General features: G+C 44.0%; 1 protein-coding gene and 1 long non-coding RNA gene across 3 annotated transcripts; both read left to right on the top strand.

Moving 5' to 3' along the window:
* Positions 1–44,992: 44,992 nt before the first annotated feature.
* ROR2 (receptor tyrosine kinase like orphan receptor 2) lies at positions 44,993–282,029 on the top strand. Of its 2 annotated transcripts, none has more exons than XR_011465068.1 (9): positions 44,993–45,805; positions 226,562–226,639; positions 244,927–245,214; positions 246,001–246,031; positions 269,648–269,775; positions 273,466–273,780; positions 274,948–275,159; positions 278,212–278,414; positions 279,781–279,916. XR_011465068.1 is itself a non-coding variant. In XM_070375237.1 (9 exons), the coding sequence occupies exons 1-9, from the start codon at positions 45,268–45,270 to the stop codon at positions 281,224–281,226; spliced, it is 3,273 nt and encodes a 1,090-aa protein (XP_070231338.1). In that variant the 5' UTR covers positions 44,997–45,267; the 3' UTR covers positions 281,227–282,029. The 2 variants fall into 2 exon arrangements, 1 of the variants encoding a protein (XP_070231338.1); XM_070375237.1 differs by having other exon boundaries at positions 44,997–45,805; positions 274,948–275,193; positions 279,781–282,029.
* On the top strand, positions 72,726–82,904 carry LOC138988871 (uncharacterized). The gene is made up of 3 exons (XR_011465069.1): positions 72,726–73,024; positions 75,634–75,857; positions 79,738–82,904. It is a non-coding gene; the product is annotated as an uncharacterized lncRNA (long non-coding RNA).
* Positions 282,030–284,601: the final 2,572 nt, after the last annotated feature.

Below are 284,601 nucleotides of genomic sequence, written 5' to 3'. Positions count from 1 at the left end.
ACTTAGATTAAAAGCATCCAAGATTGTAGACTATTAACATCTGTAGTATTATGTCTCAAAGCTCTCCAAGAAATTGCAACTCATCTGAACCTCCATAAAATCTACTAACAGATGAGAAATGAAGGAAACTGACTTGCCTATCTTTCTACTGCCAGGATATCACCGAGACTTGTTCTTGACTCCTGTTCACTCCATTTGCTAAACTTTTCTATCACACAGCAATCCAAACTGGGCTAAAAACAGCCCTGGAAGATCAAATCCTGGGAAAACAATAATTTCCAAAATGGCCCTTGAATCCCTTGTCTTCTAATCCAATATGACCTTCTTTTGTCCCACTGAAGTGTTAACATTCTTTGTGTCCCACCTTTTACTTTTAAATTTGGGATTTTTTCTCCTTCAAATGATGGTGTCTGTTTGTTTGTTTTTCTTCTGCATATCAAAATAACTCATAAATGAGTCTTGGAATCACTATTAATATTCATGGAATATTGTTTCTGAATCACTTTTCATCTGTTTCTGGACAGGCAAAGCAGACTTCCATATTAAGAACAGAGGGCACTGGGGACCAGTGATTAAAATTTCCAGTGATTAAAATTCCATGCTTCCATTGCAGGGGACCCATTTTCAATTCCTGGTCTGGGAATAAGATCCCACAAACAGTGCAGCTAAAAGATTAAAAAAAATAAGAACAAAAATGGACTCTGGAAATAGAAGGTGGAATTTCAATAACAGACTCAATTTCTTAGCTCTGTGACCTCAAGCAATGTTTTGAACCTCAGTTTCCCCTTCTGTGAAATGAGGTAAGACAAGCAGCTTCCTGGTGATATGTGGCCGTTCCACAGGGCAGAGGTGATAGGATACCCAGCACACTAAGCACAGAGCCCTGATTCCAGCAATAGCCATTCAGAATGGATGCTCACAACCAACAGCCAAACAGAATGGATGCCCGTGACCAGCATCAAGCCAGTTGTCCAGGGCATCTAACTTGGTGCCCATTGAATAGCTACTGACTCACTGTGGCTGAGTTTGGGCTCCCCCAAACACAGACCCTGAAATAAGGATTAAAGTGACAGCAGTGTATCTGGGCAGTGATCCCCAGAAGCACCTGCTGGATAGCAGGAGGCATCAGGGGCTCAGTGGACTGTTTGGTGAGCCAGAAGGCTGAGTCATGGGCCCACTCCTGCCCCTCTGAATGAGGGCTGCCCCACACATTCTTGCCTACTCTGTACAAGCTCCTGCGGCACTTGCTGTAGGGGTCACAGAGGGGCAGATATGAGCCCTGAAGGAATGTAGCATCAACAATATCTGCTATGACTGCTACTATAAGTTTTGCAAGAGAGAACTCAGCATTTACCAAGTCCCCAAGGAGACAATGGTCACTTTGAACACAGAGTTAAACCTAGGACTTTGAAGGAACCAGAAGCTCCCTGCCAGGCTCTTCTCTTCATGGTGAGTAGGCCTGGCCTGCCACTCAAGTTCAAGTCCAGTCACAGACAGCAGATTCTCTCCCTGGTCAGGCATTGGAGGGCTGCTGCTCCTGAGGTAAAGGGCTTCCTACAACTGAGACAGACTCTGAAGCAACTGACAGCTGGGGGCAACAAGCCCTTCCTCAGAGGAGTAACTGGATGGCCTGTCTGTCCAGTACATTCTAGAATTCTGGTAGGCAGACTGTCACTGCCCAGGGCCACTCCCTCTGAGGGTACTTCTTTGGAGAAAAGACTTCCATGTGCTGACATGTGGAGTGAAAGAACTGGCTTCCTGCCAGGAACACTCTTACTGGGGATACCAGCCACAGCCTCCTTCACACACGAACAGCCAGCTTCTCAGCCCCTGACTCTTCCACATGAATAGATGGAGGAAAATTGCCTTTGTGGGAGGGTCCAAAACAAATGAACCAGCCAAACATAATCAGGTAAAGAATTATTTATACACACATTTCTATGGTTGGGTATCATCAGAAATAGTAGAGAAAACTCTGCATTTGTGAGTTGAGAATAATTATCAGAGATCAAAAAATAGCCTAATTTTTTTTGCAAGTTCAGCAGGTGGAGTGGAAGATAAAGTTAAGGAAATATCAGGGTAAGAAAGACAGAGAAATGGAAAATAGAAGAAAATTAGAAAATCATTCTAGGATGCTGCTAAGTCACTTCAGTTGTGTCCGACTCTGTGCGATCCCATAGACAGCAGCCCACCAGGCTCCCCTGTCCCTGGGATTCTCCAGGCAAGAACACTGGAGCCATTTCCTTCTCCAATGCAGGAAAGTGAAAAGTGAAAGTGAAGTTGCTCAGTCGTGTCCTACTCTTAGCGACCCCATGAACTACAGCCTACCAGGCTCCTCCGTCTGGATGAACAGCATCTAATTAACTGAAGATAGAAATAAAGATGGAGAAGGAAACGGCAACCCACTCCAGTTTTCTTGCCTTCAAAATTTCATGGACAGAAGAGCCTGGTGGGCTACATCCAGTCCGAGGGGTCACAAAGAGTCGGACATGACTGAGCATGCACACACAGCAGGGCATAGAAGGAAACAACTGAAAAAATTTTAAAGCTTAATGGATTCCCATTCACTCAGGTTTCTTTTATTGAATACTTCTGCTTCAACCAAATGTTCTAGCCAAAGCTGAATTAAAGAACAGGAGGTTTAGAGTTATCTATTTCTACCCAGAACACCAGGGAGAATTGATAATCCTGAACTTCCATAGAGGGAAAACACAGATCTTCTATTGTGACAGTCATTGTGGCTGTCCTCGGAACAGAGGCCTATAGTATGGCCCCTCCCAGGGAAAGAGTCATGGCCAGGCATGATCATCCAGGGTGCCTTGGTCAGTTACTCAATGGGGTGTGGTGTGGCACAGCCCTGACCAAGAAAAGGCAGGGAGACAACTACAGGGACTGGTTTAAACTTCCTGCTACTTTCCTTGTTACTCAGGCTGTGATATTTGGAGCTGGTGCAGCCATCTTATCCCAATGAAGACCATTGCTAACACACTGATGGAGGAGCAGAGCAGGAAGGAGCCTAGAGCCTTGAAGCACATGGAAAGTTGTCAATCCAACCTTAAGATTGCTTCCTTTTCCACTTCTCTTTAAGGGAGCAGTCAAGGTATTTGTGCTATTTTTAGACAGATGCTGTGTTCTGGGAAGAATCTGGAGAATACACCCTAACATATATCACTTTGGCATGAGAATTATTTTGAACTGAAGGCAGTTGAGAAGCGGCAGCTGTAGGAAAAGCTCTCTAGCCTCTCTCTGTCTACCTAAAAACAGGGCAGAAGTTTCTGTTTGTGAAGGTGTACCCTTCTCCCGTACCAGGAGGGAAGAATCACCTTTATTACTACAGATGGAGGTGATAAGTCTGCATAAACAAGTCTTACTAAATAACCCTTATCTTTCATTGCTTTCTCCCATATATTTACTACCTCTAGAAGCCTAACTTAAACCCCTTTCCTTTATCTCTTTGCATGTCCACAATTTATCACTCTTTGTTAAAATGACATATATGCCTCCAGGTCTATGCACCCCTTGGGGTCCTTACTTTTATTTTATAAAGTCCTTTGTGTACACATAAAAATTTAAATTAACATCAAAGAAAATGTATGTGCTTTTTCCTCCTGTTAATCAGTCTTTTGCCAGTTTAATTTGAAAATGCAACTACAGAAACTAAGAAGGTAGATAAAGTTTTTCCTCCTCTACAATTCCTTGCTACCTAACACAGCTTAATTAATATACATACAAAGAATCAGAAATAATAGTAGCATGGAACTTTACAGCAGTCATATGAGAAGTTAAAAGCTAGTGAGAGATTAGTAGAGACAAGTCACATTTCCCTCTGTCCTCACCAGCACTTCAAATGGTCTATCCGATGGTTTCTCAGTGTCATTATTTTTAAAGATTTATTTATTTGTTTTACTATGGTGGGTCTTTGTTGCTGCACACAGGCTTTCTCTAGTTGTGGTCTGTGGGCTTCTCTTTGCCATGGCTTCTCTTTTTGCAAATCACGGGCTCTAGCACGGGCTCAGTTGCCCCATGGCATGTGGAATCTTCCTGGACCAGAGATCCACCCGGTGACCCTTGCATTGCAAAGTGAATTCTTAACCACTGGACCACCAGGGAAGCCCTCCCACTCTCATTGTAATTTGAATTTGCTGATAGCCAGTGAGGCTTGGCATTTATCACAGATTTGTTGGTCATGTATGTAGATTTCTTCTTCTACTGTCCACTGTCCACTCATTTTATACACTTTGAATTCCTTGCTGTTTCCTAATTGATGTGTAAGCTTTCTTTTTTCTTCAGGTTCTAACCCCTTATTCTCTATGTTGAAAATAACTTCTCACAGTCTGTGATTTAGGGAGATTAGGGCTAAATGACATAGCATTTTGGCTGTGTCATTTTTTTTTTTTAAAGACTTTTTATTTTAGAGTAGTTTTAGGCCTGTAACAATTGAGAAGAAGGTACAGAAATTTCTCATAAATCCTCTAACTTCTTATCAACATCACTCACCAGAATGGTACATTTGTTACCAAGGAGGAGCCAACATTAACCCATTATCATCACCCCCAAATCCACAGTTTACCTTAGAGTGCACTCTTGGTATTGTACATTTTATGGGTTTGGACAAATATATTAAAGTGTATGTTTATCCTGATAGTGTTTTACAGAATAGTTTCACTGCCCTAAAAACATTCTGAGCTCTGCCTGTTCATCCCTTGCTCCTCTGCCTCCAATGACAACCACCAGTGTTTTATTATCTCCATTGTTTTGCTTTTTAAAGAATGTGGTATAGTCAGAATCATCCAGTATGTAGGCATTTCAAGACTGAATTATTTGTTCCTTTTACCCCAGTGACTCAATTGTAAAAAGTCTACCTGCCAATGCAGGAAACGCAGGAGATGTGGGTTTGATCCCTGGGTCGGGAAGAACCCCTGGAGAAGGGAATGGCAAGCCACTCCAGTATTTTTCCCTGGAGAACCCGATGGACAGAGGAGCCTGGTGGGCTACAGTCCATAGGGTCGCAAAGAGTCAGACACAACTGAAGCGACTTAGCACACAGCATAGTTGATTTAGAGTGTCATGTTAGTTTACGGTGTACAGCACAATGATTCAGTTATACGTGTATGTGTATTTCTTTTCAGATTCTTTTCCCTGATAGATTGGCTGTGTCATCTTTGAGACTGAACCAACCACTGTGTTATCTTAGGCAAATTATTCAACTTCAGCCTCCTCTCTTCTAACAAGGCAATATAATCCAACTCAGGATTATTCAGGAAATTAAGTGAAACAAAGTATGTCAACAGGGTAGTAGATTAATATACAGAGGTAGCTTTTCTGATTTTTAGAGCAGGAAAGAACCTTAGAAATCGCTGAGTCCATTGACCATCAAATCAATGCTATTTAGACAACACTTACCAGGTACCAGGGACAGTTTTGAGTTTTACACATATTAGCCTATCTGATCCTCCCAACAATGCTATTTGATGATACTATTATTACCCCAGTTTTACAAATGAGAGAACTGAGAAACAAAGAGACTAGGACACTTGCCCAAGACATCTTGGAGTGGGCAGGCAAGGTGAAGTTACAATTTCTACTCTTTTATCTACTGGGAGGAGTGCTCACAACAATTCAGTTTTTTGAAGAAATGTTGTTTAGACAAGAGATCATTTGAAAAGGACTGATAACCACTCCTTAGCTACTGCAGGGACATCTCAAGTTTCTAAAGAACTACTGGTTGAGGCCCACACCAACATATGAGGAGCCATGGACCCAGACATGAGGTGTCAGCTAGAGTCCTCCTCCCAAGCCCACAGTGCCCTGGGGAGTGTTCCCTGATCATCTCCCATAAATTAGCAAGAAATGCCTTTGAATGCAATAAGGAGGGACCACCCACCCTCGTTATACACAACCGGGTTCTTCTGGGAAGACAGTCTGTAGCTTCCGTCAGATTCTCAAAAGGGCCCATCATCCCAAACAAGGTTAATTTACTCATTAAACTTACCAGTCTAAACCTTAAGCTCCCCCCAAAAACTAACAAATGGAGCTTTCTTCTTTTTACTTTTACAATGACAAGAGCTCGAATTTCCCTGAGCTGCAGGGGCTCCATGAGCAAGCTTTACTCAAGTGGATAAAGAAGAGTCAATAGATGCTGTAAAAAAAAAAAAAAAAAAAGATGTTGTAAGGAGAGGGAAAAATCCTTTTCCACACCCTCTTGTGTTCTGTTCCTGGGACAATGCAAATTAAAGTAACACCACCACCATCCCCCCACCAACACACACACAAATAAAAAACATATTAGGAGGAGATAAAAGTTTATTTTATATCCATATGAGGGAGCCTCACAGAAATAAAATGAAAACCCCAAACCCAATGGTGTTAGGCCATTTTTAACGGAGCTTATATACCATTTTTAATGAAGAGTGAAAGAGTATGGAAACAGGACAAAGGGAAAGAAATGTATGCTTCTAGGGCAGTGAATTGCAAGAAGATAAATCTATGAGGGAAACGAATGGAAGATAACGGTAGTTTTAGTAAGGTTTGTTTGTAAGGATCCATCTCTGTGTTGACTCTGTCTCAGGCAATAAGAATATTCTCTACTTCGTATGGAGAGGGCACTTTATCACTGGAAATCGATGACCTGTTTTTAGGTGGGAAGCAGAAGGTCAGAGCCCTGCTTTCATCTGCTGTTTCTCAAATGTTTCAGTTCAAAATAATCAGCGGGTCAAAGATCAGAGTCTTTCCCGTGAGAGATGTCGCCATCACCACTACCAACACCACCTTCTCTGTCCCACCAGCCTTCTCCCAGGACAGGGTCATTCAATTTCATTAAACAAGCAAACAGCCTGGAGATTTTAACCAGAGGGATATTTCATACAAATAATTGCTCTGGGGACTTGGATCAGCTCAGTGACCAGAAGTTGTGAGGCCATGGGATTTGGGTCCCTGGGGGAACCTTCCCAGAGCCAGGGCCTCCCTTGCCCCTCCAGTGTTTCCTGAACCATCAGGGACACTGCTTACAGAAGCTTAGTTCGTTCCACCTCACCTGGAATTCAGCCTAGGCAGCTGTATCTCAAAGGTTTTCTTGAATAACAATGCTTTCGAGGTTTATTTCCGTAGAGTTTTCTGAATTAAATCCATCTAGGTTAAAACTCCGTTCAAGATAGTAACAGAAATTGTTGATCAAATACTGTTTTAAAGCAGGGCTAATATGCCTATACAGTTACAGTTAGGTAAGGAAACGCGCTTGTTGAATTTAATCCAATACTTGGCCCACAGCATTCCAAGGTCTGGAGGGAGTTTGTTTAAGCAATCCTGTTTCTTAAAGCCAAAACATAAGTAAATTAAAATTCTTTACTGTATTGGGGAAATTTGAACAGATCACATTTTCCTGGTGGTACTGCTTTCAAAAGGAGAACGATGAATCCAATTGTGTGTATGTTACAAGCTAACAAAATAATCTCCCTAACACCATTCTGATGTATAAATAAATAAGTGTGTGTGCCCAAGGGAAAAACAACTGAGCATTTCAATACAAGGAGCAGAACAGGAAAGGTGTCCTGTCTCTTCAAAAAAGTGAGATTTCTACTTCATTTCAAGCAGGGCTTAAGGATTACATTATAAAATCTTTTAAATGACATTTTATTATAATAGAAAAAAAATATGTGTTCATTGTATAAAAACTTCAAATGTTCAGGAGAACGACAAGGACAAAAATCACGCTTAATCTTCTCCACAGAGGTAATAATGAAAAGAGTAACTTGATTAGTGATATAGTTAGCTCAGGGGAGAGGGGAATAACCTTTAAAGAAGATGTGTTTGAAGATGGTCCATGTAACACTTAAAAGCAAAATTATATGTTTATATAGGCTAACTTTGTTTTTCTGGGCTTCAAAATCACTGCAGATGGTGATTGCAGCCATGAAATTAAAAGACACTTACTCCTTGGAAGACCAACCTAGACAGCATATTGAAAAGCAGAGACATTATTTTGCCAACAAAGGTCCGTCTAGTCAAGGCTATGGTTTTTCCAGTGGTTGTGTAAGGATGTGAGAGTTGGACTGTGAAGAAGGCTGAGCACCAAAGAATTGATGCTTTTGAACTGTGGTGTTGGAGAAGACTCTTGAGAGTCCCTTGGACTGCAAGGAGCTCCAACTAGTCCATCCTAAAGGAAATCAGTCCTGAATATTCATTGGAAGGACTGATGCTGAAGCTGAAACTCCAATTCTTTGGCAACCTGATGCAAAGAGATGACTCATTTGAAAAGACCCTGATGCTGGGAAAGATTGAGGGCAGGAGGAGAAGGGGATGATAGAGGATGAAATGGTTGGATGGCATCACCGACTCAATGGATATGGGTTTGGGTGGACTCTGGGAGTTGGTGATGGACAGGGAGGCCTGGTGTGCGGTGGTTCATGGGGTCGCAAAGAGTCGAACACGATACTGATACTGATAGGCTCAGATGGTAAAGAATCTGCCTGCAGTGCAGGAGACCAGGGTTTGATCCTTGAGTCGAGAAGATTCCCTACAGAAGGGAATAGCTAGCCACTCCAGTGGAGAAGGCAAAGGCACCCCACTCCAGTACACTTGCCTTGGAAAATCCCATGGACCGAGGAGCCTGGAGGGCTGCAGTCCATGGGGTTGCTAGGAGTCCGACACGACCGAGCGACTTCACTTTCACTTTTCCCTTTCATGCATTGGAGAAGGAAATGGCAACCCAATCCAGTGTTCTTGCCTAGAGAATCCCAGGGACAGGGGAGCCTGGTGGGCTGCCGTCTATGGGGTCGCACAGCGACTGAAGCGACTTAGCAGCAGCAGCAGCAGCCACACCAGTATTCTTGCCTGGAGAATTCCATGGACAAAGGAGCCTGGCAGGCTACAGTCCATAGGGTCTCAAAGAGTTAAACATGACTGAGCGACTTTCTATGTTTCTCCCTGATATATAAATGAGGAATTTTTTTCTGAATGAAATTCAGAAAAAATTTTTTTCTGCTTGCATAATGATACTGTTCCTGAGAAATCAGAGCAATAACCATAATCAACAATTAGCATTTAGTGAACCCCTATACTTTGTCAAGGATTTATTTGATTCCCTAAAAAACCTGGCAAAACCTCATGAATAACAAACTTTTTATAACTAAAAATTTAATCATTAAATCCAGATTAATTGGCAGGATATTATATTAAGATATTATAAAAAGTCCAGTGCCTTTGGCATGGAGCACCAATTGCAATACTAACTAACATAAAGCAAAGGCTGCCTCTGACTTTAGGACCAATTTGCATCAATTACACACATGCCATGAGGGAGACAGGGCATCAGAATTTGAACCCAAGGGATGACAAATGGAGCACTCAACTACATAATGAAATCTAACTCTTTGAACAAATAAATATCTGAAAGTTCATACTGATACAAAATAAAATCTTGAGTAAGTAAATAAGTGGGGAAGTAGTGATAACTCTTTCTTTTAGACGAATTCCAATTAACAATGGTATAAAGAATGAGGGAAATAGAAAATTAGCAATGTTCTTAAGCTTTCAAGCTTGAGATTGGGAGGGGTCAGATACCGACATAATAATTGTCATAGGCAAGATCCACTGATGGATGTGAAATTTACTGGGATAAAGTTTGAGGAGCAACAGGATATTTGTATTATCTCAAAATATCCCCCTTCTAACAATGACACGGCACAGTGCGGACCCCAACAGACGACCTTCCCAAGGGACTGAGGGTAATCTCATCAACAATTAGACAGACCCACATGATGAACCCAGAGAGGGGACATTGCACTGAGAAAGGCGCAACACCATTTGGATGGTATGCCTGCTGAAAATGTGTAACCTCAGTCTAATCATGAAAAAGCATCAGACAAACCCAAATCAAGAGACATCTTATAGAAGGAATTGACCAGGGCTCTTCAAAACAGTGTCAAGGTCATGAAGGATAAAGATGACTGAGGAATTGTCCCAAAACAGAGGAGACTAAGGAGTCTTGACACTAGATGCCAGGTGGGATCCTGCAACAGAGATGGGACATAGTGGGAAAACATGGGACTTGAATAAGGTCTACCACCAGTCCATTCTGAAGGAGATCAGCCCTGGGATTTCTTTGGAAGGAATGACGCTGAAGCTGAAACTCCAGTACTTTGGCCACCTCATGCGAAGAGTTGACTCATTGGAAAAGACTCTGATGCTAGGAGGGATTGGGGGCAGGAGGAGAAGGGGACAACAGAGGATGAGATGGCTGGATGGCATCACTGACTCGATGGACGTGAGTCTGGGTGAACTCCGGGAGTTGGTGATGGACAGGGAGGCCTGGCATGCTGTGATCCATGGGGTTGCAAAGAGTCGGACACAACTGGGCGACTGAACTGAACTGAACAGTTTGTCTAGTAGCCTCTTATCAACACTTATTTCCTGGATTTGATCACCATCCTTTGGAAGGTGTTAACATAGCAGGGCTTGGGTGAGGGTACGTAGGAACTCTCAGCCCTATTGTGCAACTTTTCTGCAAAACTAAAAATATGTCAAAATATAAAGATAAGAAACATGGCAGCAGAGAGAATGATTTCCTCCCACTTGAGCACCAGATCATAAGTCCCATGGGGGGTTGCTCTCCATGGCTGGCATGGATTTCTGATCAGTGACCTGACTGCTTCTCTCATGAGCAGCAGTAACAGTCCCAGGAGAATTGAGGCCAAGATTTATTTAGTCTTGTGCAAAATGGGAAGGTGCGAGTTATTAATAATAAGAGAAACTGGCTCTTTCTCACCAAGATTGGTGTATGACTTGAGCAGAAAGTTGAATTAAAGGAATCTTCAAAGATATGCCTACAAACTGACTAAATTTGTTCATAGTTTAAAATGGAAGACATGCTCAATGTTCTCAAGCTTGTGTTGAGATTGGGAGGGAGCAAAAATTAACACCTCTCTTTTCTTCTCCTGAATTCTGAACAAATTGACAAATAAGACAATCAGTGATCAAAATATTAGTTTCACGAGTGTTAGATTGAAGAAAAGGGTTTTTCCTCTACTTTCTAAGGACTTTTTCTTAATATCTGTCTTCCCCCACCCCCAGACCCACCCAGTCACGGGCAGAGCTGAGCCACTACAGTCCCTGAGAAGGCAGGGCCCAATGACCAGATTTTGTGGAGCCCAATGACCAGATTTTGAGAGCCTGTTATCTCCCAAATCATGCATGATCCAGATGCCCTCAGCTCCCCCCTCCTCCAAACACCCATCAGAGAAGTCTCCCTCTTCCCTTGCACTGACTGAAGTGAAGGGGAAGAGATCCCTTTTTTCTGGGCTAAGCTCAGAATGCTGTGGGTGAGTATAGGAGGGAAGATGATTTCCTTGCAGCTTATTCCTGAAAGTCAAGCAAATGTACATGAATTAAGGTTGCCAGGGCTGGGGAGAATGGTGAATGCAAACTTCGTGTTTAATGGGGACAGAGTTTCAATTTTGCAAGGTGAAAAGAGTTCTGTGGAGGGATGGTGGTAACACAGCCATGCGAATGTACTTGATGCCATAGAACCATATGCTTAAAAAAGTTAAGATGGTAAATTTCATTATGTGTATTTCACCACAATTAAAAAAAATGTTTAATTAAAAATGAAAAAAGGTATACTAATTAATAACAATGACACAAATCAATTATGATTTTACCATATCAGTTTTATTTAAGAACCAAGCCATCACTATGTCTAGATTTATGTCTGCTCTGGAGAGAAGCAGAAAATGGTCTCAGAAAATTTCTTTTAGCTATTCCTTCCCCAAGGACTATAGCATAAGAATGTCCAGAAAGTATTTCTTTGGAGTTTCATACTTGCTTCAGGTGTGAGTAAATAAAAGGATGCTGTGAGTTTCCCAGGAATGAGCAGGGAAGAAGCTAACATGGGTTCGTAGCAAAGATAAAGTCGGTGGAGACAAGAGATTGTGGGGAAATCGTTCAGGATAGTGTTTTGCTCTACATCAAAGGCGCAGATGATGGACCCTGATCAAGGTCGCGTGGGGAGGTGGAGGGGGCACCACATCCCCTTCCCAAGATCCCATCTTGACTCCTCTGGATACAAAGTAGCTCTGAGCGGGCTCCAGATGGAGACTGAACCCGTGACCTCTCTGCATAAAGACATCATGACACCCACTACGCCATCTGGGGCTCATAAAACCACATTCTCTATCTTTTCTTGGCTCTCAGGCTAGTCAAAAGCTGAAGGGCAATATTTGGGACCGCTCTGGTTTATTCGTGGGGTTTAATTCAGAACACATTTCCACAAAGAGAGGCAGAACAAAGCACAATAGCACTAAAGTTCAATTTACATTCTCAGTCAGTGAAACAAAATGGAAATAAAAAACAGTTGTGTGAGAGTCATTTATAACTAAACTATGGCTCCAAAAGCGCCTTTCCTATAATGTCATGGAATAAAAGACATTTTCAAACCACCAGCAAGGAAAGCTTAAAGGGCCAAAAAAGGAGAGGTGAAGGCTTTCTATCTGAAAATAAATAAATAAATGAAATTAGAGCTCCGATGATGGCATGCAGTCTCTCTCCTCTCTCTCTGATTTGGCAGATACAGTTATTTCAGTATTTCCTGATTTAAAGTGTTTTCCTCCTGGTCATGGTTGGTGTTCGTGCTGCTAGTCATCGGAAAGCCAGTGCTGTCCCAGGAAATCCTTCAGGTTTTACTTCTCAGTTTGGTGAGACTCCTCCAAGACCACAGGGCTTGTCTGCCATCACAATGCCGTGATTTCCAGGTACAGATTTGCCACAGTAAGTTATGTCTGGCTTGTTCTACCCCCAAAATTTACCCAGTGCTGGCAGATGGCTGCCATTCCAACCACCACAGCAGCTCTGCAGTTAAGAACCAGCACATAACACCGGTGTTCTTACGGGACGGGAATCATTCTAGGATTGAGGTGCTAAATGAAGGGACTCCCTGAGTTGAATTTCAAGCTTGAGCTTCCACAGCTCGTCAGTAGCAGGACTAGAAGGAGACTCTTGACTCCACATCTTGCACATTTTCTGCAAAGCTGGAAGAGGAAAATTTTTAGAACACACCCAAGTCCTCACAAGAGTGGTCACATAATGCTATTCACAGCTCTCGGGCTCCAAGTTGTCCTCATCACCAGGCCTTCAACTTGAGCCAAATTTTCCCTCAAACACTTCTGAGTCTCTGGGCTAGTTTATCACTGTCTGTTTAGACTTTCTTTTACAGGACCTTTCCCACATTATATTGTAATAATCCACTTACAGGCCTGTTTCCACAGTTGCACTGTAAACTTTCTGAGGATATGGCACATCCCTAATTCATCCCCGTCTCCACAGATTTCAGCCCAGTGTTTGGTGTGTAGCCAGGGCCTTCTGAAATGTTTATGGAAAGAATTCATGCTCTATCCACACTAAATGCAATAACTTGTCAAATTAGTTTGTTTTTTTTCCCCCAATTTTTTGTTTTCCTTTGTGTGTGGATACTTGCTAAAGAAATCCACTAAGAAGATACTTGTAGACTTGGTAGGAAACAGTTGGAGCTCAAACCTGCTTGTTAGCTCCTCCTCCAGAATCCAGTTCATAACCTCAACTCCTTTGCTTCCTGCTAAGAGAGTTTAGAATGGCTTAATACTTGAATAAACAACAAGGTCCTACTGAAAAGCATAGGAAACTACATCTAATACCCTTTGACAAACCGTGATGGAAAAGAACATAAAAAAGAATGAACATATATGTATAACTGAGTCACTTTCCTGTTCAGCAGTAATTAACACAACATTGCAATTCAACTATTGATGTGTTGTTGTTTAGCCACTAAATTGTGTCTGACTCTTTTCACCCCATGGATTGTAGCCTGCCAGGCTTCTCTGTCCATGGAATTTCCCAGGCAAGAATACTGGAGTGGATTGCCATTTCCTCCTCCAGTTGGCCTTCCTGACCCAGGGATCGAACCAGCATCCCCTGCTGGCAGGCAGATTCTTTACCACTGAGCCAATTCAACAATATTTCAGTTGGGGGTGGAGTGGGGAAATGGCTCGATACTGGTTTCCCAGACTCCCTTGCAGCTCATGGGAGCAGTTATGGCCAAAGATAAGTCAGTGAAGGTCCCATGGGAAGCTTCCCTTTCCTCTTGCATTGAAGGCCACTGCCGCCACCTGCAGACAGGGCAGCAAATGTGAATGTGAAATCCATCACTAATCATGGAGTTGCAGGGAAACAGAGTGATCCAGGGTCTCACCGAACATCATAGAGCAGCTGAACCTACACAGCGATGGCTATCTCCAGACTTGTTCTGTAAGAAGTCCTTCTCTTTTGAAGGCATTTTGAGCACAGAGGTGGCTTAATGTCTTTGAACATTTCCATGTAACAAGAAATAATGGAACAATTGCTCTGAGCAGAACACTGTGCTAATTTGAGGAGAAAGACACAGTTTTCACTAAGACAAGGCATCAAGGAAGATGCTTTTTTGAAATTTTATAGCAAAGCCTATTTGAGGGTATTGTCATCTTCCCAAGTCTTATAATATTTTGCTTTTTCTGCTATGACTTCCCAGCACAAAGCTGCTACTGCTGCTGTTAGTCACTTCAGTCGTGTCTGACTCTGTGTGACCCCATAGACGGCAACCCACCAGGCTCCCCTGTCCCTGGGATTCTCCAGGCAAGAGTACTGGAGTGGGTTGCCATTTCCTTCTCCAATGCATGAAAGTGAAAAGTGAAAGTGAAGTCGCTTAGTCGTATCCGACTCTTAGCGACCCCATGGACTGCAGCCCACCAGGTTCCTCCATCCATGGGATATTCCAGGCAAGAGTACTGGAGTGGGGTGCCATTGCCTTCTCCAACACAAGGCTATGTATGTGTATTTTCTGAACCATTTTAAAATAAGTTATGGTTTTCATGACATTTTACCCTTCAATGCTTCATAATTAATAATTTCCAAATGTAAATGTCCACCTCAAATGTCTCCCATAGTTGTTTTTTAGAACCATGATCCAAGTATTGCGTTCTGTTTTTATCTAAACTAGCCTTCCTAAACCTTTATATTTGCATAATATTGGTTTGTCGGAGAGACCAGACCACTTGTTATGAGAAACCTCTCACTCTAAAGATTTTGCCTGGAGAAGGCATGGTACCCCACTCCAGTACTCTTGCCTGGAAATCCCATGGGCAGAGGAGCCTGGTAGGCTGCAGTCATGGGGTTGCTAAGAGTCGGACACGACTGAGTGACTTCACTTTCACCTTTCACTTTCATACATTGGAGAAGGAAATGGCAACCCACTCCAGTACTCTTACCTGGAGAATCCCAGGGACTGGGGAGCCTGGTGGGCTGCCGTCTATGGGGTCACACAGAGTCAGACACGACTGAAGTGACATAGCAGCAGCAGAAGCAGCAAGGATTTTGCCAGATTGTTTCCTCCTGGCATTATTTTATTGGTCCTCTGTCCCTGTATTTCCTATAACTGGAGTTATGTCTAAAGGTTTGATGAGATTTGAGTTTAAATGTTTTTAACAAGAACACTGTAGGAAATCCATGTGGGTATTTCTCATGGCGTTTTCTGGTCACATAGATCCCTGAGCCACCTTTTATTTGCAGGCAAGCTTCTCAGCCACTGGACTTGTGCCTCCCCTTCTTGCCCATATCACACTGTCCCTGTACCTGATCTGAAGCATCTCATGGTCCCCTCCATGCCTCTGTGTGTGTTATGCTCTATTCAGTGCTCATCTTTCTCCTGTAGGCTTGGTCCACAGTAGTAAGCACAGTAGCATGGCCCTTGTATGTGGACAGGACCTGGAGCTTGCTTCTGACCAGTGAAATACAGCACAGGTGAAGGAAGGTCACTGGCCTGATAAGGTTACATACAACAGTAACTTCCATCTAGCCAGGAGATTCTCTCTTGCTGACTGATGATTCAAACTGCCGTGTTGGAGAAGTTCATGTGGTAAAGAACTGAGCGCAGTCTCCACCAACAGCCAGGAGGAATAAGCCCCTCAGTCCAACAGCCCTCAACGACCTGAAGCCTGTCAAGAGTCATGAGAGCCTGGAATTGATTCCTTCCCTGTTTGAGCCTCAGTTGAGACCCTGGTCCTGGCTAACACTTTGATCTCATGAGAGACCCTGAGTCAGATCACTCGACTATGCTCCACAGGGATTCCCCACCCACAGGAGCTATGAGATAATAAATGTATATTGTTCTAAACTGATATATGAAATAGCAATAGATAATGACTACAACCCACATACTGTTATTCCATACTTCAAGCCTAATCAGTCTTCAAGGACCAGCTTAAATACTTGAGTATGCTTTAGCACCCTAATGCCCTGAGTCTCTGTTGATCCTTCATTGTCAGAACCACACAGTTCATGATTTCAGACTACACTAGGGCCATTAATACTATCCCTTCAACCAAACCATATGTCCTTTGCAGGCAGAAGCCACATATAAATGCTTGTATCTCCTGTACTCTGGAGCATCACACTGCATATATAGGAGGTACTTACTGAATACTTCTTATTAACAACAGTAGCAACTGTTATAATCAGCAATCTGTAACAGTGTATACTCACTATAATCCTGGCTTACCAAATGTTGAGAGCTCTATCAGGAGCTATAATCAAACATGTCTATAATAACAAAAAATGTTTGGCCCTGAAAAAGAAAACACTTATTTGGGATTTCCTTTTAGTTTTTACTTCTTTATGAAATGATACAAATGGAGTGAATTAGTGACAACGATGTTTTCCAGATGTTCTCTAGATATGACAATAAAAATATAAACAAGACTTTTTCTTATTTTTTCCCAAGGAAACTCTATTAATAAGTTCAGTTGACCCTCCCCCACATCCACGTCTCCCCCTTAGCTTGCTGTGCCAAGCACAGGAAAGACTTAGAGAATCCACATGTTGGTAAAGTTACTTTATGGTTCCCACTTCAAGATGGAGTCTTGAGCACAGTATTTCTTCCCTTAAAAATTCCACGAAATGAGATAAAATTTACTTTTAAATGACAAATTCATCAGCTTGCTGAAAAACAGCAAAAGGGTGTATCAGGGAATTGAACATTGTGCCTAATTACAAACGATTAGCTGGCAACAGAGATGTTTATCTGAAAATTAAAGCCGCTCATTCATTTCCCAAGGATCTAAACAATGTAGAGAAATGACAGAGTGGATGATTTTCCCTTAGAGAAGCATGGGAGAGAGTGAGGTGATTTTGGACTGACAGGAAATTGGAAGGAAATAGAGTTATCTCACCCCAAGGGTAAGAGGTATATGAACTTACACCATGCCCTGAATAAGAGCCATCGACAGTTATATGGCTCCCTGCCATGCCTACCTTCTCCCCAGAACACCTTCAGGAAAGGAGACTGATGGGAAGTTGTTAAGGAAACACACAGAAGGCTTGCTCAGTTGCCTTCTGTCATTAAAACATGTGAAGCATGCATGAAAGAGAAGGACCAAGATGAGCAAACACAACAGACTTGGAAGGAAACAGACAATACAGACAGCAGTATGGGCTTTCAGTTCAGTTCAGTTTAGTTCAGTTCAGTCACTCAGTCGTGTCCGACTCTTTGCAACCCCATGATCTGCAGCACGCCAGGCCTCCCTGTCCATCACCAACTCCTGGAGTTCACCCAAACTCATTTCCATTGAGTCGGTGATGCCATCCAACCATCTCATCCTTTCGTCCCCTTCTTCTCCTGCCCTTAATCTGTCCCAGCATCAGGGTCTTTTCAAATGAGTCAGCTCTTCTCATCAGAGGGTTAAAGTATTGGAGTTTCAGCTTCAGTATCAGTCCTTCCAATGAATATCCAGGGCTGATTTTAGGATGGACTGGTTGGATCTCCTTGCTATCCAAGGGACTCTCAAGAGTCTTCTCCAACACCACAGTTCAAAAGCATCAATTCTTTGGCACTCAGCATTCCTTGTAGTCCAACTTTCACATCCATACGTGACTACTGGAAAAACCATAGCCTCGACTAGATGGACCTTTGTTGACAAAGTAATGTCTCTGCTTTTTAATATGCTATCTAGGTCAGTCATAACTTTTCTTCCAAGGAGTAAGCGTATTTTAATTTCATGGCTGCAATCACCATCTGCAGTGATTTTGGAACCCCCCAAAATAAAGTCAGCCACAGTTTCCACTGTTTTCCCATCTATTTGCCATGAAGCGACGGGACCCAATGCCATGATCTTAGTTTTCTGAATGTTGAACTTTAAGCCAACTTTTTCACTCTCCTCTTTCACTTTCATCAAGAGGCTCTTTAGTTCTTCTTCTCTTTCTGCCATAAGGGTGGTGTCATCTGCATATCTGAGGTGATTGATATTTCTCCCAGTAATCTTGATTCCAGCTTGTGCTTCATCCAGCCCAGCGTTTCTCATGATGTACTCTGCATAGAAGTTAAATAAACAGGGTGACAATATACAGCCTTGACCTACTCCTTTTCCTATTTGGAACCAGTCTATTGTTCCATGTCCAGTTCTAACTGTTGCTTCCTGACCTGCATATAGGTTTCTCAAGAGGCAGATCAGGTGGTGTGCTATTCCCATCTCTTTCAGAATTTTCCACAGTTTATTGTGATCCACACAGTCAAAGGCTACGGCATAGTTAATAAAGCAGAAATAGATGTTTTTCTGGAACTCTCTTGCTTTCTTGATGATCCAGCGGATGTTGGCAATTTGATCTCTGGTTCCTCTGCCTTTTCTAAAACCAGCTTGAACATCTGGAAGTTCACAGTTCACGTATTGCTGAAGCCTGGCTTGGAGAATTTTGAGCATTACTTTACTAGTGTGTGAGATGAGTGCAATTGTGTGGTAGTTTGAGGATGGGCTTGACAGTGTATTATCAACAACATTTCTATTCATGGCCTCCACATTTGCAATAGAGCCAGGAACCACATCCAGAATCTCCTTTTTTGGATGGTTCTGGGATAGTGTCTGCTCATGAAAGACATGGGTAAGAAATTAGGAAGATGGAAGAGGAAAGACCATTAGAGGTGGCAATTATAATTAAACATGTGAACAGATGTTGAACTCAGAACATTTCCCCAGATTACTGTGCAGAACCACCCACCTCACTATGGCAGAGTGAAAGTTGATGGGAGCTTCCAAAGATAGATGAGAATTGCAGCAGCATCCTGGGAATCTTCTGAGAGTCACCCATTTTGGGGGACCCAGGGTAAAATTTTAATGGATGCTTCACTTAGCTTTTCCCTCACCTTTTAATAGTTGTATGAGCCCCTAAATTTTTATATTAAAAGCCTTATTATCTTGAAAATACACATTATTTTATATATATATATCTCTAAGAAAATCATCTTGCCAACATGAATTGCAATCATGATCCTTAGATAGATTTAAGTGCATACTGCATCAATAAAACAAGAAAAGGCTGCTAGGAAAAAAAGAAAAAAGTTTCTAGAAGTTTTAAAATTATGTGTTATATATATATATATATAATTAAGCATATGTATTATTATTATAACTAGAGATTTCATCTGAAGTTTTAAATTATTGACTTAAAGTAGGTAAGGAAGGAATTATTTGTGGTCTGTAAGGTAAAATCAAGGAAATTACAAGTGAGAGAAAACTTAAGGCATCAAAATATGTATATAAGCCAAACAAATTGATTAGATTCCTTGAAGAAGAGATTGGGGTCAATAGGCAGATAAGGAACAATTAAAAAAAATGTACAAATATTTCTTAGAGATGAACAAGTTTTGAGATTTAAAGGCCAACAAGTACCCAAAAAATTTGTAAGACACACAGCTAGGTACAATTTGGAGAAACTCCTAACATCAAGGATAAAGAGGAAATCCTAAAACTTTCAAAGAGATAAACAGTGTATTTCATGAACAATGAGATTTAGACTAAGGTCTTTATCTCGTGCTTTACCTGACACTTGGAGATAAAGAGACAGTGCTTTCCTTCTCAGGGGAAACTATTTTGATCTTAGATTCCAGGACACAGCCAAAATATCAGTGAAATTTGAAGAGAGACAAAGACAACATTGGACTTGAAAAGGTAAGCTTTTGATTGCAGGTAGCAGGAACCCTGGAGAAGGCAATGGCACCCCACTCCAGTACTCTTGCCTGGAAAATCCCATGGACGGAGGAGCCTGGTGGGCTGACTGAGAGACTTCACTTTCACTTTTCACTTTCATGCATTGGAGAAGGAAATGGCAACCCACTCCAGTGTTCTTGCCTGGAGAATCCCAGGAACCGCAGAGCCTGGTGAGCTGCCATCTATGGGGTTGCACAGAGTTGGACACGACTGAAGCGACCTAGCAGCAGCAGCAGCAGGAACCCTGAAGTAGGGCTGAGGTCACATGGGATTGCTTCAAGGCTTAATGATGGCCCTAGAAAGCCTGTTACTGTCTGTCCATCTCTCTATTCTACCATTTCAAGCATCCATTTCATTCTATGACTCGTTTCCATTAGGATGTCAAGTTTCCTAAATTATATACATCGGGAGAGAAAGAGTGGAAACTATTTCCTTCTCTGCAATCTAATGGGACTGACTCAGGCTGTGTGTCCCGAACACAATATAATATATGCTGATTTAGTTCAGTTCAGTTGCTCAGTCGTGTCTGACTCTGCGACACCATGGACTGCAGCACACCAGGCTTCCCTGTCCATCACCAATTCCTGGAGGTTACTCAAACTCATGTCCATTGAGTCGGTGATGTGCTGATTATCTTAAATTAATCCATAAAGTGGGAACGGGGATCACTTACCCTGAGTCATATTGTTTAAGCAGAAGAGGAGTGTGAATACCTCACAAGAGTTTTCTTTGAAAGAAAAAAGGAAAGAAAGGTACTGGATCGCCAAATAACAATGTCTGATACACACTGTTATATCTCTTCCAAAACAAATAATTTGAGGATATACTCCAATATAAAGGAAAAAAACTTTCAGGAAAAAGATGATGCCTAAATCAAAGAAGAATGGTAAGCAAAGAAACATACATGTATATCAACAGTTGTAAATGATATGGCTATAAAGTGGACTTCTGTTTTTGAATAAGGATTCCTTAAAAAGTAGGAGCAAATATTGTTTTGTTTTTGTTTTTTAAATAAGCGAACCATAGCTTGGAATTGGAATTCCTGATTATTTCAGTGAAATACGGGAGAAAGAAGTAAAAAGAAGAGTGAAGATAGTTAAAAGCCAGCAAAAACATGAGTTAATCTTAAAAAGTAGGAGAGTAAACACATATGTTTATACTCCAAATTATAAAGTATATATATTTTCCCAAGTGGTAGTGGTATAATTATGAATATAGAGAAAGAGCAAATTCTTCCTCACTGATCATTAGGGGAAAGCATAATAAAACAACAAGGAGAAAAAATGTCTTCATTCATCATTTTGGCAAACAATTATTTTGATAATCTTGAGTTTTAGTAGGGGTAAAGAGAAATATACTCTTGTAGAAGTGTAAATGTACAAGCTGTCTGGAAGGAGATTTACTAGTATCTCTCAAGCATTTAAATACATGTACACACTTAACTAGCAATTCCCTTCTAAGAAAATTTAAGAAATATTTGCACTAGTTCACACAAATAAATGTTGACAGTGATCCGTGTAGAATTACTTAAAATAACATAAATAAATAAAGGACCTATAATCCTTCGAATAAAGGAATGACTGAATTGTTGAATAGCTATGCCACAGAATCTCCTACAACAGTTTGAAGCAGAGTTTGGTTAAGACTTTTTCTGTAAAGGGGCAGATAGTAAATGTTGTAGATTGTGGGTGCCTCATGGTCTCATATTCAACTGCTCAGTTCTGCTATTGGAATGCAGAAGTAGTCATAGGCAATAATAAAATGAATGAACAAGGCAGTGCTTCAATAAGACTCTTTTATAAAAAGAGGCAGCAGGTCAGATTTGACTATAGGTTGTTTGCCATGCATTTAAAAGATTTCATTTGATATAATGTACTGATATGAAAATGTTTCCATCATGCATTCATTAAGAGAATCAAGTTGGAAAACAATGCATTATATGATGCAAATTTGAAAGTTATATGTGCATTTACATATACTGTCAATTCTCATTATTATAATAATGTTCTATGATGTCACCTCCAACAGTGAATTAACAAATCCTGAACCATTTGCTCCTAAGGGAAATACAGAGTTAGGTTCCTGTGAAACTAGTCGCATTTTCACCAACTGCTTAGTACATAAGGGCTTCCCAGGTGTTGTCTTCCCAGGTAGAGTCTAGCGGCCAGTGTAGGAGACATGAATTCAGTCATTGGGTTGGGAAGATCCCCTGGAGGAGGAAATGGACACCCACTCCAATATTCTTGCCTAGAAAACACCATGGACAGAGAAGCCTAGCAGGCTACAGTCCATGGGGCAGCAAAGAGTTGGACATGACTGAGTGAGCCCACACAAGCACACACTTTATACATAACCTTGTTTTATGTGTGTTTCTATTTAAAGACACTGTATTTAATACTTATTGTTGATTCATGAACATTGAACTCACAACCGGCAGCACTGTAACTCATGGGTGAAGGAAGCTTATATGACACATCACAGCCTTACTGTGCTTAGGACACCAGACAGCTTTTCAGTGTTGTGCACAAAAATGAGAAAAACGTGGTGCTCAGTAGACCACAAACAGGACACCTGTTTTCAGCAGGAGCTGAAATAAGAAGGCAGAATGTCAAAACTACTACAGGATTTTTAAAAAGTAATTGAGAATGTGGCTTGCTGGTCAAAAAATTTTAAATGTAACCTAGAAATTAATTTAAAAAATTTTAACAAGTACCCAAATGTCTGTCAATAAATGAATGGGTAAATGAAATGTGATCTAGTCATTGGATGGAAATTTATTCAGCAATAAAAATAAAAATGGAGAATTGATTTTTTTCCAACACATAGAGATGTTGAAAATATTTTGCTGAACAAAATAAACTGGTCTTAAAGATTACATATTGTATTCCATTTACTTAGAAGTCTAGAATAGACCAATCCTTGGAGACAGAAAGTAGATTAATAACTGCCTAAGTCTGGGAGGTTTAGGGAAAATTGGGCTGGGAATTCTGTCTTTTAGTGGAGACAAATGTTTTAAAATTAGATTGTGATGATGATATATTCACAACTTTAAATATATTAAAAAACACTGACTTGTACACTTTAAATGGGTGAATTGTGTGGTGTATAAATTATAACCTAATAAAGTTATTTTTTTAAAAAATCAGTTATTTCCCCTCAACTCACAACAGTGTCTCCTGTATTGCAGACAGATGCTTTACCATCTGAGCCACCAGGGAAGCCCCTGGAGTAAATGTATAAGGCAGGCTAAAGATGGCTACAAATTCTTTGATACCTTTCCCACAGAACTGGGTGTCTTTTCCCTCCCTTTGGATCTGGGCTGATCTGTGCCTGTTTTGTCCTATAGAGTATGACAGATATGAAGCTATGCCAGTTCTAGGCATAGCCTTTAAGACCAATACCTACTATCTGGTCCTCTTGGTGCCCTGGGTTGCCATGTAAGAAGTCTGACTAGCCTAAGGCCATTACAAGAAGCCCAACTATGAGAAGACTCATTGGAGAGTAAGATACTATGTGAAAAGAGAAAAAGGCCAAGAAAGACCAGTGACCACTGAAACACGTTGAATAAAGAAGCCATCTGGAAGGAATGCCTCAGCCCCAGGGACCGTAGTTGACCCTATGTAGCTCAGAGAGTGACTGTCCCGTTGAGCTCTTCCAAAAATTGTGAATTACAATATTGTGAGCAAAATGAAATCTTTGTTTTAAAAACAACAGTTGTTTTTAAATTGTTGCTTAAAAACAAATGGTTCTTTTAAGCCACCAAGTTTTGCTGTAGTTTGTTATTTGGCAATAAGGAACTGGAAGAAAGTAACAGACCTTCAGGAAAAGATGGCATGGAAGACCAAGAAGCTCTATGGGACTAAAAGCCAATGTATTCCGTAATGAGATTTGCATTCCTGGGGGTAAATTCCATTTGATCATGATTTATAATCCTTTTGATATCTGTAGGATTTGATCTGCTGAAATATTACTTAGAATGTTTTACGTTGAATTCTTGAGAGGTATTCATCTATAGTTTTGTGTTTTTGTAATGCATATTGTTTTGGTAATCAGGATGATGCTGGCCTCAGAAATTGAGGTGAGAATTATTTCCTCCTTTTTGATTTTATAGAAGCCTGTGTATTGAATTGCTGTTATTTCTTCCTTAAATACTTTTCAGAATTCACCAATAAAATCATCTAGGTCTGGCATTTTCAATGGGAGGAAGTTTTTAACTACAATTTCAATGTCTTTAATAGATATAGGGTTATTTAGTTTCTTTCAGAGTGGGCTTTGGTAATTTATGTCTTTTGAGGAATTAACCTGTTACATCTAAGTTGTTGAAATTATTGGCATAAAGTTGTTAAAATATCCCATTAGTATCCTTTTAATGTCTATATAATCTCTAGTGCTGTCGCATTGTGTCACTTTAGCTAGAGATTCATCAGTGTTATTGACCTCAAAGACTTGGTTTTATCAATTTTCTATTGTCTGTTTCATTTAATTCCTCTATGATCCTCATTGATTCCCTCCTTCTGCTTATTTTTGGCTTAATTTGCTCTCTAATCTCTAGTTTCTTGTGGTAGCAGTTGAGGTTATTGATTTAAGTCATTTTTTCTTTTCTCATGTATGCATTTATGCTATTGATTTCCTTCTAGTAAGCTAAAGCTACACCCCCACAAATTTTGCTATGTGGTATTTTCATTTGCATCCAATTAATAATATCTTATTTCTCTTTTTATTTCTTTTCCATCCTATGGGTCATTTAGAAATATGTTGTTTAGTCTCCAAATATTTGGGGGATTTTCCAGAGACCTTTTTGTTATTGATTTCTAATTAATCCATTGTGGTCAGAGAACACACTTTGTATAGCTTGAATCTTTTTAAAGTTATTGAGACTTGTTTTATGGTGCAGCATCTACAGAGCATTCTATAAATTTCCTAGTGCAGTTCAGATCTTCAGTGTCCTTACTGATTTTCTATTAGTTATAGAAAGAGTGATGTTGAAAACTCTGACTATAATTACCAATTTGTTTTTTCTCCTTTCATCTTTGTGTCAATTATTTTAGAATTTTGTTATTAGGTTCATAAAGGTTTACACTGTAGAATTGTGGGCATTTTCATGTCCTCCTGATAAACTCACCCTTTTGTTTATTATGAAATAATCTTCTTTATCTTTGGTAATATTCTTTACTCTGAAATTTACTTTGTGGAATATTAATATAGCCATTCTAGTTTCCTTTTGACTAGTGTTATCATGGTATATCTTTCTCAGTTCTTTTGTTTTTCACCTAATTGTGTCTTTTTATTTAAAGTGCACTTCTTATAAGTAGCATATAGTTAAGTCTTGCTTTTTTAATTCAATCCAATTATCTCTGACTTTTAATTATGGGGTTTAGTTATTTATACTTAATGTGATTATTAAATTGATTACATTTAAGTCAATCATCTTGCTCTTTGTTTTTCATTTGTCCCATCTGCTCTTTATTTCCTTTTCTCTGTTTTCTGGTTTCCTTAGGATTAATTGAATTTTTATGATTCTGTTTTATCTCTTTTATTGGCTTTTGAGCTATAAATCTTTGTTTTGTTGTTTTAGTGGTTGTTTTAGAGTTCGTAGTGTTCATCTTTAATTCATCACAACCTCCCTATAAGTGATGTCACACCACTTTACATATATAAGAGAACCTTAAAATACTATATTTCCATTTTCTCTTTCTTCTTTATTATTATGTCTATTCTTTATTTTATTATTGTCATACACTTTCTTCTAGATATTTTATAAACCAGACAAACTGTGTTCTGTCACTCAGTCTTAGAACCTAGATTGTCTGATCCAAAGTCCATTCTTTTCATCTATATACTAAGCCCCTAAACAAAACAAGAAACTAAACAAAAATCCTCTGCTCAAATATGGGCCTTGACAAGCCTCAGCAAGGAAAGTTTATGTTGGTTAAATGTGAAGTGGACCCTGATTAAAACGCAATACTATCAGGAAATTCAACTATTAGTATAGATTATTCATGGTTTCGACAATGCATATTCATTTAGGCCTCGAAAAGTTCTAAAATAGCTATTGGGATAAAGTTGATAGATTCACAGTGTAATGTTACTGTAAACTGTTTTTTTTTAATGTGGAAAGTAAAATATATAATGTAACAAACAGCTCTGAATTCTATAATGAATAATAATTGCTTATTCATATGGTACTTACAGTTACTAGGCAGCACTCTCAGTGCTATAGGTATATTAATGTATTTAAACTTATTTCACTATGAAGTAGTCCATTTACATCAGGGCAATGAGAATTGCTATATATGGCAGTTCAGAAAATGTTTAACTTGAAAGTGTAATCAATTTTGAGGATGGTATGCATCCTGTTATATTACTTTGCTACATTGGTTGGATCATGATTTACCAAAAAGGATTTAGTTTCCATCCCATGTGAATACTAAATTTCTTTCTCTCTTTAAAAAGAAAAATACTTTGTGTTTTATTATTTCAACAAGTTCTCAATCTTATTGTTTCAACTAGTACCGATAAATTTTAGTTCTTACTGTTCATATCATTTTTATGATATGGCATCAAACTCTCAAATAAATACTGACAGGAGCAAGGCTGGAATTTGTGGCATAATACATTGTTTGTATAATCTACACCTCCTAAGAGATGAATAAATCATACATTCTTGTGTAACAGGACAGAAGGAGTTCCCATATGCTCCAAAGAACTCTGAGCACATCTGTGGAATGTCAGAGCCCTGGTTCAGGAGTAAAACATCACTCAGGGTGGCAGTCTCATGGCTGCAGGCACAGATGCCAAAGGATGGTGGTGGCATATCACCTCCAAAAGCAAGATGGGACCAGGAAGCAGACCAGTAAAGTCAGCCCACCATCAAGGTTTCTGTGCCCTCTGCATGGATGTGAAGGCTCTTCCCTCTCCTCCTCATGGGGGGTGCAGTAAGCTACACCCATGCTCCCAGACAATATCTTATGGATAAGAAGAGATGAAATCAGAAAAAAAAAAAAAAAACCCACTATTTTAAACTCAGCTCATGTGGCGAGTTGAATACACACTGAATGAATAAAATGTGTAGTGTGTAGATAATTACACATGCAAAAGATTAAAAATAGACAGCAGCCAAGGGAGATTGGAATGGTCAGCTTTGGGGACAGACTCGTCAGGGAGGGCCCCAGTGAGGAGGTGACATTTGAGTAGAACTTGGAGGAGGTGAAGCAGCATGACATCCAGCCTGTCAGAGAGGTGCATTTTTGGCAGATCAGGGTCAGTGGGCTGCTAAAAGAGACCAAGGAAGCTAGTGAGGAAGGAATGTGTGACTAAGAGACAAGGAGGCTCACGACAGCAGAGTCATGTGAGATGGAAATGGAATAGCTTGGAGGGAAGTTAAAGTTTCTAGCCTTATCCAGAAGCACAGGATATTCACTAACTTCAGATTTAAACTTAAGTGTATGTATATTTGTTAGGGATAATCAGTAAAATAGAAATATAATAGATAACTTTCTAAAAAAGTAAAGATGGTAAAAAAAATATTTTTATTAGACAGGAGTCAAAAAGGAAAAACTAGAAATAAAGAGAAAGCCTAATAAATTGAAATCCCAAAATAAGATTTAAAAATAAGTCCTGTTACATATGATATATATGGTTTATATGTATGTATGTATATATATATGTATATATATATATATCTGAAGAATTGGATAAATTGGATTAGATATTAAAAATAGTACAATATGCTACATAAAGGTACATATTAAATATGAAAGGGAGGCACCAAAAAGACACTTTGAAAAAACATGTAGATTGAAAATAAATGGGCACAAAATCATTAGAAGACAAATATTGCATCATAAACACAAAGCTGGCACAGCAGTATTAACACCCATGGCTGATTCATGTCAATGTATGGCAAAAACCACCACATTATTGTAAAGTAATTAGCCTCCAATTAAAAATAAAATACCCTGTAAGACCCAATTTAAGGTATGGGACATAAAAAAGGACAGGAGAGGCCATTTTACACTGTGATCAGTTAAGGTTTCATGTGTGGCTGGCTATAACAAAACCCAGCAATAGTTACTTCAGCAAAGAGTTTATTTTAACAATATAAGTAACTCATTGCCAGGCAAGCCAGGCCTATCCCAGGTTTCATGCTGTCAGCAGTCTCCTGGCTTATTTCTCTATGTTCTGTCATTCTCATGGCTTCCTAATGATACTAAAATGACTCTTAACCTCCGTGTTCCAGAGAGAAGAGGAAAAAAGGAAATGCAAAGAAAGAGTGGTACCTATATCAGAAATTATACCCATCAGTTCAGTTGAGTTGCTCAGTTGTGTTCGACTCCTTGCAACCACATGGACTGCAGCACGCCAGGCTTCCCTATCCATCACCAACTCCCAGAGATTACTTACCCAAAGGCATGTCCATTGAGTCGGTGATGCCATCCAACCACCTCACCTTCTGTCGTCCCCTTCTCCTCCCGCCTTCAATCTTTCCCAGCATCTTTTCAAATGAGTCAGTTCTTCCCATCAGGTGGCCAAAGTATTGGAATTTCAGCTTCAGCATCAGTCCTTCCAATGAATATTCAGGACTGATTTCCTTTAGGATTGACTGGTTGGATCTCCTTGCAGTTCAAGAGACGCTCAAGAATCTTCTCCAATACCACAGCTCAAAAGCATCATTCTTTGGCGCTCACCTTTCTTTATAGTCCAACTCTCACATTCATACATGACTACTGGAAAAACCATAGCTTTGACTAGATGGACATTTGTCAGCAAAGTAATCTCTGCTTTTTAATATGCTGTCTAGGTTGGTCATAACTTTTCTTTTAAGGAGTAAGCGTCTTTTAATTTCATGGCTGCAATCACCATCTGTAGTGATTTTGGAGCCCCCAAAATAAAATCTGTCACCGTTTCCACTGTTTCCCCATCTATTTGCCATGAAGTGATGGGAGCAAATGCCATGATCTTAGTTTTCTGAATGTTGAGCTTTAAGCCAACTTTTCACTCTCCTGTTTCACTTTCATCAAGAAGTTCTTTAGTTCTTCTTTGCTTTGTGCCATAAAGGTGGTGTCATCTGCATATCTGAGGTTATTGATATTTCTCCAGGAAATCTTGATTCCGGCTTGTGCTTCATCCAGTCCAGCATTTCTCATGATGTACTCTGTATATAAGTTAAATAAGCAGGGTGACAATATACAGCCTTGACATTCTCCTTTTCCTATTTGGAATCAGTCTGTTGTTCCATGTCCAGTTTTAACTGTTGCTTCTTGAGCTGCATACAGATTTCTCAGGAGATGGATCAGGTGGTCTGGTATTCCCATGTCTTTCAGAATTTTCCACAGTTTATTGTGATCTACACAGTCAAAGGCTTTGGTGTAGTCAATAAAGCAGAAGTAGATTTTTTTTCTGGAACTCTCTTACTCTTTTGATGATCCAGCGGATGTTGGCAATTTAATCTCTGGTTCCTCTGCCTTACCTAAATCCATCTTAAACATTTGGAAGTTCACAGTTCACATACTGTTAAAGCCTGACTTGGAGAACTTTGAACATTACTTTACTATGAGTGAGATGAGTACAATTATGGGGTAGTTTGAGCATTTTTTGGCATTGCCCTTTTTGGGACTGGAGTGAAAAGTGACCTTTTCCAGTCCTGTGGCCACTGCTGAGTTTTTGAAATTTGCTGGCATATTGAGTGCAGCACTTTCACAGCATCATCTTTCAGGATTTGAAATAGCTCAACTAGAATTCCATCACCTCCACTAGCTTTGTTGGCAGTGATGCTTCCTAAGGCCCACTTGACATTGAATTCCAGGCTGTCTGGTTCTAGGTGAGTGATCACACTATCGTGATTATCTGGGTCATGAAGATCTTTTTTGTACAGTTCTTCTGTGTATTCTTGCTACCTCTTCTTAATATCTTCTGCTTCTGTTAGGTCCATCCCATTTCTGTCCTTTATTGTGCCCATTGTTGTATGAAATGTCCCCTTGGTATCTCTAATTTTCTTAAAGAGATCTCTAGTCTTTCCCATTCTATTGTTTTCTTCTATTTCTTTGCATTGATCACCGAGGAAGGCTTTCTTATCTCTCCTTGCTCTTCTTTGGAACTCTGCATTCAAATGGGTATATCTTTCCTTTTCTCCTTTGCTTTTCACTTCTCTTCTTTTCACAGCTATTTGTAAGGCCTCATCAGACAACCATTTTTCCTTTTTGCATTTCTTTTTCTTGTAAATGATCTTGATTACACCCATGGGTTATACCCATGGCTATTCCTAAACAGAAGATGAACCAGTAGTTGCAAATTATTAGCTGAGTATATTGCTACTCCAACCAAACTGGGGTGTTACTGCTAAGGAGTAAGGAGAGAATATGTATAAGGTTGGCCACAACCAGCGTTTATTATGTACAGTGACAAAACAAACTAGACAAAGTTATCACAAATTTATATATACCTAGGGCTTCCCTGTTGGCTTAGCTGGTAAAGAATCTGCCTGCAATGTGGGAGACTTGGGTTCAGTTCCTGGGTTGGGAAGATACCCTGCAGGACTAAACAGCTACCCACTCCAGTATTCTGGCCTGGAGAATTCCGTGGACTGTCCATGGGGTTGCAAAGAATTGGACATGAGCTAGTGACTTTCACTTTTTCACATACGTACCTAACAACATCACGGAGAAATACAAAAGGCAAAACATGACATGATCATGGAGACAAATTTACAAAATCACAATCACGGTATAAACAAGCTTCTTTCAGACACAAATAAATCAAGTAGACAAAAATAAGTAAGAATAAAGCACTATCATCAAAAAGTCTACAAATAGGGAGTTCCTTTGGTTGCCTAGTGGTTAGGATTCTGGGCTTTCACTGCCATGGCCCAGGTTCTATCCCTGGTGTGGGAACTGAGATCCTGCAAGCTACATGAAGTCTACAAATAACAGACGCTGACAGGGATGTGGAGAAAAGGGAATCCTTGAGTACTCTTGATGAGAATGTATATTTTTTTGCTGCCACTATGGAAAACAGTATGGAGATTCCTCAAGGAAACAAAAATAGAACTACCAAATGATCCAGCAATTCTACTTCGGAGTACATATCTGAAAAAACAGAAAATATTAATTTGAAAAGATGCATGCATCCCAATGTCTATACATTATTTACAATACCCAAGATATGGAGCAACCCAAGTGTCCATTAGTAGATAATGAATGAAGAAGATGTGGTATATACATACATCAGATCAGATCAGATCAGTCGCTCAGTCGTGTCCGACTCTTTGCGACCCCATGAATTGCAGCATGCCAGGCCTCCCTGTCCATCACCAACTCCCGGAGTTCACTGAGACTCACGTCCATCGAGTCAGTGATGCCATCCAGCCATCTCATCCTCTGTCGTCCCCTTCTCCTCCTGCCCCTCCCCCCCCCACACACTATGGACCATTACTCAGCCATAAAATGAATGACATTCTGCCATTTGTAACAACATGGGTAGTCCTTGAGGGCATATGCTTAGTGAAATAATTCAGACAGAAAAAGACAATATGTATATTATCATTTATATGTGAAACCTAAAAAATAAGAACATCAAGGTACATAACAAAACAGAAACAAATTCACTGGTACGGAAAACAAACTAGTGGATATACTAGTCAGAAAAAGGAAGAGGGAAGGGGCAAGATTGGATAGGGAATTAAAAGATACAATCTACTGGGACTTTCCTGGTGGTCCAAGTGTTAAGACTCTGTTTCCACTGCAGGGGGTGTGGATTCTATCCTTGGTTGGGGAACTAAGATCCAACAAGTCAGTGTGGCCAAAAAAACCCCACAAAAGATACAATCTATTATGAATAAAATAAACAAGCAACAAGGGTACATTGTACTTGTGGTACTTGTTCCCTGGAAAAGAGAATACAGCCATTATTTTGTAATAACTTGAAATGGAGTAAAATCTATAAAAAATATTGAATCACTATGCTGTACACCTGAAGCTAATATAATATTGTAAATTGACTATGTGCTGTGCTTAGTAGCTCAGTTGTATCCGACTCTTTGCAACCCTGTGGACTGTAGCCCTCCAGGCCCCTCTGTCCATGGGGATTCTCCAGGCAAGAACACTGGAGTGGGTTGCCATGCCCTCCTCCAGGGGATCTTCCCAACCCAGGAATTGAACCCAAGTCTCTCCTGCATCGCAGGCGGATCCTTTACTGTCTGAGCCACCAGGAAAGCCCAACTATATGTCAATTTAAATATTAGCAAAAAAATACTAAAGAAGATTTAAATCAGCGCTATTCAAAGTTTGATTTGTGTGCCGATGTGCTACAAAGTTAGGAGCTTATGCCAGAATGTAAATCAACTATGCCACTAAGCCCATAGTTCAGTTCAGCTAATAGCTTTTTCTTTTTCAAATGGTAAGAATTTCTTGATGAAGAAAGTTTTTTACATTGATTAATTTTCTAGCATGATTTCCTTCTATTGTCATAGATCTGATGAAGTGTTCACAAACCAGATCTTTTCTGAATAACACTGATTTAACTCCTTTTTTATCCTCATATAAAGATTTGAATTTTGACCAGCTACTTTGAGTAATACTGGTTTAAATAATATCTTAACAAGGTTGAACCCAACAATAGATGACAGTTATTTTTTCCTATGAGTTACTATGTGCCAACAATTCAACTCTGACAAAAACTCAAGGACATGTTAATAAAAGAGTCGGATTTGAACCCAAGCAAATCTATTGGACATTGTTGTTAACTGCTCTGCTTCCATGCCAGCACAGTAGGTCGGTTCCGAGGCCAGTGGCCTAAGTCACAGTGTTAGTTCCATCCTCCAGGCAAATGGTGCTCCAGGGTGTACAGAAAACCTATGCTGGTGCAGTTCTCATCACATGGAGAATTGTTGAGAAGTTATAGATTTGAAATTGGCACTTCAATTTTACCTCCTGATAGTTTCATTGATCAAACTCAGGTCCTTTTACGAGGTTTATTTTCAGAAATTCCTGGCCCTAGGGTGGAGGAACAAAGATGTTCATTTCTTGCGCTTGACGCGGGGCAAGGCAAAGGCTTGGGTGAGGTCTCATTCACTGTTGTTCTTCTTTGGGGCACACTGAGGAATGTAGAAAAGACAGATCCTTGTTCCAGAAATCTTATCTGTGCTCAATGTTGTGCTTTCAGTTTTCTGTGAATTGAGCGTAGACATCATTGTGAGGAAAATAAGGAAACACTTGGAATCATAGTATTTACCCCGACATTTACCCCAATTTCATTTCTTCTTCCCCATAGATATACACTGTTAGCTGCTTAAACTAGATACTTTAAATGCTTATACTGTGCAATTATATAGTACAGATTGGTTATGAGATTATTATTTTACAAAAAATCCTTTGTTGTTAAATGGTTCCGTGACTTTCTTTTTTCACTTAACATATCATGAAAGTCTACCTGTCAGTATATGTAGCTCTACCTCATGGTGTTATACTGCAGTTCAATATTGTGATAAATTTACACATGTATATGTTCATTTAGACATTTCCCCACTGATAGATATTTGAAAGTGAAAGTTGAAAATGAAGTCACATAGTCATGTCCGACTTTTTGCTACCCCATGGACTGTAGCCTACCAGGCTTCTCCGTCCATGGGATTTTCCAGGCAAGAGTACTGGAGTGGGTTGCCATTTCCTTCTCCAGGGGATCTTCTTGACCCAGGAATTGAACCTGGATCTCCTGCATTGCAGGCAGACGTTTTACCCTCTGAGCCACCAGGAAGCCAGATAGATATTTAGGTAATTTCTAATTTTTGCCTATGACAAATAATACTGTATATGGTAGTAACTAGTCTCCAAAGATGCTCCCAATAAAGTCCATCTCCAGATTTTCACGTCCTTAAAAAAGTCCCCTCCCACACTGAATCTGATGTTGTGACTCACCATGGCCAGTAGAACGCAGGGAAGTTGGTGCTGCAACAGCTCTAGGACCGAGGGTTAGAAGGACTGGCAGCTTTCACTTCTATGGTGTTGGAAGCTGGCCACCATGTAAGAAGTCCAATAGTCTTCTGAAGAGACAGAGACCATCTCACGGAGGCCTAGGAAAAGGATATGCCCCACACTTCCCTTGGAGACAGAGGCCAAGTAGAAGAGCACAAGGGTGCCAGACATGTAAATGAAAAAGCCATCTTGGATGTTTAATTCAGTTGAACCTTCAGAGTTCTACAATCTAGTGGAAAATCACCCAGCTGAGCTCAGTCATCCCATAGAACCTGAGGGATGATTGTGAATTGCTGTTTTAAGTATTAAGTGTTGGGGTTTACTATGTGGCAATAGATAAGTGAAACTGCAACAAACAGCACAGCTTCCCCCCTTAACTCTGTCAGTTCAGTTCAATCGCTCAGTCATGTCCGACTCTGTGACCCTATGGACCACAGCACACCAGGCTTCCCTATCCATCACCAATTCCCAAAGCCTACTCAAACTCATGTCCATTGAGTTGGTGATGCCATCCAACCATCTTGTCCCCTGTTGTCCCCTTCTCCTCCCACCTTCAATTTTTCCCAGCATCAGGGTCTTTTCCAATGAGTTAGTTCTTTGCATCAGGTGGCCAAAGAATTGGAGTTTCAGCTTCAGCATCAGTCCTTCCAATAAATATTAAGGACTGATTTCCTTTAGGATTGACTGGTTAGTAACTCTGTATACAGAGAACCAAATGGCTAGGTCATTAGGCATGCACATCAAACTTAAATAAATCTTACTGAGTTACCCTTCAGAATGGCTGCATACCACATTAAATCTCCACCCATGATAGAGTACAGAAACACAAAAACCTAACAGAAGCAGAAGAAATTAAGATGAGGTGGCAAGAATACACAGAAGAACTATACAGAAAAGGTCTTAATGACCCCCATAACCACAATGGTGTGGTCACTCACCAAGAGCCGGACATCCTGGAGTGTAAAGTCAAGTGGGCCTTAGGAATCATTAGTATGAACAAAGCTAGTAGAGGTGATGTAATTCCAGCTGAGATATTTAGAATCCTAAAAGATGATGCTGTTAAAGTGTTGCACTCAATATGTCAGCAAATTTGGAAAACTCAGCAGTGGACACAAGACTGGAAAAGGTCAGTTTTCATTCCAATCCCAAAGAAGGGCAATTCCAAAGAATGTTTGAACTACCATACAATTGTGCTCATTTCACATGCTAGTAAGGTTATGCTCAAAATTCTTAAAGCTAGGCTTTAGTAGTATGTTGACTGAGAACTTCCAGATGTATAAGCTGGGCTTAGAAAAAGCAGAGGAACCAGAGATTAAATTGCCAACATTCATTGGAGCATGAAGAAAGCAAGGGAATTCCATAAAAATATCTATTTCTGCTTTGTTGACTATGCTAAAGTCTTTGTGTGGATCATAATGAATTGTGGAAAGTTCTTAAAGAGATGAGAGTAACAGTCTACCTCACCTACCACCAGAGAAACCTGTGTGTGGGTCAAGAAGCAACAGTTAGAACCTTACATGGAACAACAGACTGGTTCAAAATTGGGAAAGGAATATAACTAGGCTGTATATTGTCACCCTGCTTTCTACAAAGAGTACATATCATGAGAAATGTGGGGTAGATGACTCACAAACTGGAATCAAGCTTGCCAGGAGAAATATCAACAACCTCAGTTATGCAGCTGACACCACTCTAATGGCAGAAAGTAAAGCAAAACTAAAGAGCCTCTTTACAAGGTTAAAGAGGAGAGTGTTAAAGAAGCTGGCTTGAAACTCTACATTCAAAAAACTAAGATCATGGCATCTGATCCCATCACTTCATGGCAAATAGAAGGGGAAAAAGTAGAAGTAGTGACATATTTTATTTTCTTGGGCTCCAAGATCACTGTGGACAATGACTGTTGCCCTGAAATTAAAAGATGGTTGCTCCTTGGAAGGACAGTTATGACAAAGCTAGACAGCATATTACAAAGCAGAGACATCACTTTGTTGACAAAGATCTGTATAGTCAAAGACACTGTTTTTCCCATAGTTATGTATGGATGTGAGAGTTATACTATAAAGAAGGCTGAACACCGAAGAACTGGTGCTTTCAAATTGTGGTGCTGAAGACTCTCGAGAGTCCCTTGGATAGCAAGGAGATCAAACCAGTCAATCCTAAAGGATATCAACCCTGAATATTCACTGGAAGGACTGTGGAAGCTGAAGCTCCTATACTTTGGCCACCTGATGCCAAGAGTCAACACATTGAAAAAGGCACTGATGCTGGGAAAGATTGAAGGCAAAAGGAGAAGGGGATGGCAGAGGATGAGATGGTTACATAGCATCATTGACTCAATGGGCATGAGTTTGAGCAAACTCCGGGAGATGGTGAAGAACAAGGAAATCTGGTGTGCTGCAGTCCATGGGGTTGCAAAGAGTCAAACATGACTTCATGACTAAACAACAACAATGATGAGGAATATCATTTTCCCCTAAAGTGACTGCCAGATCAAAAGTGGGATTTTACTTCAAGTTTCTCTGATTACTGGTTAAGTTATGTATTTGTTTTTCTTTGTGTAGTGGCCATTTATATTGACTTTTCTGTTAACTGCCTGTTTTAGGAGAGACCTTCTTTCCCAATTACCCTCCTAGGATGATTCTGTGCCTCAACTTCCCAGTGTTGCCAGGTACTACTGGTGTTGATATAAACTCCAGCTGACAGACAAGGTATTTATCTGCCTTGTCAAGGCCACTCTGATGTCCGCAAGAGCTCCACTGCCATATATTCAGATGGATATCACTAATGCCCTTCCAAAGTCTCCATAAAAAAAGGAGAATGGCCGCATACCATTCTGGGATGACGAGAGACTAGACACTGTGTACAACATCCCGCCACTGGCCTGCTGAACTGTGAGGGAATTAAGACCCTCAGCCTCTGTTCAGGCCACAATACCCCGTCAGCTCATGTTTGAGGACTTCCTAATCCTGGAGACAGCCACCATGTCTCTCAGCACTAAAGTACCAGAGTGCTTTCATTTGCATCTCTGTCAGACATGGGGCACCTTGTGGAAGGGGCAGCAGAGCACCCATCAAATCAAGCATCAGCATACCAGGGTTTGTTAAGTAGGAAGACATTGCTCCCTCCAAGGGGCTGCATGCTGTCGCTCTACTCTCCTAGAGCTGGGAGATCAAGTCTTTCCTGGAAGCTCTGGATCTCACTCTGATGACAGCCCTTGGAGTGGATCCAGTTCTGGGATGACCTAGTCAGCCCCTCCCTGAGAAAACAAGAGTAACCACATGGATGTAATGATCACTGGACCCAGCAGTCACTCCCTCCCTCCTGAAGGAGAAGGCCCTGTGGTCTTCCTCTAACACAAGGGAACGTGTGTGTGTGAGTGTGTGTGTGTGTGTACATTTTGTCTAGTTTTGATACCATTTTTTTTGGTTTGCTTTTTTGTTTTTGGTCACAATGCGTGACATGCGGGATCCTAGTTCTACAACCAGGGTCTGAACTTGTGTCCCCTGCAATGAAAGTGTGGCATCTCAACAACTGAACAGTCCGGGAAGTCCCTAGTTTAAATGCTTTTATATCAGGCAATCATGTTATTTTTAATAATTTTGTGATTAATAGTATGTAATTTGAAAGGGCTACCTGTGGGTTGCATCCATTTATTACACTGTATTAGCATTCTGGGGCTGCTATAACAAAGCACCAGGACAGGGTGGTTCAAACAAGAATTTATTATCTCATACTTCTGGAGGCTAGAGTCTAAGATTAAGGTGTAGTGATTGATCACAATCACAATAAGACTAGTGCTTGTTGACCCATAAGGGATAGAGATTATATTAACACATTTGCTTTCACTACAGAAAAATAAGTTACTTTTAGAAGGATTTTGGAAGATATTTTAGACATGGAATGTTGTTGAACAAGAATCATAGCAATAATAGTACTATCATCCAATAATCCTATGGCTGTGACCATGATAATATAAATACATCTTGGTCTTATTGACTTTTCAGAAAAGAATGAACTGTTATCTTTAATTGCCCTGTTAGGAAAATATTCTAACCACATGTATGGTATAATCTTTATAGTGGTGTCATCTTTATCCCTGGTTCCTAGCACAGAGCTCCTGCTGCTGCTGCTGCTAAGTCACTTCAGTCGTGTCCGACTCTGTGCAACCCCATAGACGGCAGCCCACCAGGCTCCCCCGTCCCTGGGATTCTCCAGGCAAGAACACTGGAGTGGGTTGCCATTTCCTTCTCCAATGCATGACAGTGAAAAGTGAAAGTGAAGTCGCTCAGTCATGTCCAACTCTTCGAAACCCAATGGACTGCAGTCTACCAGGCTCCTCCGTCCATGGGATTTTCCAGGCAAGAGTACTGGAGTGGGGTGCCATTGCCTTTTCCAACAGAGCTCCTAGAACCCTTGAAATCAGAGAGACAGAAGAGTCTTCTGTTAATTTATAATGATTCACTTCAACCCTACCAGAGTTTATGTTAATGAGGTGACTCTTGGAGGGGGTCCTAGAGAGGTTTGGGATAAGGGCTAGTCACCAGTAAGACTAATCAAGTCATGATTAGAGAATCACCCACTCCCAGCCTCCAGCTGCATCCCAACCTGACCTCTGCAGAGGGAAGAGGGATTGGAGGTGGAGTTCAGTAACCAATGGCTGATGATTTTGTCAATCATGCCTTTGTAATGAAAGTTTCATGTAAGACTTCTAGATGAAAAGGACCAGAAAGCTTCCAAGTTAGTGAGTACATGGAGGTTCTGGGAGGGCAGTGCTCCCAGAGAGGAGATGGAAGTGCCACTCCCCACTACACCATACCTTGCCCTACGCATCCCTTCCATTTGACTGTTCTTGGGTTATATCCTTTATAATAAACTGGAAATATTCATTAAAGTGCTTTCTTGAGTTCTGGGAGCTATTCTAGCCAATTATCAAACCTGAGGTGGGGGTTGTGGGACCCCTCCAGCTTTGCAGCCAAGTCGGGCAGAAGAGGGGGATGGTATGGGGAGGTTGGGAGGGAGGAGGGTTCAGGATGGGGAGCATGTGATTTTTTTTTTAAAAATAAAGAAAAAAAAAAAAAATGAACACCCAGTACCTGAGACTGGCATCTGATGTAGGGGGTGTCTAGTGGGTCCAGGCCCCTAACCTATGTGGTTTGATGCTAACTGACCATAGCTAGTTTTAGAATAGAGTTAAATCATGGGATTCCAAGTTCCTGTTTGGAACATTGAAGAATTGATGTTGAAGAGAACCATGTATTTGTTCTTGGAGGAGGAAAATACTTCTCAACACAATTAAGGAGATTAAGATGTGAGCTTCAACCAGTAGTGGGCCTCCTTGAGATGACCACCTGCCAGGTGGGAGTCACCTTTGTATGAAATGATGAACTAAAAAGGAAGAGATTGTTTCCTATTAGTCTCCTTCTGCTGCCCCCATCTCTTGACATAATGATTGGAAATTGAAGATAAAGTTTCTTTGTTGAAATGATGTGTTCATGCTTTAGAACTTTTTTTTTTTACATTTATTTTCTACTTTAATTTTTTTTTCTTTTTGCTTTTTAAAAAAAAAATGCACTGATTCTTCCTTGTGGCATGTGGACTTTCTCTAGTTGCGGCACAAGGAGGCTTCTATATTGTGATGTGTGGGCTTCTCACTGAGGTGCCAGGGCTTACTTGCCCCAAGGCATGACTAGTTCCCCAGTCAGAGACTGAACCTGAGTCCCCTGCATTGAAAGGTTAATTCTTTACCACTGGATACCACCAGGAAAGAAGCTCCTAGAACTTCTAAAACTTATAGTTAGTGGTGGAAACTGCAATCTTTGTTTCATCATTCCTGAATCTGAATTTTTGGAAACAAGAAAGCCTACCTAAGCTCTGTGTAGACATAAAGGGTTTGAGATAAAATATTCTTTTTAAAACCACTGCAGTTTAGGATGGATGTGTAATTTCAGGATAGGCCCATAAAGACTTATTCAGTCATGTAAGCATGAAATGAAGAAACTGCTAGCATTTGTTTTATTTCATAAAAATTTGCTGCACATTAGAGAGAAAGGCAGTAGGCTGGTAAATGAAAAAAAAAAATTATTGCATTTTTTGCAAATGAGAGTTCAACACCAGCATTTTTCTGCCTTGCTTCTTCCTTCTTTTCTTTCCTTTCCTCCCTCCCGTGTATGTTGTTACCACATCTCAGGCACTGATGGAGATATATCAGCCTGTTTCTTATGGAGCTTTAGAACAATAGGGAAAATTGACCTAATCATGTCAGCTTGCATCATAGGGATGAGATTACAACTGTGATATGTGCCTCCAGGTGGGGTCCTAGGCACTCCATCTACATGGAACCTTGACCCATCCTGTGATGATGGTGATAGAGGGGCATCCCTGAGGAAGTGACAGCTGGTGGAAGGAGTAAATGCTACCAAAGTGGAGGAAGTCAGGGAGAGCATGTTCCAAGCAGAAAGAACAGCTTGTGAGAAGTCCCCATGTGGAAGGGAGTCCGATACTTTTTGTGCTTTTGAGGAAATGAGAAACCAGAAAGGCTGGAAAATGAGAGCAAAGATGGCATGGTGCAGAATGTGACTGGGCATTTGTGTGGGGTCAGATCCTTCATGGAACATAAAAGCTTCAGTCTTTAACTTAAGAGCAGCAGCAAGATATTCAGCAGAAACTTGGCTAGGCTTGAGCTTGAAAGATCTTTCCATATAAATGTGTGGAAAGCATACTGAAGTTGGGTGATGGAAGAAATGGGGAGACTGGTGTGGAGGCTCTTATCTAGGCAAAGGTGAAACTGTCTTGAAGTGGACTGATGGCAATGGGGATGGAGGACAATGGGCTGGAGGCATTCAGGAGGTAAAACCAGCGGCACACGGCAATGAGGTGGATGTAGGAAGGTGTCAAGGACGGGGCTTATGTTTCTGTCTTGTACAGCAACATGATACCATTGGGTGGAGGAGGGAATTTAGGGAAAACACTAGGTTTGAGGGAGGGTTCAGGGTTGGGGGGTGTGCAGATCATGAGTTCAAGTTTGGGTAACTCAAGTTTGAGCAGCCATTAAGACAGCCAAGTGGAGACGCCAAGGAGACAGTTGAAAACGTAGGTCTGGAGGTCAGGGGACTAGCTCAGCATGGATGTGTACATTTAGGAGTTTCCAGGTGAATAGGTGTTAGCTGAAGCCATGAACTTGGAAGAGATTTCTCATTTGGGAGTGTGGATTGAGAAGAAAGTATAGCCTAGGACCATGTCCAGCATACCTGCCCAATGGAGAGGTCAGGGAAAAAGGGGAATAGGAGGAAAGCCTAAAGAAGTAGCAGTGAAACCAGGAGAGCTTGGTGTCATAAAACCAAGGGTAAATGTGTTTTCAGAAAGGAGCAGCCCATGATAAAGTGCTGCAGAGAGGCTGAGTGAGAGAGAGAAAAAGCCATCCGTTGAGCTTCACTGTCTGGGAATCCCAGCTGACCACGGTTGAGCTGTTTGTGTGCACTCAGTGTGGAGTGTGGAAATGGAGCCGTCTTGTTTGACAAGTTCTGTCCTTTATCTTGTTTTGGACTTGATTTTTGTATCTCTTGCTATTGCCAGAGGAGGGTACAATTCAGCTGAGGGTCTCCTAACTGAAAAAAAAAGAATAAGTGATAATCTCACTGTACTAGTTTGCACATGCTCCCCACAAAAGCCCAGTGGGCAGAAGGCTGTGAACTGTAGTTATCAACTTTCCACATTAGGGCAGTAAAGTTTGGTATGCTCAAACACTTCAGATTCTTACTGATTTTTTTTTGGTTGGAGGTAGTATGTACTGAGACTCAGAAAACACTCCTCACAAAAGATTAAAAAAAAAAAACAAACGTGATAAATTGAGTTTAATCAAAATGAGAAACTGCTGCTTATGGAAGAAAAACACTGAAAAAAAAAAAAAACATTAAAAGACACACCAGAGACTGGGAGAAAATATTGTCTATGTCCTAGTCTTTTATCTGCCTGAAATGGGCTTATATCCAGAACATATAAAAAGCTCTTAAAACTCAAAAATAAGAAATTAAAAGATGAGCAAAAGATTTAAAAACACATTTCACAAAAGAAGGTATGCTGCGGCTGCTGCTAAGTTGCTTCAGTAATGTCCGACTCTGTGAGACCTTATAGACGGTAGCCCACCAGCTCCCGTCCCTGGGATTCTCTAGGCAACAAAACTGGAGTGGGTTGCCATTTCCTTCTCCAATGCACAAAAGTGAAAAGCGAAAGTGAAGTCGCTCAGTCGTGTCCGACTCTTAGCGACCCCATGGACTGCAGCCCACCAGGCTCCTCTGTCCGTAGGACTCTCCAGGCAAGAGTACTGGAGTGGGTTGCCATTTCCTTCTCTGAAAATGAAGGTATACAAATGGCCAATAGGCTGTTCTTCAGACACCCCAGACTGACACCAACCCCAGGTTGTGACACCTTCATATAGGTACATCTCTGCACCAGGAATATTTTCCCTGGATAGCTGCATGGCTCCCTGTTGACGGTCCTCAAGGGGTGCCTGGCTTCCTCCTGTTACTCTTGCTGGCTCTTGTCATAATCATTTCCTCTTCCTCTTGCCTACTGACTGTCCTGGGGACAGCATGGTTGTGTTCAATGTATGTGATGTGATAATCAGCTTCCTGGTATACACGCCTCCCATCCAGCTTTCTCCTACAACAAAGAGGTCTGGTCTGCGAAACCAACAAGATACTGCATGTGACTTCCAAGGCTGAGTTCTAAAAGACACTATAGCTGCCACTTGGCTCTCACTCTGGGAGAAGTCAGGTGCCATGTTGTGAGGATGCCCAAGGAGCCCTGTGGAGAGGTTCCTGCTGCGAGGGAACAGGGGCCCCTGGCCCACACCCTGAGCTCACCTGCAGGGTTAGCATGTGTGTAAGCCACCTTGTGAAGACCTTCCTGCCCCAGTGAAGCCTTCAGATGGCAACTAACTTCAGCCTCACTGCAGACCCTGAGCCGGGCCTAGTTAAGCCTCTCCGGAGTTTTTGACCCAAAGAAACTATGTGAAATAATGAATGTTTACTGTTTTAAGCTATTAGGTTTGGAGGTGACTTGTTACACGACAATTGATAACTAACAGAGGTTTGAGAGAATAAGTAGGTCCAACATGGCTTGGTATCTAAGCCACATTCTTCTGACTACTTAGAAAATGCATATTTTGACCTTTCCCATGTATAGGTGTTGGAATAGGAAATGGCAGCCCACTCCAGTGTTCTTGCCTGGAGAATCCCATGGACAGAGGAGCATCGTGGGCTATGGTCCCTGAGGTTGCAGAGAGTCGAACATGACTGAAGTGACTTGGCACAGCACAGCACATGTATAGGTGTAAACATTGCATTTGTCCCTTAGTTCTGAACCTGTAGAAAGGGGAGAAAGGAGGGTGAGGGAGATGTGGGGTACAGCAGATCAGAGTTATAGGTAGGAATACTGTATATCCTGCCAGGCTCCTCTGTCCATGGGATTTTCCAAGCAAGAATACTGGAGTGGGTTGCCATGCCCTCCTCCAGGGGATCTTCCTAACCCAGGGATTGAATGCACATTTCATTAAGCATGTCTTCTGCATTGGCAGATGCCTTCTTTACCACTAGCACCATCAGGGAAGCCCCAGGGATAATTTGGGGAAAGAGAAAACCTGAAAAGATAATTTTTAAAAAGCTTTAAGAAATAATGTGTGACCCCACCCAAGAAACTGTCAGCAAAAATACATGTTGCTGTCTACACTCTCGGGTCAGGTTTGTGGGGAATCTAGTCGTGTGAAAATTGCACACGGACAACAGGTGAAGCACAATTAGGTCATTTCCCCAAAGTTCACACCAAGAAGTGTACGTGTATAGCAAGTGGCAGAGCTGCTCAGAGAATGGTTCTGGAAGGACAGCCTCAAAAATTCGGAGTGGAAAGCAAAAGGAGTGCATGTCTACAGAAAGGACGAAGCTTTGCTGAATAACTGGGTTTTGAGGGCGAGTCTCATAGGAGATTTCTCTGCCCCCGGCTCCCCCCTGCCCTCCCCCACCCCCGACCCCCACCCCATCTGTCTTTTTTGCCAAAACCAGAATGGAGGAGTCTGGCACTAGTACTTCAAGACCAACTTTTAAAGGCTTATTTACTCTTAAAACATCCTTGAGGGACCCCAGGGGAAGAAAAGGGAGGAAAAAGCCAAAGATAAACACCTGGCCGGGCTCACAGAACACCTTGGAGAGTAGTCCCGGGTTCAGACCCGCACCAGCGGCCGGAGGAGCAGCTGCGGGGGCCGCTGCAGCTGGATAATGCTTTTACCATTTCCCATTCAGCCCTGGATCCCCGGCCGTCCCTGAACAGTTTCAGTCACAGTCCCTCTTCTGCTTTAGGAATCTGTTCACCCAAACAGATTAAGCAGAGACAGAGGCCTAAATAATTTGAACAGGGGTAACAGGCGGGGCGGCTCAGCCACGTTGTCAGGAGACCACAGGAGGAGGACTTTTATTTCCTGCCATGTCTGAGGCTGTGGAGGGGCAATTCCAGGCGGGGACAAGCTCAGGGGTCTCTGGGTCTGGCACCCAAGGCCAGGACTCTCTCGAATTCACCCAACTAGCAGGAAATGGTGTTTGAGCAAAAACGCCAAACAAACTGCTCCATAATCAGTTAAAAGATAAATCTCACAAAGCAAACAACTGAGTCCCTGGATGTTCCGAGTCCCTTTCTCCAAGAGAGCAAAAACAAAGAAAAATCCTAAGTTACCAACAGGAGGGTCAGGCCTTCCAATTCCAGATCTTTGCATGTGTTAAGCAAACCAAGAATAAGCAAGAAAATATGCTATTTGAATTGCGTTCAAAACGTCTTTTACAAGTGAAGCAAATTACTTCTGCATGTTTCTGGGGCTCTGCAGAGAACAAATAGTGTTCTGCGTTTAATGGGTAAAATTACACAATTTGCTTTTAACAGTAAACCCGAAGCCGCGGTGGCTTCAGATAGCATTGCGCTCCCGAGGATTCCCTCCATGCAGCTCCACTCCCAGCAGTTTCCGAGCACTTTGGAGGCACGCAGTTGTCCCCATTGCTCGCAGCGTAGCGAGGAGAGGCCGGGAGGGCGCCGGCGGGGACGCTGCCCTTTTCCCTGAAAGTTTTGTTTCTCTTCCTCCCGCGCCACCGGTTTCTGGGATTGGGTGTCTCTCTGATGTGCCCGGTGGAGGCTGGCGGGGCACCGAGTCGTCCTGAGTTACAGATTTACCGTTAGGCTCCCGGGGGTCCCGCCCCTAAAGGTGGGTGCCAACTGCACCAGGAGTCTCTATGGCGAGGGCAGTCCCCGCGAGGTCTGGCTGGACGTCCCCAAGGCTCCACCTTTGCGTCCAAGAGTTCCGAGGAGCAGGCCGGAGGGCGGGCGCGGGAGGCGAGGCCGGGGACGGAGCGGCTGCCCCCCGGTTCTGGCCCCGCGCTGCCCGCGCGCCCCGCCCGCTACGGGCGTGTCCGTCCAGCAGGGGGCGCCAGAGCTGGCCTCTCGCTCTGCCCATCGGGGCGGGCGAGCCTGGGACCCTGCCTCCCTGCTTGCCCGCGGTCCGCCCCCCGCGCGCGTCCGGCCGGCCCGAGCCGAGCGGCGCATCCGGACCGAGAGAGGAAGAGGACCGCGAGTTCCTCGAAAGGGACCAACTTGCCAAGCGCCCAGGAGAAAGGGCAGCGGACGCGTGGCCGACAGGGGTGGTGGCGCCGGATCCCCGCGCCCAGGCCCCTACGGCCCGCGGCATGGCCCGGGGCTCGGCGCTGCGGTGGCTGTGCGTCCCGGCCGTCTGGGCGGTCGCCGCTCTCTTGCTCTGCGTGTCCAGGGCCTCAGGTAGGAGTCACCAGCCCGCGTCCGCCCGGGCGCACCAAGCGCGGGCAGAGGGCTTGCCACTCGCGCGCCCGTCCCTTCCCTCGCGATGCTGCTGCTCCGGCCGCCGCGCCGGCGCCGGTGCTCCTGGGCGAGGGGCGCCTGGCGGGGACCCCCCTCCCGTGCCCACCTCAGCCCGGCTCCGCATCTACCCCCCGTCCGCCCGGGGCTGCTTTCAATAAGGCGCGCTCCTGGGACGCCTAAGTGTTTCCAGAGGCTAGGGCGGGCGGCGCCGGCGCCCGCGAGGAGCCCCTAGCCGGGGGTTTCCGAGGGTCGTGAGTGTGAATGCGGCCGGCGCCCGGGTCCTCAGACGTGTCCGAGGTTCTCAGGACCTTATCTCGGCCCTGCTCCCCGAGGTTCTTTCCAGAGCTCCAGGTCTGCGGCGCCCGGGTCTGCGCCGACATCTCCCCAGGGCCGGCGCCGCGGTGGGACGAGGCTCAGGGAAGGGGGCTCCCGATCCCCGCCCCTTGGTTGGAAGGGAATTTGGCTTCCCTTTTGTTGGCCCCTCACCCCCTCCGCCACCGCCGAGAAGTGGCCAAAGCAGCGTTTCCTTGCCTGGGGTCCGGGGTCCCCGGGCTGCCTTTCCGCTGCTGGAGACCTAGCCTTTTTCGGGCTGGCTGGAGGGTGGGCCAGGCTCCCGGGTGGCATTCCCTTCGAGGGTCGCACGCTGTTGGGCTGCGTGGACCCCGGGGCGAGCAAGAGGTGCCATCACGTTCGGTGGAAGCTAGGGGGATCGGCCTAGGGTGCCACGCTGTCCCGATACCCGCGGCACCCGCCTGCCCGCCCCCACCCCGCCCCCCGCCAGCCAGTTTCCCGCACCCTGCTGCGGCGAGGGAGGGCGGCGGAACCTCTAGGTTTGAAAGCTAAGGGGGTTCACCTCGTGACCCAGAAATGTGTGAGCTGCCCCTTACACCTAAGTGGGTCTCCGTGTCCCCCACTCAATGTACTGTGCTCCCTCCCACTGGCATTTCTGCAGGTAGGTGAGAATAGACAAAAGCACAAGAAGGGGGCTGGTGGTTGTCGTCTTCTGCTGCCAACTGCGCGCTCCAGGGATCCATCCAACGATTCAGGAATGCTCGGCAGCCTTTCCTGGGGGGCGTTTGGGTTTAATACAAGAGCCAATTACGTCACACATCCTTGGTTACTTGATTTGGGAAAGGGGTTTGCGTTTCTGTCGCTGTCCCTTAAAGTGTAAGCCGCTCAAGGTGCACGGTACAAAGGTAAGTAAAGCAGACCTAAGTTAGTCTGTGCCTTTTGAACAGCATCCCTCTAGATTTCTGCACCCCTTATCCCGCTAGAATCCCTCTCCCGTTTCGAGTCAAGGTGTGCATTTGCTGCGCTGCGGGAGGGGAAAGAAGGGGTTTAACTGCGGGGGCTCGACGTGCCACTGAACAGCGTTTGCCTCGTGGCCATGTGGGGGTTAATTGCTCTGCAAAACCCTACCTGTGGCCCAGCGGTTTTAGTTGCATTTGCCAGGGGGGAGTTGGAAGTGGGTGATGTGAGAAAAGGTGATGGGTCTGTTCCTTAAATCAAGATTGCAGCAAGACTGAAAAGTTGCTCGCTTTTTGGGCAGAGGAGTTTAAACATTGCCGTAGTTTCCAGTAGAGTTAAAGAAATCTCTGAGGAACAAAGCAATCCAATATCACTTTCCTTAATTTCTGAACCCTGTGTGGAGGTAATTTTCTTTCTCCAGTGAAATAATAGTAATTTCTATAGGGGAGGGAGTAAGGAAGCTGTTTATAATTCTCTTTCTTCTGAATGTTAGGTGAGGTGGAAATGCAAAGAATAAGATCATATTCAAACTATGAGTACAATTTTATGATTACAGGAGACTCAAGTATTTGGCATCTTTTCTGCTGTAAAGAGGAATCCCTGTAATCTGAGTGTATTTTATACTCAAAACATACGTTACTATGTAAAAACAAGGAAACGTTATTCTGAAAGGATTTATAAGTTCTATGTTTTTATAGAAGGTTCTGTTCCTTAGGGAGACAAATGCTTAATTTTGGACTGTGTGTTCTGCCTGGGTTTGACAGGCTGGGAGTTTTGGGGTCTCTTCACCCCTGATTTTAACAGTGCAATGTTGACTTCTGGCCCATATCCCTGGAGTGATGGCGGTAATAAATAATGATAGTGATCCATTTGAAAAGAAGTAAATGAAAACATCTTGAAAAAGAAGACTGTGGAAAAAGAAAAGTTTTTATATACTCTATAGTAAGGCAACATGTTTTTCTTATTATGGCTGTGTACCAAGAAAAGAAGAAGCACACATTTGAAAATTGTCAGTATTTAATAGCAAAAGCAAGTTTAACCCTCATGTCTACTTGACAAAAATGCCATCTGGACAATGACCACCACTATGTGGCATTCCATGTGAGCTGCTGTACTGAACTGTTGATAAAAATGGCGATAGGTGACCGAGGGGCTCTAGCCAATGAGGCTGAACTCTTGATTAGTAAAGCAAGTCATGGTTAGACAACTTACAAGAAATCTACTTAACATTTTTGCCTTCAGAAAAGCAACATGGGTTTTAAAAGATACATTGACCAGGGGTTTTGGGTGACAGCGATCTGCAGATTTACAAGACAACGTGAAATACCATTTCTATTTTTATTGTTAAACCGTTTTCTTGTTGTTTGGTCAAAATACCGCTGTAATTGTGTGTGTGTGTCACTCTCGGTTATGGTGTGATTTGTCGTGAATTACTTGTTCCCTGTGGACGTTTTGTCTTTCTACCCTCGGTTTAACCTTTGAGACATTGAAGCCTGGAAGAATTTGGGTTTCATGCTCTAGCCTTTGGAATCTTTTCCTGAGATCAATGGGATAGAAATGCAGGGGCTGGGGAACAGCCTGTCTGACAGGTAGGGAAGATTAATCCCCTAAAGAGGGATTTCTAAAGCAAGGTTGCAGCTGGAGAAGTGACACTCCTTTAAAATGCATTCCACGGGAGGCCAGGATGTAGAAAGTTATCATTATCATTGAAATGGGAACTGGGTGTGAAAGGCTTGCCCCCCCCACCCCACCCCCCCCGTCCCCCTCAATCTGCAGAGCCCTGGCCACTCTGATTCAGTATAGGAAATTTGTGCACGCTAACTCTTTTCTCAGGGAGAGGTGTAATTATATACTTCCAAATTGTAGTCAGGGAAGAGAGAGTGGGTTACTAACTGTTATCTGTACCCAAGGTTTATAACCATCTTCTAAAACATTCATTGATGTCAGGGGCCTTTTGGTGTTTATCTGGTCCATTCCCTGGGAACCTGGAGGGGGACCGGCAGCATCCTGTGGTTACCACCTGGAGAAGGGCTGGGCTGTGAAGCTTTGGGTTTACTCTGCTGTCCCCATGGGGATCCCCTTATGTGCTGTGATATGTTCCTGGTAAAGAAAGTTGCCATTAAGATATTTCTTTCTTTGGGGACCCTGTGGTGACTGCCAGGTGGACCCTATGAATACCATGCCTGGAAGGTGTCAAAGCAAAGTAACCAGGGGGCTTTGCTTTGCAGAGAAGTGTTGCTGATTAAGTCTGGATTTTACATGTCCGATAGCAATTTCATGAAAGGACAGCTGGGCTGAAAGAACTGGTTTTGAAAACATTGCTTCTCAGTGACTCTGAGTTCTTTGGTTTTATATTGTAGAACTGTATCACTGTAAAAGAATTGCTACAATTTTGGTGGGTAGTGCAGGCTTCTTGAGTTTTGAAATAAAAATCTAAGCAACAAGACCAGTTCTGGCCCACTAATTATGGCTGCAACTGGCTGGGGTTTGTACCAGCCTTCTTCTAGTATGTATTTATTTGGTTTTGCCGAGGAGCTTGCCAAGCCGGAAAAAAGGGCGGGACAGCTCTGCTTGCATGTGCTGCTGTCATAAAATATGTCTGGGGTGTGATCTGTTTAAAATCATATTAACAGAGTGGCCAAGGAATTGTTGAACAGTGTTGGGAAAACTTCAAAACTAAGGAATTGTGTTGGTGTTATTTGTACCATTTTGGGGATTTCCATTTTTTTTTCCCCCAAGTTCTACTGAAAGAACCAAAAAATCAAAAGCCAAAGGGAAGGAAATAATTACAGAACAATCTAGCCTGATTAGACTAAGTGGCTTGTCCTCTAGAAAGTCCAGTGAGATGTGGTGTGTGTCTTTAATTGTCATTGGAATGAGCTTCAGTAAGCGCTCTGTCACTTTTGAGATGTTATCTGGGGAGAATGTGGCAGCTTCTTCAAATCCTCCTGGAGTGGGGGAGGGTTTCCCCCAAGTCTCAGATGCTTCCAGCCTCTGGGTTTCCACACCTCGGGTGCCCTCCTGGAAGGCGAGTTAACCCAGTGTGCACTTAAATGACAGAAATCCTCACTGTAGGCTTCTGCTGTGGAGTATAGGTACATGTAACTATTTAGGTTAAAATTAATTAAACTGAACTGAAATAAAAGATTCAGTCCCTCCACTGCACTCGCTGCATTTCAGGGGCCTCATGTTTGTGGTGCTAGTGGTAAAGAACCTGCCTGCCAATGCAGGAGACACAAGAGATGTGGGTTTGGTCCTTGGGTTGGGAAGATCCCCGGGAGGAGGGCATGGCTACCCACTCCAGTATCCTTGCCTGGAGAGTCCCATGAACAGAGGAGCCTGGAGGGCTTACAGTCCTTACGGTTGCAGAGAGTCGGACACGACTGAAATGATTTAGCACACAAATGTGACGGGTGGCTCGAAGGGTCCAGGAACATAGAAGACATCTCCAGCATTGCAGGAAGCTCTGTCCACCACCACTCTTCTTTGCCGAGCGTCTCTGTGTTAGTCGCTGTTGTTTTAGGAATGTCTTGTGGAGTCCAGAGTCAGGGAGGGGCTTACCTTGTTTGCTTAGAGTTCTGTTTGTTGACTGTGGGAGATTTGATGGCAAAAATGAACTGGATTGACTGACTCTAATCTGTAGAGTTAGATTAGAGAGGCTTCCCCAAGAGGGGCTTAGCAGAGGTGTGATGACCAAGGCGACATGCATACACTTACATACCATATAGTGCTGATTTGGGGAAAATGTTATTTCTAAAGAATTCACATATTAAGGGCTAGACAAAATTATACGAACATGTTGTGTGTGTGCATGTGTGTGGGAGGGCCACATCATGGCTTCAGTGCCATTTAAAAAGCACATGAAATGGTCAGAGTGATGACTGTTGATTCAGATTAGACTGAGTCTGACGTAATGGAGGAATCTTCAAGTGTTGAAAGGAAACAAATATCACATCAAGGTTTAAAGCACAGATGCAAAGAATTCCAGCACAAGAAAGGACGAAGAAACTTGCCTGATTACTGGTTGGATTCCCCCGCACAATGCCAGGCACATTCGGGGTGTGCGAAAGCAGTTTCCCACTTGAGGAAGGAAATCACAGTGGGGGTGAGACAGGGAGCTGGGGAGATGATCTGAGAACATGTTCATGGACCAATTCTCAGTCCCATCTGAACTGAGCCTTAATATGCTTCAGCTAGGATTTGCCAAAGATTTCCTGCAGCCCACAGCTCTGTGATGACGCCTGATAGTGGCCAACCTTCCCAAGATCTTCTCATTTATTTCGGAGCCACCACGTGGGATGCGGTGGAATGTGTTTGTGGAATGTGTTTGCAGATGGGAAAGGGCTGAGAGAGAAGGTCAGGCATGGAAAGAGGCAGAACCAAGAGCAGCCAGAGCACCGTCCTCAGAGAAGGGGAAATGGTGTGGAGTCAAGAGGGTGAGGATCTTAGCTCTCAGGCAAATGCAGGGTGTGATGCGATAAGCAGGGCAAGATATGGTGAGCCGCAGCCATATTTTCAGAGGAGGATTTGGCAGCAGCCAGGGGTAGTGGTAGGGGAGCTAAGTGGGTAGTAGCTGCACCCCAGAAAGGAGGTGCTTGAAAAATCAAGGGGCTTGGCCTTGGATTTGTGGGGGAATTCCCAGGAACGGTCCTGGTGGAGGAGCATCCTGGGAGGAAACTGAGGCAGAAGGAAATGTCCAGTTATTCCTTGGGGGTCTGGAGGAGGGACGCACACAGCAGTTTAGCTTCTGGCAGACAATGGGCACTGGGAAGGAGAATGAGTAGGATTTGGGGGATGGTGAGGAATTGAGGGGGTGCATAAGAGTTCCATCTAGAAAGTGAGCCACTTTCTAGTGGATGGTAAGAGGGGTGTAGAAAGGGAGTGAGGGCCAAAGCTGAGAAGGCTTTCAGGCACAACCTCTGGGTCACATTCGGTTAAGTGTCCACCTTGGTGTCCTGTTGCAGGGTGTTGCCTTATGTTTTCAACTGTTAGTGAACATTTGGAAATAACATTTAGAAATTAGGAATTTTTCTCCAGACAGGGAAATAACCACCAGGTCACTATAGTCTTTGTATAACACTGAATACGTTTCTAGAGCAGCTTAAGGGCTACCGGAGGAGATGGTGACGAGGGGGAGCTCTGTCTTACGAGAAAATAAGACATGGAGGGACGGATTGTACATCTGGTTATTTTGCAAAAAGAAACACAGAAGAACCTAGAAAGTGATATCAGTTACCTGAGATCTTTTTACAATAAAGGCAAGTGTTAGTTGTTCAGTCATGTCCGACTGTTTGCAACCCCATGAACTATAGTCCACCAGGCTTCTCTGTCCATGGGATTTCCCAGACAAGGATACATTCCCTTCTCCAGGGAATCTTCCCCACCTAGGGATGGGACCTGGGTCTCCTGCATTGCCAGCAGATTCTTTACTATCTAAGCCACCAGGAAAGCCAAAAATAACGGTAAAATATGTATAAAATAGACCTTTGAACCCATTATAAGTGTGCATTTCCCCAGTGTTAAGTGTCTTCACCTTGTGCCACGTCACCACTGTCCCTCTCCAGACTTGTCTTTATCCCCCAGGTGGAGACTTGCCCCCGTTAAACCCCAGTGGCCCATTCCTCCTGCCAGCGATGACGGTCCCCATTCTACTTATGAAACTGACTACCATAGATATCTCAAATAAATGGAAGTGTATGGTATTTGTCCTCTTGTAAATGGCTTCTTTCACTTAACACAGTCTTTTCAAGTGTTCATCCATCTCAGAATATGTATTAATACTTCTTTTTAAGACTGAGTAATACTCCATTATGCACATATGTACCTACACCCCGTGCATACACCACATTTTGCTTTACCGCTTTTTCTGTCTGTTGGCAGACATTTGGGTTGTTTCCACCTTTGGCCGTTGTGAATAGTGCTGTTATGAACATAGTTGTACAGATATCTGTTCGAGTCCCTGCTTTCAGTCCTTTTGGATATATACCCGGAAGTGGAATTGCTAGATCGTATGGTCATTCTAAGTTTACTTTATTGAGTAACCACCATGCTGTCAACATCAGTTATTTTCTGCTTTATTGATAACAGCCTTCATAATGAGTGTGAAGTGGCTTTGATCTCATTGTGGCTTTGATTTGCATTTTTCTAATGATTCGTGATGTTGAGCATCTTTTCATGTCATTTATATATATTTCATGCACCATTAGTATATCTTTTTTTGAAATATGTCCCAGGTGCCCCTGATGGTAATGAACCTGCTTGCCAGTGCAGGAGATGTAAGAGACGTGGTTTTGTTACCCTGGGTCAGGAAGGTTCCCTGGAGGAGGGCATGGCAACCCACTCCAGTATTCTTGCTTGGAGAATCCCAAGGACAGAGAAGCCTGGTGGGCTACAGAGTTGACACAACTGAAGTGACTTAGCATGTACTATTCAAATCCTTTGCCCATTTTTAAATCAGATTGTTTGGGTTGTCTTGGTTGAGTTGTAGGAGCTCTATATATTCTAGATATTGACTCTTTATCAGATATATGATTGCATTTATTTTCTCCCATTCTGTGGGTTGCTTTTCCACACTGTTGATAATATCCTTTGATGCACAAAAATTTTTAATTAAAAAAATCAATTTATCTATTTTTTTAAACCTGTGCTTTTGGTGTCACATCCAAGAAATTGTTGCTAAGTCCAATGTCCTGAAGCTTCTCCACTATTGTTTTTTTCTAAAAGTTTCATAGTTTTAGCTTTTGTTTGGGTCCTTGATCCATTTTCAGTTAAGGTATGGGTTTGACTTCATTATTTCTAATGTGGAAATATAGTTTTCCCAGTACCCTTTGTTGAAAAGACTTTTCTTTATTCATTGAATAGTCTTGGTATCCTTGTCGTTTGCTCCACATGTAGAGCGGGGCAATTCTGGATTCTCTATTTTATTCCATTGGTCTGTGTCTATCCTTTTGTCAGTGTTTTGATTATTGCAGCTTTGTAGTATGTTTTGAGATCAGGAAGTATGGGTGCTTCAACTTTTTCTAGATTGTTTTGGCTATTTGGGATCCCTTGAAATTACATGTGAATTTTAGGGTGGATTTTCTCTTTTGACAAAAGTGTCTGAGATTTTGATGAAGATTGCACTGAATCTGTGCATTGCTTTGGATGTTCAGTTCAGTTCAGTTCAGTCGCTCAGTCGTGTCCAACTATTTGTGACTCCATGGACTGCAGCACGCCAGGCCTCCCTGTCCATCACCAACTCCCAGAGTCCACCCAAACCCATGTCCATCGAGTTGGTGACACCATCCAACCATCTCATCCTCTGTCATCCCCTTCTCCTCCTGCCCCCAATCTTTCCCAGCATCAAGGTCTTTTCAAATGAGTCAGCTCTTCGCATCAGGTGGCCAAAGTATTGGAGTTTCAGCTTCAACATCAGTCCTTCCAATGAACACCCAGGACTGATCTCCTTTAGGATGTACTGGTTGGATCTCCTTGCAGTCCAAGGGACTCTCAAGAGTCTTCTCCAACACCATAGTTCAAAAGAAGAATCAATTCTTCTGCACTCAGCTTTCTTTATAGTCTAACTCTCACATCCATACATGACTACTGGAAAAACCATAGCCTTGACTAGACGGACCTTTGTTGGAAAAGCCATGTCTCTGCTTTTTAGACACCTTAACAAATCTTATAGTTCACAAAAACAGCCCAGAAATAGGTCCAACTTAAAGGAGACTACAGGACGAGAAAAGTAAATGCGGCATGTTTCTGAAGAGGACTGGTTTAGAGTGAAAACTGACTTGCACATCATTGGAAACTTTGATGAAATTGGACTATGGAGGTCAATTATTTAAAAGTGTGGTCTGAGTTCAGTTTCCTGAATTTGTTAATTGTACTGAGGTTCTATGAGAGAATATTTTTGGTCTTAGGAAGTGTGTACTCAGTGTTAATGGATAAAGAGCATAATGTCTGCAACCAATTCTTAGTTCCGAATAAAAAGCAGTGTGAGTATGGAGAGAGAATGATGAAGTATGTGGGGTGAAACATGAAAAATTAGTGAATCTGGGTAACAAGTATGGGGGAGTTTCATGCATGAATCTTCCAACTTTTGAGTAAATTTGAAATTATCTCAAAATAAGGCATGAAAATTATGTTAATTGATACAAATGTGTGACTGTGGACAGTGAAATCTATAATGGGGTTGAACAGATTTGCTTAGAGAGACTCAAGTGGTTATAATTTTATGGGAAATGGTGTCGCACCTCACCTAGGGATGGGGTGGGGCAGGCTCCACGTGCCTTTTACCTACACTGTGTTTATCAAAGAATGAAAATCACCAAGTCTTAGTCCAGTTTCTGGATCCCCAGAACTTCTAACATCTTTTACCTTAGCCTTTTACTATAGAAAACTTCAAGTATACATAAAATTAGACTAGTACAGGGAACCCCTATATATTTTTCACCCAGCTTCAACAGTTAACAAGTTCTGTTCATTTCATTTCTTCTGGCCCACTTAATGGGTCCTGGACAGCTTTAATTTTTCTCTTGTAAATACTTCAGCATGAATGGTAAGACCTGTTTTCCACATAATCTCTGTACTGTTATCACAAGCAAGTGATACTTGATACCCAGGCCCTGCCCAGCTTCCCCAACTTCCTGGAAAATGGCCTTTCACATTTGGCTTGTTTGCAGCGGGACCCAGGCAAGGTGCGCCCGTAAACCCTGGTTTTCACCATCAGAACGGCCTTCAGCCAGAGGGAGTCCCATTGGGTCTGAGGTTCCGAATTCCAGCAGGTATAGGCGCTGCTTCTCTGCATTCCCAAGGCTGCCCTCAGTGTGGTAGGGACCTGTACAGAGCTGGGTCCTGATGCAGAGGCCTGGATACCCTGCCTTGGAGCAGCAAAGTGCGTGGTGTGTGTGTGGGGCACAGGGAAGGCCCGCTGAGCTGTGTCCAGTGCAGCCCTTCATTCATCCTCTTTTGGAAGGTGCTCCTATGACTGTCTCCAGGAGAAATGCCCCTGCAGAGCCTTGCACAGAGTGGGCCAGCCCACACCCTTCTCAGAGCCCTGGACTCATTAACACAAAGATTGTTAAGGTGTAGAAAGGGAGCGAGGAAGGCATTTTAGCTTTCTCGTGTGTATTGTACCCTCTTCCCCTTTTCAACAACAACATATCGCAAGACTCAGTTTTGTGCTTCCTGGTGGATGGTTTGACATCCTACTTGAAAATTCAGACTGTTTGCTGGGAAGATGGTGTTTTACCAAATATATGACAGATGAGCAGATCTGTAACCAGAATACATAAAGAACTTGTAAAAAAAATGTTCCAATTAAAAGGGACACAATGCACAGCAAGTGGTTTGCAAAAAAATACAAAAGACCCAAAACTTAAGAAAAAGAGTTTGGTGTTAGTAGGGTTCAAGAAAATGCAAGTTATGAGGCAGTTATCCCAAGGTATTTCTGACTGAGCAGGTCAGAAATGGGTCATAAGGAGCATGTCAGTAGTGATATGAAGAGGGTGGCATGGTGGTGTGTAAGCTACTGCTTTGAGGGCCATGTGACATTTACAATACACATATTCTGTGGCCTGATCCACAAAAGTATGTGCACACCTGTAAAACATGCTGCACCATTTCTAATAGTGAGAAGTTGGAAATATCAGCATGTCTTTTAATGGAAGCCGAATAATTGAAGTGGTACCATGTCTCTACTATGGATTACTATACAGTGGCTAAAATGAAGATGAAACTCTGTAGATGCCCACAGAGGAAGATTTCAAAGTGAAATTCTGGGTAGGGACAAAATCAAGTTGCAGAAGATATCCTTCTCCCTGGGATTGATCTAAAAATGTCCCACGCCCCTCTCCTCTCTCTGTGGATAAAGCTGTCTCTAGAATAAAGCCTCCAATCTACAAGTCAGATTGACAACAGTGGTTACCCTGGGGGAGATGGGAAGGCGTCATAGGAATCTTCAGGATCTTTGATTCCACCATACCTCCTGTGCTAGGGATTACTTTACTGGATCCTGTTTATAGGCCTCGGGGGCAACATTTATGTCTACACATTCAGATAAATTAGCAGGAACTGTTACACAGTTACTTCCTCTCTCCTATCATCTTGCTCTTTGCTTTGTAACAAATTCTTGTCCAGCTCTGGCCAGAGGGGAAGGTGAAGGGAAAATGTGGCAAGTCAATTTGTTGAGGAGATGTGGAAGTTTTTAAGTGATTCATAAGCTCTTCAGGGGTGCATCTTGATCTTTGGGTTGAAGGCAATGGCACCCCACTCCAGTACTCTTGCCTGGAAAACCCCATGGATGGAGGAGCCTGGTAGGCTCCAGAGTTGCTAAGAGTCTGGCATGACTGAGCAACTTTACTTTCACTTTTCACTTTCATGCATTGGAGAAGGAAATGGCAACCCACTCCAGTATTCTTGCCTGGAGAATCCCAGAGACAGAGGAGCCTAATGGGGTGCCGTCTATGGGATCTCATAGAGTCGGACATGACTGAAGTGACTTAGCAGTAGCAGCATGGGTGGTAAGTGCTTCTGGGGTAGCCTAGCTAGTAAAGAATCTGCCTGCATTTCAGGAGACCCTGGTTCAATTCCTGGGTCAGGACGATTCCCTGGAGAAGGGATAGGCTACCCACTTGGGCTTTCCTGGTGACTCAGTCAGTAAAGAATCCTCCTGCAATGTGGGAGACCTGGGTTCGATCCCTGGGTTGGTAAGATCCCCTGGAAGAGGACATGGCAACCCACTCCAGTATTCTTGCCTGGAGAATCCCCATGGACAGAGGAGCCTGGCGGGCTACAGTCCATGGGTTGCAGAGAGTCAGACACGACTGAGTGACTAGGCACAGCACAGCACAGCACATGGATGGGTAAAAAATGGAAGTTTGGGGATGTAGAAAACTAGTTCAGCTAGTTCTCTGGGTTGTTGAATTCTCTGGACTTTGCAAATATTCAATCTAAATTCCATTTTGATGACTTCCATGGTGGTCCAGTGTGAGTTCACCTTGCAGTACAGGGGACACAGGTTTGATCCCTGGTCAGGGAACTAAGATCCCACATGCCTCGGAGCAACTGAGTTGGTGTGCCCCAACCAAAGACCCTGCATGCCACAGCAAAGATCCCGTGTGCCACAACCAAGACCCAAGGCAGCCAAATAAATAAATACTAAGAAAAAACACATTAGATTCTGACATATTTAATGTTTTTAGAGCATCATGCAGAATGCCCTCATGGTTGCTTCATGCCGGCCCTGTGGTGTCTCTTTAGACAGCTTTGGGTCAGCTTGTTTTGGTGTAGCCATCTCTGTATAAGCCAAGAACCCCAATTTTGTTCTGAGCACTGTTGCAATACTTTTCCTTTGTGAAAATGGCCACAAAGAATCCAAATTATCTTATATTCTGAAACTGAAGCAAAATACAGGAAATCTAGTTGCTTTGCCAACAAAGGTCCATCTAGTCAAGGCTATGGTTTTTCCAGTAGTCATGTATGGATGTGAGAGTTGGACTGTGAAGAAAGCTGAGTGCCGAAGAATTGATGCTTTTGAATTGTGGTGTTGGAGAAGACTCTTGAGAGTCCCTTGGAATGCAAGGAGATCCAACCAGTCCATTCTAAAGGAGATCAGTCCTGGGTGTTCTTTGGAAGGAATGATGCTAAAGCTGAAACTCCAGTACTTTGGCCACCTCATGCGAAGAGTTGACTCATTGGAAAAGACTCTGATGCTGGGAGGGATTGGGGGCAGGAGGAGAAGGGGATGACAGAGGATGAGATGGCTGGATGGCATCACGGACTTGATGGACGTGAGTCTGAGTGAACTCCGGGAGTTGGTGATGGCAGGGAGGCCTGCTGCTGCTGCTGCTGCTGCTAAGTTGCCTCAGTCGTGTCTGACTCTGTGTGACCCCATAGAGTGCAGCCCACTAGGCTCCTCCGTCCCTGGGATTCTCCAGGGAAGAATACTGGAGTGGGTTGCCATTTCCTTCCCCAATGCAAGAAAGTAAAAAGTGAAAGTGAAGCTGCTCAGTCGTGCCCTACTCTTAACGACCCCATGGACTGCAGCCTACAAGGCTCCTCCATCCATGGGATTTTCCAGGCGAGAGTACTGGAGTGGGGTGCCATTGCCTTCTCCGCAGGGAGGCCTGGCATGCTGCAATTCATGGGGTGGCAAAGAGTTGGACACAACTGACCAACTGAACCGAAACCAAAAAGGACATTGAGGTGGAAATATGATTGGAACTGTCTTTCAAAATGTACCGTTTCAAGGTTTTATGGCTACAGTCCATGGGGTTGCAAAGAGTCGGACACAACTGAGCGACTGAGCACAAGTGCGTGCAAGATGAAGTTCATTCCTTTTGTCATAAAGATAATATTACACTGTTACAGGTTAAATAGTGTTTTCTTCCAAAGATATAGTATATTGGAGTCCTAAAACTGTGAAGAAGGCTGAGCATCAAAGAATTGATGCTTTTGAACTGTGGTGTTGGAAAAGACTCTTGACAGTCCCTTGGACTGCAAGGAGATCCAACCAGTCCATTCTGAAGGAGATCAGCCCTGGCATTTCTTTGGAAGGAATGATGCTAAAGCTGAAACTCCAGTACTTTGCCACTTCATGCAAAGAGTTGACTCATTGGAAAAGACTCTGATGCTGGGAGGGATTGGGGGCAGGAGGAGAAGGGGATGACAGAGGATGAGATGGCTGGATGGCATCACTGACTCGATGGACATGAGTCTGAGTGAACTCCGGGAGTTGGTGATGGACAGGGAAGCCTGGCATGCTTCGATTCATGGAGTCGCAAAGAGTTGGACATGACTGAGCGACTGAACTGAACTGAACTGAATTGAACTAAATCCTCAGTACTTTAGAATGTGATCTTATTTGGAGAGAGGGGTTTACAGATGTACCTGAGTTAAACTGAGGTCATCAGGGGTGGGCCCTAATCCAGTATAGCTGGTGTCCTTATAGAAAGGGGAAATTTGGGCACAGAGGGAAGGCCACGTGCGGACACAGGGAGAAGGTGGCTGTCTGCAAGCTGAGGAGAGAGCCCTCAGAAGAAGCAGCTCTGCCCACACCTTTATCCCAGACTTCCAGCCTCCAGAACAGTGGGAGGATGGAGGTGTGTAGTCGAAACCCCCTAGTCTGTGGTGCTTTGTCAAGCCAGCTGAAGCTGACTCATACAGACACTTCTGCACTTACATGCAGGCTAATCAAGTATTGCTTTCTATCGATTTTCTTTTCAGAGGACCTGCATAGGAATTCAACTGATAGAAATGTTCCACTGCTAATGGACACTTCTGTGGCTGAACCCGTCATGCCTGGGGTGGCAGCAAACTGGATTGGCCCCATGATTGGTTAGTGATGCAGTTAGGAGTCAGAGTCACCAGGCCCAGCGTGGGCATGGTCAGACTCTCTCTGTGTGCCTATGGCCTGACTCAGGCCAGTCCCTTGGCATCAGAGGGCAAGACCACTCCCTGGAAAGCTTGCTGTTTGGGACTGCTTCCCTGGTTGATGCTTTGGCCGGCCCTGTGTGGTCTTCCAAGCACCTCTGTGGGACCAGCCCTGTGTCCAAGCCTGGATGTCTTTGGTCAGTCACCCATCTGTCCCCTTTCCCTTCCTCCAGCTGTTTGCCTGGCTCTTAAGAGAGGCTTTGATGGGAGTTTCCTGGAGCTCAGAGGAGAGAGAGGTGGGCTGTTGAGGCCCCAAGATGTCAGGCACCCATCCCAGCCTTTGTTTCCCTTGGGGGAGCCTGGGTAACAACGAAAACAAAATCCAACAAAAGCACACATCCTTGGGCGCTGGGACGGGGCGGCTGTCAGCCTGTGTGATTTATCTGGGCCTGGGAGCCTTTGAAGCAGGAGGCTGTTGGAGTCCTTGAAGGCTGGCCCTGCAGGGAGGCCCTGGAAGTGCCAAATGGAGAGGAAAGAGCAAGCGGGTTGAGAGGGGTGGTGAGGGAGGGAGCTCTTGGAAGTCCATTCCTTTGTCCTTTGGGTCAGCAGCTCCTTTCTTCACCTTTGTCCTGTTCCAAAATGCAGGGGTAGCTCTGGAGGCCACAGGAAGGTCCTGTGGGCAGAAAAAGGCATCGACTTTGGGCTGGCCCTGAGTTTGCCAAGCAGGACTCCCAGAGGGCTTCCCTGTAGCTTTTTGGAGACTCTGGGCAAAGATGCGGGGAGATGAGGCCAGCCCCTTCCCGGAGGGGCACCCGATGTAGGCACCCATGGATGCTGGAGAGGGAGGTAAGCATGGAGTCCTGCAGAGGATGAGTTTTAAGGATGAGCATGTGTAGGGGTGTCAGCCTCCACCAAGTGGCTGCTGGGGCTTCTGACTGGAAGGCAGCTTTATAAGAAGGAGCCCAGAGGATGCTTTCTTAAATGTCAACAAGAGGTATAATTCTGATACAACCTTCTGACTGTTTCAGTAATGGTCAAGCACATATGTTTCATTGCTGAAATTCAGCTGCTTTTCTGCTATATACATCCCAGTTTTTCTTCACTATTTGCTAAATTCGATGTGTCTTTCTCATTTTATTTTGGAAGAAGGAAAATCCTTTGTTTTACAAGGCAGTGCCCAGGCACAATTACCCTTAATTAGCAAAGCATTTTCAGAGTTCAGATAAGGTTCACCTTTTTTTTTTTTTTTGCTACTCTAAACTTTGACCCATTTGTTTTCTTATTTAAAAAAATAATAATTAAGGAAAAAACCCAAGATAATCACGTTCCTTGTAGTTGACTAACCATAGATTTCTATGGCGTCTAAAAGCCAAACTGATTCAAAACAAAATGAAAGAAGGAAAGCCAAGTATGGGTATAAGTTGATCTGCCTGGGATTAAGTTTTTAAAAATGTTCTTTATAATTAGTTTTTTCCCCAGAGGTGGAACGAGTCCTGCCCTAAGTTTTGGGTGTGTGTGTGGGGGGGGCAGGGGATGTTCTCATGATACTGAGGGAACTTTGGCTTGGGCCCAACTATATACTTATGATTGCAAGTATTTTATTTTTTAAAATCACTATGTGAAAACTCCCTCAAAACAATGCTTTCTATCTTTTCTGTTGGCAAATATTTACTAGAGGGCCCTCCTAGCATCGGGGTGTTATTTAGAGGAACTTCACGTAGTTTCTTCTGAATTGTTTTCATTTTACTTTATAATTTTTTTATCTTTTAATTTTTTTCTTTTTTTGGCCATGTTGCACAACTTGGGGTATCTTAGTACCTTGACCAGGAATTGAACCCAGGTTGCCTTCAGTGGAAGCACAAAGTCTAAACCACTGGTCAGGGAATTTCCTGTTTTCATTTTAAATCAGGGTTATGCATTTATTCCTCAATTGAGTAATGATCTAGAAAAACAACAACAAAAAACCCCCAGTAACAAATGGTGATGACTTAAAAAGTAAAACTGAGAAGGGTATAAAATGAAAAGCCCTTCTCACTTCTCAACCACCCTCCACCTCCCCTGCAGAAAAGTGTTAGTCACTCAGTCGTGATCGACTCTTTGCAACCCCATGGACTGTAGACTGCCAGGCTCCTCTGTCCATGGAATTCTCCAGGCAAGAATACTAGAGTGGGTAACCATTCCCTTCTCCAGGAGGTCTTCCTGACCTGGGAATCAAATTCAGATCTCCTGCTTGGCAGACAGATTCTTTACCTTCTGAGTCACTAGGGAAGACCTGCAAAGGTCCCAGGTGAGCTTGGCCCACAGTCTTTGTACTTCCAGACATTTCCTGGGTTCCCGTGCTTGTCTGTGCATCTCTTTTGTTTATTTTTAAAAACTGTGGTAAAATGTGCATAACATAAAATTAACCTTAAGTGTACAATTCAGTGGCATTTTGTGCATTCACTGTGCTGTGCAACCATCACCTCTGTTGGTTTTAGAACATTGCCATCACTCCCAAAGGAAACCTCCTACATTAGCAGTGACTTCTCACTCCTATCCCCAGCCTCTTGCAACCACTAAGATACTTAGAGTCTCTCTGGATTTGCCTATACTGGAAATGACATATAAAAAGAATCATACATTATATGGCCTTTGTATTTGGCTTCTTTAACTGAGCGTAATGTTTCCAAGGCTCATCCGTGTTGTAGCATCCTTGAGTTGTTTTTGTATACAATGAGGTTATACCTTACATACTGAACTGAGGTTTGCTATAACAGTAGTTCTTGCAGATCTTTCCATCTTAGTGCATGCTGCGCACCTCATTTTTAAAAATCCCTTGTTAATACCTGCCATTTGGATACACATCGTTTATTTCACTGGTCTCCTATGGATGGATACTTCTGATTTTTAACTGTTACAGGAAAGAGTGCTACAGGTACATCTGTACATACGTTTTTATTTTCTCTACACTATGTATCTGTAGAGTCAGTTCCCAGAAGTGAATCTCTTTGTCCAAGGCAATGATACAGATTTTTTTATAGATTCTCCAAGGTTGTACTTCCCAAAGGTGGCAGTGATTTATGTGGCAGCGAGGGTGTGTGAGCCTCTCTGGTTTTTCCAAGTCCTGACCAACACTGGAAATTGCCAGGCATTTTAATACTACTAAGTCTGCAACAGAGAAATGGCATGTTAATTCTTTGTATTGACATTTAAAAAATTGTCCATGGGGCTGAATGTTTTCATAAGTCTTTTATTTATTTTTTTCTGGGAAATAAATGTTTGCTTTCTCTACTAATTTTCAACTCATTGTTCTCAATTGTTTCACTGACTTCTAAAACTCTTTAGGTCTATTCCAGAGTGTATGAAAATATTTCCTTCTCAGGTTATCCTTTTACATTGCTTATGATTGTTTCCACGCAGAAAGTTTTATGGAGTCAGGCTAAGCTAGCTTTTATTTTATGTATGAGTTTTGAGTCAGACATTGCAATCTCTTTTCCATTCCAAGATTATTTTAAAAAATTAACCTTTTTTGAGGAAGTTTTACGACACTTTTTATGGTTAAGTCTTTCATTCACATGGAATTTTGGTCCAGCTTTAGTTGTTCTCCTCAGAGAAGTGAGTTGCCCTGAACTCTTTTATTGAATAACGTGTTCCTTTTCAGTTGTTGGCAAACAGCCTTTTTTTTTTGGTATTCCATGTTTGTTTGGTCTTATTTTGAGATCATTCAATGTCTTCCTGTTTTTAATTAATTATCATAGCTTTATACATTTAGTTTTCTACACGAACCTTAGAACACTTTTATTATAAGTAAGGCAACTTTTTAAGGTTATACATTTTCCTATGCATGTAGCTTTGGCTACTGCTTTTAGATTTTGTTACAAGTTGTTATTTTCCAGATAGTCTTTAATCTCAATTTTTATTTTCTCTGCAATTCAAGAGTAAAGAAGAACATTTAAGACCTCCAGGAAGTTATTTTCTAGTTTCATTGCATTTTGTTCATAGAGAGTGTGGTCTGCTGTATTTTGGTGTTGGGGAATTGGATGTTCTTGCAATGGCGCCCCACTCCAGTACTCTTGACTGGAAAATCCCATGGATGGAGGGGCCTGGTGGGCTGCAGTCCATGAGGTCACTGAGAGTGGGACACAACTGAGCGACTTCACTTTATTTTTTCACTTCCATACATTGGAGAAGGCAATGGCAACCCACTCCAGTGTTCTTGCCTGGAGAATCCCAGGGACGGGGGAGCCTGCTGGGCTGCCATCTATGGGGTCGCACAGAGTCGGACACGACTGAAGCAACTTAGCAGCAGCAGCAGCAGCAGCAATAGCTTAAAAGTACAGTTATTATTTTTTATGTAGAGTGGGAACTTAGATATAATCTTGGTTTCAGTTCAGTTCAGTTCAGTCGCTCAGTTGTGTCTGACTCTTTGCGACCCCATGAATCGCAGCACGCCAGGCCTCCCTGTCCATCACCAACTCCCGGAGTTCACTCAGACTCACGTCCATCAAGTCCGTGATGCCATCCAGCCATCTCATCCTCTGTCATCCCCTTCTCCTCCTGCCCCCAATCCCTCCCAGCATCAGAGTCTTTTCCAATGAGTCAACTCTTCGCATGAGGTGGCCAAAGTACTGGAGTTTCAGCTTTAGCATCATTCCTTCCAAAGAACACCCAGGGCTGATCTCCTTCAGAATGGACTGGTTGGATCTCCTTGCAGTCCAAGGGACTTTCAAGAGTCTTTTCCAACACCACAGTTCAAAAGCATCAATTCTTCGATGCTCAGCCTTCTTTACAGTCCAACTCTCACATCCATACATGACCACAGGAAAAACTATAGCCTTGACTAGACGAACCTTTGTTGGCAAAGTAACGTCTCTGTTTTTGAATATGCTATCTAGGTTGGTCATAACTTTCCTTCCAAGGAGTAAGCGTCTTTTAATTTCATGGCAACAGTCACCATCTGCAGTGATTTTGGAGCCCAAATCTTGGTTTAGAGCAACCTAATTGATTAGTAATTTATTTTTACTTTCTGTGTTCTTTATTTGCCTAAGGCAGAGAGGTAGGTTTGGTATTCTATGCTATTATTTCTGTCTATACCTCTGATTTTATTTCAATCTTTTGGGCACTGTGGTATTTGCTACATATATTAATGAAAGTTCCTCACTGAGGATTGTACCCTTAATAATTTAAAAGTGTCTTCCTTGTTTTTTGCTTCTTTCTAAATCATGTATGTTAATAGTATGTGATTTTTTTTTTGTTCTTAGTTGTCTAGTAAGTCTTTGTTTCTAAAGATTTTTCTGCTTCCTAGCTGTTTGGTTTAGATAGCTATTTTAACTATAATGAATAGCTTTATTTGGGTTTTGATCCCGATTGTCCTTTTCTTCTAGATAACAAGTTTTCCTCTGTTATGTTTATTGAAATACGGCCTTAAATCTGTTGTCTTTTGGGGTTACATTTTCTATTTTCAGTGCTTCCTTTTGCTCTCCCTTTTGTTTGGTTTGTTCTCTTTGGCTTTGATGTGAGTGCATGTGTGCATGCTAAAGTTGTTTCAGTCGTGTCTGACTCTTTGAGACCCTGTGGACTGTAGCCTGCCAGGCTCCTCTGTCCATGGGGTTCTCCAGGCCAGAATACTGGAGTGGGTTGCCATGCCCTTCTCCAGGGGATCTTCCTGACTCAAGGAACCTGTGTCTCTTGCACTACAGGCAGATTCTTTACCACTAAGCCACCTGGGAAGCCCTTTATGTAACAACGTATCTAATCCCAAGTTACTAGAAGGTAAAAAAGCAGGTCAAAGATTTACTAGGAAAATATGAATTCTTGAAATTGAGTAACTTTATCAGCTTGTACCCCAAAAGTGTACCCAATAATCTGCTGCCATTTTTCTTGGGGCCTAATTAACTCTTCCTTTATTTCAGTTCATTTTCATCTGTCATACTTTTGAATGTGTGCATTTTTTGTTGCTGTTTGTTTTCTGTATTCTCTGGGGCACCACTTGTGGTATGTTGTGTCTCAGCTTCTGTGGTCTGCTGGCCCATCTTTTGTCCCCTCGACTCCCTCTGTGTGATTTTCAACCTTGCCTGTGAGATGGACTCACTGATGGAGCTCTTCATTTATCTATAGTGGGATCTACGTCATGTACAAATGTCTCCAGTGACTCTAATCAGAATCTCTGCTTTTCTGGGGAGCCTTAACATATGGCATTTGGGTTTCTTCCTCCCTGCTTAAGGTTCTAGTTAAACTGGATGGAACGTGGCTACGGTATCCAGATTGTTTGTAAGGCTTCCAGTTAAACCTTATGCTCTGATGGGATTGCTCAGGAAGGCTGTCTACTCGCAGTACAAAGCAGTGTATGATTCCTCTTGCTGTCAGAATCTTTCTTCAGTGCTTGTTTTGGGTCAAGGGCAGCTCTGTGCACTTTAGAATTGTCCCATAAGTAATGATAACCTTCACTAGGACAATCACTAAGACAGGTGCTATTATTAGTCCCTTTTACAGATGAGAAAACTGAGGCAGAGAGAGGCAGCATGACTTGTCCAGAGACATGCCTGTGGGGTGGCAGGGTCAGGATCCTGCTTTCTGGAGAGATGCTCTTCATGATGACTATGTTGAGGGAAACCCACTGATCTCTTTTCCTTTGCCCACCACGGGTCAGTGGGCAGCCAGTGATGGGTCACGGGTGTGTCAGTGATTGTACCTGTGGGATTTTATGGAAAGAAGAATTTACCACCTACCTTTCTGGTGGCTCAGATAGTAAAGAATGTGCCTGCAAAGCAGGGAACCTGGGTTTGATCCCTGGGTCGGGAAGATCCCCTGGAGGAGGGCATGGCAACCCACTGCAGTATTCTTGCCTGGAGAATCCCATGGATGGAGGAGCCTGGCGGGCTACAGTCATGGGGTTGCAAGAGTCAGACACGACTGAGTGTCTAAGCACGCACGCAGTGAGTGTTGATGCAATAGGTGTGGTCTGAAAAGGACTACTTTGCTCTGTTAGGCTAAGTCTGGCCTGTGAGATGGGGGAAAATAGAGCCATTTCACCAACTTCTGTGGTATATTACTCTTTTTAAGAAAAACTGATTATTTTTCACATTTTAAAATTGTGGTAAAATACCCATAACATAGAGTTTACCAACTTGACACCATTTTCAAGTGCACGGGCCAGCGGCATTAAGTACACTCGCACTGTTGTGTGAACATCATCATCATCCATCTCCAGAACATTTTCATCTTGCACAGCTGAAACTCTGTCCCCAGTTAAACACTGACTGCCCTCTCCCCTTGCCCTAGGCACCCACCATGCTACTTTCTTTCTCTAGGAATTTGCCTTCTGGGTATCTCGTCTAAGTAGAGTCATACAGTACATGTCCTTTGGTACCAGGTTTGTTGACTCTCTGCAACCCAATGGACTGTAGCCTGCCAGGCTCCTCTGTCCATGGGATTCTCCAGGCAAGAATACTGGAGTGGGTCCCAGGGATCAAACCTGGGTCTCCTGCATTGCAGGCAGACTCTGGATTTCTATATCTCATGGCAGTGATGACCAGTGGTCATGATGAAGACTTTAAGTTTGAAAATTCACCCCCTGTTGATATGTTTTAAATTCTTCTTGGAAGGATAGATACAGGGTATCTTAGGTATAGCAATTAGTTGCAGGAGAAATTAGGCAGGGTGCCTGGAAGTCAAGTTACTTGTTTCTCACAAAGAGGAAAAGCCTTTCTTCAAGGTCCTATTGCTGGCTTTTCTCCCCAGGCCTCCATCACTGTTGAACCCAGAGTAGTGTCCACGTTGGAGTCTTCTCCCCGCTTTCCATGGAATGAGTAGGTTCAGTGAGCCAGGTTTCATCTCTGACCACCACTCCTAATATAGGACTGTGATTATTCCATGTTTGAGTTCTTGTGTACTGCCTGGCTGCATGTGTCTGTAGATTTGATGCCATCCAAGAAACTTAGGTTTATGCACGCATTTGGGGTCAGGGAAGAGTCACAGAGAGGGAACTGGGAATTGATGCTCGTGTGGAAAAGAGTCATAAGTTTGAGCAGAAGTGGGTGTTTATGCTGGGCACCAAAAGCAAGCAAGTGTGTGTGTACACAGACCAGAAGCCAAGAGCATCTCTGAAGACCTGGCTCCGTGAGCCCACCGGGGTGAGGATGCAGCACACCTGGGGGTGGGGGCTTTGGTCTCATTAGTGGAAGGCTGTATCTTGGGGAAATGTGCTCCCAAGGGCTGTGTCTGTTATGTCTGCAAGGTGAACAGATGCAAGATGCTGCCAGGGTGTCCTTTTCCAGGAAAAGGCAGGGATTGTCTCAGTGTGGTCCTTGGGCCGGCATCACCAGCAGCACCCGGGAGCACGTTAGGAATGTGAGTTCTTGGACTCGCCCTAGAATCTCCGTGATCAGAAACTCTGGGTGCGGGTTCCACACTCTGTGTGTTAAGAAGCCCTCCTGGAGAGTCTGAGGTATGCAGAAGTTTGAGAAACAGCGGTTGTGATTCTCGTAGTGCACCGGGGCCAGAAAGAGCCTGGCAGAGGCCCCTAGCCTCGAGGGTGTCACTCATCACGAAGGGATTAAAACCGAAGTCACTTTCCTTCTGCCCTTTCTTCCTTCTCCTCCACCACAGGGACCACCAGGCAATCTCTAGCCTAACTGCAGGAGTCCTGGTGTTGGGGATGGGACGAAGAAGAAAGGAAGGGAGGTGCTGTGGTCAGCTACCGCAGAGGACTAAAGCCCCAGCTGTGTGGAATGCTGGGCCATTTGTCCACAGTGCAGATGGGTGGCGGGACAGTGGTCTGAGAAGAACTGGGAAGGATTAGTGGTCAGTGGTGTGGCCAAGATGAGTTGCAGAGGAAAATTAAGGGTGTCAGCAGCCCATGGGTCAAAGTGTGGTGTGTGATGGAAATGTGTGAAAGCAGAGCCTCCTGGACAATTTGGGGGAGAGAAAGGCACTCACATACTCTGAGACCATCTTCAGTTCTCTCAGTAGGCATCATAGAGGGCAGTTCATCTGACATTTTTGCCACCTACAGAATCCTGGTGGCCCTCCATTTCTGGGCTCTGACTCACAAATTGCAAAGATATGCCTGTTGAAGAGGCTTACTGTCCAGAAAATGTGCTCTTTTGTATGTACGTTATTGTTGTTTTAAAAAATGTTTATTTATTTATTTGGCTGTATTGAATCTTAGTTGTGGCATGCAGGATCTTCGTTCATCATGTGGGACCTTTGTGTGCTCCGGAGAGTGGGGGCTCAGTAGTTGCAATGCCCAGGCTTAGTTGCTCCTCTGCATATGGGATCTTAGTTCCCAGACAAGGGATTGAATTGATAACCCCTGCATTGCAAGGTGGATTATTAACCACTGGGCCACCAGGGAAGTCCCTGTATGTTATTGTTACTAAGTCACAAATTTATACATGCTTTGATAAAACTAGGTCAGGATTAAAGTATTAAAGTCACTGCTGTCAGCCTGAAATTAATTATAAGACATTGACTACTTAGGAAAAATATAATGTTTGTCATCCTCCCATGGGCTGTCTTCAATGCTTTTAATATAAATTTTAGAAAGTGTTCAGATCTTTTCCCCAGGCTGTGGTCTCCATAACCGTTTCTCTCCTCAAGACCTAAATTCACTAGCTGCAAATTTTGTTATCTTGGACATTTCTGAAATATAATTTCAGGATGCCTGGGGTGTGCATTGTTTTGTAGCTGCCCTAGGTAGCCACTAATTGCATGCGGCTACTTGGTTTAAATCCATTAAAAATAAGATTACAGATGGAGCTCGTCAGCCAAGCATAAGTGCTCGACAGCTACAGGTGGCTGGTGGCTACCATTGTAGGCATGCAAATACAGAGCATTGTTATCACCAGGAAGATTTCTGCTGGGCAGTGCTGCTCTGCACTGTGTTCTCTTGTTGCCATCATTCCAGCCAGTCAGTTTTTGAGCACCTGCCGTATGCCTGGGAGATGCTAATTTGTCAGTTTATTCAACAACATACATCAGGTATCTCTGTGTAACAACATCCCCTTTAATGTTATTATTAGTGTTTTTTTTTTTTTTTTTTCCCAATTGGGAAGAAGCCTCTGATGTGAAGGAGTGACTTTATGTGCAAGTGGAGATGTCTTGGGCAAGAGTGCTTGGTGGGGCTAAGGGAGGCCATGTCCCACAGAGCCCTGGAGGAGTGCATACGTGGGGGACTGTGCTTGGAGGAGCTGAGGGCTGTGCACCCGGGAAGGAGGGCTGGGACCAGGCTGCCTTGCTCAGCCACAGGGCTGACTTGCCCAGCTTGCTGGGAGAGGAAATGCTACCACGGATGAGTCAACAGGCTTTGGAAAAAATTTCCATCCAGTGGTTCTTAAAGCATTATTTAAGTGTGGTGGTGGTGGTTTAGTCGCTAAGTTGTGTCGGACTCCTGTGAGCCCATGGACCCATGGAGCCCGCCAGGCTCCTCTGTCCATGGGATTCTCCAGGCAAGAATACTGGAGTGGGTTGCCATTTCCTTCTCCAGGGGATCTTCCTGACCCAGGACTTGAACCAGGTCTCCTGCGTTGCAGGCAGATGATTTACCAACTGAGCTATGAGGGAAGCCCTTGTTTAGGTGTGCTTAACATGAAACACTTAGTGTGGACATCATACAGTTACTATTGAAACTGTTTCTCACAGGATTGCAAAGAAGAAGATTGGAGAAGTCGGTGTGGATTCCCACAGACACATTTCCGTCACACAGACAGTTTTCATCTCTCTTGGGTATACCTAGGAGTGGGATTGTGGTGTAGGTCCAAGAGCCATCTGATGCTGGCTAACGTCTGGAGCATCTGGCCAACGTCAGTCTTAGCTTGTTCTATATTTTAGTAACTGAGGAAGTACTTTATAGAAAACCTCAAACTTATATTTCCCTGAGAATTTCTTTTAATTTTAACTTACACATTTCAGTTTAAGCCATTATACTTTAACAAATGTCAAAGCCTATTTATTCTATTTTTCAAAACATTCTTTTCTTCCAGTTTTATTGAGCTATAATTCACATACAACACTGTATAAATTTAAGGTATATAGGGTAATGATTTGATAATCATGTCATACATTTAGCGGATATTCATCATCTCATATAGATACAAAATTAAAGACATACAAAGAAATATTTTTTCTTGTTATGAGCATGCTTAAGATTTATTCTCTTAACTTTTTCATATAAGATACAGCACTGTTAATTATATTTATCATGTGGTAAGTTACTTCCCTACTGCTTATTTATCTTATAACTGGATGTGTAGACTTTTTGACCACCTACATCCACTTCCCTCTCCCTCCACCCCTGCCACTGGTAATCGCAAATCTGACCTGGTTTACTGTAGATTTGTTTTTGAAATATAATTGACCTACAACATGGTTAGTAATTCAGTATTTCTATACATTTCAAAATGATCAAAGTCTACTTGTGATATGTCGCCATACAAAGATATTACATCATTTTTTACTCTATTCTGTACTTTTCATACCCATGTAACATTTATTTTGCAACTAGATTCAAACTGTGGTTTTGATACAACCAATGAGGCACATCCCTTGGCTCTTATCTGATTGCGGCCACAGTAATTGAATTATGTTCACTTCACATGTCTCCTCAGTGCTCTTACTGGGTTCCATTATCCATTTTGTCTATGACTCTGTCCCGTTTGAATGTACCATCTACTTGATCTATTAATGATGTGTTCGTTTTTTGTCTGTTTCCCAGCCCGAGGGCAGAGATCCTCTTTCCCTTTGTGGCTGTATCCCCCGGGCTCCTGGAAGGGCACCTGAAATGCAGCAGGTGTTCACTGCTGAGTGAGTGCAATGCCAGCCTCCTCCACTGGCCTCTGCCCCCTTCTCCCCTCTCTGCATTCTCATGTGGGAGGATAAAGCACAGCGCTTATCCTTAACACAAACAAAGGCCTAAAGTTAAAGGAAAAAAAAATGGACATCATAGTTCGAGAATTTTTGAATCAGATGGTATGCTCTATATCAATATTTGGGTCTTAACAATAACACCATATAATCTCATGTGTAATTCACTAAGGGTTAGATTCTTTTCAGTGTTTCAGGAGTTACTAAAAAAGAGAAATATCTCTTAAAACTTTCATCTAACATAGAAGTGTCCTCTTTAATATTAGGAGTTGAATTGGGTTTATGGGAGCTGTGGGGGGAGCCTTTGGTCACTTTTGGATTGCAGGGTAGGTGGTCTCAGTGGGGCAGATGTAGGGTGGAGGCCAGGCCTGCTCAGAGCAGTCCCAACCAGCTTGCCAAAAATGTTTCAGGAAATCCTTGTTCTGTAATGTTGGAACCCACAGTCTGTTCTCTCCCTCAATTCCACCCAGGAATGCACAACAGACTAAGGGGTACAGAGAAGCCTTTCCAGTGAGGTCAGAAGAAGAAGAATCCAAGAGCCGGGGGGCCTGGATCCACCTCTTCTACCTCCCTACCTCCACCGGGCGGGCTTAGAGACCTGAGCACACTGGAAGAAGCAGCTGGAATAGGATTTGCACTGCCAACTGTCAAAGGAAATAAGTTCATGTGGAGACTTAACTAAATTATTATTGTAGGAACCCAGGTTCATGTTTGGTAAGAAGAAAAAAATTAAACGAGGCTGTTAAACATGTGAAATGATCCTCTGAGATTTTTGAGTAATGTTAATACTGGAAGTGAGATGGAGGAATAATATTTGGAAGGTTATAAATCTTGGGTTAGTTATTCAGATGGTCGTGTTCTCAGAGACACAGAGGGATCTGTGGGTTTATTGAACTGTTATTTTTATAAGTTGGCCTTTGCTTTAATATGAATTTATACAGGATAAATTTGGTATTTAAAGAAAGAATGGACTCAAGGAAAATAGGCTCATGTACAAATCCAGAGCACATCATGTTGTACAATTGGGCCAAGGAATTCTGGTTGTCTGAGAAATCAGCGGTTTAGAAGTAAGGGATCTTGTGTAAAAACTCTAATTATGTCAGTAGCTATAAGGAACGCTTATTGAATGCCCATTTAAGAGCAAAGTGCTGTCCTGGCCACATGAAGAAGTTCATTCATGATTTGTCCTTAGAGATTTTCCTGTGTGTTTGGGAAGCTGGCCTACATACATTTTAAAATAATGTAAAATTGAAAACAGTGGTTATGTTGAGAGGAAGGGCCTGTAAAATCAGGTCAACAGGGGATGTAGACTCCAGAGAGTGATGCTGTGGATTACAGGGAAGCTCTGGAGATGGGATCCAGGGAAGATCTGAGAATGGGATCCAGGGAAGATCTGGGGTTGGAGATCCAGGGAAGATCTGGGGTTGATGGTTCAGGGAAGATCTCAGGATGGATCCAGGAAAGATCTTGGGATGGGATCCAGGGAGAACTGGGAATGCGGATCCAGGGAAGATCTGGGGATGGGATCCAGGGAAAATCTTGGGATGGGATCTAGGGAAGATCTGGGGATGGGATCCAGGGAAGATCTGGGGATGGGGATCCAGGGAAGATATGGGGATGGGATCCAGGGAAGATCTGGGGATGGGGATCCAGGGAAGATACGGGGATGGGATCCAGGGAAGATCTGGGGATGGGATCCAGGGAAGATCTGGGGTTGGGGATCCAGGGAAGATCTGGGGATGGGATCCAGGGAAGATCTGGGGTTGGGGATCCAGGGAAGATCTGGGGATGGGATTGGGGGAAGACTTGGGAATCAACTGAGCTCAGTGTACGGGCCTGACAGGGACCAGAGAGGCTGACTGCTAATTCTTCCCAGTTTGTTCTTTCAACTTCGTTCATCTGTAACGAAAGCAGCTTCTGCTATATTAAAATAAACCTGTTAGATTTGACCACATTATGTGCTCAGGACATTTTCTGGCATTTCCTGCCCCTTTTATTTTAATGACAGAATTATTGAGATAGAGTACACATACCATACAATTCCCTTTCGGCATGGGAAGTCACTGTTTTTTTGGAGTCACAATATCATCCAGCCATCACAACTATTGGACTGAGGGGCAGCCCATCACGTGTGCCTGTTTTGACAAGATAGGAGGTTGTACCATGTAAGATTGATTGTCCCTGGTCATTTTCATCCTGCAAACATGGCAGTGTTCTATGTTCTAGCTTCGAAATAATGTTTTAAAAGAGCTTCTCTTGAAAGCTAGTAGAGGATTTTTTTCCTGCATCTTATCTTAAACCATCTGAAAAGTGTTTGAAGGTCAGGAACCCCATGTATGGAGAAGAGTTAAAGGAGATTTACGGACAGCCCACTCTTGGCCCTTGAAATCTGTCACATGTGAGAACTTGGCCATTTCTCTGTGTGCTTTGGCCTCTGAGGGAAACAGTAGGAAGTGAACAGTGAGATAGCTTCGAGGAAGTATTGAGGAACAGATTTCAGTTTGATACAGTACTGAGATTTCTAGATGTAAAGCTGCCTGACCAACAAGCTCTGTGCTGTATCCAGTTATCACTGGGTGAATTTGAGCTGAGATGAGGGGTCCCTGGACTGGGGCACAATTGGGAGGTGCTTCCCACTGGCCTCTCTGGCTTCTTCTCACCTGACCAGATGCTCTCTTGAGCACCCCACATGGGGAGTGCCCTCAACATCCTCATCCTGCAGGGCCTGCCTCATCTATCTGAGAAGTCCCCCACATTTGTCTGGTCAGTGCTGCTCCCAGAAGATGCCAGTTTCAGTGTGTCTGTATCCTTGTTTGGGGTCTCCCAGGCCAAGGATAGTGTGATCTCTCTCTGGGCCCTGGCTCCCTTTCTGAATCAGAAGCTCCCTGAGGACAGGACTGTGACCCGGCTTGCTTGTTGCTGTACCCCAAGCCCCCTCTGTGGTGGGCTCCGGCCCCCTAGCTTCTCAGTCAGTGTCAGAAGAAACGATGGGACTTGCTTTGTAAGCAGTTGTGAGTGTGTGTGCACAGATATTTGTGTGTGTGTGTGTGTAATTTTGTGAATACCCAAAGGAAGATAATTCTATTAGGTTAGAATGAACTGTATGGAGTTGCTGCCTTTGTGGATTGAAAATGGCTGAACATTACGTGAAAGCAGCCAATCTGAAAAGGCTACACACTCATCCCAACCATATGATGTTCTGGAAAAGGCAAAAATATGGAAACAGTAAAAACATCAGTGGTTGTTAGGGATTAGGGAGGAATGGAGGGATGAATTTTTAGGGCAGTGAAATTACTTTGTATGATACTATAATCTCCTTGCAGAGACTGGAGATCAAACCAGTCAGTCCCAAAGGAAATCAGTCCTGAATATTCATTGGAAGGACTGATGCTGAAGCTGAAACTCCAATACTTTGGACACCGGATGCAAAGAACTGACTCATTGGAAAAGACTCTGATGCCGGTCAAGATTGAAGGCAGGAGGAGAAGGGGATGACAGAGGATGAGATGATTGGATGGCATCACGGACTCAATGGACATTAGTTTGAGTAAGCTCCGGGAGTTGGTGATAGACAGGGAAGCCTGGTGTGCTGCAGTCCATGGGGTCGCAGAGAGTCAGACACAACTGAGCAACTGAACTGAACTGACTGAACTGATACTATAATGGCAGGTACATGACAGCCTCCTCTGTCCATGGGATTTCCCAGGCAAAAGTATTGAAGTGGATTCCATTGCCTTTTCCAGGGATCTTCCTGGGACCCAGGGATTGAACCTACTTTTCCTGCATTGGCAGGAGTGTTCTTTACCACTAGCGCCACCTGGGAATTAGGCATTGGTTAAAACCCCTATAACTTTCTATTAATAACACAAAGAATGAACCCTAATGTAACTATGGACTTTAGTTAATAATATTGTATCAGGATGGTTTCATTAATTGTAACCAATGTACCATAGCCATACAAGATGGTGATAATACAGAAATCAGTTGAGGGTGTCCAGTGGGAGGGGAACTACATGCAAATATGGTACTTGCTGCTCGTTTTTTCTGCAAACTTAAACTAGTCCAAAAAATAAGGTCCATTCGTTTATAAAAAGGTTAAATAAGAGCAGTTTTGTATGATTCATCTTTCCTTTGTTAGATTCTTTTCAATAATACTAATGGCTTTATCTGAGTCACATATCATAAAAATTTAAAAAATTCAGTGGTTTTTAGTAAATTCACAGAATTGTGTATGCATCACCACAGCCAATTTTAGAACATTTTCATTACCCTAAAAAGAAACCCTGCATCTCAGGTCCTGGCAACCAGTCATCTGCTTCCTGTCTCTTTGGATTTACCTGTTTGGGATATTTTATATAAATGGAATAGTAGAATAGGTGGCCTTTTCTGACATCTTCTTTCATCCGGCATTATGTTTTCAAGGTTTGCTCATGTCAAACATCGTATCAGTACTTGGTTCCTTTTCTAAATTAAAATAAAGTTTTTTGTTTAAGAGCAATTTTAAATTTATAGAAAAAATGCAAATATAGTCCAGAGAGTTTCAAATACTGCACACTCCATTTCCCTAATTATTAACATCTTGTGTGAGAACAGTGCATTTCTCACAACTAGTGAATCAGACTGAAGATCATGCTGTATTCATATTTCTTAGTTTGTACTTAATGACCTTTTTCTGTTCCAGGATATCCCACATTCCTTTTAGCCTCAGATCTCCTTAGGCTCCTCTTGACCGTGACAGTTTCTCAGATTTGTTTTGGATGACCATGACAGTTTTGAGTAGTGGTCAGTTAGTGTCCCTCTATTAGGGTGTGTCCAGTGTTTTTCTTATAATTAGTCTGGGCTTGTGGGTTTGGGGAGGGAGACCACAGAGGTTAGGTGCACACATCCTATGAAGGAACCATGGTATCATCATGACTCATCACTAATGCTGTTCCACCTGGGTCACTACTCATTCCTTGTTACTGCCAGATGTATTCCATTGTTTGGAAATACCATGTTTTATTTATTTATCAGCGAATGGACATTTGATGTATTTCCACTTTTTGGCTATCGGGACTCATGCCACTATGAACATTTATGTACCCGTTTTTGTGTGAACACACATTTTCCATTCTTTTGGGTATCTTCCTGGGGGTGGAATTACAGGGTCATATAGTTATTCTGTGTTGAACATTTTGAGGAACTTCCAGATTTTATGTAGAGTCCACAGCATTTTACATCCCCCTCCTAGCAGTGTCTGAGGGCCCAATTTCCCCACATCCTCATCAGCACTTGTTATTTCCTATCTTTTGGATAGATTCTCTTGTTGTTTAAGAGACCCAGTCTAACTTTTTGAAACTACCTCTGGGCATTTTCTGAGTGTCATATGAGTCCTTTGTGGTGCAGAGGGTAGCTGGCCCATCTGTCTTGCAGTTCAGTGGGGTCTGCCTGCCGAGGAGGAAGATGGGGTTGGGGGTGGGGCGAGTGGGCAGGTGTTGAGTACCCAGGCCCTCTTGGGCAGTTTTCTAGTGTTTCTAGCTCATCTGTCTCTTTCAGTACAGAGGGCTCTTTTAATCAGAGGTTCAGGAGGTTGGCACAGTGCTACCTCTAACGGTGAGGGCACAGGGCTTTGCCACCTGGCAATAAGGAGCAGTGTCCCGAGCCTTGGCATTAATCATACTTCCTCACAACACATCTTTCTCTTTTGAGGGGGTACTGTTTATAATCAATTTAGTAAGTTTTGTTTTATTTAAATAAATAAAATTGATGCAGATGGAAGATATTGGGGTACATTGCACATAGTCAGGAAAATTTTGTCTTTGCTAGACTTTGTTTTAAATACATACATGTAAATATATACTGGGCCAGGAGTAAAATGTATTTATTAATGTGAATCCGTCGAAATAGTTTGAGGTCAGCAAACTATGGCTCAGAAACCAAATTTGGCATTCCACCTCTGTCTTAGTCCGTACAAGCTTCTATAAAAGAATACCGTTAAGTCAGGCTGCTCATAAACAACACATATTTAGTTCTCACAATTCTGGAACACAGCTCATCTTTCTTGATAGCTTCTCCTCAGATGTCTTTCCCCCACCCTCAAGTATCTGGGTTTTGGAGCCTCTTTCCTGAGTTGATTTTTAGATCACAGTGGGTCAAGAGTTTAGAAACCTACACAGACCAGTGGAGGGGGGGCACATAACAGCATGAAGGGCAGCACACAGATCCCATTTGCAGAGGGAATTTGAAATCCACAACAGACCCCAAATGGCTGAGCTGAAGTGTTGCTCTTAACTGTTCAAGAAAGTGGGAGGCATGCAGTGGGGTCAGGAGGAAATTAATGACCGTCACTGGATGGTTGGTGATGAAACAGATAAGCAACAGTTGAATAAACACTGGAATTAATTTTGGAGCCACTGGGAAGGAGTAAAAAACTAGAGAATTATGGAAGACACAGTGTCTTGTGGTTTTATTTGTTTGCTGAGACTCAGAGGCGGCAGTTATTTTCCATCTGAGAATGGGAAAACCTGGAACCAAGTGAAGCTTGTTCTTTTTAAAGAACTTGAGAGGGTCTTCCTACCATGCTGGTGGCCACCTGTGGTTCTTTTTCTCCTTTGTTTCTTCAGAGAAAGCAGTAGTTCTCTGTCACTTATGTAATGAGGTTTTGCATTCTAAAGAGTGTTGCTAAGTTTCTCTTAAAAATTTTTATTAAAGACTTTATGAAATACCTCTTATCAGGGCTTGGGAAAGGCCCCCAAGCACAGTGATTATCATTTATTTGGCTCTTTGCTTGAGATCTGAAGTATTATGGTAGTGGTGGTTTAGTCGCTCAGTCGTGTCTGACTCTTGCAGCCCCATGGACTGTAGCCCACCAGGCTCCTCTGACTGAGGTGTTTCCCAGGCAAGAATACTGGGATGGGTCATCATTTCTTTCTCCAGGGGATCTTCCTGACCCGGGAATAGAACCCAAGTCTCCTGCATCACAGGCAGTCTCTTGCGTTGCAGGGGGATTCTTTACTGACTGAGGTATCTGAACCATAAGGAAAATCATGACTGCATTTTAATGCAGACAGATGGGATAGGATGGCTGATGGTTACAAGCCTGAATTTAAAGGTGGGTTTTTGGTTTTGAAGTCTAGAAGATGTTGGCAGTTGGGTGAAGGAGGGCTTGTGAGGTGAGGGGCAGGAGTGGCTGGAGGCCAGAGTTCCTCAGGGTTACTCTGCAGGAGGGAGGTGCCCAGCTGAGGCTTTGGGGAAGGAGCAGGGAAGCGGTGAGATGGGCTGGTTGCTGACTGAGCATTCACAGGCTGGGCATTGCACATAGGAAATACTTGGCTGGATGACAGGATTCACTGACAGAAAAGTCATGGAAGCGTCCCCTGAGCAAAAATAATGGGACTTAAAAATCATGTGAGATTATTCATGACTTCAAGTTTCTAATTTCATTCCAGAGTTATGGACATCTGGCAAGACCATGGAAGAGTTCCAGGTGCCGAGATGATTACTGGCTGAGGAAACAACTTTCCATGATTTTATCAAATCAGCAGTGGCTCCTGGGAAGAGGCTCCCTGCCCTCCTTCTCGTTGCTGTCCTGAGTGGAGCCATTTGTAGCCAAGACATGACTTCAGACCCCCTGGGCACAGTCCATTGTGAGACTGAGCTCTTAGAGCCTCTGTTAACAGATGCTGTGATATGACTGAGGAAGAGATGTGAAGAGTTACCAGACACTGAGTTCTAGGCTAGCAGCCTGCCCTTTGCATCCCCTGCCTCACTTCCCCAAAGGGAAAGAGAATTGTATTGACCTTCTTCCCAAGGGTGCCAGAGAGAGAGAACAGATTCCAGTTAGAAGGAACCACTTTCGGCAGGCCACATGTACAGGATGTCAGTTGGGGGCCATAAGTGGTGGTCAGAGTCTTGTATCAACTGTATGACCCTGTGTGAGGAGGAGGCGGGGAAACCTTGGATTCGTCCTTCTCTGTCACAAAGGGGCTGACACAGGCTGGCTGCTGAGCTGGCGTTGAGATGTCAGAGCCTGGAAATGCCAGGTGTGGAAAGCCACTGCCACTGTTCCCAGGATGGTGGCCCCTGTGTTTGAATGGCCAGTTGTTTATCCTAGAAGCAGTCCTGAGGTCAGATGCTACTGTAGGGGAATGGGGATGTTCTGACACAGATGGTGGAGGCACCTATGGATATAAAATATGGTGGCCGATTGGCTCTTAAGTGATGTTTTGATCCAGAAACCAACGATAGAAATAGGAGGATTAAGTCCTGTAGGAGGGCTTCTCCTACCTTTTCTGATGCATGCCTTATCCTCCTTCTTGCAGCCCATGTTCAGGTGTCCTGAGTGGGACACAGGCTAGCAGCCTGCCCTTTGCATCTCCTAGCCTCCTTCTTGCAGCCTATGTTCAGGTGTCCTGAGCTGAGTGGGCCTCTGGCTTCATCCACCTGGACCTGTCACGGCAAGCACATTTGTCTGTGCTTGGTTGGGGACAGAACCAGTGATTGGTTGGGGACCAGTCCATCTCCTGGTTCTGGCCAATGAGATGTGAGGGAAGGAGGGGCTTCTTACAGGAATAAGGAGAGACTATTAGAGAAGGCCTTTGGCCACTGTCTCTCTTTTACTACTGGTAGGTGATGTGATCCCTAGAGCTACCTTCTGTGACTGTGAAGTGACCAACAGGAGGATAGAAAGCTCATTGCTAAACATGATGGGATGAACAGATAGAACCTTAGGCTTCAATGATGTCACTGGACCCCTCCCTTAGGCAGATCTCTTCCTAAAGACCCTTATGGTTAAGTTTTTTTTTTGTCATATTTAGAGCCCCAAACATCCTAACTGCTGGACAAGAATAGAGTTGTACTGTATGCATATCTCTCAGGAATTTAGACTCATTCTAGTGACTGATTTGCTGAACAAAACTGAACTTTATTGGAGCCTTAAACTCTCTGTAGATACTTTGAGATATTGTTGTATTATATTTGTTAGGAAAAATAAAATTTATCAAGCTACAAGCAGACCTAATGAGTTAAAATGAGGCTAGTTTGTGCCTGAGTTCTTAGCTTTGGAACTTGAAGTTGACTTAATTTTACAGAGCTTTATGTCTGCAGCTTCCCTTTTTCCTAGGCCAGGCTGTGGTAAACACACAGGTAGGCACCTGGGTGGTGGCAGCTGTAGTGTTAAGGACAGTCACATTGTTGTGCCAGCATCACCATCATCCATCTCAAGAGCTATTTTCAGTGTGTAAACTGAAACCTTATGAATTAAACACTAATTTCCCATTCCCCTCACCCCGCCTATCTCCTGGCACCCGTTATTCTACCTTCTGTCCTGTAATGTTTATGTTATCTAATGTATGAAAGCTTTACAAAAATCAGATTTCTTAAACTCTCAAGGCTTGTGAAAGCATTGACTGGCCAGGACAGAGTAGGGTTTGGAAATAGCTTAGAAAAGAAATCCATGGCAGTTAGCTACCTGGGAAGCAGAGTTCATGCCCTTGAAGGAGTTCTTTATAGAGCAGGAAGTTGGCATTGTGTTTGCCTGATGTAGTCATTCTGAGTTGAATCTCTGCCCCTCACTGTTATTCAGAACCGTCCTCGGGTGTTTTATTTCTTGCCTGGCCATTGCCAACTGGAGGTAACTAGCTTCCTCTCAATTGATGTCATCTTTCTAATTAATGGTGGGTCCTGGGGCGACTGTTGATAATTGTCTTCCCCTTGGTCAGCTTTGGCTATTGAGTCTCTAGGAGGCAGCTGAAAAGTTCTAGTGAATTCTCTCAGCTGATGCAACAGAGAATTCCTTGCCCTTTTCATTGACTCCCAAGGCTGGGATCTTTTTGTAGAGAGAAAAGGGACTAATCCTTTCAGTATGATTCATTCCAAAGGATAGAAGTCTGATCGGCCCGTATCAAGTGTGGATCCTGTTAACAATGTATTTGAAGGCTTTCTATCATATATTGTCAACTGATGGATTTTTGTGGTCACTTTAACTTTTAATAAATATTATCAGTTTTTCCCTTTAAAAAGATGTACCATTTTATACTCTTTGCTGCCTTTTTGCTTAATTATTTCTATCTCAAGAAAATATTAACTAAAGATCTAATTATAATGATAATGCAGTATTAGAAATAGAATATTAATATATGTAAACATTGATTAAAGAATAGAGTTATAAATCAAAACAAAAAAATCAAAAAGATCCTAAATTTTAACCTATTGCATGTTTGATGGATTTAATAATAATTTTCTGAAAAATTTATTCTTTATGTTCTTTCAAATATATTGATTTTTGTTTGACTTCAAAAAAATTCATCTCGGCAGAAGAATGTACATGTAACATGCATGCACATGCATACACACGCAAACACTTTAATTTTTAAATACGTTTAGATGTATAGAAAAGTTGCAAAAATAGGGTAGTTCCCTTAACCTTTCACCCAGCTTTCCCCAATATTAATATCATATGTTGAGGTGCACATTTATCAAAACTAGGAAATTAAGGAACTTCTGTGGTGGCCTAGTGGTTAAGAATTGCCTTCCAATGCAGGGTGTGAGGGTTTGACTCCTGGGTGGAGAACTAACATCCCATGTGCTGCTGGACAACTAAACCCATGAGCCGCAACTAGAGAAACCCCTCGTGCCTCAATAAAGACTCAGTGCACCCCCCCCCAAACGCCCCAAATAGGAAATTAACTTGACGTAAAACTGTAATTGAGCCATAAGCCTTAATAAATCTTGCCAGTTTTTTCATTAATGTCTGCTTTTCATCTGGGATCCAACCCAGGATTCTGCATTTCATTTGAGTCACACATTTCCTTCTTCTTTTAAAATCTGTGACAGTTCCTTAGTACTGCCTTGCTCTTGTTAACCTTAACACTCTTGAAGAGCACTGGTCAGTACTTTTGTACAATGTCTTTCAATTTGGGTTTGTTTGTTTTCTTATGCTTAGATTCAGGTGATGTATTTTTGGCAGGAAGAGAACAGAAGTGATGAGGTATTATATATCCATAGGTGCATTATGTCCACATGTCCCTCTGCTGGAGAGGTTAGTGGGATCACTTGCTTAAGGTCATATCTGCCAGATCTCTTCACTGGACAGTTTCTAATTTTTTTTCTTTTTGATTAGTACCTTAGTCTCTCTTTCTCTTGCAGGGACATACTTCGTGAGTACAATAAAATCCTGTTTCTTGTCATGGTTTGTCCAATGATCTTACCAACCAAAGTAATTCTGTGATTTTTGATCAAGTGGCTTTGTACTTCCATCATCCTGTCTACATTTAACAATTGGAATATGTACTTTCAAAGAGAACCTGTGTTTAGAACACTGAGTTTTATCTATTTTTAAAAGGGGCAGGTGACAGAGTTGGTTGGAGTCATAGTGAGGAGACCAGCAAGGGCTTGTTCCCTCCTTTGTCCCAGATATTTATTTGAAGAAACGTCTGTAGTGAATGCATGGTGCTGGTTGGTGGTTTAGTTGCTCAGTCATGTCCGATTCTTTGCAACCCTATGGACTGTAGCCTGCCAAGCTCCTCTGTCCATGGGATTTTCCCAGGCAAGAATACTGAAGTGGGTTGCCATTTCCTTCTCTAGGGAGACTTCCTGAACCAGGGATCAAAACCAGGTCTCCTGTATTGCGGCAGTCTCCTGCTTTGCAGGCAGATTATTTCCTCACTGAGCCACCAGGGAAGCCCCATAGTGAATGCATAGCAGTGTTGTAAATATTAACAAAAATGAAGGATAAAAAAATCATACGATCATCTCAATGGATACAGTAAAAGCATTTGAAAAGATTCAATATTTGATTATGATAAGAACTTTTAACAGAATATAAAGGGACTTTATCAACATTATAAAGGCCATGTATGACAAGCCCACAGGTAGCATACATGCTTGACAGTGAAAAACTGAAAGCTTTTCCTTTAAGATCAGGAACAAGAAAAGGATGCCCACTCTCTCCACTTTTATTCAGCATAATATTGGAAGATATAGAGCAGTTAAGCGAGAAAGAGAAATAAAAAAAATCCACATTGGAAAGGGAGAAGTAAAACTCACTGTTTGCAGATGACATGATATTATATGTAGAAAACCCTGAAGACTCTACCAAAAACTGTTAGAACTAATAAATTCGGTAAAGTTGCAGGATACAAAATCAGCATATAAAAATTGGTTACCTTTCTATACGCTACTAACAAACTCTCAGAGAAAGTAAGGAAATAATTCCATTTACAATTGGATCAAAAGAATAAAATCCCTAGAAAAAACTTTAACCAAAGAGGTGAAAGATCTATTTATTGAAAATGTTAATGAAGAAGAAGACACAAATAGATAGCCCATGTTCATGGATTGGAAGAAGTAATATTGTTAAAATGTCCATACTACCAAAAGTGACCTACAGATTCAAGTCAATTACTGTCAAAATTTAAATGTCATTTTTCACAGAAATAGAACAAACAGTTATAAAATTTGTATGGAGTCATAAAAGACCTTGAATAGTCAAAGAAATTTTGATAAGGAAGAATAAAGCAGGAATACATGCCTTCATTTCAAACCATATTACAAAGCTATAGTAATTAAAACTGTGGTATTGGCATAAAGACACAGACATAGATCAATGGAACACAATAGAGAGCTAGAAATAAACTCGTGCTGCTGCTAAGTCACTTCAGTCGTGTCCAACTCTGTGCGACCCCATAGACGGCAGCCCACCAGGCTCCCCCGTCCCTGGGATTCTCCAGGCAAGAACACTGGAGTGGGTTGCCATTTCCTTCTCCAGTAGATGAAAGTGAAAAGTAAAAGTGAAGTCGCTCAGTCATGTCTGACACTTTGCAACCCCGTGGACTGAAGCCTACCAGGCTCCTCCGTCCATGGAATTTTCCAGGCAAGAGTACTGGAGTGGGTTGCCATTGCATATATCATCAATTAACCGACAGCAAAGGAGCCAAGAATATACAATGGGGAAAAGACAGTCTTATTAGTAAATGGTATTGGGACAATTGTACAGCCTCAGTCAAAAGAATAAATTTGGGCCTCTAACTTACACCATACTCCCAAATTAACAGAAAATGGAATAAATACTTGAATGTAAAACCTGAAACCATAAAACTCCTAGATGAAGACAAAAGTGGTAAGCTCTTTGTCACAAACCTTGGCCATGATGTTTCTGAATCTGATATCAAAAGCAGAAGCAACAAAACCAAAATAAACAATAAAGCTACATGAGACTGTCAGCAAAATGAAAAGGAAACCCACTGAATAGAAAAAATATTTCAAAATCATATATCTGATAAGGGGCTAATGCCTAAAATATGTAAAGAACCCATACAACTCAATAACAAAAAACCAAACAATTCTATCAAAAAATGAATAGAAGATCTGAGTAGACTTTTGTCCAAAGAAGATATAAGCTGGCCAACAGGCACATGAGAAGATGCTTTACATCATTAATCATGAGGAGAATGCAAATCACAATGGGATATATCACCTCACACATTTCAGAATAGCTGTTATCAAAGAACAAATAACAAGTATTGGCGAGGATATGGAGAAAAGGGAACTATTTGCATTGCTGGTGGGAATGTAAATTGGTATAGCCACTATGGAAAACAATATGGAGATTCCTCAAAAAAATTAAACTAGAACTACCATATGGTTCATAATTCCACATCTGGGTATTTATCCAAAGATGAAAACACTGATTTGAAAAGATATATGCACCCCCATTATCCTTGCAGTATTATTTATGATAGCCAAGATATGGAGACAACCTAAATATCCACTGATGGGTGAATGGATAAAGACAAATATTTATACACACACACATACATGTGTATGTACATATTTGTGTGTTAGTCACTCAATTGTGTCCAACACTATGACCCCAGGGACAGCCCATCAGGCTCCTCTGTCCATGGAATTCTCCAGGCAAGAACACTGGAGTGGGTAGCCATTCCCTTCTGCAGGGATCTTCCCAACCGAGGGACTGAACCTGAGTCTCCTGCATCTCCGGCACTGGCAGGAGGATTCGTTACCAGTGTGCCACCTAGGGTTTGTAGTTTCAGTGGGAATACCACTTAAGTTTCTTTTCCACTAAATTTACAGGTCAAAAATAAGGAGACTCAAAAGCATAAAAAAGGCAGATGATTTGAAGTAAAGACACAGTATTTCTTTTCTTTTGAAAGAATTAAAATTTTTCAAGGGATCAAAATCCACAGATGGAACAGGAGGGGAAAACCAGATCTGAGGTACAGTTAATCATGTGTGTCTGAGAGACAGAAGTAGGTGGGGGTGCCTGTCGAGGGTTTGGTCTTCATTCTTGGTTTCCCAGTCAGTGGGGATAAACCTCTTCATTCTCCAAAGAAGAGGAGCTTTCCTGGTTTCTGAACTGGGAACCAGTGTGCACAGCCTCTTGCATACTCTTGTCATCGCTTGTCTGAGTCACTGCCCTGGGAGCCCTGGTCAAGGAAGCAGCAGCTGTGTGGAGGGGCTGGACCCCACTCCTGGGGCTGAGGGTGCACAACTTGACTCTACCCTGGTGGGTGAAGTGCACCCAGGCTCAGAGATTTGAAGACAGATCGCTGGACAGGAAAAGCAATTAAAAGCAATTTAAATTTTCTCATCTGAATGAAATTCTATAGGTTGTTTTTGGCAAAGTGATGTGTTGCGTTAGGCTCCATGGACTCTGGTGCTCTGTAAATTAAAGAGGTTTGGGGTCATTGTGGTTTCTTCTTAAATTCCTCTTGTTGGCTTGATGCCGCTAGCAGCCGGATCCACCATGATGTGCTAATTTGGAGGGATGGAAGGGAAATTTTCCCTCCTGGTCCGCAGACTCCAACTGCCCAAGGTGTCAGCTTTATGGGTTCCCATAATGAAATTGTAAGGGGTTTGATTTCTAGGAATTTGAGTCATTTTTCTTAATTGGCACCTTCCACTTGAACACTCAGTGCTGTTTCTTTTGGCTCTATTGAGTGTTTTAAAATCTCGGTGGGGCTCATTTTGGATAATCTCTTAATGACATTAATTTTATTTGCTATTCATATCAATTAATAATCACTTTTGAAGAAACAGTGGAGGGATGTTGAATTTATTTTAATCATCTTTCATTGGGACTAATGTTTATTATGATGTCCTCTGGCTTCCTATATAACCATCCCTTCCATAGCTTAAATACCAGTGCCCACCTACCTCACGGGGTCCTTGTTTTGGGGATTAAATGATTTAATAGTTATAAAGTCCTTGGGACCATACTTGGCTTGTAGAGAGTGTGAGACTGATGTTTGCTAAGATAACTTATGTAGAGCCTGTTTGTGTTCCTTGTTAAAAAGTCCTTAAAACTTACATTTTCCCTAGCTAAATATTCTATTGGAAAAATCTCCCATAGTTGGGAGATGTTGTGGTGGGTATTTTCCATAAATCAATTGCTACCACAGATCTTGCACTGGATGTGCTGATGGTGCCTCAGAGGCTACAGGTCCAAAAGCAAACTTGTCATCAGCCTCCTTTGGGGTCTGCCAGCCTGTCTTTTGAGGCACAGAGTGTCCCCTCCCCTCCTCTTGTGATCAAGACAGAAGCCAAGGAATTGCTCCTGACTCATCCCTCTCCTTACATTAATCCTCTTCCTCCCCAGAGGATAATACAGCCCTCCTGTGTCAGTTTCAGCTAAAGACTAATTTTAGATTCCCCTCTCTTTCTCTCTCACCCAGTCTGTCCCCTGCCTGCCAGCTCTGCTGTAGGTCCCACTAAAATCTGTGTAGGATCATCAGATTTATCTCATTATGTTCTTGCTGTAAGCTGTAGGATACCCTTCAAGCTCTGCCTGGGACGTAGGGGTGCCTCACATGGCTGTAAAGATGTGGGCAGAGATGCTGCCCCCTCCACCGGCACTTTGAGATGCCTTTCAACAGGACCTCAATGACACTCAAGCTGCTGCAGAATTCAGGAGTGGCTTCTAGAAGCCGTGAGTGTAACCAGGTTCCTTTATCATGCCCTCTCTTCCAGGCTGTACTCCTGGCAGCTGGTCTCATCTCTTTCTACCTTCAATGCCTCAGAAGCAGTACATAGGAGCTTTTCAAATGGTGGCTGACTTTGTTTCGGGATGGATGACTCTCCGTGCTTGCTTCTGCTCTCTTCAGCTTGATGATCTCTTCATTCTGAACCCCCTCTTCACTTTGTCTTCACTGCATGCATTTGGAGGCAGCCCTCTGAGACTGGCATTGATCAGAAGAGGCAAGTTTCTGGGAAAACAACAAATTTAGGGGTGGAAATCAGAAACTTCTCAAGGGAACAAAACTAAGGCTACCCATGAATCCTGGTACTAATTTAGAAGCATCTTTCTGACACCTAGAGTCTGTGTTTTTCATGTATATTACCTGGCACATGTCTGTGGTAATGAACAACTTGATTCCCAGTTTATTAACCTGGAAGTAGACTTTGGATCTACTTCCCCAGAGTATCCCAAATGCCCATATGCATGGAAGACACTTAATAACTCTTCTTGGGTTTTTAAAAAAATTTTAAATCGTGGTAAATTATATGTAACATAAAATCGACCATTTTCACCATTTAGTTCAAGCAGTTAAACAGTTCAGTGGTATTGAGTACACTCATGTACTTTCGCAACTATCACCATCCACCCGTAGAACTTTTTTCATCTTCCCAAATTGAAACACTGCACCCATTAAACAATTCCCCAACCCCCCTCTTCCCAGCCCCTTGACAACCACCATTCTACTTTGAATTTGTCTACTCTCTATATTTCATTTAAAAAAATTATGGTTGATTTGGGCTTCTCTGGTGGCTCAGCGGTAGAGAATCTGCCTGCAATGCAGGAGTCGTGGGTTTGATCCCTTTATCAGGAAAACCTCTGGAGAAGGGCATGGCAACCCACTCCAATATTCTTGCCTGGAGAATCCTGTGGACTGAGGAGCTTGGCGGGCTACAGTCCATGAGGGGCAATGAGTCCAACATGACTGAAAGACTGAGTACACACACACAGTTGATTTGCAGTGTTGTGTTTATATTTCATATGAATGAAATCAGGTAGTATTTGTCCATTAAAGATGGGTTTATTTCACTCAGCATAATGTCTTCAAAAATCATCCATGATGTAGTGTATGTCAGACTTTCTTTCCTTCTTAAGGCTTGGTGTTCCACTATATGTATAAACCTCATTTCGTTTAATCATTCATCTGTCCCTGGACACGTGGGTTGCTTCCAGCTTTTGACTGTTGTAAATAATGTGCCTGTGGACAAGGGTGTGAAAATGATTCTCTGAGACTCTGCTTTCAGTTCTTTTGCTCTAAATTCTTTTCAACACCCAGAAGTGGAGTTGCTTCATCGTTGGCTAATCCTATTTTTAATTTTTCATTATGGAGTTATTGCATTGTGGCATTTGCAGTCTCCAAGGAAGTTATTTTCCATTACAGTTCATTGCGTCACAAACCCCAGTTGTTTCCCGAAAACCAGACTCTTTCCCTTTACTCTGAGCCTATGCTGCACCCCCACTGGAGGCAGCATATGTGGGGCGTGTAGGGCTCCCAGATGCATCCTGAGCCTGGGGACGGGGTGGCCCCCTGATCCTGTACTGAAGAGGCTGGTAGGAGGTAGGAGGCTCACAGTTCATTTCACTCCATACGCAGGTCCATTTAGAACATGAGAAGATGACTTCTATTTAAGGAATGGAAGCTGACCCTTTAGAAATTAAAGTGAGTGGAAACACGTGGTGTGCTGGCTGAGAAGGCTTTTAGTATAGCTGCTCGGAGTGTGGTTTTCTCAAAGATTTCTTAATTGACTCATTTTTGATCTCTTCTGTTTTCACATCCCCTTTCCCAGTCCTGTATTTTTTTTTCCCATCTGCAGAATCTCAGCTCACTTAGGGATTAACAAGTTGATGCCTTGAAAGAACTTGGGCTGGGTGGCTGCCTAAATCTTTGTGCCCAAGGAGTGCAGGAGGAGTCTGTTCTTCCCTTCCTTTCCTTGTGGATTTTGGAGAAATTCTTTACATCTGTTTGTGTTTGGGATGGGCCTTCTTCCCGTGTGTGTCATCTCCCATGACATTGGCACCAGGAGCCTGGGCGCTGTGATACCCCTCAGCTGGGAGAAAAAAATGCGTGCTGGCTCCTGGGAATGTAGGCTTGACCCCCTTGTAAGGGAGTTTGTAAATAAGTGGCTTCCTGTCTGGGGTTTTAAGATAATTATGCAGATTTCTCCTTTAATGAGGTTTTATTTGCTGCTGTGATTCAGCCCCTGCAGTTTTATCTCCCTTGATTTTAAAAATGGATGAGATCCAATGGGGAGTTGTTGTGAGTGGGACAGTTTTGGTTCTGCAAGATGCAAAACCTCTGGAGATGGATGATTGTAATGGCTGCACACTTATGTTAAGGCACTTAATGCCACTGAACTATGCACTGAGAAATGGTTAAGATGGTACATTTTATGCTATGTGTTTTCCACAATTAAAAAAAGATTTCTTTAAAAAAAAGTCTGGAGGCTTGAATGCCCTGGGCCGGATGGAAAATGTGTACAACTGAAGCCTGGACAGTTTGTTAACATTCCTCTATGCTTCTCAGACTATCAGGGAAAGAACTGGTCAGGGTTTTTTTTCCCAATCATGGCAAATCAGTGCTTTTCTAAAGTATAGCAAAAAGAATTAATAGAAAAGGAAAGATAAAACAATTAGATGAAGTCCATTTAATAATGCGAAGATCATATGACCTTAACTGAAAGAATAAAAACAGTAAAATAAACAAAATCTAAGAGATTTTCTTAAACTCCATGAAGGGAGGGCCCATGAACAGTGGGAGTGATTGTCAGGAGCTCCACTCTACTGACTCTCGGGAGGTCAAACACCAAGGGAGGGAGAGGGTCCCTTGGCCAGAGCTGGGACTGTACATGTGATCTTGACTTGATGAGTTCCTTGGCATCTTGCCACCATGTGCCGGTGGGAAGGCTGCTCAGAGTTTGGTGGGTGTGCAGATGTTGAGCCATCCTTGAGAGGTTCTTTTCCTCCAGATGCCCAGACTCTTAAAGTTTGCAATGCACAGACCTTGTTCTGTTGGTCAAGGAAGAATTTACCTTATACACTGCAAATTTGCTGTGGCTGACATTCCAGTACCTGAAATATCAGTCTGTGCCCCCCTTCTAAGAGCCACTTTCAGCCAGGGGACATACAGCTCCTGAACTCAGCCCCTGCAGGCCAGACTGGAGGGGCCCACAGGGAGGCAGCCATCTGTGTGCATAACACCAATCATTCGGTCCCTGGGCCCTGCCCTCACCTCCTGCAGCCAGGGCTGAGGTCACTGCTGGGACAGCAGGAGCTTCAGGGACAGTCGACGTCTCTCAGGGGTTGGTGTGGCTTAAAAACCCTCCCCTGAGTTTAGCTTCATTATGCCTGCTCAGCAGTTATTACTGTTTTTTTTTTTTTTAAGAATTCCCTTCAAATGAGCAGTGTTTTTGCCTCTTCATTAATAATAGTTTCTCAAAACCAGCAATTCAGTGTTGTACATAAATCTAGCCTGTAATTTTCTACATTTTCTTTAATATGCAATCTTCTACTGGGATCTAGAGTTTCCCAGGAATGGTTGTACTCTCGGGTTGTTTTTTTTTTTTGGGGGGGGAGGGATTTGTTCTGTTTTTCTTTTAACAAAAAGAAGAATATACTGATTGGCTCCCTTTCTTAGTTCTGGGACTGTCTTCCCCCATTTCTTCATATTCACTTTCGTTTCCATGTTCTCTTCTGAAAAATGTGCTGTTTTGCTCCCTCCCCATCTCTGCTGTCCATCTACCATGTGGAACAAGGACTTGTAGTCTTTTAATAAAAAAAAATATTGGACAAGTGTGTGTCCACACACACACGTGCATGTGTGTATCTGCATATGCGGACGTGCATCCTGTGGTCGTGAGCTCAGTGCAGTTCCAGGCAGCAGGTCGTACTGAAGGCGTTGAGCAGTGAGCAGTTCGATTTTTCACTTTTGGGGGCTCTGCCTTGTTAGCTTGGAAGCAGGGGCTCCTAACACCATTTGTTATTGTCTAGTTGCTCAGTCCTGTCTGACATTTTGAGACCCCATGGACTGCTGCATGCCAGGCTCTCCTGTCCTTCACCATCTCCTGGAGCTTGCTCAGACTCATGTCTACATGATGGATGATGCCATCCAACCATCTCGTTCTCTGTCACCCCCTTCTCCTCCTGCCCTCAGTCTTTCCCAGCATCAAGGTCTTTTCCCATGAGCTGGCTCTTTGGCAACAAAGGAGGCCATCACATCACAATGGGAAGCCTGTGCACTGCAACCAGAGAGTAACCTCTGCTCTCCACAGCTAGAGAAGGGCAGGCATAGCAACTAAGACCCAGCAGAGCCCAAAATAAATAAATAAAATTATTAAAAAAACAAAGAAAATAGATAAACAATGAGGTTGTACAGCAGAGGGAACTATATTCAGTATCTTGTAATAAACTATAATGGAAAAGAATGTGAAAAAGAACACCTCTATCTATATCTGAATCATCTTGTTGTACACCAGGAACTAGGAACACCATTGCAAATCAACTATAATTCAATAAAAAGAAATTCGATAAAATAAATTTTTATTGTGCCAGACTCTATCTTAAGACCTGGGGTAGAGCAGCGGACAAAATAAGCCAAGTTCTTGCCCTCATGATGCGTTCACCCTAGTGCCAGGCCCTTCAAGGATCAGCCAACACTGCCTGCCCACCCGTTGCCCTGCCCAGCTGCCCCGCTGATGGCCTCACCTTGCTCCCACCAGGCAGTGCTCACAGACACTGGGCCATGTTCAGAAGAGAATAGATGGTCACCTTCCTCTTGGGACACTCGTCAAGCCACATGGTCGACCGAAGAAGGGACCCAAGATGGAGGGAAGTCAGGTCTGGGGGCCACCACCAACTCACCAGCCCAGTTGTCTCTATTCTTAACCCTCTTGACACTCTCATATTTGCCCCAACCCTCATTTCCTGCCCATCATCCCCTCTTTGGGATTTTGTTCCAGAAAACAAAGGGATATTGTAGCAGTATCCCTTTAAATGCATAAAACAAGTGTGGGCTTTTATTGCCATATAATTCCTAGTCACCCTGAGTCTCAGGTATTTTTATGAGCTCCTGGTGAGCCTTCTCTGGAGGCGGCCTGCTCTGGAAGAGTCTGTTGTGAGTCCCCTTTGTCTGCAGGGCTTCTTGCATTCTCACTGAGCCCAGGGGGACCAGGCTGACCAGGGGACCGGGCGACTGTGCCAGGTAGGTGCATGCTGCCTTCCTGAACACCGAGAGTGTGAGGAGGAAAACCCACTTCCAGGGAAGGAGCCAGTTTGCTTGCTGCAGGGAGAAAGCTGTCATCCTTACGGAGAACACTTAGGTTGATGTTGTTTGTTCTGACCTATGCCAGGGATGGATGAAGCACAAGCTGGAATCAAGATTGCCAGGATAAATACCAATAACCTCAGATACGCAGATGATACCACCCTTATGGCAGAAAGTGAAGAAGAACTAAAGAGCCTTTTGATGAAAGTGAATGAAAATTTGGCTTAAATCTCAACATTTAGAAAACTAAGATCATGGCATCTGGTACCACCACTTCATGGGAAATAGATAGGGAAACAATGGAAATCGTGACAGACTTTATTGTTATGAGCTCCAAAATCATTGCAGATGTTGACTGCAACCATGAAATTGAAAGACACTTGCTCCTTGGAAGAAAAGTTATGACCAATCTAGACAGCATATTAAAAAGCAGAGACATTACTTTGCCGACAAATGTCCGTCTAGTCAAAGCTATGGTTTTTTCAGTAGTCATGTATGGATGTGAGAGTTGGACTATAAAGAAAGCTGAGCGCTGAAGAATTAATGCTTTTGAACTGTGGTGTTGGAGAAGACTCTTGAGAGTCCCTTGGACTGCAAGGAGATCCAACCAGTACATCCTAAAGGAAATCAGTCCTGAATATTCATTGGAAGGACTGATGCTGAAGCTGAAACTCCAATACTTTGGCCACCTGATGCAAAGAACTGACTCATTGGAAAAGACCCTGGTGCTGGGAAAGATTGAAGGTGGGAGGAGAAGGGGACGACAGGAAGAGACGATTGGATGACATCACCGACTCAAAGGACGTGAGTTTGAGTAAGCTCCAGGAGCTGGTGATGGACAGGCAAGCCTGGTGTGCTGCAGTCCATGGGGTAGCAAAGAGTTGGACATGACTGAGTGACTGAACTGAACTGACTAATGCCAGGGAAGAATTTGGAGGTGTGGAACTGGGCTTCATTTCTGACTTGATAAGTTTGGATTGACACTGTGGGGTACATTTATTTGGGGGCTTGTGTTGCAGAAGTAAGAGGGTACACAGTGGTGGGGTTTCCTTGGCTTTCGGGCCTGGGGTAGGATCCACAGCCTGGCATCCATGCAGGCTCTTCCCAGCCAGTGCGGGTCAGGCCTGCTCATGGGTCCTCCCAGGCAGGAGCACAGAAAGATCTGATTGCTCTTTGAAGTGGCAGTTTTTCTATTCTTCGAATTCACAGTTTAGGGGAGAATTTTTTTTTTTTTTTTTGAGCATATGGCCTTTTAAAAAACGTTATAGTAAAATGACACACTGCATAGTTAACCATTTAAATCATGTTAAGTGTCCAGTGTGGTGGCATTAAGTACATTCACATTTTGTATGGTCATTACCACTATCCATCTCCAGAACACTTGTCATCTTGCAAAACTGAAAAACTGTACCCATTAAACACCAACTCCCTATTCCCACTGCCCAGTCCCTGGCCCCCACCATCCTACTTTCTGTCTCTTTGAATTTGCCTGTTTCAGAGTCCCCTGGTGAATGGACTCAAACAGTCTGTTCCTCTTTGTGACTGGCTTACTTCATTCAAGCATAATGTTTTCTGGGCTCATCTATGTTGTAGCCTGTGTCAGAATTTCATTCCTGATAATGCAGTTTTACAATGGTTATTTTGTTTTGCCAGTGCAGATAAATGTTCATATATTAATTCTGCTCTGAAGAACCAGAAACTCATATTAAAAGGAGTTCCAACATGTTCTTTTGTTGTTACCAATGGGCTGGTGTGTTAGTTAGGGCCAACCCCACCCCTGGGGTCTGGTGGTGGGGAGGTCTGGGCCTCATGGCCTGACCCACAAGCAGTTAGGAAGCCCTCCCACATGTGGCATCCATCAGGAACTGCTTTTTGAGATCTGCTTTCAGTGGGGGGCTGCCGTAGGCTGAGGGAGAAGCTAGGGGCTTGGTAAGGCCTGGCTTTGTGGCTGGGGTCAATCCGGTGAGCCCCTTGGATGGTTGATCCTGGAAAGAAGGAAAGCAGGAATGAGAGGGAATGAGAGGTTTACTTCCCTTAGGGATAAGTAAGGATAGAACACTGAACATTCTGCTTTGGCTTAGAAGTGCCTTCTCCCATGTAGGAAAGAATTAGATAAAGAAAACACTAGGAAAACTTTTGGAAAGATTGCTTCTTCACCATTCTCTGTATTTTTGTGCATCCCAGTCTCTTAGTTATTTCAGAGTACGTAAAATGCCAATCAACCATTTTGGGATTGTTTTTTTCCATGACCATTGGAGGTAGCCTTGCCAGTTTGGAGGAGATCCCGTTCTGTTCAGGCATTGGCATTATCATTTGTTGTGGAGGAGAAAGTGCAGATGGCCCTGGAGCTGGCACCTTGAGCTGGGTGGAGCCCTTGTGAGTTAGTTCATCTCCCTGAGCCTCAGGTTCCGTGTCTGCAAAATGGGCATGACAACCCCATCATGTGGGTTAAAGTGCTGGGACTTGTTGAAGGAGTTGAGGGAGGGACCCTGTGCAGAAGGTCTCTTTTCAAGTGTCTTTAGCACTCCTGGCCTGATGCTCTAGACTCAGCTGGTGGCCCCGCCACAGGTACAGACGGCCTCTTTCACACAGGAGCGGTGGAAGAATCGAGCTCTTCCTGTGCCGCGGGTTGAGAAATGTCCGAGCACTTTTATTTTTAACTCTCTGCAGAAGTAGATAATATACTCAACATTTGAAATCACACAGAGCTCTTCTGCCTGTTGGAGAGCCTAGAATGTAGTTCTAAGTTGGAGGGAAATTAAGCCAATGAGGTCATTGTAGGTTTGGTTACATTTGAAGCAACTCATAAACTGTCTCTCCTTAGTTGTGTGAGGTTTTTTTGACTTTCAGGAGGTATCTGAAACACTCCCACAAACAGTTAGCATGCAGGTTTACATTTCCAATGGGTATAGTTTAATTTATACTGGATATACTATGTAATTTATCTATTTATATATACCATGTAGTTTATACCATCCTTATTTATAGTATAGTCTGAATTTCAGATGGGTTTAGTTGGGGCTCAAGAAAAACAATTAGATGTGACATTTTTGTTTCTTTAACTGAATAAGAGAAAAATTAGAGAAATCAGAGGTGATGCCTTGAGAGCCTTTGTGCCCCTATGATTCGCCCGTGTGTGATCAGTAAAGCAAAAGGACTTATGCGTGGTGCAGTTTCCTAACTTATACAGGACCCATAGCTTTTCTTTTTCATCTGCCTGGAAAAGGGATTTACAATCCAGTACTTGATTAAACGGTGTGTTTTTTAATTTCAAGAGTCTTGCTTCTTAGTTGCTCTTTAATTAATAACGGATTCCCTTCTTTAAAAATACATCTGCATTCTTGACTTAAAAGGTTTTTTTTTTTGGCCTCCAAGAATGTCCCTCTCTTTTTATAGGATTGAGGTGCAAAGTGTGTGTAGTTGTAGTGACTCCTTGGGGACCATGATTTTATGATAGAGGTGAGGGGTGACGAGAGGGATCTCCCCATCCCCGCCCCTCCCCAGCCTCCAGCCCCTCAAGCTCTGAGGGCAAAATGGACCCCTGATCTCAAAGCAGCTGTGCCTTCTGGCCACAGGGTGCCCAGCCTGCGTGGAGCTGGAAGTCCGCAGGGAAGTGGGGTGCAGCAGGGCTACACGAGCTCTCTTCAGGGGTCTGTGGCCAGGCCGGATGGCGGCGCTCGGTCCTTCCGCCTTACCATCTTCTAGGGGACACAGGTGTCTCAGGGACCCGTTGGTTGCTGCGGCCGCCTTACACACTTCCTTCTTATTCTGTGTGGTACGGGGCACTCCAGACCCTGTACCCCTGTCACACACGTGTCCTCATCTCAACTCCATGTCTCTGGCTTATCTGGAGCCCTGGCCGATAAAGTGCTGGGGCTGATTACCTCCTCTCCAACTGTGGCTCAGGCTGACTAATCTCCCTGGTGGGAGAACCACTGGCTTAGGGGCTGGATGCTTCTGGTCTCTAGGTACTTAGAGATTAATGTTTCACTAAGTTATCAAGGCTGCATTCACAGGTCACCATAGATTTTATACTTCTATAAGCTTAATTCTCTTGCTGTTGGCTTCCTGGTGTGTGTGTGTGTGTGTGTGTGTGTACTGCATGCCTGTGTACACGAGTGTGTGATTTCCTGGTGTGTGTGTGGCATATGTGTGTATGTGTGTAGTTTCCTGGAGTGTGTGTGTTTGTAGTTTCCTGGAGTGTGTGTATGTGTGTGTATAGTTTCCTGGAGTGTATGTGTTTGTGTGTATGGTTTCCTGGAGAATGTGTGTGTGTATGTGTGTGTTTGGGTAGTTTTCCTGGAGTTTGTGTGTGAGTGTGTCCATGGGAGTGTGTGTAGTTTCCTGGCATGTACGTATGTTGGGGTCAAGGTGTCAGTGGTTAAAGGCAGAGTTTGGGGGGGCCTTTGGGGGGCCTGGTCTCAGATGGATACCTCAGCCCCCCTGCCCTTCTATCCCTGAACGGGGGAGGGTCTTCCCAGCTGCCCCACCCCTGAGCCCTGCTGACTTCTTTGCTTCTAAGCAGGCCCATTTCCCAGGTATAACCTGTTCGCTGTTTACACTCATGTGCCCCTGACAAGTCGCACCTGGGCATGTGGAGGAGGAAGCGTCCCAGCCTCCGGTCACACGTACAGTAAGCACCTTATCCCAAGACCCTGCTCTCCCCCCTGCACCCAGATCCGTCTGCCCTGCGGTGCCTGCAGCCCCCTCGCAGAGGCTGTCAGCACACGTGCCCACTTTATCTCCCTGATTAATTCTCGTGGATCCTTCCCCGCTGTTGCTGCACCCAGGCCTTTCTGGTGGGATTTATTGCTTGGGTCCTCTCTCACAGCAGTGTGCTCCCATGGGCTGGTTTTGGGTGGATGCGAGTATCCTGCCCACAAATCCCTGAGGGAGCTGTAAGGGACTTGGCCTCACGATGCGGGTAGCTCCTGGTGGCTGTGTGGCTTGGAGAGTGAGGGGCAGCTCTGCCTTCTCAGTTGCTCTCCTTGTTCAGAAAGCTGCTCCTGCTGTTGCTTCTTGAGCAGCACAGAGTGACCAGGGGCAAGACTAGGGAGAAGAACCTTGGGGCACATGGCCTGCAGGGGTCCCAGGTCTCCCCCAGCCTTTCCAGAGGCCTCAGGTGGAGGCAGGGTCCCACGGCAGGGCGAGTAGGTGCCACTCCCCGTGTGGCTTGGCACCTGGTCTCTGCCAGTTGGCTCTGGAGGTAGATGCTGTTTCCTGAAAGGGGAGATAAATTCAGCTTAGTAAACAGGCCTGTGTCCTTGGAAACTGCTGCAAGAATTCATGAGTTAAGGGCACCTGAGTAAACGGCCCTCTTGCTGGTAGGTCCCTGGCCCAGGCCCCCTGGTGAAAGGGGGCTCTATTGCACAGGTGAGTGGGTTTGCCACATCCAACCAGGGGTCCACATTGTCACATGTAATTTACACTTTAGGAAAGTTGAAGTGAACTTAAGCGTGGGCTCTGTGGGACCTTTCGGGCTTTGGATCCTAGCTCTTCCTTCATGTTTTGTATAATGTTTAATCATTCAGGTTTAATATCCTGGGTCTCACTGTCCATCTGTGAAAGGAAAACCCCTTTTTCCCTGACAGGGGTATGACTGGGTCGAGTCCCAGCACACTGCCAGCTCCTTGGTGTTGACTGCTGTCATCACTGGGGTCTTTGAGTGGGCCATGATCACTTTTCCTCTGAGGGCAGTTTGTAAATGGACCATTTATAAAGAAGAGACTGACACGGGATACATCACCAGATGCGCATAGACAGCCATTTGGGACATCCTTTCCAGAAGTAGTGACCATGATGGTGAGGCCTAAGGGATCCAAGGGTCTGGGGGCCCAGCTGCGGTAGGGTGTCCATGTGGCCTGTCTGTCATTTCCCTCCATCTTCAAGCATCTCCTCCTTGCTGTTTGTGGCTTCCAGGCATCAGGGCTGCTCCCTCTGTAACCACAAACACATGTGTGGATACGGTGATGCAGACCAGGACACGTGGCGTCTTCAGGATGGGAACTCTCCATGTGTCAGCTAGGTCCACCTCTGGGCTTCCTCCTGACCCCTGTCTTGGAGCCTTGGAGTGGAAGTCCTAGGCCTTGAGTGTTCTCATCTAGAAAGAGTCATAAGGTTCTCAGTGAGCTGGTCCTCCCAGAGTTGCTCCCAGGCAGGACCCAGCAACTGTCCAGCCCAGATGCTCCTATCTCTGGGCTCTGGGGAAGCCTGTTGTCTACCCACAGTGGGCTCCTCAAGCTTACCCCACATCCGGGACTCCGCACCTTTGACAAGGTAGTTCCCTCTACCTGGAATTCGTCCAAAATCCTGCTCATGGGTCTGAGTACTGCTCCACATGGCTTCCTGCATTTATCTCTTGAAAATTTCCTGAAGTGTTGGAATTTTGCACTTCTTTTTAGTGGAGGGGGGGTGGTGTCCAGCCATGGGACTATTTATACCATTTATTAGCCCTAAGACCTCTGCAGTGCCTTAGAGTAGGGCATGCCAGGAGATCTCGATTACCTTCTTCCTCTTTAAATGAGCTGTGTTACCCCAAGAGAGGGTCTAAAGAGAGCAGTGGAGGGTGGTGGAGCCCAGCGGTGTTTGCTGGGGGCTGGCCAAGCGGAAAGCAGGCCTGTCAGGAGTGATTAAAGAGCCCAGTGTTAGAAAAGAACAAGCCTTTGTGTTAGTGGTAAAATGATTAGGAAGTAATAAGAAAAATGCAAGTTTGGACAGAACATTGTTTTGTTTAATCAGTTCTAAGTCCAAAAGGAAAAAGAAAAAGGACCCTTAGAAGTCATTTAAAAAGAGATTACAGCATGCACGTGAACGTTTTCCACCTAGCTTACAGGTTTAAACTTTCGAGGGAAGGGGCCAGACAAGTCTCTGTTCCTGGCTGTGTTCCTCTTTCTTCAGAGGAGGCCGTTTCTATAATGGGAACTGGAAGCAGAGGGCGGGTGAGAAGCAGATGGGTGTGAGCAGGAGGTGTCGCCTGGTGCTCGCAGTTTTGTCTGCTGCACATAATGCACTTGGGTCAGATCGTCCCAGAAGCCGAAGGGAGAAACCTGGAGTGTGATCACCTTGCAAGGAGAAAGGAGAACTGAAGGAGACTGAATCCTGTTGGTTTTAAAGCAGTGTTGTTTCTGAAGGTAAACCTGATGGAGACAGAATTGTGGAGGAACAGGGGGTCCAAGGTTCAGTCAGAGACAAAGTCGAGGGCTACGAATATGCCCAATGGAGCAGCACTGTCGGAGCCCAACAGAGTAGCCTGATGCTGCTTTTTGTATAGACTATAGTCGGACATGACTGAAGCGACTTAGCAGCAGCAGCAGCATAGGATATAGACTGCTTGAAGGGCCTTTCTGGAGGGAGGAAGGCAGAGAGATTTAGGGAAACCTCTTTAATAATGAGTCCTAATTTCACTTGGACCCTTTGACTTTTATGGTTGTTTGCAACACTGTGACATTCATGAAAAATGGAGGCTTGCTTGAATATTCTTAAATGACTTGTGCTGCATGTACTTAGTCACTCAGTTGTGTCTGACTTTTTGCAACCCCATGGACTGTAGCCCACCAGGTTCCTCTGTCCATGAGGATTCTCCAGGCAAGAATACTAGAGTGGGTAGCCTATCCCTTCTCCAGGGGATCTTCCCGACCCAGGAATCAAACCAGGGTCTCCTGCATTGCAGGTGGATTCTTTAACAACTGAGCTACCAGGGAAGCCCAGATGATTTGAAAAGGGTTAATGCTTGACTGATATGCTAGCAGTCTCAGCGCTTCCCTGATAAGAAGTACTGGCACAGTGCTGTTGTCGATGAACAGGGCTTCTCTGCATCACCATGTACTCAAATGATTGAGTTCAGGAAGAGTGGTTTTGTTTGTTTTGTTTAGGTGATTTTATATTTTAGAGCAGTTTAAGGTTCACAGCAAAACTGAAGGGAAGATACAGAGATTTCCCATATTCCTCCTGCCCCCACTTACACACAGCCTCTCGCCGTATCAGAGTGGTGTATTTGTTACATTTGATGAACCCGCACTGACACATCACAAAGTCCATTGTTTATATTAGGGTTTGCTCTTGGTGTCACATATTCTGTGGTTTAGGAAGATGAATAAATATGTAACCATCATTATAGTATCATATAGAATAGTTCTGCCCTAAAAACCCTCTGTACTCTATCTGTTCATCCTTCCCCCATCCCTAACACCTGGCAACTACTGATCTTTTAACTGTCGCCATAGTTTGGTTCTTCCAGAATTGTCTAGTATTGAAATCATTCAGTGTGTAGCCTTTTCAGATTGGCTATTTTCACTTAGTAATATGTGTTTAAGTTTCCTCCATGTCTTTTCTTGGCTTGATAGCTCCTTTCCTTGTAATGCTGAGTGACGTTCCATTTCTGGATGCACCACACTTTATTTACCCATTTACCTACTAGAGGACATCTTGGTGGCTTCTGAGTTTGGGCAATTATAAAGCTGCTGTAAACTCTGCGCAGGTTTTTGTGTGGACATAAGTTTTCAGTCCATTTGGTAAGATAGCAAGGGACATGATTGCAGGATCAAATGGTAAGAGTATGTTTAATAAAAAACTGTCAGACAGTCTTCCAAAGTGGTGTACCATTTTGCATTCCCACCAACAATGAATGACTGTTCCTACTCTACCACATCATTGCAGCATTTGGTGCTGTTGGTGTTTTGTAGTCAAACGCTGTACGCCTGAGCTATACCCCCTGCCACAGTGTTCTGAACAGGAAGAATTTTCAGTGAAGGTTGAGTATCCTTAAAGGGAAAGGAAAGGACAGACTTTCCTTTCACCCCCCCAGGAATAACATTGGAAATGCCCAGGACATCCAGTGTTTCTAACCAAGGTCTTGAGCATATTTTGGGCACCTACAAATTCTCTATGAGAATTTTCAAGTTTTGTGCTTTTCTGTTCAGTGACAATCTCATCTAAAATCGGTGTTAGCCAGTTAGTAAACGTACATGTTATGATGTGAGTGAAGATCAGATTAGCCTGAGGCACATTGTGCAAATGAAGTGAAGATAGGAGATGAGGGACAGAACACTGGAATGTGTAAGGAAGAACTTTTGTGGTAGAGGGAGGGGTGGTACAAAGGCCCTGCGGCTGGAACAAGCTTGGCGCATTTGAGGAGTAAGTAGTGTGGCTGGAAGTGGGTGTCAGAGGAGTAGGCCTGGGGTTCATAGGGCCTTGCAGGCCATAGTGGGAATTTACATTTTATTCTGTGTGCACTGGGAAGCTTTGAGCAGAGGAAAGTTGTTATCTGGTTTTATGTTTAAAAAAAAAAAACATCCTCCCCAGGGTCAGAGTGAGAAGGAACAGGAGATGGAGCTCAGTTCTGCCTCTCTGCAGGTGGTGGGCAGGGAGCTTAGGCATCCCCAAGCTTCCTGCTCCAGCTCCCAGCCTGTGACTGTGATGGAGCTCTCTTTCGTCATTAGGTTATCTCTCTGACCTGGCCATGTCACAAGAGACCCGCTAAGTCTAGAGGACAGAGAGGAAATCAGGACTCAAACTGTGAGGAGAACTTGGTGTGTGTGTCTGGCTTTGAAGATGGAGGGGAACACGTGGCGAGGAATGTGGACAGCTTCTAGAAGCTGAGAGCGACCCAGCCCACAGTCAGCAAGAGAATGGATGCTTCTGTTCTACAGATGCAAGGAATGAAGCCAGAGGACAACTCAAATAGCCCAGAGTCACTAGAAAGGAACACAGATCTTGCTAGCACCTTGTTTTCAGCTTTGTAAGACCCTGACCTGAGAACCTGCCACACCATGCTTGGACCTCTCATCTACCAAATTGTAAGCTCATCAGAGAGTGGTGTTTTAAGCCTCTAAATTTATGGAAAATTTGTTGTGCAAGCAGGAGAAATATCCTGAATCCAGATGTCTTCTCAGCATTTGAAAACAAAGATACAAAAATCCTATGTAGAATTTAGCAAATAAGACCTGGCATTATGTTAAATGAGCAATAATAAAAATAGTTTTTCCTAGGAATTCTAGGATGATTTGTCACTTAAAAAACCCACATTTACAGAGAGGCTAAGTTAAGCTAAGTGAAAGTCACTCAGTCATGTTCAACTCTTTGCAACTCCATGGACTATACAGTCTATGGAATTATCCAGCCCATAATACTGGGATGGGTAGCCTTTCCCTTCTCCAGGGGAATCTTCCCAACCCAGGGATCGAACCCAGGTCTTCCACATTGCAGGCGGATTCTTTACCAGCTAAGCCACAAGGGAAGCCAAAGAATTCTGGAGTGCATAGCCTGTCCCTTCTCCAGCGGATCTTCCCGACCCAGGGATCAAACGAGGGTCTCCTGCATTGCAGGTGGATTCTTTACCAACTGAGCTATCAGGGGAGCCCTTTACAGAGTAGAGGGGGAAAGTAGTCTCAATCGATGCTACAAATGCTTGTGCTGAATTTCAGAATTCTTTGCTGATGAAACAATGAAAAAAATAGGCCTAGATAACTCAATAAAAGGAAATCTTTTAGAAACCATACATGAGTATTATATTTTGAGCACAACATTTGAAAGTCAGGCACAAGAAATGGATGCTGCAGTGCTGTTCAGGAAATCCCAACCAACATGATTGAGACAAAAATGGGAGAAAGCTGTCATTAGTAGGTTATATACATGTTCATCTGGAAAATTCAAGAGAATCTACTGACAAGTATTAATACCAAGGAGACAGTCTAAGAAAGGGACTTGCCTTGGTAGTCCAGTGGTTAAGACTCCTTGCTTCCAATGCAGGGGGTCAAGGGGTTTGATGCCTGGTTGAGGAACTAAGATTGTCCACGCCACTTGGTATGGCCCAAAAAAGAGGACATTAAAAAATTAAAGCATTAAAGTATTTTGGGACTTCCCAAGTGGTCCAGTGGCTAGGACTCTGCACTCCCAATGCAGGGAGCCTGGGTTCAATCCTTGGTCAAGGAAGTAGGTCCCACATACTGCAACTAAAAGATCTGCTGCTGCTGCTGCTGCTGCTAAGTCTCTTCAGGCGTGTCCGGCTCTGTGCGACCCCATAGACGGCCACAGCAAAGATCGAAATTTTCGCAAGCTGCAATTAAGACCTGTGCAGCGAATAGATAAATAAATATTAAAAAATAATAACTCTGTTATGAAAACCAAAAAAAAAAAAAAAACACTAAAGAAAACAAGATGACTGAATGAGTTAACATAGAAAACTCATCCACTTCCTGATACATCATGAATGACCCTATTAGAACAAAACCAAAAACAGTAAAACACCTAGAAATACATCTAGTAAAAAATGTGCAACATCCATGAAAGGAAAACCATAAACGTTCTTAACAGATCCCCAAAGAAGATCCAAATGAAAGGAGAAACTGTTATCATCTAGGAAATCTCAGTTCTGTTCAAATGTCAGTTCCCAGCCCCAGCATCCTCACCCCCACACCCTCCCCTACTCCCCAATTGCCCCCAGCCCCAGCCCCACCCAAATACTGTCTCAATTCAGTGCATTGTTAACCAACCTCCCCCAAAGGCTTTTTCATCAAACTCAACAAGCTGATTCTAAAATTCTCGTGGACGTGCAAAACCTAAAAGCAATTATGACTATTGAAAGTTAACAATAAAAGTGGGGAAGTTATCTTACTAGATATCAAGACCTCATCCAAGGCTTAATAATTGGAGTTGTGTGATATTGACACAGGAATAGACAAGTGCTAGGAGCTGAATTATGTTCCCTCTGAAGTTTGTATGCTGAAGTTCTAACCTGCAGGACCTGAGTGTGACTGTATTTGGAGGTAGGGTCTTCAAAGAGGTGATACAGTTAAAATGAGGTCATTAGGGTTGAGCCTTAAATCAGGTCGACTGATGTCCTTAAAAGGAGAGGAAATCAGGACATGGGCAAAGAGAAGCCCATGTGAAGACCTAGGGAGAAGACTGTCTGTAAGCCAAGGAGACAAGCCTCAGGAGACATCAACCCTGCTCACACCTTCAGCTCAGACTTCTGGCTTCCAGAACTGTGAAAAAATGAGTTCCTGTTATTGAAGCCCACCAGACTCTGGGACTTCGTTACAATAGTCCTGGAGTACTAATACAATAACTTAGTACGAAAACTGAAGATCCAAAATGAGCCATGTCTGTGTGAACTAAATTTAATATAAAGATGCTAGGCTGTTGGGTATTCATTTGGGGAGAATAGCTCTACCCTCACCATTCACAAAAATGAATTTAAGATGGAGTATTGACCCAAAAGATTAAAGAAAGGCATATAAAAGGTTAACTTTGTAACCTTGCCCTGAAACATCTTCTCTGTGGGAAAAAAAAAAGCTGTGTGGGAGAAGATTCCTACATTCTTTATGTGTAGCATTATCATTCCATAGTGTAGATATCTTTAAGTGAGTGATTTCTTCTTTTATTTTTCTGAGAAAATCTTGCACTTTAAAGTCTGTTGTATTGGGTGCTTGTTGTAGGGGAAGGAAGCCAGGCTAAGGAGGAGGGGACTGGTGAGACCCCGTTTGGGAGGGTGGAGGGCTCACGCAGTGCTGTGAGGGGTGAGGTGCTTTGTTTGAGAACCACTGAAATCCCAGTACATTCTGCCAGGTCACATTCATGGCACAGCCAGCGTCAGCGTTTCTTCATAAGCCCTCGCTGTAAACCATGTGTGTCAGGCATAGAATCGTGGTGTTTACCCCAAAACATACAAGAAAAATGGCTCTTTGGAAAAAGGGGATCCTGTTTCTGTTGGAAGAGCCGTGGCATCATATTAATGGACTCAATGTGTGTGAGCATCCGTTTCTGACCAACATTCACTTGTGATCAGCTGTCTTTTTCGGTTTGTGAAGCTCAACCGTGTTCTGTGAGTTGTAGTTACAAAGTCGGTGCAGAAGGTCTACATTGAAGGTGAACACAGGCAGGGCTTCCGGGGAACCCCTGATGGAACCCTGGGAGGCTGGAGCACTTGGGTTTGCTTTCTGGATGGAGGTGTGGAGAAACCGGTGCTGGTTCTAACGGCTTGTCATGAGAGAAGTCTGAAAGGGTGGGGGGCACACTGCCCCTAGGAGTGATGTGGCTCTGTTGTCCCAAAGGACAGACTCCCTGCTTGAGCCCGAGCACAGCTCCCAGGGAGAGAGGGTCTCTGCTCACAGATGTGTCCTTGCCCATCCTGTCCTCATCCCCAGAAGTGGCCTTTAAATTGTTCTCTGGCCCCTGATTTTTCTCTTCTGGCTTTTCTTCCAGGATACTGAGGAAAAGAGTTTATTTCCATTCTCTAAGAAAAGAACAATCTGAGTAAAGACCGACGGACTCACCCTGGGCTTTTACTGCTCTCGAAGCTGAAGTCACTGCCCCCCTGGGGTGTAACCTGACCTGGCCGGCCCTGTAGGAAGCAGAGCCAGCCAGTCCTGTCTGCTCTGCCTGGGGCTGGCTGGCCTGGAGCCTTGGCCGCGGTTACAGTGACTCCCACCCCAGCATCCATCCAGTATTCTCAGGGGCTCAGGCCAGAAAGATTCTGGAACGTGTCCGGTACACGGGGGTTTCCTGTGTGGGTCAGCCATAAAACACCCATTTCTCACTCTGACGGCCCCTTAAAGAGGCGAGGTGCATGAAAGTAGAGTTTAAATTTGAGTGCTAAGTTTTCAGACTTCAAGAAATTTCTGAGTCAGCCTTTCTGAAGACAATCTTGGGCCCAGTTTCAGGGAATTAGTATGTTTCATGCAGTTTTCAAGTCTGACATTGGCCTTGATGTTTTTAGTAAGCCTGTCTTCTGGTCAGAGAGGCGGGATGTCTGTCCAAAATTCTCAGAGCAGCAGATCCAGTGCTCAGGTCTCCTGACCTGGCCACAGCAAGCACATCAGCTGCATATTAGAATTTTCTTCAGCTCTCTATGGGGTGACTTGCATGATGTGACCTTCACGATGCCTGATGTGCTGGGTGGTCCTGTAGTTGTCTGGCCTCCTAAGGCTTGGGCTTGGGCCCACCGTTGCCAGCCTCAACTCTGCAGGCAGGGGCTGCGTATTCAGCCTCAGGTGTTAACAGGCTCAGGAAGGGCCTTAGGCCTGTTGAGTCACTCCACCAGTCTTGCTGGAGAGGGTTCAAGGTTTAGTATTAGCTAGATGTGGAGGAGTGAAGTGCCAATCTCTCTTTTATTACATGATCTCTTTTCCAAATGGAGTTATCCTGTGATGGGTTGTTTTTCCAAGGGGTTGTTCAGACTCAGTGAAGAGCAAAGAAAAATGAACAGTTAATGTAAAATGTTAAAAAGTGGCAAAAGAAACCCAGCAAGCCACTTGGTGATGGCCTGTGGGCAGGACATAGTGGGGAGGGTCTCTTCCCTATCAATGCTGGGAGCCAGAGAGTTGTTAGCCTCGAGGAGGCCCTTTTCTGTCTTTGGTCTGCAGCAACTCCTCTCCTGGTGGCCACTGGTTTCTCCTTGCTAATTTAGCCTTTATTTTCATGGCCAGACACTCCTGTTGTCTTGCTACTTCTGAGCAGTGGCCTCGGGCTTAACCCACATCAGAGAGCAGTCTAGGACATCTGGGTAGGAAGGGAGAAACATTTACTTCTGTTCCACTCCATCTGGCACCCCACTCCAGTACTCTTGCCTGGAGAATCCCATGGATGGAGGAGCCTGGTGGGCTGCAGTCCATGGCATCGCTGAGAGTCGGATATGACTGAGGGACTTCACTTTCACTTTTTACTTACATGCATTGGAGAAGGAAGTGGCAACCCACTCCAGTGTTCCTGCCTGGAGAAGCCCAGGGACGGGGGAGCCTGGTGGACTGCCGTCTATGGGGTCGCACAGAGTCGGACACGACTGAAGTGACTTAGCAGCAGCAGCAGCACTCCATCCCAACACTGCCACCCTTGTGACTCCAGAGACAGATACGTTAAACAAAGAAGGAACCTTAGGAGTGTCTGTGGTTAGCTGGCTGCAGAGCTAGTGTGAACTGGTGTTTCATCATGTCTCGTCTCCTGAAGGGATGTCAGCATGACAGAGGAGGGAGGTGGGTGGTGGGAGGAGAAGGAGGTAGATACTGCTCGGGTATTTCCCTGGATATAATGCACTTCCTCCCCAAGGGTCAGTGTGGCTTGTGGTCCATTGTTTGTACCTTTAAATCTTCGTAAATACCCACATTGCCCTCTAGCTAAATAAATGGAACTAAAAAATATAAATAGGCAACTCACCTATAAGGAAGCCTTTGAAAGACTCATGAATCTGAAAATACAAGTTAAAACCTCAGAGGGACCACTTTGCCTCTGTCAGGGACCCCAAAATTTTAAAGTCTGACAATTCCAAGTGTAGGCAAAAATATGCTGAGAGAAGAAACTGGCAGAGGGAGATAATTGACTAGAGGATATTTTTTATTTAAAATAGTATGCAGCATATTCTAATGTTAAGATCTCTATTGGTTTAGTGTTACCCTTGACCTAATCTGGCGTAGGTAAAATGTTTATGTCTGTATTCTTTTCTTTTACTGATTCCTTGTGTAAGATAAGCCTTCTTGCTTTTAAGCTTCTAAATAAACAGAATTGGTAACTTACTAACAATCTGTAAATACAAAGTATTTTCTATTCAGATCAAAACCTCCCATTTTCTGTGTTATGTTGTTATTGAATTATGTGAATAATTATGTGGATAAATTACAAATTATAATTGGGTTATTTTACCCACTTCTTTAAATGAATATTTGATTAGTGTATCTTATTCTCAATCTCCCTTTAGTTTTAATTGTCCTGATTTTAGCCCTCTGCTTTTTAATTTTTATTATTTGTATTAAAAAAATTATTGATGTATAGTTGATTTACACATGGCTGTGTTAATTCCAGGTGTACAGCAAAGTGATTCAGTTATACATACATATATATACTCTTTCTTTCACATAAATATACTTTTTTTATATTCTTTTCCACTATCGGTTATTACAAGCTATTGAGTATAATTCTCTATGCTATACAGTAGGTCCTTGTTGTCTATTTTATATCCAGAGTTGAGACTGATATACCTGCATTACTGAGTAGCTAAGCCCCAGCTGGAGAAGTTGGATCCTGCCCCAGTGAGGAAGGTACCAGAGAAACTATCACACAAGTCGGAAGGGAACCACAGTGGGGCTATTCACAGAAACTGCAGACAACCCAGATGTCCACAGGATACAACCCAGATGGTGATGAACTGTGATCCTGCTTACTGAGTAGAGCCACAGGTTCTAACACGCATGGCTCTCACAACATAGCTTGAGCAGGAAAAGCTAGCTATAGGAGGATTCACGTGACCTGATTCTGTTTACGTAAAGGTTAAATCTGTACAGAGCAATCTTACATGTTGCCTTGGGATGAAGATGTATGTGGCAGAAGCTTGAAGCTATTTATGGGAATACTAAATTAATATAAATTCAGGATAGGATAGCGGGGGCCTTTGCAGTGGGACTGAGAAAGGAATAGGTCTGTATTTTTGGCTATTTTATTATTCATTCACTTTTTCGGGATATGTCTGAAAGATAAACTATTTCCAAACCTGAAAAACAAATGAATTTGAAGTCTTTGAACAGTTGAAGGTTAGGAATGGAACCCTGGAAGGCTTTTTCCTTCCCATAATGTGCCCTGTTGCCTAGGATAGAAGATTGTCCCCTGAAGCAAAACCCCCACATAGCACGTCCTGCCTGGCCTTGTCCTGCCTTTGTGGGTCCCTTCTGGGGAGCCAGATACGTTAAAAACTGTTTTGCTCCAGATGCTTGAAGTGTTTGCAGTTTCTTAAGATCCTGGGATCCTGGACAAAAGAAAGGCGGGTTGTCTCTCCTGCTGTCAGGGGAGCCCCTCTTGGGTCTGTATTTATATATTCTTAGGACCCTCTCCTGCAGGGCTTTTAAATGGTGAGTAATGGGTTCATGACCCTTGGTGCGAAGAAAGATAACCCCAGCAGGTAATATTATCTTTTCCTTTCATCTGCTAATCTCCTTGCTGCCGGCCAAACACCCCAGAGCACTGGGTCTGTGTGCTTGCCAGCCAAAACCCTGCAATTACACCCTTTGACACCCCCATCCCCCACCCCCGCCCCCTGCCCGAACTGGAAAACCTGATTTTCTTAAGGAGAAAAGAAAAGAAACCTCATCCGGGGAACGGAATTTGGTTTGTGTTTCCAGAGAAGCATGGGGTGGTCAGGGATCACTTCCTGACCCGCAGACCCAGAGCGGGAAGCGTCAGGCCTTTGTCTCAGCGCAGGAGGGCAGCTGCCCCCAATCCTGGCTCCTCTGCTCAGATGCCTCAGTGTCGACAGTCTGAGGTGTAGACGGAATCATCGTTCCTGCCCAGGTGTGCTTGGACTTGTGTCGAATCCTCAAAATGGGGAGGGGGAAGGATTGATAAGAGTAATCAGAGTTTTCATTACGAGAAAATTTCCAACTCCTACGGAAGCAGAGGGGGTAGTATCAGCCCCCTCCCCCTGTGGGCCCCACCCTCCCCACTGGCTCCAACAATAATCGTCTATTCACACCTCTATTCTCTCCCCTTCTACCCTTTGAGTCATCATTTCATTTGTACATAAACATCTTATTATGTGTCCCCAAAAGATAAGGTCTCTATGACAAAGCAACCACTTTCTGCCATTATCACATTTAAAACAGTGAACAATTATTTCATAATATAAAATATGCAGTTGGTGTCCACCTTTCACTGTTTCATGATTATCTTATTTTTCATTCTTCAACCAGGATTGAAATAAGGTCTTACACACTGCAAATGGTTGATTGACTTAAGCACATTAATTTAAATTAAATCTCACCACTGGAGATGATCACAAGCTTATGGTGGGGGGGGGAGGTGCTGGAGGTTTCATGTTGGAATCACATTATGGTACCTCTCCCATTTAGGATCCAAGCTTCACTGAGACATCTAGCTCTGTGCTTTCAGTTCATTCTGTGTCATATTCACCTGGTGCAGCAATCCAGGTGTGGGGGTCACACTTCTGGCCAGCGTGAAGCCCCACCCCTGCCACCACAAGGGTGGGACGAAGGGATCGTGAAGCACTTTAAGGAGGACAAGCAATCCCCCTGACATGACAGCTGTTGCTGGGCCCGATGACACAGAGGGGTCTGTGGAAGCTGGTTCATTCCTGTGGAGGAGGTCTGGGAATGGGCCTCCAGAACCATAGACAAACCACCCCCACCGCACCCCCCCCAAAAAAAAAACTTTTACAGAGGCTGTCTTTTTTTGTTTTGTTTTTAGTCTCTCCAAGGCCCTCTGCTGCCTCCCCTCAGCCCCTCTGTGTTCCGGCCAGCTGCAGGCCATGCCACCATTTGGAAGCCAGACTGTCTCCCTGGGTCTGGCTAACAAATGGGAGAGAGCTGGGGTGCAGAGACTCCCGCCTTTCACTGACCAGTTTGGAGGAAAGTTGCGGTGGAGAGGGCTGCCTGTTCAGTCACCCCGGGTTCAGGGAACTGCCAGGTCTCCACTGACTGCTGAGCTCGAAGGCTTGTTAGCATTCTCCGTAGAAGGCTTAGTGCGCTCTGCTGGGCAACAGAAAATGCTGAGTTAAGGCAACAGAGTGCTTTCTACATCATATCCCTCACCAATTAATCACCTTCTCAGCACAGGAAGTCGATGACTTCACTTAGAAAATATGATTTAGAAAAGTTGGTCCAAAGACTCTTTGGATTTAGTGCATGTTAATATCTCTCCAGATTATATCCTGACATTCGTTTAATTAAAAAAAAAAAGACTCAAAAGTTTTGCCAAACTGGAAGTGGAATCACGCTGTATGGATGGAACAGTCTTGGACGTGCTTGGCAGCCTGAGGGATGCTCCAGTAGAGGAGCGAGTTTGTTAGATAATTATCAGATCAGCAAGAAGATTGAGATAGAGCTCTGCAGCATTAATATTCTGACAGTGTTAAAAACTGTCAGGCAAACAGTCATGATAAATGGAGAATGTAGAATGTAGAAGTTGTGTGCACCTAGAAGGCCTGTTTTTTGTTTTTGTTTTTTTTTCCTTTAAGGTGATCAAGAATAAATGGAGAGTGAGTAATCCTCTTTGTAGATCAATTAGGTAAATTGCACCTGAGTTCTCCCCCATGATTCCTGGAGGGGTGACTGTCATACACACGTGACTGCAAAGTGGAATCCGGAATCCTAGTGCAAAGGGCCTTGACTGGTGTGTGTTACTACTGCCTGTGTTTATTTGGATTTAGTTGGGCAGAAACTGACATGTGGACAGGTGAGGTGAGCTTTACTGGATGGTGTTGAATGAGGAATGATGGAACTGAATTGAACAGGACTGACAGACAGAGCAGTGAAAGGAAGGATGAAAGAAGAAAGGGATTAGAACTCAAGTACCTTGACTTCCCAGACCGAGATTCGGCTGGAGACTCCTCTAGCTTCCTTTGGGTTGAGTGGCTTGGTGGTTCTATGTACAAGTCTTCCTCAGTGATCAGTGCAAAGAAATAGAGGAAAACAATAGAATGGAGAAGACTAGAAATCTCTCTTTTTTTTTAATTTTATTTTTTAACTTTACAATATTGTATTGGTTTTGCCATATATCAAAATTGAAGGGAACATTTCATGCAAAGATGGGCACAGTTAAGGACAGAAATGGTATGGACCTAAAAGAAGCAGAAGATATTAAGAAGAGGTGGCAAGAATACACAGAAGAACTATACAAAAAAGATCTTCATGACCCAGATAACCACAATGGTGTGATCACTCACCTAGAGCCAGACATCCTGGAGTGTGAAGTCAAGTGGGCCTTAGAAAGCATCACTACAGACAAAGCTAGTGGAGGTGATGGAATTCCTGTTGAGCTATTTCAAATCCTAAAAGCTGATGCTGTGAAAGTGTTGCACACAATATGCCAGCAAATTTGGAAAACTCGGCAGTGGCCACAGGACTGGAAAAGGTCAGTTTTCATTCCAATTCTAAAGAAAGGCAAAGAATGTTTAAACTGCCACACAGTTGCACTCATCTCACACACTAGTAAAGTAATGCTCAAAATTCTCCAAGCCAGGCTTTATCAGTGCGTGAACCATGAACTTCCAGATGTTCAAGCTGGTTTTAGAAAAGGCAGAGGAACCAGAGATCAAATTGCCAACATCTGTTGGATCATCGAAAAAGCACGAGAGTTCCAGAAAAATATCTACTGCATTATTGACTACTCCAAAGCCTTTGACTGTATGGATCACAATAAACTGTGGAAAATTCTAAGAGAGATGGGAATACCAAACCACCTTACTTGCCTCCTGAGAAATCTGTATGCAGGTCAGGAAGCAACAGTTAGAACTGGACATGGAACAACAGGCTGGTTCCAAATAGGAAAAGGAGTACGTCAAGGCTGTACATTGTCACTCTGCTTATTTAATTTATATGCAGAGTACATCATGAGAAATGCCAGGCTGGAAGAAGCACAAACTGAAATCAAGATTGCTGGGAGAAATATCAATAACTTAGATATGTTAGATATGCAGATGACACCACCCTTATAGCAGACAGTGAAGAGGAACTAAAAAGCCTCTTGATGAAAGTGAAAGAGGAGAGTGAAAAAATTGGCTTAAAGCTCAAAATTCAGAAAACTAAGATCATGGCATCTGGTCCTATCACTTCATGGCAAATAAATAATGGAAACAGTGACAGACTTTATATTTTTGGGCTCCAGAATCACTGCAGATGGTGACTGTTGCCATGAAATTGAAAGACATTTGCTCCTTGAAAGAGAAGTTATGATTAACCTAGACAGCATATTAAAAAGCAGAGACATTACTTTGCCAACAAAAGTCCATCTAGTCAAAGCTATGGTTTTTCCAGTAGTCATGTATGGATGTGAGAGTTGGACTATAAAGAAAGCTGAGCACAGAAGAATTGATGCTTTTGAACTGTGGTGTTGGAGAAGACTCTTGAGAGTCCCTTGGACTGCAAGGAGATCCAACCAGTCCATCCTAAAGAAAATCAGTCCTGGATATTCTTTGAAGGACTGATGCAGATGCTGAAGCTCCAATATTTTGGCCACATGATTCCAAGCACTGACTAATTAGAAAAGACCCTGATGCTGGGAAAGATTGAAGGCAGGAGGAGAAGGGGAAGACAGAGGATGAGATGGTTGGATGGCATCACCGACTCGATGGACATGAGTTTGAGTAAGCTCCAGCAGTTGGTGATGGACAGGGAAGCCTGGCGTGCTGCAGTTCATCGGGTTGCAAAGAGTCGGACACGACTGAGTGACTGAACTGAACTGAACAGGAGCTTGTGAATTATTGGGTCTTGACCTACTATAAATGTGTCTGCAAATACACTTTAATTATATTTGTTACTGTGTTATCTTGCCATGGCCACTGTTACAAAGAACCACGCATAGGGTGGCTTAGACACTGGAAATTTATTTCCTCACAGATCTGGAGGCTGGAAGTTTAAGATCAAAGTGTTGGCAGGGTGATTTTTCTGAGGCTTCTCTCCTTGGCTTATAGACAGCCACCTTCTATTACAGGTGTTGTTGCTGTTTGGTCACCAAGTTGTGCCAGATTCTTTGTGTCTCTGTGGACTGTAACTAACCAGGCTCCCCTGTCCTTCACTCTCTCCCGGAGTTTGCTCAAACTCATGTCATTGATGCTGTCTAACCGTCTCATCCTCTGCCTCCCCCTTTTCCTTTTGCCTTCAATCTTTTTCAGCATCAGGGTCTTTTCCAATAAGTTAGCTCTTTGCATCAGGTGGCCAAAGTATTGGAGCTTCAGCTTCTGTATCAGTCCTTCCAATGAATATTCAGGGTTGATTTTCCTTTAGGATTGATTGGTTTGATCACCTTGAAGTCCAAGGGACTCTCAAGAGTTTTCTCCAGCCCCACAATTCAAAAGCATCAGTTACTCTGTGCTCAACCTTTATTTTATAGGTCTGTCTGTGTCCAAAATTTTGTTTTTATAAGGACACCAGCTGGATTGGATTAGGACCTGCCCTAATGACATTATTTTATTTTAACCGTGTCTTTAAATGCTCTTTCTCCAGATACAGTCACATTCAGAAGTACTGGGAGTTAGGGGTTCAGCGTATAGATTTTGTGGACAGCACTTAACCCAAAGCAGCTACTAACTGGGCTTTTTTGCTTTGACGTTCTACCTGGCCAACATTTGCTGGGATGGAATACTCAGTTTGTCCTCCTTAACTTTGCTAAGAATCTTTTCATACGATGCCAGCACAAGCCGAGGCAAAGTTTCTATGTTTAAGAGGAGGCACGGGCAGGGCAGGCGTTGGAACTGAACCCTCCATAGTCCTTGTGTGAGTTAGCCAGTTCTCTCTTGATACTTGCTGAGGTCTTCACTTAGTCTTTAGGGCCAGGCTTCTGTCAGAACCAAGAGTTTTCCTAGGATTTGTTTCTTGGTAGGCATGTTCTGACCATCATATATGCCTGACCGCACATCAGAAAAGATTAAGGATTTGTGGATATTTAAAGAATGCAGGAGTTGTTGCCTCTGCAGAGTAGGGAGATGGGTGGCTGGGGAACAAGAGTAGAAGACTTACTTTCCATTTCTTTAAAACTTTAGAATTTGTTCCATTCTTGTGTGTGTGTGTGTGTACATATATCTCTTATTTAGAAAATAAATAAGTAAATAAAATTATCCTTGAAAATAGATTGTCAGTGCATCTTTCCATGGCTTTGTCCTTTGTTCTTTGTTTATTATTTATTTTAATAATTTAATTTTAGTTTGTTATTTTGACTGCACTGGGTCTTCCTTGCTGTGTAGACTTTCTTCACTTGTGGCCAGAGGGAACTGCTCTCTGATTGTAATGCATGGGCCTCTTATTGCAGTGGCTTCTCTTAGTGTGGAGTTTGGGCTCTAGGGCGCACAGGCTTCAGTGGTTGGGGTAATTGTGGTACATGGGCTTAGTTGCCCTACAGCATATGGGATCTTCCTGGACCAGGGATCAAACCCATGTCCCCTGCATTGCAAGGTGGAGTCTTAATCACTGAACCATCAGAGAAGCCCCTTAAATTAAAAATCCTTAAATTCAGAAGGATGTCACCACTATCTTTGCTGCCCCAGTGGTACAGAATTCTGGGCTTCCCTATCTCGTTTCCTGGAATAGAGCCCAAGTCCCATTTGCTGGTGATGTGAGTGAATATATGCTATGTATTGAGAGTTCCTTTTCATGGAAATCAAAACTACAATGAACTATCATCTCACACTGGTCAGAATGGTCATCATCAAAAAATCTACAAACAATAAATGCTGGAGAGGGTGTGGAGAAAAGGGGACCCTCTCACATTGCTGGTGGGAATGTCAATTGATATAGTCACTATGGAGAACAGTATGGAGATTTCCTGAAAAACTAGGAATAAATCTACCATATGACCCAGCAGTCCCACTACTGGGCATATACCCTGAGGAAACCAGAATTGAGAAAGACATATGTACCCCACTGATCACTATTTACAATAGCCAGGACATGGAAGCAACCTAGACATCCATTGACAGATGAATGGATAAAGAAGCTCTGGTACATATATACAATGGAATATTACTCAGCCATAAAAAGGAATGCATTTGAGTCAGTTCTAATGAGTTGGATGAACTTAGGCCTATTATGCAGAATGAAGTAAGTCAGAAAGAGAAAAATATTGTGTATTAACACATGTATATGAAATCTAGAAAGATGGTGCCAATGAACCTATATGTAGGTCAGCAGTGGAGACACAGACATAGAGAACAGACTCGTGGACATGGGTGGGGATCGGGGGGAAGGAGAGTGTAGGACAAATGGAGAGAGTAGCATGGAAACATATACACTATCGTATGTAAAGTAGATAGCCAGTGGGGATTTGCTGTCTGGCTGAGGGAGCTCAAACCAGTGCTCTGAGACAGCCTGGGGGGATCTGATAGGGAGGCAGGTGGGAGGGAGGTCCGAGAGGGAGAAGACATATGTAAAAGTATGGCTGATTCATGTTGATGTACGGCAGAAATCAATACAATAGTGTAAAGCAATTATCCTTCAATTAAAAATAAATAAAATTAAAAGAAGAGCTCCTTTTTGGTCATTTGCAAGGCTTTTTGGGATGCCTTTCTTTTGGATTTCTTTTGAAAAAAACTGGAATTTTTTGTACTGAGTTCTTTGCAGAAGGATTCTAGAAATACGGTTGGCTTTTAATTTTGGCCTCTAGAGAATGAAGGCCCTTCTTACATTCATGCTTCTAAGAAGATGATGGGTCACAGTTTGCTTGAAGCCTCTGAGTGATGTTGCAAAGATGCTAAGCCTCTGAGTAGTGTTGCAAAGAGTCTAATTTGTCACATTTATCCAAAAAAAAGTGTTGAGCCCAAGAGAGTCCTGACAATGAATAAACACAAACTCTGTCCTTATGTTTTATGTGAGGAGCTGAACAAGGGAATAATCGTTCATCTTGATATATACTGTGAGATGGATAGGTCTATATGAAATACCAATTGATGACCCTCTGCTGATGAGGCCAGAAAAGCTTTGTGGAGAAGATATGGCCTCTGGAGCTGACCTTGAGGGACAGATCATCTTCACAGGTGGAGGATAAGAAGAGCTATGGAGGTGTGAACACAGGACCTTGGACCCTGGGAGTGGAAGGAGCTATCATGGTCTGTTGAGGCAATATCTATTCATTCTTGCTGCCACCCACCTGGCCCTGTCCTCCATTGGTATCAGTAGACTAAGTGAATTGAATGAATGGGCACAGTTACAGTGCTACTGTGATATTTTTCAAGCAAGAAAGGGATTTTTCAGATACCATAAATATTCCATTTGTTGGAGGAAGCCAGAGTTGGTACTGGGCCCTAGGAAGTTCTAAACACTCTGGAAATCTTGTTAAAGCTAGAGGCTTAAACAAATTAAAGGGTCCCTATCCTTAAAGTCTTTCTTTGTCAGCCTCCTTTTGATGAGAAAATAATTGATTATCTTTTATAGTCCTTCTCCCTGGGGAGCACTGGAATAGTTTGAAAATGCAATCTAATTATAAATCTTGAAAGCTCCTACAGTGGTAGGAGGCAAGTATTATCACCCTTTTGGTCCCTTTCTCCTCCTGTTTTTAGCTTAAATCTGACCCTGACCCTGGGAGATGAAGAGACTTGCCTAAATATAAGGTAGTCTGTCAATGGACATAACAAAAATAACTGTCATATAAAAACTCCAGCTGCGAAATGATTTGATAACATCATTTGCTATGGTTCTTCAGAATTATTAGCTACTGAACAAGAATTGAGTGAATATAGTAGTAATCTGGCAACCCTTGATCTGTTTCCTGGAAATCCAGGTTTTTTGGCACGTCTGAATGATAATTTTGCCCTTACAGTATTGCTCTTCTTTTTCTGACACTGTAGTCTTTGACCTTCTTGGTCCTTTCTGGTCACAAAACCCGTCAGTCAATTCCCTGGGAAGCTTTTCTGTTTTGTCCTGCCTCTTATCAGTCTAGGCTGGATACCTGACTTAGGGATGGGCATGCTCCCTACACCAGGCATCCATCGGACTTCTTGATATTCTCCTTTCAGGAAGGGTGGATGAAACCTTGAGTGTGGTGAGTGAGGTTGGAAGGAGAGTGAAGGGAGTCATGGGAAGTAAGATAGGTACTTTCTAAGAAGCATTGTATAAATAAATGGTAAGTTTTCTGAATCTTTGTAAATCACACACATACACGCGATAGTTTGGCTGGGTATCGTTCTCCTTTGGACGTTATGTTCCCGGGAACATCACCCCACAGTTGCCTGACGCCCTGTGCTGCCTTCTGAGAGGCCCACTGCCCCTTGTAGCCTCGTTTCTTCTCTGGTGACTCATTTCTCCTTGCAGAGTTTTGACGATCTTCTATTTATCCTTAGTGTTGTAAAATTTCATGATGGTATATTAGGTGTATGTGTTTTTTGGTTTGTTGTTCTGAGTGCTGGCTTGGCTCCTTTAATAAAACAAGTCTTTCAGCTTGGGAATGTTCTTTGTATCCTTTTTTAAGCCCCTCCATTTTTTTTTTTTTTATGTTATCTTTCTAAAACTCTCCTCTTCCTTTTTTTCCTCCTGTGGAATTCCAGCTTTATCACTCTGCCCTTCTATTGAATTTTGTTTTTAATGTGGGCATCATATTTTAATTTCCAATAGCTCCTCCTTCTCTATTTCTATTTCATTACATTCTGGTAATTTTTAAAGAATTTGATACCATCTCTTGTGTCTCCAAAGGTTTAGTTTTCTTTCTTTTGACTTCTCTGGAATAATTTGCTTGTGTCCTTATCTTGGTACCTCTCTTTATATTGGGGGCTTCAGATGTGTGGTAGTTCTTGGTTGATTCTTGATTGAGACAATAGCATATGACCATGAGACCAATTTACCTGTGTGGACAGGTGAATTCACTTTAGATTCAGTGTTGGGGACTCGGTACATTACAAGATGTATAAGTCTGTTCCTAAGTAGTCTCAGTTCAGTTCAATTCAGTTCAGTCACTCAGTCGTGTCTGACTCTTTGCAGCTCCATGGACTGCAGCACACCAGGCCTCCCTGTCCATCACCAACTCCCAGAGTTCACTCAAACTCATGTTGATTGAGTCAGTGATGCCATCCAACCATCTCATCCTCTGTCGTCCCCTTCTCCTCCTGCCTTCAATCTTTCCCAGCTTCAGGGTCTTTTCAAATGAGTCAGCTCTTCTCATCAGATGGCCAAAGTACTGGAGTTTCAACTTCAACATCTGTCCTTCCAATGAACACTCAGGAGTACTCTCCTTTAGGATGGCATGGTTGGATCTCCTTGCAGTCCAAGGGACTCTCAAGGGATTTCTCCAACACCACAGTTCAAAAGTATTGATTCTTCAGTGCTTAGCTTTCTTCACAGTCCAACTCTCACATCCATACATGACTACTGGAGAAACCATAGCCTTGACTAGATGGACCTTTGTTGACAAAGTAATGTCTCTGCTTTTTAATATGCTCTCTAGGTTGGTCATAACTTTCCTTCCAAGGAGTAAGCATCTTTTAATTTCATGGCTGAAGTCCCATCTACAGTGATTTTAGAGCCCCCCAAAATAAAGTCTGCCACTGTTCCCATTATTTCCCCATCTATTTGCCTTGAAGTGATAGGACCAGATGCCATGATCTTAGTTTTCTGAATTTTGAGCTTTAAGCCAACTTTTTCACTCTCCTCTTTCACTTTCATCAAGAGGCTCTTTATTTCTTCTTCACTTTCTGCCATAAGGGTGGTGTCATCTGCATATCTGAGGTTATTGATATTTCTCCCAGCAATCTTGATTCTAGCTTGTGCTTCTTCCAGCCCAGCGTTTCTCATGATGTACTCTGCATATAAGTTAAATAAACAGGGTGACAATATACAGCCTTGACATACTCCTTTTCCTATTTGGAACCAGTCTGTTGTTCCATGTTCAGTTCTAACTGTTGCTTCCTGACCTGCATACAGATTTCTCAAGAGGCATGTCAGGTGGTCTGGTAGTCTCATCTCCTTCAGAATTTTCCACAGTTTTTTGTGAGCCACACAGTCAAAGGCTTTGGCATAGTCAATAAAGGAGAAATAGATGTTTTCTGGAACTCTCTTGCTTTTTTGATGATCCAATGAATGTTGGCAGTGTGATCTCTGGTTCCTCTGCCTTTTCTAAAACCAGCTTGAACATTTGGAAGTTCACGGTTCACGTATTGTTGAAGCCTAGCTTGGAGAATTTTGAGCATTACTTCACTAGCGTGTGAGATGAATGCAATTGTGTGGTAGTTTGAGCGTTCTTTGGCATTGCCTTTCTTTGAGATTGGAATGAAAACTGACCTTTTCCAGTCCTGTGGCCACTGCTGAGTTTTCCAAATTTGCTGGCATATTGAGTGCAGCACTTTCACAGCATCAGCTTTTAGGATTTGAAATAGCTCAACAGGAATGCCTTCACCTCCACTAGCTTTGTTCATAGTTATGTTTCCTAAGGCCCCCTTGACTTCGCATTCCAGGATGTCTGGCTCTAGTTCACTTTAATCTTGTATGCCTGACATACTCTTTTTCTTTGGTCTGTGCAGGGGTTAGGAGAAATATAAGAAATGGATGCCTGAGCGCCAGGCTTGCTCCAGCCTCAGATGGGAAAGGGTTTTGGGCCCAGTGGGGATGAGAGTTGATGGCTTGGATTTCTACTTGCCCATCTATAGATTTACAGTCTCACCATTTTTCACCTTTGCCTTGCTCTCAGATGAACTCAGTCAGTATTTCTGAGTTCTGACTCTTTCTGTGCCTTTTCTAGCCACTTGGACCCCCTTTATACTATTTCATTTTTCAGTTGCACCCTTCCTGGATCCCACAGGTTGTGGGTCTTCCTGCTTATTGTACCATGAGTCTGTTGACTTTCTTCTATAAACTTATGGAGCTCCCATTTCCTGTGATCTTTCCCTTTTCTCTTTTTGGTATGGGTTTATATCATGTTTTATTTAATATTATTACTTTGTGGTGCTTTTGGAAAGGAAAACAGAGAAGAGCATGAGATCAATCCAGCATTTCTTCACTTCTGGTTATATAATTTAAGGAGTATTGCAATAGGCTTCTCCTTCTTCTGGCTCTTAAAAATAAGAAAATTAACCTGTTATTTTCTTAGGGACACTTGGAGATTCCTTGAAAAGACTTTACATTTCTACACCTTTCTCAAGTGGATTGAGTGATCTATTGGGATTTCTACATATACTTCTTATTGCCAGATGTTTGTTGCTTACGATTGAATCAAAATCTTATTCATTTGAAAAGTCAGTATCAACAAAACCATGAATTCCTTGGAGAATATCTTTTAAGCATTTCACTGATAGCATTGCACATTGTAACTATAGAGAGGTCTGCTTACTCTCTGGTGCTAGGACCTGTAATTGGATGGGCTAACCATGAAAAGTCTTTTAAAGTTAGTAAAGTATAAGAAAATATATTATGCTTTAGTAAATGCAATATATTAAGCATTTATTAAACTTAAATCCTTGGAAGAAAAGTTATGACTTTTCTTATGCATATTCAAAAACAGAGACATTACTTTGCCAACAAAGGTCCATCTAGTCAAGGCTATGGTTTTTCTAGCAGTCATGTATGGATGTGAGAGTTGGACTGTGAAGAAACCTGAGCGCCGAAGAATCGATGCTTTTGAACTGTGTTGGAGAAGACTCTTGAAAGTCCCTTGGACTGCAAGAAGATCCAACCAGTCCATTCTGAAGGAGATCAGCCCTGAGATTTCTTTGGAAGGAATGATGCTGAAGCTGAAACTCCAGTACTTTGGCCACCTCATGCGAAGAGTTGACTCATTGGAAAAGACTCTGATGCTGGGAGGGATTGGGGGCAAGAGGAGAAGGGGATGACAGAGGATGAGATTGCTGGATGGCATCACTGACTCGATGGATGTGAGTCTGATTGAACTTTGGGAGTTGGTGATGGACAGGGAGGCGTGTTGTGCTGCGATTCATGGGGTCACAGAGTCGGACACAACTGAGTGACTGAACTGAACTGAACTGAAACTTAAATCATACAAATATCCAGGAAGTCACCAATCTTTTAATGAAAGCCAAGGTCTTTTGGTGAGAGTCATCGAAATGACCCTCAATTGTCCTCTTAATTGGCCATTCCAGCATTTTCCTGGTATGGTCCTGCTGTGAAGCGGATCAAGTTTCCAGATAGGAGTCCTCAGTTGTCTTTCTTGAGTAAACTACATCCAAAAGTCAGATGTTTATAATATCTTCTTATATATATGATATTATATATAATATCACTTATAGTTTTATCTTTCACACCTCATTCTAAAATAGGTTTTATTCATTGTATTGAGTCCTTTCGAAGCCAACGTAGCTTTCCTAGAAAGAACTCTTTTTACTTTCATATTTCCTCATAAATATTATATATAAATAATGCTGGATTATGTACTTTAATGACCATAAGACATTCCATTGGCATAAGCAGGTTTGGAAACAGATGTGACTGAGTTCTGGCGAGTGTGTATGTCACTTCCTGGAGCAAAGTGTCAGTGTGTTTTCCAGGGGCCACGTAGAGCCTCCTGTAACTCCCAGAGGAGCTGGCTTGGAAGAAGTTGGTTAAGAGCATTTTGCTGGAATGGTCCTGCTGTGAAGCAGATCAAACTTGAGTCTTCTCTCTTTCTCTGAGTGTAAGCCCAAATGTAATGGTTTCTGGAGAGTCTTTCTGGGAGTGGGGCTTTGGCAGCCCCCTTCCAGGTGTCTACTACCTTTACTTCACGTCCTGACTTGATTTTTAGGGATAGACACTGAATTAGGGCTGTAAGTGTTTGTCGAAACAAAAGAAGCCCAACTGCCCCAGCCCATCCAACAGACCACCAAACAGCAAAGCCTTTGATGTATTTCTCCTAGACACTCTCCTTTTAAAATCTGTCTCCAAGGAGAAGTGAAAGTTAATTTGTCAAAGGTAATTTACAACCTGAATTTTCAGGGGAGAAAAAGTTTCCCTGAAGGCATCTCTTTATGGAAGAATTTGGATGTAGAATGAGACGTTGGGCTCTGGGATTCAGCTGCTCTGCTCTGGATAAATTACAGTGCTGTCAATGCAGCAATATTTATTGCTGGGCTGGGTACAGTATGTTACTGTGGAGGTGGTGTGTGCATCTGCCCTGGTTAAAATGCACTTCAGATGTCCCTGGGACTGTAACAAAGAGGCCTTATTGCATCCTGAGTTCCCTTGGTGGCATTTTGGTGTTCTTGCCAAACACTTCCACTGGTTGACAAGGGGCTTGGGGCCAGATGCACACAAGCAGTAGTAAGTGAGTCAACGTGCAGTTTTCTTAGATGCAGAATGATGCGATCCAGGAGGGGGTAAAAACCAACCTTTATGCTGTTTCATCCAGAGGAAGGAACCAGACCCACAGGGCCAGGAGTCACGGGGACAAGCCTTATCCCATTGCTAACAAGAGCTGGAGGGAAATAGGATGATGATGATAACATGAAAATGGTTAAGTCTCTGTCAACTTTAAGTATTTTCAGGGCTTCCCTGGTGGCTCAGTGGTAATGAATCCACCTGCCAATGCAGGAGACATGTGTTTGGTCCCTGATCCGGGAAGATCCCACATGCTGAGGAGCAACTAAGCCCATGTGCCATAACTACTGAGCCTGTAGAGCCCGGGAGCCTCAACTTACTGAAGCCTACAAACCCCAGAGGCTGAGCTCCTCAACGAGGGAAGCCACTACAATGAGAAACCCACGCGGTGCAGCTGAAGAGTAACCCATGCTCACTGCAACTAGAGAAAAAGCCTGCTTTGCAACTAGAAAAAAAGCCTGTGCAACAATGAAGATCCAAAAATAGGTTAATAAATAAAATTATGTTAAAAAAAGGATTTCAAAGAACAGTACTCAGGTTCTCCTGCAAAGCAAAAAAATGTGAGATAAGGGGACACTGGGTCTGTGGACCTACCTGAGTGTAGTTCCTTAGTTTTAGGCAAAGTAACTCATGGTGCTTTAATTCTCCTCACTGTGAACAGGACCACAGTGTCCAGGTCCTTCTCTGTCCCCCAGCATGTGTTGTTACTTTGGCTGTGAGCCATGGCTCCCTAATTTATACTGAGGGACTGCTAAAGGAGTTCTTATTCTGTGTATTTTTATATTTCTAGCCCAGCCTCCCGGGTTACATATTAAAATGCAGGCCCTGTGTTTTGATAGCCGACAGTGCTGCCTATTGAGCACCATATGAGGGGGTCCATAGAATACACTGCACAGCAGCTGAAGAGGAAGAGCTTGGAAATACTGAAATGAAAGAAGAGTTAACTCACTATCAACCTTACAAAAGTCTGTCTTGACAAAAATAGAGTTGATTCTGGTCATGTGTAAATGCTGCCTGATCCTACCTCAAGGCTGAGCAGGAAAAGGAGGAAGAGTTGTTGGGCCTGTTGGAAATCTAACATCTGTTGAGAAAGAAAAGTAGATTTCCTTGAGTGATGCAATTATTCATAATTAAAAGAACCAGATGGATCAAAGGGTGAATAGTGCCCATATGAGACTATAGTTTCAACTGTTTTTACATGCGGAACCTAGATCAGAAAACTTTCCACCCTCCATAGACTTAGACTCCATTCGTAAAGATACGGGAATATCGCACCACCTTACCTGCCTCCTGAGAAATCTGTATGTAGGTCAAGAAGCAACAGTTAGAACTGGATATGGAACAATGGACTGGTTCCACATTGGGAAAGGAGTACGTCAAGGCTCTATATTGTCACCCTACTTAACTTATATACGGAGTACATCATGCAAAATGCCAGGCTGGATGAAGCACAAGCTGGAATCAAGATTGCTGGGAGAAATATCGATAACCTCAGATATGTGTAATACCATCTTTATGGCAGAAAGCAAAGACGACCGAGGAGCCTCTTAATGAAAGTGAAAGAGGAGAGTGAAAAAGCTGGCTTAAAACTCAACATTCAAGATATGAAGATCGTGGTATCTGGTTCCATCACTTCATGCCAAATAGATGGATAAATAATGGAAACAATGACAGACTTTATTTTCTTGGACTCCAAAAATCACTGCAGATGGTGACTGCAGCCATTAAGTTAAAATGATGTTTGCTCCTTGGAAAAAAAGCTGTGACCAACCTAGACAGCCTATTAAAAAGCAGAGACATTACTTTGCCAACAAAGGTCCACCTAGTCAAAGCTATGGTTTTTCCAGTAGTCATGTATGGATATGAGAGTTGGACTACAAAGAAACCTGAGCACCGAAGAATTGATGCATGTGAACTGTGGTATTGGAGAAGACTCTTGAGAGTCACTTTGACCATACAATACAGAGGTAGTGACCATGTGCCAGTCTGAATGAAGCCCAAATCTGGCCAGATTCCACTTTCTGCCTTTAGAACACTCATTCTTGGACACCAGCTGCACATGATGAGGCCAAACCACAAGGAGAGGTCACATATGGGATCTCAGGCCAAGAGACCCTCCTGAGCTCTAGGTCAATAATTGGCCTCAACCATCTGCCATGTCAGTGCACCATCTCAGATGATCAGCCCAATCGAGCCTTCTGATGAGACTTCAGTTCAGTTCAGTTCAGTTGCTCAGTCATGTCGGACACTTTGTGACCCCATGGACTGCACCACGCCTGGCTTTCCTGTCCATCACCAACTTCTGGAGCTTACTCAAACTCATGTCTATTGAGTTGGTGATGCCATCCAACCATCTCATCCTCTGTCGTCCCCTTCTCCTCCCACCTTCAATCTTTCCCAGCATCAGGGTCTTTTCCAAAGAGTCAGTTCTTTGCATCAGGTGATCAAGGTATTGGAGTTTCAGCCTCAGTTTCAGCTTCAGCATCAGTCCCTCCAATGAATATTCAGGACTGATTTCCTTTAGGATTGACTGGTTTGATCTCCTTGCAGTCAATGCCAAGGCCCACCCAGATTTTGGAGGATGGGGAACCAGTGGAGAAGTGTCAGGGTCACCTTGCAGAAGAGCATGTAAAATGGGAGATATTTTTCCAGTTTTCTTTGGAAAAATATAACTTCTTACAAGATTTTAAAATCAACATTGTATATACAATTCTTTTAAAATAGCCATATACACATTTGTATTATTACAGTACACAGCTTACAGAACACATTTTTCCAGTCTGTAGGCTGATTCTTTCATTCATTCAACAAACATTTATCTAGTGCATACTGTGCAGTGTATCATGGCCAGTAAATGACAAGATGAAAGAATGATAGAAAGAGAGAGTAAAAGACGCAAATAATTGTTTGGATAGAGAAAGACAAACAGTGATATATCAATCAGACAGCTGCTCTACACATGGAGAGAACCCAATGCATAAACAGAGAAAATGAGGCTCTCCAGAGGGGAGAGCTGCATACTAGAGCTGTAGGAAGGACAGCATAGGATAGACCATCTCAAGTTGTACTTTCTCTCCTCTGGACTCTCACCTTGTGAGCCATGTTGAAACAACCAGGAATTTATGTGATCTGGAGAGTCCTTCTCTGGAAGGTGCCACTTTAAAGAGTAATTTGATTGAGCTGTAGAACAATACTATTTTTAATGCAGGTATTAGCAATCTTTATGATTGTATTTTTACTTAATATGAACTCTGCTGATAGAATTCTGAAAACTAAAGGATGATCATGCCTCTAGTTTTTGTACTCCTGTGAGTGTCATTAGAATAAATATTTTCCCTAGGTATATAAAAATATTATACATACTTAGCCAGACTCTCCTTAAAAATCAGTTCCAAATATGTGGCTTACGGGCATTTACAGGCTGCGTGAAATAATGCAGTCCAGATTGGCTGAAATATGAGGGCTTTTTTTTTTTTTTGACTTAAATACTAAATGCTGTCTTCAGTTTCAGCATTTAATATTTTATTCAACATTAAAAAATCACTTTTGATGCAGAGTTGCTTTCAACATCACAAGGAAAGATATGGTTGTGTAATCACCACCAAAATCAGGATACAGAACAGTTCCAGCGACTTCCCAAATTTCCTTGAGGTACCCCTTTATAGTTGCCCCTCCACCACCCAAAAGCATTGGCAACCATTGATTTTTTTGTTCTCTGTCTTATATTTTGTCTTTTCAAGAATGTCATGTAGTAGAATTATAAAATATTTAACCCTCAGAGTTAGCATAATGCCTTTGTGATTCACCATGTTGTTCCAAGTCTCAGCAGTTTATTGCTTTTTATTGCTGGGCAGTAGTCCGTTGTATGGGGGAAGCACAATTTGCTTGGCCATTTACCTGTCAAAGGGCATTCGCATTATTTTTAGTTTTCATGGTTGTAAATAGAGTTGCTTTACTATTCATATACTGGTTTATGTGAGAACATAAGTTTTTGTTTCTCTTATGGTAAATTGTAAGAGTGGGATTGCTGTGTCATATGATGTGTATATTCGGTTGTATGAAGCCTGCTGAACTGTTCTCCAGAGCAGCTGTACCACTTTGCGTTTTCACCGTCAGTGTAGGAAGGTTTCAGTTGACCAGTTTTGTTCTTCTTCTTTCATTCTTGATTATCTGAGGTTTTCTTCTGATATTAATTTCCTTCTGTGTGAAGTATTAACCAGTTAGTCACTCTGTCGTGTCAGACTCTTTGCAACCCCATGGACTGTGGCCCCATAGGTGCCTCTGTCCATGGGATTCTCCAGGCAAGAATACTGGAGTGGGTTGCCATTTCCTTCTCTAGGGGATCTTCCTGACCCAGGGACTGAACTAGGATCTCCAGCACTGCATGCAGATTCTTTACCGTCTGAACCATCAGAGATGCGCAATATGAAGTACTTTTGCAGTTCTTTTATTGTCTGCAACAATGGATTCAGTCAGTCTGCTGACAATGGATTCCATTAGTTTTCCTGTGTTTAAAAATATCGCCTTCATTCCTTAAAGATGTTTTTGCTGAGTGGGTATAGAATTCTGGGTTGATAGTTTGTTTCTTCAAACATTCTAATATCTATTCAATATCTTTCTGACCTCTATTATTTTTAATGAGAAATCTGCAGTCATTAAGGTAGTTTTTCCTTTAAAATAATTTGTTGTTTTTCTGTGGTTGCTTTTAAGTTTCTCTTTGTCCATGTCTTTAGGGTTCTTTTTTTTTTTTTTTTAGCAGTTTGATTGTTATATATTTGGGTGTAGATGTCTTTGAGTTTACTTTCTGGGGATTTACTGAGTTCATTGGGTTTATATTTTTGCCACATTTAGGTTTCTTCTAGTTATTATTTTTTCAGTTTTTTCCCTCTCCTTCTGGGACTCTGATGATACAAATGTTAGACTATTTTGTCCCACAATTCTATGAAGATATGTTCGTTTATTTCTCAATCTTTTTCTTTTTTGTCCAGATTCTATAAATTTTATTGAAACCTCTCTATCATTTCCATATTAGTGTCCGTCTCATCTCACAAGGTTTTATTCCACTGATTGTATGATTTTTACTCTAAAATTTCCATTTTTTTTTATAGCTTCAATTTCTTTGCTGAGACATTCCACCTTTCTTTTGGTTTCCCAAGTGCTTATTACTTGTGGGAGAATTTTTATAGTAGTTGTATTAAAGATTCTGTCAGGTAATTCCAATATCTATGTCCTCTGGTTTTAGCGTCAGTTGATTGTTTTCCTGGTACTCTGTATGTTGAGTACTTTCGGATTGCATCATGGAGATTTAGCATATTATATTTTGTCTACAAGATTGAGTGTTGTTTAACTCTTAGGGGAATGTTAATATTGTTTTAGCAGGCAGTCGACCCATTTGGTTCAGTCTACAAGCTCCCAACAGCCTTCTGTATTTGTGGTTCTAGTGTCATCTGCTTTCAAAGCCTGTGTAGTGCTATTTGTAGAGACAATGAGATCTGTCTTTTGCGTGTGCCAAGCTGTGGCCAGTCTGGGACCTGAGTGGTGTTCTATTTTTTGATTCTATTCTCAACATCTGTTTAGGGTCAAATCCACACATGCACAGCTCATGGGTGGTCTCAGGAGTTTATAAACAATTTTAAGGGATCACTTTTCTTAATTTCCCCCTACCATGGCCTCCCTTATACTTTCTGGTTCCTTGGAACTCTCATTTTCAATCCCCTTGCACAAAGCCTTGGGCTTTAGTTACATGTTCAGTTGCATACCCACCTTGACTGTGCCTGTATCCAGGACTAAGCAGTTGGAAGACAGAAAGAGTAAAGGCAATGAATTTGGCCACTGCCTGGGACCCCAACTTCTCTAACTGTGGAAGTAGGTCCTTTTCCTTCTGAATTTTAGGCTACTTTAGTCACCTGTTGCTACCTCCAGTACCACCTCCATAGCACCCCATGGGGCTGGGGATGCAAGAGTGAAAAGAGTAAGAAAATGATAAAAACAACTGGGGGTGCTCTCTGTGCTCTTCTAGTAAGGAAAGATATACAGATGCCCAACTTCTGATGGCTCGACTTATATGGTTTTTGACTTTATGATGTTTCAAAAATGATACTCATTCACTAGTAATGACCATACTTCAAATTTTCAATTTTAATTTTTTTTCCTGGGCCAGCAATATGCAATATGATATTCTCTTATGATGCTGGGCAGTAGCAATGAGCCACAGCTCCTGATCAGTCATGCAGTCAGGAAGATAAACAGCTGATACATTTATGACCATTCAGCACCTGTATGACCATTCTGTTTTTCACTTTCAGTAAAGTATTCAATAAACTACATGAGATACTAAAAACTTTATTATAAAAACAGGCTTTGTGTTAGATGATTTTGCCCAACTTCAGGCTAATGTAAGTGTTCTGAGCATGTTTAAGGTAGGCTAGGCTAAGCTAGGATGTTCAGTTGGTTAGGTGTGTTAAATGCATTCAATTTCTATAGTATTTTCAACTTAGGGTGGATTTAGGGTAGGTTTATAGGGATACAGGGTTTCCCTGATGGTTCAGCCAGTAAAGAATCCACCTGCAGTACAGGAGACACAGGAGATGCCGGTTTGATCCCTGGGTCAGGAAGATCCCCTGGAGGAAGGAATGGCAACTAACTCCAGTATTCTTGCCTGGAGAATTCCATGGACAGAAGAGCCTGCCAGGCTACTGTCTATATGGTCGCAAAGAGTCAGACATGACTGAGCGACTAACACTCACTTTACACTGTAGGGATATAAACCCATCATAAGTTGAGGAAGATCTGTATTTATCTTTATACTCCTCAAGAAGAGCCAGAGGAGTTCTTCTGGCACTTTATTCTGTTGATAACCATGTGTGAATCTCGGGCTGGGTTAATTTCAGGTCTGCAGACTGCAGAGGTGCCAAGTAGCTGCTTCCTTCATTTATTTAGTGGGAAAGACGGCACAGTGTACTTACAGCATCTTGTCCAGAACCACCACTCTTAAGGTATTTTGATCATGATAAACAATTTACAGTTTTTAGTTTTTATTTTCCCTTAAAACACACTAGCACCAACTTAATTTTGAGGAGGATTTACAGACTTCAGATCGTTTCAAGATTTTATCCGCTTTTTCTATTCCAACCAAAAACGTCTACAGGCAGTATCTGTTAGATTCTCTCAGTTCTATCTCATAGAACTTTTGGGGATGACGGGAATATTCCACACTTGTGTATGGTGGCCATTCATGTCATGTGGCTCTCAAGCACTTGGGATGTGACTGGTGAGACTACCTGAATTTTAAATCTTCTTTAATTTCAGTTAATTTAAATTTCAGTAGTCCCCTATGGCTACTGAAGGAGCTGCATGGTGGCTCCTTTGCTGTACAGTTGCCACTCTGAAACATGCAGCTGGCGAGCCTGGGTTTGCATCCAGGGAAGGGACATCTCTGTTTCTTGCTTTGCCAGTTTACATGAAAGCTTCTTTGCAGTGATTCCACTGTTGTAACAAAACACCTAGCTGGAATGTTTTGATTTAGGTAATTCGGGAAGTGCCCGTTTTTCAACACAGGTTGCTGAATTTGGATAGTGTCTGTGTTGGAGGCATATCCTGTGGAGCCGTTTAAAGAAAACATCTCCTGTATTACATTTTAGGGTGTGGGGCTCTATTGAACAGCTCTGACAACTCTGATTCAGCTGTTTCCCTTCCTTTAAAAGTCACCTGAGGCCGGTTACCTGGCCTTGGGACAAGCCAACAGTTTTCACTCTATCCCTACCCATGCTTCCAACTGAAAGCCAAAGTGGAACTTAGTCAGTGACCTCATAATTGTGCATTTAATATAGACTCACACTTTAGGCCTGTATTTTGAAATATGCCTTTGCCTAAAATTTTTAAGGAATGACAAAAGACTTATCTCCAAAAAGCTATCTCTTTCTAGCTTAGTGCTTTTATTTAATAAATTGCTTTTTGGTTGCTTTGTGTGCTTTTAAAAATGAATACTCTTAACTTTCCCTAATTTTATGCTTGCAGTGTCAGGGTTTTGGTATTCTGATTTGGAAAGAGATAAAGAGGAAGAAAGTTAATGTGATTAAAGTCACATTTTTCAGTTAAAAAAAAAAAAGGTTTCACAATTGATTCATTTGATTCCACCAGTCTCTCATCTGGGGAATGTTCTCCTAAGCTGAGGTGTCACTTACAGAGAGGTGTCCCTGTCAGTTGCAGGAAGAGCCTGATGGTTGGAAGTGTGCAAACTGCCTATTTACTGCGAGTGATGGGCTTAAGAACAGTGAGTGCCTTCATGTGGTTTTTCCCTTTGTTGTCCTATGAAAGAGCTGGTGGAGATCTTTTAAGCTTTTTATTGCCATCTAGAATTACTGTATTTGAAAACTATACTGAAAGAAAGCTTTTGCCTTAGCTCTTACTTTGGGAATGTTGTAGATCACAGAGAACTGAGTCAAAGACTTTGCTGTTGGGGAGAGTATTTCGCAAAGCACACAGATTCCTGGCTCAGGGAAATATTGTGGCCATTTGACTTTCCCTTGGCAGGAATGCTGCGGCTAAGGCAATGTAAATGAACTTATCTTTAGAAACCACTGTCCTCCCCTTTAGAGCAGACAGAAGGAAGATAAAATGGGCTCCGTGTATCATCAGCAGAAATAAGATGAACAGTACATTTCTGTTTATCAAGTTCTGTTTATCAAGTTCTTTGTTCAGTTATGGTGAAAAGGATTCATCTTTTAAGTAAGTTGTGTAAAATGAGTACATCCTGAATTCATCCCAGTCTCAGTGACTCCTTTGGCATGTCCTCATGGACACAGGAGTCAGATGTTTAGGACTTCTGCTTGAAAGGAGCAGCCATGTGAGGGTGACTGCGCCGTCATGGGGGCCAATTTACTGCAGACCTTCTTGATTCATGTGACTTTCGCAAGTCCCGGAGGGGCGCCTTCCACATGCTTTGATCTCCAGTCGTATTTCCCTGCAAACTTTGGCACGAGAATCTCAATGTCTCTAAGTCATATTTAAGACTGTACGACAGGAGTATCCCTGACCCCTTCGCAATTGGCAGTGCTTCCTTATTCCCACACGCCCACTACTCCGCATGCCTGTTGTAGTCCTGGTTCTTAGCTCCCAGGGGAGGGGAGGCAGAGGGGACGCGGAGTGGTTCTTTGACAGGATGAAATGTAGATTTTTCTGCATTGCTTGATTCTGGCCAAACCACTGAGGTGTGTGTCAGAAACAAGAGGACCCCTTTCCCAGAACAGTCAACTGATAATATGACACAAGTGTCAAGATTTTCAGGTTGAGTTTTTTTATTTTTAAATTAATTAATTAATTACTTTGGCTTCTTTGGGTCTTCGTTGCTGGGCGGGCTTTCTCTAGTTGCGGAGAGTGGGGGCTACTCTCTAGCTGTGGTGCACGCGCTTCTTATCGCGGTGGTTTCTCTTGTTGCTTCTCAACCTTTCTGTGCTACATTTTCCTTACTTGTAAGTCCGAGATGCTGGCACTAGCCTTAGAGGGTCATTGTGAAGATGAATTGGTCCATGTCGGTGTTTAGGACAAGTGTGGTGTGGGGAGGCTGTGTGGAAACGCTAAGTGCTCTTACTGTTGCTGCCTCTGAGCATAAAGAGTGTTTTCAAGTGAAGTCATAAAATCACTCTATTTGTTTTGAATGTAAATGGACTTTATTTTTAGAGCAGTTTTGGGTTTATAGGTACTTTTTGTGAAGGTTCAAAGATTTCCCACATACCTCCTGGCCACCCCCACAGTCTCTCCTCCACCATCAATATCCCCACTAGGGTGGCACCTTATAGTTGATGAACCTACACTGACATGTCATTGCTCAAAATCCATAGTTTACATTAGGATTCACTGTTGGTGGTGTGCATTCTATGGATTTGAATAAATGTATCAATATATGTATTATGGTATCATAATGGTTTCATATCATTTTGATATCATACAGAGTAGTTTCACTGCCCTAAAAATCCTCTCTGCCTTGCTTATTCACCCCCAACCTCACAACCCCTGTTAAGCACTAATGTTTTACTCTCTCTATAATTTTACCTTTTCCAGAATGTCATATAGTTGCAATCATACAATATGTAGCCTTTGCAGATTGGCTTCTTTCCCTTAGTAATATATGTTTTAGTTTCCTTCTTGTGTTGTCATGGCTGGAGTGTTCATTTCTTTTGTGTTGGTTAATATCAATTTTATGAATGGTTTATTGTTTTTTAAACCAATACTTCACCTCTGTGTGAATAAGATCTGCTCTACAAAGTGGTGGCTCTCAACCTTTAGCCTTGGGTGCATGCCCAGTCACTTCAGCTGTGTTTGACTCTTTGTGACCCTGTGGACTGTAGCTTGTTAAATACAGATTGTCCTCTCCTACCCTCAGTGTACTGGATTCTGTAGGTCTGGGGTGGGGGCTGAGAGTCTGCCTTTCTAAGGATTTCCTGGGGCTGCCACTGGTGGCATGCACTTTGGGGAGGCAGTGCTCTGTGGAGTGTGTATGTGAGTGTGTCCCACTCTTTTGCACCTCATGGACTGTAGCCCTCAGGCTCCTCTGTCCATGGGATTCTCCAGGCAAGAATACTGGAGTGGGTTGCCATTTCCTCCTCCAGAAGATCTTCCCAACCCAAGGCATTGAACCTGTGTCTCCTACATTGGCAGGTGGATTCTTTACTACTGAACCATCTGCGAAGCCCTGTATGTGCACAGATACATGATTGTGCATGAATAAGCAAGTTTGTATGTGTACACACATGTGTACATGTAGGTGTATATGCATGTGTGAGCCTATGTGCCTGTGTGCGCACATGTATGTATATGTGTGTATGCATCTGTAAGCCTATTGTGTGAATGTGCGTGTGCATGAGCATATGTGTATGCACATGCATTTACATGTGTCTGCACGTGAATGTCTGTGTGTCCTTTTCCAGTGCCCGGCCAAGTTGCTGATGGTCACCACCCTCCCTGGGTCAGCCCTGAGGGTGGGTATAGGAGCCCAGGTTGGGGACTAAGGGAACAGGGGTCATCCCCTTAGGAACAGACTGGAAGGACATAGTCTTTGTTCCAAGGTGCCGCCTTCAAGTGGGCCAGGGTTGTCTTTGTTTTCTCTTCCCACACAGGATCAGGGCTGGATTCTGAGTGGGAACCAGATTCGTTTGTGTTACAGGGTTTGGCGGCTGCACACTGGCTTCTTCCGAAATCCAGAGGATCCATGGCATAGCATCTACTCTCATTCTGCACATTCACCCCTTTATTTTCTCATGTTCATTTCAACAGGATTTATGCTTGATTAAGTTACTCTCTTTTATCATAATTAAAGAAAAATGTGGTGGGAGAGCCCTCCAAGCTCCACTCAATGAAAACCAGATTGTTGAACCTGCAGGGAAACAAGGGCTGCCCTGTGCACCCGGCGCCCAGTGGAGAACCAGCCTTCAGGGGGACCAATTGGCCTTGAAGGGGATATGCCCACCCGGCACTGCCCGGATGACCCAAGGCCAAGGGCAGAGTGGCCTGTTGACCTGCTGGCCCCAGCCCTGCCTCGAGGCGCTGCACCCTTGGTGCTAACTCAGGCACAGTGAGCTGCCCGGGTGCCCAGCTCGGCTCATAAAGACCCTTTCTTGTGGGCCCGCCAGCCACCTTCAGTGTCCATGCGGATGTCTGTGAGGAACGTGCTTCTAGCTGACTCAGAGCTGGTCAGGCTTACTTATAGAGGTGACATTGCAAGGGTTGCAGTGCCACCTGGGGGGTCACAGAGCCTTCCATCTTGCCAGGACCAGGGTGGTAAGGGTCCCCCAAAGACTCAATTAAGTGAGGTTGATGCTGGCAGGTGGGATGGTCTCACAGCACCAGGGAAGACGAACTTGCTGATGCTGATGGGATGGCTTCTGTGATCCACATGGATGCTTGGGGTGTTTAGAGCCCCGGAGTCCCAGACCTGAAGAGCCAGACAGGGAGAGGGGAGGTGGTGCTTGAGAAGGGGCAACAGTCGCCAATGAAACCAGGAGCAGAGGTGGGGGCTGTGGTCCAGTCCCAATTCTGCCACAACCACACACAGGGTGCACTGGCCCCTCTGACCAAAGGACCCTTTTGGGGGGTGGGTGTGAGCATGGGTTCTGGAGCCTAACAGCCCGGGCCCCTATCCTGGTGCTGATGCTTGCCAGCAGGCTGAGCCTGGTGAGTGACTTCAGCACAGAGTGGCTGGATTTGATCCTCTCTCCACTGTGGATACAGAAAATGATATCCCATGTGAAGGTGTTGTGGTGATTGGATGAGTGGGGTGCTCAGAAAAGCAGGCGCCTGTCAAGGGTTGGGAATGATCGCGATGGTTAGGGGATGTCTCTCTGGGGCTGTGAGGCCTCAGACCATGGCATTGTTATCATTCGATCTGGTTACCACAACGGGGACCACAGACTGGGCGGCTTAAGCAACAGGCATTTGTTGTCTCAGTTCTGGAGGCTGGAGATCAAATTATTGGCAGGGCTGCTTCCTTCTGAGGCTTCTCTCCTTGGCTTGAAGTCCCTTCTCCCTGCATCCTCACCTGGTTGTCGCTCTGTGAGTGTATTTATAAACAAACACTGCCTCCTGGACCAGGGAGGAGGCCTGCATCAGCCTCCAGGGAAGGGGATGCAGTAAGCAGGGAAGGAGGTTGGCTTTGTCACTTACTCAGCTGATGCTCACTGCGCTCTGCATGTGCTGGCCCTGGGCACCCAGCACCCCTGCCCTGATGCAGCTGGCAGTTCTAAGGTCCTGTCCACCTCTTAGCCTGAGTCCTGTCCACTTCTCAGACTTGCCCTTTTGCTGTCTGGTTGCCAGAAACTCATGAAGTGAAGTGAAGTGAAGTCGCTCAGTCGTGTCCGACTCTTTGCGACCCCATGGACTGTAGCCTACCAGGTTCCTGTGTCCATGGGATTTTCCAGGCAATAGTACTGGAGTGGATTGCCATTTCCTTCTCCAGGGGATCTTCCCGACCCAGGGATCGAACCTGGGTCTCCCGCATTGTAGACAGACGCTTTACCGTCTGAGCCACCAGGGAAGTCCAGAAACTCATGGGGGGTACAGTTACTGCCGCTGCCTATTCCAGTGCTGTGGGAGACGAAACTTCTCCCCTTCTTTTCTCAAAGAGGGAATTCATGCCTGCCTGGGAGTTTGGGCTTCAGAATCTGCATGACATCCCTCCTTGTCCTACAGCTCATCTCCATCTACAAGGACATCCTCCGTGTCCTGGTCCAGAAGCCTCAGAGGAAAAAAAGGCCCATGGTTTTTATTGAGCCTTCTGGGAACATTGCTTTCTTGTCACATGTGAGAATAGGGTTGACTTTAAGGTAAGTTTTTAGTAATCTAAGAGCTTCCTGGGGAGAAGGAAATGGCAACCCATTCCAGTACTCTTGCCTGGAAACTCCCATGGACAGAGGAGCCTGGTAGGCTACAGTCCCTGGGGTCACAAAGAATCAGACACGACTGAGTGACTTCACTTCATTCACTTCATACTTTATCACTGGGGAAGGAACTGGCGACCCGCTCCAGTATTCTTGTCTGGAGAGTCCTATGGACTGAGGAGCCTGGCGGGCCACGGTCCATGAGGTCGCAGAGTGTCAGACACGACTGAAGTGACTGAGCACACGTGCAAGAGCTTCCTGGACCCAGAGGACATGTGACAGCACTTCAGAACTGAGTTGCTGTTAAGCTGCTATGTCATGTCCAACTCTTTGTGACCCCATGGACTGCAGCATGCCAGGCTTCCCTGTCCTTCATCATCTCCTGGAGTCTGCTCAAACTTGTGTCCATTGAGTTGGTGATGCCATCCAACCATCTCATCCTCTGTTTCTCCTTTTTTCTCCTACCCTCAGTCCTTCCCAGCATTGGGGTCTTTTCAGTGACTTGGGCTCTTTACATGAGGTAGCCAGAGTACTGGAGCTTCAGCTTCACTATCAGTCCTTGCAGTGAGTATTCAGGGTTGATTTCCTTTAGGACTGACTGATTTGATCTCCTTGCTGTCCAGGGGACTCTCAAGAGTCTTCTCCAGCACCACACTTGGAAAGCACCAGTTCTTCAGTGGGGTGAGCATCGGTGAGGGCCCAGCTCATCCTACCTGATCCTACCTGGAAAGATAAGGCCTCCTCTGAGAGTAGAGAGAGTAAGTGATAACTTATTTAACTTATGGTCAGAATATTTTTAAGAGCAATTGAGTTAAATTTTATGTTCTTAAATATGAAACATTAACTTGATAATTCTGATTTCCTGAAAATATTGCTCTTTAGCATTTTAGAAATATCAGTTGTGGTTATAACCTATTGATAGGGGTTTTCATTTGCCTCTTCTAAAATATTTGAGGTATCGCTACTAAATACAGTTTTTAATATAAAGCCTTTGCTAGTTCTCTGTTGTCTTATCCAAGCCAAATGGCTGGTGACAATGTTGCTTTCATGACACTCTGCAATTCAGACTTCACTTCTAACTGGAGTCAAAGTTGTTGTTGTTGTTATTTAGTCACTAAGTCATGTCCTACTCTTTTGCAACTCTATGGACTGTAGCCCCCCAGGGTCCTCTGTCCATGGGATTCTCCAGGGAAGAATTCTGGAGTAGGGTTGCCATTTCCTTCTCCAGAGGATCTTCCCGGCCCAGGAATTGAACCCAAGTCTCATGCATTGGCAGGTAGATTCTTTGCCACTGAGCACCAGGGAAGCCCTGGAGTCAAAGTTAGAAGGAGCTTAATCTAAAAGTGAGACCCTCGGTTTACTAGGCATCTGCCACTGTGCTACGTTCTTAGAGACCACAGAGGATCAAATGACTTTAGATTATGAATCTTGCAATCCTCTCTTGTTACTTGTGTTCTTTTAAAGAGAATGCTTGATCTTAATTTCTTGATTTAAATCATTTGGAAGTTATATGGAGTCAGATCATCTTCACTGAGAAATTGGAGTAAAAAAAAAAATCATTGCTTTATTACTCTGCAGTCAAGATTTTGCAAATGAGTAATGTCTTCATATAGAATGTCAGTAGCCATAGAACATATATGTGACAAGGAAGGTGCAAGGCCAGTAATTCTGTAGTGGACCAGTGTTGCCAGTTGGTACCCCTGCCATGTCTTGCAGTCTGCTGACTCTAAGCCTCTGGGACTCTGCCCCAAGTCTTTCCTGGTCAAGGTCATCCTTGACCCATAGATAAGATACACTGGAAGTGTGGGGAGCTAGCCTATACCCTCTGCCTCCATCAGTCCTCCATGAGCAATGACCAGGACCTAGTAAAGAAATAAACCAGCTTCCTTGGCTATTGGGTGGATCAGCTCCATGATGTGTGATTGCATGACCTTCCAGGGGTGCATCCTGCTCATCATTTCACCTGGTTGGGGTTCCACCCCGCCCCTGCTTTCCTACTCCACTTCCAGGGTGTGACATAACCAATAGAGATTTGGTCTCTTGTGCCTGGTTCCTGACACAGGCCTCCTAAAACCTGGGTCATTTCTTGAGTGATGGATTCGAGAAGCATCTTTTGTGCCACTGTGTGGTCTTTGACCCCAGTTCCTGACGCAAAGCTCCTAAGTCCCTTGGGATTTCCTGGGTGATCTGAGCATATTTTATTCCAATGTAGTGGCTTATCATGAACACCCTAGCTTCAGGATGAGGGCTGTTCACCAGGCAGACCAAGCCGTGATGACAAGCTTGGAACTTGCAGGCTTAGCCCCACCCTGGGGAGAGGACAGGGGCTGGAGATTGAGTGAGTGATTTATCCTACTGGTATGGTGAAGCCTCCATAAAAATCTGTGAACTACAGGGTTTGGAGAGCATCCAGGTTAATGAACAAATCCATGTTCTTTGAGTGTTGCACCCCCCAACTCCACAGGGACAGAAGCTTCTGTGCTTGGGACCCTTTTGGACTTCACCTAGGTGTCTCTTTTCATATGACTGTTCATCTATATCCTTTATAATAGCTTAGTAAATATAAATGAACATTTCCCTGAGTTTCTGTGGTTCTAGCATATTATCAAGTCTGAGAAGAGGGCTGTTGAACCCCTGTATTTGTAGCCAAGGTGGACAGAAGTGTGGGTACCCTGGTGACCTAATACTTGAGACTGGTATCTGAAATAAGGATGTCTTGTGGATCCTGACCCTAACTCTGTGTAACTGATGTGAGAATTGAACTAAATATGGGACAACCATTTGGTGTCTGGAAAGCTGGAGAATTGGCTGGTAGGGGAAGATACCCCCACATATTGCCTGCCAGAAGTATTGTGAATAAACGGTTTACCCTTACAAGGCCACCTGGGATAACTTCCCAAATACACTGTTTGCTCTCAAATTCTTGTCTCTGAGTTGACTTCTTGAGGAACTCAACCTATGATAGAATTGGCAGATTTTGGCTCAGGGATACCTTGTCCATCCGCATCTCAAGTATCCCTGTTTTACTCACATTTACCCTTTCTATTATCTTCTCTGTCTCTGTCGTTTTACACTGTCAATGTGGGTGCCATGGCAGTATCATACCTGCTGCTGCTACTGCTGCTGCTAAGTAGCTTCAGTCGTGTCCGACTCTGTGCGACCCCATAGACGGCAGCCCATCAGGCTCCTCCGTTCCCGGGATTTTCCATGCAAGAACACTGGAGTGAGTTGCCATTTCCTTCTCCAGTGCATGAAAGTGAAAAAATAAAGTGAAGTCGCTCAGTCGTGTCCGACTCCTAGCGACCCCATGAACTGCAGCCCACCAGGCCCTTCCGTCCATGGGATTTTCCAGGCAAGAGTACTGGAGTGGGGTGCCATTGCTTTCTCCAGTATCATACCTAAACACATATTAATATGTGGAATTTGACAGAACTTGGTTGGTCCTGTTTTACTCACAATATCAGCCCATGTGAAATTAATTCACAGAGCAGAATGTTGAGTGGAATGCATACTGTCGTCTCGAATTAGCAGCCAAGACCCCATTCATCAGGTGGGTGAGGGCCTCTGCAGAGCTCCTGAAGGGGCCCAGCCACCTCCAATACTATGCCCTCCTGAGTCTCTTGCTCCTGATAATTAGAGGGTAGAGGAGGGAAGGAAGTTGGACAGCAGTATCCTTGGTTTTCTCACAATGTCACTTGTCTGCAAATTTCATCCATGGGATGGCTTATCTGGTACTGGGATGTCTGGGGTCTGGACTGCCTCATCTCCAGGGGCCTTGTCCTTCAACTGCACCAGGTGCTGCCACTCTTGAAAGCTCTTTATTTGGGGAAAACCTCCTTCTTTGCTACCTTACAGGAGCATCTGGTCCACCCTACCTGTTCATGGCATGGTACCGTTTACCTGTTCACCGAGTGACCACTATCCTACCTATTTATGGTGTGGTCATCTTTCAGTACTCTTCTTTCCAGGTCTTTACATGTGTACCCTCTGGTCATTAAGTTCTGGGGTCATCTGGTGAGACCCAGCGCTGGAGAAATCCAGCTGGCATGCTCTCTGAGTCTGGGTCTGGGTAGCAGTACACAGCTGGAGGGCATCCCACAGCTTAGAGTGGTCAGTCCTGTTCACTGATGATTGTTGTTCCTAACTGGGTTCTCATTGCTTGGCACACTCACTCCTCCCTTGGCGGCTCATCCTCATGTGTTCCCCATAGATTATTTTTATCCATTCCCTCAGCCAGCATTTCTCAAGTGCCCTCAAGGAGCTTGTACTCAAGAGGGAGTGAGAAAGGCAGTAAGCAGGTAGACAAATAATAGGTGGTGTGAAATGAATGTGCTGCAGATCAAGCAGGCTCCTGTGATGGGTGACTGTGACCAGCTTCTCTTGCATGGTAGAAATCTTCCTTTCCCTTCACCTCTTCAGACATTTCTGCCTTTTAATTCACAGACACTAAAGAAGGTTTCAGATGGGAAATCCCTCAAATTCTTGATCTTCATCCTCTCAGCATCCTGTCCTCGCTCTTCCTATCAGGAGAGATTTCTTTTTTCTTTTTTGAAGGACAGTTCTACTTCCTTTATGGCCCCCATTCCCTCTCATCTTCTCACAGACTCTCCAGTGGTCTTGCATTGATTTCATTTATTTGTAATCCTGCCCTTTCATCTGAATTCCTCTCACCACCTTTTAGATGAGATCACATTTCCTGCATTTGGGGATACATTCTGTCTGCTACACCTCTTCAAGGAAATGATCCCTTATTATATCCTGAATGTACTCCCCCTCCACCATGTGGGATGGAATTTGTTACTTTACTTCCCACTGCACGTGGGATGGTTATATGATAGTCATATCCACTATTGTGAGAGGTGAAGCAAGTGTCAAGAACACTAGAAGGTTTTAAAGAGCCTAATTTCTTTGAGACAAAGTTAAATGAACCAACAATAAATAGTGTATTTTTTTAAAGTGATAAAGCTGAAATTAATTGTAGTTGGTTCAGTTTTCTATGTATAGAAAGTCCAAAGGAATTTGGTTGAACATCTTAGAACTAATAAGGGGATGTGGCAAGTTAGCTGGATTTAGGATTAACTTAGAAACATCAGTATCATTTTATTTACTTGTGGAAAACTATGAGAGCAGAACACAGGTTGGGAAATAATCCTGTTCACAATAGCAACGAAACCAATCAGATAAGCAGAAATCACCTTAGTAAGAAATGTGCAGCAGCTCTGTGACTTCATTGAAGGATATAAAAGATTAAAATAACCGTTGCTTGAAAGGGAAAGCAATATTATAAAGATAATCAGTTCTCTTTAAATTGACATATTAATATATACAGTTCCATTTAGTAGCCTATCAAGTTATGTTACCGGATTTGGCTTGCTGTTTCTAAAATCTATGTAGAATTGAAAATTAGCAAGAAGATCCAGGGTAGTTTTGCAAAAGAAAATCTAATGGGATCCTTTCTCTATCTGAAATCAAAATGTGTTACGGTGATTAAATAGTGTGAAAAATAGGTCACAGGAATAGAATAATGAATTAATAGACCCATGAAATATTTGGGAACTTATTAAATGATAAACATGCCTTTTCAAATGAGTGGGAGCAGTAATGAAGTTTTCAAAAATAGTGTTGAAATAATTGAAAGTAGCCTTTGGGAGAAAGTCATATTAGAGATTTGCTTTATACCAGTCACCAGAAAAATATACAAGTATTTATTTATGACCTTGACTTAGGGAATTTATTCTTGAATAAGTCGGGGAAAACAATAACAGAAATGATTGAGAAATCGTAATAGAAACTCTGTTGGGTAAAGGATATTTTAAAAGGAATTTATAGAAAGGAATATAAAAAGTAGCCAGTAAATTTAGAAAAAATCCTCACCTCAGTAGTTGTATTAGTTTCTCATTGCTGCTGTAACAAATAATTCTGGAAGTCAGATATCAAAATGAATTGGTGTGTGCTGTGTTCCTGCTGGAGGCTCCAGGGGAGACTCTGTTCCCTTGCCTTTTCTTCTTCTAGAGGCTGCCCACATTCCTTGGCTTGTGGTCCCTGCTTCCATCTTCAAAGTCAGCAGCAGAGCATCTTCCAGTCTCTCTCCCCTTTTGCTTCATCATCACATAACTTTTTATTTTTTAACCCTCCTGTCTCAATCTTATCAGGACCCTGGAAGCATCAGTTTTTTGGTGCTCAGTTTTCTTTATGGTCCAACTCTCACATCTCACATTTTGAAGGACAGTTAGCCGTATTTCTTAAAATTAACATGGTATGTCCCCAGGGGCCTGGGCTTGCCTTGCAGACTCACTGAGTGTGGGGCACAGAGGAGTATGTACAAGATATTCATGACAGTAGGTTGTTGTTTAGTCACTAAGTCATGTCTGACTCTTTGCGACCCCTTGGACTATAGCCCTCCAGGCTCTTCTGTCCATTCCCCAGGCAAGAATACAGCAGTGAGTTGCCATTTATTTCTCTAGGGGATCTTTCTGACCCAGGGATCGAACCTGCATCTCTTGCATTGCCAGACAGATTCTTTACCACCGTGCCACCAGGGAAGCCCAGCAGTGATGTTGGGGAGAGAGAAAAAGAAACATTAACTATTTATTGTTTTGGACATGGTGAAAAAGCAAGAAAAAAACTCACAAACATGGTATATTCATCCTAAGGAATATTATGTGTTCATTATACAGGAATGAAATGGAAAATTGGAGGTGACTCTAACCTCAAAGATCATGACTCAGTGAATAAAAGTCATTTGCAAAGTAGCATGTGTACAGTGATGGGCTTCCCACGTGGCTCAGGGGTAAAGAATCTGCCTGCCAATGTAGGAGACACGGGTTTGACCCCTGGATCAGGAAGATCTCCTGGAGAAGGAAATGGCGACCCACTCCAGTATTCTTGCCTGGGAAATCCCATGGACAGAGGAGCCTGACAGGCTACAGTCCACGGGGTTGCAAAGAGTGAGACACAACTTAGCAAGTAAACAACAACAATGTGTACTGTGTTGCTATTTAGGGGAAAAACAAGACTCAGTAAATATTTGTATAGCTAGAGAAAAATTTGGAAGCATAAAGGACAGAGTACAAGCTGATTGTGGTTGGGGAGATGGGGTGAGTGGACTTCAGCTATATTTACGAGTGTGACTTGGGGTCGGCAGTGTATTCACATATTACTTGCATGGTGTAAAAGAAACTTTGAAAAGCAATGGCAACTTCTTTGAAGCAAAAGGTCAGATATTCTACAGTGATCACCCAGAAGTGTGAACACTTTAAGACAGTGGACTTGGTTCTTGGGCTACAGGTTCTGTATGAAGCTGGCTGTGTGGCTGGGGTGGGGTCTCGGGCTGGAGCTGGGGCTCCTTGTAGTGGCCTTCCTTGCAAGTGTTAGCCTTAACCCCAGGGTTGAAGGGCAGAGCCGGGAAGTACTTGGTCTCCCTCAGAGATTGTGTTTTCTCACCACCTGGAACAGCTGGCTTGTCTGTTAAGATATTCCTTTCTTTTTTTCCCCTACAAGCTGTATTTTTATTTTTTATTAATTTTTATTAGAGTACAGTTGCTTTACAATGTTGTATTAGTTTCTGCTGTACTGCAAAGTGGATCGGCTATATGTACACATACATCCCCTTTTTTTCAGGTTTCCTTCCCATTTAGAGCAGTAGAGTTCCCTGTGTTATACATTACCCTTTTTTTTTTTTTTTTCAGATTTCCTTCCCATTTAGAGCAGTAGAGTTCCCTGTGTTATACATTAGGGTCACATTAAATATCCGTTTTAAACATAGTAGTGTATATATGTCAATCCCAATTACCATGTTCATCTCACTCCCACTTTCCTCCATGGTATTCATATGTTCATTCTCTACATCTGTGTCTCTATTTCTGCTTTGCAAATAAGTTCATCTGTATCATTTTTCTAGATTTCACATATATGCGACATTATATGATATTTATTTTTCTATTTCTGACTTACTTCACCCTGAATGACAGGAGAAGACCATAATTCAAAAAGACACATGTAACCCAGTGTTCATTGCGGCACTATTTACAATAGCCAGGGCATGGAAACAAACTAAATGTCCATCAACAGAAGAACAGATAAAGAAGATGTGGTACTTATATACAATGGAATATTACTCGGCCATAAAAAGAATCAAATTGTACAATTTGCAGAGATGTGGATGGACCTAGGAACTGTCATATGAGTGGAATAAGTCAGAAGGAAATAGTTCTCATGCTGAAGTTTTATCTGCACCTTCTGGACCCCTGCAACTGACCTCTTATTGCCTTTCCCTGCCCTGTGATTCTCAGTGTTGATATCAAGAGAAGCCTGGGAGTGCTGCGTGACTGTGGTTGAGACGTGAAGTGGAGTTCATGGGCACAGTTTCTCTAATGCTCCTGAAGTCACATAAAATTACCGTGATCCACAGTCAGGCTCACCTAGGTGATCTCCTCACAGATGAGCAACTTTCCTGTCGTCACGTATGTCACTTTGAATGTGGACACATGGATGGGCTTGCAGACAGTGGTGGCTGTGGACTTGAATTCTCAGTCCTCAAGGTTGGAGTATTAAAAATACTGGTATCCCTGGAAAAGAATACTTAGAGTTGTAACTGCTTTAAAAGTCTTGGAACACAGAAGTATTACATAATGCATTTCTTTCCTTCGTGTATTATTTGAAGATTATTAGGAAAATATTTCTAACTGTAGGCCAGCATGAGTCCAGCATGATATTATGGACTGCATCCTTATGTCCTGCTGTTATTGAGAAAATAAGAACTCTTTAAGGAGACTGGTGAGGAGAGTGGATGGTCCTGAGCAGCGGAATATCTGAGTCCACATCCCCTGGAGTCTGGGGGTGGGCAGACACACAGATGTTCACCCCTTTCTGAAAAGCAGGCAGAGTTTAGATACAACCTCCCTCCCCTGGTTTAATTACCTAAGACACCTCCCTCTTAACCTTGACCTTCGCTGGGATTCTCAGGAAAGAACCCTCCTCTCAGGTCCTTGAATGGCGTTTCCCCTTGATTGCAAGCGCCCACCATGCATCCATTATTGGGAAAAGAAATCAAGAAATAGAATCAAACCAACACATTTCCTTGTTTTATTTTCCATAAAACACATCTGCCCCTTCTCTGTGAGAAGACTGGAGTATCATTGGTTTTGTGCCCCAGGTGATAAACCTCAAGTTTCTGCTTGCTCTGAAAGATTCCACAATATAAATAACTTTTTCTTTAAAAGCCTCATCTGTTTTACATTTCGAGGCCGTTTCGACACTGCCGGGTGGGGGATGCTGGCCTAGGAGTTCTGCCGAAGCCAGTGCCTGTGTGCTTCCCATGTTGCAGAGTGAGTCTGTGTGCTTCTTGCAAGATCAAAGACAGACTCGCGTCCAGCTGAGCGGAACTTGAGCTCTGGGGAGTATAGTTTTGGTGGCAGCAAAGACGTGAAGGATGTCTTCCTGCTCAACAAGAGCCCCTCGGAGGGAAGGAGCAGGGTCTGCTCTGGGCGGGGAGGTTCTCACCTGATCTTCCTCCCCCACCCTCCACACACCCGATCAGTAGATGAGAAATGCAGGTCTGGAGGAGAGATGTGATTTAGCAGAGCTGGGTCTTGTCTGTTCAGACTTGTGTTTAAAGACTGGAATTGTCACTTTGTGTGCTGCCTCTCACATTGTCTCCTCCAGCATCCATGGAGCCTGCCTACAAGAGGGAGCTGTGGATGCAATGCCGGCCCCAAGTCCACATGTTGAAGCCCCACCCCCAGTGTGATGGTATTTGGAGATGGGGCCTTTGGGAGGTGATTAGGTTTAGTTGAGGCCATGTGAATGCGGTCCCAGCAATAGTATTAGTGCCCTTTTAAAAAGAGGAAGAGACAACAGAGCCCCCTCTCTCCCTATCATAAGAAGACAGCTGTCTGGAAGCCAGAAAGAGTGTTCTCTCGCCAGAACTGAATCTGCCAGCACTGGGTCTTAGACTCTAGGCCTCCAGAGCTGTGAGAGGTAAACTGTTTGCTGTACAAGCCACCTGTCTGTAGTATTTTGTTATAGCAGCCTGAGCTGGCTGAGAGTGGGGAGATAGGTCTGGGAGCTCTTTCCAGGGGCACATCTGGGCCTCTGTGTGGTGTGGAACACAGCCTTCTGTTTTGGGGTGTATTGTACAGAGGAGTAGCGGCACAGGTACTTAGCAAATACTAAGTACTTAGCTGACTTGTTTCCCAGGTGGCTCAGTGGTAAAGAGTCCGCCTGCCAATGCAGGAGACGCTGGAGATGCAGGTTCAATCCCTGGGTTGAGAAGATTCCTTGCAGAAGGAAATGGCAACCCATTCCAGTGCTCTTGCTGGGAAAATCTCATGGACAGAAGAACTTGGTGGGCCACAGTCCATGGGGTTGTACAGAGTCATACATGATGTACAGTATATACCTACATATATGTATATGTGTATATGTATATACATATACACAAGTACTTAGCAATAGGTTGGGCCCTGAAAGGACCTCCTGGAGCTGAGAGAGACAGAATCCCTGCCCAGGGCCCAGGAGGGAGGCACAGTGGCTTCCCCCAGGGGTCAGGTACAGTGCCCCCACCACTGCAGCCCTTGGCATGGAGCCTGTCTGAGTGGGACAATGGTCCTTCCAGGGCCCAGCCCACCCCTGCTGTTTGCTCATGCTGACAACTTGAGTCTTATCTCATTCCTCTGTTGTGGGGACTGGGCTCATGGGACTCACTGGGCTGCAGTAGCCCCAGGATACTTTTGAGAAGGACGGGGGTCATGCCCGCTTCAAGCCCAGACCCTTTACATGAGTGCTGCTCTCTCCTTGGACTCATCCCTCCCCCGTCTGTTCCCCAGCCCCACCCAGGCTGTTTTGGGGCTTGGTGCCTTTGCAGGTGCTGTCCCTTCAGCTGTGCAGCCCTTTCCTCCCCCCGGGAAATGCGCTTGCCTCTGCCCCAAGGCATCTGCACGCTATGTGCTGTGGTTGGCCACATTTGCTGGGTACTTTTTCTTTAGCAGATCCTTGTGCGATTTGACCTATAGTTTCTGACACATTAGGTCTGTCCCCAAGCCAGGTCATATATGGATCATGGTGTTTCCAGGGGAATGTGTCTCATCTTCCTTAGAAGGCAGGGGAGCAAAACAATGCAAAGACACTCCCTGCCCGCAGCCTTCCCACAGTGTGCTCAGCAGCTCTGGTTTCAGAGGAGGTTCAGCCACAGAGGGGACAGCAAGACTCAAAACCGAAGCCCCACACCCTTATGCATAGAGTACCTCCAGCATATTGTTCTTTTTTAAAACAATTTATTGAAATATAGTTGACCTACAGTGTTAAGGGGCTTTCCAGGTGGCGCTAGTGGTAAAGAACATGAGACAAGAGATGTGGGTTCAATCCTTGGGTTGGGAAGATACCCTGGAGGAGGAAATGGCAAGGTCTTCAGTATTCTTGCCTGGAGAATCCTATGGACAGGGGAACCTGGCAGGCTACAGTCCATAGCGTCACAAAGAGTCAGACACAACTGAAGTAGCTCAGCAATTACAGTGTTACGCTAGTTTTAGGGCACAGCACAGTGATTCAATATGTATACTTTTTAGATTCTTTTACTCAAAGGTTACTACAGCATTGTGTATAGTTCCCCGTGCAGTACAGGAGGTCCCTGTTCATCCATTTTATATACAGTAGTGTGACTATTTGAATCCCATCCTTCTAATTTACTCTCTCATCACTTTCTCCTTTGGTAACCATAAGTTTGTTTTCTGTCTGTGAGTCTCTTTCATTTTGTAAATAAGTTTGTTTCTATCTTTTTAATTCTACATATAAATGACACCATATGATATTTGTCTTTCAGTCTGACTTATTTTAATTAGTATAATAATCTCTGTCTATCCGTGTTGCTGCAAATGGGATTATTTCATTCTTTTTTGTGTGTGTGGCTGAGTAATATTCCATTGTATGCATGTACCACATCTTTTTTATCTATTTATCTCTAGATGGACGTTTCGGAGAAGGTAATGGCACCCCACTCCAGTACTCTTGCCTGGAAAATCGCATGGATGGAGGGGCCTGGTAGGCTGCAGTCCATGGGGTTGCTAGGAGTCAGACACGACAGAGTGACTTCACTTTCACTTTTCACTTTCATGCATTGGAAAAGGAAATGGCAACCCACTCCAGTGTTCTTGCCTGGAGAGTCCCAGTGTTGGGGGAGCCTGGTGGGCTGCCGTCTATGGGGTCGCACCGAGTCGGACACGACTGAAGCGACTTAGCAGCAGCATAGATGGGCGTTTAGGTTGTTCCCATGTCTAGGCTACTGTGAATAGTGTTGCTGTGAATATTGGGGTGCAGGCGTCTTTTCGAATTAGAGTTTTCTCTGGATATATGCTCAGGAGTGGGATTGCTGGGTCATCTGGTAGCTCTATTTTCAGTTTTTAAATGAACCCTGTACTGTTCTTCTTGGTGACTGCACCAGCTTACAGTCCCACTAATAGTGTAGGCGGACTCCAGATCTGTCTTATGTTGAATAATGAGGGTTGACCTGAGATTTCCTGTAAAGAGAGGGTTTTACTGCTGAGAGAAAGTCTGTCTCAGTCAGCCTGGGCTGCTCTAATAAAGTACCACAGACTGGGCAGCTTAAAGGATTGACATTTATTCCTCATAGTTCTGAAGGCTGGAAGCCCAAGATCAAGGTGCAGGCACAGTATTCTGGTTTGCCCTCTTCCTGGTTTGCAAATGTCCCCCTTCTCACTGTGTCCACACATGACAGAGAGATAAGCTCTTGGGTGTCTTCCTCTTCTTATAAGGGATCCTGTGGGATGAGGGCCCCCCACGACCTCATTTAACCTTAATCACCTCCTCACAGGCCCCATCTCCAGATACAGGCACATTGGAGGCTAGGGCTTCAACATACACAGGGGTTACACAGCCCATTCATAGCAAAGTCAAAACCCACTGTACAGCACTCTTAGTTTTGAGATGAAGAGTCTGAGGCTCAACTTGATCCAGCTATTCCAGGTGTGACCAGGGGGCCCAGGCCTACCACCTCCACCTCCTGTCACCCCTACCACCCAGGGAGACTGTTGCTATAATCGCCCAGCCTGGAGCAGTTCTTAAGAGGCTGACCATGCCAACCCATTGCAGTCACTTCTTTTGCCACCTGCTTCTTAAGGCTGCTTGTGGTGCTGCTTACATCAGTGTTTGTACTTGCTGGCCAAGATGCGCTCCTGAAATGTGAGTTTTCTTGTGTGTGAACTATAACCCAGTACAGGTGACTAAGAGTCCTTCTTTGTGACATTGTTTTGGGTTTGATTTTAGGATAAGATATTCATACGTGAACTAATTTTTAAAATTTTGAATGAGAGTAAAACCTTCAGAAGAGTTATAAGAATGAAACGAAGCATTTTTATTCCCTCGTACTCTCCCAAGAGCCAGCTACAGATACAATGCCCTATCACATTATTTGGAGGCATCTAAAATAGAAGAAATTGTGTGCTGTAAAAAAATCTGATGTATGAAATTCTTATACTTTGTGCTTTGAATAAAAAGCATTTGCTTTGGTCCAGTGGTTGAGAATCCGCCTTCCAGTGCAAGGATCGCTGGATTCGATCCTTGGTCAGGGAACTAAGATCCCACATGCTGCAGGGCTACTGAGCCCCGCCGCGACTACTGAGCCCCAGCACCTCAACTAGAGAGAAGCCTATGTATTGCAACGAAGAGCCTGTGTGCTGCAACTGAGACTGATGCAGCCCAAAATAAATATTTTAAAAAAGCATTTGCTTTATTCTGTTAACATGTAAGAATCCTTCTCTGGGGTGAATAGCGTGGTTGCATGTGCATTTGAATCTGCCCCATCAGGATGATGAGCTGCACGGGAAGTGAAGTACGTGCGTCAGGAATTCCCGTATGTTTGTCAAGTGGGTAAGTTTTGAGTAAGAATTAAATGGTGAGGAAAAGAAAGATGGTTATCCAGGAGGATGTGTCCACCAACGTCCTCTGACTTGAACGCTGCTTTGAGCAGAGTTGGCAATAGAGTCTCTGATTTCAGGGGAGGCCGGGCCTTGCAGCTCTTTAGGGTTGCTGCCCAGAAGGGGTTCCCAGTTGAGTCAGGGCCTGGCTCCCCCAAAGTAGCTCTGACTCTGAGCTTCCAGGTTGGACATTAAAGGTGAGGGGTGCTGGGAGGACAGGGTCCAGGGCCCACTCCAACCCCCACTGTGTCCTCATGTTTCTGGACAGAGGGTGATGGAGGAGAAAGGGATCTGACCTTGAGCACCTTGGAAGTGGGAAGGGCAGCTACCTGGCCTTGAGAGGGCAAAGAATCAGGACTTGTCCTTTACAGCAGACCATGGGAACGTCCTCTAGTTCTGATTGGATTCGTAATTTCAAAATGTGTCACAAATGCATCTTGCTTTGTGTAGCAATATTTTGCAAACCGTGAAATGGATGCTTTAAGTCAGGACACATGTGTGGAAAATGCAGAAATTATTCCTTCCCCCTTCTTCCTCCAGCCCTGACCCTCCGGGGCAAAGGCTGAGGTTATGGAAAAGAATTCCTAAATGTGGCCTCTGGGGCCCCAGGGCTTTCCCGGGTTCTGGTATTCCTTTCAATCTTCCCAACCCAGCAGGTTCTGGTGGCAACGAGGTGTAGTCCAGACACGAGAGAAGCTGTAATGCTGCAGACAGCCCGAGGATCTTGAGTAAAAACCACAGTGTATGTGATAGCGATTGGCAGAGAGGGAAGCGGTGGCAGTGCCCTGGGCAAGAAACAAGTGCTTGTCTGTGGAAGGAGCGCAGTCCAGAGCGCAACGCGCCTTCCCGGAGCAGGCCTGTGACCCTCCAACAGTGTTCCTTTGTGCTCTGGGCTCCCGGGACTAACGGCCTGAAGCTGGTAGCTAGGAGTCTAGCCACCAGGCAGCGGTTTAAATCAAAATAATCACTTTAAGAAACGGTAGGGAGCTTAGCTGGAGAACCATTTCCTCTGCCCCGAAATGCTAAAAACACATTCTGATTTATGCTGTTAGCTCTGGGCAGCTTGCTAAAACATCCAGAGTAATGCTAACCCCTCCCCTCTCCTTCCCCCACTCCGGGATGAAAAACATTTCAGGAGGAGAGTTTGCGGAAGGCCTTTAGTGCCAGCGAGTGGCTGTTGAAAGGACTTGGGTCTGCAGGGAGGTGGCGATGGGGCGAGATGTGTGGCCAGCCAGCTCGGAAGTGTGCGCTGAGGCTGACTTCGTTTTCTTCTGAATTGAGAGTGTTAGGAAGCTGTGCTCTGCCTCTTTAACTTGACAGTGTCCCTTGAATTTGATGTTGGAAGTTCTCCTTCCTTAAGAGAAGCAGGGGCAGCACTAGCCTCGCACGGGACGTGCCAGTTCAGGCTTCGTGGTAAGGGTGGCTCTGCACCCTGTGTCCCCACCCCCATGTCCAGTTCTGGGGGTGATGTCATGGTGTCATGTGGCTTCTCTCCACAGGTGATGAGGTTTTTTGAATTTCTTCCATCAAGCAGATGTGGATTTGGGGCTGGAAGCCGATTTTTCTCCTCACAGCAGCAGGTGGGCGAGTGCCACACGGAGGGGGTGCAGGGGCTGACTGGGGCCCGGGGCCCTATGCCCACACCTGCTGGGCTCCCATCTCGTCCTTCTCATCCTTGGTCTAGTGCGAGCTTTCCACCCTCTTCCCCTCAGGTGGGGTCTAGTCCCTTGGTTTTGGCGTTTGTCCATGCAGACTGTGTTCTGGGTGAGTCTGATCTGGTACTTTCTTTTGAACAGCTCTGTTCATGGGCAGGAATGCCCTCCCTGGACAAGTTGACTCTGCCAGGTGTCTGGGGGAGGCTGGAATTTCCAGGAAGGGGGGCAGGAGGGTGGCAATGGGTGTTCCAGGCTCCCATCTCTTCTGTGCATCTATTACGTAAAACATTGAACCCAGCCTTGGGGCAGGGTCTGTGGACACAGTATGGCTAAGTGGGAGCAAGCCTATGGGAATGGGGCAGAGCCGGGTAGGGGAAGTCCATTTCCTCCCAAGAAAGTAGGAAACTGCTGTGGTAACACCCGCTCTACCCCAGTCTAGATCAGCATTTCTTACAGGGGCTGTGGCTGTCAGGGTGTATTATTTGGGACATTAAGAACAATCAATAAGATTAGGATGAAAAGGATGTCTCAGTGGGGCTATGTGGGTCTTTGACTCGATCCTGCACCCCAGCCTCTCCCTGGGGAGTGTGCAGTGCCCCCCTAGGACGGGAGCCCCGTGTGTCCACGGGCCTGTGGTCACAGTCCACCAGCCCCCTAGCTCCTTCCTAGGCTCCAGCCACCTCTGTGTGTTGCCCAATTCCCTAGGTAACTGATGCTGCTCCCTTCAGTTCTGACACACCTGTGTTCACCTAAACACACTCACCATGGTCCCATTCTTTTCGCAGGTTGTTCTCATTTAAATTCATATTCTCCCAGCAAATGCTCCTGAGTGTCAGTCAGAAAAGTCCATCCAGAAATCCTTTTCAGAAGGGAGGGTGGGCTTCACTGGTGGGCAGGTGGGCACCTCGGTCCAAGGGACAGGAAGGAACGGGCCACGAGAGGATGCTGCCTTGTGGATCAGGGGCCAGGAGCCTGTCCACACCTTTCCCCCCACCAGCCCTGTGTGGGTGGCTCAGGGACCTACAGACTGAGTAGACGCATGGCTGGGCAGCCCAGGGTCTGGGTCATGTGATGGGGAAAAAAAAATGTGGAAATGTCCGGAAGTGACTGTCTGAGCACCACGGGCTGTTTCTCCTCGTTGTCTTGGATTTGAAGAAGCTGTGTGCAATTAGAACTGGCTGTGCTGTCCTCTGGTGGGAAATGGGGGCTGTGTGACTTGGCTAGCACAGCACAGTCCTGGGTGGGTTTTTCCTGTAGGGGGCGCTCGTGTTCAGGGTTGGGAGGAGCCTCAGTGTCCACAGCGGACCAGTGGGGTGACAGTGGGGTCATGAGGATTAAATGAGATGACATGGGGCCGGCGTCTGGCACACAGGCCTTATGCACTGGTCATTTCTGAGACACTTAGCAGCAAGAATAATTAATAATACAGCAAATATTCAAGAGGGCTGAGGACCAGGAGTATGTTTGAGAAATTGGAGGAGGAAGAAGATTAAGAAATCCTTTCCAACACTGACTTTGCATCTTGGGGAAAAAAATCTAGTTTTTGACAGTTTTTCCTCTTTGTGCTTTTCCTTGCCTTTTCTTTCCTTAGTTTCTACTGTCTCTCTTCTTAGCCAGTTCAGCACTGGCTAAGCAGAGTCCAACTGCACTGGAAGTGTGGATTTGTGGCCTATTGGAGAGCATAGGGCTAGGGACCTGGCCCAGGCCTTGGGGTAGGTGTCCTTGTCTTCTCTTTGGGAAGCACAGATAGAGATGCTCTCAGATGACTCCAGCCAGGTCCTGGACAGAAGATGGAGGAAAGTGCACAAGTTTCTTGACATTGTGCTTAGTTGTGTGTGCTTAGTCAGTAGTGTCTGACTGTTTGCGACCCCTTGGACTGTAGCCTGCCAGCTCCTCTGTCCATGGGATTTTCCACACAAGAATACTGGAGTGGGTTGCCATTTCTTTCTCCAGAGGATCTTCCTGACCCAGGGATCAAACCTGCGTCTCTTGCATCTCCTGCATTGGCAGGTGGGTTCTTTACCACTAGTGCCCCCCGGGGAAGCCCTCTTGCAGTTGCGGTGCCCTTAATGTAAGAGGAGGAAGATCAAGAAGAGGTAGCCAAGTAGGGGTGGCATCAGGGCCTCTCCTGGGCCTGGGAAGTGCTGCCGAGGGGCTGGAACTCTGAGGGCCTTGAACACTGGCCAGGAATGAAGTCAGTTCCAAGAGCAGTGGGGACAGCTTTGGAAGCTGAACAGTGGGGGAGCCATGGTCTATCGAAAGAACTCAGGAGGTGACCTAGGGGCAGAAGGGAGGAGGGAGGCTACTTAGGAGCCCCCACCCAGTGCTCTCGTGTGGAAATAAATAGGGATGTTTGCAGACGTCCCTACAGGCCCACATCCACTTTCTTTTGTGGATCACCTACTGGCTGGAATTAAAATCATATCACTTTAAATAAACCAATGGACACAGTCTTTTTAAAGTAATGTTCATGAAGAGCTTCTGGCCTCAGCCAGTCCTGATAGGGCTGTCTTCGGGCTTGTTACCAGATTCCAAAGTTGGGCCAACACTGTTTATTAATGTTTGTGCAGTGGAAGAACTTCTTTCAGAAGCATTCATGCCACGGAGAGAAACTTGTAGCTTAGAAGATTGCTTTATGTCACCGAAGCCTTTTGTGAGCAATAGAAAGAAATGTGCTTGTGAAGAAAAAGGAGTATGGTTCATGTTGCATCCTAAAATAAAAGGTAGTGGGGACTGGGAAATTTTATTAAACCCATGTGTGGCATCTACCAAAACATTGTAGAAAAAGTGAGAAAAATGGCTGTAGGCCCCTGATGCCACATGCATACATCACCTTCCCCAGACACAGATGCATACAGACAGACAGACAGAGATACACAGAGAGAGACACACAGATAGACACATATACACATATAGGAACACAGACAGATATACATAGTCACAGATAGACACACACACACATGCAATGCACGTAATGTAGGCAGACACATATTAAAAACACTCATAGACACACATATTGACACAGACATACCCAGATACGTGGGCAGACACACTCAGACACAATGGGCACAGAGACACATACACAAATGCACACAGGCTATTGGAGGAGGTGTTGGTAAAGACAAAGTAAACCCAAATGCCCTGGCTATTGTAAATAGTGTTGCAGTGAACACTGGGGTATGTGTATCTTTTTGAATTATGGTTTTCTCTGGGTATATGCCCAGTAGTGGAATTGCTGGGTCACATGGTAGTTTTATTCCTAGTTTTTTAAGGAATCTCCATACTATTCTCCATAATGGCTGTATAACACAGAAAACTCAGCCCCATGCTCTGTGATGACCTAGATGGGAGGGACGGGGGGTGGGGTGGGAGGGAGGCTCAAAAGGGAGAGGATATATATATGCATATGGACAGGGAAGCCTGGTGTGCTGCAGTCCATGGGGTCTTAAAAGAGTCGGACATGACTGAGCGACTGAACTGAACTGAACTGATATGTATACATAAGGCTGAGCACATTGTTGTACAGCAGAAACGAACACAACATTGTAAAACAATTACCCTGTAATTAAAAATGATAAAAAATAAGTCCAACACCCCCTGTGCTGCCCCTGAGGCTCCTTGTCTTATCAAATCACTTGGGCTCCCCCTAGTCTCCTGTCATCAGCCTGTGCCCTGCCCCACAGAGGGCCCTGGGCCTGTGTGGTATGAGCTCCGAGTATCTTTATTTTAAGGTCCTTCTGACTCTTTGCCCAGGATCAGTTATGAGATTTTCCTCTCAACCAAAGTGAAACGTGTCCACTTTTCCTTCAGAGCTCACAAAGAAACCTTCTCTCTGGTTTCTGCTGAAGCAGACTTCCACTGTATGTTGAAAAACGATTTTCTTGTTCCTTGTGCTCTTTTTATTGAAAACTCTGGAGTGGAGTATTTGCTTTTATGAATGCTGGGTTTCACGAAAATTCATAACATCTGTAATGGTTAAGTGTGTAAACACGCAAATGCCTGTTTTGCTCTTTTAAAAGGCTTTGGTAAGATCTATCACGTTTTCTGACAGCTTGGGTCCTCTGTCCTCAGAGGATTCCGCCCCCAACTCCCCCGCCTTCCGGAGAGAATGGAGCCATGCTGTGGACGTCCCCCTGTGCACCCAGTTGGGGAACAGGCCCTGGGCTGCAGATAATTTTTTAATTAGAGGTCTTACGTCACAGTGAAATCCCCCCCTGGGTTTTGATCTGTCAGTATTTTTGTGTGTTGTTTTATATAAAGGTGATTTACGATGAAGGGAGACAAGGTCGAGGGTTGCAGAACAGGCGGGACTAGGTGTTCTCTGGGTGCCGTGAAATCTGGAGTGGTTGTAGTCCAGCCCATGGCCAGGAGGCACACTTGGGAACAGGGGGACCACTCCAGGGGGTTAGAGGAAAGCCCTAGAAGCCCGCTTGTGCACACCTTGGGCCTCCCAACTGGTGGGGGCTCCTAATGCACTCGCCCTCACACCTCCTTTCTGGGCCTTCAGCCTAATCCAGTCTGAGACTTGTGGTTTGGGTGGCTTTTGCTCTGTCCCAAAATGGCCTTGTACTGCCTGGTTGAGTTTGTCTTTATGAGCTCTCAGGCATAGCTGAGCTTTTCAAAGGGATACTCTTTTTCTGAATTATGAGTTGCAGTGGACATATCTTTCAGCGTCCAAAGGGAGAATTATGCACGCCAGGTGTGCCCAGGTTAAAGAATATGCTAAAGATGTTAACTGCCTAATAAACTATAAATCTCAACATAAACTCGTGAACAAGACAGGAAAAGCTCCAGGTCAACATGTGTACCTGAAACCTGTCTTGTGAGGGCACTGAGTATATGGATCATTTCTATTTTTCCTAAATGTGTATTTAATGTGGCAGTTTGACAATGAAAACTATCATTTGAGATTAAAAATGTTTTTTTTACATGTTCCAGTTAGAATGTGTGAGCCAGTGACACTTTATATCTCTTATTCTTCTGCTTTGTAGTTCAAAATCAGAGTATGGGGAAAAGGAATTAAACCTACAACAGTGCTTAAAAATTTTTTTTTCTACTTGCCAAATGTGTATAAATCAACATAAGAACCCTTAAGAAAATTTCTTGTGCACAATTGGAATCTTTCCTCTCTTTTTAAAACAGTTTAAACATCTTGAAAATGAGACAGCTGGGAAATGAACAATTTACAAGGCGCCTTTGAGAATAACTGCCGACCCTTTAATTGATCAGCCCCCTCCCCAAACCCCTCAAGATGTCTCACCTTTGGACAGTGTTCATAAAATATGCAAGGGTGGAGGGGTTTATTGCAATATAGCCATTTTTTTCCTTTTTTTTTCTTTTTAATTTATCTTTTTATTGAAGGATAATTGCTTTACAGAATTTTGTTGTTTTCTGTCAAACCTCAACATGAATCAGCCATAGGTATACATATATCCCCTCCCTTTTAAACCTCCCTCCCATCTCCTCCCCATCCTGCCCCTCTAGGTTGATATAGAGCACGTTTGTTTCCTGAGCCATACGGCAAACTCCCATTGGCTATCTATTTTACATACGGTGATGTAAGTTTCCATGTTACTCTTTCCATGCATCTCACCCTCTCTTCCCCTCTCCCCATGTCCATAAGTCTACTCTCTATGTCTGTTTCTCCATTGCTGCCCTATAAATAAATTCTTCAGTACCATTTTCCTAGATTCTGTATATGTGCGTTAGAATACAATATTTATCTTTCTCTTTATGACTCACTTCACTCTGTATAATACATTCTAGGTTCATCCACCTCATCAGAACTGACTCAAATGCACTCCTTTTTATGGCTGAGTAATATTCCATTGTGTATATGTACCACAACTTCTTTATCCATTTATCTGTTGATGGACATCTAGGTTGCTTGTACATAGTGCTGCAATGAACAATGGGAAACGTGTCTTTTTCAATTTTGGTTTCCTCAGGGTATATGCCTAGGAGTGGGATTGTTGGGTCATATGGTGGTTTTATTCCTACTTTTTAAAGGAATCTCCATACTGTCTTCCATAGTGGCTTTATCAATTTACATTCTTACCAACAGTGCAAGAACGTACCCTTTTCTCCACACCCTCGCCAACATTTATTGTTTGTAGACTTTTTGATGATGGCCATTCTGGCTGATGTGAGGTGAAATCTCATTGTGGTTTTGATTTGCATTTCTCTAATAATGAGCCATATTGAGCATCTTTTCATGTGTTTGTTAGCCATCTGTATGTCTTCTTTGGAAAAATGTCTGTTTAGGTCTTTCCCCCACATTTTGACTGGGTTGTTTGTTTTTCTGGCATTGAGCTGTATGAGCTGCTTGTATATTTTGGAAATTAATCCTTTGTCAGTTGTTTCATTTGCTATTATTTTCTCCCACTGTCTTTTCACCTTGCTTATAGTTTCCTTTACTGTGCAAAAGCTTTTAAGTTTAATCAGGTTCCACTTCTTTACTTTTGTTTTTATTTCCATTGCTCTAGAAGGTGGGTCATAGAGGATCTTGCTTTGATTTATATCATTGAGTGTTCTGCCTATGTTTTCCTCTAAGAGTGTTATAGTTTCTGGTCTTACATTTAGGTCTTTAATCCATTCTGAGTTTATCTTTGTGTATGGTGTTAAGAAGTGTTCTAATTTCATTCTTTTACATGTAGCTGTCCAGTTTTCCCAGAACCATTTATTGTATACACCCCATTGTATATTCTTGCCTCTTTTGTCAAAAATAAGGTACCCATAGGTGCATGGGTTTATTTCTGGGCTTTCTATCTTGTTCCGTTGGCCTATATTTCTGTTTTTGTGCCAATACCATACTGTCTTGATGACTGTCGCTTTGTAGTATAATCTGAAGTCAGGAAGGTTGATTCCTCTAGCTCCATTCTTCTTTCTCAAGACTGCTTTGGCTATTTGGGGTCTTTTGTGTTTCCATATGAATTGTGAAATTTTTTTGTTCTAGTTCTGTGAAAAATGCCATTGGTAATTTGATAGGGATTGCATTGAATCTGTAGATTGAATTTGGTAGTATAGTCATTTTCACAATAATTGATTCTTCCCAGGAACATGGAATATCTCTCCATCTGTTTATGTTATCTTTGATTTTTTTCATTAGTATCTTATAATTTTCTGTGTACAGAAAATGTCTTCTTAGTTAAGTTTATCCCTAGATATTTTGTCTCCTTAGTTAAGTTTATTCCTAGATATTTAATTGTTTTTGTTGCAGTGGTGAGTGGGATTGATTCCTTAATTTCTCTTTCTGATTTTTCATTGTTAGTATTTAGAAATGCAGGTGATTTCTCTGTATTGATTTTGTATCCTACAACTTTGCTAAATTCACTGATTAGCTCTAGTAATTTTTTGATAGTATCTTTAGGGTTTTCTATGTGCAGTATCATGTCATCTGCAAACAGTGAGAGCTTTACTTCTTCTTTTCTGATCTGGATTCGTTTTAATTCTTTTTCTTCTCTGATTGCTATAGCTAGGACTTCCAGAACTATGTTGAATAATAGTGGTGAAAGTGGACACCCTTGTCTTATTCCTGATCTTAGAGGGAATGCTTTCAGTTTTTCATCATTGAGAATAATGTTTGCTGTAGGCATATCGTATATGGCCTTTACTATGTTGAGGTAGGTTCCTTCTATGCCCGTTTTTTTAAGAGTTTTAATTGTAAATGGGTGCTGAATTTGTCAGAGGCTTTCTCTGCATCTATTGAGATTATCATATGGTTTTTATCTTTCAGTTTGTTAATATGATGTATCACATTGATTGATTTTGCATATATTGAAGAATCCTTGTATTCTTGGAGTAAACCCAACTTGATCATGGTGTATGAGCTTTTTGATGTGTTGCTGAATTCTGTTTACTAAAATTTCATTGAGGATTTTTGCATCTATGTTCATCAGTGATATTGGCCTGTAGTTTTCTTTCTTTGTGTTGTCTTTGTCTGGTTTTGGTATCAGGGTGATGGTGGCCTCGTAGAATGAGTTTGGAAGTGTTCCTTCCTCTGCAATTTTTGAAAGAGTTTTAGAAGGATAGGCATTAGTTCTTCTCTAAATGTTTGATAGAATTCTCCTGTGAAGCCATCTGGTCCTGGGCTTTTGTTTTTTGGAGATTTTTGATCACAGCTTTAATTTCAGTGCTTAGAATTGGGTTGTTCATAATTTCTATTTCTTCCTGGTTCAGTCTTGGGAGATTGAACTTTTCTAAGACTGCCATTTCTTCAAGGTTATCCATTTTATTGCCATATAGTTGTTCATAATAGTCTCTTATAATCCTTTGTATTTCTGCATTGTCTGTTGTAACCTCTCCTTTTTCATTCCTAATTTTGTTGATTTGATTCTTCTCTTGTTTTTTTCTTGATGAGTCTCGCTAGAGGTTTGTCAATTTTGTTTAGCTTCTCAAAGAACCAGCTTTTAGTTTTATTAATGTTTGCTATTGTTTCTTTCATTTTTTTTTTCATTTATTTCTGCTCGGATCTTTATGATTTCTTTCCTTCTACTAATTTTGGGGGGTTTTTTTGTTCTACTTTTTACATTGTTTTAGATGTAAACTTAGACTGTCTATTCGATGTTTTTCTTTTTTCTTGAAGTAGGATTGTATTGCTATAAACTTCCTTCTTAGAACTGCTTTTGTTGCATCCCATAGGTTTAGAGTTGTCATGTTTTCATTGTCATTTGTTTCTAGAATTTTTTTTATTTCCCTTTTGATTTCTTTGGTAACCTGTTGGTTATTTAGAAACATGTTGTTTAATCTCCATGTATTTGTGTTTCTTACAGTTTTTTTTTTCCTGTAATTGATATCTAGTGTCATAGCGTTGTGGTCAGAGAAGATGCTTGATACGATTTCAATTTTCTTAAATTTACTGAGGTTTGATTTGTGACCCAAGATGTGGTCTATCTTGGAGAAGGTTCCATGAGTACTTGAGATGAAGATGTATTCTTCTGCATTTGGATGGAATGTCCTAAGATATCAGTGAGATCCATCTCATCTAATGTATCATTTAAGACTTGTGTTTCCTTATTAATTTTCTGTTTTGATGATCCGTTCATTGGTGTGAGGGGTGTTAAAGTCTCCTATTATTATTCTGTTACTGTCAGTTTCTCCTTTTATGTCTGTTAATGTTTGTCTTGTGTATTGAGGTGCTCCTATGTTGGGTGCATAGATCTTTACAATTGTTATGTCTTCCACTTGGATTGATCCCTTGATCATTATGTAGTGTCCTTCCTTATTTCTTGCAATCTTCTTTATTTTAAGGTCTATTTTGTCTGATATAAGGATTGCTACTCCAGCTTTCTTTTGTGTCCCATTTGCATGGAATATATTTTTTCATCCTCTCACTTTCAGTCTATATATGTCTTTAGGTCTGAAGTGGGTTTCTTGTAGACAGCATATATATGGGTCTTGTTTTTGTAACCATCCAGCCAGTCTGTGTCTTTTGGTTGGAATATTTAATCCATTTACATTTAAAGTAACTACTGATGGGAATACCAGATCACTTGATCTGCCTCTTGAGAAATTTGTATGCAGGTCATGAAGCAACAATTAGAACTGGACATGGAACAACAGACTGGTTCCAAATAGGAAAAGGAGTACGTCAAGGCTGTATATTGTCACCCTGTTTATTTAACTTATATGCAGAGTACATCATGAGAAACGCTGGACTGGAAGAAACACAAGCTGGAATCAAGATTGCCGGGAGAAATATCAATCACCTCAGATATGCAGATGACACCACCCTTATGGCAGAAAGTGAAGAGGAACTAAAAAGCCTCTTGATGAAAGTGAAAGTGGAGAGAGAAAAAGTTGGCTTAAAGCTCAACATTCAGAAAACGAAGATCATGGCATCTGGTCCCATCACTTCATGGGAAATAGATGGGGAAACAGTGGAAACAGTGTCAGACTTTATTTTTGGGGGCTCCAAAATCACTGCAGATGGTGATTGCAGCCATGAAATTAAAAGACGCTTACTCCTTGGAAGGAAAGTTATGATCAACCTAGATAGCATATTCAAAAGCAGAGACATTACTTTGCCAACAAAGGTTCGTCTAGTCAAGGCTATGGTTTTTTCTGTGGTCATGTATGGATGTGAGAGTTGGACTGTGAAGAAGGCTGAGCGCCAAAGAATTGATGCTTTTGAACTGTGGTGTTGGAGAAGACTCTTGAGAGTCCCTTGGACTGCAAAGAGATCCAACCAGTCCATTCTGAAGGAGATCAGCCCTGGGTGTTCTTTGGAAGGAATGATGCTAAAGCTGAAACTCCAGTACTTTGGCCACCTCATGCGAAGAGTTGACTCATTGAAAAAGACTCTGATGCTGGGAGGGATTGGGGGCAAGAGGAGAAGGGGACGACAGAGGATGAGATGGCTGGATGGCATCACTGACTTGATGGACATGAGTCTCAGTGAACTCCGGGAGTTGGTGATGGACAGGGAGGCCTGGCGTGCTGTGATTCATGGGGTTGCAAAGAGTCGGATACGACTGATTGACTGATCTGATCTGATTGCTATATATATGTATATGTTATTCTTATTGACATTTTCTTAATTATTGGGGTTGCTTTTGTAGATATGTTTTCTTTGCTTTTATTTCTTAACTATATAAGTCCCTTTAACATTTGTTTTAGAGCTGGTTTGGTGGTACTGAATTCTCCTAACTTTTGCTTGTCAGAAAAGCTTTTTATTTCTCCATCAATATGGAATGAGATCCTTGCCAGGTACAATAATCTTGGTTGTAGATTTTTTCTTTCAGTACTTTAAATATATCCTGCCATTACCTTCTGGCCTGCAGAGTTTCTGCTGAAAGATCAGCTGTTAAGAATATGGGGTTTCCCTTGTATGTTACTTGTTGCTTCTTCCATGATGCTTTCCATATTCTTTCTTTGTGTTTATTCTTTGTTAGTTTCATTAGTATATGTCTTGGTGTGTTTCTCCTTGGGTTTATCCTGTATGGGACTCTTTGTGGCTCTTGAACTTGATTGACTATTTCCTTTTCCATGTTGGGGAAACTGTCAACTATAATCTCTTCAAAAATTTTCTCATAGCCTTTCTTTTTCTCATCTTCTTCTGGAACCCCTATAATTCAAATGTTGGTACATTTGATATTATCCCAGAGATCTCTGAGACTATCCTCAGTTCTTTTCATTCTTTTTACTTTATTCTTTTCTTCAGAAGTTATTTCCACCATTTTATCTTCCAGCCACTGATTCATTCTTCTGCTTCAGATATTCTGCTATTGATTCCTTTTAGAGTATTTTTAATTTCTGTAATTGTGTTGTTTGTCTCTGTATATTTATTCCTTAATTCTTCTAGGTCTTCGTTAATTGATTCTTACATTTTCTCCATTTTGTTTTCAAGGTTTTTGATCATCTTTACTATCATTATTCTGATTTTTTTTTCAGGTAGTTTGTCTATTTCCTCTTCATTTATTTAGACTTCTGTATTTCCAGTTTGTTCCTTCATTGGTGTAGTGTTTCTCTGCTTTTTCATTATTTTCTTTTAAACTTATTGTGTTTGAGGTTTCCTTTACCCAGGCTTCAGGGTTGAATTCTCTCTTCCTTTTGGTTTCTGCCCTCCTAGGGTTGGTACAGTGGTTTGTGTAAGCTTCATATAGGGTGAGATTTGTGCTGAGTTTTTGTTTGTGTGTTTGTTTTTCCTCTGATAGGCAAGGCTGAGTGAGGTGATAATCCTGTCTGCTTATGATTTGGTTTGTATTTTTGTTTTGTTTGTTGTTTAGATGAGGCATTCTGCACAAGGTGCTACTGGTGGTTGGGTGATGCCAGGTCTTGTATTCAAGTGGTTTCCTTTGTGTGAGTTCTCACTATTTGATACTCCCTAAGGTTAGTTCTCTGGTAGTCTAGGGTCTTGGAGTTAGTGCTCCCACTCCAAAGGCTCAGGGCTTGATCTCTGATCAGGAATGAAGATTCCACAAGTGGTTTGTTATGACATTAAGTGAGATTAAAACAAATATCCAAAAACAAGAAACCAAAGATGAACAGAATATACACATATACGTATATACCCAAGAGCAAAGTCAAACAGTCCAACAAAAATAAAGTACAATAGATTGACCCAGAGAACAAGGAAATAAAAAATTATATTTACCAGTTAAGAACAAAACTAACTAAAGCACAAAGTGGAAAACAAAACTAAAGCAAGGTGCCAACTGGGGAATAAAGTAATGAAAACAAAACTAACAAATATGTTGAGAGGAAAGGAAAGAAAGAAAAGAAAGAATAGATATCCAAAGTTAAATAGAGGTAGATGAAGAAGATTCATATACATTAAAGATTAACTGCATGGGGAAAAGAACAGTAGGAAAGGCAAACAAGGGAATAAGTGTAGATAAAGTATAATAAGTTTAAAAAATTAAAAGTTAAAATTATAGAAAAGAGAAAAGGAAAAAAAAGGCAGAAAAAAAAAAAAAAAGGAAAACTCCACAGAACTGCAGAAGCCCAACATAGATGCAGAGGTTTATAACAATAAAAAGTGTGATTGAATATACACATATACATATACACGCATAAGCAAAATTAAAACAGTCCAACAAAAATATAGTACAATAGATTGACCTGGCAAACAAAGGAAACCAAAAATCATGTCTACTAGAACAAAACTAACTAAAGCACAAACTGGAAAAAAAACTAAAGCAAGGTTCCAATTGGGGAATAATGCAATAAAAATAAAAATAACAAATATGTTGAGAGGAAAGATAAGAAAGAAAAGAAAGAAGAATAGATATGCAAAGTTAAATAGAGGTAGTTAAAGAAGATTTATATACATTAAAGATTAACTGCAAGGGTAAAAGAATGGTAGGAAAAGCAAACAAAGGAATAAATGTAGAAAAAATAATACTAGGTTTAAAAAAAATTAAAATTAATTTATCTGATACGAGTATTGTGACTCCTGCTTTCTTTTAGTCCCTATTTGCATGGAACATCTTTTTCCAGCCCTTCACTTTCAGTCTGTATGTGTCCCCTGTTTTGAGGTGGGTCTCTTGTAGACAACATATGTAGGGGTCTTGTTTTTGTATCCATTCAGCCAGTCTTTGTCTTTTGGTTGGGGCATTCAACCCATTTACGTTTAAGGTAATTACTGATAAGTATGATCCCGTTGCCATTTACTTTATTGTTTTGGGTTCGAGTTTATACACCATTTTTGTGTTTCCTGTCTAGAGAATATCCTTTAGTATTGGTTGGAGAGCTGGTTTGGTGGTGCAGAATTCTCTCAGCTTTTGCTTGTCTGAAAAGCTTTTGATTTCTCCTTCATACTTGAATGAGATCCTTGCTGGGTACAATAATCTGGGCTGTTTAAATTAAATTAAAAAATTAAATTAAATTTAAAAAAGAGGAAAAAAAAAAAAGGAAAACTCTACAGAACTGTAAAAGCCCAATGTAGAGGCGGAGGTTTATAACAACAATAAAAAATGTGACTGAGAAAAAACAGAGAAAAATTAAAAGCTTAATTAGATTTCATAGTGCCAATAAAAACAACTACAACAGAGGGAGAAAAAAAGGAAAAAAAAAGAAAAATGCAAATGAATATACAGAATAAGTCAAAACATAAGAATAATAAATGTTTTTCTTGAGTCACTGCTGTCAGAGTCCTTTCCCTCCCTGGGAGTCACAGTCCACCTCACCTCCCTAGGACGCCCTCCAGCACTGTGCTGGTCTCTGGACCTGCTGTGGAGGCAGCTCAGATTCTTATCTGATCCTACTCCTCTGTGTTCTTGCCTTATCTGGAGGCAAGATAGTCCACAGCTATCAGGACTAGTGCGTTTTCTTTTGTGGGAGCTCTTAGTGACCTTTTATATATTCCATAGACACAGAGTCTGCCTAGTTGATCATGTGGATTTAATCTGCAGCTTATACAGCTGGTGGGAAGGTTTTAGGTCTTCTTCATTAGCCACCCTGCCCCTGGGTTTCAATTGTGGTTTTATTTCCACCTTGGCATGTGGGTCGTCCACTGGCGTTTGCTGCTGAGGCTGCCCTGGAGGGCTTGGGTTTGCCCTGTGAGGGTCAGGTGTGGAGGTGGTGCAGCTTCTTGGGTTGCAGGGGTTCTGGCAGCACCAGGTACTCAGAGGAGTTAGCGGCCAGGGCAGCAGGAAATATAGTACTCTAGAAGGGTATGGCAACCAGTATTGGCCAATACACTCCAGTATTCTTGCCCAGAGAGTCCCCCTCTCTGACAGAGAAGCCTGGCAGGCCACAGTCTTCAGTTTAGTTCAGTTCAGTTCAGTCGCTCAGTTGTGTCCAACTCTGCGACCCCATGGACTGCAGCACGCCAGGCCTCCCTGTCTATCACCAACTCCCGGAGTTTATTCAAACTAAAGTCCATTGAGTCAGTGATGCCATCCAACCATCTCATCCTCTGTTGTCCCCTTCTCCTCCTGCCTTCAATCTTTCCCAGCATCAGGGTCTTTTCCAATGATTTGGATCTTTGCATCAGGTAGCCAAAGTATTCGTGGAACCCTTAAACTGATGCCACAATCCAATGAAATTGCAGGTGTCTTAAAGAAGCCATTGAAATCGGAGTATTTCACCAAGATGGGACCAGGCTGTTTGTTCCACATAAATAAACAAGCCACATCTTTGCTTTCGTTAGCAAGCAGCTCTCTCTGAACCAGCTGAATTAGCTGGGTTGGTAACAAATGGTTGGAGAAGTGGGAGGCGTTGGCAGAGTGAGACTTGTTGGCTGCTTCCAGCAGCAGGGCCACGTGAAGACTGAAGGGGCCATGTTTTTGGAGGGCCTTGGGCATCTTAAATTCTGTCGCCGTGTGTTCAGACCTGTGCGGGCCTCTAGCCCACCCATTTGCCTGATGCTTGTGCTCAGACATAATGCAGAACGCATTCTTGGGCTGTACTGAAAAAGCAATCATTTCCTGGCAGAGGGCTTGGTCCAGTTATAAAGTGGCCTCCCTTGAGCAGAGCCCATGCTATCGGGTTTTATTAGGGCTGTGTTTATCTTGAGCCCCGTGGGAGTCAGAGCCGTTACTCCAACGGAACTTTTAGGTAAACCTTCAGGCTGCATCTGATGGACCACACCTTCCTTCCTTTCAGGACTCACGAAAGTTTTTCTCGGTCTTAAAATCATAGGGGTTTTCACTTGGGACCCATAGTGTTTGAGAAGGTTTTAAAAATTCAATTCCACTTCGGGTTTTCAGTTTGGAATTTTAAGTGTTTGGATAGATGGGTCCATTACCCAGGGTTGTGGGGTTTTGGGGGCTGGAACATAAATCTCGCTGACATTTATGTTGCTCAGCTTTAAAGAGCAGCCTGTTGACGTGTGCTGGGGGACATTTTCTCCCCATTACTCCACATGTGAGTCTTGGCCGAGAGGGCTTCCACCTCTGCTAGAATTAGATGCAACAAAACTTCAGACAGAGCACGCACCAAGACTAAGTCAGGATTCATATTTGCTCAGTGTTTGAATTAAAAAATGTAGCACAAAACACAACGACCCTTCAAACAGGGTGGCTTTAGGAGCTAGCAGCTGCCATGTGAGCTGTGAGCGGTAGGTCCTAATTGAGGAGGTTGGGGATGACGGTCCTGGCGGGGGCAGAGCTGCTGGTGAAGCGGGATTTACAGGTGACACATAGGTGTCCCAGGGGAGGCATGCCTGCTCGGGCTCCTACACCCACTGCTCCTAGTCCTGTCCCCTGAGCTAGGGCTGTGCCTTTCTCCCTGAGTAACAAGATTTACTGGTCTTTGTCATGGAGATTAATTTGCAACCTGAGATGGATTTTTTTTTTTTTTACTTTCCATTCATCAGCTGCAATGGAACTTGGATGAAATTTACAGCCCTGCAGTCCAGGAGGACGAGCCAGCCCCTCTCCTCAGCCTCCTGGACAGTTCCTGAACTCAGCAAGCAGTGCCTGAGGCTGGGGGTGAGACCACGGGGGAAAATTGTGTTCACAGCTGCCTTGGATTTTCCAAAAGCTGGGCTGGGAAAAAGCAGTTCTAATCAGGGTATTCGAGCCTACCCAGCAGGGCTCAAGGAGCTCACTCTCAGCTCATGGGGAGGAGGGAACTTGAGCCTTCTCTCCTGCCATGGGGCCCAGCAGAGTGGCCCTGGGGGAGATTGGCAGGGCTGGAGTCCCCGAGGGTGGTGGTCAGGTTACATAGGGTCCCCAGGCTGGACTGGGACTTGGGCTGTTCTCCTGGTGAAGGGGAGGCACCAAGAGCTATCACAGAGCAGACAAGTGGGTGTTGGTGGGGGGACCGGGGGAGAAGGTGTGGTAGCTGAGCCAGCGGGCTGTGATATGGGCTTGGTTTTCTTCCACATGGTTCCTGGTACATGGAAATACTTACAGATTTCACCTGAGCTTGCTGGCTGCTATGAGATGCCTGTGTTTAATTACAGATGTGCCTGTGAATATGGCCCAATGTTTCCACTTGTGGGCTATTGTGGGGTCTGGGGGAGATCCCACCTGCACCTTTGCCCCTGCCTGTGCTTTTCAAGTCTGGAAGTGTTGGGGTCTCCTAATGGGAGAGCTGTGAACAGCCGGGCCCCAAGGCCCGGCACTGAACATCTCCTTATTCCTTGGGGGACACCCTGCCCTGCCTGGAGGCTGGTCAGCTGATCATTCAGGCCCACCCAGCTCTTCTAGGGTGACCCACATACCTTTCTCACTGATGGACTGGCCAGACTATAGCCAGCATGTGGACTCGGCCATCGCAGGGGCAGGGGGTGATGAGAGGGGATCACACCATCTTCTCTCTGCCATCTTAATGCTTCATTTAACATCTCTCTGATGCTTTTTCTTGAAAAAAATTACCAATGCTTTCTTTGTAGCTAACTCAATGTTTAACTTTTAAAGTAGAAAGCGGTACCAATGACAGTCTAGAGAAAGATGCCCCTTCGTGGAATGACATGGACTGGCAGCCCACTGTGTCCTGGGCCCTGTGTGCGCCTCTCGTGGGCTCTCTCCATTCTTCACCTGAATTCTGCAAGGTCAGCCTTGCAGTGACTGGTCAAGACCACCAAGTGGTTAGCTCAAAAGTCCAAATGGGATGGAAGCCCTGAGGGAGCCCTGTGTTTGGGGAAAGACTTGAGTCAGGGACGTGATGGGTTTGAACTTGGCCTCACACAGAGCATCCTTTTATATGGATGGAAGATGGGACTGTCCTCTCTGCTGGTGCAAGCCTGGTCTGCTCTTCTTAAAGGGAGCCATCCTATGGGGACAGTTGCCTCTAGGAAATAGTAGCATAAAATCCTTTTGTGTGTGTGTGCTTAGTCACTCAGTCATGTCTGACTCTGTGACTCCATGGACTATAGTCCACCAGGCTCCTCTGTTCATGGGATTTTCTAGGCAAGAATACTGGAGTGGGTAGCCATTTCTTTCCCCAGGGGATCTTCCTGACCCAGGGCTCGAACTTGGGTCTCCGGCATTGCGGGCAGATTCTTTACTGTCTGAGCCACCAGGGAAGCTCCAGCATAAAATCCTTGACACCAGTGAAATTCTACTGGCTTCTTTCACAAAGTCATTTGATTCATCTGTCCTCCAATCAGACTTCCTGCTTGCATTCTTTTTCTTAGAAATGAATTTATGTTACAAAAGTAATAATATGAAATTCTTAAAAATTCGTATAAAAAGCATATAATAAAACATGTATCATGTTCATTCTTACCTTTGCATTTCTCAAAGACCAAATGTAGTTACTGGTAACGGTTCAGCGTCTGTTTTCCCAACCTTTTCTTCTCTATATACAAACTGTGTATGTTTAAAAAAATGTTCATATTAATTTTGGTGGGGGATATCGTTTTCTTTTCTTAATATTGAAACATAGATATCATTTACTTCAAAGATTGGTTGTATAATTCCTTCTTATTCTTTTTAGTGGCTGCAAAATAAACTAGAAGCTCCATTTCCTTTGTAAATAAACTGACAGTTGCCCACGGCGCAGCAGCACTGAAGGCTGCTGGGTTCCTCTTCCCTAAGTCTTCACATACTTGCTTCCACAGTGGGACTGTGTATTGTTAGCCAAGAGTCTTCTGAAGCCTGCTATGGGAGCCGTGTTTGTTATCACACATACATAACTTAATTACATTACCCATAAGTCCTATGGGATACAGAATGCAAAGAAATGAAAACTCCAAATGAATGCTCTAAAAATACAGAATGAGAAAAACTTGTTAAAACCTCGCTGTTGATTTAAATGGAAGTCATAGTGAAAATTGATTAGGGTATTGTATTGTTTCATAGGTGTATGCAAGCACATTACTTTAAGAAAACCAAACCAGGAAATAGATGATATATTTATGAAGAAATTAATATAAACAAAAATCAGTATAAACAGAAAGGTCCTGGGCTCTGCGTCAGCAGGTTGATTAATGGTGGTTCATCTCTGTGTTTTAGGTTCAATTAAAATATTTGTTGTAGGAATACATCACTTTTATGGTTTCCCACTAGATGTCATTGGCTTCTGTTGATCAATCATCTTCAAATCCTGATTGTGTTGATAAGAAAGTGTCACCTGATCTGTATTCCAGAATGTGGGTGTGCCTTCCTTTCATCACCCTCAGCTATAATTATTTAAGTTTTTCTTCCACATGGTTCCTGGTACATGGAAATACTCACAGATTATGCCTGAGTTTGCTGCCTGCTAGGAGATGCCTGTGTTTGATTACAGATGTGCCTGTAAATGTGGCCCTGTGTTTACAAGGATGGCCCAGAGTGGTAATTCATTTGTCTTCCTCTGAATGCACTTCAGGAAAGTGACTGCACGTGCAGTATAGTTTATTTAGAGGTGGGACAGTGTGACGATGGTTAGTTACTGTATATTAAAGCTATATACCTTGAGGTCATTTGAAAATGGAATTCTCCCTCTTTCTCAGCTTGTGTTTACTTTCTGATGTCTGTAATCATTTAGACAGTATAAATAGGGAGATTATGAGATACCCAAAAGGCTTTTAAGAAAATTAATCACACATTTCTCATTTTACAAAACCGTAGGAAACTGAGATAGAAGGATAACTTTTTACAATGTTAATTAATATCTATGCCAAACTAAAAACAAACATTAGTGGTGTAACCTAGATATTCCCATTAATATCAAGGCCAGTTAAAAAAGCCTTAGGTGACATCACTTTGTAAGTCTTGCCAATGTACTAAGACATAAAACAGAAACAAGGAGAGATTTAATGGATTGTACCAGATATAGTTATTGTTTTTTACAAGACTGTGTATCTTAAAAGCCCTAGTAAATAGACTAAAATAGACTAAAAACTTTTTAGAATTAGTGAATATATAGTTGGAAAAATGTATTGGAAAATCAGAAGCTGTATGGGGGTAAAATTCTACTGAGAGAAGCAAAACCAGATAAACCATATTGGTTTACCATCATACCATCAGAAAGTGTGTAGGTTCCACTGAAATAATCTAAAAACTTTACCAAAGGATATGAAATCATGTTAGAATAGTGAAATTTTAGAAAGCATAACAATTTATTCATGCTTTAGAAGACTACATTTTCAAAAGATGTCAGTTCTTCTGAGAGTAGCAAACGTTTAATCTCAGTCCACATCCCAGTGCGACTTTGTGGGGGTGGACATTGGACAAAATGACCCCAGGGATTCTCTGGGAGCATAAAGAAATGGTTAAATGGCCAAGAAAATTTTGAATATAAAAAGTGATAAAATCTTTACTATGTTTAAAAATATCTTGTAAAGCTGCAAATACTAAAACAATATGATGCTGCCCCCAAACGATAACTTCTAGTAGGAGGGGTGGGCAAAGGACACTTGTAAACTCACAAGAAAAAATAACAATGAACAGAAATTTCAACATCTTCAGAATCCTTCGAGAATCCAGAAGTAGATAATAAGCTTAATGATGGCCTACTACTTTTTGGCTATCAAATTGCAAAATGTCTTAGAACATTATAGTTTTATTCACTACTGGTAACTATATAAATTGGACCAGTCTCTGACCCAGTACTTTCACTTCTAGGAATAGTTCCTGAGAACAAGGGAAGAGAAATAAACAAAGATTTACTGATGGGGATGTTTAGAATAGGTTTGTTTGGTCCAGTTAACAATGAGAAACAGTCTGAGTGCTCACTAGCTGGAGAAGAGTTACGTAAACTTGGCGAGTTACATGGCAAAGTATTTTGTAGATTTTTTTTAATCACATTTCAAAGCATAAGGATATAGCAAAATCTTCATGATACAGTGTTATTTATAATGATATGGGAAAAAAATTTACAATGGAATATTCATGTGTTCAACTGGGACATATACAATGTTTGATATTCACCAGGCAGTGCCCTAAACACCCAGAATCTGTCTCAATTATGTAGAAGGATCCCCTTCCTTATAGGGTGTAGAGACCAAGGACGGAAATAATGATATACTATTAATGATATAATAACAAAAAGGTCAGTTTAGGAATGAACTCTAACCCATAGTATATCTAGTTTGGGAAGCTGGAAAGAAAGGCACCCAGATTTTAGCACTGGATTTGTCTGGGTCAAAGTTTGACAGATGATTTTTGTGTTCTTTTCTTATGCTTTTTCAATTTCTTAAAATAAAAGCTGACTTAGATTTTAGTAATCAGAACAAAGTTAAAAAAAGCACCCCTGCCCCTGGACTCCCTTTCTCAAAGTGCTACACACACAGTAATTTGCAGACACAGTAATTGTTGCTTATTTGTATTTACAAAAGATCTTTCACTGAACCCATGAACTGCCCAACAAGTACGGTTGCAAGGTTATGGAATTTAACCATGATATATTCTGAGGTTTTCTCTGGATTGTTTGTTTATTTGTTTAGGAACACTTCGGTTATAACACAAAGATGTGGGTATGTCAGGGTTAAAAATATCGTGAAATTAGAAATGGGACCTGTAGAATATGGGGGACACAGATCTGTATAAAAACAAAATATTAAGGTCAGTGTGGGAGGACTGCTTACTGCCATTCTGTGCTCTGTCCTCCTGCATCTCACCTTGGTAGGCGTCTCCCCCTTTTTATGGTTGGCCTGAGGCCTGCATGCTCCCTGGGAGCTGTTGCCTAGCTCACACTGGCTAATCAGGAATTTGAACCCAGGGAGCAAAATCATAAGAAAATCTACAACAGTAACGTCAGCATTCCCTCCTGAAAAGCGGTTATTTCCCAGCAGCTGGGGGCCAGAATAATCATCCCTGATTTCCCACCCAGTTAGATTTTCATAGACGGCACAGGGAGAGGCCCCGAGAGTCTCCGTCCCTCACTCCTGTGGGTCACGGCTGGCTGAATGAGCCATAATGCCTTTCACTGGTGTGTTTGCTAAAGAAGGGATCTTCTCTTTCTTTTTTCTGCTAAAAAATCAGAGTGTTTGGCCAAGTCAGCAGTTTGTGGCCATGGAGAAAATCTGAGGATTCTCTCTGTGGCTTTGCTAAATTGATACTTCTCCTTTCACAGTCCCAAAATCCTGTGATATAGAAAAATATGCCATGTGATGGGTGGCCCCATTTCTTGGGAGGTGGGTCCCAAAACATGGGGGTTGGGCTGTTTCCTCGGAGCCCCCCTTCTCCCCTCCCAGGACTCTGGCCGGATATCCTTGTTGAAATCTCTGTAAATAATCTGGGCCATGGCAGCTCTCCAGGTCTTCTAAGAGATGGTTTCTCAGATACTTTGCTTTCTGTTTCACGTTTTCACCCCAGAGTCCTAAGAAGTAAGTTAATGGTAAGCGGGTTGCAGAGTAAGTTTGAAAGGTCTGACCCCTCTACACCAGATACCCAGGGTGGGAGTGGATCCCCAGCCTGTCCCTAGCTGCTGTCTCCTACCTCACAGCATCCGCTCTTGTTTGGGGGTGAGTGGCTGAACACTGGTTTTTACTTTATTGCCAGTCCCCAGTCTTCCAGGATTACTGAAGGCTTTCTTTCACATCCGGGGAGGCAGGCTTGTTTGAAGGGCTTCTGTGTATTACAGACTTGTTGCCAGTTGTGGAAACAGATGTGTGTGTTTTTCTTATTGTCCCCATGTCTGAAAGACACATGTTATTTGTCACTGGCTTCCATAAGGACACAAAGAAACATTCAGCAGCTTAGCCATGTGGCCTGTCTGACTTGGGGCACAGGATTGAGCCCGCAGCTCCCTCTTCACTTCGTTTCCTGGAGGTCGGAGGACTGGGCTGCCTTGTGGGCAGTGGTCTTCACTGGGTTAAGGGGCCTTGTTTTGGCAGAGAAGAAATTGTGGCTGGCAAGAGGCCTTGGGGCCCTCCCCTCCTGCCGGGGCAGGCTGCTGCCTAATTGCAAACACATGGGCTGGTTCCAGAGAGCGGGGACACATTTCAGGTCCTGCCTGGTGAGAGCCTTGTGTATTTCACCCCATGCCCTGTTTCTCGTCAAGGAAACTGGGGCACCACATACCAGAGACAGCGGATAGCTGCCTTGGGTGAGGTGGGGCCTCCCAAATGTGCCTGATTCGAACATTTTTGGTGTAAGTTGGTGAACACTGGGATTTGGTCGCATGTCAGTTATCCTCTATTTCCTCTCGCATTTTTGGCGAATGATTTTGAAGACTTTCCCTGTTTCCTTTGTCTTGGTATGAGCGTATTTGCTGTTATAAATAGACTTCTTAAATACACTGTATCCTGCAGAGAGTTGCCCTTCACACATGTTCCTGTGCTTCAGCCAAGTTTGGTTTCCCTTAGGGACTGACGAGGACCTCCCTCCCACTGCATGTGAGTTCCCAGGGGCCTGGCTTAGGGTGGGGAGGATCCTTGTCACCGCAGAGCAAGGTGTTATGGGGACCTCACAGGCTCGGATCAGACCCACCTGCTTTCAATGCCCACTTCCTTGTGACTCTGCCATCTGGTCCCCTTCCTGAGGTCTGATCTTGAAGTGCAAAATGCCAGCATCAGTATCTCCTGCAGGGATTCAGGATGATTGCAGGGAGGGTGTGAAGTAGAGTCTGCTTTGAGCTACTGTCTCATTATGAGAGACCTGCTTTCTAAGACCTTGGACTTGAGAACCTGAGGGCAGTGGAGAAGGAGCAACCACAAGCTGTGAAGGTCTTGAAAGAACTGCCATGAATCCAGGTGTATGGAATTTCAAGGAATTCAGGAGACCCAGAAGCCTTGTGCATTGGGAACTTTGAGTGTGCTGTGTGTCTGGGGTTTCTCTGAGAACCTGACTGAAGTGAACAGAATCCTGTTGACTCACCACCACCCCATGGCTGTGGGCCTCTTTCTTTTCTCTCACCTTTGATGCTGAAAGTTTTCAAGTATGTATCAAGTTGAAAAATAGTACAACAGGCACACATAAATGCTCCACCCAGATTCAACAGCCTGTGGTGTTATACCAGATTTCTTGCTCTTTCTCTCTGACCCCTATGCAGGCATTTTGTAATATTGCTTGCAGGGGTGTGTCTGCCGCTCCCCATGGGCCTTTTTCAGCCCTTTTTGCCTCTCAGACTTCTTTCAACCTCTGTGTCTGTTCTCCTGAGCTCCAGGTACCCCTTGGTTTCCCTGGTGGAAGCTGGTCTCATCTTGAGCCATCCTGAGTCCCAGCCCTCCCAGTGGGTTACTGTCCCTGAATGTGCTCAGTTGGGCTGGCCATCCTAGGAGCACCCAGAGAGCAGGTGCAGCTGCTGGCGACCTGATCAAGAATGTGCCCATGGACAACTCCAGGCCAGGCTTTAGGTGGCCGTGCCTGGGCCTCCCCTTGTCCTGGGCTGCATGGACAAGTGGTCGCCGTCTCCAGCGTGGAGGCAATGGGTTGGCTGCGTGGCTTCCGAGGTCTGAGTCTCAGTCCTGTCACCTTTCTGCTGGGTCACTCCAGGACACAGAAGGATCTCACAGGTAGCCAAGGCTGCTTGTGCCATCCTGCTCTTGAGGATACCTCAGGGGGGCCTGCTCCAGCCTCACCTGCCTTGATCATTCCCAGGGACCGAACTGCAAGTGTCTGAGAAATAGAACTTTGTTTTTTGATTTCTTGGGCCTTCTGTTTTGTGGACAGGACTAAGGGAGCCTGTATCACATGGCTGGGGTGGAGTGGGAAAGGGCTTCTTGGGTGATGGTGGGTATCCAGTGGTGCCACCCCCCATATTGTCTCGGGGTCAAGTGCATGTGTATGTGCGTGGTTCTCAGCACAGAGCTGGCAAAGGAGATGCTGAGTAACAATGCCAGCCATGCCAGTCTGTAGGCGGCCGGAGCTACAGGGATTCTTGCCAGAGATCAAGATGTGAAGGTCTGCTCAGCAGAGACGTTTGGGTCCCAGAGTGAATAGCTGAGACAAGCTTGTGCTTGACAGGCTGAAGGGCTTGAATCCAGGCAAGTTGGCCTGAATCAAGTGAGTGGACCGTGGAGGGTGGGAGATGTGACCAGAGGGGCTGCATAGGGGATGGCAGCTGGAGCTGCAGGGGTCGCTGAGTGAGTAGGCTGCTGGGAGCCAGGCAGCGGGGGAGGAAAGGCCGTTGGGACAGAGCTGAAAGCAGAGCAGCGGTCCGTGGTGGAGAGGAAACGTTTCTTATCTGACGGGGATGTTGGGTGATGATAACAAGCAGTGTGAAGACCTGTTGCGTGCTGTGCAGGTCGTCTTGGGGCATTGTCGCCAAGCACCGCAGACTGGGTGGCCTGAACGCCAGACACTTGTGGTCTCACAGTTCTGGCAGCCAGATGTCCCAGGTTAAGTTGTCCACAGGGTTTGTTTCCTCCGAGGCCCCGCTCCTTGGCATGCAGGCGGCTCTCCTACTGCTGTACCTTCACATCACCTTCCCTGTGTGTGTGTCTGTGGCCAAGATTCCCTTGTCGATAAGGACTCCGTTCAGATTGACGTAGGGCCCACTCTAATGACCTCATCTTAACTTGATGCCTTCTGTAAAGGCCTTCTCTCCAAAGCAGGTCATACTCTGAGATGATGACTTCAGCATATGAGTTTGGGGAACACAGTTATACGTAGATTGTGAAGCACTGGGCTGCATAATAACTTTGTGCTTTCATGGGTGTGAGGGGCGAGGGGAAAGGAGCTTGGTGACGGACCCTCCCCCCAGGACTGGATTGCAGCTGCTCCTGTGACTGTCCCTCTTGGGACCCTGTTGAAGCCACTGTGCCCATTCTCTGCTCTGAGTTGGGGACAGGACCATTAGGCCCTTTTCTGGACCACCCAGGAACCTTCCCTGTAGTGAGGGCTGGTCATTCCTCTTCACCTGTAGCTTGTTAGTTCATTCCCAGGGAAAACATCCAAATTTGGTTTTTCCAACAGTTTTCACCTGCTATAGCCACAAACAAGTGGGCAAGTGGATACTCTGCTTTTCTTGGATTAGTAGGAAGACGTCCATGTGGCTGCTTGGGTACCTTCTGTGGTTGGAATTTCTGAACTATTATTTTTTATTCTCTTATTGATAGGTTTTCTTGCATAGCTACTAGTAAGTAACAAAGTTTAATTAAAATTTAGAGGTCAATACCCTTGTCAACAACAGTTGTTTCTTTTCCACTTCTCTGTAGGCGGATCTGCTGCATGTTGCTTTTACAGGTATCTCTGCTTGGAAATGCCAAGTTTTCCTGGTGGCTCAGTGGTTAGGAATCCACCTGCGATGCAGGAGAGTGTGGTTTCGATCCATAGGTTGGCAATATCTCCTGGAAAAGGAAATGGCAATCCACTCCGGTATTTTTTGCCTGGGAAATTCCATGGACAGAGGAGCCTGGTGGGCTACAGTCCTTGGGGTTGTTAGAGTCGTACGTGACTTAGCAACTAGACCACCATGACCGCTTGGAAACATGCTCCTTCCCCTCTCGCTGTCGCCACCCCCACGTCTCCCTCCTGGCTTTTCTTTCTGTGTCCATCCTCTACAGGGCAAGGCCCAGGGCCCAGCTGCTCCTGTCCTCGGGACAGTCACCCTCAGCATCTTTTGGAAGTTAAGAGTTCCCAAATGCTCAGCTATAGTTAAGACCTGGTCACCAGAAGGTTTTCATTTCCCTGTGAGAGTCTCCTTCAGGTCCTCTTGGTGTCTCCAGACCACTTCTCTAAAATTGCTTTTGCTGCTCAGGAGGGATTATAGGGCACTGATCGGTGTCAGGAGCTTGAGCCTGTGGACTGTAGAGGCTTGGCCTTTTGAAGAGGAGGACAGACCCTCGGCATCACAGGTTCTATCTGGAAGGAAGATGTAGTGTGGAAGGGCATGTAAGTTTGGGAGTGGGTTGCCAGGAGAGCCAGGGTCCAGTTGGAAGCCTGGAGCATTTGTGTAAAAACCCCCAAAGGGAAAAACAGTAAACATCCCAGCCCTGGTACCCCTAGGTCTTGCAGATGGCCCAGTTGTGAACATGTGGAGGCAGCCTGGCTGAAACACTGGCTGCCCTATCCAGGGAAAAAAACCTTGGCAGACGAAACCTGAGTGGAGGGAATCATGTAATAGTTTATATAGCCCAATGTGATCCTATTTGCATGGAGCTCTTTCGAGTGTTCCATCTTTTCAACCCTGGCTGCGTGTATTGGAATTTCCTGGGTTCTCAGCCCCAGAGGTTCTGATTTCACTGCTCTCTGTGGGGCCCTGGTGTTGATCTTGCTCAAATTTCCCAGCTGATTGCAACATGCAGGCAGCCCTCTTCTGATCTCTACTCCCCTGCCTTTTACATGAAGAAACTGGAACTTAAGCAGCTCAAGAGGCCGGTCCAGAGCCAACCTCTCCTCGGTGCTTGGAATAGCTGCGCAGGAATTGAGGTTCCCAACCTCCCAGAGGTGGGGCGATGGTGGTGTGCCTCTCACAGTGGAACCCAGATGAGGCACGCAGACCTAAGGATGAGTGTTGTCTTTGCGATCTCTTCTTTTTATATACAAATTAACATGAATTTTGTATTCTCCTCTATTTTGTTTCTATGTTTGTTTTGATATTTAACATTTTCCCCCAAATTTTGAGTTAAAAAGATAATCCACTCTCTGGGAAGATGGACTGGTTTGCCATGTGGCTCCTGATTCATCTTGTTCCAGTCACACATGCAAGCACACACAGATACACACACACACACACACATGCTCATGCACAGAGACATACATATGTATATACATATATGTAAACACATAGACACTCAACAAAGACATACATACACACAGACATAGACAGGTACACAAATATACACAGATATTAACACAGAAGCATATATCCACATACATAGGCACGCACAGATACAAAGAGGTACTTACACAGACATATACACACACGCACACACTCACAAACAGACCAGCACTCACTGCCTGGGGTGTCTCTGGGAGGAGATTGAGAAGCATGGCCATTCTCTGTACTGATAACTCTGCAAGGTGTCCTGTGGGTAAAGGAATCAGAAGCTTCATGATAAGATGGAAGAAGATGGGCAGTGACTGTTATTGTTGTTGAGTTGCCAAGTTTTGTAATTGTTTTGTGGCCTTCCCTGGCGGCTCAGACAGTAAAGCATCTGCCTACAATGCAGGAGACCCGGGTTCGATCCTTGGGTCGGGAAGATCCCCTGGAGAAGGAAATGGCAACCCACTCCAGTATTCTTGCCTGGAAAATCCCATGGACGGAGGAGAATGGTTGGCTACTGTCCATGGGGTCACAAAGAGTCGGACATGACTGAGCGACTTCACCATCACTATCATTGTGCTTTTTAAATTCTTGCCCCAGTAAAGGTATAAACTGTGCTTCATGGGGGGAACTAAGCCCTGGGCCAGTGCATCCTCACCTCTCCAGCACCCCATCCCTCTATGCCTTGCTCCCCACTCACTGTACTCCTCAGGGGGCTGCAGTAGAAGCTGGTCATCTCATCCTCCAGGCTCACCTAGCTGACTACTCAGCGGTGGGCATTTCACCAGAGCTGGACCACCAGGCCCCTCCACTCTGGAGCTGAAGCAGGGAAGGAGGGGTGGCTTCTTCAGTGTCTGCTTGGGCTGAGCTGTGAGAACAGTGGGGAATATGTTTTCTTCATGGAGCAGCAAAAGACAGGTACTATCCTTCAAGAACAGCTTTGAATAAACACATAGAGAAGAGCAGAAAGAGAGGCAGATGGGAGATTCAGCACACCTGAGAGGTCCTGTTTCCAGAACAGGATGCTCTACTGGTCAAAGTAGGGAAATGACCCAGGGTCCACAGGTCAGAGCTGGCTGGAGTTGACCTACATTGAGTTCATGAGCCATTGGAACTGAGAGAGACCAGAGTTCATTCTGCAGTTCTGGGTGTTTCAGGTCACCACTTTGGTTGGTATTTTTTGTTTCTAAGCTGTCTTGGTACATTCGACCACAGGCTGAGTGACTTGCAAACAACTGTCATTTATTTCTCACATTTCTGGGGGCTGGAAGTCCAAGACTAGGGTATTGGCAGGGTCAGGTTCTGATGAGGGCTGTCTGCTGGGTTATAGACTGCTAACTTCTTGCTGTGTCCTCAAGTGGTGGAAGGGGCCAGGGCGCAGCTCTGCAGGGTCTCTTTCCTAAAGGCATTAATGCCTTGCAGGGGGGTCCCACCCTTATGACCAAAGCACCTCCCAAAGGCCCCACCTTCTAATACCTCCACATGGGGATTAGGTTTCAGCACATGAATTTTGATAGGACACTTACATCCAGACCACAGTGCAAGTCCACTGGAGGAGTTGCTGAGTGCCCCTAAGTTCTGCCCCATTCTTTCTGTTTTCTCCTATATAAAAGGGTTAAGCTTATCTATAACCAGCACAGGCAGTTGTTTCAGATTCTTCCACAGGGAGTCACAGGAGCTTCCTTTGTAATAAATTCTTCCTCCTTCTACCCCAGCGGGCTCTGTTAGGAAGGATTCAGACTTTCAGTGCAGCCAGTGGGTGTCCAGGCAAGTGGGGTGACCCAGTTGGGGGAGGGCTGGCAACACCACACGAGGGATGAGTGGCTGTCATGGAGGAAGGGGGCTTGTGGGGTTTGTGGCCTTTTGTTCCCACTGAAGATATTTCAAGAGATGCTAGTGCACAAGCAGTACTGTTAAGAAAAATCGAATGTTTCTGCCTGATGTGAGTGAAAGACATTTAGCTGTGCATATCAAAGAATAGAAATCTGTCATCTTAAAAGTCACTAATGTATAGTTATGTGACACAGATTTGAGTAATTAGAGGATTTGATCACCAAGCATGTGAAACCTATACAAATGTTGGTCGACGTTCTTGGAAAGAAGTCAAGCTTTGAGACTATTTGAGCGAGTCATGACTCTTTAAAGGTTGCCACAAGCTGAATTGATTTAGTTTGGCAGAAACTACAAAAACAAACATGGAGTTTAGAAAAGCAAAGACTCATGTGATCACAGCTCTGGCCCCCGAGAAAAGGAAATGCTCCATAAATTGCACCGTGGACCCGCACGCCCAGGCTCCCTCTCCCCCACCTGATAATTTTAAGATCGTCTGGAACAGCTATAAACAAAAGCTGGAGACACTGAAAGAGCCTTGGCGGCCCGCCCCCTTCCCCTCCCCCCTCCTGTTTTCTCTCCCCCCTCCATTAACAACCCGCTGGGCTTGTGGTTTCTTTCTGCTTTTACTCCCTAAGTAAATCTTCATCATGGTAGTTAAACGCGGCCTTGACTTTCCTTTTGTTCCCACGGATACCAGACGGAGCCTTGGCTTGGCAAGATGGTCATGGGGCAGCCTGATCCAGAGGGGCCGTGGCGCTGTCGCCCTGGGTGCCAGCACTTGGACCCTGGGGACCAGACCAAAGGAGGCCCCTTCTTGGGCTGGCACCTGCCTGGTGTGCAGAAAGGTACAGGGCTGCCAGGGCTTGAACCCTTTCTCTGGCTCCTTCTGGTACCATCTCTTTTCAGATGTGTGCACACACCCCAAGGCCACAGTCTTGCTTGTCCTGATGTGGCTTTGCACATTTATGTTGATCATGTGATCTCATCAGTTAACCACTGGACTGGCCTGGCCATGTGGGTCTGGGCTACCACCATGATCTCTGGAAATCACAGAAGACCTCCTAGGGTACTGAACATGGGGAGGTGGAGAAAGGAACCCACCCTGGTCTGCCCCCTGGGTCTTAGCATCTCTCCCCTCCACCTCAGATGTCAAGTTGGCCACGACTGAGGCCAAGATCCTCCCCAGCACCAAGCTTTTGGATGTGCTATTTGTCATGTTTGAAGTGCAGGTTGAGTCAGCACTCCCTACTGCTTGATAAAGGGAATCTCTCAGAAGGCAGCGGGTGCCAGAGGCCATGGCCTCTCTCCTGAGAATTCTTCATCTCTCCTTCAGAAATGCATGGCAGCCTCAAAGTTGTTCAGAAACATCAGTGGTCAGTTAAAATACACTTTGTCACATTTTCAGGACAGTTAAGGTAACGTCCACTAATACAGTACAATTTGCTAGTGAATGGTGATCAGTATTTCTCAAATCCCATTGATGAGTATCTTTTCCTTTTGAAGCTGGGCTTAAAACTAGTAACAAATGGTAAATGACTGTCTTTGTCCTCCTCCCCGGTGCCCTTGCTTCTTTTATTAATATGTAATTTGATTTGTTTATTTTTGGCTGTGCTGGGTCTTCGTTGCTGTGTAGGCTTTCTCTAGTTGCAGGAACTGGATCCTACTCTTCATTGTGGTGCCCGGGCTTCTCATTGCAGTGGCTTCTTCTTGTTGAGAGCACAGCCTCTAGGGCACATGGACTCAGTTTCAGCTCCTAGGCTCTAGAACACATGGACTTAGGTGCTCTGAGGCAGGTTGCTCTGACATGAGATCCTCCCAGGTCAGGGACTGAACTCATGTCTCCTGCTTTGGCAGGTAGATTCTTTACCACTGAGCGGATTGCTCTGACATGAGATCCTCCCAGGTCAAGGACTGAACCCGTTGCTTTGGCAGGTGGATTCTTTACCACTGAGCAACCAGGGAAGTCCCTACTCTTGCTTTTTGATCTCATGTTTAAATCCTCTGTGGATTGTCGTGTCATTTTCCTTGGAACATACAGAACCCACCAATGCTGGAGGGGAGTAGAGACAATTAACAGCTAAAAAATAAGCAAACGAATTGCAGATAGAAATAATGGCAATGAAGACAGTAATGTGAGGGAATGAGGTAGAGTGATGGGGTGTGGGGAGCAGGGAGAAGCCCAGGGGAGGTGGGCATGGAAGGCCTGTCTGAGAAGGGACTTCTGCATGGAAGCCAGGCCAATGAAACACATGTCCGTGTCTTAGGGCAGGAAAGAGCTTGGGTGGACTAGAACCATCAGGGAGGTCAGTGGCTTCTCTGGAAGGAGGAGCCAAGGCACTGCAGTGCGAGGATTGGCTTTTGCAGGGGATGGTGAGAATATGGGGCTTTAGTTGAAGTGGGATGGGCGCCTGCACAGTGGATTTGAAGCAATGATGTAACATTTTGATAAAGTTTATCTTTTGAAGGGACTCTTCTGGCTGCATGCCAATAGATAGGCATGCCATTGTGGTTGAATGGGAAAGTAGGGAACCTGGGTGGAGACCAGGTTGGAGGGTCAGAACAAGGATGGTGGAGGCTGGTGTTGAGGTGGGGGCAGAGGAGAAGGACAGAAAGAACTTACTTCTGACATGTTCTAAGGATAAAACTGACCCCTGACCAACTGACTACCAGGGGTTAGGGGAGGATGAAGCAAGATGGCAACTTGGCATTTGCCTTGAGCTGCTGGATCCAAGGTGAGGCTGTTGACTGTTTATTGAGGAGGGTTTTCTAAGAGAGAGAAGCCACTCAGTTGTGTCTGACTCTTTGCGACCCCATGGCCTATATAGTCCGTGGAATTCTCCAGGCCAGAATACTTAAGTGGGTAGCCTTTCCCTTCTCCAGGGGATCTTCCCAACCTAGGGACTGAACCCAGGTCTCCTGCCTTGCAGGTGGATTCTTTACTATCTGAGCCACAAGGGAAGCTCAAGAATACTGGTATGGGTGGCCTATTCCTTCTCCAGCGGATCTTCCCGACCCAGGAATCAAACTGGGGTCTCCTGCATTGCAGGTGGATTCTTTACCAACTGAGCTATCAGAGAAGCCCAGGGAAGCCACAGGTACTGGGAATTCTACAAGGTTGTCCATTATCCACTGCCGGTGACCCTGAGCACACTTAGATTAATGGCCACGGCAAGTGGATTTAGGGGCAGCCTCTCTCCCACTGCTGACTTGCTTTTGCCTAGTTGTGTTGTGGATTTTTGAAACCTACCTATATTCAGACATCTGGGTGTTGCCTAGGGAGCTGATGGTTTCCTCCTAATCAATGAAAAAGGGCCTCCAGACCTACTCTGCATTGCCAAGTGGTCTTTTAAAATTTCGTTGGCATCATATCAAGTAGTTTTGGTTTGCAGGGAATTTACAGGAAGACCATCAGTTTCTCGAAGGTTGACAGTTGAGGTGCTGTCACGTTTTCTGTCAAGAATACCCCTCGATAGCCAGCAGGCAATTTCTGAGCTAAGAACAGTATTTACACTGTTTATTTGAGGATTAGTGAAAATCCTGTAATTCTCTATGACCCTGTCAAAGCAAGAGGAGCTTGATTTAATGCCTCGGTCTTGAACAAAATGCACTCATTTTACCTGTAAATATTTAATGTTCTCTTTTAAGCACCTTTTCAGACCCATGTATTCTAATTGCCTTAAAGTTTATTTTTCAAACCATGTGATAACTTTTATTATGAATGAAAATGCCTGTGGTTTCTTTGCTACTGAGTGGGAGCTTATACTGCTCTGAAATAACTGCTCATCAGAGAAAAATCATTTTATATATGCCATGAATCTATAATATGGCATGTTGGAAGCCATAGATCATTTAAAAAATGTAATGCATATCATTTAGTATGGAAAGCGTCATTGATGTTATTGGATTTCCTTCTTGAAACATAATCTATGTAACCATGAACTTTTTCTTAAATCCATTACATAAGTAGACCTTCATGATTCACTGGGAGAATTAAATTGCTTTTGTTTAGTGATCTTGACTTAGAACCGTTGTCACTTCTCTGCATTCTGGTTTTTGAGGAGGTGATGTGGGGGGAACTCTGCTAGGTGGCAAACATTTGACAAGGTCCTTTTCAGGAACAACTCATGTCTCAGGGCTGCCTGTGCCTGACCAAGGGAAGCAGAGGGTTGTCACTGAAGATGTTGGCCGTGTGGGCTGATGAGAAAAGAGCTGCCCAGTGAATTTAGCGAGTGGAAACCAGCAGACCCTATATTTGAACTGTTTTGTTTTGTCTTTCAAATTCCAAAGCCTAAGTTCTTACTTTACTGCCTGCTATAGTTGAGTGTTAATCAATAAACTCCCCTTTTCTGGGAGTTGAATTGTTTTCCCACTGCTGTTGAGATCCTTGAAAGGCGGGAAGGAACCCTGTTGCTTTTATCTTACAGAGGAGTTAGGAGCACAGAGGGAATCCCTAAATCTTGAGGGAACAGAGTAACTGAAAAAAATGTGATCCAAGGTGTGTTTTTTGTTTTAGTATCCAATAGTCAGCTTTTTGGCAGCGCCATAGTCCCTTGGGGAGAACCCATGAAAGTGACTGGAATCTAGGATGACTATCATGCTGTTGCCCTCAGAAGGCCCCTTGGCTGTGACCTGGTCCCCCGGGCCCTATGGCATCTACAGGCCTGGTGTCCCTTCTCCTCACCGGAGCAGGCACCAGAGGCCAGAGTATGCAGGTGTCAGGAGTGGTCTTCTGTTCTCTAGGTGACTGACAGAGCTAGGCTGTTTCTCTCCAGAGGTGGAAGATGCCTTCCAAGAGTAGAAATATTGCAAGGTTTTCTTTCACTGTGGTTTTTTCCCCCTTCAACATTTTTCTTCTTGACAGAACATCTTATGTGGCAATTTCTTTTCTTCTGAGGGGAGAAATTGCAGTACCATTCAGAATTGTCACCGAGTGCCTACAGTGTCCAGCGGGTCCTCAGATCTCTTGTTCTGCCATCTTTCAGTTTTGCCAGTAGATCCTGCTCGTTTCTGGTGCTCACCTGCTCTTCACTGTGGTTTGGGGAAACCTCCTCCCTGCTTCCTGGGTCATGGATGCTCTCTTCTGAGGACTGCATGGCGATGATGGAACAACTGTGTGATGGGAAATCCAGAGAGGCTATTCAGAGAGCTTTCTAGAGTGTGCCCTGAACTTTTACTGAGTAACGAATTGCAGTGCATGGGGTAGGACAGAACCTTCCAGAAGGCTGCTCTGGGCTCCAGAGTTGGGTTTCTGTGGGGGAATGTTTTTTGACATCCCTTTACTGTGTGGTTCACAGGCCCCACAATGCAGGCCTATTTACAATTCACAAAGACCCTTTCTCGCGTCATAAGTTCCCCACTGCCCCATTTATTTGGGCCTTTTAAGCGTGTGGGTTCTGAGTGGTGTTCCACAGACGGCCAACCCACCCCAACCCAGACGCGCCAGCCCTAAACAATCTGGTTACTGTTTAAACAACCGGTGTAAATAATGAGCACCTCCATTACCGAGAGTATAAATACATTGAGACAAGTAAGAGTTCTGTAGAGTGAAAGTTTAGGTTATGCGAAAACATCAACAGCTGTAATTTGTAGGCCCTTGTAGAGAGAGGGGCGTGAGTGATGTAAACTGAAGAAAGCCGACGTTTCGTTTATGTGTATTTTGTCATTGTGCCAGGAGGCCAACTTTGTTATATTTCCTTTGCTGTGAATTCATCTTGAGGGGGCAGCACCTGCCAGAAAAAAATTTTTCAGCCAAAAGTAAACTTAAATATTCGTTATAGGTGGCTCGTGTTAACGAGCGTCCTGGCAGGGCTGGGTCTGGCATGACCAACTTTGGATGGGGAGCTGCAGTTGGTTAGCTGCTCTTTTTCTGGTCCTGAAAAAATAATTAAAGCAAACCACAAAGGCATGGAGAAGGACACGTGACAAGGGACCGCAGTGTTGGCTCCAGGTACCCAGCCTAACGTTTCCCTGCTCTCAGAGCACAGGAAACTGGTCTCTGTAAGTCAACACAGCATTGGCCAGGGTTCACTTGGTGAATGGGTAGCAGGAAGACTCCCTCTTTTTATTTTTTGGCCAAAGCGGGAACTATAACTTAGCTATAAAATTAAGTAGTTTTTTTTTTTTTTTTAAACAAGGAGAAACAGATGAGGCAGAGAGTCACTTGGGTGTGAGGGATTACTGGGCTTTCTCCTCACTGTCAGCACAGTTCATGCATGCCCAGCTCCAAGCCAGGGTGTGTTTGAGAGGGTCCCAGTGTGGGAGACAGGCACACACACACACACGTGTGTGCCTGTGTGTGTGTGTGTGTGTGTGACTGGCCACACACGTGTGCATGCCAGACCCTCAGAGGTGCTGATCCTGCCTTGTGTTTGGAAATAACATTTGTGCTGATTTTCACAGTCACTGTGAATTCACAGATTAGCTTCTGAGGCCACCACTGATGCCCCAGATACTCAGCCCAGCATGGCACCTTGAGGACATACTTGTATTATGATCACCTGCTTGGGGGCTTCCCAGGTGGCTCTAGTGGTAAAAAAAAAAACCTGCCTACCAGTACAGGAGACATAAGAGACATAGGTTTGATCCCTAGGTTGGGAAGATCCCCTGGAGGAGGGCATGGCAAACCACTGCAGTATTATTGCCTGGAGACTCCCATGGACAAAGGAGCCTGATGGACTACAGTCTATGGGGTCGCAAAGAGCCGGAGATGACCGAATTGACTTAACATGCATGCATTCACCTGCTTGGGAAGATGTACAGATTAGGTGATCTCAGCTAGCTGTTTGCTAAATCTGCTACCATTCTTCCATGTCTCCACTTCCAGGAGATGAACCACCGATTAATTCTACATGTGTGCATACATGCGTGCATGTGTGCGTGTGCACATACACATACACACACAGCTAAAGGGATCGTTTAGATTTTAGTTGAAATGAGAATTGAGTGGACTGAATGCCAGGGCAGGCCATAGTCTAGAGTACAAGGGAGGCGATGCTTAAAGGTGTGGGGAATTCCCCTGGCAGCAAGGCCCTGTTTTAAAATGTGCCTGTGATTTGTTTAAGTTACATCTGGTAAATACATGGACATAGTAACAATTGCTGTGAAGAGAGAAGTTTTTGTCTTCATGGAGCCTAGAAACAGGAGATGGGATAGGCAGGGCCACACAGGGAAACACCAGGGCCAGTCAGAAGGCAGAGGGGAATGTGGGTGGGAGCTTTCACTGTGGTTTTTACAGGAAGAAATGGGCAAGGCAGGGTGAGTAGTCTAAGCAGGTGTAGGGGCTGCCCTAGGTGCCTCATCCAGCCCTGGGGTGGTAGAGCAGATGTTGAGGGTGTGAGAGCGTTGCTTGGTTTGCGCATTGTCCAGATCACAGTATGGGAGTGGGAGCAGTTCCTTCAGGGTCAGGTATCATGGCGCCAGATGTCAAAAACAGAGAAAATTTTAAGGAGTGATTAATACAACCCCTTCTTCAGGCTGGCTTAAAAGTCAGCATTCAAAAAGCGAAGATCATGGTATCTGGTCCTGTTACTTCATGGCAAATAGAAGGGTGAAAGGTGGAAACAGAACATGTTTTATTTTCTTGGGCTCCAAAATCACTGCAGATGTTGACTGCAGCCATGAAATTAAAAGACCTTTGCTCCTTGGAAGAAAAGTTATGATAAACTTAGACAGTGTTTTAAAAAGCAGAGACATAACTTTGCTGATAAAGGTCTATCTAGCCAAAGCTATGGTTTTTCCAGTAGTCGTGTACAGATGTGAGGGTTGGACATGATTTAGCAGCTGAACAACAACTTCCTCAGGAAGACCCCAGGTGTAGAGCAGGGCTAGAGGGAGGACCTGAGGGAAGTGGACAGATTTTCACAGGGGCCGAACTCAGACTCCCCCCTGCCGCAACAGCTACACCTGGTCTGGCATGGGCTTGGCACCCTAGAGAGCACCCTGGGGTCAGCATTTCTACTGTTGTCCATGTGGCTGCCCCACAGGTGACTGGAAGTGGGCTAGAGGCAGTGTGGTACTGGGCAGGGGGTTCTGTAGGCTCTTGGGTGGCAGTGTGGGATGAAGTGGATCAGTGTGGGCGAGTGTGTCCTGTTCCACCCTGAATGCTACACCGACTTCCACTGCCCCAGCATCCCCAGTCCTCCCAACCACCCCTCCTTTGCCCTGAAGGCAAAAGGGAAGGAGAATGCATCTCTCCTGCTTGTCACTGCACTCGGCTGAACTTCACTGAATCCTTAGGTCTTGATGTGAACCTGCACGTTGTATTTCTGCCAGGAAAAGAGCCGAGAGACACAAGTAACACCAGCGGTCCTCACCTTCCCCAGGAAGCTCTGTTACCTGAGTATTTGTGTGTATGTTCTCCTCTATGAGGAGACAGCCCCTTCATTCATAGTCTGTGAACTGTTACATTATTAATACCAGATCATAAGGAGGAGGGTGCAAGGATGTTTACTGTAGCCTCGCTCGTAGTTACAAAACAACCATGTGGAAACCAAGTAAATGCATGGCTCCAAGGGACGAGCTGGAAGAATTCGGTGCATTTATACCATGAACCTGTGTTTATACCATGGAGCATCAGTTGCTACTAAAAAATGGCATAGAGCTCTGTCAATATCTGATACTTCTGGAGAACTGTACAGAAGGATGTTTACCAAACATCCTTTGGCGGATGTTTGAAGGATGTTTACCAAACAGTGGTTACCAGATTGTTTGGAATGAAAATGTGGTACAAGGAGATGCTGAGATGTATATGTTTGTGTATATATGCATACACACACACACACATATCTTTGCTATCTTTGAATATATAGCTATTTATATGGTGCTGCTGCTCAGTTGCTTCAGTCATGTCCAACTCTTTGTGACCCCATGGATTGTAGCCTGCCAGGCTCCCCTGTCCATGGGATTTTCCCAGCAAGAATACTGGAGTCGGTTGCCATGCCCTCCTCCAGGGCATCTTCCTGACCCAGGGATCAAACCCACATCTCCTGTATCTCCTGCATTGCAGGTGGATTTTTTACCTGCTGAGCCAATCGGGGAAACCCAAGTATGTGTGTGTGTATATGTGTGTGTGTGTGTGTGTGTGTGTGTGTGTGTGTACTATTAATAGAAATTCATTTTATTTGGATTTTATGGATTTTTGATTTATTTATTGGATTTTTTTTTGATGTTTTAATTGGATCACAGACATGTCTTAACCATACTGAGCATCAGAGTTTATTTACTATACAAATATGTGATATTTTATGTGGAGGAAAAACAAGTAACATCACTGTGAGAAAAAACCACCCACACATTGCCAGCATGCTCTCTAATTGTATGCATCCAGCTTGACACACACAAGGCAGAGGGGTGGTCTAGGTACTTAGGAGATTGTGATGGCTTGTCTGTACATCTTGGTGCCTCACCCTACCTTTTACACTAATACTGTTCTGGGCAAACACATCATTTGGGGATGTGGTACTTTCTCTTTCTTTGAACTTGAGGTGCCTTAGTCTCATATTTATATGTGCTGGAATCTGGCACACAGGGTGACAGCTTGGGGGACCTGCTCATGATTTATTGTTTGTTTCCTGTGAGTCTCACCTTGAAGTCTCACAGGCTAGGAGAACTGAATACACAATTCTACAGGAAATGTGCTCGTCATCCACACTCCATTATGCAAATAGTTTATATGCTGTTGTCATTAAAGGCTCTGATTTCAGAATTCTAATTGGAGCTCAGAAATTTCTCACCTAGTGGGGCCTCAGAGTTCATGAAGTGTCCCCAGGGTCACCCTTACCCTCATCCTAAGAAGAAGCTGATGGATCTGGTGTGGAAAGGTGGGGCTGTTGGTTCTCTGTGTAGCAGGACTTTGGATTCACTCTCAGGTTTCTTCTTGTTGACTTTAAAAAAGAAAACAACTATGGAGTGAGCAGCCTTGAGGGCCTTTAAGGCCATGGCAGGGCTCGCTGTTCAACCCTAGCACCCCCTCCACCTTCCAGTCTTCACTGTGGACTTTTCCCCCACCTGGTCCAGGCCTTGCCGCATCCTCGCCATCTTTTCTACTTCAGACTGACCCCTCCCGCCTGCTCAGCCTGCTGCCCTGTGGCATCCTCACCTTTAGCCCTGCCAGCCTGCCCTCCTGTTCCCCCGTGCCCCACCTGACCTGCGTCCCCAGGCTTATCACCCCCTTCCCCCACTGCCCTGCAGAGGACCAGGTGCCTTCCTGGTCCTTGTGGTCTTGGTGCTGGTGGGAGCTGCAGGAGGGTGGGGCTCCTTTGTGGACATCCTGCCCCTGCAGGCCCGCACCATGTCACACTTGGAATTTGCTGAAGGAACGAAGGAATCCAGGTTCTCATTATCGAGGGTGGATCTTGTAACAGTTTGGAGTGTGTCCTCAGAGGTACCTGTGAGTTTCCCTCACCTATGTAGGTGGTCAATCCTCTGCCTGGCAGATATGAGGAGGACTGGCTCTGACATCATGTACCAGAAGAAAGAGGACCTCCAGTTAGCATTCTTCCTCTACTTCAAGTGCCCTCTTTCCATGTGGAGTAAGGGCTAAAATCAGATTATAAATTGTTACAGGGGTGACAGCCAGGTGAGAGTGGGCAGGAGCTGCCCAGTGGGAGAGGGCTGACCTGCTCTTTGCTCTCCTGAGGGAGACAGTTGCCACCCCCAGGCAGCTGCAGTGGGCTCCTTCCTGCACCTCCACCCTGCTAGCACTTATTGACTGCTCTTCTTTTCAAAAAATGCTGTGTTAGCAAAGGAAACTATAAACAAGGTGAAAAGACAACCCTTAGAACGGGAGAAGATAATAGCAAATGAAACAACTGTCAAAGGATTAATTTCCAAAATATATAAGCAACTTACGCAACTCAATAACAGAAAAGCACACAACCCAATCAAAAAGTGGGCAAAAGACCTAAATAGACGTTTCTCCAAAGAAGACATACAGATGGCTAATGAACACATGAAAAGGCACTCATTACTAGAAAAATGCAAATCAAAACTACAATGAGGTATCGCCTCACACTGGTCAGAATGGCCATCATCAAAAAATCCACAAGCAACAAGTGCTGGAGAGGGTGTGGAGAAAAGAAAACCCTCTAACATTGTTGGTAGGAATGTAAATTGATACAGCCACTATGGAAGACAGTATGGAGATTCCTCAAAAAAAAAAACAAAAAAACAACTGGGAATAGAACTACCATATCATCCAGCAATCCCACTTCTAAACATATATCCTGAGGAAACCATAATTGAAAAAGGCACATGTACCCTTATGTTCACTGCAGCACTATTTACAATAGCTGGGACATGGAAGCACCCTAGATGTCCATCATCAGATGAATGGATAAAGGAACTGTGTTGCATATATACAATGGAATATTACTCTGTCATAAAAAGGAACACATTTGAGTCAGTGTTTGTGAGGTGGATGAACCTAGAGCCTATTATACAGAGTTAAGTAAGGCAGAAAGAGAAAAACAAGTATATATTCACACACACACACATATATGGAATCTAGAAGGATGGTACTGATGACCCTATTAACAGGGCAGTGATGGAGATGCAGACGTTTATCTTCTCACAATCCTGGAGGCTAGAAGTCCCAGATCAAGGTGTGGGCAGGGTTGGTTCCTCCTGAGAGGCCTCTCTTGTTAGCGTGTTGATGGCTGCCTTCTCCATCTGCCTTCACGTGGTCTTCCCTCTGTGTGTCAATGTCCTATCTCGTCTTATAGGGACACCAGTCATGTTGGATTAGGACCCACCCCAACAACCTCATTTTACCTTAATCACCCCTTTAAAGACTCTGCCTCCAAACGTACTTCCATTCTGAGGTGCTTTGGGTTAGGACTTCAACACTTGGGTTTGGGGACCCAGTTCAGCCCATAACAGATGCCAACCTGAGAGAGCAGGAGGGTTAGGCTCAGGCTTCCTTGTGAAGACCAAACACTGGTTCAGGGTGGGAAGTGCAGGTTGGGCTCCTTTGGCCTCACCTGTTGTCCCTGTCACTCACTAGCTCTTCGGAGAGGGCTCTGGCTGAGGTGAGGCCACTCTCCTCCCTGTGCAAAGTGGCCAGGCCACATGGGGCTTTCGCAGCTCTGTTTAGCTCAAACCTACTATCCACCCCCTACCCCACCCCGTGTCCTCCCAAGAAAAGTGAGGTCATTGCAAGTCCAGTTCTCATAGAGGCTTGCTCTGCATGGCAAGCAGTACTGCTCAGGCGATTCCAGCCTTCCTGGACACTCTGGCCCTGCTGTGCCCTCTGTCACCTCTGAAGCCTGAGCTATGAGCACAGAGAGTGGTCTCTGCTTTCCAGGCCATCCCCTGTGACACAGGCCATAGGGCATCACACCAACCTCGTGGCAGGCCTCATTCTTGGGCACACAGACTTCTGTTGGGAGTGTCTGGGAGGTCCCGATGTTAACGCCCTGTTGGAGGTTGAATTTACCCACGTGTTAGCCGTCTGTGGACTGCAGGATGTTACATGTCAGGGCTTCCTCCTCTGCCTGTGGCTGCACCAGAGCTTCTGTTAAGAACACGGTGGGCTGGGGCTAGGCCAAGCCTCCGCCTGGAACCAGCCAGAGCTCAGAGCAGGGAGGGGCTCCCAGTGCGGCTGTGTGTCTTGGCTCCTCCTATGGAGCTGTTCAACTGTGTGTCACAGGTAAGTAATACCTGTGAAAACATCTGCTTAAGCATAATGCAAAACCACACCTGTCAATCCAACAGGCCCTTCAGGTCTTGACGGTGGCTTCTAAGCAGGTATTTGCTTTTTCATGTTCTCATGTTTGTGACAGATACCCTTGTACACGAATGCTTTGGGATGGGCTTGGTTTTCACTGTGAAATAGATAGGGGTGGCTGTGAAACCTTCCCAGAGAGATGGGAACTGGTGCCAAAACACTCTTGAACTTCAGGAAATCTTTGTGCCCTATTTCAGAGGCTGTCATCGGGACAGCCTCAGCAATGATGATGGAAACTGTCTCTGCCCAGAGTGGAGGGCACAGCCCCCTTGTGTGGTAGGAGGGGGTCACCTCGTGCCACTCTCTTGCATTCAGTCATGTCAAGGGGGAATCCAGCTATTTCCTTGACTGACTGTTGCTAAGAGTTAATGGCACAGCTTGGCTGGTGTTTTCCCTTCTTGGTTCCTATTATCAATCTTAGCATAAATTGCCACACATTATATGTCTGAGAGAGGGGCTCATTGTCAGCTACAGCTCTCCTTACTTTAGTCACTGTTTTGAGGTCAGGAATGTGTTAAAACCAGTTCCTAGTGATGTCACTTCCTTTCCTTTAAAGGTTAGTGTTTAGCTCTCGGGATGTCACAGTGGGGATCAAGGAAGCTCTCAGACACATGTGCTTTCAGACAAATGCAGTAGTGAAGATGCCCATAACTTTTGCCCTCCCTTGCTCTCCACCAGTCCCTAGAAACCACAGGAGATGTTGCCACGTGTCAGCGAGTTGTTAGATGTGAATCACGCCGGCAGGCTGAGGACCAGGATTTTATTTGGTGCAGGACCCACCCCCCATCAGTGGACTTCCCTGTTAGCTCAGCTGGTACAGAATCCGCCTGCAATGCAGGAGACCCCGGTTCGATCCCTGAGTTGGGAAGATCCCCTGGAGGAGGGCATGGCAACCCACTCCAGTATTCTTGCCTGGAGAATCCCATGGACAAAGCAGTCTGGTGGGCTACAGTCCATAGGGTCGCAGAGAGTCAGACATGACTGAGTGACTAAGCTCAGCACAGCACAACACCCCATTAGTACAGGCTTCAGACAGCTGAGGCGGGCCTGACTCCTCCCTTTTGTAGCCCTCCACCCTTCCCCAGTCTTCCCCCTTCTACCCAGTCCCTTTCCCCTCCTCCCTTCTCTTCTGTCTGGGGTGTCTGGCGTGGCAGTCACTGGTCAAAAGGGATTCAGAGAACGGTGAAGCAAAATTGTCGCTTTTGCCAGAAGAGTGACTGAAAATGCATGTGGTCATTTATAAAGAAACAGAAATAATAGGAAGTCAAGAAAAGCTGGCTCCCAGTTATTGCTGATAAGTCACAGAGGGCCGGGGAACAGCTCACAGATTCTGGCCTTTAAAGGACCATGAGCTCCATGCTGGTTTATGAGCAAAATGATAGATTTTGTACTGACATTCCAACTGAGCAGATTATCTGCATCTCTTTCAGAGAATGTTGGCATAGAAGAATACTTCCCCAGGAGGGAAGGAGGAGGGAGGGAGGAAGGACCTTGTAGACAATTTGAGAAACCCTGAAGGAAGCCAGCCATCGAGGTGGCAAGAAAGTTTTGACAGGTTGGGAGCCCTGGAACCTATCTTCCTTTTAGGGCATGTGCAGTTTCTAAATGAGAGAGAGGGGCCGTGAGATTCAAGTGAAGAAATAGGATTGAGCCTGTGGATTCTTTAAAAACAGCTGTCATTTCTGTAAGTGGACCTGAATTGACATCTGAGTCTCAGATCCTATCTCTGGTATTGCTCCAATGACATGACTGTGGGCAGAATGTCCAAAGCAGCTGTAGTTGAGCTGTGGTTCCTGGACCTGCAGCATCAGCATGGACTGAAAATTGTTCGAAACGCAGATTGCTGGGCTCTGTCCCAGACCTGCTGAGCAGGAAACCCCAGGGGTGGGCCCAGGCGATTCTGATACTCGCCCTGGGGAGCTTGGCGGGCCTGGGCTTCAGTCAGAGCATGGGATATAAAAACCTCCTGTGCGTCTGCTGTGTCCCGAGGGCTGAGACCCAGCTGTTCCCAGTTGTGGGGGGCACTTCTCCATCAGGGGTCCTTCAATAAGTTTGGATCAGAATGCGAATTGGCTCCATGCTGTGGTCTTCCTGGCTATTTCTTGAGCTCTGCTTTTTTCATGTGACATGCCAAAGGACAGACGATGGATGTTCAGATGACTGACTCACCAGTTTGGCATTTAGGAGTTCTGAAATACAAAACCACATCTCATGTCTTTCCAGGGAAGCTGCCTCATTTGTTAGCATATATTCCAGAAACTTGGGAAGTGTCCTCACCCATCCATTCAACGCACTGAGATGTTTCCCGGGCTGGTTACACGAGCGGTTGGGCTGCAGTTGGGAGCAAGACTGTCCCATGCTCCGTGACCTGAGGGAGCTCTTTTTGTGTGTGACGTGTGTGAAACGTACCATGTTGGGGACTGCTGGAACAGAATTCCTCCTGGATCCCCCAACATGGTCAACACCCCTGCTTAGCCACTCAGACAACAGCCTGTCTCCTCATTTTTAGAGTGGAGTTTTGTCTGGTTTTTGCACTGCCCCCTAAACAATGTGGATGTCAAATGGCACAGGTCTTACCCCAAATTCTGTTCTTCTGCTTTCCCTCTCATTGGGAAACTGGTGTTTATGATTTAGGTTTTGGTAAGTTGCAGCTTTCTGTGCCAGGCCCTGAGCTAGCTGCAGGGGTGAAGTGTTTGTCAAGTGATTGGAAGATTTGGTGGTCTGAATTCATGTGCTGGGGTGAGCAGAATCTGCAGTTTTTTAAAAAGATAATTACTTTTAAAATGTTACTGAAGCTTACTGTGTATTTTCCTTTACACTTTCTCTGTTGGTGGTCTTGTTGTCATCTGAGCAGTTTCAGGTAGAAGTCAGTGGAGTCTTGTATGCAGATAAATCCCACTCCTAAGATCAGAGGTCCCACCTCTTAGCACAGCTGTTCTCACATCAGCTGTCAATGGGAAGACCCAGTGAAACCTTGGCTTGACTTCCTGTGAGGTGAAGTGAAGTGAAGCGAAAGTTGCTCAGTTGTGTCTGACTCTTTGTGACTCCATGGACTATACAGTCCATGAAATTCTCCAGGCCAGAATACAGGAGTGCGTAGCCTTTCCCTTCTCCAGGGGATCTTCCCAACCCAGGGATTGAACCCAGGTCTCCCGCATTGCAGGTGAATTCTTTACCAGCTGAGCCACAAGGGAAGCCCTTGGATTTGGTTAAATTGCTTACTTCCTTTTGGCCTCAGTTTACCTATCTGAAGCATGGATAATAATAATGACTACGTCATAAGGTCATTGAAAGAATAAAGGATAATATTATAAAATTCTTAATACATTCTCTGTCACATGATAAGTAGTCAACAAATGGGAAGTGTGGGGGTTGCTGATGGAGTTAGAGGAGGATTCTTTAGTTATGATATGATGAGAGCTGTCAGCTGAAAAATTAGATTAAATAAGGAAACATTCAGATCTATACTCCACATACTTAATGTTAGCTCATAATGTGCATTACTTTACTGATATTTTAATTGAGGGGACCTCTTCATGAGTGCCGTATCCTTCTCAAATCAACCACAGCCAAAGTGCATTTCAGTGATTTCAAGCTTTTGATTTCTATAAAATGAACTAAAAGCTCCTAGATATTTTGAACTTGTAGAATCCTAATACATTTTTACCCCCTGCCAAAGTTTTATCGGAGAAGGCGATGGCACCCCACTCCAGTACTCTTGCCTGGAAAATCCCATGGACAGAGGGGTCTGGTGGGCTGCAGTCCATGGGGTCGCTAAGCTAAGGGACACGACTGAGCGACTTCACTTTCACTTTTCACTTTCATGCATTGGAGAAGGAAATGGCAACCCACTCCAGTGTTCTTGCCTGGAGAATCCCAGGGACGGGGGAGCCTGGTGGGCTGCCGTCTATGGGGTCGCACAGAGTCGGACACGACTGAAGTGACTTAGCAGCAGCAGCAGTAAAGTTTTATAGTTCTCATGTGTACAAGTACCTGATTATTTTTTAAGCAAATACTTTTTCCCCTGAAGTATTCAGCTTAGTTTTTCTAACAATGACTTTCTTCTTGTTAGCACTTTTGTGTCATCACATTTGGTAATAATTAACTAAGTAGCGTAGTATAATAACCTTACAGTGGGCATAAACAGGTTTGGTTCAAAGAGACATAGAGATAGTCAAGAGGCACATGAAAAGTTGTTCATCATTGCTAATTATTAGAGAAATGCAAATCAAAAGTGCAATCAGGTACCATCTCACACTGGTCAGAATGGCCATTACTAAAAAGACTACAAGTAATAAATCCTGGAAAGGGTGTGGAGAAAAGGGGACCCTCTTACATTTTTTTGATGGGAATATAAATTGGTGCAGCCACTATGGAAAACAGTGTGGAGATTCCTCAAAAAAACTAAAAATGGAGTTGCAATATGATCCAGCAATCCCACTCCTGCCATATATCCAGACAAAACTATAATTTGAAAAGATACATGCATCCCTTTGTTCATAGCAGTGCTATTTACAATAGCCAAGACATGGAAACAACCTGAATGTTCATCGACAGATAAACGGATAAAGAAGATGTGGTGCATACATATTATATGTATAATATATATATATATATACAAAATGAAATATTATTCAGCCATAAAAATAAGGAAATAATGCCATTTGCAGCAACCTGGGTAGACTTAGAGATTATCCTACTGGGCAAAGTAAGTCAGAAAGAGAAAACCAAATACTACGTGATATCAGTTACATGTGGAATCTAGAATACAGCACAAAGAAATGGGTCTGTGAAACAGAAACGGGTTCACGACATAAAGAACATACTTGTGGATGCTAGAGAGTGAGGCAGGGCGGGTGGGGGATGGATTGGGAGTTTGGGATTAGCTACATATAGGACGGATAAACAACAAGGCCCTACTGATAGCACAGGGAACTATATTCAATATGCTGTGATAAACCATAATGGAAAATAATATATATAACTGAATAACTTTGCTGTGTACCAGAAATTAACACAACATTGTAAATCAACTGTACTTTAGTTTGAAAAAAAAAAAAAGAAACAGTTTGGGACAGCAGCTGACCTTTCGTGGCACAGAGCTTGATTGGTGCAAGCAGGGACACAGGCAGCAGTCTGGGGCGGAATGCGGGCATCCATCTCTTGGCGCCTTTTCAGAAAAAAAATGGAAAGGATCCTCTGGCAGATCAGCCTGGGCTTGTTTGGGAACAGACATACTTCTGTCATATTATCATAATGTACAGTGATCTCACTGACCTCCCCAACAGGTCTAAATGGAATTCGTCCTTCTCCCTCGCCAAACCACCATTGCGTCTTCTCTCTAATTCTGTTCATAAATCACCACTGGGCCCTTTCTCAACGCCGCACACCCAGACACGTAGTCACAGAGCAGCTGGTTCTACCACGGAAATGCACATCATACACAATTTTACTTTCTAACCTCAAGTTAAAATTGAGCTTTATATTGAATTCCACCAGATTCTCAGCTGCCTCAGTAGACGTTTTGTGCGGTGATGTGACCTCCTCTGCAGTGCTGATGTGTTGTGCTTTCCCATTGGTTATATCCTGGAAAGAATGTTAGCTGAAAATAATATATGTCCTTATCCTTTCAGGGTGGGCAGTATTGATGATAGGCTGGGATTCAGTTGAAAGTTTGAGTGCATTTCCATCATCCCATCCTTTTTCCTTCATTCAGCTTACAGGGTGCTGGCTCTGGAGGTGAAAGAGAAGTGTGTGTGTGTGTGTGCACATGTCCTCATGAGTGCTGCTTTCCCTGAAGACACACCCAGAGCACGTGGGCGTTTCTTTCTCTGCTGACCCCTTTGCTTCTGAGTGTCTGCATTTTGAATTTCCAGTTCTCACGTTACGAGCTGCAGCTTCTCTAGGCTTCTGGCTAGAGCTGAGGATGGAGAGTGTTATCTAGGGGCAGAGAGAGAGAGGAAGGGGAGCTAAATCTGATGAAAGAGAAGGAGCAGATGGGAGAAGGTGGACCTCAGGGGCTCCTCTGACCTCAGATGTGCCTTGGGCTGTCTTTGGATCCTCACCTGTGAACTTAGGTCCCAGGTCTGAGGACTAGTGCTAGATGAGGGGCCTCTCAGCTTGGCTCCCCCCTCCTTCCCCAACTCAGTGCCTGGGAAGTAGGTGGACCAAAAGCGTGTCATCCCATGACGGTTGTCAGCCAAGCATGGATGTTACACAGTCGAGTGTGGGAGTCCTCTGTTGATGTTGTGCGACTGTGTGTGTGGCAGTAGGCCTGTGTGTGACCGTGTGCTCCAGGGATACCGAGAGAAGGATTCTGAGGGCACTGGAGAACAGTCACGTGGCTTTTGAAGACCAGAAGCTGTTGTAGGTTGCAGTGATTAAACACTATTCGAGTATTACTGTGAAGTACTCTGGATAAGTAAGAGCTCTTTTGTGAGGAGAAGGATTAAGGGCACATACCTTATTCCTGCAGAGCATTTGGTTTAAGCTTTTAAATCATAAAAGAAAGAAAAAGGAATTTTCCCGAGGTGGGTAAAATACTAATAGAGAGGGCTGGATAATACAAATGAAGCTTTCAAGTGATCCAGTTCATTAAAAACAGAGGAAAACAACTCAGAAGTCAAGGGCTGAGGAATTTAACAGCTGTTTTCATTCATGTGTCTCATCTCCAGAGCTCAGGCCTGCGACCCCACTCTTAACCCACTGCTGTGGTCTCATCACCCGTTTGCTCTTGGTGGTGGATTCCAGGACCTGAGATGGCCTGGGAACTTGGGAGGTGTCTCCAGGAATCAGCCCTGGGCAAGAGCCAACCGAAATGCAAAGCAACAGTTCAAAGGCAGGCCCAGGAGCACAGGCGCTGGAAAGTCGTGGGTGGCCTTCCTTTCCCTGTGCTAGGCCGGGACAGAGCCTTGGAATTCTGTGCCTGTTACCTCCTGAAGACCAGCCACCAGGGTGGGGACCCTGGACCCTGGGAGGCCCCCGGTTGGGCCACAGGTTAAGAACAGGCCCCTCCAAGGGCCGCTAGGCGATTCTGCAGCTGGAGGGGCAGGGCTCTGCTAAAACAGCTCCTGGGTCATATGATGTGTATGATGGCTCAGTGTTTCAACTCAGGGGACTGTAGGAAGACAGAGGAGAGAGTGGGCAAAGGGAATGTTGACCTAAACAGAGGCAAACTGAGACCAGCTCCAAATTGTCCAAAAGATGAGTTTATTTGGGAACAGCAGAGGAACTGCAGTCCGGGACGGAAACTGCAGCAAGCTATGGACAAGGGTTTGGGGTAGGCCGTGTTGAAGTGCAGGGAGTGTAAAGAGGGGAGGGTTCAGGTAGGTCAGTTAAAATAAAAAACAAACCGAGACCTACTTGGAAGTTCCTCGAGCAGATAAAACCAGTCCCAACATACAAACAGGGTTCAGTTCAGCTGATTTTTCAAGACCAACCTGACCTGGGTCATTTGCTTGTTGGTGCCTCTGGAAACTTCCCGAGGTTAATGATAGGAGGCAATCTCTGACCAACTCCCTATCATTTAGAAAACAGGATATATCAACGTATATGTAAATAATTATATATCAAAATATAAATATAGAAATAAATCAGCGATTTCCAAGAAGTCAGTCCTTTAGTTTTGTTTTCCTGAGTGCCCAAGTGTGAGATTTACCAGTTTATATCCTTCAGCTCCATTTTAGGTTGAAATTCTTTCAGAGGACGAAGGTGGTATTAAGCGCCTTCCACCGTGGCCACTGAGTCAGCCAAGGCTTGGTGTCCAGTGTTGCTCTTCATGCTGTCAGAGGCGGGTGCTGTTGCTGTTGTTTCCCTTTCTAGATGTGCAGACTAGCCACAAGGAGCTCTCCTGATGTCAGACGTTAGAAACGGGTGTGCTTCTGGTGGTAATAGCCTTCGTGGGGTCACAGTCAATTAAAAAGAAAACCTAAAATGCTTTCACTTAGAGAAGGGATGATCCTAGATAGTGACCTGGGCCTTGAAGCCCACTTCCTGATTCAATAAGATTCTAAAGGCAATTGTGAAGCAAAACTTTTGTAGTCAGAATAATTCTTGAAAGCGACTGAGGCTCCATGGAGAGTACAGAGCTCTTAGCCTGGTGTGCAGGGCTCCAGGCGGTCCTGAGTGGATGCACATCCGTATTCACCCAGGTGTGGTGTGTGGGCCTAGGAGGACATGCCTGGAGGGCACTTCTCCACTACTACATGGATGTCCTTCCTGAAGTGCACTGGGTCCTTCTCTGGAATTCACATCTGGCTTGTGTGGATTTTTCTTTTTTACTTGTGATTTAAAAAAAATACAAAACATAAAATTTAGTATCTTAACCATTTCTGAGTGTACAATTCAGTCATGTTAAGTATATTCACATTAGTTTTGTGCCACCAACTTCCAAAATTTCTCATTTTGCAAAACTGAAACTCTATACCACTTAAACACCATCTCTCCATTTCTTCCTTCCCTGGCCCCTGGGAACCACATTTCTGCTTTCTGTTTCTATGGATTTGATGATTGCTCTAGATACTTCACATGAATCATATATTTGTCTTTTTCTGACTGATTTATTTCACTTAACAGTATGTTCTCAGGTTTATCCATGTAGTAGCATGTGTCAGAATTTCATTTTTAAGGCTGAATGATATCATGTTGTATGGATGTACTACATTTTGTTTATTCATTCATCCATTGGTGGGCACTTGGGTTATGTTCGCCTTTGGCTATTGTGAATAATGCTCCTGTGAACACAAGTGTACAAATGTCTCTTCAAGACCCTGCTTTCAGCAGTGGAATTGCTGGTTTGTATGGCAATCTTAATGTTGTATGGCAGTTTTTTGAGGAACTACCGTATTGTTTTCCATAGCAGCAGTACCATTTTACATTCCCACCAACAGTGCACAAGGATGCCGATTTCTCACATCCTCACCAAAAATTGCTGTATTCTATTAAGAATGTAATATTGCTGTATTCTCATGGTTTTTGCTTGCATTTCTGTCATGATTAGTGATCTTTGAATGTGCTTGTTGGCCATGTGTATATCTTCTTTGGAGAAATGCCTATTTTTGTTCTTTGTGATTTTCTGGTAAGTTCCTTTAATTCTTCATGAGTCAGCATTGCTACATGGCCCTGGAATGCCCTGTGCGTTCTTCCTGGAGTCATTGCTCCTGGTGGTTCCTTCGCCTCCCCAGTGGTCAGGGAAACCAAGAAAACCTCGCATTCTTTCCACCTGGGCTCTCCTGGCCCATATTGCCCACTCGGGCTGGATTCAGTCCATTTCCCATGGGTGAAAGGAGAGGTGTTTCTGGTGCTATTTAATGTTCTGCGCCCGTCCGTCTCTACGGCCCCTCTCCCTTCTCTTTCTTTGCCAAGCCCCGTAGTTGAAGTTGACTGTATTTTAATGGCCTTTGAAGAAGCTCTACTGCAGAAAGTGCTGCCCTTACACCCTTGGGCTAACCCTTGGGCTAAAAACAGTGGTGCCTCTCAAAGTAGTTTCTTCTGCCCACCAGTGAGCTAGGCAGGGGTCTCAAACTCAAAATGTCTGTGGGGCTCCAGTATAATGTAAATGCCAATTGGGTGCTCCACCTAAAACCTTCCAAATTAAGGGAAGGTGTATTTGTGGTGGGCATCACTGACCAATCAAAGGACCTGGTGACAGCTGCTAGTCTTAACCTCGCTTACCTTAAAGGGTGCCCTGGGCCACAGCCTGTCTGCCTGGAAGCCAAGACCTCATTGCTCACAGTGGCCCACACACCAGCAGTATCACTTTGCCTGGAAGCTGTTAGGAATGCAAAATCGTGGGCCCCACCCCACAGAGTCAGAATCTGCACTTAACAAGCTCTTTGGGTGGTTTGTGTGCTTGTTAAAGTGTGAGAGGGCTGGTCCAAAGGGATTACCTCAGAGTAGACACTCAGGGCTCCTGGCTGCTACCCAGAGAATGGATAGCAAAAACCTGTCTACAAATGTTCTTCACAGCTTTATTTGAAATAGTTCAGAATTGGTAGTAGCAGATGCCCTTCAGTGAATGAATGGATAAACCAACTGTGGCCCATTTATGCCATGGAATACGTGCTCAGTCGTGTCTGACTCTCTGATCCCATGGACTGTAGCCCGCCAGGCTCCTCTGTTCATGGAATTTTCCAGGCAAGAGTACTGGAGAGGGTTGCCATTTCCTACTCTGGGGGATCTTTCTGACCCGGGAATCAAACCCATGTCTTTTCAGTCTCCTGCATTGGCAGGTGAATTCTTTACCACTGCACCATCTGATAAGCTCCATACCATGTAATACTATTTTGCAATAAAGAAGAAATAATTAACTCTATAGGCATCACATTAGATAACTCTCACAGGGATCCTGTTGACTGAAAGAGCCAGTATCAAAAAGTTATGTAGGGAAGGAAAAAAATGTATACTCTCTTAGGTTCTGTGACTGGGGCCTGGGAATCAAACTGACAAAAGGAAACAGGAGAAAAGTCATACTGACTTTATTGATGTTGATGTTTTTATATGCATGACAGCATCACAGAAGAAAAGTGAAAATCGACAGATGTGATTTGTCTTGGGTGCTTATGTACCGTGTAAACAAAGAGCAATAAATTGTGGATACATGATTAGACAAAGGAAAGAGGTTGGGGCTTTTTAAGGATTGTAGACCTTGAGAAAGTGACTAGGAAATATATTGTGGGAAAATAATGGTAGGTAAGGGTTATTTAGTAAGCTTTGGTTATGCAGATTCATCTTGGTGCTATCTGTATATGTGGTGATAAGGGTTCTTCCCTTCCTGGTCTAAGAGATGGGGACACCTTCAAGAAGCAAAATTTATGTGCTGCTTTTAGGCAGATGGAGGAGGGCAGAGAGCTATTCCTGTCTCTGCTGTTTCTCAGTTATCTTCAGCTCAAAATAATTATGCCAGAGTGGTGCATTTGGGAGTGACAGGTGCTAATCCCCAGTGACATACTGTGTGATTCCATTTTATCTCAAAAAGATAAAGCTACAGTTAAGAAGAAAAAAGTCAGTATGTGGTGTGTGCAGTGGTGCATCTGCCTGTGTGTGTGTGTGTGTGTGTGTATGGTGTGGTGTGGGTGTGACTGTAGAGGGAGAGCATGAAAAGAATTTTTTGAGTGATGAAACTCTTCTATATGTTGATTAGAATTATGGTGAAATTGGTTATGATTGTGGTGAAATTAGTCTATTTCCTGTGTTAAAAAGCATAGATCTGTACACCAAAGGATAAAACAAAAGTCAATGACAATGTAAAAAAATGAAAACCCAGTGCTTCAGTGAATAACCACGTCCGCATATCATTTCACGCATATGTGAGTTCATTTTGTAGGACACATTTCATAGAGGTGGGATGGTTGGGTCCAGGGGTGTGCCTTTGTAGATGTTGGATCCAGCTCACGGTCCCGTGTGGAATTTGGCACAGTTACACTCCTGCCGCCGTATCTCCACCATCCCAGAGCCAGGCCTGGTCATCGTGTGATCCAGCCTCACGGTCTTCACCAGACGATGGGAAAAACAACTATAGTTTTTAAATGTCAGGTGACCTTTGTTTCATGAGCTGTTCACAGGCCAGTGACACAGAAGTGGGCCGTCATAAGCTGGGATGGTTTCTATGGCAAGGGTTTTTGCACTTGACCTTCATATCACCTGAAAGAACTCCCTTCAGCAGCCTGTCAGCAGCCATAGTTTTGTTCTCCTCATGTACTTGTCATTCAGGACTTGGTGCTGGAGTCCCAAGGCCCTGCCCCTTAGGCCTTGGCCACAGTCCACCTGTCAACAGGTAAGATGGCTTCAGGGATTTTTTTTTTTTTCTAATTTTATTTTATTTTTAAACTTTACATAATTGTATTAGTTTTGCCAAATTTCAAAATGAATCCGCCACAGGTATACATGTGTTCCCCATCCCGAACCCTCCTCCCTCCTCCCTCCCCATACCATCCCTCTGGGCCGTCCCAGTGCACCAGCCCCAAGCATCCAGCAGGCTTCAGGGATTTTGGACCAATCACAGCAGGCTTGGAGTTAAGCCTTCTTTTTCGAGTTCATCTTTTTCTAACCCTCCTGCATCTCACAGGGGGCCTCTCCTCTGACAGTTTTCAGGTTGGCCTATTTTCCCCTCCAATGCCTTCCCCAGCAGATAAGGCCTCTTCTCCCTGTGTGAGGTAGCAGTGTGGCTTGGGAGAGCATTGTTTCTGTCCTCAACAAGGAGAATGAATCCACTCCAGGAGAGTTGCTGTCATTTTCCCTCATGAAAACTGCCTTCTAGACTTTCTCAGGGTCTCTCCTATTTCACTTCCCCTTTTAGCACAAGGCTTTGGGGACAGTCAGGTCCAAAAGGAGCTTGGAAAGAAGATAACCTGAAAGCTTTTCAGGCCACACCCAGCCCCCTGCCCTGCGAATCTTACCTGTGGGTTGGTTTCTGTGTTCAAATCATCCTCAGTGTCTTCAGGGAACATACACTGGGGGGCAGGGCTGTGTGGGGACCGCAAGACTCCCTGACCTCCTCTATGGGATGCGTCTGTGCTCAGTAGACTTGTCATAGATTCCAGGGCCCAGTTTATCTAAAGTCTTCCATGCTTCATGTTCTTTATGCATGAAAGCAATGGTGGGAGGGGCGGTGAGGCAGGTGGGGTTAAATTATGCAGTTTTCTGTGTGAGAGTCACCTGTGCTGCTGGTGTGCAGAGTTCCAGGAGCCACTTCATTGGATGCCTTGGCCTGACATCTCCATTTTTGCCAGTCTTTACCCTCCAGGAGGGAGAGTTTCCAGGCCTTACTCCCATTGACTTTTACGTGGTGTTAGATTTGGCATCTGTTTTGGTGCATATTTTAAATGGGGCTGTGGCCCATTATGAGCTCCTTGCTGTTGGCAAGCCAGTGCACATAGAAGAATGGCTTGTTTGCATAAATAATGAGTCTCTTTGGAAATATAGCTGTGAACTTTACTGTGGCCTAGTAACTAAATGTAAAACCAGCTGGGAAAGGTTTGCCGGTTTGAGGGTGTATGTTGGAGTCGGTGTGTCCACACTGTGACCCCTGGCCCTTGACCTCCTTCCACATCTCCTTCATGGTCCAGCCTTTGTTTCATTCTCACTGATCTTCCTTCTGTTTCATGTTGCATTTTTATTACAGTGGGGAGACACAGGAAGGTGAGACTGTGAAGTTTCTCCTGCCCTTGTGGAAGGGCATGTGTTTCCTCCAATAGTTCAAAGATCTAAGTAACTCAATTCTGTCTCCCTCCAGCCAGCAACACTCTCCCCACCTTTCTTTGTAAATCTAGCGGGGGTGCCAAGAGGGGGATGGCCTGTGGGTGCTGAACAACACACTGACGATGGCAGTGTCTGCAATGATGTCACTCTGAGAAGCCAAACTGTTATGAGAAGCAAATAGAAGCATGCTAGTGTCACCGAGAAGGAGAGTGAGGCCCAAGATTTGTCCTGCCCATTCCTTCCCTTCTCAGTTGCCACCTCTTTCTCCTGACGGATCCCAAGTCAGGAACACCTGGGGCTGGGTACTGGTGCTATGTACTGGATGCTGGTGTTGGGTGCTGGTGCTAAGTACTGGGTGCTGGGTGTTGGTGCTGAGTACTGATGCTGAGTGATAGTGCTGGGTACTGACACTGGGTGTTGGTGCTAGGTACTGGTGCCTGTGTGGGCCCTAGTGGTCATGGGGCCATTCCACATAGGAAGGGGCTATGACCTTGGCCTAGAAGGCATTCACAATGGCCTAAAGGCCTTGCTGGCATCAGGAGCATCTCCCAACTGAGTTGGAAGAGGAGGAAGAATTAGAAAAGGGGGGACAGTTGGAAAAAAGCATAAACATTTATTAACCTCTGTGTAAGGTGTGCAAAGAGAAGAATGGCATGGATCTCGTCAAATTGGCACCCCATGAAGTGAAGCTTCTTTACTGCCAACCTGTATTTGGGGAGATGGAGATGCCCGTGGGCCATTTCTCTTGCCCCCAGTACAAAGTTCATAAGTAGCAGAGGCAGGATTTGCATGGGCGTCTGACTGTAAGGTCAGGCTTTTCTGAATCAGCACCACCTTTTGAGGGCTCAGTTTCTATACTGGAATTGGGACAAGGATGAACATGGCTGAATGAGGTTTTATCTAAATTTTATCTCAACTCGCAGGCTTGCTGACCTGAAACTGAGAACCTGCAGGAAAGGTAGGTAGTCTGGAGTCAAGCAGGGTTTCTCAACATCACACAGTTGGTGTTTGTTGTTGTTGTTGTTGTTCAGTCACTCAGACCTGTCCGAGTGTTTGAGACCCCATGGACTGCAGCACACCAGGCTTCCCTGTCCTTTACCATCTCCTGGAGCTTGCTCAAACTAATGTCCATTGAGTTGATGATGCTGTCCAACCATCTCGTCCTCTGTCATCCCCTTCTCCTCCCGGTTGGTATTTGGGGCTTAGTAATTCTTTATCCTGAGGGTCGCTTTATGCATTGAAGATGTTCAACAGAACCCTGGTCTTGATCCCCTAGATGCCAAGAGTGCCCCCCACCTGGAGTCTGACAGGCTAAAATGACTCCCCTTGTTGCCAGATGTCCCCTGGGGGGGAAATTCTTTTTATCCATTGAGAACCATTAAAGTAAAGGAAAGGGCTTCCCAGGTGGCACTAGTGGCAAAGAATCCACCAGTGCCTGAGGTACAAGAGATACAGATTCGATCCCTGAGTTGGGAAGATCCCCTAAAGGAAATAGCAACCCACTCCAGTGTTCTTGCCTGGGAATCCCATGGACAAAGGAGCCTGGCCAGCTATAGTCCATGTGGTCACAAACAGTTGGACATGACTGAGCAACTGAGCAGAGGAGAAAGAGAGTAAAGGAAAGATACCCTTTGGAAGGGTGGAAAGGGAATTGGGATAAGAAACAGAAAAGGGGTTCATTATAACTTCTATTAACTTTCACATATCAGAACCAAACAAAAAGGAAAAATACAAAATTAATGTGAGAGAAGGGAAAGGAGAGGAAGGATGGGAAGGATGTGTGTGTGTGTGTGCATGTGAGAAAGAGAGAGAGTGGAATTAACCTTTTAACTTGATTATTGTGTTTGAAAACTTCTTCATAAGCAGATTTCCCACAAAAAAGGTGTTTTGTTCATGTGTACCTGTGGATAAGCAGGGAGGGGATTTTATTTCCTTTGGGTGGTCATCTGTCATTCCTGCATCCCAAAGTCCACCTTTGATACTTTATAGGCAGAAATAGGATTTCCTCTGAGTTATGCTTGAGGAAAGTAGAACACAGGACTAGAAGATTTGATTGGAGGCATATTGTGCTACCATTTTCCTGGACAAGGAATGAGAGCCAGGCACATCAACCCCTGTCCATGTGCCCGGGGATGTGTCAGCCCACATTGTTCTCTTCATCAGGTCACATTTTCCTTCGAATCCAATGGTTTAAGGTTACTGAGAGTGTAAAAGAGGTGAGGATGGAGCCACAGGGATCCCCTGAGCCCCAGAGTCACATGTGTGTGTCTGTTTCCTTGGCGTCCTATGTGTGTGCTTTCAAATGTGTTTTTGTGATAATTGACAGAGAGAGAGGTTCCCGGGTGTTGTTTGGTTGTTAAAGCAAAAGTGCTTTAAAATAGCAAACTGAGGGCACACCTGCAGCCTCAAGAGACAGAAAAGGCAAGTCACCCCCACGGTAATTACCCATGACAGTATTCCATGATTGATTAGTTTAGGGCTTCTGGCTGTGAAAATAAAAAAGCCTCAAAGGAAAGCCTGAAACAACCATGATTTATGAGTTTAAGAGTCTCAATTAGGTAAAACAAAGTATTGAAAAATGTCCCTTTTTATAGGGGCAGGGGAAGTAAGTAGTGTCTGGTGATATGATTGTAACTTAATTCTTTCAGTAAATTTTTTTCTTTAGAAGAGAAGCTTAGAAAAGACAAGGACTTTAATTTACTGAAAAGAATCACAGTTGGCAATTATGTGCATTTTTTATAACTGCTCACAATGGTTTATATTGCTTTCATCTGTTCAATATTAATACTACAATACTGTGAAATACAAATGTTGATGTTGCAGAATCCTTGCTTTTTCATTGAAGACATCAGACATCATACAATTGTATCTACTGCAGTGGAAGATATTCAGGAAATAGAATATAAAGACTCTTATCTTAAAATTGTTTCAAATGCATGGGAGAGGGGCATGCAGGGACATTCTAAACACAGCTTCATCTCTTTCTGTGCAGTAGGTATTTTGTTATATACATTGTTGAACTGTTAACATTCTTAAAAAAAAAAAAAAAAGAATTTCCAAGGTGAATTATTTTGTTTTACTCTTAAAAAAAAAAAAAAAATCAAGGAACCCCAGGTGGCTCAATGGTAAAGACCGCTCCTACCAATGCAGGAGACATGAGTTCAATCCATGGGTCAGGAAGATCCCCTGGAGGAGGAAATGGTAACCCACTCCAATATCCTTGCCTGGAAAATCCCATGGACAGAGGAGCCTGGTGGGCTACAAATCCATGGGGTGGCAAAGAGTTGGACACGACTGAGTGACTGAGCATTCACACACAAAAATTTAGGTTTTATTTTTTTCGAACAGGAAAAAGCTGAATGTTCTAAAACAATTGAGACACAGGTTTACTTTGTCCCCCACTAAAAGCGATCTGTTTCTTATGTAGCTTTAGCAGTTCTAAATAGCCCAAGTTGTGTGTGATCAGGAGTGGCTGTGTATAGTCCTAATCTTGCTTTGCTCTTGAAAAAGTTGGCTTAAAGCTCAACATTCTGAAAAATAAGATCATGGCATCTGGTCCCGTCACTTCATGGCAAATATATGGGGAAACAGTGGAAACAATGGCTGACTTTATTTTTCTGGGCTCCAAAATCACTGCAGATGGTGATCGCAGCCATGAAATTAAAAGATGCTTACTCCTTGGAAGGAAAGTTGTGACCATGTGTACCTGTGGATAAGCAGGGAGGGGATTTTATTTTCTTTGGGTGGTTATCTGTCATTCCTGCATCCCAAAGTCCACCTTTGATACTTTATAGGCAGAAATAGGATTTCCTCTGAGTTATGCTTGAGGAAAGTAGAACATAGGACTAGAAGATGTGATTGGAGACATATTATGCTACCATTTTCCTGGACAAGGAATGAGAGCCAGGCACATCAACCCACGACCAACCTAGACAGCATATTAAAAAGCAGAGACATTACTTTGCCAACAAAGGTCCATCTAGTCAAGGCTATGGTTTTTCCAGTGGTCATGTATGGATGTGAGAGTTGGACTGTGAAGAAAGCTGAGCGCTGAAGAATTGATGCTTTTGAACCCTGGTGTTGGAGAAGACTTTTGAGAGTCCCTTGGACTATAAGGAGATCCAACTAGTCCATTCTAAAGGAGATCAGTTCTGGGTGTTCATTGGAAGTACTGATGCTGAAGCTGAAACTCCAGTACTTTGGCCACCTCATGCAGAGTTGACTCATTGGAAAAGACTCTGATGCTGGGAGGGATTGGGGGCAGGAGGAGAAGGGGACGACAGAGGATGAGATGGCTGGATGGCAACACCGACTCGATGGACGTGGGTTTGGGTAGACTCTGGGAGTTGGTGATGGACAGGGAGGCCTGGCATGCTGTGGTTCATGGGGTCGCAAAGAGCCGGACATGACTGAGCGACTGAACTAAACTGAACTAAATTCAAAAGTAAATACTTTGCTCCAGCATTAGTCTTCTTGCCTCTCTTCTTTGAACTATTATTTCATACAAATTACATCTTTATGTGTTTTAAGTCCATTGACATAGTTTTATGATTATAGCTTTATGCAGTAATCTTTTAAAACAAATAGAAGAAAAGAGTTATAAATAAAAAATATGTTTGTATTGTCTTGCACAGTATCTGTGTAGTTACCTTTCTGGTACTGTTTTATTTCCTTGTATAAATTAGAATTCCTTCCAATGTTGTTTTATTTCATTTCCATGACTCCCTTTACTATTTCTTGTAGAGCAATCTGCTCATAACAGATTTTTTCTTTTGTTGTTATTTATTTGGAAGTGACCTAAATTCTTCATTTTTGAAGAAGAGTTTAGCTAGACATAGAATTCTTGGCTGATGGTGTTTTTTCCCCTGACATTTTAAGTATGTCATCACACTGGATTTCTGATGAGAAATCAGCTGTTAATCTTCTTGAGAATTCCATGTACATGATCAGACACTTCTCTTGCTGTTTTCAATATTCTTTGTTTTTCAACAGTTTGGTTATCATATGTCTAATTGTGGATATTGTAGACCTACCTACATTTCCTTGAGTTTTTTAAGTGTACTTTTAATCAAATTTGATAGGTTTTTGGTTATTATTTCTTGGTATTTTTTCTTTCTTTTCTCCTTCTGGACTCCCATTATGTATGTGTTGGTACTTTTGATAGTGTCCCACAAGTCTCTTAGCCACTGTGATTTTTCTTCATTTGCTTTATCTTCCTCTTCTCAGACTGTTTAGTCTCTCTCCTAATAAACTGTCTTCCAGTTCATTGATTTTTTTTCTTCTATCCACTCAAATCTGTTGTTGAGCCCACCTGGTGAATTTCAGTTATTGTATTTTAAACTGTAGAGTTAATTTTTGAGTCTTTTAATTCCCATGATTTTATTGATATTCTCTGTTTGCTGAGATAAAGTTGTTGTAATTTCTGTTACTTCTTTAGTTATTCTTTTCTTTACTTCTTTGAATATATTTATAGTTGTATTAACCCCTCAGGGACCCCATTTTCTGTTGGGTGTTTTTCTTTGTTTCCTATGTATGTGGCATATTTCCCTATTTCCTCACATGTCTTTTTAGTTCTTTGTTTTAAATTTGTCATTTTAGATAATATTTCAACAGCTCTGTTAGCAAATTCCTTAAATCTATCAAAGTTTTTTTGTTGTTGCTGTCATTTTGTTTTGGTTTCATTTTGGATGTTTTTAGTGTTTTTTTTTGCTGTTGTTGCTAAGTCGCTTCATGTCTGACTCTGTGCAACCCCATAGACAGCAGCCCACCAGTCTCCCCCATCCCTGGGATTCTCCAGGCAAGGACACTGGAGTGGGTTGCCATTTCCTTCTCCAATGCATGACAGTGAAAAGTGAGAGTGAAGTCGCTCAGTCATGTCCGACTCTTAGCGACCCCATGGACTGCAGCCCACCAGGCTCCTCCGTCCATGGGTTTTTCCAGGCAAGAGTACTGGAGTGGGGTGCCATTGCCTTCTCTGATACTATTCGTTTATTTAGTGGTTTTCCTTTGCTAATTCTGAGGTTTCTATATTTCCTTTGATGTATAAACACTGAATTATCTATCATCTTTAAGTTACCTTTAAAACCATTTTATTGAGGTATGTATGATTGGCATTCAAAAAGCTGTGCATATTTAATGTATATGACTTGATAAATTTGAAGATAAGTATATGCCCTTGAAACCATAACCACAATCTGTGCCATAAACATGTCTATCTTCTCCACAGGCTTCCTCTCTCTCTCTTTATATATTGTTGTTATTATTGTTGTGGTTATAATTATTGTTATTTTGTGTGTGTGGTAAGAACACTTAACATAAGGTCTCCTACACCTTAAGGCCTGATTCCTAGGGATGACATCCAAGTAAGTATATTTGTGTGATCAACCACTCATTGATTATGAGATTTTCTTGCACCTTTTGCCAAGGGGATCCTGTGAGAAGGCATGCCATCTAACATCAGCCTTAGCTGTCACTTCTTGATTGCATCAGCGACAAGAGACTGGTGTCATCTCCATTCCCAGGTCTTTCTTGGGCATGTGCATAGCCTTCCATATGAGCGTGACCTTTTCAATCCTGGAAATACATTGGCACGTTTAAAGTTCCCTGAGGTCCTCTACTTCTGGATTTCCATTTAAATTCTGGGCTGGGCTAAAGTTTACTGCAGTTGTAGTCACAGCATTAGGCAGCTGAGGGGTTGCCAGCAGTTTGTTGTTGTTTGGGTAATGCCCCAGGGATAGCACCACCTGCCACCCTCCCCACGTCCCCAGCCCAGCCCAGCTCTGAGTCAAACCTAGAGATTTCCCAGGGTGCTGCAAGTCTAGACAAATTAGTGCCTCTAGGATGGCACTTTTAACAGAGCTTCAAAAGCTTCAGTTCTGCCGGCCACCTGCAGGGCTGCTGGGGAGGGAAGGAAGATGGTCACATCCCACATTAAACCAGCACAACCCTGCTGTCTTGGCAAGGGTCTGCCATTTCTCTTGAATAGATGATTTTTCAGCTTGTTCCGTGACTCTGGTGCATTATTTGAGTTCTTAAATGGTTGGTTTTAGTCATTTTGCCTATATTTTTGTTGTTTGAGAGGGAAAGTGAGTTCATCAATATCCTCACACCACCATTCTGAAAATTTATTCTCTAGTGTGTCCCCCATGAGTCTGGCCTCTTCACTTAGCTGGATGTATGTGAGATGCACCCATTGTGAGGTGTGTATCAGCAGTTGATCCTTTCTATGGTTGAGTAGCACCTGGTATGGTTTTAAAATTGTAAAAGATTCTTTTCAATTCATTGGAGTGTAAAGATGTATGCTGCTGCTGCTGCTAAGTTGCTTCAGTCATGTCCGACTCTGTGCGACCCCATAGACGGCAGCCCACCAGGCTCCCCCGTCCCTGGGATTCTCCAGGCAAGAAGACTGGAGGGGCCATTTCCTTCTCCAATGCATGAAAGTGAAAAGTGAAAGTGAAGTTGTTTAGTCGTGTCCGACTCTTCGAGATGCCATGGACTGCAGCCCACCAGGCTCCTCCGTCCTTGAGATTTTCCAGGCAAGAGTACTGGAGTGGGTTGCCATTGCCTTCTCTGTAAAGATGTATATGCACATTCGAAAGAGTGTGTCGTCAGCGAGATTATGGAATATGGGCCTGGTGGTGCTCCTTGGGGCATTGCCAGCAATCTCAGGTTTGGGGTCCACTGAACAGGGCAGTGTTCATTAGCGATTTGGAGGACCAGATCTTACAGCCTGTCCCGGGGGAGCAGAGTTACAGCACCGTTGTCTGCCTCTGGGAAAAGGAGCTGACAGGATGTAGGAAGAGGCTCTGGTGCAGTGCGCACTGCCCATACCTGGAACAGCTATGAGCTCCATTCTTCAAAATGTGAGGTAAAACTCAGGACTCTCCTGACACGTGAGCATGATGGTCCCAGGACACTGCAGTGTTACTTTACTTGTCACATGGTCATAAAGAGCCTCGTGCAGGCCAGAGTTCCAAATCGTGGACACCAGACGGTCTCCCAGAGGCTCCCAGCATGGAGGCCACCCTCTTCTGATATGAGACATACATGGACAGCTTTCAATAAGAGCTTCCAAGGGAGGTCTTGTTTATGAGCAAACCCTGGAGCAGAGGAAGTAATCAGGGAGTTAGAGAGAGGCCCGGGGAAGAGTTTTCCAGGCAGAGGGAAAAATAAATACAAACCTCAGAGGGAGAAGGGGCTGAGACTGTTGCTGAGAGAGTGAAGGGGAAAGGAGTTGAGGTGAGGTCAGGAGTGTGTGTGTGTGTGTGTGTGTGTGTGTGTGTATGCATGCACACACATGCCCTTGTGGAGTGACTGGAGAAGGGGCTCTGGCTGCTCCTCTGGGGGATGTGAAGGTGCTGGAGTTGTTGAGCATGGAAGCATGCATTCATTCATTCATCACATGAGCAACCACTGGGTGTGCTCCAGGGGCTGGGGAGAGAGCAGTGAGCAGACAGGCAGAACCTCCTGCTCTCAGGATGAGGAAATGGAATCAAACCATTGAACTGATCATCATCTCTTGGAAATGCTAAGGGGGAAAGAAAAATGGGAAGCAGGGTAAGTAGCAGGATTGTGTGCATAAATGTGAAGGGAAGTGTTTGGCATATTGAATAGGGTGCCCTTTCTTCCTGACCATCAACCCCAATGTAACCAGTCTTCTCCCCTCCATCATTACAGATGCCTCTCTGCCCGTTGATGAATGTGGAATAAGTGGGATCTCACAACGCAAGATATTTTGAATATGTATCTTCTACTCACCCTTTTGCCTTGCTATCACAGGCCATAGTGTTTGATGCTCTGTTTACAGGTCAAGTGTTTCTGCTGCATAGACAGCAGTGGAAGGGGAGAATGGACCCACGGAGGTCTGGGGGAGGGCAGTCTGTGATCCAGCAGGATCAGAGCTGCTGGGACTGTGTGTGACCAGGGAGGGTGAGAGCATCACATTCTGATGCATTTTGAAGACAGAGCCTAAATAGTGTTTCTTGATGGATTGCATGTAGGGTAAGAGAGGGAAAGGAGTCAGAGATAACCAGGATGTGTGGCCTTAGCCCATGAAAGGGTGGAGCCAGAGTTTAGGCAGGCTGGTGACTGCAGGGGAGTCATACCAGGTGACTTCTGGTGACTGGTCTGTGGATGAAAGCTGCATTTGTATTTTGACAAGCTAAGCATGATGTGTCTATTAGATGTATAAGTGGAGATGCAAGCAAGCCATCCCGTTTCTGAGCCTGGTTTTCCATGGAGAGGTCCAGCCAGGAAAGGTGCACTGAGAAGTTGTGGGCATTTGGCTGTCATTTGAAGTCAGGTCACTAACGGGACAGGTACAGAAAGAGGGGGAAGCTTTCGCAGGCCCAGCTCAGGGGCACTCCAGCATTTACAGGGCCAGAGACGAGGAGACACTTGCAAGAGGGACTGAGGCAGGAGGGGATCCAAACATGGAAGGTCAAGTGAAGGGAGTTGTGAGAATGCTGTGCATCATGCAAAGTGGGCAGCCCTGTGTAAAAGCTGAGCAGCGTCCTTACCAAAAATGGTCAGACGACTGCTCTACATCCTACCACGGCATTCCCTCTGGGCCTGCCATGCCGCTCTTTGGGAAGAGTGATGGTGGTATAAATATTATGAGAAAGAAGGAATGCCAGCCTGAGAGGGAGGGATCTGGTAAGATGCCACAGCTGCTGCTGGAAACTTTGGGGAGATGAAGCTCAGAGGACAGCAGTGTCTTCAGCTGACGTCTGTTTGAGGGCAGCCACAGGGAGACACCTTCAAAACGAAAGAGTTGGGGTGCTAGTCATTAGCAGGTTGTTGGCAGGTCCCTCCAGCATGTGGGTAAGCCCACACCCAGCCCCTCTGTACTTAGTCCAGGTCCCCTGTTTATTCTTTCTTGTTGAGGCTTTCTCTGCTCCATGCAATTGCAAAAATCACTTTCAAGTCATCTTAATTATAAAGATATTATTAATTATTGAAGATAAATAGCACTGCCCGTTATGAATTGAATTGTGTCCCCCTCAAAATAGATATAATGAAATCCTAACTCCCAGTATTTCAAAATGTGACCTTATTTGGAAATAGTTCTTTATGGAGGTATTCAATTTCAAATGAGGTCACTAGAGTGGGCCCGCACCCACTGTGACTGGGGTATGCACACAGAGGGAAGACCGTGTGAAGACACAGGGAGAAGTTGGCCATCTACAAGCCAGAGAGAGAGGCTGTAGGAGAAACAACCCTGCCAACAGTTTGCTGTTGGACTTCTGGCCTCCAGAACAGTTGTCTGAGCCACCCAAGCTGTGACACTTTGTTGGAGCAGCCCTAACAAACTCATATATGGGCTACCTTTACAAAAATTCACTGCTGCCATCTTTGATTATAACAGATGTGCATCCTTGTTTGTTTCTATGAACTCAAAGTGTTCACTGCCAACAAAACCTCTGCTTTCAATTATGCCAACTGGTTGACTTGCTCTGGGGATGAGAACAGCCTCTGGCCACGTAGGTATTGAAGGTATTGAAGTGTTAGTTGCTTGTGCTTGCTTGTGCTTAGTGTCCACCTATTTGCAACCCCATGGGCTGTAGCCCACCAGCCTCCTCTGTCCATGGAATCCTCCAGGCAAGAATACAGGACTGAGTTGCCTTCCTGATCCCAGGAAGATCCTGGGATCAAACCTAAGCCTCCTGCATTACAGGCAGATTCTTTACCATCTGAGCCACCAGGGAAGCCCCTCTGGACACATCCTGGACACAAATTCCTGGCTGAAAGAGGGTGCTACAAACCTTTGGAACCGTTTCCCTGTGGGTCTCATTCACTGCACCATGAGATTTCTCCAGACAACTGTGGGTTCCAAGGCTGCTAGACCTGCAGCACAGGAGTTTAACTCTCCTGAAGCAAACAGAAAGTAACCTCCAGCATTATCATGGGTTAATACACAGTCTCTTTTTCTATAAATGTTTTTTTTTTTAATCTTTTCCCTCCTACTTTTAATTAAACACCGTCTAGAGGTTCGAGATGAAAAAAAAAAAATTCCTGTGTGCATGGGAATAACTGATACTCCAAACAGTCTTCTGTAAAACCAAATGGAAACAATGAGCTTGGAGTACTTACCCGGCATTTCTGTTGGCTCCCTTTGTGCAAGTTTTGCTGCAGTAACAAGCAGGAATATCACTGGATTAGGAGCTTGTGTCGTAGTGAAGGGTGTTGGGGTCTCACCCTCCCAATCACATATGTTGTGGGTGGAGGCTCCTGGCTTCCCAGCCCCATGCCACCATGGCCAGGGGTTGCAGGTGTTGGGAAAGAGAGAAGATCAATGAAAGGACCCAATTCAGCCTCCTGAGCAGCTTCATCCCTACTTTAACCAGCTATTCACTTGGGCCTTGACAGTGGGACCTTTGTTGAGGGTTCTGGGGGGCTGTCTGTGACAGAGGTAGAAAAAGCATTATGACAGCAATATTGGAGGGAATTGGGTCTGTGCCTGGATCATTTGGGAGGGGTTGATTTTTTGCTGTAGAAGTAGAATCACAGCAAAGGTTAAATTGGTGAGAGGCACTGCTTACTCCATTTTCAGGCTGTTGGATTTAACTTTGTATTTCCACAGCAGAGTTAGGTCTGCCCTTTAAGGAATGTAGACACAGAGGCTAATATTTACTCAATTTGCAGTTCAAAATAATGAAATGAAAAATTGCAAACTGTTAAGACGATTGCCGATTATGTACTGGCAGCTCACCTTGAATGCTGTGTGGTTTTCCAGCTGGCCGTTGAGACACACGGTATAACATTTTATTGAGTACATTCCCAGAAACATTATCGAGTCTCTTTACTGTGGACATACTTTCTCTGGCCCAGTTCCCAGGCTAATGGACTCACCTTTTAGGATTTTATACTCTGCTCCTTTCCAGTTATTAGTTCTTTTTCCTTAACTGTTGCATTTCCAGCGTCACGGATGTTTTTGATTTGACGTGTTGCTGAGCTAAGTGATTGTTCTGGAACACACGATGAACATTTCCAGTTGCCAGTGGATATACTGACTTCTCACGCAGCACAACTCATCATAAAATGCATGCTTGCCCTTCCGGAGGCACCCGGCATGCCACACCGTCTCCCTTCCAGGCTGTGGTCCTTTGCCCGTGTGCCCTTGACTGCTTGCTGTTCGTTCTCATATTCTGGAAATTATACCTTCATTTAGGATAACCAAATCCAAAAATGCCAAGCTTTGGTGAATGAAATACCCTCTCTAATTAAAAGGAGACTGCTTTGAAGTTGTCCAAATAGGCCAGAGACTGCATCTAATTAAATCACAAGGAGTGTACTGATTCAGATGAACAGGTTAGAGATTAATGAATGAATAATCTGAATAACAAAACATTTTTTTAAAGAGAAACACAAATCAAAAGCAGAGTAGCACATGGACTCAAATCTAAGAGTGTGAGTTGAATGTCATTAGTAAATTCTCTCTTAATCGTGTCTCTGCTCTTAATGAGGTAGCCATGGTACAGTACCAGAAAGGAGCCTGGAAATCAGGACAGACCCACTTGTACTTTGTGGATCTGAATTTCTTTTATGTTACTGATGCCTTAAATCAAGATGTCATTTCAGTGGACCCTGTTGAGAGGTCTGCAGAAGATCCTGTTTGGGGCACAGTTTCTGATTACTCAGAATTTGTACATGTTTGGGGCTGGGTGTGCATATCCAGCTGTCGAAGGGCTGTGGGAAACCTTGACTTCTTAACAAGCCCAGCGACATCAACAATGCATCCTTTCATATGGTCCTTCTGAGGAAACCAGTTGGTTCAGCCCTGAATATATAGGACATTAATAAGTGCTGCTAAGAACACACGCCAAGTACTAGGTTAGGAGCTGATATCACCATGCCATGACAATTTACATACAGTTTAGCTCAAAACCGTACATACTCAAAAGTGATTTAGTTGCTGAACATTCCCTGGCACGCTACTGAATCTTTGAACAACCTGTATCAGATCCTGTGAATCTGTGTTGTATTTTGTTCACATGGTTAGTGCTTATGCCTGTCTTGCACCATTAAGGCCACTTGGAAATAGGATCTTTCTTACAGCTCTTCTTTTAAAAAAATGTTTTTAATGATTTTATTTATTTATTTAATTTGTTTTATTTTTGCTGTGTCTTTATTGCTGCTCAGGCTTTTCTGTAGTTGCAGTGAGTGGGGCTACCCTCTAGTTGCAGAATGTGGGCTTCTCATTGTGGTGGCCTCTCTTGTTCCATAGGATGTTCTCTAGGGCATGCAGGCTTCAGTAGTCGTGGCTCCCGGGCTCTAGAGCACAGGCTCGGTAGTTGTGGCACACGGGCTTAGTTGCTCCTCGGCATGTGGGATCTTCCTGGATCAGGGATTGAACTCGTGTCTCCTGCATTGGCAGGTGGATCCTTTACTACTGAGCCACCAGGGAAGAGCCCCCCTTACAGCTCTTCTTTACTTGTGAGCCTTGGTTAAGAGCTTGACCAATGTGATGGGATGTGTAATTGTTCCTCAAAAAACTTTTTACTGTGTGAAGGTAGGTCAAGAGTTTACATATTCCTCACACTCTGTCCCCTCTTAATATTAAATCTTAGTGTGGTACATTTGTCACAGCAGATGTGCCAAGATCAACACATTGTTGTTGTTGTCATTTAGTCACTAAGTCGTGTCTGACTGTTTTGTGACAGCGCGGACTTAGCCTGCCAGGCTCCTCTGTCCATACATTATTCTTTACTAAAATCCATACTATTCGTCTTTCTTTGAACTTTACCTGGAATCCTTTTTCTATTCTAGGATCCCACCCTGGTTACCACATTGTAGTTAGTCTTTGCTCTAAGCTTCAAAGTGTAGTTTAAAAAAAACATTTTATTTATTTATGAATTTGTATTTTTTTAGGCTGTGCTCTGTGGCATGTGGGATCTTAGTTCTCCAACCAGGGACTGAATCCGTGCTCCCTGTATTGGGAGCACAGAGTCGTAACCACTGGACCACCAAGGAAGTCCCTAAAGTATAATTTTGACCTGGATCAAACTATACACTTAATGTATCATTGCAAGGCAATGAGTCACAGTTAATTTTTTTTCATATTAAATACTCTCCTTTCTTCAAACATCAAAAAACCAATAAGGAGCTAATAAATCACCACTACCTGATTGATGAGATCAAAGATTTGAGTTTTCCAGTAGCTTTACATTGTTTTGCTGGTTTTTTTTTTTTTTGATGAAGTTCACTCATGTCCAATGGAAAAAGTTAGAGCATCCACATTCTTAATGGACATGTGTGGCCTTAGTAGCGTGGCTTTTAGTATTTACCAGAATGAAGGACCTGTAATTTGCCTTGAGGAGTAACCTCATTTCAGAAAACAATAATTAAGTCCTAAGGAGTTAGGGCAGCTGAGTCCTCCCAGAACTTTTGCTCTCTTTAGGCCTTCCCCATCTTCAGTTAGCCAGTTGGGGGAAAGCATACCAGCACCCGGTAAATCCAAGGGGGACTTTGTATAAAGAAGCTCTCAGGACAGCCATGTGGAAGGCATGACTTGACTCACCACCTTGGACCAGTCGCTGCCTGAACTGGACTGGCAGTGATTGCCAAGGTGGGTCATGGGATGAAGAAGGAGAATAGAAGTCCTTTGTCCAGTCTTGGTGACCTGGAGAAGAACGTGCTAGCTGGGGAGAAGCAGTGGCCCCTAAACTCGAGGTGGAGAACTGCTTCCTTTGTCCTTGTCATGAGCTGTGTCTTTCTGCAGCAGGAATGTGAACGTGTGCTGGCTTCTTCTCAGTGAGACTCTCAGCTCCTAAACCATCACATCTGTGGACCAGTAGTCCTGGTTCTCTGGCTTTTCATTAGTTCTCTGTCTTTTATCCATTAGTCATTGCTGTGTCTCCATGCATCCTCCACATCCTGTCTACTTAGGCAGCCAAAACTTTCCCACAGGGTCTGGGCAGTGGTCTGATGTGCTGATGTAGCATTTAAAGGCCTTTGCTAATCACCTAGTGAAATGTGCTTCTCTCCAGCATTTTTTTTTCCTTTTCTTTTTGGGCATGACATTTAAAAAATCTAATGAAATTAATGTTTGTTCAAAGAGCCACATATGATATCATTCCATTTATATGAAGTGGCCCCAGTACATAAATCCATAAAGACAAAAAAACAAGTTAGTGGTTACAGGGTCTGGGAGAGGTGAGATTGGTCGGGGAGACTGCTAATGGAAATAAGCTTTCTTTTGGAGGTAATAAAATATTGCAGAATTACATAGTGGAGATTGTTGAACAACCCAATATTAAAAACCACTCAATTGGCAGACTTTAAAATGCTAAAATTTGTGATATATGAATTATTTCAATTAAAAACTTGGTGCTTGTTCATTGTACAGATGTTGAAAAAGAAAATAAAAGAGGACTTTTAAATTACTATATAATTTCATGTGACTAATAGTGGGTGACAGTTTTTATTGTTTCTGTTTTTGTGTTTGTCTCATTTTTTTTTTTCCTTTGGTTGTTCTTGACCCTTTTTGGGCCAGGAAAATTCCTCTTGGAATCTGCTGAGACACTAGACCCTGTTCTCACTTGTTGGAGGTGCAGCATCTCGAATAAGGATAGCCATTCTACAGTGTAGGAGAATGATGATTTTATATATATATATATATAAAACTAGGTCTACTTCGGACTGTAAATGGTGCCCTTATGTCTCAGTTAGGAAGCAACAACAGGGCCTAGTTTTCCTGGAACTTAAGGCCTCAATTCCAAGGACCGCAATGACTGGATATTGTGAATTTATTCACACATTTGACTTGCAGAGGAAATGTGCTAGAGCTCAGGCTCTGCACACTTTCACATCTAAGTCCCAAAGACTGGGGTCCCTGATATTAGCCTTGAAAATTAGTGAATTTTACCTGTTTTTCCAAATATGTAGATGATACTCTTTTGCTTAAATATCTAAACTAAATTTTACCTAGAGTAAATCTTAAGGCTGAAAGAAACTAAAAATCAATTCCCAGGGAAGGTACTGATCAGTGCAACATATTCAGGGAGAATCTCAGCATTTCTAATTTCAAAAGGGACTTTGCATGTCTCTGTGTGTGTGTGTGGGTGGTGGTGGGGGGGGGATGACATCTGCTCATGAGTCAACAGAAGCGTTTGTATCACCTCCGGCTCTTCTCCCATGAAGAGTGTGCATGTCCACACCCCCAGCTCAGAGGAACACGAAAATACTTATGCTTCCAAATTGAAAGCTGCCTTGGAAGAGCTGGGGCTCTTTTGCACAGTGGAATTGGGCTAATGTGCTTATTTTTCTACAGAGTATGTATTTATTTGACTGTTTCACACCATTTGTCAATTTCTAAGCAGTTAATAATTTTATTCCTCTTTCAGATGTGTGTATATAGTACAAGTGTGTTTGATTTCCTGTGGTCTCTCTACATTTAAACAGTGCTGAGTGATGGTATGTGTAACATGCCAATTTAAAATTTCAAACCCAAACTGAACCACATTGATTGGCCTGTACGGCTTATGCTTGTCTCTGTCCTGCAGCCCCGAATTCTGTCTAGGTTTTAGTCTACACTAGAGATGCAGCAGCTGATATCCTCTAGCTGTTTACAGTCCCTTGAGGAGAATTAAAATATATGCAACTATTGATTCAGGGGATGATGTGATTGCCATAGGAGAGGTGTATGGTTCAGGGGATAGTTTTAGAGAATAAAGTTGTTACTTCTGAAAGGTTGATCAAGGATGTTTTATGAAAGATGGTGTGAATGTGTGACTTCTGACACATGGGTAAGTTTGGACTAGCAGTGACAGAAAGAAGGAATCTTCCGTAACTGAAAGAAAAGCCATGAGCCCGTTTCAGAAATAATCTCCCCTCTTGGTTGCTTGGAATTGGGCCTGAATTCTAAGGGCGTTGCAAGCTGATGTTGTCACCTCGCAAGTCCTGGGATTTAGGAACAAGTGGGCAGAGAAGATCAACTGAGACACATGGGTACCCGTGAGTGTAAACTGGCCAGTGTTTGTTGAGCTAAATAATTTAAAGCATCTTGTGTACCTGACTTCTGTCTGAAAATCACTTCTACTCCGCTTTTAGGTCTCCAGTTTTTTGAGTAAGGCCTCATCTTAAGGGTTGGCAGAGGGGGTTCCTGAAGTGTCTCAGTGTTTTGTTATGCATGCTCCCTCTCATTTAAGGGAGGCATGCATAAATGCTCGCTCTCATTTAAGGGAGACAAGTTGGGTGGCCCAATATTGAATTATAAACTACCTTTTTTATAATATTTTTTTTTAATTTTTGTGGTAAATACACAAAATTTATCATCTTAACCATTATTAAATGCACAATTCAGTGGCATCAAGTACATTCACCTTGTTGTACAAGCATCACCAATATCCATCTTTAGAACTTTCTCATCTTACCAAAATGAAACTCTGTCCATATCAAACACTTAACTGCCCATTCTGCCTCCTCCAGCAACCTGTCACCCACTATTCTACGTTCTGTCTATGAATTTGACTACTCTAGTAGTTCACAGTATTTGTTTTTCTGTGTCTATCTCACTCAGAATAACCCACCCATGTTGCAGAATGTATCGGGGTTTTCTTCCTTCTAAGCTGCATCATTTGCCATCACATGTGTGTCCCGCTCTTTGATACTGTCAAGCCAGATTCATCCAGATGTGTTGGCAGAGTCACCCTGACAACATATGGCTTCACCATTTCTACCCCCATCCCCCACCTCCAACCAGTGGGACCCCAGTCAAGGCCAAGGTATGGGGTGGAAGTCTTCAAAGCAAACTGCACTGGGATATTAAGAAAGGACTATATGAGGCCCAGAACGGTTTCTAGGTCATCAGTTACACCTACCCATCCCTCCTGGCATCTCAGGACAGGGGACCCATGACTTTGTGCTGTACTCTCACTTGAGTAGACCAGCTCTGCTCTTGCCCTTGGTGTTTATGACTCTGGGGTGACTGCTTCTGCTGACACTGTCTCTGAGGGAGTGAGGCTACTATTGCCATAAAGATGAGAAACTTCTGTCTTTATGCTTATTGGGTAGATCAGTTCTTGGCTGTTGGCTGCTAATGAGTCTGGGGGCTGGGGTGGGAAGAGGGAATGAGCTGCTGAAGAAACTCTCCAAATCTGAATTTATTCAGAATTATAACAGGCCTATATCTGAAGGACCACCTGCTGACTCTGGCTCCAGAAGTGTTTAATTTTGCCAGCTGGTGTTTTAATCTTTCTTTTTCCCAAAATGAAACTTGGGCCACATGTTTGCTTCCTTCATACCTGCTGTAAAGCATTTGCATTTTGCCTGGGATTGCCGAATGATTGCAAAATTGCAGGAATCACTTTTGCTTTGGGGCCAAATCTGATGCTACAAAAGCCCTGTGAATGTTACCGAAACACCTTATCCCTCTGCTGCTGCTGCTAAGTTGCTTCAGTCGTGTCTGACTCTGTGCAACCCCATAGACGGCAGCCCACCAGGCTCCACCGCCCCTGGGATTCTCCAGGCAAGAACACTCTAGGTGTACTATAAACATTGGGCAGTTTTGCTAAAACACTATTGTCTTTGCATGAAAAGCAGAATAAAGCCCTGAAGAGAAATCTCATTAATGTGTGTGCTGTGCTCTTTTGCCCAGGGCAAGAGGAAGTTCCTGACTCAAGTGACCCTTTGGGACAACTGGATGGACATGACAGCCCTGTTCCAACTCTGAAAGGTAAACCGTGAAGTGTTCTTTGAATGCAAGCATTTGAATGTGTTTTCAGAGTACCATGCAGAGTGACTCACTGTGCCACTCTGCTCAAGGCTTGGCCTGCTGAAATGGATGGTCAGGGTCTCCCATGGCCCAGTGCTGCCCCATGGGTGGGTATAAAGCTGAATTCCACCTCTGTACTCCAACACTGAATCATATCTCAGAGACAGGGTTTGGGGTGAAGTAGATAAGAATAACTTTATTGCTTTGCCAGGCAAAGGGGGCCACAGCAGGCTAATGTCCTCAAGACTACATGTCCCAACCTGGAGTGGGAAGTGAGAAGTTCTATAGGAATTTCTGGTTCAAAGAACTTCATGGTTCAAAAAGGGAGTGATCAGCTTGTGGACATTCTTCTGATTGATTGGTGGTGAGGTAAGTAGGAGTCAGCACCGTCAATCTTCTGGTTCCAACTGATCTAAGATCTGTAAGATTGTGAGCAGCATTCTGTTAACTTCTCCTACCTGGTAGGGATTTCAATATCTGCATAACAGCTCAGAGATATTATTATGTGTACCACTTGAGGAGGAACAATGACCCTACTCCAAAGTTGCACTATTGTTGTGTTGTTTTGTTTTTTTGACAGCTCCTCCTTTGTCTCTGCATCTCCTCCCTTCCCTGATTAGCAACTGTTTGAACCTGCCCATTGGAACTCAGGCAAAGTTATGAAGGCTACTCTTGTTTTTTAATCACTAAGTCCTGTCCACCTGTTTTGTGACCCCATGGACTGTAGCCGCCATGCTCCTCTGTACATGAGATTTCCCAGGCAAGAATACTGGATTGGGTTGCTATTTCCTTCTCCAGGGGATCTTCCCAACCCAGGGATCGAACCTGTGTTTCCTGCATTGGCAGGCAGATTCTTTACCGCTGAGCCACAAGGGAAGCCCCATCATGAAGGCTAAATGAAACCTGTTTCCTGTAATCAAGAAATGGGGGCATACAGAAAGGCTTTTGTGCCCAGGAGTTCCACAGGGTCCTGCTTGGTATCAGGTGCAGTGGCATGCCTCCTGAAGCAGTTTTGAAAGCTGGGTGGAGCTTGTCAGAAGCTGGTGGGTGGGTGGGAGATGAGAGGACAGGGGTAGGCAGATGGCCACTGAAGGGAAGAAGGAGATTGAAGGGAAGAAGGAGATTGAAGGGCCCTAGGACCTGGACTCCTGGCTTGGCCATGAGGTCTCCTGCTGACAAGGTCTTCTCGGGCTATTCTCCAGATGTAGTTGTCCAGACTAGGGAGTGCCTCAGGTGGGCAAGTGGCCCTCCTCCACAGGTCACCAGAGAGCAGGTTATTTGTCTTCTTGCTCCAGTCTTTCCCAGAGGTCACTGCCAAGATCACTGCTCACTTGGCACACTTTGTAGGCATCTTAGATTTGAAAATCAGTAGACACCATTTCTTGTAATGCAGCCCAGTCACTTGATGATGTGGTGCTTTGCTCCCTTCATCCCCTGTCACCATATTGCCTCAGTCAGCCCAGGCTGCCACAACAGAACACCACAGGCTGGGTGGCTTAATCGGTAGACGTTTACTCCTCACGGCCCTGAAGACTGGAAGTCTGAAATCAAGGCGCTAGCATTGCTGGGGTCCTAGTGGCATGCTGGGTTTGTAGACAGTGTGGTTTTGCTGTGTCTTCACAGGGAGAGAGAGAGTGGGCTCTGGTCTCTTCTTGTCTTATAAAGACTCGAATCCCATTATAGGGATCCCACCCTCATGACCTCATCTAACCCTAATTACTTCCCAAAGGTCTCACCTTCAAATGAGGCACCACTACCACACAAGTGCTTAAGGCTTCAACATGTAAAATTTGCGGGCACGCAGTTCAGTGTATAATAATTAACTGTTAAAACAGCTACTTTATTTCTGTTTAGCTTCTTTTTGTAAGCATTATTCAGAGCCCAGACATCCAGAAATTTCTCAGCCCCCTGCATGTTGAGGGTCCCTGTGTCCCCTCAGGAATGTGTTCACCTCCACGCGCCCAAGGCTGGGTCTCCTGGAGACTGAGTAGAAATGACTCAAGTCCACCAGTCTCAGCTGAGTGGAATAGATGTCCCTCTGTGTCCTGAAAGAACCTCTTGGGATCACACAAGGAACTTCCACATTCTGGCCTCAGAATAGTTGTTTAAATTCACAGAAATAGAGTCATAGATGTGGAAAGCAAATGTTTGGTTACCAGAAAGGAAGGGGGCAGGAGGGATAAATTGGGAGAATGGGATTGATATATACACACTACTATATGTAAAATAGATAACTAATAAGGACCCACTGTATAGCATGGGGAATTCCACTCAATATTCTGTAATGACCTATGTGAGGAAAGAATCTAAAAAAGAATGGATACATATAGATGTATAACTGATTCACTTTGCTGTCAAGCAGAAACTAACATAACATTGTAAGTCAACTACGGTCCAAGAAAAATTATAAAGCAAATGAATAAACAGGGTGTGTGGATCAACTTGCTGTTGGTGGTGCCTTGTGTGTGGAGGCTCCTTGATAATAATTTTCCCCTTTCGTATCTTATGCAGTAAATATATAGGTTAGTTTCCTCACATTGACCCCCTCGCAGTCCTACTGTGGTCACTGTGACCTTGCACAGAGTCAGGATGTTTGGAGGAGAGGGCCTTTTTTGGCTAGGTAGGGATGTATCTCCATGGCGACCAAGATCTGGGCTCTGGAAATTTGTGTACCATGCTGGGCCTTAGGATAGATTTCTTAGGAAGAAAGGTAGTTTTTGGTGGTTAGATTCTGAAGTCATTTTTCACAAGTGTGATTGAGCTCACAATCTAGTATTATAGAGACTCAGATCCATCACAGGGGTCCTGCCCTCACGGCTCTTGCCCAAAAAGGGACTTGCCCCACTCTTGCTTTATTCTCCCCTGGCCTCCTCCTCACACCCTCAATGATGGAAGGAACTGGCTTGGCAATGCCAGACTTATTAATCCACACACTTTTTTTTTGTTTAAAGAGCTTCAGGGAGCATTACTCCTTGGCCACATTTGGCTTAAATCATATATAAAAAGTAATATAGTTGAATGGACTGTATGAGCTATTTCTTTAATCCAGTTACCGTTTATGATGCCCATGCATCTGTAAAACTGCAGGCAGGTGAAAATGGCTAGCGGGCAGTCTGTCACTGAGCGAAACAGAATCTAAGAATTAGTTACAAGCTTAAAAAGCATTTGAGTTCAGATGTACTGGGCCAGGATTGAGCACTTAACATATAATTGGTGGTTGGTATTCAGAGAGGGAGATCCCAGAGCCGATATAGAAGGAAAAACAATACAAAAGGCGTGATTTGCAGCTGAAACGTTTGCCTGAAATTTCTGTATGCCAAAGTACTGTCATCGTTAGGACTGAAGCTGGCCTTAGGACTCTGGTAATAGTATTTAACAGGAGTTTTATATTCTTTACCATATTAGATACACTATTTATTATTATTGTACTTACAAAAGTGTTCATTTGGCCTAGAAACCATTTGCTCTTTTGTTCCAAGGCTGTATTTTAAATGCATATGTAACTGGTTTTGTAAAATCAGTACTTTGGAATGTGTGTGGGCAGAGGATCATTTCTGAGAGCCTGAGCTGGTGGTGCTCCTCTTGTTCATCTTGCGTCCTCCAAAAATAGACCCGCTTGCTTGTGTCTCCTGCCTAGGAGAAGAGTGCTCATCATCCTGGCTGAAACCAGAAGGGGAATTCCTGACTCTCTGCACTTGAAGCTGTGTTGCAATTAGAGGTGATCTCAAGGGCGTTCTAAATCACAGGGCAGGAGTTGATGCCTTACTCACCAGGCTGCCCCCTGCTATTTGTGACATGTTATGTTGTGGTGCTGAACTGAAACTTCCTGGGACAGAGAAAACAAAGCCATCAGCAGAGTTCACCCTGTTGGCATGGAGACCATGCCTGATATCTGTTTCTTGGGTGCCTGATCCACCTAGGATGCAGGGATTGATTAGCATATGTGTTGGGTGCATTTCTGGTTTATTCTGGGACTCTTGGTGCATGTGTGAGTGTGTGTGAGCATGTGTGTGATTGTTTCCTGGAGTTTATGGAGAGTGAGGGTCTCCAAGGCTGATGGGTAAACTTGAAAACCGCACTCTATTTGCAGTAGCTTAGGTCTGTGGCTGGGAACTTCAGGCCAAGCTCAAGCTGTGAGCTGGGCCCCTGCACCTCCCCTCTGAGTGGCCCCCGGCTGGTCATGGAAATCTGGGGCTCCCCTAGACGGTAAGCAGAGAGTGTCCAATGTTGCACCACTTCCTTGGACAAATTTAATGTGAGTTTCTGGGCTCTGAGCCCTGGCCACTCTCCAGGTGAAGGCTGATCATTGAGCTCCCTTGATCCTCCTGCAGCCAGAATTTTCTGAGCCCATTGGGCTGCCCAGGATCTGAACAAACTGAACATTGTTGGGAGAAAGCCCAAACGTACAGATGAGAGATTTCAAAGTGAACAAGTCCTATGCAGAGTGGATTGGGTAGCATAGGACCTCATATACACATATGAGAGCCCTCTCTGTGGGAGGGCAGGGATGCAGCCTGCTTCTCAGAGTGGTGAGGCCAGTGTGGGCCTCCAAGCCTTCGTCTCTGCTTCTCCTTCTCCTTCTCAGTGTACCCTCTCACTGTTTCAGGATAACTGCTGCGACCTGCCCCTCAGCTGGGATGGAGTCATGGTAACCAGTGGCCAGTGCCTGGCTGGACTGTCCATTGTTGTCCCTACTGAAGGTGACAGACAGGCAGTCGCCCTTTCTCAGCCCACTGGGTTTGAACACCAAACTGCACTGGCCTTGTTCTTGTGTGCTTGTCTAACGTGTGTCCCAGGTGTGTGCATCTGTGTGTGCGTTTCTGTCTGTATGAATCCCCCAGAACCCCGCCACTGAGAAGTCAGCAGCTTGTGTGTACTCCCAGTTGCCTGTGTTTTTGTGTGTGCTTCTCTCTCTGAGTCTACCCGTGTCATCTGGTTTTCTGGGTCTAGCTCTGTCTTCTTGTGCCCGACCATCTGTGTGTGTGTGTGGGGGGGGTGGGGGTGTGTGTGTGTGTGTGTGTGTGTGTGCGCATCTGTGTCCCTGTCCCTTTAAGAGGATGTGCTACGTGTGTTGTTCAGCCGCTCAGTGTGTCTGACTCTTTGCGACCCCATGGACTATAGCAACCCAGTGTGACCCTGTTTGTCCAAAGGCCTCCCTCCTTCTCTCTCTTACTTTTCTTCTTCAAACCCACTATAGTCGTTTCCAAGGACTGTCATTACAAAGTACCACAAACTGAGTTCCATAAACAACAGAAATTTGTCCTCGTGGTTGTGGAGGCCAGAAGTCCAAAGTCAAGGTTTTGGCAGGGTTCGTGCCTTTGGGAGGCTCTGTGGGAGAAGCCATCCACATCTCTCTGAGCTTCTGTTTTGCTGGCAGTCCATGCAGTTCCTGGGCGTGGGGCCACATCATTCCAGTATCTGCCTGTTTTCATGTGATCTTTTCTGTGTCTGTAGTCAAATCTCCCCCTCTAAAGAATACTAGACATTTGATTAAGGCCCATCCCTATGTCCTCATCTTAATTTGATTATTTCTGCAATGACTCGATTTCCAAGTAAGGTCACATTCACAGTTTGCCACTATCTCACTGGAGGAACACAGTTCACCCCACAATACCCTCTTCTCCTCCAAAGACTCTTACATACTTTTCTCCATTTCTCAGGTCCTTTAAATTTCATTTCCCCATTTTTCTCATTGTCTCTGATTCTCATTCTTTCTAGTCTTACACCCTCCTCTGACCCTGGTAAGCTCCTCCTCCCACCCTTTCTGCAACTGGTTCCATGTAGACCACTAGACAACTCAATGGGAGCGTCTAAGTGGGAGTGGCCCCTGCCACTGCCCCTGACTGATTTATTGGCCTATAAATACTTCCTTCTGGGAAAAGCAGCTTTATATCCTCCATGCAGCTCTCAGGGTCCCCTCGTCACCTGCCCTTCCAGGCAGGTTGTTTTATTTCCCACCAGTCAAAGCCCTGTGACCTTGTAACCCTGGTACACATGGCTTTCCTTATCTCCTCCCCAGGCCAGCCAGTGTGACCTGGTAAACAGGCAGATCCTCAGACACTTTAGTCATTTAACCACATTGGTGACTACGTGGATGGTCAGTTGGGGTAAAAAAATCATTCATCACTGATCTGACTGTGAGGTCAGGAGTAGTGTCCTCTGGAAATGAGTTCTCCTGTTACCTCTGCCTTTAGTGTGTTTTCATGCTTGGATTGAGCTCACTGTGCAGAGTTTAGGGGTGAGCAGAGAGCTGACCTGGGCACCAGGGAGATGGAATTCATTAGCATCAGTTGTTGAAGTGACCTGCTGTGAGGAAGGGGAAACCCTTTTGGATAATCAAAACGGAAGACTTCTCCTCTTTTAATGCTGAGGAGGACTGGCCAGATCCAACTTAGCTGGATTCTCAGTCACAGGTGCTAGCTCCTCCCAGCCTGTTCAGTGGCAGCTGGAGAGGTTTGGAGCAGCTCTTGAGGAAGCCCTTGTGAACTAGAGGAGGGCTTAGCAATAGCCAGGACAAATACCATATTTCACACATAAAGGAAATGAAACCGAGAGATGAAGTGGCTGGCTGGGAGTTAACCACCAAGAGAAAAAGTAGTATTGTGCTTAGTCTTCTGAGAACTTTCATTCTGTTTTCATTTTGGCCTCCAGTGAATGAATGATGGTTGTAACGGTGGACCAAATTTATTTGGCCACCCTCCCACTTACATTACATACAAGTGCTCAGTAAAATATTCATCGAAGATGTAAATGATTAGATGAACTTGCAAGAGAGTTGGAGAAACGCCCAGGAGCCAGGATTAGGAAGGAAACAGAACTGTGACAGTTCTGGGCTGCTGAGGAAGGAACCGCTGAGGTGTTCCATTCTGTTTGCAGCCTTAGGGAATGGCCCAGTTTTCATGGGAAAAGGTTTATGTGAGATAAAGAGTTGGATTCTGCAGATGTCATGCTATTTATGACGTGAGCTCTCCAACAGTGAGAGGCAGTGTCACCATGTGGCCGTGGGCAGATGTGGATGCATCCATGGACTCTGGAGTAGAGGGGTACCAATAAGACAAGGACACCTTAGCAAAAGCTGGTACGGGCAAAAGACAACTGCAGACACATCAAATCCTTTCATGCTTTGATGCTGAAAGAGCTTACACTAGAGCAAATATGCAGAAGTAGAAAATCCTGATTTTGAGATTACATGAAATAACTAAATATGCTAAAGTTACTGATTTCACTGGAATTGGATGGATTACATTTCCTTCAAACAGGAAAAGTAAGGGGTTGAGACAAAAATCAAGTTTGGTTTTAGGAAATGAAGGAATTTACATTCCTTGTATCTTAATATGGGCTTCCTTGGTGGCTCAGATGATAAAGAATCTGCTGTAATGTGGGAGACCCAGGTTCAATCCCTGGGTTGGGAAGATCCCCTGGAGAAAGGAATGGCTACCCACTCCAGTATTCTTGCCTGGAGAATTCCATGGACAGTGGAAGAGATTTTCATTTATTAGCCCAGGAAGGTGAGGAGAGGGCTTGCCTCAAGCCTGACTCCAGATGGGACAAACAGGAGGCTTTCCCATGAGAAATCAGACTTGGACCTGCACCTCAGGAAACTAAATTTACATTACCAGAGTGTTGTGGAAGGATCAAGAGCCCAAGAATTAACATAAAAACTTGGCACTGCCTATTTCAGGAACCCAGTCCTCAAGGGATTCCCACAGAAAAACCAGCCCTGCAGTGAAAAATTACAAAGTACACTCAGAGAGGCCCAGGATGAGTGATGAGTTAGTAAACAATGAAGCTGAAAGGATTAAAGGTAAAGGAAGAAAAAGCAGTGGTGGGTTTGAAATGGAACCAAAGAGACCTTCTGGAAATGAAAAGTGTAGTAGATAAAATAAGAAATTTGATGGATAGTAGTAGATGGCACAGAGCTAACGATTATAAAAAGATAGGGAATGTAGAAGTAGAAAAGCAGGGAAGGCTCTTATAAGGAAGTTCAGCATATATCTAGAAGGAGATTTCAAAGGAGAAATAAAGGGGGAAGGGAGAAACAGTATTTCATGACATACTGATGGAGGATTTTACATAATTCATGGAAGGCATGAATCTTCAGATGTTGGGTATAGCACTGAGGCCTGTTGAGGCTAAAATAAAAATAAGTTCATAGCTAGTGATACTTTGGAATGGCAAAGACAAGGGAAATAGGAAAAGCAGCCAAAGAGGGGAGAGGTCGGATTATCCGCAAAGGCATGGTAAGACTTGTAACAAAACCACAAAAGACAGAGGATAGTGGTGTAATCGTCAGTCTAGAATTCTGTACCCAGCTATACTGGCATTCAAGTGTGAAAGCAACAGGTAATTTTAGACCATGACCAAGAGTGTTTACAACCTTTTTTTTACACAAAGAGCAAATGTGAATCAGGAAGAGCTCAGTTGAACCTGGGGGAAAGGAATGAGATGCAGGCAGTGTTGGCAAGGGAAGAACTTGTTAACCAAGTTGGCAAATCTAAATAAATTTTGTTATTGAAAATCATCTGTAATAAGGACCACTGCTGCTGCTAAGTCGCTTCAGTCATGTCCGACTCTGTGCGACCCCATGGACTGCAGCCTACCAGGCTTCTCTGTCCATGGGATTCTCCAGGCAAGAACACTGGAGTGGGTTGCCATTTCCTTCTCCAATGCATGAAAGTGGAAAGTGAAAGTGAAGTCGCTTCAGTCATGTCCAACTCTGTGCGACCCCATGGACTGCAGCCTGCCAGGCTCCTCCATCCATGGGATTTCCCAGGCAACAGTACTGGAGTGGGGTGCCATTGCCTTCTCCAATAAGGACCACTAGGAGCTTACAAATGGAGTGTAACTAAACATTGGGAAGCAATAATTCAAAGCTCTGGTGGTTGGGGTGGTGTTTGCAGCTCACAGCATTTCAAGGTGCTTGTATTTCATTGTATTTGGGAAACTTTGCCAAATTAGGTATGCCTATAAAAAGTAATAAAGCTAACTACTTAAGTGTAACTTTTGAATAAGTAAAGGGAGAATAAAGGGAGAAAAACAGAAGAAAATAGGAAGGAAGAATTAAAAAGCAAAATTAACACTTTTAAAATAAGATCTTTCAGTTAACAATCTCATAGGTTAACACATATAGACTTTTAAATTAGCATGTTAAATTATATGTTATTTACAAAATTCATGTCTAGCGCATGCCCAGTTGCTTCCGTAGTGTCTGACTTTTTGCAATCCTGTGGACTGTAGCCCGCCAGACTCCTTTGTCCATGGGATTCTCCAGGCAAGAAGACTGGGGTGGGTTGGCATGCCTTCCTCCACGGAATCTTCCCGACTCAGGGATCCAACCAGCATCTCCTGCATTGCAGGTGGATTCTTTACCCATTGAGCCATCTGGGAAGCCCTCATGTCTAGTGTATAATCATAAAAATCATTAAAAGTTAAAAATACAGAGTAGAACTACATTAACCAAAAATACTCTGAGGTAACTATATTAACATCCGACAAAATGGTTTTTTAGACACAAAAGCCTTAAATAGTGATATAAAGACTAGATGATGTAATAAATTTGAAGTTTATTGCACCCAGGAACATAGGTTCCAATATACAAACTCAACCTCACAGAATTAATAATGTCTATTTGACATATACAGTATCAGTTAGCATGTATCTCATTGAAACTAAAGGTTTCCTGATGACCTAGCAAGTAAAGAATCTGCCTGCAATGCAGGAAATGCAGGAGACACAAGTTGGATCCCTGGATTAGGCAGATTCCCTGGAGAAGGAAATAACAACACACTCCCGTATTCTTGCCTGGGAAGTCCAATAGACAGAGACTGCTGGGCTACAGTCCTTAGGGTCACAAAGAGTCAAACATGACAGACCACACACAAATGCATGATCACACACTGATTGAAACTAAGCATTTTTAAAAATTTGAGCAACAAACTGACAAGTTTAATCTTTTGGGCACATATAAGCCCCTGCACTGAACAATTAGAGAAAATACATTCTTGCCAATCAATGTGGAGCATTTCAGGAACTGACTGTACTAGACCGTAAAGCAAATCACAGTGGTATCAAAGAATTATCATCACACGACTATGTTTTGTGACAGCAGTATCATTAAAGCATACCTTTAGTAACTCATAGCCAAAAATTTATAAATTATAAGAGAAGTGGAGTCTGACCGACCATATGGAGATTAAATAAATTAACTTATTTGATGGCTAACCCTTGGGAAATTTCTCACTTAATGCATATATTAGAAAAGAGAAAGATAGAAAATTTATCAACTGTAGAAGTTAAAAATATAAAGATTTGAATAGATAATTACAGTAGGAGAGGCTCAAGGGCCAGTAAACCTTCCTAAGGACTCTTGAGCTCATGAGGAATTCTTAAGGTGCAACCTAAAACAGTAGTACTATTTCATGTCCATCATATTGGCAAATATTTTAACCCACACCCCCCCGCAAAAAAACCCAAATGCTGGCAAAGTTACAGGGGAAATACTTTAACTCACTTTTAGTGGAGTACAAATGGTTTCAAGCACTTTTAAGACATAGATAAATGAAAGACTTCAAGGCCTATGGCTTATCACTAATGCATGTGGTTGGGTGCTTGCAAGGTTACTCCCATACATGCACAGAAGGAGATATATACAGGTCATCATTATACACTGTCTGCACTGGCAAAAATGTAGAAACAAATTATTGCCCCTGAATTGGGAAAAGGATAAAGAAATTGTGGATTCTTTTACAGTAGAATATTATGAAGTAATTAAACAAATGAACTGCATCAACAGAGAAACCCCAAGCTGACTTTGAGTAAAAAAAAAATAGCAAAGAAGGTCTTTCAGGGGAAATTCTATAAATATAAAATATAAATATGCATTGGAATAGTACATACTCATTCTCTGGAGAAATAAGGGAAGGGTGTGCTTTAGTTACAATTCAGAATGTCTTATGTTTTTAATTACTGTGAGTCAACATTTAAAAACTAAGATCATGGCATCCAGTCCTATCACTTCATGGCAAATAGATGGGGAAAATACAGAAACAGTGTCAGATTTCATTTTCTTGGGCTCCAAAATCAATGTGGATGGTGACTGCAGCCACGAAATTAAAAGACACTTGCTCCTTGGAAGAATGGCTGTGACAAGCCTAGACAGTGTATCAAAAAGGAGAGACATCACTTTAACAAAGGTCCATATAGTCAAAGCTATGATTTTTCCAGTAGTCATGTATGGATGTGGGAGTTGGACTATAAAGAAGGCTGAGCGCCAAAGAATTGATGGCTTTTGAACTGTGGTGTTGGAGAAGACTCTTGAGAGTCCCTTGGACTGCAAGGAGATCCAACCAGTCCATTCTAAAGGAAATCAGTCCTGAATATTCATTGGAAGGACTGATGCTGAAGCTGAAGCTCCAATACTTTGGCCACCTGATGTGAAGAACTGACTCATTGGAAAAGACCCTGATGCTGGGAAAAATTGAGGGCAAGAGGAGAAGGGGGCAACAGAGGATGAGGTGATTGGATGGCATCACTGACTCAATGGACATGAGTTTGAGCAAATTCAGGGAGATAGGGATGAACAGAGAAGCCTGGCGTGCTGCAGTTCATGGGTTGCAAAGAGTCAGGCATGACTTAGTGACTGAACAACAACAACAACAACAAAGTCAAATATGGTAAAATGTTTGCATAAAATCTTGATGTTGTGTACATGCATGCTAGTGTGTTAATATATGTATTTTTCTCTGCAACATTTCAGTGTTAAAATTGTTAGCTCAGAAATCATTAATATTGAATAGGAAGCAAGAGGAGATATGAGCAGTATGAATTTTGGAAGCTAAAAGGCTGTATTATTGTTCTTTGAAGAAAATGATATCTTCAAAGAAAATCCAAGACAATCAACTCAGAAACTATCATAACTAAGGTAGTTCAGTCAAGTGGCAAGGTAAAAGAAAAATACACTTGCTGCTGCTGCTGCTAAGTCGCTTCAGTCATGTCTGACCCTGTGCGACCCCATAGACGGCAGCCCACCAGGCTCCCCCATCCCTGGGATTCTCCAGGCAAGAACACTGGAGTGGGTTGCCATTGCCTTCTCCAATGCATGAAAGTGAAAAGTGAAAGTGAAGTCGCTCAGTTGTGTCCAACCCTCAGCGACCCCATGAACTGCAGCCTTCCAGGCTCCTCCATCCATGGGATTTTCCAGGAAAGAGTACTGGAGTGGGGTGCCATTGCCTTCTCCGAAAATACACTTGAGGGACAGAATAATGACCTATCAGTGATGTCCATGTCCTAATCCCTGAACCTGGAAATGTGTCACCTTATTTCATAGGACAGGGACTGTGCAGATGGGACTAAGTTCAGGATTTTGATGTGGAAATGATCCTGGATGATCTGTATGGCCCAATGTAATCACAGAGGTCCTTATAAGAGAAAGACAGGAAGGTCAGAGCCACTTGTTGGAGATATGTTGATCATGGAAACAGAAGTTAGAGTGATATAAGGAAGGCACCATGAGCCAGGGCATGCAGGTGGCCTCCAAAAGCTGGGAAAGGCAAAGAAAAGACTCTCCCAGAGCCTGCAGAAGAAATACCATCCTGCCAACACCTTGATTTTTGGACTTCTGACCTGCAGAACTGTGTGACAGTGTATTTGTGTTGTGTTACACTACTAAGTTTGTGCTAATGTGTTACAGCAAAAGTAGGAAATTTGTACAATATGTAGAAATCTAATAGTTTTCCCATAATAAATGCACTTATCTCTCCATCAACATCCCAATTTTTAAGTGCAAGTTATCAGGATGATTCTAAATTGAATCTGAAAGAGAAGTAGCCTTGAAATTAAGAAATATGCCCCTCAAAGTAACATTTGTTATTCCTGATGTCAAAATGTATTTCAATCATCTTAATGTAAAAAAAAAAGATGTTGCCATAGTAGCAGGCCAAGACCAGTGGTGTTAGGGGTAAGGTTAGCAATGAATAGAAGCTATTTTGATGGGAGAATACCCTTTGTAGAGGTAACTTGAAAGTGAAGTGAAGGTAAAGTCGCTCAGTCGTGTCTGACTCTTAGCGACCCCATGGACTGCAGCCTACCAGGCTCCTCTGCCCAGGGGATTTTCCAGGCAAGAGGACTGGAGTTCACTTTCACTTTTCACTTTCATGCATTGGAGAAGGATATGGCAACCCACTCCAGTGTTCTTGCCTGGAGAATCCCGGGGACGGTGGAGCCTGGTGGGCTGCCGTCTATGGGGTCGCACAGAATCAGACACGACTGAAGTGACTTAGCAGCTTAGCAGCAGCAGAGGTAACTTTCTGGCACAGAATTGACCCATGAGAAATAGAAAAGATCCGAGGACAAGAGGTTCTTGGCTGACTGCACAATGAGGGATCAGTGGGATGGATGTGTTTTAGGAAAAGCAAGGGACACGCCCCTTCAAAGTAAGGGACAGTATAGGTAGGGAGAGAACCTTGCACCAGAATCAAGAACCAGAAGCCTTGATACAATGGGTATAAATTAGATTTTCTTCATTATTTGTCTTTCTGATTTCTTCCTGAGGGCTCAATATTATTCACCTGCCTAGGGAGGGAGCTGTGAATGTATGAAGTTGCCGTGTTATCCACCCATGCTTTTGGTCTCTGAGTTTCTCATAGAGCATAAAGGAGGCTGATTTCAGGCCTGGGTTGGGACATGGATGATATCTGTGGAGATCCTCCCTTTTGTCCATTCCCAGCTGGACAGGCCTTTTAAATGCTGTTGTACTTGGAACTCCCCAGATGTAGGTGCTGGTCACTTAGGAGCTTTCTTTCTAGTCCCAGTGTCCCTTCCAGCAATGCTTTCAGTGTTGTTTCTGATCAGCTTTAAGTTCATTCTTGGATGGGTTTTGTTTTTCTCTTTCCTCAGCCCTTCAAAGCAGGATTCTGGGTCTAGGCTGCACACTTAGAGCTTTAGACAAATTCCCAGGCCCTTAGTGGCATGATGTGCAGGTGGATATTTTTATCAGCTTCCACGTGACCCCAATGTGAAGTCATTGTTGAACCCCATGGGTTTAGATGGTATAGAATGGAGAGTTGTCAAGAACTCCACATGTGGATTAGATCACTTCACTAGCGTCCCCTTCATTTTCTGTAAATTGAGGAAGCTGTGACTTTAGGAGTGAGTGTTCATCTGGTCAAGAGTGAAGAGAATGCATATAAATTGGGCACCTCAGGGTGGGAGAAAATCAGAGGAAGTCTTACCCTAGGTCTGAGCAAAGCTGAGGGTGATGGCTAGTACTTTTGAAAGAATGCTTCCAGGAGTGTGGCCCTCTTCCCCTTTGCCTGGCATCTCCACCTCCCCTCTACCTGCTTTTACCTGGTTTGTTCACCTGGTCTCCCATGCCCACCCCTCCTCAGGAGACATTTCCTGACCTAAGGATTACATTTTTAATGTTATGCAGCCATCATTACTTTCTAGTTCCAGACATTTTCATCACTCCCAAAGGGAGACCCTACACTCATTTAGAGTTACTTCTTAAATTCCCCTTCCCCAGCCCCTGGCAACTACTAATCTGTTTTCTGTCTTTGGATTTACCTATTATGGATATTTCATAAACAGATATAATCAAGATAAATTGATATAATTTATCAATTATAAATTGGTAAACAGAAATAATCAAGAGTGCTTTAAAGATTAAATCCACTGTGTAAGGTGCTTGATTCCAGTACAAATGGATTTCTCCAGTCCTTGTTAGCTAGAGTTGATTAAGCATCAAAAAGGGAAATACTGGCACCATCCCTGGTTAAGCCATCTGACTCGTGTACAGTAAGTCCCCTACATACAGATGAGTTCTGTTCCTAGAGCATGCCCATAAGTCCAATTCATTCATGAGTCCAAAAAAGTTAGCCTAGGTACCCAACCAATACAATCGGCTATATAATACTGTATAATACTGTACTGTAATAGGTTTATAATATTTTCTATATAAATAATACATAAAAACAAATAAGCACAAAAAATTAAGAAGACATTTTCAATCTTTCAGTATAGTACCTGGAAAAGTACAGTAGTACCAGCTACATCACCACTGTTTTTGCACTTGCTTCCAGACATCCTGGGCTTGAAATAAAGATACCATGCTACTGTACTCTGTACAGTTCTACACTAAAGTACACAAAAGTGTAACCACATGTACAGCGTGCACGCATGTGACAGTGTATGCCAGATACGTGAACCAACTTACATGATTAGACATGCGAATGCACGTTCAAATCTTTGAAAGTTTGAAACTTGGAGGTTCCAATGTAGGGGACTTACTGTAGATGGTTTCACAGTGCCCCACCCGGTGGGTGGGTGAGGGTTAACATCACATGCTCTGTGCCCACATGAAAGGCAAACCAAAAGGAGGTCATCTTCCCTGTTCTGCATTTCTCAGAAAAGGAGCCTTCCTGGAGTAAAGACTAGGTCTAAAACCACCATCAGTTATCAATCAGGGGTGTAGGAGAAGCTGTTCACTGGAGCGGAGAAGGATTTCAGGTTTTTGTACTCCTTCAATGTGAAAAAACAAGATATTCTTGAAAAGAAGTAGACCATGAGAGTCTGTGTATAGAGTAACTGGACAGTCTCGAGCTCTCCCCAGGTTTCCTTCTATAAGTTGTACAAAAGGAACCCTCTCCTTAACTTTCTCCTCTGAGAGGTTCTCTCCCTTTCTTCTCTTTCTTGATTCATATTTTTTTTTCCACGTTGAAGAAGATCCTCCTATGTCTTTCAAGATATTTAGATGATCAATGGAGATGTCCCAAGTTGATGTATGCAAATACCCTAAAAATAGAGGAAGGTGGTGGCAGAACTGCTTTTAAGCCAGTCCTCCAAATAGATGACTCAGTCTTAGCCCTCAGAACCCTAGGCCTGCTCCTTTTAGATTTTTGCTAGTCAGCTTGGAGACACAGATCCTTACACTCCTGTGTCTGTGTCTCCCAGGAAGTCATGGAGTGTCAAAGGCCTTTGGAAAAACTGTCATCAGTGTAGAGATGAGAAGTATAATTAAACTTGTACCAGACAGAAGAGATCATGGTGACTTTAATCTAATATGTCATTTGCTATTTTAAGTTATGATTTGATGACTATTTTACATGCCCTACTGTGCTTTTTAGTGTTATGAAACCTTAATGAAGCATTTGAATCTTAAACAACTTGTAACTTCTTGGGTTCTGGCCAGAATACAGTGAAACGACGTGTTTGCTATAATCTGGGCAGCCCAGATTATACCATAGCAACTGCTTCGGACTGTCAGATTAGATCTCATTTTGGTTTCAAAAATGCAAGATCTAGTGCAGGAGCCTCAGCAGGAACGCAGGTCTCCCCAGGTTGAGGCTGTGTGGTTAGTGGACAACCATGACATCCAGAATGTTACCTGCTTGATTTAGCCTCTTTCCAGAGTTTTGTCATTAACATTTCAGTTACCTTCTGGCTTTGTGTCATCAATAAGAATTCTCTTGTACAACTTAATTCACTGCATTAAAAAGGGGGTTGGCTAGCAGAAAATAAAGTTGAACCTAATAATGTTGTTAATAATAATCACAAATAGTAATCAGCCCTAGTTAGTGACACCTCTCTACACAGATATCTACCCATTCTCCCTTGTGAAGGGAAACTATCTTCATCTTGAAATTCACAGCCTCCTGCCTCTTCAGCTTCTTCCTATCTCCTTCACCCAGCCTGTGAAACTTATCCCCGGGGTCCACTAGAAATCCTATAGTTTTTCATCCAGTTAAATCAGTAATACAGATATGTGCCATCTTTCCATCTTCTACTTCATTAAATAAAACGAAAAAGAGACCAACCAGAAATCAAGACACAAGATTTAGAACAGTACTATCCTTTATAGTCTTTTTCAGATTGCTCTGTTGTCTTAGTTTGTCTGCAGTGATCTCATCTCCTGATGATTGATTGTCTTGTCTCTCTAGCCTTAGTGGGTTTTTTTGGTGTTATGGAATTTTAGTGTGCATGTTTATCTTAACAGAGAGTATCCCTCCAGCCCCTGACCAGCAGCACGTGCACACACACACACATGCACACACACACACACAGACACACGCACAAATCCCTCCCAACTGCTGTCTGTTTCACTTCCTCTTGTTCCCCATGGTTTGTGTCACTAGCTGAGAGCTCCTGACTGTGATTGAATGGGGCCCCACATTCCAGGGCAGCATTTCCAGCCCTACTTGCTCTGTATTTCGGGTACCTTTAGGCCCTGTTTTCCCTCTTGAATTCGAATCTGGGATGGTTTCTTCCTGGTTCTGCCCTGGTGCAGTGGGACAGAGCCTTCCGCAACACTCAGCCTTGTTGTTTTTGTTCTGTTCAGACCAACGATTAGCTTGTTTGTGAGGATGTCTCTGTTTTGTCACACACTGTCTTCTTCTCATTTCCTTATTGTGGCTTGTGCTTGATGGTGTGGTAGGAAAGAGGCTGGACTTTCTGAGCATGAATTTGCTTAATGAATTAGTGAGGTTAGATTAGATTTAGTGTTTGCAGAGAGAATGTGATCCTCATTGTTTGCAGATTCTGTATTTTCAAGTTTACTTATAACCTAAAATGTGTTTGTAACCCCCAAATCAATTCTCAGAGCATTCATAGACATGCCTACAGCAGTCAAAATTTTGATTTGCTGATTCACATGTTCCCTGATGAGCTTGTACAAAACAACACTCTGTCTAATGCCCCAGCTCATACTGTAAACAAATGTCCTTTCCATGGTCTGTTTAGTGCCATGTATTTGCATTTTTGTGCTTTTTGTTGGTGATTGGCTATTTAAAATGCTCCCAGTAATGGTGCTGAAGTCCCGTCTGGTGCCGTAAACACAAGTGTGCCTTAGGGTGAACGCGTGTGTGTTAGATAAGCGTCTTTCAGACCAAGTTATAGGGCTGTTGGTTGTGAGCTCAGTGTTAATGAATCAACAGTACTTATTAAATAAAGTGTCTTTAAACTGAAGCACACTAAAACAAGGTTCTTTATTGATCAGTTGGTGAGAATGCTGTGAGCCGAGGCAATCAGGAGCCTCACCCGTCTTTCTTCAGGAGCAGCCCATTCCCTATTTGCTCCTTCAGTGGTGGAGGCAACATTCTAGAATATAATTACCCGCATTAAGCCAATAAGGAGAGTGGAAGGTTTGTATGTGACAGTCAGAACCTCCCCCAAGCAGTTCCTAGAAGGCGCCCCAGGGAGCCCTTTCTCCCTGTTCTCACCGACATTTGCTCTTCTCTGATTCTTCTCCTTTGCAGGGTACTTTCTGAATTTTCTGGAGCCAGTTAACAATATCACCATAGTCCAAGGCCAGACAGCGATTCTGCACTGCAAGGTGGCCGGAAACCCGCCACCCAGTGTGCGGTGGCTGAAGAACGACGCCCCGGTGGTGCAGGAGCCGCGGCGCGTCATCATCCGCAAGACGGAATACGGTTCCCGGCTGCGGATCCAGGACCTGGACACGACGGACACCGGCTACTACCAGTGCGTGGCCACCAACGGGGTGAAGACCATCACTGCCACCGGCGTCCTGTTTGTGCGACTCGGTGAGTGGGCACGGCCCCGGGCACATTGCTTAGCAGATAGGAAGGTCCCCAGCCACTGAGCACAGATTAATTTGCAGTTTGAAACTGAACACACACAAGCAACAGAGAGGAAATCAATAAAACCCTTCCCCGAGGCCTTTCCCATTGTGCATGAGGTCCCCAGCTTAACCTGTTACCCATTTACTAGTAATAAAAGAAAATAGACGCAGATGGAGGGGTCTATAAACCTGGAGTGCAGAAAATAATGCCAGACATGTTGTGTGTCAGGAGGTCACCCCCACGGGGGAGGCCCAGGCGATCCAGACAGGCACCCACCCACCCACGGAAACCCGACCCAGCGCAGAGGATGGGTGGGGAACAGAAGGTGAGCACGATTCTGTACTCTTGTACTTATCACAGGTGGCACAAAGCAATCAACTGGCAGACAGAGATGTATCCCTTTCATCCGAGTTATGAGGAGGTCCCTACCATGCCCCAGCCATTTTGTCACCAGTGAGTAAGACAGATCTTGTGAATCAAGGTTGGATGAGAAGAAAGAAAAGACAGCAAAAATTCCCAAAATATCTCTCGATGTTTCTGCATCAACAGAGAGCACCCCTTCCATCCTCAGTGGGTTTTGCCATCCCTGGCATATAATCTTGGGCAGGGGCAGAGCTGGAGGCTGAAGATGGCTCACCACAAATGAGCACCCTGGGCTGCGGTTGCCTTTACCACGGGCCAGATTGGAAAAAAAATTTATTCCAAATCATGAAGTATTAATAACTTGTCTTTTTTTTTTAATTTTAGGTCCAACACACAGCCCAAATCATAACTTTCAGTAAGTATCTGCTTTCCTCAAACCATTTTCTCATTCTTTGTGGGCTTCCGTTATGTAAGAATCCAGGTTATAAATTGGGCAAACATATGTCTTTGCTGAATTTGCTAGAGGTTGGCTAGACTTCACACAGGGATGGCAATGTGCTTGCTTTGGGCTGAAAACAGTTGTATTTTCCATGTTGAGTGTTAGGGAAAAAGCCATAAAAACACTGATAGTTGTTTTCAGAGATTATGACCTTACAGGACAACAGGAGGCAGAGTAAGTGTACAGACCATTCTGCCGGGGCTGCCAAGACCCTAATGTCCCAAGAACATTTGAAACAGGGAAGTGGATGCGTGCATGCTAAGTCACTTCAGTCATGTCCAACTCTTTGCAACCCCATGGACTATAGCCTGCCAGGCTCCTCTGTCCATGGGATTCTCCAGGCAAGAATACTGGAGTGCCCTCCATGCCCTCCTCCAGGGGATCTTCCCAACCCAGGGATCAAACCCATGTCTCTTACATCTCCTGCATTGACAAGTGGGTTCTTTACCACAAGTGCCACCTGGGAAGCCCAAACAGGGAGGTAGTTACCCTGAAATCTCAGCACCACCCATAACCACACCACCAGCTACGGTCTATGAAATGTGTGCTCATGGAGCCTCCACCATGGGGTGGGGGTCGGGGGTTCTCAGACCCATTTCAGAGATGAGGAGACTGAGGCTCAGAACCTGGCTCACTGGTCTTCACCTAGCTGTGGGCAAGTTCTGGCTGTGAACTCAGGCCTCTCTTTTGCTGATGCAGCCTCTTTTCTCCTCCGGACATCACAGGTCCATGAGAATCACTCTTTTCAGCCCCTGTGTTTGAGGTTAGCAGTGGCTGTGGATTCCTCATTTCCTGGACAGGCCATTGCTTCATCTCCCAAAGTTCTGAGCAGTGGCACAGACACTGTGTTGATCAGCCAAGCAGTGTCTGCTTATCTGTGTCCCCCTGCAGCCTCATAAACACTGGCCGTTGCGCTGAGGTAGGGAAATGCACCGTCTCACTTTTGTTCACTTTTTCACATAAATTAATATTGAACTTGACATGTTTAATTAACAGTGTCAGTGTGTTTTACATTTCCCTGATGGTCTTTCTCCTGCTCTCTGTCTGTGGGAATTCCTGTTGTTTCCCACCTGCACAGTGGCCGCTTTGTTAGGCTGGTGGACAGTTTCTCTAGGGGAGATTCTGGGGAGTAGGACAGGCAGGGACACAGGATGCACCTCTCATAAGAGAAAACCTGCCAGTGGCGGGTGGGTGGGGAGGGCACAGAGGTCACATCCCTGCCACAGTGTGGACCCATTTCTCTTATCTTCCAAGATGATTCTCACATCCATTCATTTCTGCTGCTCGGAAGGAGGAAAACTGATACTGACTGCTTTGTTCTCCCTTTCTGTCACCAGTGAGGCCGTGATAGACATTTCCTAGCTTATGGTGCTTCTTTGTCAGCTGGTTCTTCATAGTCTTTGCCCGTGATCCTCACATTGTTTGTTTCTTAATTATTTTTAATAATTGTGTCTTATTTCTTGCTGGAGAGGATGTAGAGGAAGAGGAATCCTCCTACACTGCTGGTGGGAAGGTAAATTGGTACAGCCACTATGGAGAACAGTATGGAGGTTCCTTAAACAACTAAGAACAGTTACTATATCATTCTGCAGTCCCACTCCTGGGTGTATATTCAGAGAAAACCATAATTTGAAAAAGACACCTGCACCCCTATGTTCATAGCAGCACTATTTGCAATAGCAAGACATGGAAGAAGCCTAGATGCCCACTGACAGATGAGTGGATAGGAAGATGTGTGGTGTATATACAATGGGATTACTCAGCTGTAAAAATAAATGAAACAATGTCATTTGCAGCAACATGGATGAACCTAGAGATTATCATATTAAGTGAAGTAATTCTGACAAAGACAAATACCAAACGATATCACTTATACGTGAAACTTAAAAAGATGATACAAATGAACTTATTTACAAACCTTATTTACACAAATAATAGACTTATGATTATCAAAGTGGATAATGGGGTAGAGAGGGGAGAGATAAATTAGGAGTTTCAGATTAACAGATATACACTACTATATATAAAATAGGTAAACAAGGCCCTGCTGAATAGCACAGGGAACTCTATTCAATATTTTGTAATAACCTATAAGGGAAAAGAATCTGAAAAAACATATATATGTGTAAGTGAATGGCTTTGTTGTACACTTGAAATTACACAAATTGTAAATTAAGTATATTTCAATAAAAAAGACGTAATTAAAACATTGAAAAAATAAAAATCATAGAAATCAATGACAAAAATTAATGTCTTATTTCTTGATTGTGTAGCAGTTAATATTCTTCTGTCATTTATTAATAATTGCCAGTAATTGTATGGGTGTTTATGTTGTCTTGTTAAAGAACACACTAATTTCCTTGAAGAATTCTGATGTTATTTTGATTAGAATTGCAATGAATTTTTAGATAAATTTGGTTGAAAATTAATACCTAAATCAAATTGTTCTATCAAGGACCACTTTCTTTGTGTTTTAAGATATTCTTTTCCATGACATTTTATTATGAAAAATTCAACCACATGAAAAAGTAGAAAGAATTTTACGGTGGACATGCAATCCATATACCTGCCAATGAGATGCTGCCATTTACATTTTACTCTGTTGGCTATTTTTACATACATTTCTATTCATCAGTCATCTAATTTTTTATTCATTTCAATAAGTTGCAGATATTTGTACACTTATCCTGAAATATTTTACATACCATTATGGATTATGATATCACTTAGCAATATTATGGGAATCATTAACAAGAGTTCAACATCTGTGTACTTACTATTCTCATCTCTTCTTTTTGAGTTAAACTTGCATACAATGAAATGCACAGATCTTATGTATTCTATTAATAAGCTCCAAAAATGTGAAAACCTCTACACTATAAACCCTTATCCAGGCACAGAACATTCCTATTATTCTAGAAAGTTCCATGATCCAACTTCTTAATCACTACTCCCCCACCCCAGGCAATAATTGTCCTGACTTTTTTTCTACCATGAGCTAAGTTTACATGTTTTAGAACTGCATAGAAATGAAATCCTGTAGCACGTAGACACTTGAACCTGGTTTCCTTCAGTTCAGTGCAGTTGCTCAGTTGTGTCCAACTCTTTGTGACCCCATGAACCACAGCATGCCAGGCCTCCCTGTCCATCACCAACTCCTGGAGTCCACCCAAACCCATGTCCATCGAGTCAGTGATACCATCCAGCCATCTCATCCTCTGTCATCCGCTTCTCCTCCTGCCCTCAATCTTTCCCAACATCAGGGTCTTTTCAAATGAGTCAGCTTTTCACATCAGGTGGCCAAAGTGGAGTTTCAGCTTCAACATCAATCCTTCCAATGAACACCCAGGACAGATCTCCTTTAGGATGGACTGGTAGGATCTCCTTGCAGTCCAAGGGACTCTCAAAAGTCTCCTCCAACACCACAGTTCAAAAGCATCAATTCTTCAGCACTCAGCTTTCTTTATAGTCCAACTCTCACATCCATATATGACTACTGGAAAAACCATAGCCTTGACTAGATGGACCTTTGTTGGCAAAGTAATATCTCTGCTTTTTAATATGCTCTCTAGGTTAGTCATAACTTTCCTTCCAAGGAGTAAGTGTCTTTTAATTTCATGGCTGAAATCACCATCTGCAGTGATTTTGGAGCCCCAAAAAATAAAGTCATCCACTGTTTCCCCATCTATTTGCCATGAAGGGATGGGGACCAGATGCCATGATCTTATTTTTCTGAATGTTGAGCTTTAAGCCAACTTTTTCACTCTCCTCTTTCACTTTTATCAAGAGGCTCTTTAGTTCTTCTTCACTTTCTGCCATAAAGGTGGTGTCATCTGTATATCTGAGGTTATTGATATTTCTCCCAGCAATCTTGATTCCAGCTTGTGCTTCTTCCAGTCCAGTGTTTCTCATGATGTACTCTGCATAGAAGTTAAATAAGCAGGGTGACGATATACAGCCTTGATGTACTCCTTTTCCTATTTGGAACCAATCTGTTGTTCCATGTCCAGTTCTAACTGTTGCTTCTTGACCTGCATACAGATTTCTCAGGAGGCAGGTCAGGTGGTCTGGTATGCCCATCTCTTTCAGAATTTTCCACAGTTTATTGGGATCCACACAGTCAAAGGCTTTGACATAGTCAGTAAAGCAGAAATAGATGTTTTTCTGGAACTCTCTTTCTTTTTTGACAATCCAGTGAATGTTAGCAATTTGATCTCTGGTTCCTCTGCCTTTTCTAAAACCAGGTTGAACATCTGGAAGTTCATGGTTCACGTATTGCTGAAGCCTGGCTTGGAGAATTTAGAGCATTACTTCACTAGCGTGTGAGATGAGTGCAATTGTGCGGTAGTTTGAGCATTCTTGGCATTGCCTTTCTTTGGGATTGGAATGAAAACTGATCTTTTCCAGTCCTGTGGCCACTGCTGAGTTTTCCAAATTTGCTGACATATTCAGTGCAGCACTTTCACAGCATCATCTTTCAGGATTTGAAATAGCTCAACTGAAATTCCATCACCTCCACTAGCTTTGTTCATAGTGATGCTCCCTAGGGCCCACTTGACTTCACATTCCAGGATGTCTGGCTCTAGGTGTGTGACCACACTATTGTGATTATCTGGGTCATGAAGATCGTTTTTGTGTAGTTCTTCTGTGTATTCTTGCCACCTCTTCTTAATATCTTCTGCTTCTGTTAGGTCCATACCATTTCTGTCCTTTATTGAGCCCATCTTGGCATGAAATGTTCCCTTGGTATCTCTAATTTTCTTGAAGAGATCTCTAGTCTTTCCCATTCTGTTGTTTTCCTCTATTTCTTTGCATTGATAGCTGAGGAAGGCTTTTCTTATCTCCCCTTGCTATTCTTTGGAACTCTGCATTGAAATGGTTATATCTTTCCTTTTCTCCTTTGCTTTTTGCTTCTCTTCTTTTCACAGCTATTTGTAAGGCCTCCTCAGACAGCCATTTTGCTTTTTTGCATTTCTTTTCCATGGGGATGGTCTTGCTTCCTATCTCCTGTACAATGTCATGAACCTCCGTCCATAGTTCATCAGACACTCTGTTTATCAGATCTAGTTCCTTAAATCTATTTCTTACTTCCACTGTATAATCATAAGGGATTTGATTTAGGTCATACCTGAATGGTCCAGTGGTTTTCCCCACTTTCTTCAGTTTCAGTCTGAATTTGGCAATAAGGAGTTCATGGTCTGAGCCACAGTCATCTTCCGGTCTTGTTTTTGCTGACTGTATAGAGTTTCTCCATCTTTGGCTGCAAAGAATATAATCAATCTGATTTTGGTGTTGACCATCTGATGATGTCCATGTGTAGAGTCTTCTCTTGTGTTGTTGGAAGAGGGTGTTTACTATGACCAGTGAGTTCTCTTGGAAAAACTCTATTAGCCTTTGCCCTGCTTCATTCTGTACTCCAAGGCCAAATTTGCCTGTTATTCTAGGTATTTCTTGACTTCCTACTTTTGTATTCCAGTCTCCTATAATGAAAAAGACATCTTTTTTGGGTGTTAGTCTAAAAGGTCTTGTAGGTCTTCATAGAATCATTCAACTTCAGCTTCTTCAGCGTTACTGGTCGGGGCATAGACTTGGATTACTGTGATATTGAATGGTTTGCCTTGGAAATGAACAGAGATCATTCTGTCATTTTTGAGATTGCATCCAAGTACTTCATTTCGGACTCTTTTGTTGACTATGATGGCTACTCCGTTTCTTCTAAGGGATTCCTGCCCCCAGTAGTAGATATAATGGTCATCTGAGTTAAATGTCAAGTGATTTCCTTCACTTGACATAATATTCTCAAAATCGTCTATGCAGTACATGTTTTGGTAGACAGCTGCTTTTTATTGCTGAATGGCATTCCCTTGTTTGACTATTTCATTTGATTTATCCACTTTCCTGTTGATGGACACTTGGGAAGATTGCATCTTTTCATGTTGATGAATATTTTCATTTCTTTTAGATAAATTTCCAGAGTTCAAAGTGCTGACTTATCAGATATGTATATGCTGAGCTTTGTAACAAATACCAGACCTTTCCCTAAGGTAGTTGTACCACTTTGTACTCCCACCACTAGGTAGGAGAATTCTGGTTGCTGCAATGTTTGCCAGCATTTGATCTGGTTGTTCTTTCTATAATAAATTGAGCCATTTTTATGTGTATGTAGTGGTTCCAGTGATCTTTGTGTCATTCTGACTTCTTGAAAAAGTAATTTCTTTATTAGTCATTTTAAATTTTCAAACAAGTGCATTTAGAACAATGAAGTTTCCTCTGAATATCATTTTGGCTATATCTTTTTCCCCTCCAGGTATATAAGCTTTTGTTTTTTGTTGTCTTCTGATTTTTGTTGTATGATTATCAGTGAATTTGCGATGTATTTTACAGTTGGTAATTGGTGAAGATTTTCTTTATACTTAACTATTGTTCTCTAGTCGCTAAGTTGTGTCCGACTCTTGCGATCCCATGAACTGTAGCCTGCCAGGCTCCTTGGTCCATAGGATTCTCCAGGCAAGCATACTGAAGTGGGTTGCCATTTCCTTCTCCAATGTATGGCAAGATTGTCTTCAAAAGTAATAAAGAATTTCATAGGATTCTCCAGGCAAGCATACTGAAGTGGGTTGCCATTTCCTTCTCCAATGTATGGCAAGATTGTCTTCAAAAGTAATAAAGAATTTCATAGACCCACTGGCAAAGCATAAGCTCTTATTTTCTTATTTCCTCATGTTTCCCAGCACATGGTATTATCAGAACTCAAAACTGTGCCAATGTCTTGGGTGTCAGTGGTAATTTATAGTAGTCTTACATTAGATTTCACCAGTAAATATTGAAGTTGAACATATTTGTATTGGTTTAATAGTCATTGGATTGCCAATGTAAATACAGTCTATTCTTATTTATGGATTCAATACTTGAAAATTTTCTTACTCAGTAAAATTTCTTCATAACCCCTAAAGTAATAATCAGGATGTTTTCATGGTCACTCATGGATATGTACAGAGCAGTGAAAAATTTGAGTTGCCCCATGCTTGCATTCGCAGCTGAGGCCTGCCATCTTGTTTCAACTGTCCTACTGTGCACACACGTCCTTTTTTGAGTCTGTTTACATTTTGTGCTTTTTATTGGTGATTTTGCTGTTTAGAGTGGCCCCAATACAGCATGAAGTGCTTTCTTGTGTTCCTAAGCACCAGAAGGCTGTGATGTGCCTTATGGAGGAAATATGTTAGATAAGCTTCATTTAGGCATGAGTTAAGTGCTGTTGGCTGAGAGCTCATTATTGATGAATCATTAACCACATTAAATAAGATGTCTTTAAACAGAAACACTCATAAAACAAGGTTATGTATTGATTGGTTGATGAAAATGTTATGATGAGACTTGTGGAAAACTATCTCTGTATTTGCCTTAGGGACAATGGCTCAGCATTTACTAGTTCAGTGTTTGTGGTGACTATATAGAAAATAACCATCATAGACAACCAGAATCAACTGTATTTTGTCCATTTTCATTGGGATATTTGCTTTTCCTTATTGCTTTGTAAGAGTTTAAAGTTATAATTTTTACATAGTTCCTACTTCATCTAGAATTGATTTTTAAGCTGGTGTAAGCCAGGGTTCTACCGTAATGTTTTCCTATCTCAATGGTCTACTGCCTTGGCACCATATAATGAATAGCCCCATCTGTAATCATTAAATTTAATATCACTTCTGTCATTGGTGAAATTTCAATACGTGTAGATCTGCTTCTAGATTCTGTTCTAGTAGCTTTTGTGCCTGGAATAAATACCACAATATTCTAACATTATATCTTTATTCCATATGTAGAGAAATATTCTCACTTATTGCTGTGGATTAAATTGTGCTCCCCTCCACCAAATTCAGATATTGAAGCCTTAATCCCCCTTCATGTGACTGTATTGGAGACAGCATCTTAAAGGATGTTATTAAGGTTAAATGAGATCATAAGGGTGAGGCTCTGACCTAGTAGGACTTGTGTCCTTATAGGAAGAGGAAGAAACATTAGAGATCTCTGTCTCTTTTCTCTGCCATGTGGGGACACAGCTAGAAGGGAGCCGTCTGAAAGCTGGGAACTAAATAGGGTGACACTTTGATGTTGAACTTCTCAGTGTCTAGAACTGTGAGAAAGCAGTGTGTGTTGTTTAAGCGTCCCAGTCTGTGCTATTTTGTTATGGCAGCCTGAGCTGGCTAATCTAGCTACCTCGGCTCAGCTGGTAAAGAATCCACCTGCAATGCCGGAGACCTGGGTTCGATCCCTGGGTTGGGAAGATTCCCCTGGAGAAGGGAATGGCTACCCACTCCAGTATTCTGGCCTGGAGAATTCCATGGACATGTGACATGGGGTCGCAAAGAGTCAGACACGATGAGTTACTTTCACTATTACTACACCAATTCTTCTAAATTATCTTGACTGTTAATTTTATTCTTCCATCTGAATTTTACCAGTTTGTATTTTTATCAGAATTGCTTGGTGGTTTGATTTTGGCAGTTACTTTTTTAGATACAGAGGTGATTGTGTAGTGTTCTGCTTTCAACATATTAATATGATGTTATGTAACAGAGTTCCTATTATTAACTACAGTTCTAGAGTGAAATCCATTCGGTCAGAATGACATATTCTTTTAATATGCTACTGAGTTGATCTGCTCGCTTTGTGTTGGCAGATGACCCTCTATTTGGATACTTCATGGTCGAAGGCAGTTGTCTTTTTGTGGCCACTATTCTTTTCTTCCCATTGACTGTGATTGTGTTTAACCTCCTTTATATTATCTCGGCAACTTGACCGAAACAAAGACAAAAAAGAGGGAACATCAGCAGGCTTAAAACAGAATTATCCATGTTCTCTGTTTTTGTCTCTGGAATATCTGTAGCTTTTCTGATGCTGTGACTGTTCTCCTGGGCCCTTTCCTGAGAAAATGCACAGCAGTTAGAGCTCTTTTGCTGTTGGTCGGCTGGCATATGCTGTACCTGCAAGTGGAGAACTGAGACGGTGAATAATCAGATAGCCCTGGTTGATCCCTGTGTACAGCATGTCAGCACTGGGGCATGCTGGTTCTGAACCGTGAACAACGATGATCCCCTCCGGGCTCATCACTCTCTTCCCTGGGCTGCTGCCCTCATGCATCCACACACACGGACGCCAGCAGTTGACTGGACATCAGTCTGTGTGTGTTGAAGGAGGTGAGGGGTGAGGTGGAAATCCTCAGAGGTTAAGGGATTTATTACCATCAAAACAGTGTTTTCCTTCCATCCAGTTGAAGGGAGGGTGAGGCGGGTGTGTATATAGAGAACAAAGGCTTTAAGAACAGGCTGTTTCTCCACAGATGTAGGTTCAAAGACTGGGTGATTATAGCTTACTCAGGTAGCAGTTTTGGTAATGCAAGGGGATTAATGTGAGGCTATGTGTCTCACATTTCATGTGTGGGTTTCAGGTCTCTCTGCTCTTTTAAAAAGTGCTTTATTTTCATGATGATAGATGCACACATGCAGTGCTGGGGTAGCCTAGTGATACTGAAGTCAGCTGATGGGGTAGCAGGACAGTGATCCAGGGGGTGCTCCCTGAAGCCTGAGCTTCGGTTGTCCTGGGCCACCCCGATGATGGCCCACAAGTATGTGCATGCATAATGTGCTTCACTAAACATCTGCTTAAAGGAAAGTGTGTTGTTTTTTTGAACAATTAAAAGTTATGTTAATTACTGGCCGCTGGGAAATCATTCTCCCTGAGGCCATGTCCCGAGCACTTATTGCTTCATAACCTGCAGATAATTCCAAGGCTTCAGCCATTCTCCACCCATATGCTCATGATCCTGGTGTCTCCAGTTCCAAATCTGATTTATCTCTTTATCTCAGGCCCCCCAATTTGGCCCCATCGTGGGCATCTCCAGGGGGATGATTCACAGGCATCTCACAATTCGCCTGTCTAAACAGAACTCAGCCATTTTGTACCTCAGAGTCCTTCCATTGCTATTTTGGGGAAGTTGTCATAAGCCTAGTTCAAACTTTATCCTAATTACAGGAAAATAGCACTATTAAAAAAAAAAAAAAAAAAAAAAAAAAAAACCCTGAAACTGCCAACTGACTAGCCAGTAATTTAAAAAACCCTGAAACTGCCAAACCGACTAGCCAGTAATTTAAAAATGACTTCAGGAGAAACCAAGCTGCCTTACTAACAAGTTGGTAAAAGTAAACTAACTCAGACAAAAGGCTAACATTTAGCATTTGATGTTAAATTCATTAAACCACCAACTAATCAAATTGAGGTCTTCCCTGGTGGCTCAGATGGTAAAGAATTTGCCTGCAATGCAGGAGGTCTGGGTTCGATCCCTGGGTCAAGATCCCCTGGAGAAGGTAATGGCTACCCACTCTAGTATTCTTGCCTAAAGACTTCTATGGACAGAGGAGCTTGGCTGACTATAGTCCATGAGTCAGACATGACTGAAGTGACTTAGCATGCAATCAAATTGAGTTGGAAGGAGGGGAGAAGGCAACCTAATTTTTTTCTCTGTGACTTCTTGTGATACGTTCTTTTTTTCTGGAAAATATCAGTTCAGTTCAGTTCAGTCGCTCAGTCGTGTCCAACTCTTTGCGACCCCATGAATCGCAACACGCCAGGCCTCCCTGTCCATCACCAACTCCCAGAGTTCACTGAGACTCACATCCATCGAGTCAGTGATGCCATCCAGCCATCTCATCTTCTGTCATTCCCTTCTCCTCCTGCCCCCAATCCCTCCCAGCATCAGAGTCTTTTCCAATGAGTCAACTCTTCACATGAGGTGGCCAAAGTACTGGAGTTTCAGCTTTAGTATCATTCCTTCCAAAGAAATCCCAGGGCTGATCTCCTTCAGAATGGACTGGTTGGATCTCCTTGCAGTCCAAGGGACTCTCAAGAGTCTTCTCCAACACCACAGTTCAAAAGCATCAATTCGTCGGCTAATTCTTCGGACTAAATCCCATAGTCAATTCTTCGGGCTAAATCCCATGGTGCAGAACTTAAATAAAAATTAGAAACTTAATTCATTTTAAGATTAGTGGTAAGTGGCGAAACCCAATCACAGGTAAAGAGAATACACACACACTCTCCTTAATTCAGATCTCATAGTGACACAAATGAAAGTGTTTGTGCTTTAGCAGTAATGATAATATTAGCAGTTGATGGTGGCAGCACATTGAATGTTTCCAGTAACTCTTTGTTTTAATTTGAACCCATGTATGAGCTTCCCTGGTAGCTCAGCTGGTAAAGAATCTGCCTGCAATGTAGAAGACCCTGGTTTAATTTCTGGATTGGGAAGATCCCCTGGAGAAAGGATAGGCTACCCACTCCAGTATTCTTGGGCTTTCCTGGTGGCTTAGATGGTAAAGAATCCACCCGCAATGTGGGAGACCTGGTTTGATCCTGGGGTTAGGAAGATCCCCTGGAGGAGGACATGGCAACCCACTCCAGTATTCTTGATAGGAGCCTGGTGGGATACAGTTCATGTGGTCACAAAGAATTGGACACAACTGAGCAACTTAGCACATAAGCTAATATGCCCTGTTATGCATGGATGAGAACTTTTTACATGCTAACCTCCAGATTCACCCAAAGTCACCAGTCTTCAAGGCTGATGTGAGAGGGACCAGCCGCCTGAACATAGTAGGAGAGAATAATGTTTACTTGCTAGTGAACTATTAGTGTCGGAGCCACTGTGTCCCTGCCTCCTGTGATCCCAGTGTTAAGGATAGACATTGCAAAATCCAGTGTTTCTGAAAGGTTCAGCTGACTTTTATTTCATAACATGAATGTTGGTGTTGATTTTATGAATAAATGTGCTCAGTTCACATTTTTGCCACATCAAATATGATATCAGTATAATTGGATGCTGTAAATATTTCATCTCAGAAGTAGAGAGGAATAAGTTATGATGCCTAATTTTCAAGAAAATCATTAATTCGTCTATTCATTTTTTAAACAATTTTATATTGAGGATCAGCTATATGCCAGGCCCTGTTTAAGTTGTTGGGGGCCCACCAATGAATGAAAAAAAACAGACAAAAACTAAAATATCCTGCCTTCTGCTGCTTACATTTTCCTGGGAGACTCTTATGTCTGGCTTTTTTCACAAAATATAGCATCAGAAAGATACTTTCTGTGGTTTATTCTTTTTTATTCATAAGAGTCTGTTGTATGAAGATATTACAATGTGTTTATTACCTGTTAATGAACATTTGGGCTTCCAGTTTGGAGCAGTTATATAAATAAACTGCTATGGATGTGTAATTTTAGGGAACATGTTTTCATTTTTCTAGGATAAATCCAAGGTATGAGATTGCTCAGTCAGATGGTATGTGTATATATAAACTGTATAAGAAATAACCAAACTCTTCCCCAGAGTGATTGTCCTATTTTACACTGCCATCAGCAGTATAAGAGAGTTCCAGTTGCTCCACATCCTTACCAACGTTTGATATTGTCATTTAATTGTAGCCATTCTAGTACCTTTTGTTGCGATGATTCATCATGGTTCAGTTACATTTCCTCAATCACTGAAAATGGGACCATCTTCTAAGGACACACTTTTGTGGAGTATCTGTTAGTTCTTTTGTCCAGTTTTCACTGTGTTGTATGTCTGCCTATTGAGTTATGGGAGTTCTTTTGTCAGATATATAATGTGTTTTCTCCCAGCTTGTGGTTTGTCTTTTTTATTTTCTTAATGCTTTCTTTTGACGAGCAGGAAATTTTAATTTTGGTAAGTCTAATTTATCATTTTTTTCATTTAAGCCCCATGTCTAAGAAATCCTTGCTTTTGCCTATCTAAATACTATAAAGATACTTTTCCTGTGTATCCTTCTACTAGCTTTTAATTTTAGCTTTTATGTTTAAGTCTGTGATCATCTCCAAAGCAATTTTTGTGTATGGTGTGAGTTAATGGGTTAACTCACACCATTAACTCACACCATTAATGGGTTAACTCACACCATTAACTCACACCATTAATGTGAGTTAATAGTGTGAGTTAATGAGTTTGTTTTTCTCCATATAAAAATCCACTTGTTCTGACATCATTTTTGAAAAGACTATCCTGTCTTTTTTGAATACCTTAGTATATTTATTAAAAATCACTTGACTACATATGAAGATACATTTGGAATTCTCTGTTATGTTCTATCGATCTATCCTTATATTCCAATACTATATTGTCTTGATAAATATAAGTCTTAAAATTAAGGTATGAAATCTTCCATCATTCTTACTCTCTTTCATGATTGTTCTGGCTGCTCTAGTACCTTCACATTTCCATTTAAATTCTAGATTTAGTTTGCCAATTTCTACCAAAGTGCCTACTAGGATGTTTTTAACTTTTGATTTTGAAATAACTTCAGATTTATAAAAAAACACTACAGGAATAGTAATAACTAATCCCATATGTCTTTACCCAGGTTGACCAATTTTTGTCATTTTGCCGTAGGCTTATCATTCCCTCTGTAGCTGTTTCCAGTATTGTTGTTTGAAACATCTGAGAGTAGGTTGCATTCATTATACCACTTTGCCCTTTAACAATTCGGTGGATATTCCATAAAACCAACAATGTTTCCTTACAGAACAACAGCTTCATCTTAAGGGTGTCTGGATTGCCAGTCATACTCCAATATCTTTCATTGTCCCAGTAATGCTCTTTAGATCCCCTGCTCCTGGATACAGGCTCCTCACCATGTTTCCTTAGTCCTCTTTACTCAGCAGTAGTTCCTAGACCTTTCATGGCACTAAGATTTTTGATAAGTGAAAAGCTGTTATTGTGTAGAATATCTCTAAATTTCAGTTTGACTGATGTTTACTCACAATTACATTCTATTTATACATTTTTTACTGAAATAACATAAGTGATGTTTCCTTCTCAGGGTATCATATCTAAAGGTTTGCCCCTTATTGGTGATGTTAATTTTTCTCGCAATTTGCCCCTTATTGGCGATGTTAATCAGTTTGCCCCTTATTGGTGATACTAATTTTTCTTGCTTGGTTAAAATACATTTTCTCATTATGTAGTTATTTTTTATTTTGTAATAAAAGGAAGTTTGTGAGGAGCCTGCTAGCATTTTCATGGGGTGATACTGTACTTTGTGAGACTTGATTTTTTTAAACTACTAGTGTTCCAATCTTTGAACATGGTATGTATTTCTATTTATTTAGATTTTCTTTCCTTTCTTTCTGCAATATTTTGAAGTTTTATGTGTGGAAGTTTTGTACGTATTTTGTTAGGTTTATTTCTAAGTACTTTAAACATTTTAGGTGCATAATTCAGAGGCATTAAGCACACATGCATTGTTATGCAACCATCATCACATCTCTCTTGAACATTTTCATCTTTCCAAATTAAAACTCTATATCCATTAAACAATAACCACCCTCATTTCCACCCTCCCCAGCCCTTGACAATCACCATTGTTTTCTTTCTATAGTTTGACTACTCCTCCATATATTTTTAATGTTATTGTAAATGATGTTTGAAAAAAATTTCATTTGCTAATTGTTGCTCAAATGTAAAAATATAATTGATTATATTGACCTTATGTGACTTTATGAAATCCATATTAATTTTTATAGTTTTTAAATATATTCATTAGAATTTTCTATGATGTTGTTCTGTCATCTATGACTGAAGACAGTTTTATTTCTTCGTTTCTAATCTGTCAGCTATTTATCTATCTATCTACCATCTCTCCTCTATCTATCTCCTTTTTGTAATGATTAGGACTTTCATGGTGATGTTGGGTAGAAAATGTAAGAGCAGATATCTTTTTCTTATATCTATGGGGAAAATATTCCTTCAGATCAGGTGAGATCAGATCAGTTGCTCAGTCGTGTCCGATTCTTTGCGACCCCATGAATCACAGCATGCCAGGCCTCCCTGTCCATCACCAACTCCCGGAGTTCACTCAGACTCACGTCCGTTGAGTCAGTAATGCCATCCAGCCATCTCATCTTCTGTCGTCCCCTTCTCCTCCTGCCCCCAATCCCTCCCAGCATCAGAGTCTTTTCCAATGAGTCAACTCTTCTCATGAGGTGGCCAAAGTACTGGAGTTTCAGCTTTAGCATCATTCCTTCCAAAGAAATGCCAGGGCTGATCTCCTTCAGAATGAACTGGTTGGCTCTCCTTGCAGTCCAAGGGACTCTCAAGAGTCTTCTCCAACACCACAGTTCAAAAGCATCAATTCTTCAGCACTCAGCTTTCTTCACAGTCCAACTCTCACATCCATGCATGACCACAGGAAAAACCATAGCCTTGACTAGACGAACAAGTAAGAAATTCATTGTGACTTTCTCATAGATGCCTTTTTATTAGAATGACAAAGTTATTTTCTTTGTTGAAAGTTTTGAAAATGAATGAGTATTGGTTTTGTCAACTGCCTTTTTTATATTAGGGCTTCTCTGGTGGCTCACATGGTAAAGAGTCTGCCTGCAATGCGGGAGACTGGGGTTTGATCCCTGAGTTCAATCCCTGTGTTGGGAAGATCCCTTGGAGAAGGAAATGGCAACCCACTCCAGTATTCTTGCTTGGAAAATCCCATGGATGGAGGAGCCTGGCGGGCTACAGTCCATGGGGTCACAAAGAGTCGGACAGGACTGAGCAACTAAGACTTTTTTATATTAACTGAAATTAATACATGGTTTCTCTCTTTGACTCTGTGTTTCCAGTAATTGTTTTTTAAATGTTTTTTAAATGAAGTAACTTTGTGCTCCTGGGTTAACCCATTTTGGCTCACTCCCATTTCTATATTGTCTTTTATTTTGCTCAGTCTAGTTAGCTAGTGTTTAGTGGACCCTGTTGCCTTTTTGATCAGGAGGTCTACTGGCCTATAATGTCCTTGGAGCATACTTGTCAACTGTTTGTATCTAGGTACGTTTGCCTTGTGAGATGAACTAGAAAGTACATCTTACTCTTTATCTTCTGAAAGAGTTTATTTAAAATTGCTGAAGTTTCTTTTTTAAATACTAGATAGAATTCACCAGTTTCTTTTATTTTGGACTGGAGTTTTAATCATGGGAAGGTTTCTGATTACAACTGCAAGTTCTCCAAGAGATTTGGGGCTAATCTGAGTTTTTATTCCTATTTGTACTTATTTTGGTATATTGTCATTTATCATCTTTTTCTAAATTGTCCGGTATGTTCATTTATTTGTTCATAAATTTCTTATTATCATTAACATTCAAAGTCTTTGGTGAGTCCCCTTGTGCATTCCTGGTGTTGGTAATGTATGCTTTCTTTTAATCAGTTTTTTCTCAGTGTTAGCCCTTTCACTTTTCACTTTCTTGCACTGGAGAAGGAAATGGTAACCCACTCCAGTGTTCTTGCCTGGAGAATCCCAGGGACCGGGGAGCCTGGTGGGCTGCCGTCTATGGGGTCACACAGAGTCGGACACAACTGAAGTGACTTAGCAGCAGCAGCAGCAGCGATTTCATTAATTTTTGAAGAATCAACTTTTGGCTTTATTGATTTTTTTATTGTTTGTTTTCTATTTTATTGATTTCCTCTCTCACCATTAGTATTTGCTTCTAATTACTTCAGGTTCAACTTGACATTCTTTTTCCAACTTCTTAAGGTGTAAAATCTTATCTGGAGTGGGGTGCCATTGCCTTCTCCAAATTTAAGCATTCGAGGCTATGAAGTTCTCTCTTAATTACTCTTTTAGCTACATTCCACAATTTGGGGTATCCTGTTTTCATTTCTCATATTTTATGTTTTCTCATTCCATTTAAAATACTATTTAATTTTTCTTACATTTTCTTTTTTGAGCACAAAGGTTATTTAGAAGTGTGCTACTTAATTTCCAAACAGTTGGAGAAGTTATAAATGTATTTTTGTTATTGGTTTCTAACTTAATTCTGTGTAATCAGAAATTTATGGTTTCACTTTTTAAAATTTATTGTGAGTTATTTTATGAAAAGCATATGGCCTGTGTGGGTGAACTGCCATGTACGCTGACACATGTATGCTGTCTTATTGGGTATATTGTTCTACAGATATCCAAGGGTCAAGGGGGTGTTAGTGTTTCTGTTGTTTCTTCACTAAATTTTGCCTGCCTCAGTTAATTGCTGAGAGACAGGTATTAAAATTTCCAACTGTAATTATGGATTTTTCTGTTTTGTCCTCTAGTTCTGTTAATTCTGAAACTCTGATAATTAGGTTCATTCATGTTATGTCTCTTGGTTAATAGGCCCTTTTATTTGAAAGATATTTTTGCTGAGTATAGAATTCCAGATTCACATTTCATTTTTCTCTGCTAGTACACTGAAGCTGTCATTCTCCCATTTTCTGTTTTGCATTGTTTCTGATGAGCAATCAGCCATTAGTTTTTATTTCCTCCCTTTTCTGTTTATCCTAAGTTTTTAGCAAGTTGACTGTGATATCAGCAGTCATGGTTTCCTGTGTATTTATTCTGCTCAATTTTCACATACATTCTTTAATTGGTGTTACTTGTATTTTAATCAAATTTGGGGAAATTTTGGCTATCATTTCTTCAAACCTTTCCCCCCAACTCTGTGTATCTCCCTTTTCCTCCTGGAATTTGATTGTATGTGTTAGATCTCCTGTACTTTCCTATAACTTACTAAAGCTCTATTTAATTTTTTGTAGATCTTTATGTCTCTGTTTCAGTTTGGAAATTTTCCATTGACCTGTCAAGTTGACCAATTTTTTTTCTAATTTTATCCAATCTGTTGTTAGTATCATACCATAAATGTTTTATTGGAGATCATATATTTTAGTTCTTCTAGTTGATTCTTTTACAGTTTCCATCTCTCCTGAGATTACTAATATCTTCATTATACTTTCTTTTGTACATTGTTTACCATACTTTTGGTTCCTTAAAGTCCTGGTCTTCTAAGTCTAACATCTGGGTTTGTTTCTCTTGACCATAGGTTATATTTTCTTGTCTCCTCACATGCGTTCACAGGTGATTTTTTATTGTACACCAGACATTGTGGTTTATACTCTAGATTTTGTCATCTCCTTCTGAAAAGTGTTTTGTTACATCAACTTACTAGGTTACTAGCAGGTCATCTGAAGCTTATGGAGTTTAGGATCCATTTTTGTTAAAGATGTTGCTTCCTCTGCTTTCCTCAAGCAGGAAGCCTATTTATCACAGACAAACAGACCTTCTCATAATAACAGTAACAATTATGAAATTATTTAACCAGTTTTAACGAAAAAAATTGGGGGGAAAAGTTACCTTCCTACACAATTTGTAACTACCTTTGAGTTTTGGTCTTGGTTACTTTTCAACCTCAAAGGAGTCTGATGCAGCTGCTGCTAAGTCACTTCAGTCATGTCCGACCCTGTGTGACCCCATAGACAGCAGCCCACCAGGCTCCTCTGCCCCTGGGATTCTCCAGGCAAGAATACTGGAGTGGGTTGCCATTTCCTTCTCCAATGCATGAAAGTGAAAAGTGAAAGTCAAGTCGCTCAGTCATGCCCGACTCTTCGAGACTCCATGGACTGTAGCCCACCAGGCTCCTCCGTCCATGGGATTTTCCAGGCAAGAGTACTGGAGTGGGTTGCCATACTTTCCTTTAAAGATTATTCATTGTTTATAACAAGGAATTTTTGTAAGCTTTTCTTCAAACCAGTTTTTGTTTCTAGCAGGTACCATTACAGGGAAGGTGCTGAAGTGGCCCACCATCTCCTAATCCCTTTGTAAAGAAGTCTTTTCTATCACAGTAGAATGATTCCTTTTTCTTTTTCTTCCCAGTCTCCAACTACCTTCCCGTAGCTTTTTTTTTTAACCTAAGATTGTAGTTATTTCTGTGTCTCTCCTCCTCTACTATGAACTTGTTGCTATAAAGGTTTCCTCTTCATCTGTGCTATTAGTGCCTGGTGGCATCAGGAAAGAAGGAGATTTCCAAAACTGAGTTTCTATCATATTGATGTTCTGAGATTTGGTGAGCATGCTTGTTTCACTGGTGTGGTTTAAGGGATTTTACAGAAGACAGCTTCTGTGTCAGCACTTTTCTTTGGTCTCTGAATGACCGGTTTTACAGCCTTTCTGCAGCTCTGTCACTCTTCAGAGGACCCAAACAATGCCAGGTAAAAATAAGACAGAACTGTTTGAGACCTACAAGTAATTCTCACTTGTTCTCCCAAAATTCAGAAGCCTGGGGGATGTCACTGTCCAAACGTTTCTGTTTGTGTTTCTGGATGTTCTCTAAAATTCAGATTAGAAGCCCATGGAAATAAGGGGACCAGTCAGAATGGCTGCGATCCAAAAGTCTACAAGCAATAAATGCTGGAGAGGGCGTGGAGAAAAGGGAACCCTCTTACACTGTTGGTGGGAATGCAAACTAGTACAGCCACTATGGAAAACAGTGTGGAGATTCCTTAAAAACCTGGAAATAGAACTGCCTTATGACCCAGCAATCCCACTGCTGGGCATACACACTGAGGAAACCAGAATTGAAAGAGACACGTGTACCCCACTGTTCATTGCAGCACTGTTTATAATAGCCAGGACATGGAAGCAACCTAGATGTCCATCAGCAGATGAATGGATAAGAAAGCTGTGGTACATATACATAATGGAGTATTATTCAGCCATTAAAAAGAATACATTTGAATCAGTTCTAATGAGGTGGATGAAACTGGAGCCTAATATACAGAGTGAAGTAAGCCAGAAAGAAATACACCAATCCAGTATACTAATGCATATATATGGAATTTAGAAAGATGGTAACAATAACCCTGTATACGAGACAGCAAAAGAGACACTGATGTATAGAACAGTCTTTTGGACTCTGTGGGAGAGGGAGAGGGTGGGATGATTTGAGAGAATGGTATTGAAACTTGTATAATATCATATATGAAACGAGTCACCAGTCCAGGTTCAATGCACGATACTGGATGCTCCGGGCTGGTGCACTGGGATGACCCAGAGGGATGGTATGGGGAGGGAGGAGGGAGGAGGGTTCAGGATGGGGAACACGTGTATACCTGTGGCAGATTCATGTTGATATATGGCAAAACCAATACAATATTGTAAAGTTAAAAAATAAAAAGAAAAAAAAAATAAGGGGGCTGTGGTCCCAGTGTGATGCCCTTAAGCCCCGTCTCAGTGTGTCTTGCCTGTACCCTTGTTGCTTCACCAATCTTGTGGGCACGTGACCAGTGGCCAAAGAGAAGCCCACAGTGATAGACCAGGCTTTCTAGTCCCTGACTCTTGAGGCAGAGAAAGGAAAAGACTCGTTCTTGTGGGGTCACCCAAGGGACCAACTGAATAAAATCTCGTATCCTCTGTAGCTGCTGCTGCTGCTGCTAAGTCACTTCAGTCGTGTCCGACTCTGTGCGACCCCATAGATGGCAGCCCACCAGGCTCCCCCGTCCCTGGGATTCTCCAGGCAAGAACGCTGGAATGGGTTGCCATTTTCCTTCTCCAAGGCAAGAAAGTGAAAGATGAAAGTGAAGTTGCTCAGTCGTGTCCGACTCTTAGCGACCCCATGGGCTGCAGCCTACCAGGCTCCTCCATCCATGGGATTTTCCAGGCAAGAGTACTGGAGTGGGGTGCCATTGCCTTCTCCGATCCTCTGTAGAGCTGACTTTAATAAGAAAATGCACATCTTAATGCTTCTCCTGGCATAGCAGGCAAGCGCCCTAAACCCAGTCTGCAAACGGTGACATGGAACTCGAACACCAGGGCAAAGTTGACTTGTACTTGTGTTTCTTTATTTGGCAAGTGTAGGCATTAGTTTTAGTTTAATCAGCAGTTAACGCCAGCTCACAAAGAGAGAGAGAGAGGTGGGTTGGGTGTGTATTGTTAGCACATGTGCTTGCCTATTTAAACGATGTTTAAGGAATTCTTGACCCAAAGAAATAATGGCCCATGAGCTTGAAAGAAAGGGCACCCGGCTCTCACTGACACCAGAATCGCCTGTTTTAGATTATTTATGGCTCCAAGTTCTTTTCTTTGAAAAAGAGATTTTCTTCAGGGGCCAGGAAGACAGCAAACGAGGGAGAGAGCCAGAGGCAGCTGAAGAGACTGTGTCCTGCCAGACCCATTGTCTCCACTGTCACAAGCGTCCGGAGTTTCCATTTGTGAGAAAGCTAAGATAGGGATTCTTAAGTCCATTTGGTGAATTTGGACACAACCCAGATTTCACTGGGGGATGGTTTAAATCAATGTAGGGTGGATGACAGGTGGGGGGCTTATGGCAGGTTGCAGATTTGCTGGAAAGCAAGCAGATCACAGGCCTGAGGCTCCTGCTGAAGCTTGTTGTGGGAGCACAACACCCCATGTGCTCCACAGTGGACGGCAGCCCTGATATATGTGCTTTAGCCCACTTTTACTGTCTCCTTGGAGCATCCTCAGGGTCACTTTAAAAAGCATCTATCTGCTTAGAATGACTGACCTCATCGGCCAAAGGCAGGACTAACAGGTTTTACTGAAAATAATTTAGCACAGACTCCAAAGGGACGTGTACAGGCTATTCCCTCCAGGCTGGGAAGGTTGGACTGTGGGGCAAGAGGGAGGGCTGTGCTTGTGAGAGTTTCCTTCTGTGTCCCCCATATTTGTACACATGGTCTGTGCTGTGGAGCAATGATGAGGTCACTCCTCTGTCGTGTAATGAGCACTTCTGACTGCACAAACTCTTTGAGGTCTGCCTGCCTCTTTGGCATCCTCTCCATTGCCTTTCTCCATTTGAAAGAATTCTCTCCTATCGCTTAATAGTAGAACACAGTTTCCAAATGGTCATCATCTTCATAGAAGCCTTGCTTGCAAACAATGGAAGTTAATAGAGGTGTAATGTTTCCAATGTAGTTTAAGACCAAGACGGAACACATCGACTGTTAATATTCTGTGTGTATTTGAACATAGGCATGAACATGTACACACCTATGTGTATGCTTCATGTTTTTCAATCCATCTTTCATACTCAACTAGTCCTTCATACTCAACTAGTTCCATTCCCCCACCCTCTCACCCTGCCTTAGAGATGCTGATTTTTTTTTTTTTAATGAATAAGCTCTATAGTTTAGGTCAATTTTAAATTCACAGAAAAATTGAACAGAAAGTATAGAGAAAGCTCAGGTACTCGTTCCCCCCATCTCCACATACAATTTTCGCTATCAGTGACGTCTTGTGTTAGTATGGTGCATTTGTTACAGTTTATAAGCCAGTTCAGTTCAGTTGCTCAGTCATGTCCGGCTCTTTGCGACCCCATGGACTGCAGCACGCCAGGCTTCCCTGTCCATCACCAACTCCCAGAGTTTACTCAAACTCATGTCCATTGAGTCAGTGATGCCATCCAACCATCTCATCCTCTGTCATCCCCTTCTCCTCCTGCCTTCAATCTTTCCCAGCATCAGGGTCTTTTCAAATGAGTCAGCTTTTCGCATCAGGTGGCCAAAGTATTGGACTTTCAGCTTCAACATCAGTCCTTCCAATGAATATTCAGGACTGATTTCCTTTAGGATGGACTGGTTGAATCTCCTTGCAGTCCAAGGGACTCTCAAGAGTCTTCTCCAACACCACAGCTGTAAACCAGTCAGTATTGATACATTATTATTAACTGAAGTCAGGAGGATCCCCTGGAGGTGGGCATGGCAACCCACTCCAGTATTCTTGCCTGGAGAATCCCATGGACAGAGGAGCCTGGCCAGGCTATAGTCCATGGGGTTACAAAGAGTCGGACATGACTGAAGTGGCTGAGCAGTAGCAGCATGATTTACGATAAGCTTCATTCACTCTTGGTGTTGCATGTTCTCTGGTTTGCACGAATGTATAATAACATGTATCCACCATTAAAGTATCATTCAGAGTAGATCCACTGCCCTAAAAGTCTCCTGTTTTCCTATTCACCAACCCCCACCACCAACCCTTTGGCATTCATCTATGTTCTTACTGCTCCATAGTTTTGCTTCTTCTAGAGTGTCATAGAATTGGGATCATACAGTATGCATGCAGCCATTTCAGACTGACTTCATTCACTTAGTAACATGCATTTAAGTTGCCTCCATGTTTTTTTTTTTTTTTTTTCATATCTTTTCTTGATCGCTCTTTTCTTTTCAGGGCTGAGTAATATTCTATTGCCTGGATGTGCCATAGTTTATTCATTCACTATGGACATTTTGGTTGCTTCCAAGTTTTGGCAGTTATGGATTAAGCTGCTATAAATGTCTGTGTGTGTGTTTTTGTGGGCTTCCCAGATGGTGCAGTAGTAAAGAATCTACCTGCCAATGCAGGAGACACAGAGATATGGGTTCAATCCTTGGGTTGGGAAGATCCCCTGGAATAGGAAATGGCAACCCACTCCAATAGTCTTGCCTTGGAAATCCCATGGACAGAGGAGCCTGGCAGGCTACAGTCCATGGAGTTGAAAAGAGTCAGACATGACTGAACACACACACATAGATTTTTGTTTGGACAGAAGTTTTCAGTGCATTCAGGTAGATGCCAAGGGACAAGATGGCTAGCTCACCAGATGCTGGATTTAACAAGAAAAAAAAAATCCTTGGGGATAATTTCAGTGTGCTCATGGATCATGTGTTTTTCCCAGAGACGACTACCATGAGGATGGATTCTGCCAGCCGTACCGGGGAATTGCCTGTGCGCGTTTCATTGGGAACCGGACCATTTATGTGGACTCTCTTCAGATGCAGGGGGAGATTGAAAACCGAATCACAGGTAGGAGTGCAGTCCTTTGTTCTGAGACACTGAGCATGCATGCAGCTGCCTGTCGCCCCGCTGGTGTGTTTTCAGTCTCATTTGTGTATTTTGTCCCTTACAGCCATGGCCAGTGAATCCTTGTGCCATGTCTCCTGCAAGAGAAAATCAGAGGCCTTTATCAGAAGTGGTTGCAGTTTATCCTAAAATATTCCTATTTGTGTATGCAAATTAGCAAGCGCAGTCTGCTTGGAGTGGACCAACGCGCTGACTGCAGTCAGGCGAGCGGTTCCCAAGCCGCGCCGTCTTGTTTCCCTCCACTAGCCACACGGCCAGGCCAGCACCTGTGATGTTCAGTCTTGGTTCTGCCTTTCCTAGCTCTTGTACCTTCTCAGAGTTACAAGGATCCTGGCTTGGGTACAAAGTACCTGGGCCAGATTTTAGGTATTGGGGACAGAGGTTCCAGGCCATCAGCTGTACCCTAGGGACATTGCAGTGAACTCAGACCCCCATCGGCCCTTGGTTTCTGGGCACAGTCAGGTCTTTGGTTACCTGCCCCCCTCCCCCCCGTATGAAAAGTGGTTCAGATCCTTTAGGAGTGAACATGCTCGTTTTCCGTCATATAAGAAGTTGATGTTAAGAACTTCCTGGGGGAAACTCCTTAAGAAGTGAGAAAATGAATTAAACCAAGACTCTGAAAAGCCCTCCCCACCACGGCTCTGCTCTCCTCACAAACCCCCACATTTTCTCCTTAGACTCTAAGGAGAATCTGGTGAAGATGGCAGGTGTCCCAGTTGAACTAGGTTCTCTGCACAGTGATTCTTGACCCAGGCTGATCCCTGATGTGGGCTCCCTGGAGATTCTGGAGGGATTTGCAGAGGGGCTGGCAAAGCACTGCCCTGTAAGGGTACAAAGGAGGACCCCAGGTAGAAACTCATGCAAGTGTCACTGAATGTTCTTCTAAGTCCAATTTGACCCTGGCTTTGTCTTTCGCCCTCAGTCTGGAGGGTCTAAGGTCTAACCTGCCTGGCCCATGGCTACAGAGACCCCTGAGGACACGGTCAGGTGTCCAGTGAGAAATGGAAGGGCAGTAATGGGACTCCGAGATCCTGGAAGGTGCTGTATTGGTCCAGTGGGCACATGTTTTGAACTTGTTTGTATCTCTCATTGGAAAAGCTCCCTATGCCATTTAAAGCAGAACTTCTTGAACTTTATGATCACAACCCATAGTATAAAGTATATTTTACATCGTGACTTAGTATCCATATATATCTGCTTCATAGAACTGAAATGGGTTACAGGAAACAACATTTGCTTTAACAAAGGCAGTGCAAGCTAATTTTTCCCTTCAGTTTTATTTCATTAATGAAAAAACTTGGTTCCAGCCTTAATATAAACCATGCACTCTGACATCCTCTGTTCCATTCTCATCATCATTTAAAATACCAGCCACAGACTCCAGAATTAATTGTGTATCCCACTAATTAGCAAACACTGATTCAAGTCACAGGGCTGTCTCTCTGTTGTCTCTTCAGGAAGTTTAAAGGATAACAACTCAGATATCTAAGCAGACTCATGCTATAGCATTTTTTTTAAAGATAAAAGTTTAGAAGGAGGGTTCTCTAGATTTATGTATTTTTGAAAATGTAAATGTGAAGTTGCTCTAGACTGACTGATGGTTTAGAAACTATGTTGGTTGTGGAGACAGTCTGTTTGAAGAGAATGCTTGTCAGAACGAGTTCCAGGGACACTGGAAGCTTCCCAGAAATGAGCCCCAGAACCATCAAAGTGATGTGCTGGATGTAAACAAAAACAAGCACATGGGTTGTTGGCTCTCTGTGATGCCTAGAACCATCTTTCAGAAATAAGTCCTCACGTGATGGGCTCTGGGACGGGGAGAGGAGCAGTCCTGTAAGGGGCGGCCTTCACATCCTCTTAGTTGATAGCCCCGAAGCAATGCCACCTCTGGCTTTCTTAGGCCTTTCGCTGCCTGGGGGTAGAGGTCAAAACTGGTGACAGATCTTCTGGGAGTCAGTTGTCAGCTCACATGAGGAGACTGAACTGGGTTCAAACCCAGTTCACCAGCCAACCCTAAGAGACCCTGCACCTCAACCTCTTACCTGTCTGTTCTGCAATTTTAATATTGGCCAGAAGGGACGGAAGGCTAAGGATGACATGACGAACATGCTACAGAGTTCCCAGCACCCAGTGCTGCGTGCGGTGCATGGAGACAGCCTATTACCAGAGCCCCCTGGACCAAAGCGGCTGTTTACCTCCTGCGCTATTTTATAGGCTCCACGTGGGTTTCCATTTCCCAAAGTGTGGCCTCAACAAATCACTTGACAGATAGAGACCCAGGTACAGAAAGGACTGAGTGACTGCCAGTCCTGTGGTAAATGAAAAGGCTGGGCCAGAACGGGGCTCCCATGCCAGCTCACCTAACCCAGTGCCAGCCATGGGTACCTTGCTGGGTCTTTGGAGGGAAATGGGTGCCAGCAGTGCCACCTGCTGGCCGCACTAGGCACGGCACTACAGGTGACGGGTGGAGCTGAAGTGTCCCAAGGACCAAATTCCAACCTCTCTAGGTTCTCTCGCCTTCTCTCAGCAGGGAGTATAGGCACAGGAACCTCTCTTTCTCTAGCTGGCCAGGGTCAGATCCTTATAATCAGGTCCTACACAGGTCAAAGTGGGGTGGGCACAGATGGGGCAGCTGATGCTTTCCTTTGAGTGCTGACTGCCACAACCCGGAGGAGAGGGCCCTGGAGTGCACACCTTCCCTCCTGCCACTGGCAACTCTGCTCCCATCCACCTGCCCAGACTTGGTCTCTGCAGCCCCCACCCCTTTCCTTTGTCCATGCAGGTGTCAGTTCTTCCCATCAAGCCCCACCCTGTGATGTCTCGCCCCTAAAAGCAAGCCAGCCACTCCAGCAAGCTCCAGACACTCCTGTGATGGCTTGCTTCTCTGCTCTCCTTCACAAAGCCCTGCCACTCTCCCCGCTTTGAACCTCCTCTGGTTGTTTCTGGGCTCTCCCCAGACTCCACCGGAAGGAATCCCCACTATCCACTCCCATTGTCATGGACTCCTTCTTGGGCCACAGGTCACAGGGCTGGTTGTTCATCTTTCTGGCTCTCTGTGTTCATACCCTGGGTCGTCCACTCCTTGGCCAGGCCTCCGTTCTGCACGCAGGCTCCAAGATGTCAGGAAGACCAAAGCTCCGACCTTATGCCTCTTCTCCAACCTCTCCTTCTAGAAGCCACTCAGCCCGTGGCTTCGCCTACCACCAACTGGCAGAGCCGGTTCATAACAGGACCTTAGGAAGTGGTTTTGGGTCTGGTACCAGAATCTTTCTGCCTTGGAAGTAGTATCTAGGTGGATGAGATCTGTGGCCCGGTTTTCCTCCTTTCTTGTTTCATTTTTGATGTTCGAAAGGGAAGCCCTAGGACCAGGGCCTTTCTGTGTCAGTTGCAAATCTGGGCGGCCCATGTGCTCCCTGGGGTGCTGCTCTCCTGAGAGCCACTCTGGGCCAGCAGAAGGCAAGCCGGAGGGCTGGGGGTGGGGCACAGATGAGAGATGGGGGCCAGGGTGCCGGGCAGGGTCGAGGGCCTGGACCGAAGATGGGACCCGGGGCGCTGGGCAGGGGTGGCCGTGCAGGGTGTTTGCCCCGAAGCAGGACCCACCCCACCCTAACTCTGACCTCGCCTCCTCCGCAGCCGCCTTCACCATGATCGGCACCTCCACACACCTGTCAGACCAGTGCTCGCAGTTCGCCATCCCGTCCTTCTGCCACTTTGTGTTCCCGCTGTGCGACGCGCGCTCCCGGGCGCCCAAGCCGCGCGAACTGTGCCGGGACGAGTGCGAGGTGCTGGAGAGCGACCTGTGCCGCCAGGAGTACACGATCGCGCGCTCCAACCCGCTCATCCTCATGCGGCTGCAGCTGCCCAAGTGCGAGGCACTGCCCATGCCTGAGAGCCCCGACGCCGCCAACTGCATGCGCATTGGCATCCCAGCCGAGAGGCTGGGCCGCTGTGAGTCCCCACGCGTCCTCCTCCAGGACCTGGGTCCTGCCTCTTAGAACCTGGGGACCCCATTCCAGCCGTCCAGGAAAGTCCCACAGACCCGCTCCATTCCGGTAGGGCAGCCCCGGGGTGCAGACTCCCTGTCATCTAGTTGCCGGCGCACAGCCCTCCTGACGCTGCCTGTCTGTGGATCCCCAATAAGTCACTCTACCCCAGTGAGCCGCACACTTAGCTTCTCCGACAGGAGGACTCTGGGCCTACCGCCAAGAAAGGAGCTTAGGGGAAAACAGCCCCCTTCCAAGCCTTCCCTGTGGTGCACAAGCATCTCTCAGCCCCTGACTGAGGATGATGGTGCTCCTTGAGAGGAGCCGACCCAGAAAAGAGGTCGACTTCCTCCCAGACTTGGGAAATATTCACTTCCTTGGTGAGGCTGGAGTTCCCTAGAGCAGCAGGGCTCCTCACCAGGTGGCCAGAGCCTGGTCTCCAGACCCACTGCACCATCCAAAGCCTGGCACCTCAGCTGACATCATGAACCTCCTGGCAAGTTGCTTAAATATCAGTTTCCTCATATTACACCATGATAATAACTACTGACCTCAGGAGCTGGAATGAAGATTAAATGAGTTAATATTTAGAGAGTGCTTAACACAGTGCCTGCACACAACAAGCACAGTGTAACTGGTATTCAACAAACACACATGCCAGGTGCGACTCAAAGTGACCCTGGGTCTCCTCTGGGAGTGGAGTGGGCTCCCAGGGAAGCTGGGGCTCTGCTCACAGCAGGCTGAGCCCCGTCCTCACTGAGTTTGGGGGCCAGGTCTGGAAGTTTCTCATCCCTCCTGTATAGTTTGGTTTTGTTTCTAATGCAAGTGAACGTGAGGTTAGGGTTGACATCGTCATTGTAGAGGGGGGGTGCCTGCTATTTCAGGGTCATAAACTTCTGACCAGGTTCTTCCCCACATATGTCCCTGGTGCATCCATCTATTTAATTTGTGGGCTTGAGGACTTCTTTTCTTGGAAGTTACCTCCAATCCCTTGGTCTTTTGGAAATTCCGATTTGGCGAAGTGGTTTGGTTATTACTTTTTGGAATAGTTGAAGACAGGTGCTCCCTGGACCCACAGAAGAGGGCTGCTTCCTCTTAACTTTCAGGCCTCCTGACAAACCTTCTCTCTCAGACCATCAGTGCTACAATGGCTCAGGCACGGATTACAGAGGGACGGCGAGCACCACCAAGTCGGGGCACCAGTGCCAGCCGTGGGCCCTGCAGCACCCCCACAGCCACCACCTGACAAGCACCGACTTCCCGGAGCTCGGAGGGGGGCATGCCTACTGCCGGAACCCCGGAGGGCAGATGGAAGGCCCCTGGTGCTTCACGCAGAATAAAAACGTACGCATGGAACTGTGTGACGTACCCTCTTGTAGTATGTATTCTCTCTTTTTTTTAAAATGTTGACTGGGGGGTGTACTTTGTGATGACATGGTACCAGGAGGCTGGTAGCTCTGGGATTCCCCCACCCACCGTGTTTCACCACCATGATTATTTGTTTTATGTAAAGTTGTGGCTGGTTATAAAAGTAATACCTGGTCATTACAGGCCTTTTTAAATTATAGAAGAAAAAAAAAACTAAAGAAGAATGTGCAAATCACCTCTAGTTTCACCACTCAGCAGAGACTGCTGTTTACATTTGGGGGCCCTTCCGTCATTCCATGTGTGGTCCTGGGATATTCAGTTTGGCATCTTGTTTCTCAATGAACACTGTCAAGCATTTCCCACTGTTAGTGAAAATGCTTCCCATTACAATTACAACCAGCTTCTGAGACCAGCATCCGTGCTTGGGGCGCAGCCTCCTGTTCCTCCTCCCTCACCTCCCACTCTGCTCAACTGTTTCACGTAGACTTAGCAGAGTGAGGAGAAAATAGAACTTAAATCTCTTGTTTTCCCCGAAGTTTCTCTCTTAAATTATGACTAGAAGAAAAGTGTGTAGTTCATGGTTGCAAATTTTACAGACGTCGTTATCTCTGGGCTTGCCAGGTGGTTCAGTGGTAAAGAATCCGCCTGCCAACTCAGGAGCCACAGGGGATGTGGGTTCAGTTTCTGGGTTGGGAAGACCCCCTGGAGAAGGAAATGGCAACGCACTCCAGTATTCTTACCTGGAGAATCCCATGGACAGAGGAGCCTGGCGGGCCACAGTCTCAAAGAGTTGGACATGACTGAAGTGACTTAGCATACTTGCAAGATGTTTTTACAGTGAGCAGTTATTATTTTTGTAATTAAAATTTAATCAAGAGATAAAGAAATATGTATGTTCTTTCCTCTGGCAATGCCACAGGAATTTTACTTTGCAGAAATATTTGCACTGAAACAGGCAGAAATGCAAGGGTATTTGTTGCAGAATCACTTCTGAGAGCTAAATAAACAGGCAGTTGTTCACCAACAGGGGATGAGGCAGCAGTTCATCTGTGCCACGGGACAGTGTGCAGTTTTTGATGAATGGCTGGCACTGTGTGTTCTTCAAGAAACATAGTCTGGTATATTGTGTTGTTGTTGCTTAGTTGCTAATTTGCGTTCAACTCTTTTGTGACCCCAGGACTGTAGCCCGCCAGGTTCCTCTGTCCATGATATTTCCCAGGCAAAAATACTGGAATGGGCTGCCATTTCCTCCTCCAGGCAATCTTCCCAACCCAGGGAACGAACTTGCATCTCCTGCACTGGCAGGCAGATTCTTTACCACTGAGCCACCAGGGAAGCCCTTCTGGTCTAGTATATTATTCTAACCACAAAACCAGGAGCAGGAAAATATGGATGATATGATTCTATTTTAAATGAGCTCTATTTAAATTCTATTCTTAAAAACTGTATGAGCTGCTTCTTCTATTTCAAATTAGTTGAATATTGGTTTATTCATGGATATTATTTCATGTTCAACTTAAATATATACATCAAAAAATAAGTGAATACCAACCTGTTAGCGATGGTATGAAGTGAAAAGTGTGCATGCTCAGTTGTGTCTGACGTGACCCAGTGGACTGTAGTGCCAGGCTCCTCTGCCCATGGAATTTTCCAGTCAAGAATATTAGAGTGGATTGCCATTTCCAAATTACCTATTAAGAATATTCAATTTTCTCTAATACTATAATTATTAATAAGCGTGTATTCTGTTAGTGATTTTTTAAAGATAATGATAAAATAAATGGATATACAAAACTATGGATAGTGCTCACATCTCATCTTGGCTTGAGGATCATGAAATTTCCCTCCTAGACCTTAATTAGGAAAAATGACCCAGAATCTCCACTGCTCCTGAGGCTTTGAGAACATCTGCCTCCAGAGTGGGACCAGGAGGGTTTTGTGGGTGGTTGTATTTGATTTTTATCTTCTTTTGGAGACAAGGGAACAAGACTGGGTTTGGGACAGTGCTGGTGATAGTGGTGATTTTTAGAACTGAGTTAGCTCTTTAAGGGACCATGTGGACCAGAAACCACTTGTTTGCTTTCTGATGGAAAGCTCATTACCACTGGTTATAGGGAAGCCCAAGTTCCTGGGTAATTATTCACAAGGTTAAGATGAAAACTGCTGGGGGCATTCGGGGCGGGGCTTTGGAAAACATGCTTCCGCATCACAGAGAAGAAGCCTTAACTCTCCCTCAGAGGGCAGCACCGAGGTGCTTCAGCCTTGCGGCCCAATGCCCTCTGTGCTTTCTGTGAGTCCTGTAGGGGTAGACTGTGCGTTGCTCTTCACCATAGAGGGGAAAAAAGAGAGAGGAGGGGGGGAAAAAGAGAGAGAGTAAAGAAAAGAAAGAAAAACGTCCTGAAGCCTCAGTGTTTGTACATCTTACCTGTTGTTTTTCAAGAGTTTGTGTACCCCTGCTGCATATTGTTGGGTTAAACCCGTTGGCTGCCAGTGCTCTTTTAAATCATGTGCATTTTTAATGATTGCCTTTTAAGACTATATGTTCATTGTACAAACATGAGGAAAACCCTAAAATGTTGAATGAAGTCAAGGATCATGTCTAATCCCAATATCCAGTTCCTTTCACTGAGGATCAGCATGACACTTGTGTTTCATCAAGTTTAGTCAACTCATCAAGTTCAGTCAACATGAAAAGGTCAGAGCATCCATGTCCAACAGGATTCAAGTTAGGAAGCACCGTGTTGGTGGTGACTGCTACTGTAAGACCTTTAGAGTCCGTTGTTTGTGCTCTGCGTTCTGAGTTGCTCCCCTGGCAGGGAGTTCTAGGTCATGCCTCACATGGTGTGCATTTTGGGGTACACAATGTTTTTTGAGGTTTGGTTTGTAATTTTGTCCCTTCATGCAGCTTACATAACTATCTGCTAGTGCTTAAATATTTTAGTTGGAGGTGGGAGTGGGCTGGTGGAGAACTCTGAGTTGAAAAGGGCGGGTACTTTCAGAAAAACCATGGATGCCTTGCTGTTCACAGGTCCCCAGGACAGCAGCAGGATGGGAATTCTGTACATCTTGGTTCCAAGCATCGCCATTCCCCTTGTCATCGCGTGCCTTTTCTTCTTGGTCTGCATGTGCCGGAATAAACAGAAGGCTTCTGCCTCTACACCACAGCGGCGGCAGCTGATGGCCTCGCCCAGCCAGGATGTGGAAATGCCTCTTATCAACCAGCACAAGCAGGTCTCTGTGCCAGTATTTGTTTAAAGAGGCTGCTCCCCCAGGCTTAACCTCTACCTGGAGATTGGTTACCCCCAGTACTCACTTTCTTAATTTGCTTGATTCACAACACATGATTCTTTTAAACTGGCCTTCTTTTTGTCCTTTCTTCTATAAAATATCCTGGGACATTTGCTTCCTTAGGAAATATATGGCAGGTGAGTTTGGAATTCACTGTTTTGCCTCGACAGAGACCTGCGCTATTATCACAGGCTGGGAATGGGCTTTCCTCATTCTGCAGTGCTTCAGCTGCCCCCTCAGGAGGACACACAAAAGAGGGGCTCAGATTGCCCCCACAACTAGAGGGTCGAATATGGCGTTTTTAAGGAATGAGGGCCTGTTTTCTGGTCAGTTTGGGGTTGGGCTGACTTTGTTTTGTTTTTCAGGGAAGAACAGAGCAACAGTCCTATAGAGGTGGTAGTAGGGACAGGTCACCCCTAACCTGGCTCCTAGGATGGTGAGAACGAACTGAAATGTGTAGCACAGGAGAAGGTTTCCCCAAGCTCACCCAGCCTCAGTGAAGGGGCATTTACATTACTTGCAAGTTTTGGGGAAAAATCATTTCAATCTGGGCTTTGAAGTGGAGGAGGCTGGACTTATTCAGTTCTATAGCCAGGCATCACTGAATTTTTGCAGGGGGTGGCAGGGTGGAAGGGGGTTTAGCAGGTGAGGACACAGATTCCCCTGGGTTCAGACAGCCTCTGAGGACAGGGCTGGGCACACAGAAGGGGCAGGAAGTTGTAGAGGCTGAGAGATGCAAGACTTGAATCAATTTCACCAGTGTGGTGCCTCTGTCACATGGCATCTAATGAAGAGTCTAGTCAAGAGGAAGCAGCAAGACAGGCCCTTTGAGGTGCATCTGGAGAGCAGCTGGCCTGAACTCTAAAAATGACTCAGATCGTGGGAAGCACACCTCAGGGTTCAAGAGAAATAGACGTCAGGGCCTTGCTGATGAGTAGAAGCGGCTGGGCCTGTTGGTGGGCACATAGCAGGGAGCAGCAGCCAAGGCCCTCAGTGGGGGACACAGCTGAGAGAGTGTCCTGGGACAGCTGGAGCTCAGCGTGCACACACCCACCCTCACCCACACACTTTATGATGCTTTCTTGAGGTGGCAGCATTGTTTGCAGCCTGGTTGGGACCATTTGAAGGTTTCAGGCAGTCCCTGCACATTTAAGAGCAGAGAGCAGTGTGTGATGCAGGCTGAAACTGAGCCTGGTGGGCCAGGGAGTGGCTCTAGGAGCCCCCGCCCGACCCCTTCTCCAGCTGTCTGGCTCTGCCTTCTGGTGTCTTGGTGGCAGAAATGTTTCACTGGGGCTTTTCTTCTTGGCAGGCCAAACTCAAGGAGATCAGCTTGTCCACCGTGAGGTTCATGGAGGAGCTTGGGGAGGGCCGGTTCGGGAAGGTCTACAAAGGCCATCTGTTTGGCCCGGCGCCGGGTGAGCAGACCCAGGCCGTGGCCATCAAGACACTGAAGGACAAAGCGGAGGGTCCGCTCCGGGAGGAGTTCCGGCACGAGGCCCTGCTGCGGGCGCGGCTGCAGCACCCCAACATCGTCTGCCTGCTGGGGGTGGTGACCAAGGACCAACCCCTGAGCATGATCTTCAGCTATTGCCCACACGGTGACCTGCACGAGTTCCTGGTCATGCGCTCACCGCATTCGGACGTGGGCAGCACAGACGACGACCGCACAGTGAAGTCCGCCCTGGAGCCCCCAGACTTCGTGCATGTAGTGGCGCAGATCGCCGCGGGCATGGAGTACCTGTCCAGCCACCACGTGGTCCACAAAGACCTGGCCACCCGCAACGTCCTGGTGTATGACAAGCTGACCGTGAAGATCTCGGACTTGGGGCTCTTCCGCGAAGTGTACTCGGCAGACTACTACAAGCTGACGGGCAGCGCGCTGCTCCCCATCCGCTGGATGTCCCCCGAGGCCATCATGTACGGCAAGTTTTCAGTGGACTCGGACATCTGGTCCTACGGTGTGGTCCTGTGGGAGGTGTTCAGCTATGGCCTGCAGCCCTACTGCGGCCACTCCAACCAGGACGTGGTGGAGATGGTCCGGAGCCGGCAGGTGCTGCCCTGCCCGGACGACTGCCCCGCCTGGGTGTATGCGCTGATGATCGAGTGCTGGCACGAGTTCCCCAGCCGCCGGCCTCGCTTCAAGGACATCCACAGCCGGCTGCGCGCCTGGGGCAACCTGTCCACCTACAACAGTTCGGCCCAGACCTCGGGCGCCAGCAACGCCACGCAGACCAGCTCACTGAGCACCAGCCCGGTCAGCAACGTCAGCAACGCCCGCTACGGGGGACCCAAGCAGAAGGCCCAGCCCTTCCCGCAGCCCCAGTTCATCCCCATGAAGGGCCAGATCAGACCCATGGTGCCCCCTCCCCAGCTCTACATCCCGGTCAACGGGTACCAGCCGGTGCCGGCCTATGGGGCCTACCTGCCCAACTTTTACCCGGTCCAGATCCCAATGCAGATGGCCCCGCAGCAGGTGCCTGCCCAGATGGTCCCCAAGCCCGGCTCCCATCACAGCGGCAGCGGCTCCACCAGCACGGGGTACGTCACCACAGCGCCTTCCAATACATCGGTGGCGGACAGGGCAGCCCTGCTCTCGGAGGGCACTGAGGATGCGCAGAATGTCCCGGAAGACGTGGCCCAGAGCCCCGTGCAGGAAGCTGAGGAGGAGGAGGACGGCTCAGTCCCTGAGACCGAGCTGCTGGGAGACAACGACACTCTGCAGATGGGCGAGGCCGAGGTCCAGCTGGAAGCCTGAGGGCCATGGGGCCGTTGGGCACTGAGCGGACAGACACGGGCCTCGGGTGGAGGGCAGCCCAGGAACCGCTGAGCTGGAGGGCAGCCTCCCTGTGCCAGGTCCTCCTCTGCAGTCCTCTTGCGCACAGAGCCGCGCTGTGCCCACCTGTTTGGTTGGAGGGTCTTTTGGCCAATGGCTCCTGACCAGGCGAGGGTAGTAATCCCGCAGGACACATGGTGACTCCCAGTGCCACCTACATTTCCCCGGAGGTCGACATCAGTGAGCAGCGCTTGTGCTTTGAAGGAAATTAGGTGACATCTTCTCTCCATACTGCCTATGGATTATGTCCAAACATTGGGAAAAAGCGGCCTGCGACAAGTTGGGACCTTGGGATTTGTGATGCCCAGCAGCTGGGCTGCAGGCTGAGGGTGGAGGAGGCTGCTTTGCTCTCTGCTGCCCTCACCTGCCGGTAACAGTCTCCCCTCACCCACCAAAGATGAACGGGAACAAGAAGTGGCCACCTGTCAGGGCCTGATGAGGAAGGGGCTCCTGCAATGGGAGTTCTGTATTAAAACGTTATGTGCCTTAAAAGAAACCCACATGAATTTGTATTCTTGTGAAATAATTTTTTAATTATCCTGCATGTGTATTTTGCCCAGTTTTCTGGAATTCAAGGGAAAGTGTTTTGGGGCCTTGGAATGTTACAGAGGAGGCAACATTGTACAGAGCACATTGTTATTTTTTTTTAGAATCCTGTACAGACCTTAAATGTAATTTATATGGTTTTTGTATGCCGTTTTCATTGAAGTATTTTGAGCTTAAAATGATGACTTCGTAATTTAACTGTTTACGTTACCCACGTTGGGATACCACCGGATTGTATTCTGGTTTGCTTGTGTTTGTACCATATGTAAGCGAGGTCCGTTCATTTCAGAGCTCCTGTGACAGAAGGCCCACAAGTACACTGCATCTGACACGCGGGATAGAGTTCACTTGTAACTCCCACACCTGGTGTACCCAATAAAGCGAAAGAGAAGGTTCAGTCGGCTCTGCAGGTCATGAGGATGTGAGGCAGTGGAGGTTGCTGGATGACGGAGACGCAGAATGGTGATGATTTGGGCTGCAGTTGGGGCTTGTCCGGGAGCAGCAACTTCATCTGAACGTGGATATATTATACGTTGGCAGATAAATGATGGGAACAGGTTGCATTGCTTTTCTTGTAAAGTCTGTAGCAGGGATTAACTGCAGATGAGGTGAAGATGGTTTGGGGTTTTAAACCTCTCTCCTCCTGAGGTCCCAAAGCCCCTGCTATTTTTAGACCTGGAGTCTGGCGCTTCCCCAGGCCTGGAGCAGGGCTGGAGGGAGAGACAGTGAAGGAGACTAGGCCTCCTTCACCACCTGCCCGAAGCTGCCTGCCTTCCATCGTTGGTCAGCAGCGCAGCCAGCCGAGTTTCGGTATACCTGGACCAGGGTACCCCTGTGGGGTCAGTGGCTCCAGGGCTTCCAGTCAGGGGAGGGGTTGGATGAGGCCTGGGGATGCTTCTGCTGTCCAGCTAATGGCCCCTGCTGCCCCTCTCCCCTAGGTAGGTCCCCTTTACCTTGGCGTGGCCTGGGTGGTTTTCCATGTTTAATGGAGTGGGTCCACAACCCTAGGTTAAGCAAGGCTCAGCTAGGAATTCACTTCACATCCATGAGCAGTGGGCCTTTATCATACATCAGAACATCCGATGGAGCTTGTTACAAAACAAGCACTGCCCTACTTGCTCCTAGGCAAGTCTGGTTGGGGCCAAGAAAGTGCATTTCTAACAAGGGTCCAAAGTGTCCTGATGCTGAAAGCCTCTTAAGTACAGCACCTGGGTCTCCCTGGCTCTCTGGCACCTCAGGCCATCGTGGACACCCCTTGCTCCTCTGTTAGCATGATGATGCTGAGGGATATAGCCATGCACACAAACAAATAACATGTCTGAGTGTACATCCTGTGAATGTCTGGGAGCCCCCTGGAGCCTCTCTCCTGGCCAGTGTGGTCTGGATTGCATATTAGAAGAACCCAGGGCTACAGGGGGCTACTTCTCATTTCCACTGATCTGAAAGAGGAACTTCAGTTTATCTCTAATTTGGTACACCTGATGGTTTAACTGTTCCGTTGAGACCTAAGAATGAAAAATGGGAAATAGCCCTTTGGCTGCCCTGTCCGCAGACCTAGCCAGAGAGGCAAGCGGCTGCTTCAGTTTCCCGTCACTCAGCACCCAGACGTAAAGGCGGTGCTCGGGGCCATGGCCGGGACCACAGAGCGAGCAGCCAGGATTCTGCAGAAAGACACTTGGAGGGGTTTTTGGCAGAGTTGGGGAGGTTTTGATCTGGGGGATTTTTTGGCTCGAAATAAAATTTGTTTGTTACTGCATCTTTAGGAAGGTTATTGAGCATTTATAGTTGGTGCAGTTGAACAAAAGTGACTTAATTGGGATGTTCCAGAACAGATTTTAGAGCTAAGCTGCATAATTCAGATATATGTCACTCGTACTGTCCCACCTAGCCCCACGCCTGTTTACACCCACAAGAGGGAGATTTCCACACCAACTGAGTAAGGTCACATAAGTGTTCAGTTCAGTTCAGTTCAGTCGCTCAGTCGTGTCCAACTCTTTGCGACCCCATGAATCGCAGCATGCCAGGCCTCCCTGTCCATCACCAGCTCCCAGAGTTCACTCAAACTCATGTCCATCGAGTCAGTGATGCCATCCAGCCTACTCATCCTCTGTTGTCCCCTTCTTCTCCTGCCCCCAATCCCTCCCAGCATCAGGGTCTTTTCAAATGAGTCAACTTTTCACATGAGGTGGCCAAAGTACTGGAGTTTCAGCTTCAGCATCAGTCCTTCCAATGAACACCCAGGATTGATCTCCTTTAGGATGGACTGGTTGGATCTCCTTGCAGTCCAAGGGACTCTCAAGAGTCTTCTCCAACACCACAGTTCAAAAGCATCAATTCTTCAGCTCTCAAGCCATATAAAGCCACAATTACTTTGTACATGCATTTTTTTTTTTTTTGTATACAGTACTTATTGAAACAGTCTGTCAGAGCAATGGCTAACTTTTCTGTGCTACCTTTAGGGTGCTTCACTCAATGTTACAGTTATATAACTCTTCCCACTAAATCAAGACAAACCTCTTGGGTCTCTCAACAGGGAAACATTTGTTTAAAAGTGTTCGCTTTGGAAGAATTCCACCTGTCAGTTCAGTATTGACAGCTGTTTTCAGTCAGTTTATGACTTTCTGATGGGAACTTAGAAAATCTTTTCTGAGATGAACTTTTCAGGAGAAGGCTGTATCAAAGTAAACTTGCATCAGACGACTAGCTCGATACCTAGCGGCTGGAAATCAGTGTGGCCTTTCCAGGTCAGAA

Source organism: Bos mutus, chromosome 8 (assembly GCF_027580195.1).
Source record: "Bos mutus isolate GX-2022 chromosome 8, NWIPB_WYAK_1.1, whole genome shotgun sequence".
NCBI classification, from domain to species: Eukaryota; Metazoa; Chordata; class Mammalia; order Artiodactyla; family Bovidae; genus Bos; species Bos mutus.
Note: the sequence above shows the minus strand (reverse complement) of the source record. Positions and strands in the feature narration are given on the sequence as shown.

Excerpts from the sequence above, each read along its gene's own strand:
- ROR2 (XM_070375237.1), top strand. The coding sequence starts at position 45,268 with ATGGCGAGGGCAGTCCCCGCGAGGTCTGGCTGGACGTCCCCAAGGCTC. Across the intron at positions 45,806-226,561 it reads CTGCGTGTCCAGGGCCTCAG|GGCAAGAGGAAGTTCCTGAC; the intron begins GTAGGAGTCACC and ends TCTTTTGCCCAG. Across the intron at positions 269,776-273,465 it reads GATTGAAAACCGAATCACAG|CCGCCTTCACCATGATCGGC; the intron begins GTAGGAGTGCAG and ends CCTCCTCCGCAG.